At 39.9% G+C, this 288358-nt stretch overlaps 1 protein-coding gene across 1 annotated transcript; it reads left to right on the forward strand.

The window, feature by feature from the left end:
- Window positions 1-83173: 83173 nt before the first annotated feature.
- slitrk6 (SLIT and NTRK-like family, member 6) lies at window positions 83174-85708 on the forward strand (the record flags this gene model as incomplete). Its single annotated transcript, XM_083894831.1, has 1 exon — window positions 83174-85708. Exon 1 carries the CDS (start codon window positions 83183-83185, stop codon window positions 85706-85708), a length of 2526 nt encoding a protein of 841 aa, XP_083750957.1. The 5' UTR covers window positions 83174-83182.
- Between the last annotated feature and the right edge of the window lie 202650 nt (window positions 85709-288358).

The raw sequence follows: 288358 nt of genomic DNA on the forward strand, positions 1-288358 counted from the left end.
GAAGAAGCCTTGTCTCTGTCGAGTCTTCTGTCTCAGACAGTGTGGTGTATTGTTCCAGACTGTTCTCCTCTGTGCTCGTAATTACCTTTCCTCCATGATCCTTTTAAGACCTATAAATGGGCAAAGACACCTCTGGGGCATCTGCAAGTGTGTGTGTGTTTGTGTGTGTGTGTGCACGTGTCTGCCCATTCCCACGTGATTTCAGCAGTGTGTAAATGTGTGTGTGCGAGAGTCCTCCGGGGCTTTTTACACGTTAGATAAATAACGATGAATTACAGATTGATTACCCAAGGGTGAAAGCTGTGGTGTTAAACTTATAATGAAAAGCTGCAACCTATGCGTGTGTGAGTTCTCAAGGGACTGGCCCTAGCTCCTGTTTTCCTCATAATCAAGGGAGTAATATTTCTGGGTCATAAACATAAGGATTGGCAGCATCAGATTTTTAAACTATATTGACTGAATATAGTTTGTGTGCTCAAGGCAACGCAGCAGTTTTATAGCGCATCAATATTTTACCTGTATACTTCACATCGACACATTGAGTGGCCAGTTGTACTGATGTACATTTTTATAGCCAATGCAGAGTAATAACGTGTCGCCCTATGTTTTGCCAAATGAGAAATGTTGTGTTTTTATGTTCAGACACATTGGTGAATTGGACATTTGAGCTCTTGAGAGCCCTTTTAAAGCAACATAAAAACATGCAGCTATAGCTGTCATAGTTCTATGTCTTTAGCTGATTGCTACCTAAAAAGACCGTTCATTCTTGGTGCTTTGTTTTACTACTTTCTATGGCGAATGGTGTCGTATAAGACAGATTGAATAAGGTGATGCAAAATATAACCGCTCATTTAAGGTCGTTTTCAACAACTGATAGTCCGCCAGACTTGCTACGATTCAGGACTCGGTTCAATTGAGGGTTGCAACATTCAGCCAGTCCGAGTTTGCATTCACACTGAACTTTAGTAAACTGAACCAAACCTTTTGAATAACCCCTCCTCGCCTCAGGTGGCATTGCATCAAGAATTTCTGAAAAATAAGATGAACAATGACCAAGAAAACTTCTGTTTCCTCAAATCAAATCGGTCTTGGGTTTTTTATATCGTCTTATGTGAACATACTACACACAATATGGTGCAAATTGGGCTGAAGGGCTGGTGTGAATGCACCCGGAATGAGCCTGGAAATACGACACAAACCCAGCGTTCTCAGCAGAGGCTAAACTGGTTGTTTTGAAACTTTAGGGCTTCATAAATGAGGTAATGGTGTAGATGCACACCAAAACAGCATTGATTGGAACTTCCGGTTTATGGGCGCTTTAAACATCAAAATATCCAATATTGCTTTAGCAGCCATTTATGAATGGATACAAAAGAGTGAGCCCAGAGCAAAACAGAATAATAATACATTAATAATAATCGCAATGGGCAGTACATGAATTTGTCCCATGCTAAAACCGAAATGCTGATTGTTTTTGTTGCTGAGAAAAATCTGAGATTAATTGGTGCTTTTTAACATTTATGACTTTTTTTTTAATGGTGCCAGCAAGTCTCACTTGACATTGTCAATATATTAATGCACTCAGCATATGAAATGGAAATGTAGTTTCAGGGTAAAGACTTAATAACACCCATGATCCTCCATGTTCGGCCACCTGCCTTTGGTGATTTAATTTGTTTCCTCAACTAGAAGATGCCCTGAGTGTTTCCAAGCAAATGCTGGAGGGATTACATTTCCCTTTCTGGTTTGGGAAAGCCCTAGGTTTCCCCAGGAGGTGCTGCAGAACGTGACATAGGTGGATTTCTTTTCTCTGCCTGCTGTCACTGCTGATACAACTGGATGAGTGGATAAAATCACGCTTTTTGAGCTGCTGCCTTCAGAACTCTCTCTGGAGGTTTTTTTTTTTTTTTTTTCACATCTGATGGTCTGCTCTGGACTTTTTATTTGACATTTCTCAGTAATAGCTGTAATTTGCACTATTAAGCAGTCTATTTCTACTGTATGTCTCAATTACCTTCCTTGAATAATGGCCGTGCAATTTTAGTTTTGAGGTTTTACAAGTTGTGTTGGGGAAAATAAGCAATTCAAAATTACCAAGGTATTTGAGGGACAATGATATATGACAAAGTATATTGGATTAAACAAATAAGACTAATGCGCCAATTGGTCAACAGTAGGCACAATTAAAATTGTGTATTAAATAATTTATTTTACTTCATTATTGGTCATATATCTCATTCCCATCATGAAATTGAATATATATATATTAGGGCATCAAACAAAAACAAGAAATTGTGGCATAATCATGAACATGATTAGCAAACCATGGAGGATATGAAACTCGGATATTATGACACCAAGATCAGTGATGATGCCATAGGCAGTGCAGATTGGGGAGATTGTTCATCAGTCAGATTCATGGAAGTTGGGTATTAATCTCTGAAGGTAACGTGTGGATGGAGAAGGTAAGGATCACTAGCTGGGGACCTTGGGGATCTCAAGTGCAGGACCCAGTATTTTGTGTCTTTGTTGGTTTCTGGTGACTGATTTTGAGCACCCCTCCATTTTTGGAAATCCTGTTTTGAAGGATTCAGCTTTTGGGTTTATTTCTCCAAGCCCATGCTCTAATACTGAAGGTCACTATTGATCAAATGGTAGGATCCACAGGAATTTTTGCTTTTCCAATTGTCCCAGGAAGAACCCTAGGGAGTACTTACTTAACCACTAGCTTAACAGGTGAGATGTGATCAATGGTATTGGCACAGCATTTACATTTCTCTAAGAAGCTCTGGCCCACTTACTTTTAGAGCCTGGCAAGTGCACTGGTCACTCTGGAAAACCTCTATCACCAATATTGTTGTGGGATTCAGTAATGGGTGGTTTCAACAGTAAGAACACTAAATATATCAAGCCTTACTTCACACTTTTCACTCTTATTAATGTGCAGTATTGGTTGAACAAAACAGCAAATATATTTTGTGTCTTTGCAGTGGGGTGAAGGATTGTATTTTGCCCTTTTATTTGTTTTGTCTTTGAATTCTGACAGGTCTATTCTACATACATTTTATTTTTCTTCACTATGTCTTGTGTCATTACCATCTCCAATGGACACCATTATGGGGGGGGGGGGGGAGTTGGCAATTAAATCTTCTCGTTAGCAGAATTGTGCACCTTATCCAACTTTATCTGGTTACTCATATGCCAGCTTTATACACTTGTGATTAAAAGACAGAGCCAGAGAAGTTCTGCAGCGTGGGCTAATAGCAATTATAACTTCAATATTTAATATATTTTTTGTTTTTGTCTCCATGTGCACTTTCAATCACTTCAAAAGTTTGATCTTTTTTTTTATTTTTTAGTAATGGTAAATGGTCTGCATTTATATAGCCATATCAGTTTTCTAGTCTTGATGACGACTCAAAGCTGATTTACAATAGTTTTTGCCATTCACACCCATTCACTCACACTTTCATACAGTACCTATCGCTCATCTTTCATACCCACTTGTACGCTGCCGGCACAGCCGTCAAGAGAAATATTGGGTAAAATGTCTTGCTCAAGGACACATCAGCACGTACACTAGTAGAGCCGGGAATAGAACCCACAACTTGTCAGTTGAAAGATGAGGAGCCGGGTATCGAACCCACAACTTGTCACTTGAAACACGACTTGCTCTACTACTCTGCTTAGCTTAGTGTTGCTTGGTATATGTTGCCAATGCTTCTACCTTTGTAAACTGAATTCTATTTACATCATGTTGTTGTAAGAAGTTACAAGACAGATATTGTTGTCAGACCACGGAATCAAACCCTCACTGCCACTGAGTTCATTCATGAATGACCATCTTGTGCAATTCACCTAAAATCCACCGTTTGCGTGCGTTTTTTGTGTTAGTGGTGTGCGCATAAACATTTGTCTCCACTGCTCAATAAGGCAATTTGACTTCAATAAATGTTGTTCCTCACCAAAGCAAACTCTTTCATTCTTTATAGGACAGTGGGCAGCCTGCTCTCCCTCAAGCATCCTCGCTTCATTGAAATGGTACAAATGATACTTGGGGGGGGTAAACGGGGATGGAAACACATTACAGAGGCAAGAGGCAATATCTTCCATGGGCAGAATACACAACACTTATTGTAAATACCCCACAGTCCAAGCTGATGACAGACAAAAGTTATGGTGGACAAATAAAAGAAAAACCTACAAACTCCCCAAAACTGAATGTTTTAACTTGGTGCAGTGACTGCACCAACTGGTCACTGTATTGAAAATGCTAATTTAGTTTCATAACTTGTAGGATGTTGTCATTTATACCACATAATGATTATGCTGAGTATTCGTATTACAGCCATACAGCTCAATCCTGACTCTGCAAAAAGTACTGGCTCTGCACCACACTATGTCACATGGCATTACTCAGTGAATCCTCAGCTTCAGACTCTTCAGAGACGTTCCCCTACTGTTGTGAAGTCAAAAATGTATACATTATTAATAATAATAACCTGTTTTACATATACCATAGATGCGAAAGTTCAGATCACGCTGATTCTAACAGTTGTGAACAGGAACAAGCATTTGTGAGCCTCTAGCTAGGGCATCATCAATACTTTTAGCTTAGATAGGCTACAGTAAATTAACTAATTTCATTGAATTAATTTCATTTCAATGAACTTAACTGATATGAAACCAAGAAAATAATCCAAACATTCACAGCTGTGGTTCCTCTCTCTTCGTCCCTGTCGTCACTGCCTGCTTGGTCTGCTCACGGTTCTGCTGCGTCAACAAAACTTGGGTGGAACATGAGTGGGTTGGTTTCATGCTGTTTTACTCCAGTGGAATTTAATCTGTAAGTTTGCTCTTACTCTATTGGCTGCGAGTAATAATTGTCAAAACTGATTAAATAGGACTAATTCAGAGGAAAACACTCCGTATTTTGGAAAAAAAATACTCTCCTGTTTTGCCTGTGTTACTTAGTCAAAAGCAAAGCAAAATATTCATGTTATGTTACTTTCTTGGCAGATAATCAGCTATGGGTTGTCTTATTCAAAGAAATAATGATTTATTTCCTTTCCTGAAGTTCTTTTCTAATCTTATCTCAAGTTCAAATACCCAAATGAGAGATGTAAAAGGAGCTCATGTATTGTCTTTACATCATTTGAATTGCAGAATTTCCATCAATTTGTTTTAGCTTTGCCTGTAGCTACTTGTATACTTTAACATATTCATTGTACATGAGAATTGGTTCTCAACAGACTTACCTGGTGAAATAAAGGTAAAATAAACAAATACAACTTTAAATGGTGTTGTTGGGCAAAAACAAGTCTTTTGGCTGCTTCCATAATAACACACCTGAATACATAGCATGTGACTATTGAGGTATACTGAGAATGAGTGTGTTGGTGTGAACAGGAAGTGGAAAAAAAGTAAGCAAGGCTTTCTTTTGTGTTTTAATGGAGCTTTTAAAGGGGAAACAAGTAGTTTATAGTGCCATCTAGAGGAGAGGCTGAAATTTACAACAAAGACCTGCTGCTCTGCTCACCCCCTCCCTTCCCTGAGCGCTACGGTATCCTCAGCTGGTCAAATGACGTCCTTGTCGTCTTTCTCCGTGTCAGCAGATGAGGTTTGTGAGGGGAGGGAGAGGGCGAGCTACCGCGGCCGTAGCAGACGAATCGGAGAGAGAGGAGGCGGGACTTCCGCTACAAGTAAAGAGACTCTTGTTTTGTTCTCTCGCGTTTGTCCTTACAGGCTCCGGTAGAAACATGGCGTCTCGCTGCTAACAGTGGCTATGCAACCGCGGTCCGCGGTCATGTTATTTTACATGGCTTTTTGAAACACTACGAAAATGTACAAAAACTATTATACATCGACTAGACAATGCAGGAGCACATAATATGTATAAAAAAGTGGATTTTGGGTTATATAAACCCATAAATACTACATATTGTACCTTTAACTCGCAGCTGATATATGGAAGTGAATGCAGAGAACTGCATCATCATTGACCAAAGACGTTTTTGGGCTCTGTAAAGTTAAGGAAATGCGAATGACACTATTTCAGGAGAATAGTTCATGTTTTAAAATGTTAATAGCAGTATGGATATATCTACTCATTGTGTAAAAATAACTACTGTGTTTTTATTAAAAACCTACCTCATGCATGAAGTATGCATATATTACCTGAACTTAGTTCCATGCATCAAAACCGGAGATGCACACAGCACAGTTGTGGTATGAGATTTCACCAGTTTGATGGAGTGCAAAAGAATTGCGTGGACATTCAGGTTGGCCTCCTGCTGTTCTGTCATACTAGAGTAGAGGGGAATTATGGGATGTTCATGCCTGACACTGTGCCGGCCTGCTCCCTTTGGCAGCTTTCAAGAGCCACATTGAGCATGTGTGGTGACCACTTGCAACTGCAATGATGGTGGAGCTTGCAGTTATTTTTAGCCCTGCCACACTTGCTGTGTGTCGTCTCATTAAGAGCTGTCAGGAATGTGCAGGCATAGAGGAAAGCAGGAAAAAAGCTTGCACAAAAGCAAAGTAATGATATGGAATTAGGATGTTATATGCTACATTAGACTGACAGCACTGTTAACACCTCATAACATCACAATTCACATGCTTTTGTGAACATGCTGTTATTTATTTTGATTGGACTTCAGTCGGTTACATCTCTTTTTTTATTTTTATTTTTCCTATCTGTCCTTTCCAGCACCTTAGGCATACAGTGTTGACTGCATGCCTTGTGGTGTCAAACAGATCTGGTGCACAGTCTGTTATACTCACCCTGTTGTTTATTTGTGTGATCATTATTTGTATTATTTACATATTGTTATATTTCAATTTGTGACTCTGTGATGTGGGGTAACCGTCCCGAACAGGGTGGTGGGTGGTAGAACGACAAGGGAAAGGGGTGGCAGGAGTTGTCATTAGATGTGGTTGGGAATCAGGTTGGGGGATTGCATCAGTGTCTGGTCAGCTCTTACCAGCAGGCTGATAAGGATCCAGATGTGCAGAGATTCCAGCATTCGCACAGGGCAGGAGAGTGTTGGAGAACAATTGGCAATAATTTGATTGTCTACAATAATTAAATAATTATAATTTACATTGTGTCTCTTCTGCAAAAAATAGTGTTCAGTGTTACCTGTATTGTGCAACGATAGCCACATCTGCTTCATCTGACAGTCCACCATCATTTCGATAAGGAATCAATATGCACCTTGGTCCCTTGGGGAACCGATAGAAACACTGGTTGTTTTGGCAGGTTTACCTTAGTGGTTGTGTCATATCAGTAGTGCACCATCGGGACCTCGTGGCTGGCATGCTCACCAGCCCCTAAGGGACCGTGAACGTGGGACCTTAATCTGTAGCCAGGGTTGGCTGCACCCACCCTGTCCCCCCGGTACTATGGTTTTACTACCAACTGTGACATGCATTTATAGACTGGTTGTGTAACATTAGATAATAGAGAGAAAGAGAGGGGGGAGACAATGAGGTTTTAATTGAGGGTAAAATTATTTTGATTTTTCAAGGGGAAGCAGACCTGTATATGCGTGTTTAGTAGAGCCAGGGGGTTACCCCTTTGTCCCGGTATAGCTCGCCATGAACATACAGTTTATCCACAGTGATTTCTGCATGGGATCTGCAGTCAAAATTTTTCCTCAGCGGGAAAAGCCTCCTGCCTTGCTCCAGGATCTCTCCGGGAAACTAGTCATAAGTTCATTCCTCACGGGTCACAAACTCCTGTTCAAATTTGGCCACAATTGGACATGGACGGCGGCCATGTTACCACTTCCCTCCCAAGTGATGCACCCAGTGGAAGGAAATGTTTTTGACGGTGTCTGCCTGGAGTTTCAGCTGCTTATGGGTCAAATCTCTTTTTGAGAACCATCATTTCTCAATCCTCTTTGGAATCCCAGAAAAAACCAGGTTATCCCTCATGCAGCATGCCTGAAGATCGATGAGTGTTTCTGTTATGTTCTGATGAGAAATCTCTTTTCCTCGGTGAGGGATTTTACTGATCCTTTGAGAGACGCATTTTCAGCCGCAAGCAAGGACACCCGTTTCTGCGCCTGTAACTCTTTGTGCAGGACTTCCACCAAGGAAAGTTGAGCATCAAAGCTGGGTGATTCCCCATTGATGGAAGTAAAGATACCTACAAATTTGCTGTCGGGGGGACTTTTTGGAGGAGGGAGTAACTGGGGTTTTGGATGTTTTCTCCAAGACCAGCCAGTGAAAACACAAACTCTTCTTCCACTGAAGAAAGGAAAAATGATGGATGAATGCTTCTTTTTAACTTAACTTTGAATTACTTTGAAATGTAGAGAAAATGTTTTGTTTGGTTTGAGTTGCTCATATATCACGTAGGCTTGCATTACTACAGCTACAGCATAGCTCTCCTTTCGCAAAGATTGCTTCTCTGCTGCCATGACAACCGACACCCTATTACACTCAAACAGTGAAGGTTGGATTGGTGAATATTGATAAAGAAAGTTTTTCTATAAAATTCAAAACAAACATTCCAATGACACTTTGCTTTATTCTGAATTAGAACTTAAAAGCTTGTTGTACAAGTGTTAGCTACTGCATCAACCAGAAGGTAACGGCAAATCGTGTCCATTCATGTTGACGATGTAAACAGCGGAGGCAGCAGCAGCTGCTCGATGTCTGAAAGTACGGGTGATACAATGGAATAAATATATATATATATATATATATATATAATGCATAAAACAGACAGTCTCCCTTTCTGTCTTTTTCCACTAATGTTCATTTACTTATTTCTAATTATTAATTTGATATAATACTATGCTGCTAAATTAGTACCACCTGAGCTTTTTGTGATAGGCAACACAGTATCTGGTTAGGATTCTTGCGGCATTTGTCACAAACTGGGCAAATACAAAGGAATGTATGATTATGTTTTTTTAATGTATTTCAGACGGAAAGTTATTTCCTTCCATCTTAATCAGAACAGGAACTCTTCATTGAAACACTGTGTTCAGAGATCCTCTCCAGGTTGTACGTATTGTTTAAACCTCTCACTGCTGCATCACACTGACCATTTTAATTTCCATTGTTAAATTGAATTTCAGACGTGCATGTTGCTTTCCGATTAGCTGAGACAGTAATGCTAATTATTCCCTTGTCTGACAGTGGCTTGTTAATACCTAAATTATCAGTCTTAAAAAAAAGACAGTCTAATTGAATTAATTTGGAGGAAAAATGGGATCACAGTGCACTACACAGCCAGTGTTGTAATACCGGGAGTTGTGACTGACACAGCCTGAGAGACGAGCTGGAAACTGTCATCTAACCAGGAAGCTGAAAAGTCACATTTGACCTTTGTAACAGGTTCAGTGCAAATACTTGTACATCTTCCCTCATACACACACACACTGTCACGTGACTCTATCCTCCTGCAGGGAGACATCAACTGCCTAGGAGTGTGCGGCAACACCAAACGCAATCATCCAAGGTTCTGAGAACAGAATGGCTGCACTCTGCTGGATATCACCGCCCCTGATTGTGTGTGTGCGTTTCCCCCAGCTTTTCTATTGGCCTTCTTATTAACATCACTTGCAACATCACAGATACCTTGAACCAGCTGCACTGCTTCACCCAGGGGCAGACGAGCGCCCAGATAGATTTGCACCACAGCAGATATGGAGACGCACATTCACACATCATGTGGAGTTGCAGTGCGGCTTGCTGACAAGATCCCCCAATGATCAGATCAAAACAGAAGAATTGTATTAATGTACAGAATAAAAGATAGAGAGGAGAGGAAAGAGAAACAGACAGAATGAGAGGGAGTGGAAGAAGAGATATTAAATGAAAAAGGGAGAAACAGCACTCTGAATAAGCAAGATGAGCCAGATATGAAACAGCAATGGCTGCATAAACCGACTGGCTTTTCAGATTGATCTAACAATGAGAGCTGACAGCTGAAGATGAGTGAAAACAAACTTTCCTGGTTTTGCTCCCAACACTCGTCACAGTCTTGCAGGCATATTCCTCATAAGCTGTCATGTGATGTAAGTTGTAAGAGTGATTATTTATATTTTTTGGGGACCTGGTGGAATTAAACAAATAAATAAGTGCTCAATAGCTAAAGCACCTGTTGTAATTCTCTGGAAATAGCACTTTAATTCACAGGTTGTAGGAGATCAGTTTGATGACTTGACTTTAACTTGAGTTAAAAGAGGAATTCAATAAGTTATTATTTTTTGTTTATGTATACAAAAGTAGTATTTTATGTTTAAACTAGACACAGCTATGGAATGTGAAAGTGAATGCACATCCAAAACATGCTGGTTTCTCAAAATCTCCGATTGGTTGCTGTTATACAAAAGAAAAAGTGCAAAAGTAATATAAATATTGTGCCTAATACTTTATTTCCTGTATCAATTAAAAGAAATGTATCCCAACTCTTAATTCATTAATTACTGACTTTAAAACCTGTCTGCAATCAATGACACACATGGCTGCAGCCAAGTGGCACATGCATTCAGCGAAATAAGTATTTACTTTCCTTTTACAGAACGAAACAACAAACATGAACTTCTGTTCATAAACGTTTTACATTTCACTCCCTTGAGCCAAGTCATATTACTCAAGTGTGGATGCATTTGCCAAACAAATTCACTCACACCTCCAGCCTACACACTCTGAGTCTCTCTCTCTTACTCCACCACGTGGTGCTCCCACTATCTCACTCACTCCTCGGGAGACTGATGCAGTGGCTGATTGTGTGAGAAGTTCCTCTGTCATCATTAGCAGGGTTGGAGGCACTTGTCAAGGGCCACATTAGGAGTTTCCCATGGACTTTCCATTTCCTCGCCAGTCACGAAGAAACTCAGTCACAGGCCAGCGCTACACCCGTCTTATTGAAGTAATACGTCAATCAAGCTCGCACACAGCAAGCGGGTGCATGTCCCCCAGCTGATTACGAATACACCAACTGTGTGCAGTTTGAGGAGAGGAGGGTGCTCAGGTAGTCTGCTAGGTTTAGTAAGGCTCGACCTCAGCTACCCGATCACATGTGTGACAGTTAGGCATTGTGCTTCTCTCATGGCCACATGACATCATGTCTGTGAGAACAAAATGATTCTTGTTTGTGTGTGCATCATCATAAGAGAGAATCAGGGGGAGCAAATAACATTTCTTGTTTTTTTGAAAACTGTCACTTGAGATGGACTGAACTTTGTGCTTAAAACACAATACCTGGATACATTTAATGAGTTACTTTTCGTGTGCCCATAAAACATAATGGTCAGTATGGCAGCCATTTTGGAAACATATAAACTCTGTTTCATTGAACAAGGATGTCCTAATAGGACAAAAAAAAGGATAGCTGGGTCTCAGGGGGCTATCGATGTTAATATTGAGGCACAAATAAATCATTGTAGAAGTACTGAGCAGTGTTAAAAAATAAAAGTGGGAAACTGAGGATATTAGCCGAGTTGGCAATCTATACTCCATACTGAAGAAAGATTACGTTCATGCATCAGTAACCTCAGAATGCGGTCACATCCATTTCAGAACAGATCGGAAGTACTCAGAGCTGAACATGGACATGACACAGATGTTGATATCAGGTCTTCTGTATTTAATTTTAATGTTTCACCTAATAATGCAGTGAAGAGGAGCTGAAAATATTTGATTTGCCATTTTCAGAAACAATTTACAAACCTGAGACTTTTAATAGGAAAATGTTGGATCTGTAAAATCATGTTTTTTTTTAAAATGCTGCAGTTGTCGCTTCTTGATTTATTCCCCAAAAAATCTGCATCTGCATTAGTGTTTTTCTTAGCTTTGCTCTAAGAGGGCTGGTGCCTCAACCATTAATCCATCGAGCAATTTTTCTGTTCTGTACCTGAATGAATGAGTAACTTCAACCCTCGAGCAACGCCCAGTTTGTCAAGAAGCTTGGTGCACTGTGCAGCTGTGAGGCATGAATGCAAATGGTGTGCTGCTGAACCAGCAACAAAAATGACCAGACTATGCAAAGTAGTGCTGAAACCTCTGTGGAGAAAATAAATAAAAACATGCTGAAGATTTATTTCTTTTCTTTTTTTTAGCAAAATGTGATCAAGAACCCAGTGTGAATGTCAGATCCTCTGATCACATTTTGTCTCAAAAACTGAATGGAAACACATCTGCACAAATCTCTGTGATCTTTATAGCTTCCTGAGCAGTCATTATAATGTGGGATGGAACCAGAGACGCCCGGAAGTGTGCGTGAAATAATTCCGCTGTCCTTCAAAACATTACTTGCAGACATTGAGCTACACATCACACGGCAACAGAAAATTAAAAAGCAATAGAGAGGGGGAGAGTCAGCAATAACCATATACCTTGATGCAGATGGCTTTGTGTCATCTTAAAATTATTCAAGCGGTGAATGCAATAGGCCCATTTGTAAGAATTGTGACATAAGCGTAAGCTTTTCCGAACACATCAACATGGGCCTGTGTATATACACACACGCACACATGCGTGCTTGCATGCGTTTCTCTGAATTTCAAATACAAGTGTTCCTGAATGTCATAATCCTCGAGTGTTTGTTGATGGATGTCACATATTAAAAGTAATTGCTGCCTGTGAATGCATGACCCACTCTAATGTCCATGATCTATGTCCCATGATGAAATCTCATCATATTGACTAAACATGAACATAATTCTACTATCCTGCAGAGTAACAATTGAGCAATGCATTGAAAACAGCTTTCAGATGTTATCTGTATTTGTGAGCTCCTCTCAGTTGTAGGTTGCCAGAAACAATATTCATTCCATCGATTTGGAACCTGTCGCCAATTACAGGGCCACACAAAGTGACAAACAAGTATTTGCATTCAATGTGTGGGTAATTTGGGTTTTCTAGTAAACCTGGGTGGAAGAACAACTGTACAAGCATGGGGGGGGGGGGACATAACCGCCACACAGCAAGATATATCCAGTAATAAAGTCAAAGCAAACACGCAAATAGATGGGAATAATTTATGTTTTTTTGAGGGGGATATGTTGTCCTGTTGTAACATAACAATACCACTGTGTTACTGTACAAATGTCATTGAAATTGTTGTACACTGTACTGCACTGCACTGTAATCCCTTCATACATTGTTTGTGCTGTACATTTTTTTAACATGGCAAAAACCTTTGCAACAGTGAATTTCTGCAGCTTGTGTATGTGTTAATCTTTTGAAGAGTATGGCTTTAGATACATAGAGGGCTTTTGAAGGGGGGGAGTGAGTGTTTTAAAGCCAAAGCTCGGCACGTCAAGGAGATTAATGTGCCGCTATTGTCTCCGGTTCTCATCAGAACACTTTTATCTGCAGAAAATGACAGAGCTTGCACTTTTCATTATGTACGTTAGCTAGCGAGCCTGGGCTCCCCGCCCCTCTCAGCCCCCCACTTTCCCTTTCAAAAGAGGATTGCTTTGTGAGGTGTGAGTGTGTCAGAAACTGAGTGTGAGTACAGTTTATGCCTGACCCAGTGTGCACATTGTGAGTCTGTGTGTGTGTGTCCTGGCCTCATCTGTACACCCTACATGTCACACTCGACTCAAATTTAATTTTACTCGGTAATTGATGTGTTATGTCTTGCAAACATGGAGGTGGAGAATATGTTTTACTTCATAGAAGGACGTGATTGTTTAAAGTATCTTTGAAAAATGGGATGACAACCGTTAAACCGGAGTGTGTATGTGTGTGTCTTTGTTCTCTCCTCTAAAGTCCCTTGAGCAGAGTGGCCATAGTGTGTGTTTGTGTGTCAAATTAGTGGAATATAATACTCCAGGCTCTGTTGACCCAATAAAAGGATGAAAGTGCTGCAATACCTCGCATACATCAAGCAGAGTGGGAATAGTTGTACTATTTGGAAGTATAATTAGGCTTAGAGTAGGGCATTATTCAGACTTTGAAATGTCTACTCCTTTTGGTTTGTGTTCAGAAACATGTAAATGATATTGCCTAAGACTAACACCCTTTGAACCATCTGGACATTTTTCCACATGCTTATACTCCTACAGCTTAAAAATAAATTTACATGCAGTATGTAAAACAAATCCATTCTGTGTTACAAGTAGTGTTGAGTGAACTAATTGAATTGAGTTTGTCATAATTTCAGCTTGTGGCCATCATTCATGAACTGAAACAATTAAAGATTTAGACACAAAATTAATAATAAAGAGAACATAAAAATAGCCTTACCTGGTTTCATGGTAGATTAATATATAAACCCCAAAAATATGACCCATAGGAGTATTTCCTAATAGAGAGATATGAAACTGGCATTTTTCAACTCAACTTTCAGTTATAGGGTTAAAAAAGTTACAGACAATGACAATAACACGTTCATAACTGGATTTACCGTGACAACGGCATTCAATCAAATGAGTGTGCCTTGTGATATCAATGCATCTTTGCAGCTATTTGATGACACACACAAAGTACCAGTTTTCTGTTGTTTATGCGACTGCTATGGGCGCCTATTTTAGAAATATTATGGGTCATAATTTCCTGCCGAGTTGGAGGACATAATCGCCTCTTCTTGGATTTGAGGAGAGTACAAGCAGCGGCAGTAAATCAACCTGTAGTAGCTACTACTAATACCACCAGTTCTATGCCATCTCTTATAACATTTAAAATAATGATCACAATTACAAGTGCAATACATGAAATATGGGATTTGTGATTTGACACTGGCTGAGTCTGCTGCTACAGCAGGTAATGTACATATACAGTAAATTCATGAACATTAAATAATTCAGAATGCTCAGTTACAGAGAACAAAGAACAAGAATAAAACACAAATAAAGACAATGACAAAACAGACATAATTCAAGGAATAGGAAAAAACTGTTTCAGCTATCATAACATATATCAGAACGCAAAGCTTTACAATCACCACCAAGGATGTAACACTGCAGTTTGAGAACATCTCATTCCATTTAAATGAAGCATTGTACCACAAACTGTTTCTGCCAACACCAGTATATACAGCACATGCATCTTAGGTTAAGTAATTACTCGATCTTGTAGCTTAGAAATTGGATTTGAATGAGATTAGTGTTTTGAGATAGTTTCACAGTTATGGTCTTATAACTGAATAGCACGGGATGCAGAGTCATTGTCGATTGTAAAGAGGTAAATATAGTGTTTATGAATCACTGTAACTTTGTTATTTTACACAATGTTATGAATGAAACCTCCAACAAACAAATCTTCTGAAGAGTTAAAAGCATTCAATGTTGCACACTTGTAAGTAGTTTTTAAAGCTGCAGTCCTCTGACTGATACCAAGGCAATGAAGGCATCTGTGCATCAGTGTTGGTGGAAAATGAGATCAAAAAGCCACATGGGGACGTGAACAAAGTGTGCACTCAGCAGTCATCAGCCACAACATCCAGTTGATCAAAGGTTTTCGATTTAATAGCAGAAAACGTTGACGCCGCTACAACAGCCTGTCAATGTCTTTGACAGTGATTGCCACACTTCGTTTTAAACCGTGACACCTTCCAATGTGAACAATTTGTCTTATTTAAATAAGAACATTAAAAAAAATAAAATCTTAGGGAAGCCTCAACATTGTTGGATCAGTGGCTCTTTTTTGGGTATCCCTCAGGCATTTTAGCTGCAATGGAAAGCATCACTTTTCTCTCACTGACATCGAAGGTAATGCTATGCCACGGCCAGGCATGTTGATCCATTTTGCTATTATGTAGGGATGAGGAGAGAGGCAGAGAGGGAAGTGAACAAACAGGAGTGGATTTAAGATGCAAATCTGTTATTTAGATGTTGCCAAATTCTTCAGCCAAGCAATAAACGGTATGAGTGAGATTTCTTTATTTAAAAAAAAAAACAGAAGTTTGGTTGTTTGGTTCAACTTTCCCCACTCTGCATTGAAAAACAAACAGCAATATGTCACAGCCAGCAGATAAATCTCAACTGTGCACATCACATACATTAGTAGTCTCAAGACTGACATGAAACCAGCGCCATTATGGTCATTTTGAATACCAGCAACCATAGCAGGAGTTGATTAGATTTGCGAAATGACAGTGCATATGTCTTCCACCACTGGCCCCGCAGTGACTCGGAGAGAAATTGAATTGGGTGGAGCAGTACACTTCACTTCTTATTGACACTGGCTGGTTCTGGATATGAGAGAGTGGTCGACGCTGTTTTAAACAGTGTATCCACAAACACGCACATTTCTTTTTACAAGGTTCGTCCCATTGATTTCACGCAGGGAGTGTGTTCATGAGGAATGCTGCAAATCCTGCATACTCTTTTGTAGCTCAGTATGAGATTTCAATGGCACTTAGTGGTAAAGCAAATGCTTTACTATGGTAAAGATAAACACATTTTGCCTTTGTTGTGTCAGTATCCTTAGTCCTACTTGGTCTCAAATTGGTTTTCAAGTGTTGTCTGCTGCTTGGTGGACATTTCTCTCTTGCTCATAGTTCAAGGTTCAGTGTTCCTTTATTGTCATCAACAGCGAGGTACACATTGTTTCCCCACGGCCACAGTAAAACATACATATATGGGAGACCAGGCTGTGAAGAGAGCAGTGTACCATAGTGGGGGGGGGTGGGGGAGATACATATTAAGCTTATTGCACAACTAAACTGGGACATGAAATGTCAGGCCATGGTGAATTGGACCTAAATAACTGGCTGTCACAGATTATATAATGTAATTAATCCAAACACACTGGTGAACCAACATACACAACCCAAACCAAATGTGTATATGTTTCATGTATATTTGACATTCGACAGCCTTGATTGGAGCTAACACCTCTGTAATCAGAACAAACAACGGATGTTGTGGTTGATCTGTCTAATGGAACACAGCAAGGCTCTTAATGCAGTGTGGATTTTGCTAATTTAGGAGCACAGAGAGGAGTCCCAGTGGGCAATTTGGAGCAGTCTGGACGGAACATATTTCTAAAGTGACCAGGTTGACACAATGTGCCAGATCACTGCTGGTGGTCCATATGGTGGATTGTCATTATCTCTGGGTGTCCGGCTCGCACACACGGCCATAGACACAAACTGTACACTGTTAATACCATTCAAACTGACTGTATCAGACTGTTATTGGTCAGAACAGTGGTTAAACTCAGGCTTGCTCCATACTATTCGAGTAGAAAAGGTAGGTAACTCCCAGCTGCTGGCTTAAAGGTCACATAGAGTGGTCCTGTTGCACATAAATGTTAGTTATGGAGGTCTACTTACATATATTAACTTGGTTTTATGGTCAAAAACCTCCTAGTTTCTGTAAATGAGCCGATAGAAATCCTCTTTTCTGACTGTGTTTTTCTGCTGCGAGATTTCAGAGTGAACTTTCACCCCCAGAAGACAGAGTCTTGTGATTGGCCAGTACTATCCAGCACATCCATTCTCAGAAGCGCAGCGCCCCCCTCTGGAACGGTGGATGCACTGCTCCTCATTATCAAAACATTGTTTTAACATTGTTTAAAAATAGCTTTGTCACGACTCCCCGCCGCAGTCCCTTTTATGACTTTAAACCGGAGTCAGACCCAGAGTCAGAAGACACTGTCGCTCGTGAAACACCTCCACAACCGACGTTATTCTTCTTCTGCGGTTCAATGTACGCAACCGGATGTGCCCGGACTACCGCCCGGAGCAGGACGATCGGTTGTTCAGGAGAACCGCTGCTTACGTAACTATTACGGGATTTTCAGTGATCTCGTTGAGCCCCAAGATTACAATAAAACACAACGTTCTCAGCAGTGGCTGAACTGTTTGTTTCGAACCGTCAGGGCTTCATAAACAAGGCAATGACGCAGATACACACCAAAAAAACAGCGTTAATAGGAACTTCTGGTCTAGTTCCGCTTTAAACTATAGTAATTAATTAGTATGTGCAAGCTGCTCCAGTCCTAAAATATTGATATTAAATCAATGTGTTGTATTTAAAGCTGGAATTATACTTTAGTTGTTTACATTGCTTGTCATTGATGATGTGGTTGAATTATTGTTGCTACACTTCTCTCATTTCCTCTCTCAGATGGACATGATTGCAAAGACCTGCTCCATGCCTCCTGTGCATTTTAAAGTAAAATATGATGAATCACAATTATGGCCCTGACTATGAGACTGGCTGTTTATCCATTATTATTTTTAAGTGAACATACTTTTTTTTTTAAAGCCTTTTTTAAAAAAACAAATAAATAGAGTAATTTTTTTTTAGTTCAGTTAGAGTTGTTATTTTGCTTTGATGTTGCAAAAGTTGAATATACTGTATATCTAACCAATTATTCTTGTGTTTTTTGTACATTTCCTGATGCTTTAGCAACTGAACAATTGACATATTGAATGTCAGTGAAACACATCATCTACCTTTGTGTAAAACTCATCAGCTTTTCTGCAGCAACCTTAATTGTCCTCAGCTTTGATCGACTCAAAACTGGCTTAATACATTGTATGCAAAAAAGGAAATACTGGAGCATGCAGATCAGTAATGTCACTCAGTGAAAACAGGGAAATTGATTCAATAGACAAGCTTTACAGGGGCATATATCTCACAGCTGCCCAGATGAGCAGTTTCGATAAAGCCATTGAACCCTGAAATGGGATTTTTCCACAGAACATTTCAGATACTCATTCGACAGTGTTCGCATGCCGCAGTTGAATTTTGCTACTAAATGCAGAAATGCATGCAAATACAATGCAAATTACTCTGAGGCAACCACTTCAAGAAACATGCAGAGACACAGGAGAAAATGTTCATTTCTGAAGAAGAAGAAACAAATGGTAAACTGTATGCATTACAGCTTTATGATATATTTGCATTGCAAAGTATAATGGAATAATAGAATATTTCTTTTTTAAATGTACTGCACCACAGGCACAGGTGCAGCAACTGGTTCCATTTAAGCCAGTTTGCATGGGATAAATCCGTCCAATCCCCAAAGCCAACTGGATTCATCGGAAGATACAGGGCCAAAATGTCAATAATTGTTATCTGAAAAAAGCACATTGAACACCTGCCACCACCCTGGATATCCCAATGGTAAGAGAGAAAGAGGGGGAACTGGATAAATTAAGATACAGGATGTTTGCAATTGTCCCACATTGATGGACGGAGTTCAGTTTGTGTCTGTGGGGAGTTAAGTGGATCAACTCCTCACCAGTCTGTTCCAAGGTGTCACTGGATTTACAACAACCACTGGGACCTCCATTTAAGGAAAACCATCCAGGGCAGCACTTGTGAGATTGAGAGAGGACGACGCTGAGGGAAAAGACAGGAACACGATAGGACAAATTGTGACACCGAGGATGTATAGCGTGAGGCGGAAAGAGGGTCAGGGTAAAGAAATTAGAAGTTTGAAACTTTGAAATGAACCTTTTTTTTTTTACACGTTTGTCCTTTTGACAAACGTGTAAAAAAATGTGAGTGTATTTTTTATGTTGAGCTCCATACTTGAGCAAAACAGTTCATCTCGGTAGTTTGGCACATCCTCATTAAGCATGTCTTTATTTTTTAAGTTTTCATGTCAAAGTGAATCATGAATTCATTCATTCATTCAGACTGCATGCAGCTTATGTAAAATGCAGATATATCTATTCCTCCCGCTGCATTTGAAGCTGTATGCATCCCTCTTAGAACATGTGACGATGGGAAGGTAAAGGGCGTTTGGCAGCTCCTTTGTGATGCATAATACAGTGCAGAATCCAATCTGTCTCCTTTTTCTTAGTGCTATTTTTATCATCTTTTGATCAGAGATGCTCAGTTGTTTTAAAGAAGAGCACAAAAAGAAGAATTTAGGCAAGAATGACACGTCAATATGGACAGCTACAGATGAAAGGAATTCTTGAATATTCAAGCAAACATGTAAATGAAAGAATGTTCAAGCACGTTCCTTAATAATGAATACCTTTTGATATTTTTGACAAGAATGGGCACTGTATTCTGGCCTCTGCGGCAGGTGATGGTTTACTGTGTTTGGATGAAGGACATAATAAAATGTGAAAAGTGACAGACTGCGTGTGTGTGTGATTTTTCTCATCATTAGGGTGAAAGCAACCTTTTTGTTTCCTCTGCAAAAACTTCAGTGCCACTACTACTATGATATTGCTCAAAATTAATCCATCCAAATACCTGGCACAGATAATCTTTCCTGGCAACATTATGTGCCAGTCTTATGTGGATTCTTATCATGTTAATTTATGCCAATGTGAAACAGAAACATTAAAAGTGTGTGTCTTTGTGCGAGCATCATGTTTGTGGCGGCTGCCCTACACACACACACCTGTGGCTCATTTGTGTCTGGGACCTGGATCAAAACCTCTAGTTAATCAGACAGAAGTAATTAGGAATTGTTTGCGCAGGCGGAGAGCAATTGTTTGCCCAGATGGAGAGCTCATACCTCCCCAAAGTTTTACCTGCACAGCATGCTTTGAAATTCCATCACAAATTAAATCTTTAGTTTGCGCTATCCCATTCCTCTGACTCATCTTATCTCCTGGTCCCACTTAAGAAGTTGCCTTGCAGTGTTGATAAGAAACAGAGGGGGAGGAATACAGTGATCCTGCTCCTAAAATATTAATTCATGGGGTGGAAATTTTTTTTAATTTTCCTATCATGGTGCTATGGCATGTGTTCATGTCTGTGATGGTGGGGGAGGAGGAAGATTGAGATGTGCCACAGGCAAGTGGCACGCACATGAACAGTACATGCTGGATGTGCTACTTCTGACAAAAAAAAGAAAAAATTATACAGTATGATGATTTAAAGGTGCCATATGTAAGAATGTGGCCAGAAACGGTTACTCCATTCAAATTCAAAATACCAAGGGCTTTTAGGTTTCCTTTTCTGACGTAACTGGCAACCCGTGATTGCTTGGCAGTTGAAACTCTACCCACTGCAATGATTGGTAGATGGCGGTAGGTGGCGCCACATGCCAAAACATTTCAAAACATAAACATGATTTGCAGTCTGCAAAATATATATTTTTTAATGCAAATATTGTGGCTGTATTGTTGTTGTTGGTGAGTTCAGTTTGTTATATGAACATTATTCCTGAGTCTCTGTGACATATTAGGAGGATTTTATGGCCAGTTGCTTTAGAATTATTACATAATGCACCTTTAAATAAAACTGTCTGTTCATAACAAAATGACCTTATTCTGCATGGGTGAAAATAGGGACCTTTTATATTCTCATAAGTTAGACGTTTGACTGTAAAGCGATACGTCTTTGGAAGGTGCCCATTAAACTAATATAGTCGGCTATTAATTTGGTTGTGAATATTTAATAAATTAATTGATTCATTGTTGCAGCTGTCATGGCCAGGGCTACAAATTTACCCAAGTAAAGTCCAGACTTTTACAAAACAGGGAGGATCTGCCAAATGAACACCATCATGTTGCGTCAATGGAAATATTTATTGTGGAATTTGGAATTGTGGATTACATCTTTCGAATTCCTGACACTGGCTGTCTTTAGTTTGCCAAGCTTTAACTTTGGCATATCTCAGTTGTTTTTTTCTTGTCACTTGTATGTTTTTGTCATAATTGCCAAGTGTCCTCTAGGAAAGCCCAGCTCTGCATTGTACAGAATACAGAATTAAATGTTTGAACAGATTGTATGTAGCTCAAAATCACAGATTTGCCTAAGGAGGCTTTGAAATCTGCACAGTGAAGATACAGTCTATCATACAATAAGTTATTGTGTGAGTTAATTCAGTGTAATGCATGGCGACATGTTGACAGATTTTTGTTACTTACAGTATGTGGGAGATGTCAACAAACGACTTTAGTTTTTTATGAAAAGCAGGAAGTATTTCAAAAAAACAAGGTCGCTGTATCTTTCTCTGGCCTCTATCAAGATATTATTGAGCTTTCAGTAATTCCTGTTGCTATGGCAACAAGAGTCAAGAATCCTGTGGTCGATGGGGGGATGGAGTGAGGAAACAGTGGGTATAAATGTGTGCAGGCAGTCTGAGGAGTTCACTTTTATTCCTTTTTTTGCAAAAACACCTTTGAGACACCTTTGACTTAAATCTCCCTCTTTTGTTCATTAATGTCATCTCAACACTAACAACCTCACATTCAAGTTTGATGAATAAAAGTGTCTAGATGCCAAAAATAAAAACATCCATCTGGCAAAATGAAAGCTTGGTTTTCAGAACATTGCTTTGTGTCATTTAGCAGAAACTGAATAAAACCTGGCTCCCAACTACATGAAGTGATTAAGACTCTAAATGCAGGGGCAAGAGAAAGAAAGAACTCCCCAGAGAGAGAAGGCACAATTTCAACAAATAGCACAAATTACTGTGTTGCAGTTTAGATACAGATACAATGACTATATGTATATGCTACCAATATTTGATGCTGGAGCAAAACCATGTCTTAGCCATGCATTTGTCTCCTTTTTGTCCTATCCTTGAATAAAATAACACACTTACACATGTATCACTTGTCCCAGAGGTTGTAGCATCTCACACTGCTATATGTTCTGTTTTTCTAAAGAGAATACATCATTATGAAGTGTAGCGTTGGGGAAATGGATGTGCATGCTACTCATAAATACAGGAATAAATACAGGTGCATGCAAAATGTTACGATTCCACCTGCACCTTCTCCTCAATTTTATTATTAGTGTTGTTTTTTGTGGCTGCTGCTCTTTCCCCTCTCCTCTGACTCTGCAGGGGGCGTGGCTGATCCAGTTCCCAGACACCGGTGATCACTTGCACCTGCGCGGCTCCTCCTCACCTGCATCAGATGTTTAATCAGCAGGGCTTAAAGGCGGAGCCATTTCTCCTCACCGGTGTCAGATCGTTTTCGAACTTACATGGGTAAAGACATGCTGCTAGCTCTCTCGCTGTACTTACCTCACAAAGTTACTTACCCGTTCGTCTCCGCTCCAGGTCGTCACGTCTCCTGCTGGTCTTCAACTCCTTGGCTGTTCCGGTCTCCCTATTCTCCTGGGATCTCCTGTGCCACGTTCGTGAGTTGTTTCCACGCTGGATTTCCGCCGACCTGCCGAGTCACCCCCGCAGTAGCTGCAAGGACAATTTTCCTCCTATTCCTCCATCTATCCCCTATCGCTTCCCACGTTTGGGAAGTCGCTTTTTGTTATACATTTTCGTAAATAAATTTATATTGTTTTGAAATAGCCACCTCCGTCTCCGTCTGCTTTCGGGTCCACGCCACTAATCATTACATAACGATCTGACCAACATGGACCCGGCGGACTTTGACGCGTTTAAGCAGGCTATTTCCGCCCAGGGCGTACTCATCGGGCGCCATAGTCAGATGCTTTCGAAGGTCTCCCTTTCACTCCGCGAACTCATGGCTAATGCTGCTAGGTCGGCTAACCCTCCCGTAGCCTCCGCCACTTCCGTGTCCGCTAGCGCGGAGCGGGTAGTTGCGGCTAGTAGCGCTAGCTTAGCCACTTCCACTAGTTCGCCGCGGGAACCTTTTGTTCCCATCCCCGAACGATTCTGCGGGGAGATTGGTAAATGCACAAGCTTCCTTTTTCAATGTTCGCTAGTTTTTAGCTTACAACCACGCACCTACCCCGATGACAACGCCAGAATTGCCTTCGTGGTAAACTTATTGTCGGGGCGAGCCGCTCAGTGGGCAACGGCCACGCTATCCAACGCAGCCCCCGCTTCAGTTAGTTACTCGTCGTTCACCAGCCAGTTGTGCAACGTTTTCGATCACTCTCCTCAGGAGTCCGATATTTCCTCCAAACTAATCAACACCGAACAGGGTAATTCATCGGTGGCTGATTTTTCTATTCAGTTCCGCATTCACGCTGCGGAGAGTTCGTGGAACGACGCGGCGCTGCGCGCTATGTTCGTTAGAAATCTGAATAGAGAAATACGCGATGAACTAGCAACACGGAACGACGCCCACGATTTAGATTCACTCATTGCCTTGTGTATCATGCTCGATAATCGCATCCAGGAGAGGGATCGAGAGAGAACGGCGAGTAGCCGGCGCGTCACTAGCCACTCACGTCCCCACAATCCGGTTCCCATTCCTCTGTCTCCTTTTTCTACCTTTCCTGGTTCACCTGAACCGATGCAGCTGGGGCGTACTCGACTCACCTCCGCGGAGCGGACGGTGAGGGTGAGAAGCGGGGCCTGCCTCTACTGCGGCGAACTGGGCCATCAACGGGCAAACTGTCCAGTACGCCCAAAAGGACTAAGCCCTCCGACACACGCAGGAGTGTTGGCAGGCGGTGCCGTTTCCCGTGCCACAAAGAGACGTGTGATCCTCCCAGGCCAACTCCGGTGGGACCAGAAGTCGATCACGCTCCCCTGTCTGGTCGATTCTGGCGCAGACGACTGTTTCCTGGACTTGGACACTGCCCTCCAGGCCGGGATCCCCACGATCCCGCTCGAGACTCCGAAGGAGATCCACGACCTCGACGGCAAGATCCTGGCCACAGTCACTCTTCGCACCAGACCCATCGCCCTGGTCCTGTCCGGCAACCACCACGAGCTGCTTCAATTGTTCCTGATTCCGTCGTCTTCCTCCCCGATCGTGCTGGGCCTGCCCTGGTTGGCGCTCCACAATCCCCGGTTCGACTGGTCGTCTGGGCAACTCTCCAGCTGGAGCGTTCCATGTCACTCCCGCTGCCTCCGCTCAGCACTGCCCGCTCCTTCGACCTCTCCGGTTCCGGTTCCCAAGCCACCAGATCTTTCCACGATTCCGGCGGCGTACCACGACCTCGGGGAGGTGTTCTCCAAGGACTTGGCTCTCTCACTTCCTCCCCATCGACCATACGACTGCGGCATTGACCTGCTTCCGGGGTCCACATTACCTTCCCGACGGCTGTATAACCTCTCCCAGACCGAACGCTCATGCATGGAGGAATACGTCAACCAGTCTCTGGCCGCTGGTCTCATTCGTCCCTCTTCATCCCCTGTCGGAGCCGGCTTCTTCTTTGTTCAGAAGAAAGATGGTACCCTGCGCCCGTGTATCGACTATCGTGGTCTCAATGAGATCACGGTCCACAACAAATACGCGCTGCCACTTATGGACGCTGCCTTCAGTCCTCTGTGCAAGGCTAAAGTATTCTCCAAACTCGACCTTCGCAACACGTACCATCTGGTTCGCATCAGAGAGGGCGATGAATGGAAGACCGCCTTCAACACGCCAATGGGACATTTTGAATACCTCGTCATGCCTTTTGGACTAACGAACGCTCCAGCAGTCTTTCAGCACCTAGTCAACGACATTCTGCGTGACATGCTGGACAAATTCCTGTTCGTGTATTTGGATGACATCCTCATCTTCTCGGAGTCCGAGCAGGAACACGTCCAGCATGTCCGCATGGTGCTGCAAAGACTGCTGGAGAACAAACTGTATGCCAAGGCAGAGAAGTGCGTCTTCCACGCTTCATCAGTTCCTTTCCTTGGCTTCATTATCGACCAGGGTAAGCTGTCTCCAGATCCGGCCAAGATCAGCGCGGTGAGGGACTGGCCGACCCCCTCCAACCGGAAGCAGCTGCAGCGATTCCTGGGTTTCGCGAACTTCTACCGGCGATTCATCCGGGACTACAGCAAGGTGGCTGGACCCCTCACTCGACTCACCTCTCCGCTGCAACCATTCTGCTGGTCCGATGACGCCGAGAACTCCTTCCAGAGACTCAAGGTACTGTTCACATCTGCACCTATCCTCTCCCACCCTGACTCTTCCCTACAGTTTGTTGTCGAGGTCGACGCCTCCGACACTGGAGTTGGAGCCGTTCTCTCACAACGCTCGCCTGCCGACCAAAAGCTGCACCCATGCGCTTTCTTCAGCCGACGCCTTTCTCCGGCCGAGGCGAACTATGACGTGGGGAACAGGGAGCTGTTGGCGGTCGTGCTGGCACTCCAAGAGTGGCGGCACTGGTTGGAAGGTTCGTCTTTTCCTTTTATCGTTTGGACAGACCATAAAAACTTATCTTATTTACGAGACGCTAAACGTCTCAACTCCAGGCAGGCACGTTGGGCCCTGTTCCTGGGGAGATTTGTTTTTACCCTTACCTTCCGACCTGGGTCAAGGAACGTTAAACCGGACGCACTATCTCGACTATTCTCACCTGATCCACCTTCTCTGTCTCCCGAGCCGATCATTCCCCCAGCTTGCATCGTGGGAGCCGCTTCCTGGCCGGTTGAGGAGAGGGTTCGTCTGGCCCAAGGAGAGGAACCAGACCCAGGGGACGGTCCTCCCAATCGGCTCTTCGTCCCGGGCGCGGCACGATCGGAGGTGTTACAGTGGGCACATGGCTCTAAGCTCACATGTCATCCCGGCCTCAATCGCACTCTCCGGTTCCTCCGCCAGCGATTTTGGTGGTCCTCCATGCCTCAGGACACTGCCGAGTTCGTCCGAGCCTGTCCCGTCTGTGCCCGAGGGAAGACCTCGAACCGCCCTCCAGCTGGTCTCCTGCAGCCGCTCTCCATCCCACGTCGTCCCTGGTCCCACATTGCGGTGGACTTCGTTACCGGTCTACCACCGTCTCGCCTAAACACCACGGTCCTGACGGTGGTGGACCGGTTTTCGAAGTCCGTCCACTATATACCGCTCACCAAGCTCCCAACTGCCATCGAGACGGGGGACCTCCTAGTCGAACACGTCTTCAGACTCCACGGGTTCCCGCAGGACATCGTCTCGGACAGAGGGCCTCAGTTCACCTCCCAGGTCTGGAAGGCGTTCTGCTCGGCGTTGGGGGCGTCCACCAGCCTCACGTCGGGCTATCACCCCCAGTCTAACGGCCAAACAGAACGGGCCAACCAGAGCATGGAGAGTGCCCTCCGTTGTGTCGCCGCCCGCCACCCCGCCTCCTGGAGTTCCATGCTTCCATGGGTGGAATACGCGCACAATTCCCTGGTCTCCGCATCTACCGGCATCTCCCCATTCATGGCGACCCTGGGCTACCAACCACCCCTCTTCGACTTCCAGGAGGAGGAGGTCGCCGTCCCTTCTGTCCAGAGCTACCTTCGCCGGTGCCACGCGGTGTGGAGACAGGTCCGGTCATCCCTTCAACGATCTTCCATCCAGAGCCAGAGGCAGGCCAATCGCCACCGCATCCCGGCTCCAGACTATCGACCGGGACAGAAGGTATGGCTGTCGTCTAAAGACCTTCCCCTGCAGGTCGAGTCCCGGAAGTTGGCGCCTCGTTTCATTGGGCCGTTCGTCATCGAGCGGATGGTCAACAGGTCCGCCGCCCGCCTGAAGCTTCCTAGAGCTTTACGAGTCCACCCGACCTTCCACGTCTCACTCCTAAAACCAGTGGAGGAGTCGGACCTGGTCCCACCCTCCAACCCTCCTCCTCCACCCAGGTTTATCGACGGGGGGGAGGCCTACACAGCCAGGCGTATCCTGGACAGCCGACGCAGGGGCCGGGGTCACCAGTACCTCGTCGACTGGAAGGGGTACGGCCCGGAGGAGAGATCTTGGGTTCCACGCCATTTCATCCTGGACAAGGACTTGCTGAGGGACTTCCATCGGACCCACCCGGATAAGCCTGGCCTAGCGCCAGGAGGCGCTCTTTGAGGGGGAGGTACTGTTACGATTCCACCTGCACCTTCTCCTCAATTTTATTATTAGTGTTGTTTTTTGTGGCTGCTGCTCTTTCCCCTCTCCTCTGACTCTGCAGGGGGCGTGGCTGATCCAGTTCCCAGACACCGGTGATCACTTGCACCTGCGCGGCTCCTCCTCACCTGCATCAGATGTTTAATCAGCAGGGCTTAAAGGCGGAGCCATTTCTCCTCACCGGTGTCAGATCGTTTTCGAACTTACATGGGTAAAGACATGCTGCTAGCTCTCTCGCTGTACTTACCTCACAAAGTTACTTACCCGTTCGTCTCCGCTCCAGGTCGTCACGTCTCCTGCTGGTCTTCAACTCCTTGGCTGTTCCGGTCTCCCTATTCTCCTGGGATCTCCTGTGCCACGTTCGTGAGTTGTTTCCACGCTGGATTTCCGCCGACCTGCCGAGTCACCCCCGCAGTAGCTGCAAGGACAATTTTCCTCCTATTCCTCCATCTATCCCCTATCGCTTCCCACGTTTGGGAAGTCGCTTTTTGTTATACATTTTCGTAAATAAATTTATATTGTTTTGAAATAGCCACCTCCGTCTCCGTCTGCTTTCGGGTCCACGCCACTAATCATTACACAAAAGCTGCTATTACAATAATTAGTACAAGTTCAGTCATTTTCCAGAATAACAATACACGTTCTAAATCTGAAAAGCTATGACTCAGCCAGTGTCATTACATCCACATCATGCTGTTACAGGTATTGTTTTTCCTCAACACGTCTCGTCACTTGTCCGATCAGTCAGTCACTTTGTCCTTGTGTTATAATCTTCAACTGATTGTCAGAGTGGATTAAGAGCAAGAGGCAGAGTTTAATGACATCCTTGAAAAGGTCCTCCTCTGACCACACTGAGTGCCTTTGACTGAGTCAAAGGAGCAATACAGCAACACTAATGCTCAGTGATAACCCATCACAGCTTAATGGCTGCAGAAGTGGCTGAGAAGAAACCTGCTGGTGAAAGCCGTCGTAACATTACTTCTGTATTTCCCATTTTGTGTCCACAGTAGAAAATGGTGCACATCTCTATACCTTTGTATATGAAAATTCTGCATCACATATAAGGAGTACATGCAAATATATTTGGTGTTTTTGCATAAATGCATAACAGTCCAGCAGAAGCTGGTAGATATAGAATATAGTTAGAATGTGCTGGTCTGCATAATCTCAGCTGCATAGTAAATTAGAGTTTGTAAGGTCTGCTTCTGCATGGCAAATTACTGAAGCTTAAACGATACAGTCTACTTGCTCTGCATACATTTTCCACTATACACGAGTCATAAAAAAGGGCCCCAATTTAAACCTGTTGTTAAGTCGTATCTGTGATATATAACTGGATAATTACATCCCTATTGGAAACACATGATATTTAAAAGGTGGTATCAAGGGGACTACTCTGGGATAAAGTTGCACTGTTGCACTTGTGAAAGAATTTTCTCTGGAGTCATTGGTGTTGACTAAATCCAGTCTTTACTGCATGCATGGAGGAGAGATCCTGTCACCAAGATGGTATAAATGTTCTCTCTCTCTTCAGATAGCTCAACCATATATACAGTCACATCAAAGCATCTTACAAACACAATAAAACATCCAAGTTACAACAAGACAATACACTTTGTTTATGACCGACATATGTTATCCTGTGCACCTCATGTTGACCCCTGCTTTAAAATCCCTCATTTGTTCACAGCTTGACTGTTGGTTAATTGTTTTCCTTAAACAAAATACAAAAACCCTTACACTAAAACCCCCTACGGGAACAAGAAAACTATTTATTTCCCACACACTGCACACATTTGTAAACTTTTTTTGCATCTCTATGATATGATGATACATTGAAGGGGAACATTAGGGGACACTGACTTTTAAAACCCCTCTAAAGTATTGTGAAAGTCATTTTAAGATTATTTAGACTCTACAAAGACTTTAATGGACAAAAATGGCATCACCCTTTTGTTGCATGTTGACTTTGAGTGCAAATTTGCCTCTTACCCTCATTGTCATTGCACATGCACAATAATTCACAAGGATAGTTTGTCCTCTCTTCGTTCATAAATATTTCCAAAGGAAGGATGCAGGGCGAAAAAAAAGTCCAAGCAACAAGTTTAATGAGAAACCAAGTGTTCCATGGCCTATATTTGTTGTTGCCATGGCAACAGAGATACATCTGGACGCTATTTCAGGAGATGATCCTATAACGGTCATCTCAGCATAATTGTTTGGAGGACTTGTTGTTTTATATACTCTACACATTTAGGTCATGTGTGATTAGTGGCTGCCCAATTCTCTACCACAACATCGATCAAGATTCGTGCCATGGTATCATGCCATGGAGTTGTTTCCCTCCCAGATCCTAAACTGTGGACAACATAGGAAAAACATGACAGAAATAAATAATTATTCTTCATTAATTATATCATTCGACCACCATTTTATCTCCTCCAGAGAGCTAGTATTTGCTAAATACATGACATGAGTTTGAGCATTTTTATGTAGTTCATCTATTTTGGCTCTTGACAAATATGGTGCATCGTTCATGTCATTTGAATATTAAATAAGGTGATGCTGGTGTTTTTTGAAAGAGACGAAAAAACAACAGGGGTAAGTCAGGCTTAAAATCTTACAATGTTAATCCGATTTCTAGCCAATTGTAGCAGCAGCTAAATCCCTAAGTAGTTTAAAATCTTCCATCTGGCAATAACCATTGCTTCACACCCAGAAAAGCTGAGTCACCATAAATAAGACTCCTATTATTTAACTGTAGAGATTAATCACTCTGTTTCCTAACAAGCATAACTTACAGCAGAGGGGTTATTATTGATATGCCACCATAATGCCTTTACTCTCAATCCCTCATCATATATCATATATCATATATTTATTTCTTGAATACTCTTTCCAATCTTCATTTTATTCCATCACTATCATTAATGTTCTTCGCTTAAAGGGACAATGTGTAGTATTTATGGGTTTATATGACCCAAAATCCACTTTTTTATACATATTATGTGCTCCTGCATTGTCTAGTCGCTGTATAATAGTTTTTGTTTCATTTTCGTAGTGTTTCAAAAAGTCATGTAAAATAACATGGTCGCGGGCCACGGTTGCATTGCCACTGTTAGCAGTGAGACGCCATGTTTCTACCGGAGCCTGTAAGGACAAACGCGAGAGAACAAATCAAGCGTCGCTTTACTTGTAGCAGAAGTCCCGCCTCCACTCTCTCCGCTTCGTCTGCTACGGCCGAGGTAGCTCGCCCTCTCCCTCGCCTCACGAACCTCATCTGCTGACACGGAGAAAGACGACGAGGATTTTGACCGGCTGAGGATACCGTAGCGCTCAGGGAAGGGAGGGGACGAGCAGAGGAGCAGTTCTTTGTTGTAAATTTCAGCCTCTCCTCTAGATGGCACTATAAACTACTTACTTCACCTTTAAGGTTCTGCTTTTGGATTGTTTATCACTTTAAATAAACACGACTGACCTCTTGCAGCCAATCAAACTCAATGCAGTGCTATTACACATTTGTTAAAGACTAATTTCTACTGAGATATTCAACGCTGACAATCTTCTGCCCGTTAATGACCTGCACTGTAATAAAATATAGTCTGTCACTGGATGTAAAGTCAGGCAACCACCAGAATGTTCTAGTGGCAGTTGCTGCAAAATAGTTATTGCTGAAAAGCTCCTATGGTTTTTATACCAGTTTACACTTACCTGTGCAAAACACCTATACCCTTATTTTTTTGCATCACAAAAAAACACACATTTTTGAAGCATGAGCCAAATACAGGGCGCACTTTTTGAATTTGGACCCTTGCGACTACAAGGTTTGTTTAGCATTATTGTTTTTGTTTTTTTTAATCTCTGTGCTACTTGAACATGTAGCTTAACACATCTGTCGACTCGGAATTTATATTTACTCTCTCAGCTTTGGTAACACAACAGATTCTTGTTCAGTTCCTGGTTCCGAACTGGAGTTGAGAACCTCTGGTTCCACCAAGAACCCTTTTAAAACCCTTTATTCAGGAAAGGGGTTTTAAAAGGTTCTTACTGGAACCATTAGTGTTACCAAGAACTCTTGAAGAACCTTTTGGAACCATTATCTCTAAGAGTGTACCACGTAGCCGGTAATTGGCCATCAATTAATCCTCTTATACAGCAGAGCAAGCATCTACCACACAGCCCCTCTGATTTTCCCGCTGTTATTAAGGAGTTTCATACTTGACTGTGGCTGCTAATCGTACACATCACATGTACATTTTGTTGGTTGGGCTCGGCCCACAACATTTGCGTATTTGGATGGATTATCTGTGTGACTACAATACGAAGTCTACCAATTTTATTGAAAAGATTGCAATACTTGAGAACAAACTGGTGTAGATCAGGGGCCTCAAACTCAAATGACCTTGGGGGCCACATGAGCTTCGAAAAACAAGCTGATTATATTGTGATGAAATATTGTCAGAAATATTGTTAATGATATATTCTATAAATTAAGATAAATAATGATGTAAATATCCAACACACATTTAAGTGACAGGCCACATGAAATCAATTGGTGGGCTGCATGTGGCCCACGGGCCATGAGTTTGAGGCCCTACTGTAGATTATCATAGCAGAAAAATAAGTGGTCTCTCGTCAGATGCGGTGCATGAATGGGGAAAAATGATTTGACCTGAAAAAAGCCTTTCAGTCAAAACATGTTTTTGTTTATGTTTTGCTTTAATCCCTGTTGATTCATTATTTGAAGTGTATTAATACTCCAAAGTTGCTGTGCATCAATTTTCTGTTAAGATCAACATATCGGTTTAACTATTTCCCTCCTTGTACACACTCAGCTCACCTGTGCTGGAAGAAGCTGCAGTATGCTGTGATCAAAGAGATGCAGTCAATGTGCGGTGAAAAGCTCCGTGGAGCTGCCGACTAGCTTTTATTCTCTGAGGGTTTTTGCTACCATGACTGTCCCTTTTGCATTACATCATGTTGTTCAAAAGAATCCTCTGTACTGCGAGACTCGAGTGCAAGTTTATCCTTCTCACCAAACCTTCACCGACACTCCCTCCTTACCCTGACTTTTCGTCGCATGTGCAATACGCAGAGGCTCTGTACCATCTTCACTCGGAACATCCAGTGTTTGTTGAGCCGCTGTTGTATTCAAAATAGTTGTTGTTGTTCTCCCTGGCATCCCATTGTCGTGGCTTTGAATCATATCTCGGCTCCTCCAAAAACAGAAGGCGCAGTTGCATCTTAAAGCACCAGGCAGCAGTGTCCTACATTAAAAATGATAAAGGAGGAAAGTGACATGAAACCGTGAATGGCCTCGCAGCTATGAACAGAACAAAAAAAAGACAGAAAATACAAACAGACCTAACAGACACACACTGATGTAGAAATGGATGTGCAGACATGAACACACACAACAGCAATCCCCCCAGAAGAGAGTTCTCCTTTTTTATATATATATATATATATATGTGTGTGTGTGTGTACAGGCACACATTTGACATATGTAGAGAACAGCGAGACAAATATAAACATCCACCATCACATAAAACAGACAATTCTGCTAATTACAATTTTACTGACAGAACTGCCTCCTTCACAAAAGTATCACGGTACATTGTGTCTACAATTCTGCAGCTCATACATGTCAGGTCCTAGAATTTAACTATTTAAGTGAGCATGCCTTGTATTTGTTATTATTTCATAAGGGGTAAGTGAATTGATGGTACATGGTATTAAAAATTAATGTAATTCAAGACGATACAAAATGATAAGCCCCTGGAATAGCTTTGGCTCCTGATATGAATCCCGTATTTTGCAGTATATAATATACCACAACCCCTTTAAAATACAGTAGTATTTAAGAATTGTATAATATAGTCTTTTATGCAGCTGTTTGAGTCTGATATATTTATGAAATAACAATGGCAGCCACTTTTCCTAAGTGTGGTAGTTAATGACTGTGTATTCTATGTTTTTACTTGACATTAAAATGAAATGAAAATCCAATATTGCCCGCCACGTAAACAATATTTACAAATATGCATACGCAATTACATCAAACAACGTCAACTATACAATCTTATTTTTTTTTTTAATTTCCTGACAAGATGAAGATGTTGTAAGAATAAACTCTCCTGCTCATAGTGGAGTATTACTTGAACTTTGATAATATAATTGTACATTTACTTCAGTTCATCCTGGAGCATTAAGTTAAATCAATACATCTCTACTTTCACCCAGCTGAACTCCACTTTCTTCCTTTTATTCCAGCTCCTCAGTGCATTTTGTCTTAACAAACGTGTTTTTTTTTGTTTTTTTTACATTTCAAAGATCAAACACCCACGCACACACACATCGCAGCAATCACCCCCAACAACAACATGACATATCGTGCACACACAGTAATGCTTTCTCTCACGTATAGTGGAGGTTTCCAATAAAATCAACAACCAAGGAATGAGCAAGAGTTTTGGTCTCTCATTGATTCCGTCTAGTAATTAAACATAGTTTTTATAGTGAAATACACTATTGATTGGGTTGATAAGGCATACTACAAGCTTGCATTGATAAACGTCTCTGGGATAGTTTTGACCCCACTGACTGAGGTAAGAAGCAAACAGTCAGCATCTCTGTGTCTCATGGTCAGTTAGTTTCTCTCAGTGGTACAGAAGTAATTGGGATCCATACAAAGCCTCTGCCATGGAAGGACATTTTGGTTTCCCTGCAAAGGACAGCCTTCATAATACAGCGGTGTTAACATTTTCTTCTCCCAGATACATGGAGCATCATTAAACTGTTCCTGCTGGAGACAGCTCGGTCTCGGGAACCGTAATTCCTCCGGCGGCAGGAAGGACAAGTTTCAGTTTTAAGTGCTTGAGGAATGTTAACTTTGGCAGCCACAATTTTAAAACTCGCGAAACCAATTAGCACATGCAGCCCTGTCTGAAGCAAATGACATGACTGGACGACAAAGCCACAGACATAGAAGAGGTAATGACCATCAGTGTTCAAATGGTCCATGCCTCGTGGGGTCACTGCTCTCTGTGTATACACCAAACACTAAAACGGGCAATTATCCATTTCCTAGCAAACGCTGTGCTGGAATCAATCAAGTGTTGGTGTGCTGGCATTGGTGGGAGAAACTACTTGGATCTGATGCGCTCTGATCTCAGGTGATTGATTGCACAGTCTGTACTTGGAAGCAGGAATTTCATTGCGTTGTGTTCACAGATGTTTGAACTTTAATTGACTCTTCTAGCTCCGCTACGGTTTTAAATAGTGCAGACTAATTGCTTTTACATCACTTCTACTTCATGATGTCTGTTGATCCTGTATCAGTGCTGCGCATTTTTCTTTTAATTGTTTGAATGTTTCATAGCGCACGGAGCAGTTCAGCTTCTTCCTCTATCTCATCTTAGTTGAAAAGAGAGAATAGCAGATGGGAACTGTAGAAGGGACACGTCGCACATATGATATTCCTCAAACAGAAGTCACAGTGTGAACTACATTCTTATTCTTCCTGCTTACAATTTCTGTGTGTTAAAGTTGGATTCATTAAGCCCGCAATAACAGCTGGCTAACAATAACAAGATAACAGAGTTGAGGGTGAAATAAAAACTAAAGTTGTGGCAAAGCCGACTGCATACTGATTTGAAACTCACGCCAGAGTCATAAAAAGAGTACAGCCAGAAATGCATTGGGATCAAAATTCCCCTCTGATCCCTCATGGCTTCCATTTAAAAAATGCCAGGACCAGACAGAGCAGCAGGAGAACTCAGTGTTAGATTTACAAATTCTACCACCGAATATCAGCAACTGGAATGGAAACTTTATAGATTTGAGTAGCATGTGATAAAAGTTTAGCTGCAATGGTGACTATTCGCATTATAACCCTTAAAACTGACAATTTCATGTTCTGCTGATTGGTACTTAGTTACTATTAATTTGTTTAGCATTAGTGATATGTATATGTGCCTTCCCCTATAAACATCACATCTGTGCAGTGTAGTTTCTAGGTACATGAATGTGAATAAAAGCTTGCATGAAGCTGGGTGATCATGTCACATTGGTAGACACTTTTTTTTTCTCAAATGTTCCAAGAAATGACAAGGACATGCCTAATATGATTCCAATCAAAGCTTCGGGACCGTGCTAAACCTTTTAATCTGTAGGTTGTCTTGGGTAACCAGTGTCCCCAGCATATTGCGAGTGTAAACTCATACAACATGCAGTCACTTAAAAAGTTGCTCATCAAAAGTTTGAGGAGAAAAAGCCCCCCAGCACTGGGGACAGCATCTCTCGTAAATGAGTTTCTTAAATTAGTACTGACTCATTATATTTCATGGTTTAGAATAAGTTTGTAAAAATATTTTTCTTCCTCTTCTTTCTTGTTCAGGGACATAGAACTGGGACAATTGGGACCATAGGTTTTTTTTTTTTTTTCTGTCTCAGTAAGCACAAAACTGAGCACATAATAGATGAGAGTCAAATGCAGTTTTGAGTGAATAAACATCACCGATTAATCATTTCCAGATGTTTGCTCTTTGTGTCCTTTTTTTGACAGAATGGTCCCCCCGAAGATTCCAGTAAAGCTTTAGTCTAAGTCTTGTCCAATATCAAATCAGTGCCACGAGCTGCTATTTAACACTCAATTCCATTTCAAAGAGAATCTTCATTTGCCACACATGTGGTCATCATTGAGGCTAAGGACCATTTATTACATTTACGAAGATGTGGAAATCTACAGGAGAATGATTTTCGGGTTCTCAACTAATGACTCCTACGATGGCCAAAAAGGCATGACAAATTTGCACAAGATAATAGATTTTATCCAATTTAATACTCATTTTGGTAGACAAAAAAATGGGAAGGTTGCAGTCGAGCAAATCAGTCACATGGTGAGTTGGTTAAAAAACCTTTTTACGGTAAAACAAAGCTTTTACCTTTGAGCTGCTGAACAACTCGGCTCTTATTTTGAATTGTGGTGGAATAAAGACACTCATATGAGACTAAATGATTGCCTGGCAACACTTAAACTTGGAAACAACCATTTTGTGTCACAATTTGCATATTTAATTCTAACATTTAGCAAAACAAACAGGATGCAGCAACCATTAGTGCTAATGAAGTCACGACAGATGACAACTGTGATGGTTATCACTTTGTGCCCCTGTCTGTGCCGAATGTTCCTCATCTTTCAGCCTGCTTCTGTTTGTACCTTCTCCCTCCCTCCCTCCTGTCTCTTTTATCACTCTTTCAAGTGTCCAATTGATTAATAAGTACATTATATCCATAAACCAGTTTTGAGCACCACCACCAACATAATCCACAAAAGAATATTCCAAGCCTCCGAAGATAAAATAAAACTCCCCTTTTGGAACAATCCACTTTCTTGCTCACTATGTTCTCATTAATTTTCCCAAAGAGGCCTGTCAGTTGGGATAGTACATTATCCATTCATCAAGGCGTCGTACTCAGGCAGTGCCACATATTGGCTAAAAGAAAAGGTCAAACAACAAAATTTTGTGTGCGTGCAACCTAAAGTGTGCCTTTCAGCATTTTAATTAACAAGCCCAGCCCATGAAAAATGAATCAGGTGGGAGTAGTAAAAGACCCTTTGTACAGCCTTGAGGAGAATAGTGCAGAGACATAATGATAATGTACCAAGTCCCAGAGTACAATGAAATCGCTAGCTGGGGATACCCAGCCTGAATCAATGAATGGCACAGCAAACGCTTGGTGAAAAGCTCTGTGAATGTTACACCGTATTACTGCCTGTCACATAAGATGAATGATTCCCTGTTTCAGTTCAACATTATGACATTTACACCCAAAACATTTAAAAACTCAGTTAAGACGACAGTTGTTTTTTTTGAGTAACACTGGTTAAAAACAGCTAATGACAATTATATTGCATGTATTACATCTTAAGCCACCATTAGATTTGTTGTTTTACTAATACTTAATTGCCATATTTTGTTATTTCCCCATCTTTTAAGGTTTTTTGGTAAAGTTTGCATTCTAAAGGCTACTGTCATCTTACACTCGGACATGCATAAATGCATCTACACTTTACATTAACATTAAACTGAATTTGAATGCAATCATAATAATGTTACTCTTAACACCTGAACTTCCTACCAACTTCAATCACAGCTTTCTGTTCAAAATGCCTACCATCACAGAATCTGAATCTAAACTTGATGATGAGGGCCATGCCAAAAGCAAAATCAGCAAAGAAACTGGAAAAGTCAAGATGTGGCATTCAGGCCTGGGTATGATTGGGAGATTTTTATTTTTCAGCATGGCAAAGGTCCCAAACACACTGCTAATGCAGTGAAATCAGCTGATACAACACAGACAGTCATGGACTGACCTCCAGAGTCCAGATCATGTGCACAGCAATGGCTGCTCATTAAAATGTTGCTAAAACAACAAAGCTAGCGGTGGCCAAAGACTGTGTGTGTGTGTGTGTGTGTGTGTGTGTGTGTGTGTGTGTGTGTGTGTGTAGTGATGTTGCATAATATATGATGAAACGGACTGAAAATTTTCAGCACCTTGGACAGTGCAACATGATGTAACACAAGGCCACAGAGCCCATAGTGGGTAAAAAAAAATGTTTTTGTCAGATTTTGAAATTAAATGTACCTTAAAATAAGTTTCATAATTTCACTGTCATAAAGCTCCTGCCTCCATTTTTTACATTTTCTCAGAATTTCCAAGTCATACAACACGTGAGATAATTGATAAGTGAGAAGGTGATGGGGTCCACAGTTGTCAATGCGTACACTTTGAGCGATTGTGCTGAAAATTTAACGTTTTTAACATTTGTGGTACTTCTGATTTGGGCAAATGCAAGTTGTAAGTCAGCATTGTTTGACGGAAAAAGGACATTGGCCTTCAGGCACAGCCTGGTGAGGAAGTGACCTGCTGAATTCAACCATTTCTCAGGTGGATTCCATGCACATGAACTATACATTCATACAGGACTGGACATTCAACTTCATTGCATTTCAAACAGACACGTTTTTTTTTTTTTAAATAACTGCTCAAAAACAGGTATTTCACTCTAAAATATACATGCAATAAGTAATACATCCAGAAATGGTCTGTGTCTTTACTTTCACCCAAATGAAGCTTGAGTGTGCCTTTTTGTACCTCATATTACCATAACCTAACAAAGCTTTGCTATGCACACAGATGCTTGAATGGTTTTACATTTTCCCCCTGTGTACTGTGTGAAGAAAAAACACATTGTTTACGCTCAAGAAAGTGTTATGGAGAATATTAGAGTTTGATCTCGAGATGGAAGCAAAACACAAAGAAAATGCACCTTGAAATAAATTATTCAACAGACTGCATGAACGGTCAATGCGTGTAATCACAATTCATGCATTACTATAAACAGCTGGTGGCATTAATTTACCTTTGGCCAGTGGTGGCCTGTCCATAGAGGGCGCTAGGGCGCCGCCCCACCATTCTCACATGAAGAAGAAGAAGATGAGAATCATTGAAATAATTTATAAAAACATCGAAAATGTTAATTGTACAAGCTATACACATTATACAGTCTGTGACTACCATGTGCAATCCGTTCTCTCGGCCGTTTACAGAGTGTGCCGGTCAAGTGACATATTTCTGGTTCCTTTATGGTGCATAAGTCTTTACTATAGTCCCCCGCTATAGTGACACATGCACACAGACACACCCTTGCAATGCAATAGATAGGAAAGCTCTTTGGTGCAAAAGTTAGTGCCCAAAGACTGAGAATTGTCGTGAGAACTAACAGTACCTGAAAGCATTGATGGTCATGTGCATTCCGATATCAAAGAGAGAGATTTGTGGCAGGAAATGCTGCTTCTGATTTGAAAAATCAAGCTTCCCTTATTAGCATAAGCTTTTCTATACTGTATGTAGACACCTTCACTCCTCACTGAGAGCAGCGTATTGTGGAGTAGGTGAGCACAACAGCAGGAATATGAATTAATTCTACTCTCTTGCATGTGTGTTTTCTTTGTGGGTCAGGCCTGGAGCCCATCCCAGAATGCATTTCTGCTGGCAATCAACAGGGAAACACCACGAGGAGGAGAGCCGTCCATCACTGGGTTTGCACAGATGTGCAGACAGTTATTCCCATGCCTCTAACACACCTGACAAGTCTTTACAATGTCGGAGAAAAGCCTTACGCTCACAGAGACACTGGACAAGACTGGCTATTCTTAATGCGAGGAGTTATACAGTATATACTTCTACTGTGCCAGTATATTTATTAAAGTGCATTAAAATATAAAATACATCGTTTTGGGTTTTATTAGGATAATTTAACTAATTCAAACTCCTAAAAGGTCATTTCCATTTTCTCGTTGGGTATTTTATCACAGAGCTTCCCAATCCAAATATATTCTCTAACATCTTGTGTGGGAGGGAAAGCTCACTGAAAGATCCTTGAACAAACTTTGAAAGACCTCCTTTGATTCTGAACAAAGCTATCTTGAGTCAATAATTTATATTCCTGAGTCTGGAGAGAAACTTCGGTAATGGAGAAACAAGTCGGTGACTGATTATGATACCATATGCTGTCACAACAGCGATGGTGAGACGAAAAGTCACTTAAGGCTGACAAATGATCTGATGAGTGTTTCACTTTAAATAGGAAGTGACATGAATCGAGATCACACTCTGGTTGCAACAGCAGCTTGAGATTTACTGTCCGCTCAAAGTGAATCTGAAGAAAGATGGCTGAATGGAAAACACTTTGTTTACTGGTTCATGTTTGTAAGACTTATTTGCATGCAAAGTGCTTGTTGATCAACTGCATTTATTTAATTAATACGGTCATTCACAGTTACCTATTTGTACCCTGTGATTGAGATATCATGAGACTCCCATCATCTTGGTGAAAGAGCCCCAAAGCACGAGGGTTTGGGGCTCGAATCCCAATTTGCAGACAGAAATTTGGTTAATTTGAAACTCTAAACTCACTGTTGGTGTGAATATGAGTGTGGATAGTTAACCGAAAACATCATGTATATTTAAATTCCCCTGATCTCTTCTATTTTATTACTGGATAGCCATGTTTTAGCAACTTGAATCAGATGAGTGGGAAAAAAAAGACTTAAATGGTGCAAAAAGTATGACATCCAGCAATGTACGAGAGAAAGTGCAGGGACTCAGTTACTTAGTGACTTTCCATCACACTTCTTGGTGTATTATTTTCTCTGACCCTGCACGCTGAGCCTGTAATTTGTGACCTCTGCAATTGTTCTGCTTCACCTTTGTGAAGCGAGTGTGTACCCTTACTGTATTCCCCCGGAAAAAAACACACAAAGACAGAGCAATAAAGGCTTGACAGCATCATGGGTAAACGGTTGATGACAGCAGTTTGCTGCCCTTAATAAATAATAATAATTTATTAAAAAAAGCATACCATGCATGGGAAGAAATGCAAATTGAATGAGACATTTCTAAGTTTTAGCCAAAGACAGCAGTTTTCCAAATGTAGGGCATGAAAAAAAACTTCCATTTACCAAGTGTTTCTGCTAATTGAGGTGAGGAGGCTCTGTTTTATACAGATCATTGCTTGGGGATCAGTGCCATAAAATTTGAGCAGAGGGTTAACTGGATATATTGTGGCCTTGTCAGGTATGGCAAGCTCTGTGGGACTATATTAAAAAAATGACAAAGCCATAGAGTCCAGACTTTCTGAACTTGCTTCCCTGCGACCCACATTCGCCTGATCTTCTTATTAACCTTTACTCAGTGATATAAGTTGGATAAGTGATGTGTCTTCTAATTGCTAGCTTTAATTTAAGAAGAGCACTCCTTAAGCGAAACCATTAAAAAATGCTCTGAGGTGGCTCTGGGCAGTCATAAAGGCACAGCAAGCAGGGTGGGAGCAACCTTTTTTTTCTTTCTTTTTTTTTTTTTATCAACAGAGCTGGTTAGCAGCCATGTTTGGGTGTAAAGTTTGTTAATTAAAATCAAAGGAATACATTATGAGGTATAATTTGTCACAATTTGATCAGTAACTTCACCTGCAACAATAAAAGCTTAATATGTGAAACCCCTCAGTGCAACAAGTGACAGTTACCTGAGCATACCAAATATGCTCAATAATCATTCAAATTATTATGAATCCATGCAGGAATAGACATTTGAAATGGGTTTTGAGTGAGAACAATTCATCTTGACTGCAGGTAAATATGTCACAAAAGTATTGCGTAAAACAATAAATACAAAAGTAATATGTGCAAGAAAGTAAATGTATGTACCAATTATTATTACTATTTTATAACATGCACATTGGTAAAGGTTAGATCACAGGCTACTTTTTCATTAAAAAAAATATGGTGCTTTTGTTGCTGATCTTGAATAAATAATCTCATTTCGGCTTCTGCATGTAGATTTCAAGTCATGGGAATTTAAGCTGAAGAATCAAAAAAGGAGAAAAACTGAAAATCATTCATACATTAATGTTTCTTTGTTTTTTAATCCTCACCCTGCACATACATGGTGTACATAGTAACGTCTGGGGCTGTTATTGTGTTGTTTGCACTCTTATTTTACATTGTTTTGCTGATATGTGAGATTTTTCATTTGCAGATCTCGTAAGCAGCATTCACGCTATTGTCCATGGAGTTTTTATCACCATTGCAGATGGGCAGATTTAGCTGCAGGTGTGCACAAATCTCCAACTGGTGTGCAATGCAGATTTCTCTCATATGCAACACTTATTTACAGCCTCAAAAGATGAAGGAAAAACCTGGTTTCACTGCATCAGTCAAACTCCTTTGGACTAAGTGGACTAATTAAATTCAAAACCCATAGTGTGTGTGCCCCTGACAATTGGAATGCTCATATACAACCAATCAAGAGCCTGCACACAAAACAAACACTCTTTCAAAAATATTTAAATCGAGTCTGTAAATAAAATCAAGTTCTACAGCACACTTTGAAAGATCACACGTGATAAATTAATAACTGTCTGGTGAGAGGTTTAGTATGTTGTAATATATTTGGCAGGACCAGTAATTATAAAACTAGGCCATATTGCAATGGGAGATAATTAACGGTAGCCTGTCCCTGGGAGATTTTTCCTGAGTGGGGGAGGCTTTGACACAGCCTATTCAATTATGTCCTTCCCTGTGGGTCTGGAAACCCAGAATATAGAATATCTAAATTAGGCACATGACAAATCTCTCATTGAGTCAGATGAAGCAGGTCACGAACAGCAAGGTGGCCAGCAAAGTTGTGGAACCAAAGTGAGTTAATAGCCAACTGCAGGTAGTGCTGTAAGTTTAAAGAAGGTTGTGGACTTTGTGTCAAGCTTTGCACTTGAACATAGGAGTGAATCTCTTCTTTTCCAGTTAATAAACCCCTATTTTCACGCAGCTATCTCTAACGAGTCACTAGGCTGGACGTAATTTATAATGTGTCTCTCATATTATCTGGTTTGTCAGGAAATATATAAAAATAGACGAAAAGGGCACCAGCATAAACTAGATCAATTAATGAGATGCTGGGAACCCCTCAAAATTGCTTATTGATTTTTTCACCGCATGCGTGCAGCTAATTGCATTGGAATTTTCTACAATGTCAAGATTATGTGTTTGCTTGATTAAATTTGGAATGGCTTCCAAAATGATGCCTGTGAGTTGATGTGGTTTAATAAGGCTGCAATTATAGACGAGATGTTAGCCGTGGCACTTACACCTGAGTTGTTGGTGCAATGAAGATTATGGCTAAAATTGGTTTCCAAATGGATGGAACGCATAATTGAATCTGCAGGGGGAAAAAAAAAAGTTAATAATTAAATGGAAGGGAACATCAGAAACGGATTTTGCTCAATAGCTATTATCTATTTGAAGTATTTCATAAACATGTCAGATTTCTTTACACATATGAAATAATAATAAAAAAAAACATTACCGATATGACATTTTAGGCCATAGTTTAATCGAAAACACTACTCTCCGTCTCTAACTTACTGCATGGGGTTGGCAATAAAACACATCTTCCCTCTCAGTACAGTATCTAGCACATCACAGAAAAAGAAATGGGTCACTTGTATGCACAAGGGAATTGAAGACATCACATATGACCCTCCACGCAAAGCCCTTTCAACACCTGCACATTGGATATCAAGCTAAAAATACATCGATACCACCAGAGAAGGAGCTGACTGCCAAGAGTGGCTTCGTGTCACGTTCACAGGCCAGGACACTGACGTGAATTGGAAAATGGGTAATAATTTAAAAGGTTCCAAAGGCATACTTATATATTAATTTAATGATAAAATGGGTACATTGCAAATGTTAAAAATGAATTAGTCCATTAGCGCTGCAATTACTCGCTCCTCCTAAGTGTTGCTGCCAACTGAGGCATCAAGGCCAGGTGAACAAGAGCAAAATCAGCACACGGAGCATTTTAACAATGGTGTGAATCCTACTCATGGTACAAAACTGAACTAACCACAGAATTCCACACGTTGTTTTAATTTTAAACGATGCTCAGAGGGCTAACGGGGAGATATGGTGCCATACTGATGGACCACGGGTGATCAGTTCCTGCTCAAATGGGTTTCTAGTTCATGTCCCACATGCTGCTTGGTTGAACTTTGCTCACTCAAGCTGCTTCATCATCACCAGCTCTGTCACTGGAATCCTCATGGACTCCTCATAGCTATATTCCACCACAGGAAATGTGTCTAAATAATGTTTAGTTTTGTGTTTTGCCTGTTTCTTATTGCTGGCAGCTGAGTATGATACAGTGAGTAAAAGGAGGCTGTGGGAAGCTGAAGGTGATGATGAATCGAGGGGGAGGGGGTGTGTTTGGTGGGAATTAAATGCATCTTAATTAAATGTTCCGTCATTCAACATGGTGTCCATTGGCTGCCTAACAAGTTTGGACCTGGTTCAAAAGAGGACCAGCTCTCAGCCTAGTGTGCATTTGAACTCATTTGAACTTGACACACAATCAAAACAGGAGTGATTAAAGGTCTCTTTGTTCAGACAAAACCTGGCATTTAATGGTTTTAAACTGGAAAAAAAAGTCCTTGAAAACTTGTTTATTCACTTCTAAAATATCATCTATAAAATATTCATCATCACCTTTGATGAGTCACTCATTTAGTCTGATCCACTCATTTAGTCTGATCGACTTCAGCTCCTTTTGAATAGTCTGCTCTCCTCCAGTGTTGATAAAAAACATCATCTGTTTTGTTTTTTTTCTTCCAGCAAGTAATGCTTATGATTCAATACAGAGGTGGTACTAACTTGCTCATTACTGTTGCGTTGGATTAGTTCTGTGCAAACTAGTCGTAGTGGAGTTAGACAGCTTGTAACAATGCATTTTACGAGCTCTCCCATTTATCTTTGAAGATCCAGCTAAATAAATGAAGAGCATGACTTGGACTCATTAGGAAAAAAGTCAAGTGCCTTTTCATGAGTTAGTTTTGGCAGAGATCAATGCAGTGCCTGTACATCATGCAGGTTTCTTATTATGCTCAGAATAAAATGTCCTGAAAACGAATGCAGAGTTCCCTCAACGTATCGGTTTGTCTCTGCTTATCCAACTAGAGGAACTGTCACTTCCAGAAGAAAAATAATACATCCTGCTCCCCAAAAATACCACAGTGTCCTGGCTGATGTTGCAGCCACCCCCGCTATTGTTTCTGAGTAATTGGGAGCTCATCTCTGAACTGACAATGCAAATTATAAGTTCAACTCATGTCTGCAACGGCTAACGATGTGGCACTGGTTAAGTGGATGTTCATTTACAGCAAGCTGTTCAAAGACACAGAAAATGACACATCCCCGAGATAAAGCTGAATCAAATTCTCTATAATCTCATAATCGTGCCTCACTAAATTAAAGTTTCAAACAAGCACACCTTAAAATGTATGAAGAACTCAACCATTAAACATGTGCCCGCATCCCGCACTTCATTCAAGGGAAGTTACATAAAACAATAAATGCACTTGAGTTACTGTTGTTCCAAAACTGTTGTATTTATTTATTTTTTTGTTAGGCATGCTGATATACTTTCATTATATATTCCATTCCTATCCTAAAACGTAAAATGTAGCCTTTACCAATGGAAAGCAGCAATCAACCACATCATTACAGAGTAGGTACACAAATGTTGCTTTTGTAGTTTGCTACTTCCTGATGAAGAGTGAATGTGAATTACTTGTTAATCCAGAGCCACAGACATTTGTGGTCTGCAGCCCATGAATTGTACCACAGATTCCATATTTAAAGCTCCAGCAAAGTATAGAATGCATTAAAGGTGCCTTATGTAAGAATGTGGCCAAAAACGGTTACTACATTCAAATTCAAAATACAGAGGTCTTTTAGGTTTTGTTTTCTGACATAACTGGCAACCCGCGGTTGCTCGGCAGCTGAGACTCTACTGACTGCAATGATTGGTAGAGGGCGGTAGGTGGCGCCACATGCCAAAACATGATTTCAAAACATAAACACGAGTTGCAGTCTGCAAAATATTGTTTTTAATGTAAATATTTTGTCTGTACTGTTGTTGTTGGTGAGTTCAGTTTGTTATATGAACATTATTCCTGAGTTTCTGTGACATATTAGGAGGATTTTATGGCCAGTTGCTTTAGATTTATAACATAATGCACCTTTAACTTCTGCGTGAAGGCTAATCAGGATTGTGTGAGCTAATTTGTTGAAGGCTTGAGTGCAACATATGTTGATGTTGTACTCTTGATGATTGAAAAACTTCAGTTACCTGAAGTTCAATTTTGAGTCGAGCAATGTTATCCTCCAGTGACAGTAACGGACAGATGTCCACTTATGTCACTGTGAAAGCATCCATGGTGATTTTTCGCAGATAAAAATGCACATGTACATTCTGGACTCTGCTATAGCATTTCATGTTTGTCCTTCCAGGGTCAGGGGACCTCTTTGGAAAATGCCATCAAAAATGTAGCCTCTTCTTTGGATTTCAACTCACAAATCTTTTAATTGACAGTGCTAGCAACAGCTTACCAAGCCTTCATGCCGCTTCAAAAGAGACTCTCTTTTTGAAGTTGGCATGCAGTGGCATTTTGCCGCAGAGGGGTTGGTTCATGTGACTCGTAAATCTTCACATCAACAGCACAAGGCTGTTTCATTACGTTAATGCTATTGATTATGACAACGAGACGAGTGATTTAAAGGAGAAAAAAGGGAAAAATCAAGTGAGTGCTGCACATGAGAGTCCTCCTCTCTCAGGGTGTTGCCTTTGATTCTTGCTGGGCCATGGCCTCGCTTAGCTCCCAAAAAAAAAGACAGACTTTGTGAGCTAATCAATTAACAAGAACGTGTGAAGATATAACTGGAAGGATGAATCAAAATAGTGACAATATAACAGGTGATTAAAGCAAAGTAGCTCAGAGTAGCATGCTCAATGTGTCAACTGTAGTTTTTTTTATTCTCAATGTCCTGGTTGCGTGTTGCATGTTTACCCACCAGAATAGGAAGTGACAATTTGTTAATTAATCTCATTGGCCAACACGGCTTTACCGTGACAGATAGTGGCATAGCTTTTGAGCACGTGGATGAAAGAACTTAACATAACCAAAACATAGCCATGTACATGTAGCCTTGGCTTGAGTGTATATATGTTTGTTTTGCAAGAGGAAAGTAGGGTGAGTGCTTGGAACTGCCTCTCCTCCTGTGCCAGCTATCTGCTCTTTCTCCTCTGAGCCATATTCTGCTTTGCTTCGTGCATGGCATCACACACATGCACGCTCACTCACATCCTCGGCTGCTCTTTTTTTTTTTTTTTTCGCTTACAGATACACACATAGTATCATGGAGTGACAGGTGACCGAGACAGCTCAGGCACCCAGCAAGAGTCACAGAGGTGGTTTGCCAAGTCACAGTCTCAACTCTGTTCCACCCCAGCAGTGCACTTCCAGAGTGCCTGGGCGACGCAGTTCTTAGTATAGGTAATATATGAACTAAGTGATACAAAACAGTTGAGTATGTTATGTTTTTGTCAGGACCTCACATTTATGCACTCAAACAACATAATCATGATCAAATGAAATAAACACAAATGTATGCTCATATGCATCTTCAAGAATGACAACTGCACATAAATATGCACAATTGCGTACAATGTATACACACCTGACTAAATTTACATAACATTTCCATAAATTTGAATTTATGATTAAAAGAAACAAGTCAGACATCATGAGTGTAAGCCTTTTTTTTTGCTATTAAAGACGCCCCACACGCAGACCAATGTCACATTTCAGAGAAAATGGGAAAACAGCAAAACAACAACACCGATTTAAGATAAACCAGTAGGGGGACATTCCCAGACAGTGTTCGCCATCTTCGCTAACAGTTACGCTAACAGGCTCTTGCTCTGCAAAGTACACAGAGAACCACAATGGCAGAACGTAGTTTTTGAACTGATATGGCTGCGAGGGAAGCAGCATCTTTGTCTTTTGTTTGTTTGTTATTTTGCTTTTTTAATGTAAAGCAACTTTGAGTCCATGAAAAACACTACATACGTTAAATGTATTATTATGTGTTATTAAAACATTACAGATTGAGGAAAAAGTTTTGAGCCACTTTCTGTGAGTACCTTTTATTATGATTGCACACACAATGTAATATATGCAGGACTAAGGTGTCTAACATTATGCAGCATCTATATTTTATACTTGTCAAATTCAAGACATTCCACATCCTTGAACAAAACCTTGGCAAGTTTTCTGTGACAAAATATGTAACACTTGCAATGGTTTTCACGACCAATGAGGCTGAGGTTAAACGCCAGTTATGGATAGAAAAATGTGTGTTAAATCATCTAATTCTGACAATAGGTTTAGGCTCCAAGTACTAACAAAGAAATAAATACAGTCAAACAACTCAATGTTAAGTCAGCAAAAGGCTAATAGGTAGGCTGACCCTGCTGGATTAAAATGACCTGTACACCAATTGTATCTGAGCAATATTTAATACTCTATTTCCCCTTGTTAATGTGGAGGAGCTCCACCCCACTGCTGAAGGTTTATGTGAAGCAGTGATGCTACAGCGTGAACAACAGCAGCTCAGTCCGATCTGAACATACAGAGATGATGATGGATGTTGAATATGAATAAAAAAAAAAAAAAGCATCAGTGCTATTACATGCTAATCTTAATGTTTGTAATCTTGCAGTCGGTTTAATCAGTCTTGTGTTTACTACCTTTACATCTACCTCCATCACTCTGTGTCTAACACATTCTTTCTTTATGATTTTTATTGTAATGAGGTTTCAGTCAGAAAAGATGGATGTTTGATTCAGTATATAGTTGTTTTCAGAGTACAGAATATAAAAGAAAAATGTCAACATCTGCTACTTTTCAGTTTAATTATCATTTTAGCATCATAATTGAATAGTATAGAGAAACTGTTTCCATGTATTGCAAACTACTAAAGTATATAGTTTTAATTAGTTTTTATCAAATAGCACATCAGCAAACATTGTGTTGCCACGCAGCTGCTGTTAAATGTGATTTTACCTCCAGATGTGCTATCACAGGAGGGAATTAATGTTAAACGGATGTGGCAATGATTTTCTTTGGAAATCATGTCAAGCCGTGTCAAGCTTAGAGAGTACAAGAAAGTTGACATTTAAATGGTGTCATTTTAATTTGTTTCATGTTAGAGAATGAAAAAAATATTTAATTTGACTATAAAATATAAATATTTTGTCAGTGCCCAATTAGCTCACTGTTGGTATCACTGTAAACAAATCGACAACCATTGCTGAATAATAAAGCACAAACATGGACTGTAATTGTCAATATAATCAAATGAATGGCACATAGAACTTCATGTAGAACCACTATTTTATCAGTCATGGTTAAACGAAAAAAAACATATTAACAGGAGCTACATATTGGTCGTTGCCTGAATAAGCTTTATCAAAGAATGCACTGTTTTTTTATAGAAACCAAATTGGGAAGATATGTTGTACATCAGCAATGGATCTACAGTTAAACTGTGTCAGCATTTTTAGTTTCTTGCTTCATCCTTTCCTGATAGCACTGCCAGCATCTGGGACCATTGTCTGGGGGGATGATTTGCTGTTTTCATTAGGTTGGTTCGTGTGGATCTGGCTGCACTGGGCCATTCATCAGGTTGGCCACTTTATCAGAATTTGTATTCCAGCTCATCAGCTTGTTTTTCAGTCTGCTCTTTTGTGTGTTTTCATCTGATATTGGCTAATGCAGCAGCAGCAGAGCTCTTTTTCCAGGGCAGTGAGTGGAGAGAAAGGCACGAGCATTCATCACATCTGGTTCCATCCTCACGAGATGTTGACCTGTGTTAGGCCTACCTGTTTAAGTTCAAAGTGGAAATTCATTATACAGTAATACCAAATCAACAAGACCTATACTAACAATATATTAGTATTATATTATGTCCTTGATAAGAAATATTGACAGTTTTTTGGTCTATCCTCAAATAAAGAGAGACACTGGCTCAAAAATATATATTAGTCAGCAGTGGCACAACGTAAGTAATTGACCAAGTGAGGTTTTAACGTAATCTAGTACCTCCAGTGAAAACAACATGAGATCTGTCTGATTGGGATCAGCAGGTAAAGGGTCGATCAAATTGAATGACTATTAATCAAAGCAGCAGGTCGCAATGTGGGTGAAAGCAGCACTGGTTGTGAAAGTGCAATAAAACTGTCTAATCAGTCACAGTCAGGTTCTACTGGATAGTGACAGTGCAACTGAGAAGCAGTCCATCTATTTGGGTCTGGGGGCCATGGGAATGGCTGATCATGTTGGTCTACATAAAAAAAATAGGAGATAATGACAGCATGAAACCCCCTAACAAGAACCAATGCCATTAGCTTTTTGCCAAAAGTTAATTCCTTCTATTAATCATTTATTAAAATGAGAAATGTGAAAGTTAAGTTGAATGTATTATGATAGTAATATAGTGACGGATTTAATTTCTTGGAGCTGCAGTCAAAATGGGTTGGTTATCAATTCAGTCTTAGACTTCTTCCCAAACTATTAATGCATGAACAGCAGCTATATTAGGCTGACACTTTCAATTTGTGCTTTGATGTTATGTGTTTTGGTGGTGCTCTGGTTCCTTTTGTCTTTGTCCCCTGAAGTCAGTTTGAACCATAGACTTGAGTGAACATAGACTCAGAATGAATAAGTAGATTAAAAGCAGCAGTTAGCCACCAGGAGGCAACTCTAGTTGTGTTTCCATTATAGTTTTTCGCAAAATAAAAGCGATATTTCTAAAAAAAAATACAATTGCTACTTGCGGGTTTCAATTGAAGGGTGTTTTGTGTAAAATCTTGTCCCATGAGACTCTGCTTTGAGGAAGATGGCCAAGAACATTGTGCGTCATGTTTTTGGAACAGTGATCACAATTGTCTTTACTGCTGTTGCTATGATTGCTTTCAACAGAAAATGACGTCAGCAGGTGAACTTGGGGCCAATTCCAATTCCTATCTTAACCCTCAAGCTCAACCATTAATCTTAACTGGCCCTCAAAACCAAGTGTTGAGGGTTATTTTGTCACTTAGAAATGGGACACCCCTTAAATGCAGATACGTCTTCAGACTGTAGGGGGCAGAATAACGCGGAAGCTGCGTCCAGTCTGTCAACTCCAAAAAAGAAGAAGAAGAACACATTTACGTCACGATTATTTATTACGATCCGTTTGTCAGTCAAGTTATTAGGTTGTCAGTTAGTTATAAGATGATACTCATACAAATACCACAACCACGGACATATTCAGCTGACAGTTACCACACACCGCGGCTTATTGAAAAGTAAACGATAGCAAACGATCGCGTGTGCGCACCGGCCGGCTATTGACAAAAGATTGTAAAATAAAAATAAATGTTACGCAACAATGACGTCAGTAATCCATAATATGGGCCTAAACTAAGATAATACAGCTGCTTTTGACGCCATCTTTGTTTTGTGAAAACATGCAATGCATTCTGGGTAGCCCTTGCTCCCAAGGGTGGTCCCGGAAAATCTCAATATTGAGGGCGATACAGCCCTTAAACTTGCCCCTCAACTTAATTTTTCTGAGAATCGGGACAAAACTTGCACTAGAGGGAGCGCGCATTTTTGAGATTGAGGGTTAAGATTGAGGGTTAAGCAAGGAATTGGAATTCATCCTTAGTCTGAAGTGAACTAGTCATGTGACCCAGTTTTTTTAATTGCGCATTTCTAAGGGTAATGGAAACCCATCTTCTATCAGTTGCAAAATGAACCCTGTTTGAATGCAAGTTTATTGGAAAATTAGCCTAATATTAGTCAATTTTATAAATCATTTTCCCATTTAGAGGACAATATGGCAACAGAATAATAATATTGTCTAAGAGGCTCCCAGTTGCAGGTGATGACTGTTAACTTCCAATTTCAAAAACTAACATATATTCGACCGACTGCAACTGAGATATGCATTTTTGTATACAGTGCTTGAAACACTGTAGGCGGTTTAACACACTCCTCAAATTCTGACGCTAATCTCATGTGTGTGCATCTGTACATGCTCTGGGTCTCAATGACAGATGTGCATTACAGGCTGGATTGCACAAGAAAACACATGGTTTGTATGACGTGTGTTGGAAATCAAGTGGTTCAAATTATCAACAGCCCCACAGAGGGAGCCAGACATGTTATATAATGACACACGTCTTCCGACAGTCTCTCCAGGATGACGTCCATTGTGTAATGCTACTTGTTATACCATGAAAAGTGACACAGAAGGAGTTGAATGAAAAATGAATGAGGGGGAAATCCTCACTTATTTTCATATTTCCACAAAAGCTAGTGTGGGATGACAGTCAGTCAAGGATTACATCACAATCTTTTTTGAGTTTTATTTTATGATAAAGTATGAAAGGGTTTGTTGATAAAATCGCCAAACATGACATATGATGGACAATTCAAGGTACTGACAGAACATCTCAGAATTCATGATTCATGTATGTCCTCGCCCTGTATATTATAAAAGTATTAATCATGTCCATGGTGTACTGCTAATAAATCCAGGACTGTCTGTCCTTCTAGTTTGCTGATTTGTGATACACACCAGACTTGTCCACTGGTTGAGAAATATTTAATGTCCTCCTCAGGACACCAAGGCATGGGTAGAAAGTTGAAGCCCATATGAAGACATGGCGATATAAATAACCTTGTTCTTCAAAGAGAGTGATTACAATTTCACTCTTTAAACCCTCACCCCGAGGGGTCTTAATCAAGAGGATGAAATACCTTTGCACCTTTAGTGATTTATAGTTCCTCTCCTCCTCACAATCGATTGAGATTCTGCAGTTTTGTGCTTCTGATTGAACAACAACTTGTCTTTCTCAACTTTACCTTCCACTATTGATACTTCATCTATTTGCCCCCATGGCTTGACTTTTTTTTTTTCTAAGTTTCAATTTTATTTTCCAAAAAGTTTGTTCTCATCGTTTTTACGGTAATCTGCAACCCAGTTGTATTAAAATCTTAATATAATGATGCACATTTATAACTACAAAAATATTATAAAGACAAACAGCCATCTCAAACCATTAACTTGAACATTTTGAAGGCTGTGTGTATGAGTACAGTCAAGCCGGGAGGAGGTGATTCCTGCCATGAGCACCCACTTGCTATTTGGAGGGTTTTTTAAAGGCGTTGTTTGCGACATACAACAGGCTGGTCTCAATGACAATGGCGAAAATACGGTGGTGCGGTCTGTAGGAGGAGGACTGCAAGAGTGGTTTGTAGGCAGAAAATGGGACACTCGCATAAACCCTAGAGAGATCAGGCCATTGTTTCTCCCTCTAAACATACAGAAATTCAGCTTCCTGTGGATGAGCAGACACACACGCAAGAGAGAGAAAGGGAGAGAAAGAGAGCAGGAGAATAACATTAACCAGCCTTAAGAAAAGACATATTTTCTTGCAAGCTTGTAATGCCCTCTTGCTGTCAGTCCATACACTGCTTTTCAGTCTTTTGACTGTGCTTGTGAGCATAAGGCATTGTATCATGTACATATTTGAAAGCATGAAGATGTCTTAATGGCGCTGGATGCTTTCTTTCTCCCCATCATCTCAGAAATTCAGGTTCATTTTGTGCTGCTTCTTTGTGAAATCATGATGCATTTTCAGATGTATTAAATCTATTTTAACACAAATTTCCCAGGAAGTATTTTTTGACATAGGCCTATATCAAAGGATGCTATAACCCAATATGAACTAGTACCCTGAATTCAACAATTGAGCTTTGTTACCAGTGATGGTGGATTTCCATCAGTATCAGAGTTTCCATTATCCAAAATGAATGGAATGGAAGTGTTTATGTACTATGACAGAGTTGGAAAATTTGAAATTGGTAATGTAAGGTAAATGCAAAAGATTACAATGGAGAGATTTTTGCAAATTATTTAAGCTATTTAGAGATTCGCACACATTAAATTGTATTATTTGTAAGAAGCCAGGTTTTTGTATTGTCATTCTTGGCTGGTAATCATTTTGGCCAAGATTGTGCTTTTGCAGCAACACTATCAAAGATGTCTGTAAGTGTCAGTTAAACAGGCAGGTTTCTGTGTAAGAACAGACCCACAAATGGAGAGATAATGAGCTGTAGAGGCTCTTGCAGTGCTTTCAGGAATATATGACACATGAAAGGGAGGATTCCTTGATGATACCACTGTACTGTATATGACCAATGATTTAAAAATAACTTTTGCTGCCCAAACACATGTTTCTTCAGGCTGAGGGTTTTAATGAGCCACCCAAGACGAGGCGCAACTGATAAAAGTTTTTCTTTTTTTCTTTCACCAAAGCATAGGATCATTGACTCCATATTGCAGGGAGGAGTGAAGATGATTTTTTTCAATTTTCATGTTCCTCCTGGGTGTTTTCTGAAACATATTGAGACTTCTGCCCCAAGTAATGGCTTTTTGTGACTGTAGAGGCAGCTTCTGGGCACAATTTACACCCTCTGCTATAGCTTCAGAAGGCACTGTAGAATACACTCAATAGCTATGTCAAAATGACCACAGGGATGGTCAGAGATGTATAATGTTGTTCAGCTTTGATTCAGTGTTTTAAAAGCTGACGAATTCAACATCAAGCGAAACATTCTGGTGTTTTTTTCTCCTTTCACTATTGTTTTAAAAGAGAGGATCTTCACACAATGCCCCCTTACCAAAACGGTGTTCTCTGATCCTGCACAGCTGTTGGCTTCAATAATATTTTACTGTATAATTTCCTATATAAATGACCTGCAGCGCTCTAGGTGTCATTAGAAACATACTTTCGTGGTATGTGTTTTACTGCCACTGTTAATTTTATTGGGGCCGTTAAGTTAAGTGGAGGTGTATGCTGCCAGCAATCATGCTGCTTGAATCAGCGCTTTATTAACCCCCCCCCACACACACACACACACACACACACACTTCCAAAAAAGAAGGGAAAGAAGATGGAGTTTGGGTTGCTGCACTCCCCGAGGCCTAAGAACGCCGCCTGTGCCAATTGAGGCTTTAAAATGATAAATCTAGCAGTGGAATTGAAATGCGGCATTTGTTGCGTGTATCGATGTTTCACACTAAACTCCCTTCACTGACTCCATTTTAAACGGGCAATGAGTGAGATTTATACTGCCACATAAAACAAAATGACCACACCATATCATCTGTGGAGTTATTGATCAATCCTGTGACCCAAAAATACTTTTGGGCAGGTGTTTCAAAATGTTCTGCCTTTTAAAATTCTCCTGTCCAACAAACTGCTGGCAATTTAAACAGCTCCACATTGGGGGTACAGTGACAGGACTGTGGTTAATCTGATCACTAGTCGAGCAAAAAAGTTAAAGTAAAGAAGGTAACACTGTGTAAAGGGTAGTGTAGCAATCCCCTTATAAAAGGGACCCTCTCTTGTTGGCGCTCTTGTTCCGGATCATAAAACGAGAGCTCAGTCAGACTGAGACACAGATTGTGTGAGATGTACAGTATATGTTTACAGCCAATAATGCTCCTGCTGCTGGATGTAAGTATTAAATGTACAGGAGAAGACTCAGTCTTGATGAGCAGGCAACCAACGTTGGACCAAGTACCTTGGTCCAGTTTTATTTTATTTATTTAAAACAACTCTGTATTTAGGGCTGGACAATGTATAACACAATGTGATTCCATCAATGTCAATATCATGAAAATCACGTGTGAAATGATTCACAATTTAACAACAATGCTGTTTTCTGTGTGAGACCAAAACTAGGTCACAGTTTACTCTTTTCATCAGGAGCCATTGGAGGCACCTGTGAGGGGTTCTCTCAGCTGTGAGCTGATTGTAATCAGCTGGGCTATAAGAGGAGGTTTGTGTTGGTCAGCTCAGTGGGTTGGGTTGCTACAGCAAGGACAACGCCATTTGCGGCCCTTTTTTTTATTTATTTATGTGGGAACAAGGAAAATAAACAATTTCTGTCTTTCTTAGACTGTTCTACCACACCCTCTTTTTTTGTGATTTTCACTTCTTCTTATTTCTTGTCTTTATTTTCCTTTGTCTTCCTTTCTGGTAGATTTAGTGGGTGGCAATAATGATGAATAATCCACTGCCAAATTTTTGAAAAATTAAGACCTGTTTTTTTTGACTATTTTTGTTGAAATGTGTAGGTTTTTCTTCGTTATTATTATTTCCCAATTTGAAACTCAATATCAAGAAATTTGCTGTTGTTCTTCTAACTTTAATACACTGAAATATTTGTTTATTTTGTCCTCTAAAGCTTGAAAAGACCTTTTCTATTCCTCTGACACTGATTGTTTGTTTCAAAAATGTATTGCTGAATTGCCGTGTCTAAATAGATAACACAAAATCAATCAATGAGAGCAGCATGGAGGCACTCAACACTTATCCAGTCATATAACAGCAGAACTAATGTGACTAATGCAATGTTGTTGTGTTTCCTAATCATATATTCCAATTAATTGTTATATACATGTTTTCTACTCAGTGTGGTTTGAATTTTAGCTGCCTCTCAACACTGATGCACCCACAGTCCCACTATGAACCCTTAGTCTTCAAGAGTCCCTTTTTAGATGAAGGTGACATGCAACATTTAACCCTTCCCTGTTGATTTAAGGATTAAACACATAGATCCCTCGCCAGTGGCACTTTTTCATGGAGCAACTCTGGCCCTGAGCACTTGAAATTGCCAAGCATTAACCCATGCCCCTGGCACATGATCAATAAAGCTTTGGAGACACGCACACGCCCTGCGGCCACACATGCACGCACAACCAGGGAACCATTCCTTTCATCACTGAAACTATTAACACCATGCCAATATCGATCAGTCACCCTCGTATCTCCGCCTCCACCCCCTCGTCCATCAGCGGTATGTGTGCATGTGAGGAAGTGCAGGATGCATTTATGCATGTGTGTGTGTGTGTGTGTTTGAGCAAAATGCACACTCACTAAATGTCTGCCCCCTGCCGAAGCTCCATGCATTCCGTTTTTGTATACTTTTCTGCCTCACTTGACAGCTAACATCATTTCCTTTGACTAGAAAACCTTTACAGCCAAACAGTTGATAAAATGCATGATAAAAAAAAAAAGTGCTGCAGCTGAAAGAAAAATGTCCCCGCATCTGAATAGTTGACCTTTTGCAGGGAGGAGGGGGCTCCTGCATTGCTCTGATGGCAAGAACCCAACTGCAGGTTCACAGCGTAGCGCTCGGTGACTATCTCCTCCCCAGCAGTGCCATTAATAATGGGAGACAATCTGCCTCACTGCGACGCGGGAAATGTAGTCATCTGTAGCACAGTGGTGTGACCAGATAAATGCTGCTAATTGATATGGACAGCAGGAGTGACTTGGTGTGTGGGATTAGAAGGTGGAAGGGTGGACAGAGTCTGATGTTCTTCCAGGTGATGAGACCGATAAATGTGGAGTCAATTCATTTACTTCTTTTCTTTTACTCTTACACTTCCATTTCCCCCTTTCTGAAGAGACTGTGTTCAGATTTGCAGGAGACATTTTTTTTTACCACCCCTGTCCAATGATTGATGTATCCATTCAGCATGTACAGTCTTGCTCTCCACAGGGATGAATAAACCACAGACGAGCAGCAATCTGCAGGGAGTACACACACACACACACAGCTCAAGAGTTTAGAGTGGAAGTGAATCTGGGTGAAGTACACACATGCACTGTGAGAAATGTGTATATACAATACCATGAGTTATGCATTTACCAGAATTCAGATAAAAAAACTCTGCACCTTTTAATTCTTTAATGACTAGTCACTCTGTTGTCAGAGATGGCACTCTTGTGTGAGCGTGTGATATTTTGAAGAGCCCACTCAGCTCTCCTCTCCCTGCGACTCAGTACAAGACAGCCCCATGTTCATTCATCCGTTGTGCTTTGTGAAAACACACAAGAGATAGACAACCATGACCGCTGAGATGTAAGTCCCAACGCCGGAGTTGTCAGTATTGAACAAAATAGGGGCAGTTTATTCATGATAGAGTGTGAGTTATGGAGTTGGGGTGACCTCTTTGTTGTAGTGTAAAGAAGAAAAAAAATGGGAAAAACATAAACATGGTGGCAAATACTGTGTGAATGCAGCCTGTCCATCTCTTTCAGTCTCAATGACAGAGCTAATTGTGAGCCCTTTTACTCACAGACAGGCCATTTGTGGGATATTCACCTTGGCAAGGCTATTTATATATGAACAAGCGCCAGAGAATTGGCTACTTCACAGGGCAATGCAGCATGATTGACTTGCATGGATGCTTTGCAGTTGAGTGTTGTTGAAAACCACCAGTGCCCTCTTGTGTCTGAAAGCAATCCCACATGCGTCTCGGGGAAAAGAAAAAAGAACATATTTATTTGTGGCGACACTCAAAAGAGAAGAGTAAATTAGACGATCACTTAGGTGAGCCTTTGAAGCAAATCTTTAAAATCTTCAGCAATATTGGATAGATGCATTGAAATCCCCAGATGCACTGAAGTGGTCTGTCGACCCGAGGGAATCATTCTGCAAATCTGCAGTGAGGACTCTTCAGACCGTGTGTGGCATTATTGCAGAGTGGGCTTTCACAGGAGGTGGAGATAGTTCAAGCTGTGTTAAAAGGCACATTATGGACCAAATGCTCACAGTGATTCAGTGAGGCAAAGTCCACTGCGTGCTCAAAAATTCATGGGCGCAAACCAAATTCTCTTTTCATAAGTCATCCAGTCATATAAAATAACTTCATCATTTATTCTGTCACCATTTTATGCTTTGACATATTTGTTAACTCACAGCTTTTATTTTTAATGCAGAGTGATAATAGTAACAGTGTCGCACCGTTTCACGGTTTCCTGTTCACGATGTGAAAACGCATTTTAATGTTAAGGCACGTCTGTGGAGTAAACATAGATAGATTCCACTGAATCTCAGCTAAAATCTAAAAGTCATAAGAGCAAAAGCTTTATTCTGGATTGGCTCAAACAAATTAGTTCCAGGCTTATATAATGTTTGCTTTATAACCGAAGCTGTTCATAATAAAGTAATGTTAATGGTATGACAGATGGTGATTTTAACAAAACAGGTTTAAAAACATTGCAGTGTACAATCACAACAATATGTTAATTAGAACTCAATGGCTGCAGACGGAAGTTACAGGATGTAGCTAAGAGTTTTTAATTGGTCCTTGGACCTGGGTTCGAGCCCCGGTTGGAACAAGGGCCTTTCTGCATGGAGTTTGCATGTTCTCCCAGTGTGTGTGTGCGTGGGTTTTCTCCGGGTTCTCCGGGCTTTCTCCCACAGTCCAGAAACATGCAGATTTGGGGATTAGATAAATTGGTCACTTTAAATTGACCATAGGTGTGAATGTGTAAGTGAATGGTTGTTTGTCTCTATATGTTGCCCTGCGATGGACTGGCGAACTGTCCAAGGTGCCCTACATTAGATGAGGTAGACCCCCGCGCGACCCTGTGGTGGAGGATAAAGAGGTAGATAATGGATGGAAAATAATAATAATAATACGGATAAAACATGTTTTTAAACATAAAACACATTCACTGCCTTTATTGTCACATTGCTATGCAGTTGCCTCATTAGCTCAAGGAAAATGTCTGAAACCAATGGCAGGGCTGTATATTGCATCACTTATTTCTTAATGTGTGCGCACTCTCAAGCACGGCACAAAGAAAACAGGGACATACTCATAAATAAAGTGTACTGCAGTGCTACGTCCTCACTCACACACAAACACACACACACACACTTCACTGATTATATGTATAACCTCGACTTCATTGCTAACTTGCATTCATAATGTCTTTGAAAGTCTTTCAAAGTAAAAATGTTTTCAAAGTTATTTGTGTGGTAAAATTAGTGGATATATCGAGATTGATTTAATAAAAATAACCATCACTTTACGGATACACTGAGTGTGGCAACAACTCCTCCATATAAGCTGTAAGATTTGAAAAGTGCAAAACAAGAAATCCATCACTTCCCTGCCAATTAACTCACCTCGTCCTGTTCTGTACCGGTGCCATCCAGAGTCGAACTGCATCTGGTATTAATGTTGACAGTCGCAGACTTCATGGCAGCATAATTAGCTTTGAGGTGGTGGCTGAGAGTAAACAGATAAACTAATACAAAGATACAGAGCAGCCATAAAGAGCTCCTCCTGCACTGATCCTGACAGTGGAGGAGAAAAAGCTGGCGACTCTAACGCGCTCCACAAACACAGGTTGTACATTATGCTTTGCTTGCTGGGTAATTAGATTGCTGTGTGTGTGTGTTGAGACGTAACTGGATTGGGCACCCTGTTTCACATGTGTGTTTGTGCAGGCAATAAGGTCTTTGGTCTGTGTGTACCTGTGTGTGTGTGTGTATTGTTCTTTTTTTGGACAAATCACCTTTGTTATGAATGTGTCTCATTACAGTAATGAGACGATTTCATTATCACTTAAACGACCTTGTCCCTGATGCTAAACAAGGCTGGCTGTTACCAAACCCAGCAAGGTACTCGAGTTGAAACACAGCGGGGACGTGGCAAGCGGGCGGGTCGACACCTGTAATTTGAAAGGAGACATCTAAGTGAAGTGCATGACAGGATGTACATGTAATTATGTGCACGTCTGATTGGGGGGGTTTACGTCATTAATATTAATTGGACTGGAGTTATGTTGTAATGATTTTTAAAACCATAGAAAGATGCACATAGCATGCACACTGCAAAGACTTTTGGCCAAATGGCACGGAAGCAATTACAAATGTACAAATAAAAACATTAAAATCCTGAATATTATTGTTAGGAGCACTAAAATTAAGTTAAAGAGGCGAGAGCTATAGAAAAGTGATGGATTGAGGCTTGGATGTCTGAATTTAGGTTCTGTGAACTGGCATGCCAGTTCTAAGAGCTGTCCTTAGACTCGATGAACATAGTGCAGGTAAGTAATTGTAAAGTATAATAAATGGAAAGACACAAATAAAATGAGTTGGTTGAAGTTAGGGTGAGAGAGGGGGGTCAGAATGGGGGGATTTGGGGTAAGGAAGAAGCTAAGAGGCCCATTCGAAACAAAAATCATAATAATAGAACACATAATACATCTGATAATAAGAGGACCAAGGGAAGGAAACACATGAGAGTCAGAGGATATTTGTTTTAGATAGTCTTTCTTAATAATAATCTTTAGTTCAATTATGCCCTTGAATAATAATTATGTCAAAAGAAAAAGACTGTAACGTGTGATGCAAGGGGGGGGGTAGATTTTGTACATTCATATTATAAAAATATGTCTATATGAGAAAACAGTACTATACAGATTGCCCTGATGGTCATAAAAGAGCACCAATATGAATCTGTGCATTTCTTTGTGATATAACAAAACTCTCTCTCAGGCTTACTTCATCAGCGAACTGCACTTTGTTTTTTTTCTCAACGTGTCACAGACAAAATGTACTTTTTGAATTTCAAATCCTGGAAAAGCACTTACATGAGTATCATGAAACAGTGAAATTTTTAACTATTAATACAACAAAAAGTTTATACATCCATGAGATGAACACTTTCTCTCTCCTGAGCTGGCTGCTGCTGAGATCTCCTCTCATCCTTGCTAAGTACTCAATCTGTTTGTTGAGCAGCCTTTAGTAGAGCTTATCTCTTGCTTGTGAAGCACCCTGCACCCCACAAACTAATCCCTGCAGCCAAACACATCTGCCCTTATCCACACTCTACCAAAACCTAATTCACTGTTGGCTTTCAGTCTGATAGTTTCCAGGGCATTTATTTTGTGCTAATGGGTATATGCATACATTATTAACATATCCTTGTATAGCTGGGTCTCAGTGTAAGAGAAACGGGTGTTTGGTCAACACAGAAACACCAACAATCACTGATCTGTATTGTTTATTCAAGTATGGTGTCTGTTGTTTTCCTTCTCTCTTTATTTTACAATTCTACACACTAAAGACAGGATGTGCAACATCTTTTCAGACTGACTTCAGTTACTTTTCATTCACGGGACAAGACAATACAATGAATGCCAGCGCAAGAGAGAGGTGGGAATATGACGTTATAATTTTTCCTAAAGTGTTTGCTCTCTACACAGAGATGCAAGGTTGGAGTTTTGAGATTTTCAATTTTCAAAAAAACACAATTTTCAGATCCCCTAAAATGCTGTTTCTGTGTGGATGGAACACCTCTCCAACAAAAAAAGTATGCATATTCACCTTTACTGTGTAAAGGCCCTGTTACGTGTTGGGTGCACGTGGATAGCGCATGGGCAAGCTGAATTTCCACCCCACCGGTAGGTGGAGTATTAAGCCCCACTCACCAAAAAAAATGACAGCAGAAGATGTAGTTCCCAAACATAGTTATCCGAGCCCCGACCTGTCAACCCGGGAATCGACTGACCCCCCCGACTCCCCTGCCTGATGGGCCTTTCAGCAGTGAGCCGCTTCAACCATGTGTCAGAGGAAGCTCTAGCACTTTGGCGTGCACGGCATGTGCACGGAAGTTTTACCACGGCCTTAAGTTTGAACACTTCAGATCCTCAGATCTAGTGAGAGGGCGCATGTGACTCCAATCCTGAGAATGCAATCTAAACCTCAAGATGCATTAGCGATAGCGCATCCTCAGCTGACATCATCTGATCTATAGCACCCATGAGTGGATTTATTTATAGCATCCAACACAATTGATCAACTTATGATTTTGTTTTATAATGATTTACAATATTTCATGTTGTAGCAGCGTGAGTTGTTGTAGGAGTGTCATTTTCGCGCGATCCTCTCTTTCACACACACGCACACAATATCTTATAATATTTGAATTATGGCATGTGATCAAAGGAGATGCATCCAGAATGAGTTCTACTGCCTGGTGTGGGAAAATAATACTTAGTGCCATCCTGCCATGATTGGTATTCTATGAAGAGATCTCTGAGTTTTTCCGGCATGGTCAGGCAGGGACCAATGACCGTGCAACTCTCAGGGTGCATTTTAGAGGATTTCCACACCAGTGTCAGAATCAAAGCTTAGCGGGCCATAGCCCGGAATTAGCATCGAGCAGGTTAGCGATGTGAGTGTGCATGCCGACCCCAAGGGTTCCTGGTCACAGTCTGTAGATGACAGTAATTGCCAGTGGAGGGCAACCTGCAGCTGAGGCCCAGTGAGTGTCGGTCTGTCTGTGTGTGTGTTTGTGCATGAAGTTCAAGGCCACTGCTTTTGTCCAATGAGCCAATCCTCAATCCTAATTTTCTGCTTAGACAAATGCACAAATATTTAAATGAGTCTCATAAAAGGTAACCCTGCATATGTTCCACATGTGTACAGTTTCACATGAGTGTACAGCCAGCAATCAGTGTTGGTATGTGCATTAATTTATTTCTGGCCCTGTGCAACATACAATGACTACAAAAGCCATCTTACTGTTTTCACTGGATTGCAATAATGAGGCCAGCTCATGCCATTCATTTCAACATATAAACTCTTAGTATAGCCTCTGCCACTGTACGCTCAAATCAATCTCAATGCACAAACTTAACAACAAAGGCAAAATTAATTTAAGTAAAACCAGAGGTCCTTCAGGTGTAAATAGTATGTGAGCTGTAGGTCATTGATCCCAAAATAACTTCAGTTGAACATAATAGGTCCCTGTGTTTCAATTTCCATCACTGTTACTTTGCACATTTGGCACAACCAGGATCCTGTAACCATCTACCATGTTTGCACTGACCGAAATGAGCTGTCATTTCTAGGGCTGTACATATTTTGTGCCACTGCTGAAAAGCTAAGGTTAAATTAGTTCTTCAGCAACAATGGCTACACACTGTTAACAGTGTCAACGTATTATGTTATATATGATATTATATATTATATCATATATATCATACATGTAATTGTACAATTTTTTTACTTTGTTTCTAAAATGACAATTTAGTATTTGTATTTGAATATTTAGTTATTAAAACTATATATATTACATGTATAATACTAGGCTACATATACTTTGGCAGAAAATAGATTTTTGGTACTCTTTGGTCCATTGCATCCTCATGTATCATTGATACATGTCTGAAAATCATATAGGCCCTAGTATTTTAATGGTGTTGGTCTGACTGCATTCCTCTATTTGTATGTGCAGTGTTGTTATGCTGTGTTTGCTGTTACAGTGCATTTGCAGTGGTGGTTTCAGTGACACATCAGGTGCTTAAGGATGATTTAAAATGTAGTTGTGTCAAATCACCAGCAGAGGGCCACAAAAACTAACAGTTAACAATATGCAGCACATGACTGCAGTGGTTTGATTATCTGTAGTTTGAGAGTTTAAATCTCTTTTATTTTGCCATCAGATCTAGTTCCCTTTTCGTCATCGCAGACTCATTTGTATAAAATGAAAGTAGGCAGATTAAGTATAGACCATGTTTTATATTTTTGAATACATTGGAAATTCATCTGCATGAAAACTTTATGTAAATTCACGGATGAGACTGTAAATATGGCCACCAAGTGGAATGTTTTAGTTTGAATGTCTGTAAAATCAAGGCAGGCATAGAATAACAGAACAAATGGACAGTGTGAATGGCATACAGCACAAATCAGAGAGCAATAGACAGAGGAACCATGTCGTTTCTGATTCCTCTGAAAGCAACTTTGTCAGTGAAACGAGCTGCCTCGTGTCATGAGAATTTACGTCAGCTGTGCACACAGGTCAGGATCTTTACATCATTTACTGTATTGCCCGGAAGTGGCTCTTACCCACAGTTAATCAAAGTAAAACGTACCAAACACAAAAGCCGAGGTGGCTCCCAGCCTGACGACAGCAGCCCCTATTTGCTTTGTTTGAAAACACAAAAGCAGTGTTAGGATTTAATTAAATGTCGTCCCAGGTGAACAGTAAACAGAGCATAGTCATTTGTGGGGAGGGTGCGGTGTCAAATATGGTGGTCTCACCTGAGGATGACTGGCTCGGTGTCAAATTAACATCTCTTAGGAGCAGACAGGTGTTCAGATGACGGGGGAGAATGCAGGAGTGTTTCAGGATTTGTAATATTCCACTTACTGTGTGACTCATGGCTGCACAGGTAAAAGACACATGCTGCTGAGGGGAAGGGCACTTTATGACAAATGGCATTAGATTGCTAATAAGATTTTGGCTCAATAATAGATCAATAGGTTTCAAGCAGCATGAGTAATGCATGTGCAAGAAGGGTTGGCTGAGCTTCAATTTAAAGACAAGGAGATAATACTCAAGGAGTCCTTTCATGCACAGTGTGTTTTCTGCTCATGGTTAGTTTATGTATTGAAAGAAGGATGCTCGGAAGTAATAAGTTCCCCCCCAAAAAAAAAACATTTTGAGTCATTTCCTTTGCTGTGTCTCTTTGAGGGGAAGTAATTTGTACCCTGCCACTTTAATTCAAAAGCTCCACTAATTCTTTCTGCAAATAGATTTTGATTTGTTGCCATGGCAGCAGATCCTGTAAAACTGGAGCTCCGGGACTGCACACTTTCATTTAGGGAAGCCATGTTAAATGTCAAAATATATTTTAATATGATGTTAATTTTTATACAGTCTTTCTTTTTCTTTTTCTTTTTTTAAACTGTTACAATAATTCTACTGTCAAATGACTCGTTATACAACTCACTCTGTGTTTCTCAGCCCACTGCTACACTGCCACTGTATACAAAACCAATAGTGTCAAGTCTGAGACTATTGCTTTGTCTTCAGATGGTCTACAAAAACACTAATGTTCATAAACAACCATTCAAGCATATATTCACCACTAGGGTCAATTTACATGGTGCCATGAGGCAAACTTTTACTTAAGTTCGCATATGTCGGAGTGAGAACGCAGTGCTGTGTTTGAGTGTTTGCATGGGTCAAAGTGTGCAGTTTTATTTAGGTTTCTTGTTTAAGGAAACCAGTATAAAACGACCATATGCTGCACTACATGCTGCCAATATAGGAGGTATTGCAGCTCATATGCTTTTCTGTCCCTTTCTGTCCCATTTTTGTTCTCGCCTGTGTCACAACTGACACCTGTTTGCTTACACTGTGTCATTGCACCGGGATCAAATCAGACACCTGCCATGTTCTCTGCTGTGCCTTTGCATCTGGCCGCTGTGCATTTCCGCCTTTTGCCCTCTTGTCACAATAGCAGTGTTAAAGTGGAATTGAATATAAAGCACTGGCCAAATTCTGAAAATACCAAAGCCCTGCAAGGATAAATGTCAACTGCGCTGTGCGTATAACCCAGCATTGATATTAAAGAGTGTTCAGTGCAGCAGGAGTGTAAATAAAAGTGTGAATGAAAAGGTGTAAAATTAAAGCAAGACATTCCCCTGAAATCAGATGAGGTTCAGTGACCTGCTACATGACATGTTATCTTGATTGTATTTATTTTGGCATTTACTCAACTAACCACAGCAAAATATCAATACATCATTACAAACCTATAAATTATGTCTAACGACTGGGAAAGCAATAATAATAAATAAAAAAAAGAAGAAGCAAGACATTAAATTCCCTTTTCTAAAGTAAATTAGCCATGTTGTAAATTAAGCCTTTTGAATATGAGCACTTTAACTATCAAGATGAAGGACACATATCTTTGGATATAAACATACACCTTCCTAAGTGCATAACACTGTAAGGAAGGGTTAAACAGCCAGAGCCTAACGATCAAATATCCGACAAGCCTGGACCTGAGTCAGCGAGGAAAATTAGCATGCTCCTCTCACATGTTTTCAAAAAGGCAGGGTTTGGAAATCTACTCGAGCAAAGCCCTGTTTTTGTGCCATGACACTGCAAAGTTCAAGTCAAAAGTTGTTCACCCTGTGCTGCAACACACTTGATGAAGTGGCTGTCAGCGGGTGATTTAAGAGTTTGCTTAAGTAAGTAAATATCAACCAAGCAACATGTTTGCTTTAACTTTTTTTTTCAGGCATTTATTTATACTGACAGACAATGTCACACCGAATGTAAATGTCAGCCAAGTTGTTTACATGGAGATGATGTGTTTTCAAATGCAATAATCCTGTCTTTTTCAATTTACCCTCCTCACCCCTAAGGTTCTGTCTCACCTCATCCAAGTAGTCCAACCACATAGACCATGAACTGGAGTTCAGAAGCTGCTATCAACAAATGCTTCCCAAACATGGATTTAAATGACTTGTGATACGTGCTTAGCCACCAAAGTGTGTGTGTTTTGCACGGCATTGTCACGCTTCAGGCTCCAGGCTAACAATAGTGCTACCAAGCGGTGTTGTTGAACATTAAAAAGTCCTCGTGTGAAAAATATACTATAATCCAGTAAAATTTTTATAATATATACAACCTTAAAGTTCATTATTAGTAATAATTCCTAAGCTACAATGTTTGTGTACAGTTTCCATGTTTACTGCAGGACTGAAGACTGACTTCCAAACCTGCTCTCTTGAACCTATTGTAATCTCATCGAGTGCACTTTTTCCTGCTCACCTAGCTTCCGGTGCTGTTGACCACAGATCACAGAGCCATTCAGAATCTGCGTTTACTCACCTATGCGCTAACGCTGTTCAATATCTGGGTTTATATTTTGAGAAGAGACGCATTTTAATAAACTTACTCCGACTGATATCAACAATGAAAATAGCCAAATAAAAAATAAACAAACTAATTCTATTTCTGTTGAATTTTGACTTGTTTGTGTATTGTAAATTCATTGTCATCATTCTGCTTCTTTTCTTCCAAGGCAAGTCCCTATAAGTGTCGGAAGTTTTTTCTCCCACATAATGATAATGCAACAAAGCAAGAGGCTAAGGAGCGTGAATAAATATCTTTTGTCATTGCTGTCTTTAAAAAAAAAAAGCACAACTGAGCAGTTATTAGTATTAATTAAAAGATCCATCCATCCATTCATTTTCTAACACTTTATCCTCCACATGAGGGTCGCAGGGAATGTAAATCAAAGGGAAAAACTTAACTTAGAAAAGGACAAGAGCACCAATTTGACACATGTGCCAAAACAACGTCTCAGGTATTCATATTACATGGTGCTCCCATGAAATATGACACTGAAGTGTGTTGCTCTAGTTCTGACCTGTTCAAGTCAATGTCTGTTTAACTGCAAAATATTTACAGAATTAACAATTGTTTGAGGGGTTATGGAATAGTTTAATAATTGCAGTGAAGACAATACTATTCATGGTGTAATATTTTGGAAAAATGTTATCGTATCGCTCTTGTCTCAGTTACAGCGAATGAAAGCACGAGTGAACAAACACACGGCAGTTTCGCATGACTCACAGATTAGAGGTCCCACCTCGACACAAAAACTCAGCATACTGAAACCTGTGCATTGGGTTTTGAAAGTTCACAAGATGCCATTTAATGTATCGGGTGGATAAAAAAAGCATGGAACACACAAATTGGATACATTTATTTTGGATTGAATGGTGTCATTGGGAGGGAAAAAGTCAAAGTAAGAGTTAAGAGTAAACATCCTAGAGAGTTCATGAAAAGTTGGAACATGATGATACAGAATATCATACTGTCAAACTAAAAATATAAAATAACTTTTGGAGGGAAAAAGAGGATTTTTTTTTTTAAAGGCATTAATGGAAAATAATGAAATTTGGGTTTTTTAATATGGATTATTTGATCTCTGACAACATTCAGTGTTTGTTGACCCTAATCCCACACAGTGTCATCTGTGGACTTTCCGTGTGCATTTTTTGATAGCGAGCTTGAGGTGAAAAGCGGAAAGGGACTCAGTAGGATTCTGAAGTTTGAAGCGCTTGTGTGTGATGGGTCTTCTTTTGACAGGAGAAATACATTTACCCAGTTTTGGGGGCCTGGCAAGAGAAGAAATATGTGACGCAGAGCATGTGAGACATCTCAGACTGCAGCACACAAACTGTGCAGCATAAGTCTGTGGGTGGGCCGGCTCCTTAGGCCAAAAAGAAAACACACATGGATGCAAACAGATCGTCCATTATTTGGGAAGAGATTCTCCTTGGCTTCTTGTGTATTGTGCTGCTTCCATAAAGATGAAGACGGTTAGTGGCGTCATATGTACTAAAAGTAGTTGCAGAGAGAATGTGGCTCTGAATAAGCTGCATTATATGTGTGCCTTTGGGTACAAAGGAAGCCAAGAACAAATAAGAAGTGGAATTTTTGTTTTCTACGATGAAAATTTGACCTTGATCGACAGAAACAGCTGTGGAGCGCACTGATGATAATTGCGCATATTGTTCCAAAGCCATTATGCAAAACTATTATGTGAAAATCTGAAGGTTCTCCAGAAAACACTCAACTTTCAGAAAATAGGGTAAGACTTGCCCATAAGAAAAGCTGTGACTTGGAAATTTAATTATGCATAAGGACAGTTTTTACAAGCGAAACAGATATTCAACTAATGACTGAATCTTTATAGAGATGCCGCAGACTCAATATTATCCTACTACAAGATCATTTTAAGTAGAGCCAAATATATTCACTCCACATCTAATGTGAGAATAGCTGTATGAAGTGTCACTATTACAGTTCGCTTTATGTTGCACTTCCTTTAATTTTCTCCAGGCTCAAATACTGTGTCTGCTGCCTCATCAGACATATGGGAGACATATGCCTTACTTGTTTTGACACAATACATATACATACATAATAGTATAAAGAGGTAAAGAAGATGTAGCATCTTACTTATTACAGATGGAGTGTTAGGAGGAAGTGGGGATGTGGGATTGATTGTCTTTGTTTTCAGTAAATGATGAAAATCAGCAAAATGTTAAATCAGAATATTGCAGCCGAGTTGCAGATTGGCTCAGTATTGTAAAGCTTACAAATTACAGAAGGGAAATCTTAGGGTTCCCACGGTGAAAAACAAACAGAAATAATAAAAAAATAAAAAAACAGCTCATAAATAATAATGAATTCAGCACCAGCATCAGTGTTTATAAATGCAGCTACAACTGTACATTGGAATCACAGAGTGCCAGCATTGCACTCGCAGGGTGTTTGCGTAGAACAACTGCAAAGTGCAGCTTCAGTAAACTCCACCAGGTAGAACACCATCTCAGATGAAGTCAAACACTGTAAACTTCACCATGATGTTGTTTGTTTCATTGCACAGGACCTGCTCTGTTCTCTTTTCATGACCTCTACAAATTGCACCGACTGTCTGAGTCGTCATATGAAAAGCATAACGTGAAAACAACACGTGTTTTGAATAATATATTTGAATAAAGTCAGAGCAAATCCACAATTCACGATCTCGTCTTCACCTTTCGCGCAACTTCCGCCGAAGCAGACAAAGAGCCATTCTTTTGGCTGTAGTTTCTGTGGATGAGCCAGTTGAATGTGAGCGAGGGTTAATATTTGTGTTTGATCAGGAACAAAAAAAAACAAAAAACAACTGCCTCATCCTGTCATCAAACAACAGAGCAATAAAAAAGGAAATAAATAATTAAAAGTGCTGTGCCCTCGTTGAGATGACGGCTATATCAGCACCTGCTTTGAAGCTGGTCTCAATCAAAAGCAAACACAGACGAAAAAAAAAAAAAGAGATATGCATTTATCTCTATCTTTTATTGGTATAAGTTAACACCAGTGTGATAAAGAATCTACACTATGGGACAACTGCACATAAATAATGTGTTTAATGGCTGCAAAAATAAATAAATAAATAAAATTGAAAGCACATTCAAAGTACCACTACAAAGAATGTAAAAGAGAATGACATATTAGGTTAGGAACTCATTCAAAGAGGAGATACAAGTTTATTGTCGCTGTGCACAGTAAAAAACAAAAAACAAAAACAATGTGGTTTGGATTATGCAATAAAATTCCAACTTTGCCCATCGCCCTCTACTTATAGCAATAAAAATGAGCATTAATAATACAGTTAAGAAGAAAAATATGACTGCAAAGTCACCTAAAATGCAGTTGTTTTTGCCTTTTTTTCTCTAAAGCTTGAATATATTGATAAAATGTCTTTGTGGAAAAGGATGTCAGTGAGCCTTTTGCAATGAGTCTCCATTATGTGTATCTCCGAGGTTGTAATTTTTCACTTTACCTTCATTTCCTCAATTTTGGGACGATCTCTTCTGATGTGTCAGAAGTGGGTCATTACCACTGTGGCCGAGCGGAGATGTAGACGGCGCTGTGATGTTCCAGACGAGAGATGTTCCAGAGTTAAAATTTACACTAATCCTGTGACAAACTGACTTGGCAGACACAGAAAAACCATAGTGTGAGGGTGACATTCCTGACCCATCTGAAAGTGATTAAGCACAAAGCTGTGGCTGATTACAACCAGGGTTTGGAGACATAGATGAATCGGGTCAGCATTCAGAGGTTACACAGTTTTGTTACATCCATCTGCTTTTAAACTGATCACACAGAAGCGTGAGTTGGAATAATACTATCTCAGTTTCTCTGGGGTTTGGAGGTCAAGCTAAGCAACAACTGGAGACCACCCAGAGCAAAAAAACTGCACTTATATTCTTTCTCATAATAATTGAGTCTATTTCTCTACAAGCTATGTAAATGCCAAAGGGGGAAAAAGGATGTACTGGCCCAGTTACTTTGGGATATACTTTTTTGCGCAGTATCTGTCAATTAAAAAAACAATGTATTCAAATTCAACGTATTTACATTTACCAAGAGGGTTCATATCTTTTAAATTCCCCCAACGTTTTCAATTGTGAAAGTTTAATCTCCTTTTGTAAATTATTTTCTTCCAATGTTATTTTCAGGACAAACAATGTTTGTGGTACCACTTGAGTTTAGTGATTCTACTTATGCACATTCTAAACACAACACATACATGCATAATTATGTTGTGTGCAGGTTGTTTATTTATAATACATAGAACAAGATGTTAAATGTTCTTGCAGGTTACAAGCCATGATAATGTGACATGGATCACCACCAAATGTTAATCCTCACCAGTTAACATTAGGTACACATTTCAAGTCAAACTTTTTTTTCCCCTTTAGATTCAACTAACACCATATTCTGTACCATATATTTTTTTTAAAACTTGTTTAACTTTAGTCACTATTCTTCTTCTCAAAGATAAATTAAATATTTACTGAGTAAATTGCTCATTTAATATTTGATGGTTTTATAATTATTCTAATGTTGGGCGGCTGCGTACTGTATTAATTGGAAGACGAAGACTGTAAATGCAAGTTTTGTTTTTCCTGGTGTTTTGACAACCTCGAAGAGGAGGAGCTCTGTGTAACTGTACAGAGCAGCTGTATGGAAAAAAAGTTACCGAATACACACAGGGGGAGTGGCGGATGTTGAGCGATTCTCTCACCTTCAGTGTGTTCCGTTGTTTCATTTTCATCAAAATGTTGCAGGATAGATTCATCACTTACGATATTTTTTGGATATGCAGAAGGTAAAACAAATCTAGTTGGATGTTGCTGTGGCATATTGAAGCTCTTATGTTGTCATATTTTATTTCTTTGGAAGAAAATGGGGTGGAACTTGACCGCGAATCATTGCTTTTATTCTGAAAGGCATCACCGGAAGTCTGGTCGTGTACTTTGTCTGGCTTGACACTGCTCCTCGTCCCTGCTGTCCACCTCAACAGCATGCAAATTAGACAGCAACTCCAACACATTGCGCACTGGTGAAGTACAGAGCGCACGGCGCAGCGCTTGGGGATAACACGGCGGTGCGCAGTTCTGGTTCTTTTAAATGGACTTTAATAGGTGAAGTTAAAAACAAAAAAAAAACTAATGTTGCTGATTTATTCTGGTGGCTCGAACCCGCAACTCACTCAGAATTAATTGTGGCTGCGGGAGGAGTGCGACGCTCTTCATCCCGGGACCGCAAGCTCCCTGCGCTCTAAGGAATAATTAGTACCCCGCGCGTGCCAGCTGTCCAGGACAGTGGACAACAGAAAAGGACACGCTGGAGACTGACGGACACTGACAAGTTTCTCAGCGTGTGTAATCTCGGTTTTCCAGGACCAGAGAGAAAGTGTTGTTGACGCTGATCTCCCTCTAATGCGTCTTCTGCCCGCATCTATTGATGGACTGACATTTGGAATAACCTTCCTCCTTCTGTTTCTCAGCCGGTTTTAGTCGGTAAGTCAGACGGATTGGTCTTCAAAGAATATGTCATCTCTTAATTACTTTAATTCTGCCTCTATAATGACATGGGATGTTTTATTTTCTCTGTATGTTTGGTTGCAAAGAATTCAGGTGTCCATTATGGGCAGGTTCCAACTAGCTAAAGTATGTAATGGAGCACTTACCTCCTTCATATTTGACAGTTAAAAATATTCCCTTGCTCAAAGGACAGTGTTGAAGAGTGACTTGTCAGAATAGTTGTTTATCAGGAGTGTAATGGTGGAGCCTGTAAAGTCCTGTGAAAGATTCCTGGACTTGACAGAGAGGAGACCAATGAGTTTTCCTGAGGGGGCTCCATTGCCTCTAGCACACCTGGCTGCTTTCCACACGCATGCAGTTACTGTAACTGACGGCTCTCACGACTCCCGACCGATACTGTGCCTTTTATTAGCTATACACACCTAAAAACCATTAAAATATCATATTATTTTGATTAGATTCCTCTGTTAATGCCTTTTAAAAACCCTTCTTTCTACAATTTGAGGCTTGTAATTATGAAAAATGTATACATTTGTTGTCACAGGTGTATTATTTATTTATTTATTTTACCACTTCCCACCAAATTCTTCCAGGATTCTTTAGGTAAGAGTTAGTTAATGTCTAATTAACTGAAATGGTGAAATGCATAATTGAGTTTGAACACCAATTTTGTGCTTGGATAAATGAAAAGGTCTATAATCACGTAGTTGCTCCATAACACGAATGTATGGGCCATTGAAGCCTAATGTGCCTCAACGACTTGGGATTAATTATCGATTGATGCTTTTTGTGAATGAAACAAAACAAACGGAAAAAAAAAAAACAGTGGAGCTATTTAACAAATTGGGCAAAGTTAATCTGGAGTAAGCAGAGTGTTGATGCTGGTTTTCCACCATCATCTTGTTAAAAAAGGTCAACATTACATCAGCTTTAAAGGAAAAGAAAAGCCCAGTTTGGGGTGGTGCAGCGTTGCTTACATCTCTGTTGCAGTGAGCGTCTCTTTGAGTCGATGTTGTCGTGTCAAATGATCCAGGGATATTGGTATGGTCAGTGTGAGCAGTGTGTTGAGGTTGAAACATCTTGAGCTATAGGAACAAGAAAGGGAGCATTGTGAAAGTTTATTAAAGCACAATACTTTGGGACAGAGAAACCCTGCATGTATATTGGAGAGCTGCTGCTTCTATAAGACACAGAAAGTGGGCAGCACATGTCAAAAAAAAAATGCTGGAACAAGGGGCAAGGGAGTTGAACTATCTCTTGGTTCTAGTGTGGGCGGATGTCATAATTATCATTCTACGTTTGCTGTGGAGAGCCACGGGGCTCACAGAATCTCTACAGATATGTGTATATAGTGGTGGTGGTGGTGTCGACCCTGTAGGACAGACCACATCATTTCCAATAGGGGAGTCTTTCCATAATTGGTGCCTGGGAACACTGCAGGGCGTTCCAGGAAGTTGATAGATGGTCAACGTGCACGCGTGAGCTTAAACAAGGCTCAGGACGCGTGCACAAAGGACACAAACGCACATTCACACACATACATGCCAAAGCAATGGACAACAGGGAGCTCTAATCTGCTATCGTGTTTCAGGATGAAATGATACGAACCCCTTGCTGGACTCGACAAGTCTTGCCCTCTTATATTCTCCTTCATCATAGTCTCCTTCTCATTCTCTGTTTCAGGCCCCCGAGCAAAATCGGACTTTAAGTACTAGTGGACACATGCAACTCTAGCTCAGTGACCTCCTGAAATGAATGGGGAGATCATTTTAAAGACTTTACCCTGCTATTGGTTGAGGATTTGCGCTTCTTGTTCTGCAATATGTCTGTGGTGTAATTTGGAGGAAATGACGAGATAAGGAGACTTCACACTCTCTGTTAAATGCCAACACATTGTCAGACAAGACCTTGCATTGCTGTTGTCTAAAAGTGTGTGCGTATGTGTGAGGGCAAATAGCCCTTTCACTGTGTCAGGAGACATACAGTATAGGAGGTGGTAGCTTCAGGCCAGTGGATCTGTTATTGGAGTCTGGCGAGTCGATAGAGCTCTTAAGGGACTCCAGACTCCTCTCTAAAGAAATTAGGATCCTCAATCCAAATGTACAAGACACTTAAAAACATGTTTCTGAACACCATTGCTACAATTGTTTAATAGTAGTGCTACATAACTCTTGAAAAACCTGCTGTTCTGTCTAAAAGGCTCAGTAAACAGATTATTAAGGATAACAAGATAAAAAACTCTCTGCCTTTGTTTGAAATGCAACGCTCCCTTCTGTTGCATCAATGTCACATGAGATTGATATGCACATCTGCCGTACCGTGCATGCTTTGTTGTCTTTAAATGTATTTAATCCTCAGTTTCTGTTATGTGTTTTAAGCACATTAAGGTTCCTGGATGTTATCTTTCCCCCAAAAAAATAAAAAATGTTAATGTTGTTATTATGACTTCACTGTACTGAGCTTGATTCTGTAGAGCAGGGGCTTTAAATTTCTGTCCAGCCTCTGAGACTGCCCACTGTGGCATTCCTATTTAATTGGTCTTGAAAGGTCTTGTTCGGTCGGCCAGCGCAGGTCAGCTCGAGTCTCTGTAGTTGTGAAGTCATCAGGCGCTCAATTTACTCAGCCATAGTCGAGGACTGTAGAAGCAGAAAAACAAACCAGAACTAAAACTAAACCTGTATTTGCACAAATATAAAACATGGCATGTATGAATATTTTATACAAATTCAGAACAGTATTTTACAGCTATTGAAGCAATAGTTGCTCACCTCAAACCAAGAAGGAAAAAATGCTAATAAGAAGAATTTGATTATATGAGATGTATTGATATAAATCTAGTTTTTCCAACTTCAAACCAGTTTTACCTGTGATAGCTCATGGGGTGATTTCACATTTCAGTCCTCTGTCAATGTTTAGGTCCCATCAATCCAGACATTTGTGATATAGTCAGATCTGTCTAAATTCTGGCAGCTTCAATGAGTTCTGTTATTTCTATTGATCACAGGCTGGATTTCTCTCAAGGGCAATTTGCATTAGTCTGCTCAGGGTGTCAAGATGAGTGAAGTTTGGCTTTCAACTTATGGATCCTGCATCATAATGCAACTTATACTGATGCCAGTATGATGCAAGAATGAATTACGATTTGCAGAGAAAACAGGGAGAAGGCGGAGCTCAGTAAGAGTCAGAATATGGAGTGTACATGATCCGACCTGTGATTCTTCCGTGTCGGGGGTAAAACCTGCTGGTGCACATCACCTAAGCAATATGAGATAACATTATGAAAGATAATTGTACTAATCCTCGTTCCTGTGTTTACTTTGTATTCAAAACAATGGCTGAAGGATTTGTTGAACACGTTCTGTTTCCAAGGTTAGCCAAAAGATGAATCCACAGTGCATTGTTAATGCACATATGTGGATGTGCATTGAATCAATGGACAGTGATAGCTATTATAACCACTAGTGAAATCTAAAAACATATAATGACATGCACATTTTTTTCTGAAAATGTACTTAGTCACTGTCACTTCATCAGGTACCAGTCAGCTGTTACAAATGACTACACCCACAAGCAGATGTGATCATAAAAGCAGCTTATGACTTTATATCTCTTTGTCCAATTAGTGAACTCGGCATACGGTGTGGCACAGTTCAATCAAATTATGTTTCTGTCATTTAATGATTCCTCCCAGGGAAAACATGCACGCACTGTGCTTCCAGGTACATGAGCAAACATGTTATGTTTATTTTTCCAAGTTTGTGGCTCACTTTTTTTTATTAAGCATTCATTCTGGTTTATAAGAGCAAGTAGAAGTACTAAGTAAATATTAAAGGAATTATAGCCAAATAACAATGACTTGGACATTGTGTTGAAAACACAGACTACAATCCTAGTTGTACTGACACCTCACAATGTTGAAGGAGGTGTTCTTTATGTTCATGCTCAGTAAGCAAGTCTGTCCTCCCATGTCTGTTTCCTTTTGCACTGATGTTTGCGCTTCAGACCACAAATCTACGCCTATTAATCGAACGAATCATGAGACTTTCATTACCCTGTGCTCCTTTTTTTAACCGTAGGTGGACGTCCTTAGCCGAGAACAGTTAAATACAAAGAAGATAATTAGCATGTCCTAATTCAACTGTAAATCATAATTATTATTATTACCAAAGTGGTATTGCAGCAGTGACATATTTGTTTTTCACAATGTTAGTGATGTGCCACACTTTCTGTAGTGAGTATTGTGTATATCTACATTTTACCAGCTTTTCTGAGTGAGTCTTTAGAGAAAAGAACATCTTCTCTGATTGTATTTATTTTTTGTCTTATTTTTGCAGAAACAATGCTGTACACAGGAAAAAAGGAAATCCTAATTTGTTTGGTGCAGATGTTTTTTTTCCTAACCAAATGCACCTTGATGCCACGATACACCAGTGTAATCTGCCTGCTCATTTCTGGAAAACTAATTACTGCGCATTAGTTAAACAGACCATTTGAAATGCAAGCCAGCTAAAACACACTTGCCAAGGGAGCCGAGCCGAGCTGAGCCACCTCCTCCCTCCACACACTGTCTTTGTGCTTCTATTATTAGTTCTATCATGCATATGTTCTCCATCAGAAAGTAGGGCCCACCAGCAGAGAATGGCGAGGAGGCTATGAAGCACACAAGCCTGGTACAGCAACATTCTTTTGTACTTGTATTCGTGGCCACATATTTAAAACAAAAATGGACACCAGTTCCAAACAAACTACTTTTTGAAAGCATCACACAGTGTCCACTCTGGCTGTTACCATACATACACGTCAGTGTTACGATGGTCTGCACTTCTAGGCTGTACGATTCTAGGTATTTTTTATTGAAGACCTCAAAACTGGCGATTTATACTATAATCTCCTCAGAAAATGTATAAATCAAGTGAAAAATTTTACTATAAAATTCCTTTCAAACCTGATTATCTTGGTGGCTATTTAGTATTGTTACATCCTGGTTAGACTCCGTCCAGGTTTATGTAATTTTTTTTTCTATCAGGCCCTATTGCGTATGATCAGCTGTCACCTGTTTAAATGGCTAAATCACATGAGAAATGACAAAGCGTATACAGCCTTTTTGCAGGCCACTTATGACAGTTCTCAAGATGCTGCCCTTGCAACAGCCAGCAGAGCATGGCACATAATCCTCACTCCCCTGTTTCACCAAGGCTGTCTGCTTACAACAGAGCAAAAATAGTATACATTTGTGCATGGTAGAGTAGTAGGTTAAGGAACCTAGGGTTGCAGATAAACCTCACATTATCCACCGTTAAGTTTGATTAATTTGATGTTTCCTTTATCTGCAAAGTGTTCTCAATATTATTGTGGATATCGCTAAGGGAAGCAGATGAAAAGAAAGAAAAGCCAATTAATGAACTCAGTAAAGTTTGCACTTTCTCTCTGACACCAAAAGCTGTAGACTATGAGCTGAAGGCCAGCCACTGTGTTAAAAGCACATATTCTTAGTACCTACACTTAGCTACGATATGACATGAACTCAGAGACTCACACAAGTTTCCACTAATGAGTCTTTAGAAAAATATCCACTGTGAAAACAGTTTGTAACTTCAAGTTCAGGATGACTGTGTTTGATCTGTGTTTTGGAGTGCAGATAACATCTAGATTTTAGCTTCTAGACTTGAATGATGATAGTGTATAAAACACCATTCATTTGATTCTGACTGGGAGTAAATTAAAATGTACTACTTCAACCTTGCTACTGTCTGGATCCATAAATTGCCATGACTGTAGGTAGCAGAGCAATGGCAGCGACAAAGGTCATAAAATGTTAAGAACCAAGGTGACTGCAGGGGCTTTTTAAAACAGTTATAAAACCAAGAGCATTTTGGAGTATCCACAAGATATCCACATGATATGTTTAAACCACAATTATGGAGCGACTGTTATCAGTCTTGACGGATTTGGTGTAAGGTGCCACAAGGGATAACAAGGCTTTTATTCTTGTACATCATCTTGCCTCACACTACATAAAAAGGAATTAGGCTTTTGCCTTATGGGCTATTTGTGGTTGCAGCATGCTCACTTTACTTTCTCTGACAGTGAAGAGGACAGAAAATGACTCAAGTCGTGTTTGTATTATCTAAAAATGATGTCCTCAATTCTCAACTTCAAAGTGTGCACACTAATCGGTACAGTTCAAATCCAGTTTTGTGGCATGCTGTCACATACTGTATATGTATTGTTTGTGTGTGTCTGTGTGTGTGTGTGATTCACTACAAACTATGACAAATGTACAAAGGATAAAAATAAGTGGTAATGCAGTTCTCTGGGCATTTGGTACATGAAGCGAATAAAATCAACAGGAAGCGAAAGCACATGCGCTCAGTGCTTTTTGGCTAAGTAGATTTAATCAGGAAGGCGACCATTGTCTTATTTGTTGAAGTAAGAATCAGTCCATTCATATTAAAAACTAAATTAGAAAGTTTTCAGCACTGAAAATGATTTATTTGCCAGTAATTACACATTTTTAATGCAACAATGCGTGCTGTGTGTCTATAAAAAACAGGACGACATTTTATGCCAGGAGAAAAAGGTCATACTTAACCCTGTCCAGAGTTTACTCAGATCTCTGAGGACAATTGTTAATTAATGACAGCCATTTTATGAAAATGTATCCTGCTAATAGCACTGAATGAATTGATAATGGAATCTGATCAACATGGAAACACAGCAGTTTCTTAAGCCCAATTTATACTCCTGCGTAAAGTGCTCTGCGTAGGTTACGCAGAGTCCTCTGCGTCGACGGAGAGCCTGTCAGAGAGCCTCTGCGTCATCTCCGACTGCACAAAATATTTTTTAAGTGTCCGCCACTCCGTCAAGGGACAACGGAGACGACAAGAGCTGCGATTGGTCCTCAGGACAGGCCGAGATAAGCTGCTCTGTGCCGGCCACATCGCGCACCGAGCGTCCGCGGAGGCGGAGCTGATCACCGCCGACAACGTCGCTGCCAAACTATAAATACATCTTATCTTAACACACACAGCACATGTTTAGACTCTAAATGGCCAATTTCTCGCCTCAAATTATCTTAAAACTGCGTTCCGTGACACAGAAAAGTGAGAAACGGCCACTGTTTCAACAACAGTCTTTCTCTCTCGGACGCCATTGCTCACTGTAGCTAGAAGCACAACAACCTTGCACAGCGAGCCCTACTTATCCGGCGGGAAGAAATTGCAGTGCGTATCCGTCACCACGACGCAGAAGTATGAAGGCTCGAGTCGTGTCCGTGGTTACGCAGTCGGATAACGCATTGCGCAGTCGGAGAAGTATAATGTGGCCTTTAGTGTGCATGCACCATATGCACGTGTATTCATGACTTATCGGTGTGAAAGAGTTCTACAGAGGAAGCTCGTCACTGACATGACACTACTCTAATCAGGTGGCACTGGACATGTGATAATATTATGAAGCACTTGACTGCACAGGAATAGTGCAGTACATACAGTAGCCTGTCCAAATAAAGTAAACATCCAATTTAGGGGAAAGTGGCTAAAGCCGATTGTATAAGGTCCAGTGCCTGTAGAAAGGGATAAATATTCCATCAACAACATTTCCCTCTCCACTTTGCCTCTGCTGTCTTTTTCAGCATTTCATTTGATGTTGGACAATGAGGTGGTGTCACTCGCACGATGGTCGACCTCATAAGGCTTCAGTAGATCTCTAATGGAATTTTCTGAACACTATACACAGAGATGCACATTTGAATCTGGTAAAGAGAGCGCAGTGGAAGAGTATTTCATCTCCCGTGCCCGTCATGCTGAGTTCCATGCAACATTGATTGCCTGAAAAATGGATCAGTTAGACGAGTCTGTTTGAAATACAGAACAAAGAGTGCATGGAGCTAAAGCCTTTCCATATCTGCCCTCCGTGGTGTGTCATCATGCAGCGTGTGATAACATCTGTTAATGGCCGTTGTTTCATTTCGTGTTGTCTTACGAGCCATCGGGGTCACAGAGGTGAGCGCCTTGGGTGCCATGACCGTGGCCAGACTCCTGCAAAGCGAATGCAGATAAGTGAATAAAAACACCAATGATATTTTGGCACCAGGTTTTAGAGTGGCTTTCGGTTGCTGCTGTTAGTACAATGCATTACAGAACAGGTTTGATAAATTAAACTCATTAACCTTACGTTGATAAACATGTAATTGGACCTCACAGACCTTGTAGCTCCATATTTCCTGCCTATTACTGGTTGACAGAGGACATTTATTCGGTGCTGTGTTGTTTGATAGGCTTTGTGTGACTCTGTGTGATACAGCCACCATGTTGTATCTCTACTGGCGAAGAAAACTCTCGAAGTCTCTTCGTACAATATTCTGTCATGCAAAATTTCACCATTTATGTCACCTCCACTTGACATCACCTGAAGGTCACTATAAGGTAGCACTTGCAGCATGAGTAATTGTAATCAGCTGCCTCTATTTGAAGGAATTTGAACGATGTGCCTCCCTTATTGTTGCTGTCAATGCTGTGCAGGGCGAGTCTGAGCACTGAATGTCCCTGTAGGCAAGAACATGGCAAATAATTATTCTTGCACAATAATTCTCAATAAATATGAGTATAATCATGCAAAGAGTATATGGAACTGTGGACCGCGTATGTTTATTTTCTTTAATTCACATGATGCTGAGCATCTTTATGCTTCCCAGCATTTCTCTGTGTTTCCTACAGTAGATATGTTGTGGCTGGAAATAGTGAAAAAAAGCAAAAGCAAAGTTATACAGGCAAAGAGGAGAAAAGAAGACACTTTATGTTTTTTATCTCTGTAATCAGATGTGGAATATTCCACATGGAGCATAATTAGATGCGTAAACAAGAAGAGCTTGTCACTGTCTTTATATTATTTTCCATATCTATTTTTTTCTTTGAAGACACTTGAATTTCCAGTTATCCTTGATCATGTGAAGTGGCATCGCATGACATTCATTAGTCTCCTGAGATCCATGTAGCCTTTGATCCATAGGAATTTTAGTCAAATTAATGTAATAGATTTTGATAAAGTGGTGAGGGCATGAATCATTAAAATCACATTTATAGGGTTTCTTTTGTTTTTCAACATATATCGCAACATATCACATTTCAATGTGGTCCACTGCTTAGAGAAGAGTTTGAAACAGTGCAGTAACAGTCACAAGTTAATGTACAATAAATCTGATTGATGAAAGGCTTGGTTTGAGATCAATTCACTTTCAGTGTGAGTTAATTGGTTGAACACTAAAGACACAGCAATTATTTTTTAGTCCTTTTGAGTAGAATTCCTGCTTATAACCATGACGAGGACCTGCAATGGCCTGAGCTGACTTCTGCATTTGTATGACTAACGCGATCCGGTTGAGTCGACGTATGAAGGGCATTAAATCAGTCAAATGCGAATGCTGTTTTTTTTAACAATGTATGACTATCCCGCTGTGAGTCACTGGAAGGAATAGCTGTTGTTGTTGTCATCGCTTACCCTGTAAATGTGTTTATCTGTTGATAAAACACAGTGTCTACAAAGATGCTGTCAAATCCTTTTACAAATATCATTAAGAGTCATACGTCCAGACTGGACACAGTGTTGTTAAGTTGTATAAAGGTCACATTCAGACAGAAAACATCACATAATAATAATAATTTAATGATGTATTTAGAACCGTGTTTAGAAGGAATGTAGTGTAGTAGACATGTGATCATGGATAGCTTGGCTTATTTTTGTTTCATCGTTGTGTGAGTATAATTCTGCACAACACAATCACTTCCATCTAAGATGAGTGTGTCACTTCATGCATATTATGTACCCACAAATGTAATTTTACGTTGGTAGCCTTTAACATGTACAACAGCCAAAGGTCATGTACTGTAACAACACATTTATGTATGTACATGTATTTATGTAAACCTTTCAATGACTCCTTCAACAGTGTTGCTTATGTTCTTCTTTCTCGCACCCTCCCCTCCCCCCTTGTTTTGCAGATATCTCAACCCGAAATGGTGCCGTGTATCATTTTCATCGCCTTGTTTGTCACTGTGGTTCAATCCCAAGAAATCCACCCCTTACAGGCATCATCCTCTATTAGTGAGTCTTGTGACTCCTTGTGCTCCTGTGAGGTGAAAGATGGTGTCCTTCATCTTAACTGTGAGGAGAGAAACATCAGCAAAATCTCTCAAATCAAAGTCCCGTCAGGTGTGCCCTTCCACCTGAACCTTTACAAAAATGACTTGGTTGAGCTCCGTGCTGAGGAAATGGAAGGGCTTAACAATGCACTGTCACTGCATATTGGGGGCAATAGCATACAAGAGCTGGAACCAGGGGTCTTCAACACGCTCAGTTCACTGAAAAAACTGCACATAAATAGCAATTTCCTCGTTACGCTGAAAGAGGATACTTTTCAAGGCCTGGTGAATTTGGAGTTTCTACAGGCTGACACAAATTTCATTCGGGTCATTGAGCCGGGGGCCTTCAACAAACTAATCCGCCTCAAGGTTCTGATCCTGAATGACAATACCATTGAGTTTTTACCCAGCAATATATTCCGGTTCGTGCCCCTCACACACCTGGACTTGCGAGGGAATAAGCTCCAAACGCTGCCTTATGTGGGATTTTTGGAGCACATTGGCAGGATAATGGAGCTCCTGCTGGAGGACAATGACTGGGTATGTGACTGTGATATTTTGCATTTAAAAATCTGGATGGAGAACATGAGGGCCCAGTCAGCGATTGGGGATGTGGTCTGCAGCACACCACATCAACTCAAGGGTATCATTCTGGCTAAAGTAAAGCGGGACGTTCTGTGCTCACACACAGATATTAACCTGGAGGAGCCATCTAAGTCGTTGGATATGGTAGTCACTCCCTCATCCAAAGTGTCTCAGAATCCCAAGTTGATCAATGCCAAAGATGACGCCAAGGTGCCGACACCTTCTCATTTTCCTGATAGTCCTTGTGTGGAACACTGCTCCTGCCACAATCACCCTGTGGCTGGGTTTTTGATGCATTGTCAGGACAGAGGGATTCAAAAGGTGTCTGATATCGGAATACTTCAGCAGAGCCCCACTAAACTGGTCATGACAGGAAACATGATTCAGAAACTTTTGAAGTATGATTTTGTCACATATGACAGTTTAGAATTGCTCAACTTGGCAAACAACAGAATCGATTACATTGATAATGAAACTTTCCTCAGTCTGAGCAGCTTGAAAAAGTTATATCTTAATGGCAATAGGATTGAAAAACTGTTCTCTACAATGTTTGTGGGTCTCCACAACCTTGAATACCTGTATCTGGAATATAACCTCATCAAAGAGATATCTCCCGGCACATTTAATCCCCTGCCAAACCTGAAGCTGTTGTCATTAAATAACAACCTACTCAGCTCTCTACCCGCGCAGATATTCCGCAACGTGCCCCTCACCAAATTAAACTTGAGGAAAAATCTACTTATGCACCTGCCAGTGAGCAACGTGCTTGATCAACTTGATGCCCTGGAGCAAATTTATTTAGAGGACAACCCCTGGGACTGCAGTTGTGACTTGCTCAGCCTCAAACAATGGGTGGAGAAACTCAGAAAGGACACAGTGGTGGGCTCAATCCTGTGTCACACCCCAAAGAATGTGATGCAGGCTGAGCTACGAAGTCTACGTCACGAGACACTATGTGCCGGTTTAGGAACGTACTACCCAAGTGAGGAGGAGAGTGTGACGGCTACATTGGGGCCTGACAGTAGTGGCAAGGGTCTGTTTAGTGCACTCACAGACACTATCCCTCTCTCTGTGCTTATCTTGAGCCTTCTTGTTTTTGTCCTCATGATTATATTCTGCTCAGCGGGGTTGGTGGTGTTTGTGGTTCACCGGCGGCGGAGAAGGGCAAAGAGAAAATCAGCGGAGGAGCAGCCCAGAGAAAACACCAACAGTAGCCCCATCCACTTACATTACAGCATGTATGGTCAGAAAACCACACACCACACTCTGACCCAAAGAACAGGGTCTTCCTCTCTGTACGAAGAGAGATCACACAGTCCTATTGTTCAGATCTGTCGCAACCCCACCTACTGCTCCCAGCACAAGGAACACGATGCGGAGTTGGATTATGGCCTCGACGACTCCAACAACAAACACCATGTCTGCAGGAGTATCATGGAGAAGGAGAACACATCGCCTCTCACGGGGAACCCCAACGTTAAGTTCCGGCCTGTGACCGGGGAGTGTCCTGCAGAGTTTGTCACACTTGGGAATCCCAACTCCTTGTACAGGAACATTATGGAGAGGGAGAAGGAGCTGCAGCAGCTCGGAATAACCGAGTACCTTCGGAAAAACATGCCCCAGCTCCAATCTGCTGTAGACATGCAAGTCCCGGGGCAACAGAAGGAGTTAAAGCTAATGGAGACCATTATGTACACAAGACCACGCAAGGTCATGCTTGAGCAAACTAAAAACGAATACTTTGAACTAAAGGCTAACCTGCATACTGAGCCAGACTACTTAGAGGTTCTGGAGCATCAAACTGCATTTAACTGAGCTTAAGCAGAGAGAGAGAGAGAGAGAGAGAGAGAAAAACTGTATATCTTATGTTTGAACCAAGTGCCTTTTCCTGTTTGCCCTGTTGTACGTTCCACAGTGTGAAATATGTATCATGGGCACATCACATTAAGTTAAACTGTAGCACAGAATGTAAGTGGTTTATTATTTTGGTACTATCTTCTGACAGCCATGTTATGTAGCTGGTAAAAAGGTGTCATTTATTTTTTGGGCCAAATGTAACTTAAGGAAAGCTGTCATTGTCTGTTGATCAGGCCTGGGTTGATAAAAAAGCCTTGTTGAAATCCACTCAATAAGCTTTTAAAGATATACTAAATTTCCATGGCATTACAGCAGCCAAATGAAGGGTTCCACAGCTCAAACACACACATATGCCCACATATGAGGATAAAGCAGATGTTTGGAAAGAAGTGAGTGTATTTCAATCACTGCTTGACCCAGAATTGCTATTTAATCAGTCTATCCTGAATGGGTTTGACCTGATTTAACTCACTGTCAACATGAGCCAGATGGAAAGCTGTAACCAGAATGCTCATTGTGCCGTAGAGTCAGCAAAATGCCAACTGTACACTGGAAAACACTGATAGACTGTGGTACCACTGCTGTTCTTTACTCAGTTCTTTTTTCGTCAACCTATTTAACTGCAGTCATGGGATGTTTATTTATTTTTGTACAAGCTTTCGACATTCACAGAAACTATTTTTCTTTGTTTTCTATCAATCATTAAATATAGCACTTAAAGTACAATATATAATTCACCACTGTAATCTTGTAAAAACGACATTGCACTAATCGAATGCCATTGGATAGTGCATGACAATCAAGAGAGTCCTGCTGAAACGTTTTATTTTTTTCTGCCACAAAGAAATGAGCTATGTGTGTGGTATTATTATTATTATTATTATTATTATTATTGTTTTTCAGTGTGTACTTGTGTTAGTGTGTGAGAGAGGTTGTGTTTCATGTCACTATTTCATGTGTGATTATACATGGAACAGCATTCAGGAGCATTGCTCCCGCCTCATGCCCACATCCACTGATCTGGAACAGTTTATTTTGGATTGATTAGAGATGGGGCATATAAATCCATTAGCACATGAATGGTTATTGACAAGCAACATTACTCAGATATCCACAGACAAGCAGTGGACTGCTGGTGACTGACATTTTCCAGTGTGGACATTGTCACTGTTCAGGATTTAAACTGCACACTGTCATGTACACGCATTGAAACAGTTCATGTAAGCACACACCCTGTAGCTTCTTTCTTTTTTTTTTAAATTAGATCTAATTATTTATTCTGTATATTTTGTATATACTTGTGTTCCATTATATCCTTGTTTTTTTGTGTGCCTTCGGTGCTGTACAGAATATACACAGACGTTGTAACTGATAAAGAGGAAATAAAGAATTGCAATATGACATAAAAGTTGGAAATTAATTTGCAATCAAGTTTGGGACAAAGTCCAGAAAGACTCAATGTCTCTCTGCAGTGCACAGTCTGTCTTTTTTAGTCAGTGTGACTGATGTGTCAATTAGGGCACATTTTGTCTCAACACATCAGTACTACACACTGCATATGTATATGTGCATGTGTGTACTTGTGTAAACACCATTTAGTTGTGTTCCTGCTGCGTGAATAATTTAGCCCCCCACGATGCCTCAAACCTGGTCTTTAATCACACAATGGCTGCAGGGTTTCACACCAGCCACATTTTCATTTTCCACCCTAGAGAGATGCTGGACCCTCTCTAATTTCTCTATTTCCTATCATAATTGATGTATGTGAAGCTTCTCTGCAAGAACACAGGCATGTAACCTCACAGCTTGAATTGCCTGGCACACAAGCAGCACTCGCATACAAATGCTGAAACCCACACCGCCAAACCATGAATTAAATAAATGATGATATATTTGTATTCAGACATGCATCATTTTAAGTACACAAACACACTAGGGCAAATAGACCTGCACACACACACACACACACACACACACACACACACACACACACAGCAGGGAAGACAAATTATCCTCTGCAGCTCGAGCCTGTGAGACTCATAAGTAACATTCACCTCTAAAGGTGAGGCATTCGTTAAGAGCAGAACTGTGTTGTGGGAGATTCTTTACTTTAGTGGCTGACTTTGAATAAATGATACACAGCTCTCTTAGGTGGGCACTTTAATAATCAAAATAGATACATTTAATCAGACAAGGAAGCACCACAGCCCCAAAAGTGTGTCCTTGTCCTCTATGGCATGGCACAGGTAAAATCTCAAATCAAATTTAAAGCAGGATTAGGATTTGGGAAGTGGAAAGCTTCGTTCACACATTTGATGTTTGTCATATACTTAGAAGACCTATAAGCACTGGTCTGTTGGTTTCCCTTTATTTGCCTTGAGCACTTATTTATACTATGTATTGGTACTATGTCTTACTGTGTGTAGGAGTTAAGGGAGGATGAATTTAAACGTTACAATATTGTTATTAATTAATTGTGATTGACAAAACTTTTCATATGAAGGTATTATCTTTAGTAAATCTATATTACTTACCTATTACCCGACCATGTTGTTATTTTAATGTTAAGTGTTACCAGTTTTTCCTCCTTGGTTGTTGTGCGATGTTGACATTCAGCATTTTTTTTTTTTTTATTTATCATGAAATTGAGTCATTGTGATTCATACCAGGTGACCCAGCTCATGTGTCACGCAGAGGCAAACAAAAAAAAGTATACGTTTGTCTACTTGTTTTAACATCACAAGAGCAGCAGATGTGTTGAAGTTTTGCTGCACTTTGCTGCATATATTTGCACAGTAATGATGAAAAACGGTGGTACATTAGAGTTAAGTACCTCTTGTTCAGTATATGCTATAGAAACCTTGCTCTAATGACCGTGGATGCTTACGTTTGGAGGCATATGCTGCACTGCAACGCTGCTTTTCACACACCAATGTTCCTACAGTCCTTACATGTGATGTAATTACAGGGAGACATGAACAGTGGTGCTAATTGTGAAAATATGAACAATGAGCTTGGGAAGGGGTGAAATGTGTGCATGAAGTATACTGTTTAAGCACACACAAAGCACACCAACTGGATTCTCAGCGGTAAACAAACTTACAGACCTGAACTCAAACAATACACTGACTGTGACTATTTACAATTCATTTAAAGAACTGCCTATATTTGTTTTGCAGTGCCGCCAGAAAAAAATAATCATGTCTTATATAACGCCTTTGGACGTGAAGACCAAAACACGTAAATAAAACAAAACACGACGTGGAATATTATTTTATATTATTTTGACTGCAGATGATAAATCAGCAAAATGTTAAAATATTTGTGAAATACTTTTAAGCAATGATTACATCTCATCCAGTTGTGATTTTATTGGATGTTTTGTTGGACTACCGCAAGGCATTTATATTCTTATCTGCGAGCACAACAGGACGTCTCTTCTAGGTAACATAATTGACCGTTTGTTTGCATCTTTAGTTTCACCAGGTTCTGTATAGTAAGCAAGTATTCAGGCTGCACCTCCTTCTCGCCTTTAAATCCGCCGGCTATTTATTGAACAGTGAGCGGCAAATGTGTGAACAAGAGCACCTTGCGATACAATTCTTGAGGAACCAAAAGATGGTAATTACATGCAGAGGGTGCAACGATGTAGGTCTAAAGCTAAATGTGTTAAATGTGCAATGGAACACTGATAATCTTTATCTGTCTGGCATTCAGTTGTTCTAAATATTAAAAACTATTTAAAGGATAGTTTATGCTTAACGGTGCTTTCCTTTTCTACAATAGTTCAATGACCTTTTCACAGCAGACATTTTGAGGTTATAGTAGGCAAAAAAAATATATAGCATGAGGTTGTTATTTGTGGCGCATGTATAGAGCACCTAGGTCAGTTTGAATGTTAGATTGAATGTAAACATGCAACAGTAACTCCCGACTGTATAATCTCAGATTATAGACTCGAGAAATTTGTCAAAATATGACAAACACACAATTCAGATTATTTTGTTCTGTTAATACTGACTGTTGTGCAACTTCAAATGCTTACAATGACCCGTACTCTGCACTGAAATCTAAGCCAGTGTTTTGTATTCAGCACCGTAAAGTTGATTTGAGCTGCTTTATAATTCTCTTCATGACATGTTTATCACTGGAGTCCAACTGTGGCCACTTAAATTGTCAGTGAATAATTTAGAATGAGATGCACATTCAGTGATCTAACTATCTATTTCCAACACCTTATTTCCACCATTCAGGGTCACATGATTATGATGGGGGGTGACCGGGTGCATTGGGCGGCAGACTTGCATAAAATGCATATTGATGTAACGTTATATAGAAGATTGAGCATGTAAGAGCAGAGGAAATTTGCATTGAGGCTATTAGAATATCAGTGGACGCTGTCATCACTGTCAAAAAGTGTTCCCAATGAATTCCATAGACACAAATGGCACAGGTAAAATATCAGATTTTATTTGACAGTGCTCATTTGAAATTCATCTGTCCTGCGCTTTCTCTTATTGTCACGAGGCAGCAAATTTGTTAATGTTTTGGTTAATTATTCAGTTTTTGTTCGTTTATGTTTTAAGTCACATTAAAGGTGCCATATGTAAGAATGTGGCCAAAAACGGTTACTACATTCAGATTCAAGGTCTTTTAGGTTTCGTTTTCTGACGTAACTGGCAACCCGTGTTTGCCCCTTTATAAGGTCCCCACTTCCCTCAGTTGGTGTCGGTGCGTCGTTTATGCTACCTGATAAAGTCATTGGGTCAAGTCTGTTCGCTAAGTAATTTTTGAGGCCCAGTGCAAGATTTAGTTTTGTTATGTTGTTCTTCAAGACCCAGGCCTTCATCTACATGTTGTTCCTTTTTCTTCTGTTGTTCGAGGAAAAAATAAAGCCTCATCGTGTTTCATTCATCCTGATTCCTGCCTTCAAGAATTGCAACACATCCCTAACACTTATTCTGTGCTCTGTTGTGTCTGCCTGAACCCCAACAATGAATAAGGAGGCATGTCTGTCACTGCACCCCTACTTCCATTCTGAACTGTAGTCTGTTACACAGCTTTACCCTGGGGGAGATCTTATGATGCTGGCTGCCAAGCGGAGCAGTTTGCCATGAACCCTTTTCCCATTGCTCGCTTGGCACACAGATTAAACACCAACTTGGTGACCCAGTTTTGAATCTGAACATCACAAGTATTTGGGGGTGGGCTGTACTGTATTGAATCTTTTGTCATAAGAGCAGCCTCACTGGTTTAGGGGATACACTCTATTGTATGAAAGGAGAAAAAAAAAATGTAATCTGTTCTCCGACAAAAGAGTGACACATTTCTGAATCGGTTTTGTTTGTTTGGTTGTCGTAGACACTGCTGTATTACAGTGGAGTGCTTTCAGCACGGCAGTGGCGTCACTTTCGTTCTGATGCTGCCTCAACGCACCAACATGCAATGCAGTCCTGAAAAGCATTGAAGATTGTCTAGTTTTTAATTTCTCCCACAAATCTTCTCTGAATGATATTGATGTTACGTCCACATGCATTATGCCTCACCAGGAATTTTAAACATTATCCATGGCATTCTGGGAAACACAGGAAGTCGTAACTTGGAATACAAATCTCCAAGGGATAGTGAGATAAAATAGGTGCCCAACAAAAGTAAATTACAACACTTCATCATTTTAAAGCTCCTGGAATGTGTTGGGGAAAAAGGATGAAAGAATCTATGGAAAAATGTATTCTTTTAATGGAGTGTGCAGTTTTACTGTACAGAACACCAGAGCCAAATGATAATAGATGATGAGAAAACACATCGTTGTGACTGAGACCATGACCCATAGATGGATTAAATGGTGGGTAACATAGGGACACATAGGTATATGGATTGTGTTTTATGAAAAGTATTGATTTTTCTTACACAGTTCCCTTGAAAACATTTGTGCCCCTCTTGAATCCATGGGCAGTCGCTTTCACGAATGAAAAAGCTCGTTTTGATTAACCTTATTGCATGTTTTCTCATCATGAAGAAGGTGGTTTGTGGTGGATAAATGAGGGAGTGATAACTGTGAAAATAAGAGAATTGTTTTTATTTAAACTGACTGTGAAACTCAGTCAACCCATCCTCGTATCCATTATTAAATATCAGTAAATCAATCTTATAATCTCATATGCAGAGTGATATGCAGGTGTATTACAAGGGTTATGTTATGGATAGTTTGTGATGCCTAAAAATAAGATTGCTGTATGAAGTATCAATAACATTTTATCGCTTTGCATTAATATATTCACAAGTTTCCTGTCGTGTTAGTTCAGCTTTTAATGAATTACTATTGGGACGTGACAGGAGATCACACTGCGTGTCATTAAACCGGACCTAGACCGAAAGTTCCAATTAACGCTGTTTTTAGGGTGTATCTGCGTCCTTACCTTGTTTAAAAAGCCCTGAAGGTTCTAAACAAACAGTTCAGCCACGGCTTAGAACGCTGTGTTGTATTGTAATCTCGGGATCAGCGAGATCTCTGAAAAAAACCCGGTCCGGTTACGTAAACAGCGGTTCTCCGGAACAGCAGATCGTCCTGCTCCGGGCACTAGTCCGGGCACATCCGGCTGCGCACATTGAACCACAGAAGAAGAATAACGTCCGTTGTGGAGGTGTTTCACGAGCGACAGTGTGATTTTTAAACATTGTTAAAACAATGTTTTGATAATGAGTAGCAGTGGCATCCACCGTTCCAGAGGGGGGAGCTGCGCTTCTGAGAGCGGATGTGCTGAATATGGCACTTCCGGGTACTGGCCAATTACAACACAGTCTGTCTTCTGGGTGTGACAGTTGAGTCTGAAATATCGCGGCTGGGGAACAGCATCTGAAAAGAGGATTTCTATCGGCTCGTTTACAGCAACTCGGAGGTTTTTGACCATAAAAACAAGTTAATGTATGTAAGTAGACCTCCATAACTAACATGTGCAACAGGACCACTCTATGTGAACTTTAAAAGGTATGAGTTGAGCACAGATGAAACCAAAATGATAAATTGTCACTGCAAGGTCAGTGCAAGATGTGCTACATAATCAAAGTCAATAATGTCTACAATGTTCCACATTGAATACTCCCTGTGACTTTATATGTTCAGGTGAAATGATACATAAGGTTTGCTCACCACTTCAGGACTGTTCTTTCTGCTCTGTTTGCAATTTCCCCTGGAGCAGAGCATTTATAAGAGGCAGCCATTGACACAGATGTAACACACGTGAGAGTCCACATGAATATGCCTTTGTTATCATGGATATAGGAATTTTTTCTATACAGTTCAGAAAGAAAAAAAAAAGAACAAAGCTCATTGAACTTAGACCCAGAAGTGGCTTATTCCCTCTATGGATTCCATGAGTTACATTTTACAGTTGAGAAGAAGGCTATTCATGCGCGCATAACATGTAAGTAACATGTATGCTCGTCCCATGAGAGGATACTCTCCGCTATGTCTTGGAAAAAATGCAGCATGAGCTCCTCAAGCATGAAGTGAGGTCGGGTCTGACACGACCATCTGTGGTAAGGAGAGAGAGAGAGGGAAACTGCAACCTCACCCTCAGAGACAGAAGAGAGTCACAAGTCACACTTGTGCTTCCTTGTATTAGAACAAATGTCCTCATGTGTTGATGCCACAGAAGTATGAAATGGGAGCCTAAAGTGTTTCTAATAATATTACAAGCAAATGACCCATTTCTGGAGAGCGCGCAAACCAGCCCACGGAACACTGGACGGCATCAGTCGAGCCTTCGTGGCTCGAGTAGTGGAGCAGCACGAGCCCGTCCGTTCCTTACTCCACTGAATGATGCTGGAATTAAACATTAGTCATCGTGTGCCATCATCGTTGCTATCCCTGCAGTGGCTTCCAGCTATTTTTTCCTTCTTCCTCAAAGTGCTGTCATACAAAGCACAAAGAGATGTAAGTCTCTTTCTTCTCTCTTTGCCTCATTTTTTACTTTCTCTAACATTCCCCATTCTTTGTAGCTGCACCCCAAGTCATATCTTTTAAAGAGGTAGATTTTTTTTTTTTTTTTTACCTTTCACTGCAAAATGATGTCTATTGTGTATGCTCGACACCATTCTCATAAATCCTTTGCTTTGCTTGTTGTTCTCCTTTGTGTATTCTATAAGGTGTGGACCAAGATAACTGGGGAAAGAAAAAAAAGAGACAATCTCAATAATCATTATATATTCTACGTCATTATACTGTCGATCGTTACTCGAGCAGCAGCAACATTTATTGTTTTTTACTTCTTTATTCCTTTGAATTCTGACAAATAGGCATTCACAGAGACAGTTAATGATGTGGTGAAGACAAATGAATCTTGAAATCTGCAATAGTGTTGGAGAAAAAACACCACAGCTGTGTAACTACAGAAAACCATGCTACAATATGTGTCTTTTTACTTCTGTTTTGTACAGTAAATGATGAAAATGCATCCATCAACTGTCTTTTTGAAAATAAAAATAAACATTGTGTTTATAGTGTATACATACATCAGGAGTGCATTTTTACAATGTTCCCTTTTTACACCTTCAACCACTCTGCAGCTCTGAATCATGTTGACATGAGTGTGATGGATGCTAAATGTTCTTTATGATAAGACGCCTGAAGGGCAGGGAGTGAATTCCCATAATCTGTCACACTCATGTACCATGTCCTTATTAACACATAATGACATGTCAAAACACACTTTGACATTTTAGCAAAGGCATTCATAAAAATGTGTTTGGTTTAACCCGCAGTGGTGAACAATTGAACTGGTGTGAATGTGATGACGCTTTAGAAATGGAGCAAGGGCAATGTAAGTGTGGGATACGTCTGATTCTCTCCCCTCCCCAGCAGGTAGTCACTACAAGCCTAAAGTAAAGTACAGTTCATATGACCCTGTTGAGTCTTTATTTTGAAGTGCAGCCCAACAGATAAACAAACTAAGGCTGCTTTGGGCCACAAAGCCTCTTGAGTATTCCCACATGATCAAATTAAAATGTCTATCACTTCATCTGTTCCCATTTGGTTGAGGTTAGTGATTGCATTAGGCCACAGCAATATGAGACTGAAACTGACAACGAAACCACATAGAGAGACCCAATGCAGGGCAGAGAGCCCCAGCTTGTGTGACCCGAAACTGCTTAGTATACCGATGCAGCATTTACTGTAGGTGATGAGCACCATTATCATTATGAGTGGTTGTTCTGCCCAGTGATGTATGTTTCACTTCATATATGACATCACAAACCTGTCTGGATCGAAACAAGTCAGGGGGAGAAGAAAATGTTTATCCTCCAGATGAGTGTTGTGTGGGGGCGCTGGTGTCAAACTCAGTTCAAATAGGGTGAAATGGTCGGGCACACCCTTGATAGTTTGCCAGTCCATCACGAATCCACATCCACTCACACCAACAGTCAATTTAAAGTGTCCAATTTGCTTAATCCCCAAATCTGCATGTTTCCATGTGGGAGGAAATCGGACATCCCGGGAAAAACCCGCCTACACACAGTGAGAACATGCAAACTCCAGGCAGAAAGACCCTTGTTCCAACAGTGTGGCCAGTAAGTAGCATGCAATACTAAAAATATTACTGTATCACTGTCTAAAATTGGCTTTTTGCCAGCATGTACGCTAACTGTAAACAATGTATGTGACAGATTTTAAACCAGCAAATCTGTCCCAGAAGTCACTACATGCATGAATCCGATGTAAATCATAGGTCACATCCCCAACTGTCTGGAGTTCCCCCACTGACCCTGTCTTATTAACACACTTTGCACTGTGTGTATGTGTGTGTGTGTGTGAGAGAGAGAGAGAGAGAGAGGCTTTGGAATATCCCCTGGTGAAATCACTAAGTCTCTTATGGTGGCTTTTGAAGCCTCTTATTTGGAATTATGGGTTGTCCTTAATCTGGTGGATTTAAGGGGCACAGATAGCATTAGTCGAAAATGAAAATATTGTGCTTAACAGGAAAACAAGAGATTGACTTGACAATTCAATTGTGACTGTTTTACGAACTATAACATTAAAAAAAAAATATATATAGCTCATATTATTTCAGACACAGACGAAGTCCAACACTCACTTGCCATCTTTGAACTGGAACCACTTTCATCCTTTTAACGCATCGCACATGCAGCATTCCTGCATTTGTGGTGACTTTGCAGATATTGCTTGTCCGTGCGTGTGTGCGAATACGCGTGCACCCGCGTGCGTGTTACCCCAAAGTTCAGCAAACTTTAAATTCGCACGAGTATATCTGAGCAATCGCTGGCTTTGGGCTTCACTGCTCTCCTTTTGTTTTCTTGACGTTAGAAGTCAAAACAATTAAATCATTCCTCACCCATGAGCCTGTGTTGTACAGAGGTTGCAAGAGCTGAGAGAGAAAGTTAAACGTACACAGAGAGCGAGAGTATTCCCTCACTTGGGCATTTTTAAGCTTTTTTTCTTTGTCAGTAATCTGGGACATAATTAATTATTTATTCCTACAGTGGTTTAAAAACCCACTTATTAAAAAAATCCCAATTAGCAGGAGTTTTAAGTAGAACTACACATACTGCACAAGCTGCTCCATTTGAACAGTTTATTTAAAACGAACACATACATTCAGATTCCTTTTTTTTTTATTTTGAACACTCTCCAGGGCTCCTGGATGTAATCAAAGAAAGTTTTGTATAGCCTGAGAATTATACCTACACCTGTAATTAATGTCAGCATTTTCAGGAGAACACAGTAAATACTGGTGGCCCAGGATGAGGGAACATGTACATAACAACTCACCCTTGTACTTCAAGTGTGAGATCTTATTACGTCCCTGTCTATGGATTTGAAAACAAAACAGAACAATAAGGAGAGATGGGAGGAAATGGGTGTGAGCAGTTTATATTCTTACTCAAACTAACTTCTAAAACTTTAATGTCCAGTTTGTAAGAATCTAACATCTAATGGGGAGACAAATTGTAACAAACAAAGGACTCATCCGTGCATCAGGAAACAGTGTACCAGAAAAGATGATGTTCCTCTTCCATTTTATATTCACTACCAAAATATAAAAATCTAGAGTCATATTGCACGATCAATGAAGGCTCATCAAACACACACATTAGTGCCAGCACTGAGTTATGTGCCAGCACATTCAAACCAACCTCCATGTTCCATCAGCTGGAAGAGACCCTGTCAAAGTAGGAACCTTAGCTGTCAGCTTTTATAGATTATTTAGGAAAACCCTAATCACCTCACACTGGAGGTTCTAATTGTAAAACTGATCCTCACAAAGATGGAGGTGTAAGTTCACACACACACATGCACAGTCAGGAGCACAAGGTGGGTCATTGGTCAGGTGTATGTTGTTGTTGTCGAGCTGAAACTGAGACTGTGGGTCTCACTGTGGGTTTGCTATATACCACATAATGTGCATAATATGCAACCACACACACACACACAAATGCACACTCCCAGCTTGTTTAGGAGTGATTGCTAGGACGAGATGCTCCACGGTACAGTGCACATGGCTGCATACAGTGGGATGCAGTATGTGTTTGTGTAGGCCCCCCTCTCCACTCTTTGGTTTCCATGCTTATTAAAGTCAGCATGTGCTGCCGAATACCACCCACTGCTATTCTCACAGCCTGAGCTAATTTGTTCACGATGATAACATCACACACTCCTACATGCCCGCATTGATAAACACACACGTATACTTCGCCAGCCATGTTAGCGCTCCAGTGATCCAATCACCATTATGTACTCTTGCATTTGTGCATATTTTCAGTTTAATTTTAGTGAGAGCAGATCAATATCCGGTACAAATTTAAAACTCCTGCCTTCACAAATGATCTGTGAAACACATTGCATGCAGACGCTCACCCTCCCAGACTATCTATCTATCTATCTATCTATCTATCTATCTATCTATCTATCTATCTATCTATCTATCTTTTCTTTTTTACTTTTCTTTTTGGCAGGATTTATGATGTGTTCAAGGGGTGAAGAGGACATTGCTCATGCTTCTGACACTGCATTGTCATCCACCCTGTTGCTAGTGAGCTCCAGGTCCAGTCATATCCACTGTGAGCTAGGTCACAGGCTTCAACAGGAGTCCCCACCCACGGCGCGCACATCTACACACACATCTAAAAAGTGCACAAGCATATGGGGATTTGTGTAACAGGATACACACACACTTCTCCTCAGCATGAGCTTGAGCCTGCTGTCAGTTTGCTGAAAAGAGGTTGCAAGCCCCTGGAGTTTGGCCTCTTCTTTTCCTCCTCTGCCTGATTCTCCTCACCTCTCTGCCAGACTCTAAATCCTGCTCTCTCCATCGCCCATTTCCCATCTTTTTTTCTCTCCACTCCCACACAATCTCTCTCTCGCTCCTTTGCCCCTCTCCATTCCAAAAAAATGCTGTGACATGCCACTATCTGTCCATGTGCTTCTTCAACTCAAAAGCCCTCTCACATGCAGCCTCTTTTGTGCCATCACCCTCTGGGCTATTTTTAGCCCCCTTTTTTTCCGCACCTACAGAAATGAGCCAGAGCCTCCTTCAGCTTAACCGGAAACCTGATTATGCATCACCTCCGAAAGTTAGACAAGACCGGTAAATCTCTAAAAGATTGTATCTGCTTTATACACCGAGTTGCTGTAGCAGAACAGCTCCACAAATCTTGAAGGCAATGATACGAATGTGACTGCAGTGTCTCTTTGTTCTCCGGGTCTCCTCTTTTTGGTTCCAGCTTGTTTTTCTTTTTTGTGTCAAGACACTGAAATCACTCAGGCATTTAAACTATGTCCTCTTAGCTCTTTGCTGTCAGTCAGTGTTGGAGAGTTTGCCTCTAAACCCAGAGGGCACGCACTTTTTTTTTTACTAAAACGTTCCCTTTTTATTACAAATTATACCAAGGTGTTTGGTTGTTTTTAACATGGATCACCAGGGTGCCAACAACTGCTGACATAAATAAGCAGATGACCTTTTGTTGTCATCTCACTTTTCTTTAATGCTGTTCTGGCTCCTTAGAATGATGGATTTTTTTGGTGTGTTTACTCGCCTCGTTTGCCCTTCAAAGAAGAAGAAAGAAGTGCATTTTAAACAGACAAAAGTAGTGACCTCGACTCACAAACACCATCAGAGTGCATGAAAAAATAATGGGTGAAAAAATAAAATATTATATCACAACACTGTTTCCACTCTGGAAGCCAAAAAGGCATTTTGATTTGACATGGTTACTAACAGGGTTCTTTTGCAAAAGGTGCCAGCTGCATGTTGGCTTAATTTTCCACAGGTGTGACTCCAATGACAATAGCAGCTGCCATTTAGGAACAAATCAAAGAGAGTTAGCCTGAGGGGAGACCTCATACAGTACAAAAGCTTTCCCCTCCCCCCCCCCAACTCAGGTGATGCATCCTGAAAAGGCTGCAGTTGGAGATGGTTTTGTCAGAGCGGGCGAGACCAAGCGGTCCATTTTCGAAAAGGCTCTTTCAAACCCAGTCGACAAATGTGTCAGTCCATTCTCAAGCTGTAAAGGATCGAACAGGTGGATCTCGATCCTGCAGGATTCAAAGAATCGGAAGCGGGATTAATGAGGTAAACTCAGCCTGTTGTTTTTCCAAGGACATTGTTGTAGTTGAGTTGAGTATAAAAGTAGTTTGTATTCTTTTGTGGTCTATTTTGCAAAAACATAAGTCGGTTATTTTTCATATAAAAATGCATGGACATATCAAGGGACAAGCAGACCTAAACACTACCACTAATTCTGATAATTATGCACTTTTAAAAATGGAATCGCAGCCATGGTTTAACTCCACCAAAACATCTGTGCTAAATCTCGAGTAAAGAAACAATTAGAGGTTTTGAATGTGCCTCATCAAGAACCTAATGACTTTGAAAACTTAGCTCACAAGCAAAATGCTTTTTACGCAGTTTCATTGTGAGCGAACTCGTGAAACAAAAAAAATCGATGAAGCATTCAAATGAGCAAGATTTATTGAAGGATACACTTACTCCCGTGGCTGTTTCTTACCTGCCCTGTTTCTCTCAAGGACTTCTCAGATCAGTTTAAAGGCACACAGAGGATAACCCAAATTTAAAGTTTATAATACATAACACAGACTACAGTTGGGGAGCGGCCACTGTGACTTCAGGACAGCTTTGCGCTAAATTATGGCTAAAATATGGAATACAGTGATAAGCCTCATTCCCTTTTGTGTCAAGATAATGAGGCACTGCAAGGTTATGCATAGGATCAGAAATCTCTGTATATGGCATTTGGAAAGTGATGCTCTGGTTTGTCATTCAAGGGCGATAAAACCTTTTTGCATGAACATGTCAGCTGTCAATTAGAGGCAAATGGATTAAATATTGGTGTTAGCGAATTTCCGCACTGTGCACTCGGTTACAAAGTGAGATGAGCAGAGAGGAGATGCCAGATGCTCTGTAATTTACAATTAAGAGCTTTGCTGTTCATTGCCAAAATATGAAATGAAATATTTAATGTGATGTCGTGAAGTGTGTGAGGCATGGCATCCTGAGCGGAGACTATAATGTTCAGCCTCTTATTTCATGACTCAGCCGCTCTTTGTAGCCGTCACCTATTCGAACAGAAGTTCTGCTATTTTAATCAACAAATGAATCTAAATTGGCATAAGCTTATATCACAGATGCGGCTGTCTTTTGTATTTTTGGGGGTCCAATATATATATATATATATTTTTTTTGATTCTGACCATGAATTTTATTATCCACATAACTTCAATCCATCCATTCATCCTATCTTTACCCACACCTTTCATCATTTCTTATTACTAAAAGCTGCCTTTTGCATTGAACTGAGAACATATTTTGTGTTTTTTCTTCTGCAGTTTTCAGACAAAGCAACCATCTCTTTCAAATATCATGACGGCACATCGAGTGTTAAATTGTGCGGAACGAAAGTTTGCACATAGATGACCGCAGGACACCCTCGAGGCAGCAGGCTTAAGTTAATAATTTAATATGTAAATAAATAATACAAACAGAATAAAAAAAAAGTAAAAAAAGAAAAAAGTACTCTTCATACTAGTGGTTTCATTTGACTTGAAGTGGGTTTTATGTGTGAGGTTTTAATGCCACGACAGTCCGTAGCTGCTGCTGCTGCAAATGCCAGCACCGTGTTACCTCAACCATCTCCAAATGTCAGCTTCATTTGGGCAGGTTGTCCCAATCTGAATGCGTTTGGTAATGATGGTTCAAATGTAGTTTAACACACTAAGTTAGCATTATATATCATTCGTTTTCAAACTTTATTGAAATTAAATGCTTCAAAGACGAGTTGAAAGAAGAGGAGAATAAGAATGTGACAGGACTTACCACCAGGTGACATGTTCTGTGAGATTATCCCTTTACACAGATACAGGGTCTCAGGTGATTGACAGTAAGTAGAGCGTAACCTTACGCAGGACTGGTTTGAAGACACTCCACTGTGGCTGAAAAAAAGGCAACAATTAAACAAAGTGACACAATCCAAATGAATTTCCCGTGTTTACTGTGATGGATTACCTCACTGGAGCCACAGCAATTTTCAAGTTGTTTCAAGTAAAGAATTGAGTGGCGGCAAATCGCTTCTCCTGAGGGAATGAAAACAAGCTTTCATATCTGAAGCAAAAATCCTTAAGACCTGCAAAGTCAGTCATTGATTTTTTTATTTTTTTTATTTTCGTTAACACCCTGCGTTTTAGTAAGACTCCATCCCTCAGTCACGGGCTATAATGATTTTGATTAAGTCACATTTCTCAAGCATAAAAGAAAAATGAGTCCATGTGTACTGATGGAAGCCATTACGAAGTGCTCAACTAAAGCCCAATTTATACTTCTGCGTAAAGTGCTCTGCGTAGGTGACGCAGAGCCTGTCGAAGAGCCTCTACGTCGTCTCCGACTGCACGAAATATAAGTGTCCGTCACTCCGTCAAGGGACAACGGAGACGGCAAGAGCTGCGATTGGTCCTCAGAACAGGCCGGGCTAAGCTGCTCTGTGCCGGCTCACAGTGAGCACCGAGTGCTACAGACGCGGAGCTGATCCCCGCCGATAACGCCGCTGCCAAACTTTAAATACGTCATATCTTAACACAAACAGCACATGTTTAGACTCTAAATGGCCAATTTCTCGCCTCAAATTATCTTAAAACTGCGTTCCGTCAAATTGCAGCGCGTGTCCGTCACCACGACGCAGAAGTATGAAGGCTCGAGGCGTCTCTGTGGTGACGCAGACGGATAACGCATACGCAGTCGGAGAAGTATAATGTGGCCTTAAGTAAGAGGGGGATAAAAGGGAATACTTCAATTAAGACCTCACGCAGAGGCTGATTAGAAGAAGAGGCTTGTTATCTAAGATGCCCTGCTATATGCCACGTGTCCAGATTATTTTTAAAGGCCGGTGAAGAACTTTCAGGGGATGTAAATTCCCCTTGCACTTATCCACGCCATCCACTGACAGATAGTCTTCCAGGCCGTGTCACTCCCGGAGGGGAGTTCTGAAAAGATCTGCTGATACTGTGGCTCATTCCACAGTATTCCTACTCTGTGATCAAACCTCAGGAATTCGTTCAGGCTTAAAATGGCTCAGTATTTCATTTGAACTTCTTTTAGGGATGATTGTTTCATTAAGTATCATGTGTTTTTTTCCCTCTATATTTACTACTGTAAGTATGAAGAGAAAAAGATTTCTTCAGATACATGCGAAATAATTTGAGAAAAAATAGGAGAAAAATGTTGGTCATCATACAGTATTTCAGGGAAAGTCTTTTTTTAATTATTATTATTGTGATTATGTAAGAAAAACCTTTGATGAAGAAAGAACATTTAGATTTTCTAAAAATAAAAAGTCTGACTATTTTAAGGAGATGGATCAGTATTTAGATTCATTCTTCAATGTCATTGAGGAGCATAACTAAAATATTTATTCACCATGCACACATATTTCTGGTTCTACTCTCACTCTTCAACAAAACAAAGTCTGCTTCGACCGCAGCAAAAAAGCCAATTAGAAACACAATGGGAGCTGAAATCACACGTTGGCTTGTATCAAAATGCACCAGAAGACATGAAAACTCATGACTCCAACATTGTTCTGAAAAAAAAATCACTTTAAGTATTGATCAGCCCGCACACAGATCAGTGTTCAGTGATTTCCCATCTGCCAGAATGGCTAAAGGCCAGTTACCAGCTGCCTTAGCAGGTTGACAGGTTGTGATTCAGAGCTAAGCAAAAAATCAAGATGTGTATCTGGAAGATATTGAGAAAATTTAATAATGATAGAAACAGACACACACACACGAGACATTACTTTTTTCAAGCACTATATATGTGTGTTCCTTTAGATGGTAAACAGCATAAACAAATCCCCAGATTCCACTGAATAGGATGAATGTTAATGTTGAACATGTTTCTTTGTTAAAACGAAACGAGCTCTGTTTGAAACCACACGAAAAAGCCGAGGGTCACTTCTTCATATGGAGCTGATTTAATTACCGTTTTCATAAATGTTGTGATGATGCTTTCAAAAACCTGGGAATATGTGACAAATATGCGGCGCGCGTTTCCTCGCTGCGTGCAACTTTGCACGTCATGCTGGAAGTGTGTGTGATCAGCCACATAGTGATTGTAAAACCACACACACCAGCACTGATGTGTCACTTCCCCAGCAGAGAACATGCTCATCATCAGTGGGTGAAACAAAGTGTAAACTGTGTGGACTCAGGCTGGGGGCCCCATTGACATGTGATTCACACCATCTACTGTACGGAGTGGTGTTGAGTTTAACAGCCTTAGGGGGGAAATGGATAAGGTATGTGGGCGATCATGGCTCCCCCACACAGTGTTCATGGCCATTAAGGCTATAGAACATCTTTACAGAGATCATTTGCTCCATTCTTGAAATATTGAGTCCTGTCTGCAACCGGATGCACTGATTGCACTGATCATGTATTCCCTGTGATCGTCAGCTAAACATCTTTCAGTGAGAAAATCTTCAATATCAGATGGAAATGATGGAAGAAAATGTGTCCTGCCAATCATGTTAATTACCCATGCACTGTAAAGTAGCTCAAGTACGCTGTTTAATTTGACTACTGTCCTTGTGTTGAACTGTGAATCGTGCAGAAATCATAGACTGTACATAAAAGATGGACGGAGTCCCTGGGAAAAAATATATGAAAATGTAAATTCAGTATATAAATAATGTATTTAATTTTAAATGTAGCTTTATAAAGTCAGTAGATATTTCTCTCAAATGTTAGCTTCAGGTCTTCTTGACTAGAAGATCCATCTTCTACCACTTTATCCTTCACATAAGGGTCATGGGGGGAGCTGTGCCAATCTCAGCTGACATAGGGAAATAGGCGGGGTACACCCTGGACAGTTCACCAGTCCATCACAGGGCCACATACATAGATGAACAACCATCCACTTTCAGACTCACACCTATGGTAATTTTTTTCCCACAGTGGGGAAAAATAATTTATTTTTTTGGACTGTGGGAGAACCCTAGAACATGAACCCTAGAACAAGTTTGTTTTTCCAGTTTAGAGGGTGGTAGATAATGACAGCACATTTTATTGGTATCATCAAACAGAAGGCTGGTTGCAGGTGATTCCTGTGAACCTTTGTTTGTAAAAAATGAACATGGAGCTGGCCAAATCACGATTCTGGAGACTTTAAAACGGGAGTTCAGATGTTTGGTTGCCACTTGGGAGAGCGTCTACACAAGTTTGGGTCCAATTGAAGGGTATAGATCAAGGGTGTCAAATGTGCAGCCCAAGGGCCAGAACCAGCACCACCAGGGGGTCCAACACGGCCCACAGGATACATTTGTGAAAATTGCACATTGTGATTAGAATCTAATACTCAATTTTTCAGTTCCAGATATCTAAATGTTGTGTCCCTTTGTAGATCCACTGTTGTAATGCACAATATTTTTTAATTGCACTTATTTTTTCTCAAGAAATATCAGGTTGTTCATAATATGTTACTTCATTGAATGTAAAGCAAAGGGAAAAATGTGGACTTCTTGTTGTTTATAGGTTATTATGCTATTAATGTACTGGTCTGGCCCACTTGAGATCAAATTGTATGTGACCCTTTAAACTAAAATGAGTTTGACGAGCCTGGTATACTTCTTATACAGGCTGATGATCTGGATGTGTTGTGTATGTGAACTTTGAGAGATTCTTTGTGACGTTTCAGTTTAAAACCAAAATCCTGTTTTAGTCAGACTAACATGTGGGCTGTCATCATAGCACTAATCCATCAAGTCTCTATCTGGAGTTGCAGATTTGCATTAGAATAATTGACTACATATTAAACAATGGTAATAAACATGTTCATTTATAATAGTTAATTTTTCCAAATCCACATTTAGAGCAATTTGTAGTTATAAATATATATTTAGATTGATTGGACTAGCTAAGGATAACCACTGCTGCGGGACTTCATTAGTACCAGTAATGACTGCAGCTGGCCATGACTTCTAATTGGGAGAATGGTGAGCATGTGTTTGTGCAGAGGTTACCCACAGATTTGTTGATTTTTCTTAAGTTATAAAATATGTATTTATATTTTCTGTACTGCAGCAACAACAACAAAAACAGAAACACCTTCACACTTCGTAGAGCACTTTGTAGTGGCTTCAATCAATACACATGGACTCCGTTTTTATTTTATGCTTAAGAAATCTTATTGAATCAAAATCATCAGACTATGTAGCTTCACAGCAGAATGGTATAATACAGATTACAATTATGAAATTTTAAGATGGATGAAACCAATACAGTTTGTTTAAGCCCCAGGATTTTCTTTCTTTCTACTCTTACCCTATCTCTGCCAGAGTGTTATGGGATGCAGGTGTGCATGATTACCTGACAGTGTGTGTGTGTGTGTGTGAGCATCAAAAGTGGATCCTGGGAGCTAATCATTCCTGGAAAACAGGTTCTAGTTTAAGAGGCCTATCCTTGAACCACTCATAGCCAGACTGCTAATAGAACGTATCAAGCTTGTATCTTTCATAAACATTTTAACATGGTTTGTTTTATGAGTTGCTGGTGGTTTATTGGGAGTTGGGAAAAGTGAGCCTGTTCTTCTATGTTACAAACAACTGTTTCCCTAGATCTGGTCATAGCAAGTGTGGTTAAGCTTGAAAAAAGTAAATCAAACCTCTAATCAAATCTAGCAAATGTTTTACAATCAATTTCTTTCAAGAAAGGACACAAATAAATTGTCATAGGTTGGCAATTTATCCAAAGTGTGCTCACCCCATGTCAACATGAATTGGCTCCAGCATCTTCCATAACTCTCGGAGGATAAGCGGTATAGATGATAGATGGATGAATAATACTTTCCTGCAAACATTTCCCAAAGCAGAGGAAAATATATATTTTCCTTGAGCAAAATCCAATCCTGAATCCAAACACTTGATGCAGTTTAAAACACAAATTAACACTTCTTAAAAAGAATGTAAATTTTTTGGGACACTGGAAAAGCTACTTTAGAGGTTCATTTATTTTTTTCTTCATTTTTCCTTTGAGTATAAACGCATGGGAAGAAAGCGCCTGCTGTTACCTTCCGTCGTTAATCTAAATCAAAATTATCAGACTGAACAGCGCATAATTATCATGGAGACACCACTGCTAATGATCCAGGCTCTCTGGCTTTGCAAAAGGAGGAAGCTGGAGTGGTGAAATAACAGTGTAAAAGAGCCCATTACTAGTCTGCAGTCCTCACTCTTCCTACTGTACATCCAGCTATCATTAAGACTGCATTTTGGATTTAATGACCTTGTGTTGTTACATGGTTGTCATGGGTTATTTCAGTAATGGTCCTCAAGCCACTGTCTCTCACTGTTGCTCCAAAATGACACAAGTTAAGGACAAAAATGCACACGCGCAACACACACTCATACACGCACGTACACAAAGTTAGTGACAGTATTTTTTTTTTTTTTTTTTTTTAGCCTTTCCAGAAGGACCCGCGAGCCACTGGCCAAGTCGCGCTGCCTCAACACCTTGTCACAACTCTCTGTTTGAGTGGTCAGAATTGTGTGTGTATATGCATGAGTGTGTTTGGCTGAGTGTGTGTGTGTGTGTGTGTGTGCATGTGTGCCATTCCCTGTTACGTGTTCACATAGCACGCCATATCAATGTGACATGGCACAATGCAAAGCCAATTGAGGGTGTGTATTGCTAACAGGATGCATGACGGTGGCGAGCGTGATGCAAATAATCTCATTTACATGAAGATGTGCTGCTTGATGCCAATTGGAACATTTTTAATTGGGTATTAGATAACACCAGTTGCATCACAGTCTCCGCGGGGTATTGATAGTGTAGAAAAATAGTTTTACATTAACAAGTTATCAGAAAATGTGTGAGTAAAATGGAAATGATGGTTTTGTCTTGGTGGTGTCAGGGCAATGAAACTCTTCTGAATGAAGATGAAATTGAAACTGTATGACACAAATTTCTGGGTCGTGATAGAAATCATACACTCATCATTAAGTCTGTTGGAATTTATTGAACAGAAACAATTTAAACCTAGCTATTCTTGATAAAACAGTAAAAGCGTCCACATAGCTTATTTGTCACAAACAAAATATACACCTTGTATTTCAGGAAAAAAGCTATTAAATTGATAAACAAAAAGGGTTAGCGTGTATATAAAAAAAAAATATATATATATACTGTATATATATATTAATTGTTTTTTTTAGATTGTTTGGACTCAAATGTAGAGTTTGTTTCTATATTTAAATGTTTAAAGTTCACATTGCTGACATTTCTTCCTTATATCACATGGATTGTATAGGAGAGGCACCGTTAAGCCTTAGGCATCAGCCTATTCCGTCTTTGTTATCGATTGTATTAGAAAACACAAAATATGTCAATGTATGACAACAACTGATTTCCCAGTTGTAGGGAAATGAATTGTAAAGGGAAAGGGTTACATTTCAGTCTTCATGAGTTAATATTAGCACAAGTTTCACTTTCACAGCAAGTATAGAGTATGAAGAAGCAGCCGACAGAGGAGAGGATTTCACTTTCCCCCTGTATTTTCTTTGATGTGGTCACTTGATCATGCAAGCGAGCAGCAACCAAGCTTAATGTAATAATATATTTTGCGACACAGTGAGACATCCGTTTTTGCCTGCTAAAATGTGCCGCAGATCAAATAAAAGTACATAATTTTGTTTTTCCACTCCAACTTTAGCTGCTCCCAGGTCCACTGTGCATAATCCATTTTAAGACTTATTCACTCTGGATAGCCTTTGGCTGAGCAGTGGTTTACAGAGTTGGGAGGGAGCATTTGTCTTCCTCTGCTGTTTCTTCCAGTTTAGTCACGACTTCATGGGAAGGCTGACTTAAGTTCCTTGTCTTTTACTATAAGTCTGACTTAAGATGTAGTTAATATTTCAGCAGGGTGTCTTCCCATGGTGTCTTCCCATGTATTCTCTCAGGTGGAGGTTGGGGGGGGGGGTGTGGTGATGGTGATGGTGATGATGCACGGATCAGCCCTGCGTCACGAACAACTTCCGTGAATCTGAATTATTGATATATAGACATGACAATAAATAGAAAAGCTTGTATGTGTAGATCAGTAAATGGTGTCAACCACTGCTGCCGTGCAGAGAGTTGATATCTGGATGACTGAATGCACACGCATAGTCAATATTCATCTTTAATTAAACAATTTTAAATTATGCCTGATCCAAATATTTTTACTCAATTATTTTGTCTTCTCCTTGAATTTGCCCTCGACATTTTACTGTATGTAGCCTACAATAAAACTGATATCATCTCATGGGTTTAATATGTAAAGATAAGATGGAAAGTAATTAATTTTTAAAATCCCCTTTCCTTGCTTCTGCGTGTGTTCGTGTAAACTTCTGTGTGACTTTCTCAAGCAGGCCATCACTTTCCTTGGGGACAAGCGGCCCTACTTCACCAGCATCACAACAGCCTCTCCCTGCAGGGATTTCAAAAAGAACGTTGTTGTTCAGTGTGTGAACATGGACCCTCACAGCATATGTCTATACATGTGCATGAGTGCAATGGAAGAGCAGCTGCGTGAAAACTTTGTAACCACAAAGTGCACTGATGCAAATACCTTCAAGTACGAGCAACATGTTACCATAAGAGCATCACCATCACCGGCTGCATTTTTAAAAAAAAATGTGTCCTCTCTGACAGACCTCTTCAGAACTTTTAACATATAAGAGCGTGTAAATAGTGTGTGACATGCATTCACAGAAAGGAACCTGAGGGAGGCACTGAGTACTGAGAAGTGATCCCCCTGTGTTTAGAATTCTGTATTAAAATATATACAGAAAATGTTAAAGGGATAGTTCGGAATTTTGGACATAAGACCTATTTTCCAACTCAGCCAGTGTGATGGAGACGTTTTCAAGAAATTTCATTCAGTTCTTCCAGTTGCCGAGTTCGCTGGTGCTATGGCTAGCGCAAGTCAATGGTACCTGCTAGCATGGCATTAGAAACACTCATACCGACTCCACAGTGCACCCGAGGCAAATCAATTGTAACGGCAGACTATCGATGTACATATCTGTGTTGATAGAATAATATTTGAAACAAAACTAACCTCGCATCGCGTGAATTTTTGAGGGACTACTTTCTCAGCACTATACTTCCGGCAGCGGAATCAGTCCACCGCTGCCGGAAGTATGACGCGCCGCTGCTGCTGCTGAGACATAAACCCTTCAAATTGCAAGATTGTTTTTATTTCAAACATTCTATCAACACAGATATGTACATCGATAGTCTGCCATTACAATCGATTTGCCTCGGGTGCACTGTGGAGTCGGTATGAGTGTTTCTAATGCCATGCTAGCATGTATCATTGACTTGCGCTAGCCATAGCACCAGCGAACTCGGCAACTGGAAGAACTGAATGAAATTTCTTGAAAACTTCTCCAGACGTCTGGATGGAAAATAGGTCTTACGTCCAAAATTCCGAACAATCACTTATCACTAAGATGGGGAAAATCAATTATTTGTGACCTCACACACGTCCAGTCTTTGCGTGCAGATTCAACTGACCACAGACAGAGCACACTCTACTCTTCTAATCTGAAAATGAAACACACATTTTCAGATGCATTTTTACGTACACTCTTAGAAATAAGGGTTCCAAAAGTGGCTGAGGTTCTGCCTGGAACCATTTGCTTCCAAAAAACAAGAAACATTTTTTCAAAATGGTTCTTGGTAAAACTAATGGTTCCAGTAAAAAACATTTTGATCCAGAGAACCCTTTAAAACTCCTTTCCTGAATAAAGGGTTTTAAAAGTGTCCATGGTGGAACCCTCCAAAAGGGTTCCAGGTGGAACCTTTATAAAATGGTTCTACCTAGAGCCAAAAATGGTTCTCCTATGAGGACACTTTTAGTACTTTTATTTCTAAGAGTGTGTAGTAGCCCTGAAATGTAAATCACCAACAAAATAGAAAAACACAACAACCTTAACTGAAAGAACAACGTTAACACAATATTAATTAAAACACACGTAAGTCACTTCTCGGTGTTGGTGCATTGTTGTCCGCTCTGGACAGTTTAGTGTGTGTCCTCCATCTTCACAGTAAAGCACTTTAATGTAGCTATTTTCTGACAGGCCAAGAGGACATTAAACATGAATCAAAGGTAAAGCTGCATTACTTCAGATGGTCTGATATTCGTCCAGGCTGTGTATTTTGCACTTGAATGGGTGTTTTTGATCTTTCTCCTCTTAGTTCAAATGGAATCTGAATTCCGGGTAAAAAGTGATTGCCTTGGAGGGAACAGAAGAATACTGTACATGCAGAAAGTGGTGAAAATGACACAATATACGTGTAGACAAGACAGGAATTACAAAACAAGATGAAGAGAAAATAGACAAAGAAATAGACAGAAAAAGACAGAGGATGAGGATGAAGAGGCAATAAAAGAATAAAGAAGATGAGACAGAGCTGGAGCTCACTGGCTGTGTTGAGAGGTCCCAGATGTCTGGAGGTAATTGTGCAAAGGGATTGCTCTGCAGACATCTGGTTGCTGAAAGCTCACTATTCTTTCACACAAACGCATACTCTCATCTTTCTCCACATAATCCCATTGCCTGCATTGCTGTAAGCTTGGATTGATTTAAATTACTTTAGTAAAAAAAAAGAGGAATAATGCTCGATCAACTCTGCAATGTAAGAAGTATAAATGATACGAAAACAAGCCATGTCCAGCAAACTGAAACTCCAACTGAAACTGTTAAATCAATTAGCTTTAGTCATCAATGGCTTGACATGCCCTCATCCTACAGGCTTCCCTTTTGTGGACCAGGACTCAAATCAAAACTTGGTGGGCTGTTTGATGCCTTCACAGTGTTTTCAGTCTCTGACTCTCTTTTGCACTGATGCCTGCAGACAGTCCACCTTGAGGAGCCAGACTGCAGCTTTTTCTACTCCTCCGTCTTTCAAGTCTATCAGTCCATGTGTGCCTTTGGGAAGTGACGTTGAATCTGTGCTGACAAGAACACCTTTGAAAGCACACCTGAAATGTTTGTATAATGTATTATTCAATTTTAGTTATTGCGGCAGCACAACAACCAATGCATTTGTCAGCAGAAAAAAAAAAAAACAACTGCAGTTGTGCTTGAGGGCTCTGCCTGACACATCCAACTCTGCAGTATATTCATGTCTACACTTCTCCTCACTCTACAATTAGCCAATCAGAAGTGATTGCCTCTGTGATTTCTGAAAAAAGCATCATCTCTTAATCACGGATGTTGCATAATGCAACAGTTTTTGTTTTTTCTTCTTCTGGGTGGGTTGAATTCTATTATCCAACCCGCCTCCAACTGTTGTCATATCAACCTTAGGCCTGCTCATATTTTTTTAAAATAAGTTCTTGGCAACTAATAAACTGGTTACTCATGTTTCTCCCAGAATAGCTGTTCTCAAACATTTGATCTGTGTAGAGATTCCTCCTCAAGAACAATGTCGTGTCAGAAGTTTTCACTACTGAGATGAAAAAAAAACAAAAAAAAACAGGATTTGCCTCTGAGGCTGTATTTATAAACCTACTGCCTCACAAACACCGGGTACAAAGTGATACTAACGACAGGCTGCTAAACATACAAGCAGCAGCTGAATGCCACATTAAAGCACCCACGAAGAGGAGCCAGACTTATTATTTGCCAGCCAATACTAGATGCCAGACAGAAAGTATGGCTGTCAGGCAGTTAGATATGAATTTAGCCTTCCAGGCAATCAGGGACACTATATTGCTTTAAGATTGCCATATGCCTCACAGAAAGCAAAAGTACTGTGGGGACAGGTTATCAAGTTATCTGGTATTAGCTGGCTTCCTTTCTTTGCAGGCCAATGCTATTATCAGTCATCGGCCATGAGCTGTTGTAAAGTGGGACCTGCAGCGATGACATATGTGTACCCGAATATTGTAGAATGTAGAAAGTATTGGTTCTTTTGTGCACTCGGTACACGAGCCCTCACCAAAATGTAAATAAAAAAAAATTGCCTAAGCAAGTGCCCAAGTTCCCAAACCCAGCCTAACAGACAGTTATTGACCCTCTCCCATGTGTTTCCCAAACTTTTTATTTGGAGACCCACTTTTGTGACCCAATTGACAATATAAATCATGAAAAAGGCAAAATGACAGTTTAATAACACGATAATTCCTTGGCTGATTCTGCATTTTGAGAGGCATACCTTTTCTTCAAGGGTTTTTGAGAGCAATTTGGATTTTGTGCCACTCTTTGGTTCCAGGTAGAACCTTTTTATAAAGGTTCTACCTGGAACCATTCGTGTTACCAAGAACCCTCTTAAAACCCTTTATTCAGGAAAGGGGTTTTAAAGGGTTCTCTGGATCAAAATGGTTCTCACTGGAACCATTAGTGTTACCAAGAACCCTTGAAAAACCCTTACTTCGGGGAAAAGAGTTTTTCAGAAGCAAATGGTTCCAGGTAGAACCTCAGCCCTTGAAGAAGGACCTGTTTGGAACCCCTATTTCAAAGAGTGTACTAACAAACTAAATAATGTGATTCATAATCCACAATCCACCTATGGAAGCAGAGTCATAAATACAAGGCCAATCAATCGATTTTGTCCCCCACATGTAAACATGGACTCGGCAAGTCGGACTACAGGGCCTCAGCTCAATTAAACTGTAAATGTGCTGACATACTATGAACTTATCATACATTTGAACAAACATCACACCAACTCTACAGCTTCTCTCTCTTGGTGAAGGTAAAGAGAAAGCAGAGAAAGACTCTGAGAGGTAAAGCTTCTCTTTACCTTCACTTGTCATTGTCAGAACATCACCTGTGGGCGTCAACAACAGCAGAAGTAATTTGCAAATCAAATTGTTTGTGTGTGTAAGACCTGCTGTGCAGCAGCCTAAATCATGTCAATGCAAATGATTGTATTCCAACCCGGAAAAGAACATACTTGAAGAGAAAACTTGAGTTTAACTGTAATAGTTGTAGATGAAAAAGTTATTTTTTGTATGTGTTACTGTACAGTCGAAGAAATTAGCATCTGTTACTCCGCCAAGTCTACAAGCTGCTGCACCCACACATCACATCGTGTAAATGTCAACAGCTTACTTCCTTTCACACGCTTCTCAAACTTGTGGATACGTCTTACTCATGAGATGCAAATGTAGATTTTATATCTTTAGGTTTTTACTCTCTATGACTTTTTATGGGAGGCGTTGTGAACATCGTGAAAGAGTGACACTATTTTGTTGCCTGAACCTAACCCACCTGGAACTGAAAAATATTGAATATAAATATAAATGTTTTTATTATAATTAAATAAAAAAGGACAAAAGTGAAATCTGATTCTTCTGTATATAAATGTTGTGTTTGATCCTTTCATCCACCATGACTTCTTCTCCGCACTATTCTTTCTGCATGGCTTCCTAAATCCTCTTTGCTGGAAAGTGGTGCTCAGGTGTGAAATGGTTCGATGCAAGAACGTCTGTCATCATGTACTCCACGTGTTTTTAGCAATGAAAACATGCTTGGCAGAGGCAGAAAAGACAAGGCACTAAGTTGTTGAAAGCCTTGTGACCATTCTCTCCAGGGTTTTCATGTTTTAACGTCTTTCTTCATGTCAGATGTGGGTTATATTGCATATTGGGCATTCTCACATGAGACATTGAGAGCCAGTTGAATAAATCCCAGATTCAGAAGAGAAGGTAACACACGATTTTGAGGTAAAGCTGTGTGAAATTTTTCTTCAACCATTACAATGGATTTTCAAATTTGAATAGCCAGAGCAACTGCTCATAGAAAACATAAGGATCACAGCAGCACAACATTGTGTATTTGTGTAATCGTAGATATTGTGCTTTGTTTGTAATGCCTGGAATGTCTAAGAGGGAGCTTCATGTCCTGTTTGTACCGAAGCTGAAGCATGGGTAAATAATTTCCCTGCAGCAGCATCTTGTGATGATTACTGTTGCCAGAGGAGTAAACGGGGGGCCCATGAAGGTTTACCATGGCCCAGATACTCCAGGTATACGCTGTCACAGCTTTGTAAATATGACCCTTGAGGAAAAAGTTGGCGTGAGGTAACTGTTTTTGTCCAGAGGAAAAACAGTGCTATAACACAGGAGTGTGGTTTAATGGGAAAGTAGGTGGTTGGCTGCATGGAATTAGAAACAAAATTCTTGCCCTTCAGTACTGAGGAATTAGACTCTTCCGGTTTCAGTTTGCATTTCATTCCACTGTTTATAAATGCAGCAGCCAAAAAACAATTGTGAATGCTTCAATTCAAAGCTCTCAAGGGCAATAATGATACCTTACCTCAAAACCATGATTGGAATACGATTACATTTCTTATTTTAAAGAGAACGCCTCCCTTTGAAAATTCCCCCTTCAGCGTGTTTAGTAGTGAGAACACAGGCTTTGAAATGTTTGTCTCTCCTTCCTGTGTTTATAGCTCACTTTCAGCATAATGTATGGAGGTGCAAAGGCCATCCAAGGACCAGGAGATGACAAACAATGTCATAACAAGAGCATAAATGAAGCATGGCATGAGTCAATGGTGCTTTTCATTTTTCAGTATAACATAAAATACCACTTTCTTCCCCTCTTCAACTGCACCCTGCTGTTCCCTCCCTAGATATTATTGACCCTCTGCCAATCCCTGGTGGCTTTCTGAATATGGGACGGCTTTTTCATTTATTCTCCAGCGCCACCGGGAGTCCTTGAACTACTTGTCCTTGTCATCTGCAGTTTCAGTTGGAATTGTTGACCTTGTGAAACGACTTGAAAGAGACTCTTGCTGCACACACCACCCTGGGCCCTTGTGCCACAAAGCAGCTCCCATGTAGGGAGCATGATCCAGGATCACTGGCAGTAAACTTGAAGAGTTCCAGGTCAGGGATGCGGGATTAAACACCACTTCCTCTTTTTTACTGGCCTGACAAAGTTTTCCAAGCGAGATAGTTTTTTTTAAATAATAAATTTAAGGTTTTATGTTCCACTTGATTTATTTTCTCAACACCCATAGTTTCCATGGCAATAGCAAGTGTGGTTTGCCTGCTGTCTGCATGTTTACAGACTGGTCACATATATTATATAAGTTCAGAAAAAGCTTTTCAAGACCATTGTTTACAGTAATGAAGTGATACATTACTCCATCACAGTGTTTCTGCAACTAATTAAACTTTTGGCTCTCAGCCTTTTGCCACCTGTCAGAATTTAAACAAGCATTCCCTTTGCTGAATTCATATTCCCTCTAATACACTTTGTCAAACTTCAGACGCTATAGCACATGGCCATGATGGTGATCTTCAGCGTGTGGGGGCTAATGGTAGAGTATATTCAAGGGTGACCACAGGGACGGGGCCCAGGTATCTCATTGCTGAAACAGGAGAGTGAAGCTGTCAAGGTGTGATATCTGAGCTAATGACCTTTGGCCTTGGCAATGCATTAGATTGTGAGTGTGGAAAGATAAAGCGTTCATACTTAGTTCCAAATTGGCAAATGCTGCCTTGGGAATATATTACTAAACATTAAATCACAACCAGAACTTTTACATTTGTAAAATTCCTTCAAAAAGTGTCTCTCGCATAACAATATCACTCACATCCTCCTATAAATGTATATATTTTTTTATTTCCTAGACTTTATAATATTTGCCTTTTTTTATTCATATAATCCTGCAGGGCAGTGAAGATTTGAGGCTTTAAGAAGACAATTGTTTGTGATATACTTTCACATAATCCCATGACCCACTTTGGGTCTTTGCAGAGGAACCTCACTGAATTCCTTTATCACAGGCAACTTGCAAGAATAAATTTACATCACTTAATTCAAATAAGAAGTCCTGCAAGCCTCATCGTTTATACGTAAATATATATATATATATATATATATATATTAAAGAGATGATTCCTAAACAGCCACACAGCATGATGATGACTCACCTGATGGGAGAGCAAAGCACGAAGCAGACCTAACCCTGTTTATTTTAACAACTGTAAATTCTGGCGTCCTTTTGATGCCATGGGTTGTTTGTGGAGTCCAATGCCTCTTTATCTTTCATAAATAATAAAGTTATGATAGTGCAGGTGTTGTGCAAGACGTTGGCATTTGGATTGGATTACCAAAAGCTGTTCCCATGTGAATGAGGGGGGAGGAACCATGCCCGGAGACATTTTGGATGTGACGCAAGTGACATCAAGACACACAACACAGGTCCAATTTCAAAAATAATTCACAAATGAAATGCTGTGCAAAAGAGGATCTGAATACACAAGATGGAAAGGAGCTTCAAAAAACCAGCCCCCGATCTCAAGTGATACTTAGTCAGGAAAATGTGGTTGTTTAGCCTGACCCGGTCAGTTTAGACAAAAATAGTTTATTTTCACCTCAAGAGCACACAGACTGTACATCTTAAGTCATCACCATTTAAATGTGCAGTTTGTGAAACTAGCAAAGTAACAGGATGGACATAAATTAAACAGGAACCAAGGAAATGGTGAACCTCTCCCTCATGTAAACCACCAGTCAAAGCAATTTGTTATGTTTTGGAACGGAAACCAAAGCAGTTTAGAAATCAGTCAACTGTTTCAGCGATAGCAATGAAATACTGTGGTCATTGTGGGCCTGAATATAAATAAATGATAAATTCAGTTTCTCCTGTGTTACAGATAGACAAAAAACTAGGTCACAGTTCATCAGGAGCAATTGGAGGCACCTGTGAGGGGTTTGCTCAGCTGTGAGATGATGATAATCAGCTGGGCTTTATAGGGAGGAGGTTTGTGGCGGCCTGGTCAGTGTGTTGGGTAGCACAGAAGGGTCAATACTGTCAGTTGTCTTGTCTAATTTATGTGGGGATGAGGAACAGAAATGTTTTATAAGTCGTTTTACCACACCCTTTTCTTTCTGATCCTCATTTCTTCTTGTTTCAGGTCCTAGTTTGTGTGGGTGGCAGTAAGAATAAATAATCCCCTGTCACCTTTTTGTAAACCAAGACCTGCTTTATTTAGACTCCCTTTTGTTAAACGGTTTTGTTAGTTTCCCTAGTTGTGAGCTAATTTGCAAGAAATTTGTTTTCTGGGGAAACATAACAGCTGTTGCACATTATTTTAAGAGGACACTTAAAAATGTCACACATACTCCACCTAAAAATATAAATGAGGTTGAGGTCAATGCTTTTGAAGCAAACTTCAGCGCCAGAGTTTCGTTTTATCCGTTCACCAGAGCCACAGCAGGTAAATGATCACCATATGGCAGGTTGTAGTGTGCACTTCCTTGATCTCGGAGTGTTGCTCACAGGGACCATCCATCACATTTCAGGTGCAAAGTCAAAGCAGATCATTCTTGTAACAGACTGACTGGAAACAGACTAGTCAGGCTGCTGTGGTGCCATAAAGAACATGGACCTGCACTTTAAACAATTGTAGTTTGTATAACAGTTAGGAGTCGACAGTAACCAGACAGTGGCATGGCCGCCACAGAGCTGCAATGAGTAGATCTCTTAACATGGCATCAATCAGAATTGTGTATCCCTCTTCTATTCATCTCTTCATCTGTGTAAAAACAGAGCAACCCTTGTGTTGTGCCTGATAAGAATATATGAGAATGCGTCCTCGTGTGGTGGCAAATGTATTTTTCTCACAGCACATTTGGGTTTAGGAGGTTAGAGATCAAAAAAACACACTACACAAAGTACAAATGTGCAGCCTCATTCTTTTCTAATGGTTAGGAGTTTGTAGCCTGTAATCCCGAGGACAGCCTCCCAACAAATTACCCACAAGTCTGTGGTGAAATTGGTGTAATAAAGCTGCAAACAACCGGCTAACTGCTCCAGGGGAATGCTTGTTTTGCAAAAACACATTTTTACACTTGCTTTTATCTCCTTTATTTTCTAGACAATCCATTCCAAATGCTGTGATCAAATCTGCAAAACCCTTTTGATGCCAAATACGGCTCGGTGATATCAATGGCAATTACCAGATTTTTGCAGAATCTTCACTGGAATGAATCTACTCGGTTTGGTATTTCCTGTGAAGACTGTGCTTCCATTCATAACACAATCACTTTGATACCAGTCATCCTCTGTAGTCTTGATGACCTCACTTGAGAGTTCCCCCAACTCACTCCACATAAAAGAAATTGATGTTTGATCCAGATAATAGGGCAAATCCTCCAGAACCTCAGATAAGACACAAGCTTTGTATCCAACTTGCCTCATCCTCCTTTATTTTGACTGTTCTGCACATTGCCATCCTAAATGAAAAGAATTTTTGGAAAAGTTTGACAGACATGCTCAAAAAGTCAAAGAGGGGTGAGCACTTGGTGATGTAATGATGTCATTTAGCATCGCCATCCTCTTGTGTGACCCAGATAGAGAGTGACACAAGCAGACTGTGGTGACTGGGATCGCTTCAGTTTGCTCCACACTGCAGCATTGCTGATCCATTTCTGCTGCAAGAGAGGACGTCTCTGTCAAGCACAATATGCAAATTTCGGTATTTGTCACAAAAGCCATGTGACGTTTTGCATCAAATTTGAGAATGCGCTTTGGCGACAGGGGAAAAGTTTGGGGAGTAAAAAAAATAAAGTTGCATAGTTTTCTTGTTAGAGCATATTTTCAGCAGGATTCCCTCCTTGTTTTTTATGAGACGTAACACAGTCAACATTCTACACTGTATATTTAGCCACTCGTATTTCGGTCAATGAGTCCTCCATCAGCAAGAAGACATGTTGAAACCAAATTGGCACATGCACATGTCCATCTTAGGGGACACATTCAAGGGCATCCTCTGGCCCCATGACACTCCTGACTCTGACAAATCTGCCTCTCTCTGCACATTCTGCATAATTCCCTCTACTACAGGTTTAAAACGACCCTTGTGATTTCCATGAATATCAATGCCAAGTGTGTTAGGCTGCGTCAATTCAGTTTGGTCTCATGCAATTTGCCTGCTCGTACATTAAAATACTCCACTGGGCAGGAGAGGGAGGAGAAAGAGGAGGATGAAGAGGATGGACAAGCAGGACATTCCCTGCTGAGACATTTATGTCACATTAAAACAAATATGCATCACTTTAAGGAAAGAGATTGAGAAGCTTTTGTACAAGTTCTCACAAGTTTGTCACTGTAGCATACAAGGGGAAAAAAAATGTGGCCTCTTGAATGATGCTCTAGTACATTTGATGTTCCCAAAATGTTAAAGCATTTATTATTTCAGAAGCATTCAAGGACATCAAACTTTTTTTTATTATTACGTTTATAGCATTATTCAATCTAATGGTGAACTAAATCATAATTGTATAAGATAATTTTATGTTTTGTGTCCATAATTTACAAATTTGTAAAAAAAAAACGACCTTTTAAAATTAATTTGTTGAAGATTTTGTTGATGGCAGATTGTATGGCCGTGGACACTTTCTGTCACCGTGTCAAATTGTCTTAATATTACACAGGCCATAACTGGCACTCGGCCAGGATAAGGGCCCTTCAAAAAACATATCCTACTCGCCAGATTTCAACATGCAGGGACTACAGGTTCATCTGCTGCAGCATCTAATCTCTTAAACTGGCTGCTGTCCACTACACATGATTACAATAATTAGGCTGGACAAGAAAAGCAGAGTGAAGGTTTCGATGGGTCGGCGTCATTCATTGTTGGTGTTGCTGCTGTGAAGAATATTTCATATATAACTCCAGAGCAACTTTTTTCTTAATTGAATTAATTTCTTTAGTGCTCAGTTAACAGGAATTATAGCAGATGCCAAAAAACATCCTTTATCAGGCAGCACGCCAAAAACAACGGTATATTTTTTAGAGGCAAAAAAAATAAAAAAATGCATTCACCACTTCTGCAATGAGTGAATTTAACAATGTGGGGGCAAACTGACACTAACTACGGACATTTGCATGTCCCTGCTGAGGTCTTTGCCTGGTTTTGACTTCCGGCTATTCTGTGTCATTCAAGGACTTTCAGATTTGTCCCTCATTCACTCCTGTGTCGCCTTGACCGTGTGCATACAGTAGGGTCATTGTCCTCTTGCAGAGTGAATCCTTTTTCATTTAGGATACCTCTATAAATAACACTATTCAGCTTTCCCTCATCAGTCTGCCTGTCACTGCTGGTGAAAAACACCCACACAGCATGACACTGCCACCGCCGCGCTTCATGATTGGGACGGTGTTGAGCAGCAGATGAGTGGCGCCTGGTTTCCTCCAGACATGACACTTTTATTGAAACTTGTTTCTCAGGGTCTGGGAGTCCTTTCGGTTGCTTTTATGTTACTTCGAGTGAGGAAGTTCTTGCTTCTGGCTACTATCCCACATACAGCACACATTGATAAAGTCCTGAAGTGATAGTTGTTGTCCTTCACACACACAGGATCTAAGGAGCTCAGCGAGAGTGAACGTGTGATTTTGGTCACCCCTCTGCTTCTTGCTTAATTTGACCAAGCAGTGAGCTGTTGAAAAGTATATTCCATATAAGTCTAAAGGAGGCCAATGTGGCTCTTAGAAACCCAAAATGAAGCAGAATATTTTAGCAGTTCTCTCCAGGTTTTGTGATCAGAACACAGTTTTGTCGCTGAGCTCTGCAGGCAGCTCCTTTGACATTGCCTTCACTCTGATATGCTATGCATACAAGTGAGTGCTTTTCCAAGTCACGTATAGTCATTAAACCCTTCAATCAAGGTGTAGAAAGATCTCAGTTTTTTTTTTGTTCTTGTTAGTTGAATTTGAATTACAATCATCCAATTGCTTGTCACACCATCTTAAGCAAGAATATAGAAAAAAAAGGAAAGATGCAACATAATCTCAGAAAACTCAGCTTTTCCAATATGCTGTTGACAAAGCTATGTAAGAAGTCTCATGACTTCAATAAAGGCCAAACGGATCCTTTGTACCAGCCCAAACATTCATCTGACGATTCATCTTCAGAATGAATGACCATAAATGTCATCAAATTAAAGAGCTGATATTAACTTTTTGTTTGTTCAAAGCAATCCTTGTAAATCCAGGCCACCAGGCAGTTGGGTATGCAGTGCTGCTGTGATGTACAAATAATTGTTGTCCATCACTTTTGGCAAGTGGAGATTCTTTTTCTTAATAATCCATACAGTTTTAAATGGAAACAACCACAGGGAGGCTGAAGTTCCCTCTTGCATAGCTCAGAGCACTTCAACTATTTTGAAGTAGGACAGAAGTGCATACTGTGAGATAATCTGCAACACGTTTGAAGTGATAGGAAAAATATGCTGTGAACTAGTGGGTCTCACTCTGTGCTGTAAGTTTCCAAACTTAAACTTCTCAGGCTCACCTTGATCAAACATTTCCCCATAACATTGAGCTATCAATAATTGATTCAGCGGAACAAAAAATGTGTGTTCTTTCAGAGGTGGCTGGTGTTTGCAGTTATTTATTTTTTTCGTTTTTATTAGGCATCTGGAGACCAAAAAGCAAAATAGAAAAGAAACCACTTTGAAACTCCAACACTGTCTTTTTTCTTTGAAGTAGATACGAAATAATAATTTGAATTGAATTGACAAGTCTAAGCACACCATTTTATAAAAAAAGAAAAATGTATTTCACTCGCAAACCATTGCTGCAAAATCGACAATATAACCTCATATTAAAAAAAGAGAGGTATAGAGAGTTGGAAGTCAAGATTTGTATACACTGAAACAATGACATGGAGGTGAGTTCATATGAAAAGCACATGCAGAGTTCAGTGGGTGGATGGACATCATCCTTTTGAAACAAATGCTCATGGGAAACGTGTTCTATAAAATGTCCTGCGATGCTAAGAGTCGGAATGGATTCCCCTCCGAGAGGAGCACAAATGCATTTTACATGATTCATGTATGTTAAGTGGGCTCAGTAGGAAATGAGACACGGCACTAGTGGATGACACACAAGGAACCACGACAATGATGCAAGGGGGTGGGGGAGGGGGAATAAAATAAACACAAAGTTTAAAAAAAGACCTGCTGTCTGTTCTATTATTAGATGAGATTTTGCATCTGAGGGATAGAGGGCAAGGTCCCTGCTCATCACTGTAAAATTAGATAACTGTTAAAAAAAATAATAACAGTTGATCCTGTTTTATTCACTCAGTCATTCGCCAGGAGATGCCCGTCCTCTCTGTGGACACCCGACGAGCTTGTTATTCTTCGAGTGAAATGAAGCGCACTAGAAAAGACTTGAGATCACTCAGTGTTGCCGGAAGCGGACCCAGCGGGGGGACGATTCTCTATGAAGAGGAGGAGGGAAAAGAGACCGAAACATGTTAAATATATTCATAAGAACAATTAAAATGGTGAGATTACAAAGGTTAATGATGCACCCAGGCGACATATCATGTTTAATGTCATCTTAGGAAGTTCTTAGATAGGAAAAAACACATCAATAAAAATAAATGTTGCTTAAGTTTTGATTGTGATCTTTTATTATGAAGGGGGTCAAATTGATGCATGCATAATACGAGCACAATCCCAGCACCTGCACTAATTAAAGTGGACTGATGAAGTTCATTGTCTTCCCCGTGGCTCAATTATCTCAGCAAATAACCTGAATATAATACAATCATATTCAATACTAAGAGTCAGCATTGGAATGGAAACGTTATGAATTATGGAACAAGAACAAAAAGACACGTTATTGTCCATAATATTGAGAACATGGATCTGCACAGGGGAAAAAAATATTTTAATCATCTGCAAAATTATCACTCTCTTTTCTTTTGCTGTCCTTTAACCTTTGCTGACTGGCACTCAAATGAGAAACTGAATGGCTTTCCTTTGGGGACTTTGTTCATTTAAATATGTTGGGCTTCAACTTCAGGTTTTTTTTTTTTGTTTGTTTGTTTTCAAAGCATCCAGGCTGTGAAAAGGGCATTTTTCAAGCATTGGACAATAATTGTTCCACTGTGCCCCCCCAGGAACACTATGAACCTGCTGCTGAGCAACTATATTTTTACAACCCCAATATGTCTACATTGACATTATAAAAACAACAAAAAGAGAAACGACAGCAAGTTGGCAGTTTTGTGGCACTCTAGAGTGATGGTGTTAGCTCAGCTACCTGTGAAGGAGAAGTTCGGACCTCTTTGAGGACGAGATGGACTTTAATCTGCCCGATGCTCCACGATGTAGAAATTGCAAGGGATGGATATTTTTCACAACATATCCGACTGATATCGTACTGATATTTCTGATCACATGACTATTTTTAATTAAAAGTGTGTTTAAGTTTACCTTTGTGAAGCAAAGCAGCTGAAAAAACAACAACAGAAAAATTTATTTGCATCTGTTGCACTTGCCCCTGTACATTAAACTGTTCAATCAAATTAGAATCCATGATTTAATCGGCTAGAGGATTGATTGCATGCATGTGTTACAGCTTAATATTACAACATCAGTCACTTAGACTTCTGGCAATTTTGTGTTAACAGCAAAAACGTGTACACGAGGAGGCAAAAAAAGAAAGTTTCCCACGGTGAGGCTCATTCGTCACCCTGATGATAATCTATAATGGCCAGGTTGTGTGCTTGTGTGGACTGCATGCTGCTGCAGACCCAAGACTCCACTTTGCCAAATAACATCAGATGGCGAGTAAGCAAAAAAAGAGAAAGAAAAGTGACAGTTTGGATTAGACAGGATTTATACAAATGCAGAATAATTTCTGATGACGCCGCATTTACTAACGCAGTTCCACATCATTATGTTTGCCTGCCTGCAGACTGCCAGCGCAGCTCTGTGCCACAAATATTGACTGTTGATCGTGCCTGTGGTTTGATTACTAAAATTTGTCATCTCATTTGCTTACCAGCATCTGCTGCTTGTCTCCTAAGATGGCCAAGTGATGATATTATGAAGCGTCCCGGGAGATGAGAGGCAAAGAAGACGTGACATGAAAAAATTGACCCAAAAATGGATTAAGCAATTTGTTTTCATAGTCCATGATGTTTAGCATAGTTCCAATACTTTGTTCCTAAGAGCTAAGCCCAGAGAATGACTCAAGGTTTTAAACTGCCATTTCTCATGCTCCAAATGTATTTGACCTTAAATCAACAAAACGACATCTCGCCGGTATCTCAACCTCTTCCACGAGCCCCAGCTCCTTCCCCGCCAGAGAGGGGCCAGTTCCGATTGCCAGTTTCCCTAACTGGGGATGGGACCACCAAGCTTCTGCCTTGGTTTTCTACCTGATCCACATAGCACCGGACCCTTCCCCCCCATTCCCACCTCCCAAGGGTGGTGGGTCCCCATGGATGAGCCATGTAACCAGTTCCTGCCACAAGGTAGTCAAACACGGGCTCAACCCCAGGCTTGGCTTCAGGGCAGGACTCGGGTAACCTTCCAGGTTGGGCACACTGGCCCTTTGTTACCATTTCAATGAGGGTCTTCTGAAACACACTTTGTCTGACCCTTCATTTAGGACCAAGTTGCCAAGGGAGACTCTACCAGGGGCAAAATGCCACTGACAATTTAGCTCCTAGGATTAGGATTAGGGCACTCAAACTCCACACCACCACAATAATGTGGCAGTTCAAGCTGGAGTCTGTTGTTAGTGCAGGGGCAAGAAACATCTGCTCAATTTGGCACACAGTTCCTGTTGCCTCTGTCTTGAAGTTAAAAAAAAAAAATGTGTGCAGCACAGAAATTATTTAGAGCTGATTATGTGAAAAGGCATTGTTTCTGTTAAGGATTTACACACTAATGTTTTAAGATCAGTGGATGTTTGGCTTTATCTTTCTCTTATTTGTCTTGTGATTTTTCTCAAATATTAACCAAACTATATTTGTAGAAGAAACAGTTTTAAAGCGACTGGAACTAATTTGTCTAAAATCCCCTTCATATCCTGAAAGCCATCAATGAATAAAGAGAAAATGCCTGTCTCTGCGGGACTCACAATGCTGTGACGAACACAACCGATAATTAAATTTGGACCACAGGGGTTGATTGGTTAGAAGTCAGTGAGCAAGTCTCAGAAAAAAAAGGCGAGAAAGTACAGCCACAATTTAACCCCAGAAAACGTCTTCTGTGGTTTTAGGGTCAGAGTTAAGAGGATTAAAAAGAAAAAATCAACTTTTGCACCTGACACATTGGATATATTTGCTACGTCATAGAAAAAAATAAATAAAAAAAACATAGTTGCAACTACCACAAATCCCTTGTCCATCAAACAGCGTCCAGTATGTACTGAATGAGTGGGAGTTGCATTGTCTTTCCTTTTGTTCCCTTTTGTCACAGCTCTGTAAACTAATTATCAGCTCAGAAAAAAAAGAACACATTTATGCTAGAGGATGAGGTTAATGCCAAAGGATTGTTGGCAGCTAGAGTTAAAATGTAACATCACATAGGGAAAGCAAAGCAATAACATTTAGCGCTTACTTTAAGTCATCCCCCGATTTTTACAATAGTCCTAAAGGGTGCCGTTTTAAAAGCATTTCCAGCTTTCCATGGATGTCTGCCATTTCTCCCCTGCCTTCCTCCATGCTGCGGGTCGTGTGGCTTTCCGCCCGCGTTCAAGGACGCGAAGGTTTGGCAAAATTTGTGGATGTAAACAACCCAAACGGCTGACAAGAACCCAGCCCTGTGTTAAGACAGTGTTCCGTTCCCCTGTGGCTCAGTTCACTTTCATGTTTGTGTCTTAATAATGTGGCTGAAAAAGACAGAATGAAAGAAATAGAAGAGAATTTACTTGTGACACTGGTTCCCTGAAACTTCAAAGAGCCGTGAGGGAAACTTCCTTTTGCATCTCAATGTTGAATTTGCTTTCTGTGCCACAATCAGGAAGGCTCCATCCATCTTCGCACGGTATGGTTGTGGAATACATGAGCAATCCTTTTGATAATAAGTGGGGTTTTTTCTCAGTGATTTGGTTCAAATTAGAGTCCCCGCTATTGAAAAACTCACACATAAGTCACATAAGGTAAGAGCTGAAATAGCGGTGAGTGAACAAATAAGGATAATGCAAATGCCAATCAGTGCTGAGATTGGAACAGAAACGATGACAAGAAGGTGAAGCAAGTGACTTGATTCACAATGCCCTATAGTCACTCTCTGACACACTCCATGTCTTTTTTGCATTTGGATTTTGTAGAAGAAGAAAAAAAACACGCACACCTTCTTCACCACCTGGTTTCATCTTCACCCCACCCATGCGTGTATTATAATGTCCAGAGTGAAAACTAACAAATACTAACAAATCAACCATTGTCGAATAAATTCACACGATACTGTTTCAGCCTATCAGCTCCACATGATTCTGTGTTCCCTAGTGTTGTCCCATTCAGCAATTTAATTGGATTAATGTGCACTGCTGCTGTATACACACAAACATTCCATCAGTCAGGTCTGATAGTATTACTTGACAGGGCCCATTTTCAGATGAGGAGCAAATGATGTTGTATCATTTCTGTTCACAAAGAACAAACAGTGGAATACTAACATCCAAAAGAAGAAAAAAAATAACTTGGTTCTGTACTGCAGCTTTAATAAGTGATACATGTGAATAGGTGTCATTAAATGCACATTTTAGAGTGTGCAGAGTGAGTGAGCGTGAGTATGCTGGCTCGAGAGGGTGGTGGCCTTGTCACCATCAGTCCAAGGTGATTGGATGGCCCTAATCAAAAGATAAAATTGAACAGAATGATGAAAAGCTGAATCGAGATGTCTGCTCACTCTGATATTTGCATTTTTATTTTTTTTTTCATTTAAGCAGGAGACACTATCACCGTATTCAGGCTTCAGTGCGGTCTCTCTGAAAAAATATAGTTCATTCTAAAAGTGATGTATGATTAGGTCTGCCAGCCACAGTTCTAATTGAAATGAGTTTTTTCTGTGCAGCAGGGGAGCCGAGGCAGAGATGCACAGCTGTGGCTGTTTCAGTCGGTTTGGAATCAGTTGTTCATCCCATTTCACTCTGCAGACTAATGATTTGTTCACAGTGGTTGGAACTGCTGATAAGATAATGTGAGCGAAAGTTTGAACTGTGTAAATTAACACGGCGCATACTTATGTTTGCAACAAAGGAAGCATAGTTCTCCTCGGTTAAGAAGCGAGCAAATCTAAATAGAGGTGGAGCTAATTTGCACCTCAATGCTAATGCTGAGCTGCAGCTCTCTATTTAACCATTCAGTATAATTCATCTCCACTCATTCTATTGTGCTGGGGTGTTTGCTGCTTCAAAGATCTGAAAGCAGCTCAGGAGCTGAAGTGCACATTGTGACAGTGAGGAGTGCCACGAAAGAACAGATGACTATCTACTGTACAGTCACTTCTTCCTCTTTACATTCAGACTGGCAGCACAAGGCATGTCTCCTTCCCTTCCTTCCAGTAACAAGAGATCCTCCTCGTCCCGCTTTTCACCGTGCTTCACACAAGTGAAAGCGTAAGCTTGTTGAGTTACTCCTCGTCTGTTTTTGCAGAGTTCTGCACACTGACTGATGTATCGCCTCAGCAAAACAGCAAATTACTGAATGTTTTGCATGGCGAGGAAAAAGGTGGAAGGGATGGCAATAGAGCTGTTAGTTAATAACAAAAAAGAAATGAAGCCCCAGGTGAACACACTTGTTGAAGAAGCAACGATGAAGACACGGTAGTGACAACCCATTTAAATCTGATTTGCAAATTGTTATCTTCATTGTTTGCTGCCGCCAGCGGGTAATTATTATTCACAGTCGGGACAACAATGTGACATCTTCCATTTGCAGGGGGATTAGGGTGATGTGGCTTGAAATGCACATGTTTATCACAAGAAAAGGAGACGCCAAGGGCCCAAACATCGCTGGCACTTGATTTTGATGGTGTTGGAAAACACAAGCCCGTGGGCATCATCAGCATTAGCTGCAGACGTGTGTGTAATTGAAATGCAGTTCAATACTGTATGATAATTCAGTTCTGTAGCATGGTAATGGTTTATTTGATCTATGTATGTATTTATTTATTTTAAAAGGTAATCAGAGATAGACTCGTTAAAGTTTTTGTGCATTCCTGCTAATTTTACTAAAATAAAGTTATATTTTTCTATGTTCTTTGACAAAACCGTTTTTCTTTTTCGTTTGACTTCTGGTAATTTACAAAACTAGCATGTTCACCCAGGTTTAAAAAGCTCATGAATGCCTGTTAATTTCAGTGTGAAAATAGCTTTAATAATAGCCATTTTTGCAAGAAGTGGAGTGCAAGTACAGATAATAGTCTTGACGCAATTTTTTTTCACAGACCCATGTGAACAGCTGTCTCCAGGCGAGAAACTGGAGACATGGTCCAGCTACAACACAATGTTTCACCATTGCCTGGAGGTAGACAGGTGGCATCCCATTGTTGGCTTTATGTTTGCACAAGGGTCTTGATCCAGAGGGGATGAAGCTGCCCTGTCACACAAATATTTGGACAAAATGTAGAGCACTTGCATGGGTTCACATGTTGCATCAGTCTGGTGATGTGTTAGCAGCTTCAGGGGGTCTCTAAAACTCAACATCTATCTTGGAAAACAATTCATGAATCTTGGCATCTGTGATCTCAGAACATCAAAGGCTCTGCAGAAATACTCACAACCAGATACCTTTATGATTTTAGGGATGCATGATGTTTCTGCTTTGCATGTGCAGTCTTGTTTTGTTAAGCAAAAGTTTAATTAGAGCTGATCTTGAGCACAATGTTTACCCTGTCTGATCAGAGGAGATCATCATAGGGGCGGATGTTCAGTTTTTGCTCAGTGCATATTTCAGAAGTTGGAGTAAAACAGAGACAAAGTTGGCTCCAATCTTCTGTCCTTCCACTCTCCAAGCCAATAGCAATTAGCTTGCAGTTTGTTGACAATATGGGATGAAGCTTTCATGCTTCAGGGATTCAAGTAGTCCAATGTCTGAGCTGCGAAATTACTTTGAGAGCAAAGAGCAGAACAATGGCACCATGATTATTGCTTTGAATATGGGCATATTGCCTTTAAGAATTAGGTTTTAAAATCTACAAACCATGGATTTTAACGTCAAATCCAAATATGTCAAGAGACTAACAGATCAAACTATGTCACAGTGGGTTATGTGTAAGTGTGTGAGGATGGGCAATTCCAGTTGGCATATACATGCATAGTTGGCATCTAATGGTGACAATTATGATGCAAAAGACGTGTGTAATTTTAGAATAATCAAAATCAGCCTTTCAAAGTGAAACAATAATTTGAAAATGACTAAAACAGAGGTAAATAAATTTTGAAAAGTGAGATATGCAAATGAACCTGAGGAACAAATGTACCCAATGTAAAATAATAAAAAAGAAATGGTGCTACACAATCAGTTACATGTTATGTTGTTTGCCTTTAACAAAGCTCATGACATGACACATTCCATGTACATGTGCTCATACGATTTCCATTTTTCAGAGAATATGAATGATAACACAAAGACTCTTCGTTCACTCATGGTTAGTGGTTGGCTGAAGCCCTTTATTGTCTTTTTAAATCATAATCACAACACTACCAAAATTACCCTGATCAAAAGTCCCCTTTAACATCAATGACAGCTTGAAGTCTTTTGTGGTAGTTGTGGATGTGGCTCTTTATCTTCTCAGATGGTAAAGCTGCCCTTTCATCCTGGCAAAAAGCCTCCAGTTGTTGTAAATGATTGGGCTGTCTTGCATAAACTGCACATTTTGAGGTCTCCCCTGAGTGGCTCAATGATAGTGAGGTCAGGAGACTGAGATGGTCACTCCAGAACCTTCACTTTATTTTTGCTGAAGCCAATGACAGGTCAACTTGGCCTTGTGTTTTGGATCATTGTCATGTTGGAATGTCCAAGTACGTCCCATGTGTGCAAATGTTAGAAATAAAAGTAGAACCATATAAGGTTCTTCGGCTTGTCCTCATAGGAGAACCCTTTTTGGCTGCAGGTAGAACCTTTAATTGGAACCCTTTTGGAGGGTTCCACCAAGAACCCTTTACTCAGGAAAGGGCTTTCAAAGGGTTCTCTGGATCAAAAAGTGTTACAGAGAACCCTTGAAAAAAACCTTCCGTTGGGACAGGGTTTTTCAGAAGTAAATGGCTCCAGGTAGAACCTCAGCCCTTGTAGAAGGACCCTTTTGGAACCCTTATTTCTAAGAGTGCAGTATTTTTTGCAGAATCTTGCCATCAATTCTGACCAAATTTACTCTGCCTTTGTGGCTCACACATCCCTAAAACATCAGTGATCCACCACTGTGTTTCACGGTAGGAATGGTTCACCTATTGTCATAGGCCTTGTTGACTCCTCTCAAAATGTAGTATTTATGGTTGTGGCCAAAAAATGTAATTTTTGTCTCATCACTCCAAATGACTGTGCCAGAAGCTTGTCTCAACTTGTGCTGTTCGTATTGTAAGCAGGACACTTCTGGCAACTCGATCATGCAGCCCATGAAACAGCCACACCGCATTTTTTCAGTACAGAGTTCAGAGTACATATAAGGTGTCTCCATCAGCTTTAAACATTTGAATAAATATAATGGGTCTGTATTCATATAGTGCTTTTCTGTCTTGATGACCACTCAAAGATTTTTTTTTTCTATCATACACATTCACAATGTGAATGAAGTGTCTTGCCCAGGGACACAGGAATCAAACCCCCAACCTTCCAGAAAGATGGATCACCCTACCGCTGATCATCCATTTATCCCATGGGAAAGTGTTTTCAAAGGGTAACAAAAAAATCTACAATTTACATTTAAACTGTGTGTAGGATAGTGAAGACAGACTATTTAGTGCATTCTTATTTATATGGTGGTGATACATATTCATAACAACCACCTACAATGTTGCACTTTGTATGAGTTTATGCAAATGACTGTGAGTTTATTTTTCACTCTCGCCCATATCATCTTTTGAAACCACTTCCTAAATCTCCACTCTGCTGCACGGAGAAACCATGTCTGCATGGTCATAACTGGAAAACAGCCTCAATCCAAATCTTTAAAATATTTCCATCAAGTTCAGGCGTGTATTAAACCTGCATGTATGTATTCATGCTTTTGACCCTCTGTGCTGCATACTTTTCTTCCACTAAGATTATTTTTTGTTTTGATTTAGGGGTGATTCAGTCACAACCTTGCTCAACGTATTCAATGAACAATTTCAATTCACAACATCAAGAGGATATGAGGGGGGAAATAACTGTAACCTATGAAGAGACCTCTGGTGTGAAAAGCATTGTCATATTTGTTATTCCTGCCTGTATTTACTGAATTACCACCACAATTACACAAGCCTCTCACCTGGAAACTACATTCCACTAGAACTAAACTGCAGCACAGGACATGTTTTGAAGGAAACGTAATCTCTTGTTTGGATTATGTTCAGAGAAAATGTGTTATTTTGATTAAAGTGTAAAATGGATTAACAGCCGTAGCGGTTAGTGTGGTATGCCTATAAAGAGCACAACTGTCACACCAAAGAGCCAGGTCTGCATTGACAGTCATAACCACTGTGGTCAAATACACCAACATTTCCCTGCAATATAATCCTTTCCTAACATGAATTAACTGCCTCAGGTTTCTAAACACAATCTTGAAAAGAGTTAAAGTCAAATTAATGATTTTAATCAACATTTAAATCCCCTGTGTCGGCCCCATTCTCTGTGTGTGAGTGTGTGTATGTGTGTGTGTGTGTGTGTGTGATGAGCTAAAGGTTCCAGTACAAGACGTCAGGTTAGACCACCCACAGCTGGGCTGTCAGCAGACATGTTGCTTGTTTTTAATACACCTGTGAAATTATGTCATTGCTTGAGCTGCATTGACTGTCTGTTATCTTGGAAGAGCCACCCTCCATTTTGTGAGGTTATGCAATATACTTGCATACATTAACTTTTTTTTATGGTCAAAAACCTCCTAGTTGTTGTAAATGAGCCGATAGAAATATCTCCTTACTGACGCTCTCCTCAGCCGCGGTGTTTCGGACTGAAATCTTACACCCAGAAGACAGACTGTGTTGTGATTGGCCAGCCAGCGTAGAAGCTTCCCAACTGTCTTGTGATTGGCCAATACCCGGAAGTAACATAATGAGCACACTAGCTCTCAGAAGCGCAGCTCCCTCCTCTGGAACGATGGATGCACTGCTACTCATTATCAAAACATTGTTTTACTTTCGTCACGACTCCCCGCCGCAGTCCCTTTTATGACTTTGACCCGGAGTCAGACCCAGAGTCAGAAGACACTGTCGCTCCTGAAACACCTCCACAACGGACGTTATTCTTCTTCTGCGGTTCAATGTATGCAACCAAATGTGCCCAGACTAGTGCCCGGAGCAGGACGATCTGCTGTTCAGGATCAATGCTGTTTACGTAACCACAATGGAGATCTCGCTGAGCCCGAGATTACAATAAAACACAGCGTTCTCAGAAATGGCTGAACTGTTTGTTTCGAAACTTCAGGGCTTTGTAAACGAGGTAATGACGCACATACACACTAAAAAACAGCGTTTTTTAGACCGTTTCCGGTCTAAGTCCGCTTTAAGTCTAACTTTAAATACAGAGAGAACCAACACTGGGAGCTGGTTCACACAGGAAAGGAGCCTGGTAGCTGAACGCTCTGCCTCCTATTTGACTCTTACAGACTCTGGGAACCACAAATCAGCCTGCATTTTGCAACAGAAGTGATCTGTTGGGATGATAAGTTAAAAGGTCCTTAGGGGCCTGATCGTTAAGTGAATTGTACGTGAGGAGGATTTAAAATTCAATTAACCAGAGATCTTTTGTTTTTTCCCTTTCCTTAACCATCTGTCTCTTTTTGGGAGTTGATGTCTTGATTTCAAGTTTTTGTTTGTCTGTGTCATCTCAATTCTTTGGAAAATCCAATAACTCAATATGTACAGTCTTAAAAACTGTGTTATTGTGGCTTCTTAGGAGTTGAAAAGGGATTCTCCTTCTCATGGGTTTTTTTTTTTTGCTTGAACCAAACCAAACAATTAGGGGGTTCATCTTGTGAAATTAACATATTAAATGTGTAAGTTTATTGCCCTTTGTTTTAGTTTTGGTTGTATTTTACTCATATCATTCACATGCACATTTTGAATGGACTTGTTGGAAACGGGATTCTCATCTCTAACGTCAACTCTGAGGCTGTGTTCCACCTCCACATCCACATATACCCCTAATTGCTTGTGCCTGTCCTTTCTACTGAGTCATTAGCATCGTAATGCGCTGTGACGTCTATCTTTGGGCCAGAATGCTGCGCTCAGCTTACTGAGGCCACTTGTGCCAACAAGAGTCTGCAGCATGAGAGGGGGAATAAGTTGAGACAAAGACATGTCTTTTTTTTTCATTCATATTTGGGAAACAGTTACAGAAGCTGCCTTAAAAACCTTTCAACAACTGATTCATAAATCTGTACCATCTTTACACTAATAAATCACTTCAAGATATGTTTTGACACATAATGTCATGTGACGTGAAGGTCGTCAGTACAGGCATGCTGTGAGTCTGCTTCTTGCTTAATGATGGGGAAAAAAGTAGAAATTGCTTCTACTAACACAGATGAAGGGAAGTTGTTTATTTTGTATTGGAAATGAAGAATAACGTGTTCAGTATGCGCACAACCAGTGAAACACAAGTGGTTTACATTAAACACACAAATGTTTTTTTTTCTATTATTGTATGTTATATAGCACAGCGTTTAATGTAGTAATAAAGTGTACAGCATGAGCCATCATTTAGCTTAATAATCCAGTTCATCCAGTACCTGAAGGCTGCAACACGCCACACAGGAATAGTTTGTGGACTCATGCAATATTCTATGGCTATAAAGCTTATTTCATAGCCCATCTGCTGTGCCGCCGTACTGTGCCTGACCCTGGTGGTGAGTGTTTTCACAAATTCTATTGTTTATTATTTTGATACACACTGCATGCACGTCACAAATCCCTTGATATTAATGCTCAGAGACGTGTCGGAGTTTCTGCAGCACTGGCACAAAATATTCCGATATGTACAGATACAGCCTTTGACACCACCCAAGGCCATCAACTCACTACAGAGCGCTGGCTATTATCTAAAGGTGTTTTATGGAAATAATATTTTTCCTTTTCATTGGAAGATAAACTTTTTAGAGATTACCAAGTGTCCAATCTACTGAGTTATACTTTTGAATTAAACATATCCATGCTGCTGCTATACAGCAGTTATGCAGGCTGAGACTTAACATTGTTTATACATGAATTAAGACACAAAGTATTATATAAATATGTTATTGTCCTTTCGATCACATTCAGAGTGCAACTATAATTCGTGTTCCTGCAGGCTTCAGTGCCACCACTAATTCCATCATCATCTGTGTCATCACCTGAAGCCTTTTATCTGCTGTTGATGCTACATGTTCTAGTTTGAGTTGATTATTTTCAGAGATTGCAATACCAAAATAGACATTCACACGAAAAACATAATATTGTACGACATAATTTGGACCTCCGTGTGTTGTCATTACACCCTGAAACAAAACCCATTCACTTGGTTACATTACATTTAAATTATGTCCTCATAATTAACTTGCAGCCAGATATGACACTCTCTTATTTTTAAATAAATGAAGGGATTGCTGCGTGCTTTGGTGAGAATGTAGGACACACACACACACACTCACACAAAGATAGTGTGAGATCAAGAGATAATTTGCAGAAAAATACATTTATTCTTCACTATCATCATGTTGTGCATCAGTGAACTAAGAAATGTTGGGAAAGTAAGCTCAAGGTAGTTGTTTACACCGAGAGCCCATCCACAGAGTACTAGACGTCAGGTCAAATGATGAACAAGAGGCAGGAAGGAAACCTCCCTCTTTGATGATGGCTCTAATTGGCCCTCATTTTGAAATCTGTTATAACAGCAGAACAGCAGCAGTGAAAATAAAGAACAGCACCATATTGGTGTCCTTATGCATGAATAAGAATAAGGAAAATGCCCAGCTATTCATGCACTGACATTTTAATGAAACACCGTGTTCATTTGCAGTGGATCTATAGCAGCCTTAATCATAATTATAGTTATTATATCAATAGGACGTTCTGTACTGTGATGCAAGTAGCAATACGGTGTCTAATGAGTCCCCACATTCCACACTGGAGGATATTTTTAGGGGTGTTATAACTTTTATAGTGTTTTCTTACTCATGAAGAACTGTGTGATTTGTTTGCCTTCATTTGGTGCAGGAAACGCATTGTTAGCCCCACAACTGATACAAATCTTAAAATATTGGACTGTCACTACAAGGGCTGGTACAAACGTGTCTTTTTAGTCCCTGAAAGATGGATTCTGACATTGGCGATCCCTTGAGGTTTCAAGTAGTGCACGCTTTTTCGCTGCAAAGATGGAATTTCACTGTCCACTGAGGATGAGTTTTAATTACTTTGTCGTGGCACTAACTTTTTTCCTCTGTTGTTAAAAGCGAGTTGGAATGAAACATGTTTCAGAGCCCATTTTGTTTTAATTTTCTGTCTCATCCAGCATTCCACAGATTAGCAGAAACTTGTGTGCAGCTGTTCATGTTCTCCTGAGAATTAATTGTAATATTCTTTTGTTGATTTCCTCACACTGAGCTACAGAAACCCAGACTTTTTAAAGCATTTCAAATATTGTCTTTTTTTTTCACCAATAATGTTTCTACTCTACAGCTGAAATATTAGGCCAAAGCAAGTATTTGTTTTCATAACACTCGTTTCATGTTTTAAGAGTCAGAGCAGCGATACCCTTTATGTTAACAGCTTGACTTAAAGGTCACATAGAGTGGTCCTGTTGCACATATCTTAGTTATGGAGGTCTACTTGCATACATTAAGTTGTTTTTATGGTCAAAAACCTCCTAGTTGCTGTAAATGAGCCAATATAAATCCTCTCTTCTGACGGTTTTTACCTAGCCGCGAGACTCAAATCTCTCATCCCGGAAGTGACATATCAGCACACCCGCTCTCAGAAGCGCAGCTCCCCCCTCTGGAACAGTGGATGCACTGCTCCTCATTATCAAAACATTGTTTTAACAATGTTTAAAAATAGCTTCACGACTCCCCGCCGCAGTCCCTTTTATGACTTTGACCCGGAGTCAGACCCAGAGTCAGAAGACACTGTCGCTCGTGAAACACCTCCACAACGGACATTATTCTTCTTCTGCGGTTCAATGTACGCAACCTGATGTGCCCGGACTAGTGCCCGGAGCAGGACGATCGGCTGTTCTGGAGAACCACTGTTTACGTAACTATAACGGGATTTTCAGAGATCTCGCTGAGCCCGAGATTACAATAAAACACAGCGTTCTCAGCAGTGGCTGAACTTTTTGTTTCGAAATTTCAGGGCTTCTTAAACAAGGTAATGACGCATACACACTAAAAAAACAGCGTTAATTGGAACTTCCGGTCTAGTTCCGCTTTTAACCGATGGACTGAAGCCACCACCTCCTCAGTTCTTTCAGCCGCATCACAATGTTGTTTGGATCAAAAAACTTTCATATATTAAGTTGTCAATCATTTTCTTTTTCTCCAGCTATTGCATTTTATCTATGCTTGAAAACCTGCAAAGGTTTCCTGAATATCAAGAAGCTAGCAGACTGGGTGATCACAAAGGTTCCAAAGTACATTTTGTTGCAGATGAGTGCAGACGACCGAGACAGATGGCAGTTCTCAATCCCTGGACAGTGAAAATGAGACTCAAGTAAAAACCTGAGAGGGATGAAATATGAGTGAGCCTGAGAGGGTTGTGTTTCTCTGTGTGTGCTGTGCTCTGTCTGCCATCACAAGGGGATTCCGACAGATTAAAGACCAGTATTTATGGAAGAGGTTTGTGCTTTTTAGATGTTTATTTTACAGTTGAGGTATGTGCTTCATGAGACCTTGCAAGGTCAAACTATCACACTCGAAGATGATGCCACACAAGAACCTGTTTTTCCACTGGGTGCACATTCAAAAGGGCAATATCCAGAGAAACACAACTGCAATCTGCTGTGGGAATCTATTTGCAATATGAATTTTCCTTTTACCGCCGTACAAGATCTGATGTTATTATTCCCGAGGCAATGAAACTAGTATGAGCACCCACATCCTTGAAAGTTTGATGACAGAGATAAAGCATCTAAATCCCTATGGAGAATGTCCGTGTGAATTCCCATCCCAAGTATAATCCAGAGATGGATGCTCAATAAGCTGATGGCACCATCACAAGTTGACAAGAGCGGCAACGGTGAGGTTGACAGCATGCTTAAATTTGCATAATTAGCTTCAGAAGCAGCAATTATTCCGTCAGGAATCTTTCATCAAAGGCAACAATGAGTTTGTGGATGGGGAGGGTACCAAACCAGCACTGAAAACAAATTATAAAAACACTTATATGCAACAAAGCCTTTGTTAAGCTTTAGCGTTTGACTTTACTCGGATCACACCACTTTTAGTACAGTGAAGAAATACTTTAACTATTTTACCTGGTAATGCATCTTTAATTTGCACAGCCAAATTCCCCACACCAGAATAATTCAGCAAGGAGCGATTTTAGCATTATACTATCTTGATTTCCATATTATTGAAAAATAAAGAGAATTGCATTGGCCCCAAAATAGACTCATGTGGAACGAAGTTTCTATAAAAACAGTACATTACAGACGTGTGTTCACGTCGTTGTCCCTGTTCCTCTTCTCTCTCATCTCGCTCTGCCCCAATGTGGGAATCAAGGTGTTTAAAAGCACCTGTTCCAATATCAGAAGGGATTAGCAATTTTCATGTATTTACATGATTATGTGTCTATTTTGTATGTGGATTTGCTTGTTGGGAGTTGATTTAATGATGTGTTTAGTGTTGTGTTCACCTCAAAAGGCCACTCGATAATCAAGGCCACCATCAACAAATGTCCCTGCAGTAGGACAAATAAAGAACAGCCTTATTTTATTGCAGAAATAAGATGTGAATAAGATTATGACTCTCAATTCACTGCCTATTCCTTTTCAGATTTGGACTTGTAAATGCGTACATTTCTTCTCAGAAAATGTCATGAATTGAATATTAATTGGATGTAGAAATATGTTCAGTTATGTCAAAAAAAATTGCAGTTGTACTCTCAGCAGATTAAATAAGTTTATTCTGTTGCATAAACAGGTTGCAATACATTAAAGTAACATCCTTCAGTGTGTGTTAGACTGAATCCGAACAAATTCAATATTTATTGCAAAAAATAAGAAATTCAGATAAAAGAGAAGTTACCTGGTGATGAATATTTTAAAGGCATGTTGGATTCTGAACCACATCATCACAGCTATAGGTGAACAAAAACTTGTCCTTGGGGTTGCCTCCTGTCACTGAGCTGAATTGCATGTTTGCCTGGGGAAACCATGTATACTGTAACTGCTGCAGGAGGGAATGTTGCTTCTGTTCACCCCCCCTTCCATCCTCCCTGTTCTGTTTTTACTCAGCATGTGAAAAAAAATTCACTTTCAATTGGCATCGGAACATTCATCTTATTTCCTCTCCAGTGCTGAGCGGTGTTGAACAATTCCATGACTCTTATTATTTTCTCACTGGAATATGTGGTTGTAGTTTATTTAAATCCTGATTTTCCATTGTGCGCAAGATCAATAAGGTCACTTCTTTTCTCTGTGATTGATTACGTGGGCTCAGTGGCACCAATTGTATTCCTTAAGACAGGCAACATTGTAGCATATGGCAATAGACAAGGCAGTGCTGGACAAGTGCTTTCAAATCACCTCTAAATTGTGCGTTCATGTATATCACTGGTTGATTTTCTGCTCCCTTTGTAATTGGATTTTAAAGATTTTAAAGGACTAAGGTTTCAGTTTAACTCCCTTGTAAAACAACTCCAGCTTTGTGTGAAAGACTTTCGTGGCCAAAAGCATCAAACTGACCAAGAATTATCAAACATGTCATGGTCACCAGCTGCTATACATTACTGCTGTTTTGCGATGATGGAAACTGGCTGTTCAGAAATCAACGTTCTATTACAGCAGGGTGGTGTTTCTTGTCATTGCCAGGGTTTGTTTGATGCAGTTTCATTTGTTTTCTGAGGTATTTTTAGCTGTGGGATTATTGGCACTGCAGAAAATGTGTGTGTGCACAAGCTGGCATTTTCCTGCTGTATTTGTTCAAATTAAAACCGGTGCTGGAAATGTTATCCCTCCATCATCTCTCAGCTGCTGCAAGATCTCTACCCAAGCAAAAGACACACTCGCCCACAAAATTATAAGACGGTTTTTCCCACCTGGCAACTGTTTGAATATTGCATGCAGTGTCCTTTGTTTACCTCAACCAATTTTCTCCATGAATCCTCTCCATTAAATCAAAATGACCTCAGTCTTATGTATTTGTTCAACTGAGTAATACTCACAGGGCCATGACGCAATCAATCCGATCTTTCTGTTTTCTAAATGTACCTTACTTTTCATTTCTAAGCAACTGTGTCTGCTGTGAGTGGATACTCTCTGCAAAACTAATTGAAGGTGACGCTTATCAATTTTTTTTTTTACATCAATCCAATCATCGATTCTTTTATTGTCTGTATTAAAGTAAGTTCAATAACACTACCTACAAGCTTCTTCAAAGCCATGGTGTCACCTAAAACTGAGCTATAAACAACTAATTGCTGTTTTGCTCCTCAATTATGTATTAGTTTTGGTTTTTCCATTGAAATATAATATTAATACATTTTCATTGTTTTATTGAAAAGGCTTTTAGATCACCCCACACCTCACTGAATCTTTAAGAATTCTCTTGTTTTGTTGTCTTTTAAATGTAATCTTAATATCTTATTTTTATGGCTTGCAATATTGCATTTCCATGCCTTGGTAAAGTGCAGTGTGTCTTATTACCGCTGTATAAATAATGTTGCCTTGCCGAATGTTTACTTCTCAGTTTGTTTCTATTATATTGATATTCTCATGCCTGGTATTTTGTTTTGTGTACACCTATAAAATGATGGCCAGCGTAGTCTTAAGATGTGAGAGACAGAGAAAACAAAGATCAAATGTTGTACAATTCTAAAATGAAATAAAAATACTATTCCTGAAGCAAAGATCTGTTTGTTTGTTTGTGTGTTGTAAAACCAACAGAAGTTACTCAACTTTTCAGTGTAAAGTATGTTCTTTGTGTCCCTGTAGAGGACAGTCGAAGCATAAAGTGAACCTTTTTTATTATTATTATTCACATAAGGTTCTGATGGTGTTTCATCACCTGACGTTTGTTCATACATATTTCCTGTGTCCTTTGGACATTGCAGAATGTCAACATCAATGAATATGCTAATAATTGTTTTTTTATAATCACTTTGAAAGAAGCAATCTAAAGTCAAGGAAAGGTCAGCTGGTAATACACAAATCTACCCGATGTAAACTTCGCCATAATGGCTTTACTTAAAAAAAGTCTTTGTGCCACTACTATATTACCTTGAATATGTGGGTAAAAATAATCTCCATGCTAATTTAAGGTCAATGAAAACACATCTTTCTTGTTAAAAAACAAAGCATTCAGGGGTCAGAGTTTCTCTGCTAGTAGAATATTTTTATTACAACTTTATTATTGGCTTTATTGGCATAAATGAGATAAATTATGTTTGTTGGAAAATCATTTTAAAAAGAAAACAGAAATGTTTTCATTAAATCAATCTCTGTTTCCATCATGGTACAGTTTGGTTTGGTGCAGTACTATACAGTGTGGAACACTAAGGTCATTTTCACACCTAATCGTCCTCTAGACTCGGGACGATTGGGAAACACTGCACTTCTGTGAAATGAACCGAACCTTTTAAATAGCGTATTCCTCTCCTCGCCTGTGGTGGCGCTGCATCAAGAATTACTGAAGGGGAAGACCAGACAACAACGACCAAGAAAACTCACTCATCGGTTGGTTAATGCATGACAACTTCTGTTTCCTCCACATAAAAGCAAAACATGGAGCTGCATCGAGTCCTGTCGTTTTATGTGAACATACGACACATGCGCTGCATTGTGGTCCACTTCCTGCATTCCTTCCTGCTTCCTGAGACCTACACAAACACACTGGACTTTCCACGCAAACAAACTGGGATGGTGTTAATATACCCTAAAGCCTTGGGTCTGTTCTCATTTACTTGGTAGGGTGGGTGTGGGCTGTGCTTGATGACCGTGATGCCGTACACAGCGATGACAATGAACAACAACATTGAATGTGACACAACAAGACAACAGAGGACATCCAGCAACTCTTTTTTTTCCCCCTCAAACTTTGATTGAGAAGAGAATGTGCAGGGTTGAAGAAACACCAGTTGCAGCGGTAATTAAGTTGTTATGTTGCCCAATCAGCTGGAGCTAACGTACCGCTTTAATCTGGTACCCCAAAAATGCCACAGTTGGAGACGGTTATTTTGTTACTGTTATTAATGGAGATGCAATTAAAACAATTCAAACTGTACCAAATCAAGCCATTCCACCCAGTGGAAACATGGCTGAAAGTTGTTTTTTTATGTACATTAGGGAAGGAACGTGTGCAGTTGAGCAGCCACAGCATGTAATTGAAGCAAACACTCACTACAAAAACAAAGAAGGGCGATATTTAGTGCCAAGTAGAACGATATAAGGTTATTCTGCTTGTCCTCATAGAAGAACCATTTTTGGCTCCAGGTAGAACCTTTTTATAAAGTTCCACCTGATACCCTTTTGGAGGGTTCCACCAAGAACTCTTTGAAAACCCTTTATTCAGGAAAGGGGTTTTAAAGGATTCTCTGGATCAAAATGGTTCTTACTGGAACCATTAGTGTTACCAAGAACCCTTAAAAAACCCTTTCTTCGGTTCAGAAGCAAATGGTTCCAGGTAGAACCTCAGCCCTTGTTGAAGGACCCTTTTTGAACCCTTATTTCTAAGAGTGTAGTATGCGAACGCCACTGTAATTATCTCATGCGTTTTGGAAAGGGTGGAGTGGAGGAGTCTTTTGTTTGTTACAGTCTTCAGTCTCAACACTCACTGTAATTATTTCACACTGGACCTTCAAAAGTCAGCCTTTCTCAAACAACAGTTTTCACCGTCCAAATCCCCCAGTGCAAGATGTGAAGTCTGTGCATTTATTTGCATTAATATTGGCATCCGAGTGAAGAATGAGCCAACCAGCTGCTGGTTTCGTTCTGCTCAATACAACAGCAGTGCAACATTAAAAAATAACGATCCCATAATTTTTAACACGCGTTCTCATTGTTATTGATTGATTGTGAGGGTGAACATAAAATACAATAATTACACACTGGTCTCCCTCCGTGTAAAGGCCCTATTTCTCCTAAGCCTGGCCAAGAGTAATGTTTTCAACCCATAAACCAGTGTTTCCTTCCTCTGCACATTTCAGAATTCTTGTTATTCAGAGTGTTATATAATATGATAAGTGATGGGAATAGCTGTTATTTCCTGGGGATCACAAGACAATTTAGGAAACAAAAAGGTGTGCTTATGTTTCCAGGAGCCAAGAGCTCAAATCAGAGTCCTTATCTGGAGTATCCTGACTGTGTTTTAGCACACCTAAATGTCCCAGTCCATAAAATGAATGTTATGCTTTTGTGTGTAAATTCATATAGGGAACTGGGCTCCAAGGAAAGACAGCAAAAGAGATTTAAAAAAATTAAATCATAGAATTAATATTTTGATTATTCATAACTCATGTGGGCCTGATGGTTTGTTTTAAAGCGGACCTAGACCGGAAGTTCCAATTAACGCTGTTTTTTAGTGTGTATCTGCTTCTTAAACATCATTACCTTGTTTAAGAAGCCTTGAAGCTCAGTGAGATCTCTGAAAAAACCCGGTCCGGTTACGTAAACAGCGGTTCTCCTGATTAGCAGATTGTCCTGCACCTAGCACTAGTCCGGGCACATCCGGTTGCGTACATTGAACCGCAGAAGAAGAATAACGTCCGTTGTGGAGGTGTTTCATTAGCGACAGTGTCTTCTGACTCTGGGTCTGACTCTGGGTCAAAGTCATAAAAGGGACTGCGGCGGGGAGTCGTGAAGAAGCTATTTTTAAACATTGATAAAACAATGTTTTGATAATGAGTAGCAGTACATCCACCGTTCCAGAGGGGGGAGCTGCGCTTCTGAGGGCGGGTGTGCTGAATATGTCACTTCCGGGTACTGGCCAATGACAAGACAGTTGGGAATCCGGGGTGAGAGTTGAGTCTTCTATCAGCTTGTTTACATTAACTAGGAGGTTTTGGACCATAAAAACAAGTTAATGTATGTAAGTAGACCTCCATAACTAACATATATGTGCAACAGGACCACTCTATGTGAGCTTCAACTCAAAGGGAATACATTAAAAAATGTTTTTAGCTGTAAATGCATCAGCTGTAGCAAATCCGTTACGAAAAAAAAAAAGTTCCCCCTGCCTTCCTGCTATCTTCAGGCAGCAGAAAAGCATTGACTGAAAAAAAAAACTTCCTCTGAATTCAATACTGCAGTTACTCTAAGTTTTCATTTTCAAGATAATAACAGGCGCCTACACTGGTGGGTGCACAGAACACATACACCGTGGTTACACCCACAGATCTGCTCACAAACTAAAGAAGAAAAGTGTTCAGTTGAGCTACCTGGCACATCTGCCAATCTATCAGTAAAACGAAGCACGGGAAAAAAAACTTTAAAAGTGCTATGTAAATAAAGGGATATGGTTCTTTACGTTGTGAAATGATGAAAGCAGTTACGGCGACCTTGAGTGTCTTGAAAGGCGCCTTCAAATAGAATGCATTATTATTATTTTTATTTTTATTATTATTATTAATTATTCAAATATCAATCAATTAATCAAAAAAGAAATTAGAAACATAATTAAAACAATATCCAAAAAAGATGCTAAGGAACCAGCCAGAAAAGACATTTGTCCCGAGCATTACACTGGACACACATTCTGATTTGTTAGTTGCATTTTGAATTGAATCAGACATTAATGAAATGCTCAATCTCAAAAATGTTATTTATTGTGGGGAATTTCATCAAACTCCAACAATTTTGATTATTATATCTTCAACTTCTGTGGAATAAAAATACTTTTACCACAATGTAACACACTGAACATAAAATAATAACTAAATGCATGCACAATCAAATCCAATAAAAACTTTGTCAACCAGTGAGGAGAGATAGGTCTTAAAAATCCTTTGAAGGTCTGGGAAACTAACGTTTAAGGTTTGCAATCAGCAGCTCAGCACTACCTTCCCCGTGTGCTGTTTTAATTCCTTCCTCCTTGGATTCTTGGAAGAGCTGGTTAGTGTTTACCAGCTGTGGACAGCAGGAATAAAGGGGACGAAGAAAGCATGACAACTCCCCTTCACGTCTCATAACAGAGGGGCGCCTGCCAGGCACCTTTTGGCACTTAATGAATTGTGTTTACATGGACTGACACAATTTACAGCCTCTCTCCATGACTGTTTGACAAGCTGCCTGCACACACTAATATAGTGTCCCTTCAGAGGAGAGGTGCACAACAAAGACGTGATGTCCACTGCCCTTCTTCTCATAACACATGAAAGAGCACGCAGACACAAAAAGTAATGTAATGCAGACTTGTTAGGACCTGGTAAGAATGACGGGGCCCTGCGAGGTCTCTGCTGTTGTGAAGCTCGTCTCCAAAAGTAGTTGTCTGTGCATTTGAAATGGAATGCCGACTCACTTGGGGTCTTCTGTGGAGAATCAGCGAGCACACACAAACATCTCAAATGCATGCAAAAGGGACACAATGAACACACTCCTTAGCAAAGATTCTGAAAAATCCCTTTGCTGAGATGGCACGTTGTGGGAAACAACAGAAATAACTGTAATATATGCACAAATGGTGCTTTTTGAGGCTTTAGTACATTGAGAGCTCCAACTACTTCCCACCATGACAGCACTGCCTCTGAGCAACTGATACCTTTGGCTAAGTTTTCCACTTGTTTGCAGCCTTGCATGTTTTTGTTCTGTGTCCACACGCCTTGAGGTGGCTATGTACATGGATATCAAGTGAAAGCACATTCAGCTCCTGTTGCCTCTGAGCTAATGACACCTCCTTGTTTCACAATGGCTTAGCTGTGCTGTCTGATTATAGCGAGTTATTCTTTATCTGATGCCTCCTGGTTGCTCCTGCAGTGCAGAAGAGCGACTGGATGCTCTGTGGTCAGTTGGTTATGTAAAGACTCAGAACATGTCTACTGACCCTCCCGCTAACACTTTCCATAGCAATTTCATTTCTCAGCTTATAAGCACGGACAAACAAAAACAAAATTTAGCCTGTAGTAATAATTCACCCCTACTCTGCACAGCACTATCACCACAGCTTCATCTCATCGGCTGCGTCTTGGTGAAATATATATATATCATAACATTTTAAATAAATAAATACATTTAAAAAAAAAAATACTCTGATCCCGAGTGAAAAATGTAGGGAGGTTTTGTTTATTTTATCCATTTTTAATATCAACTTTTCTCTCTGCAAAAATTCATCTGAGGCCATTTATAAAAATTCACCTCATACATTTTCCCACTCAACTGTAAGAAAAACAGCACAGAGCCTGAGGCAAAAATAAATAGTTCTGAACTTTGTCTCGCCACATAATGCTCGAAGTGAAACTTGAGCTGCACTGTACCTGTTAACAAAGAGCAACACTAAAAAATAAGTTTAAAAAGGGGATAGATAGATAGTCTTCTTCTTCATCTATATTGACATGAATCCAAAGATCACACCTTTGTTTGGGTTCAACTCACTATTTTATTGTTAGGAATATCTGAAACGTTAAACAACACAATAAATTGACTTTCTGATTAAATGTAATGTACTTTTGTCGAGAGGACTTAGTTTAATGTGGAAAAAGCCTGTATTTTTTATTTTCCTTAACTTTTTTTGTGCTCCATAAATGTTGCCAAAATTAAAGAGACTAGATAAAACCTTATATGCTACACAGTTTTAATCCCAGCTACTGGACTGGTTTTATTTCTGCAGTTCAAGCACGGTTGCCTACATCTTCTCAAATTACCAGACCTGAATACAAGCATGTATCAGGTCTGGGCTCAAGCAGTGATTCCACCTCCAGAGCAGAAAATAAGAAACCCTCCTCCCCGACACATAATTTACAAATACAGGTTTAAACACGGTGCAAGTCTATTCACTTTAAAAAGAAAAGACATGTCTATTTCAAACTGGTACAGGAAATGACTGCGGCAGTCAGGGCATGAAATATACACTGAGCAGATTTACCTCTTTGGTTGCACCCTTTAAATGGAACGATTTGGTGTTTCTTTTTTTTTCTTCCTCACTACAGTCTGTGCCCTGGAAGATGTGAAATAGAAGCATTAGGCTGATATAAATGGATCCACCCAGGGATTATAAACATTGCCAACACACAGAACCTCATTTATATATATATCCTCTATTTATTGTATGCCCCTCTTCCATTTCACATCATGACTTTGCAAAAAAAAAAAGTGCTGAACAAATGCTACTGAACTAGTTTTTACTACCTTTTGTGAGCTAATTTAACATTAAACATTCATCAAATAATGTAGTCATTGCTGCATCGTATAAGTAGAGCAAAATGTAAATGTTTTTGTTTATATGTGGTGCTCAGTCTTTCGTATCCTCCAGAGAAATAAAGGTAGGAGGTCGATTGCATCTCGTATGTTTCCACAAGGCCCCAAAACCCACTAAAGGAGCTATTTGTGAGTTTTACTCTTACCAACATTTGCATAAATAGCTGTTCTCATAAAGGTGTGGAAGAAGTGAGTATCAGTTCAGCATCTTATAAATCCAATAATAGGCCCACATATCTGAAAAAACCTGCATTTATAGCTTGACATTGTATTTCAGAATAACGTGTCATGATTCAACAATTCATAATGTTTTCAGCCAGAAATGTGGATGGATCATTTAGCTCACTGCTTATGTGGTTAGATGGCATCAGTAATGTAAAAACTATAAAAGCCTCAGGGGCTTGTCACTTTATTTTGATGTATTTCCACAAAAGCAAATACACACAAGTCGAGGTGATGGTTGGTAACATTAAAAAATAATGACATTGTGGAATTGCTGTCTGGAGTTTTTCCATATTGTCGTTGACAACTCAAATGTACCACGGTGATGGACAATGGATTTTCTAATCCGATTATTACAGTTTCCTCAGAGACATCTATCTATTTTACTTACCTGTGAATTTCCTAATGGGATTATAGTTAATCATCCAATATTACTACTGTGTTTATCCTTGTGGCTGTTTACTGGCCTCTCAATATTCTACAATGAATGAATGAATGCCACATATCCGATTTCAACATATTGCCATACATATTAACATTGGCATTTTATAATTAATTGTGAGAAACCTGCTGCCGAGCCATAAAGCAAAGAGCAGTAGCCGACACTACGACTAGCTTATGTATCGAGTGTATTGCACACACTGGCTGTCTATTCTGGCATCAGGTGGAAGAAAAAAAAACCTTTGCTGCAGCTCTTATTGGCACATTGCCACACTCCCCAGTCAAATTAGTTGATCAATAAAGTGCTCATTATCAAAGGAGTCAATGTCAGTGCTACAACCTGTGGGAGGCAGTGGTCCATGTAAGCAGGTCTTTGCATTTGTTCCAAAATTGGTCAAGAGAAGAGAAAGGAAATAAGGGTATAGTTATTATTTTTGTTTCAATATAATGATTTCACACAGTGGGGTAGTGGCTCGCACTGTTCCTCCCACACGTCCAAACGCATGCAGAGGTTGGACGCTTTAAATTGATGTTGTGAATGTGGTTGTTTGTGCCAATATGTTGGCCTCTGTGATGGACTGGCGACTTGTCCAGAGCGTACCCCACCCTTTCACCCATGTGTCCCCGCAACCCTCATGTGGAGGATAAAGTGGTAGAAGATGAATGGATGGATGGGATTGGGAAAATGTAAACATTTAGGTCTTTAAGCAGTCGACTGAGAGGATTAACCAATTCACAGACCTGGCAGCAGCACTGAGATGCTCTAATAAGACTGCACAGTGTTTTATTAACTGCACTGGTTAGCCAATTAGCTCATAAGGCTACAGAGTGGCTTCAATGTACCTTTTCTCAAAATAATAGATGTTTGGTTGCTTGTGTGAAAGGTTGAGTTGTGCAAAAAATTAGAGAGTCAATTCAGTTTATTATTCTGTTATTTTAGTCAGTGGTTAACACCCTCTCAGTAATTAAATGTGTCTTAAACCACTGCAGAAAATTGTATCACCACATTTATGCCCCAAGTGTATAAATTGTACTATATACAGTATGTGAGGGCAATGTAAAGGTTTATTTGTTCAGTATAAGAAACAATGGACCTGGGGGTTACTGCAACAAGCAGGTCATCAGGTCAGAAAGTTGTTTTTTGTCCCTGTGTTCTTTTTAAAAAGAACATCATCCTTATCATTGGGTCTGGCAGTGGTAGAACTCACATGAATGTTCTAAAAATGAGTTTCTTTGTTGACTCATATGTTGTAGTTATAGTTAGTACACTTCGCCACTTCCTTTTCCTTGAAGTCATCCTTATAAATTAATCATCTTTTTGTATATAATGCATCAGAGTGGGTTGATTATGTAAGTCTCAGCAAGACTCATATTTCCCGTCGAGATCAGACAGATCCTCTTAACTGAGATGTTACAGAAGCACAAGTCAAATAAAGTGTTGCTATATACGTGCAGTTTACATTCAAGCAAGTGCAGGAATGAACTTGATTGTAGCCCTGAGGCTGGCAGATCCAGCAGCTGACAGTATTAAGGCCAGCATGAGGATCATGAGGCACCTTGTACTGCCTCACATGTTTAGGTAACCACGAGTCTTTGAGCTATTGGTTTTCTCTCCAACTCTGATCCGTTACCAAGCTGTGTTGTGCTTATTTTGTAAATGCGGGTGCTCCATTATTAATCATGAGACTACCTATGCTGTCACTAGACTGTGGTCGACAAGATATCTTAAAATAATTAATCTGAAGAATTCCTGCATCAATTTTTTGTTTTTGTTAAACATTAATCATAGAATCTGGCTCCCCTTTCACACCTCGCGTCAATATGTTAATATGCTCACACCTCCAAATCACATTGGCTTTCTGGAATCATGAAGCGCAGACAGATGACAGTCCACAGTTGCCAAACACCCATGTTTGACTGGAATCGGTCCACTTTCATGTGCATGGCTGCAGTAATTCAATAAAAAGACTAAACTGTCCTTTTGAATTACTATCTATCTTCAGTTTCCATAAGCTATGTCTCCATTTTTTGGCTGGCCAAGGTGTTGAAAGGTGAGCAAAGCTCTGAAATTTTAAATGGTTAAAAGACTTATATGGCTCTGGTTTGGGAGTTAGAAAATATGACCTATATATACATATTCCTTTCATTTGTATGAAGAATTTTAACCACTCGAATAATGTGTGAATTTAACAGCTTTTTTTTGTGTGTGTTTTGTGAGTTGTGTGATAGAGATGAATCGGTGAGATTTGCAAGTGTCCCTTTGAGAGGAGAAATAAAATCCATCCATTAAATTCAGACCTAACATCAAAAGATAAGTTCCTCTTAGGGATCGTTATGCAGTCCTTCTCTCTGTGTATGTTTGTGTTTATCAGAATTCTGCTGTTTCATCTAATTCACCAACTCAAGACACTTATTTTATCAGCAGATGGATTCGGATGCATCATATCCACTCTTTTTTCTGCACATACAGATTAAATGCAGCTTGCTTCATTTATAAAAATCTACATTGATGTGCTGATCAATCACAGAAAGAGGATATAATACACCGGACTTAATGATAATTATTATAGCAATATGTATATATATATATATATACACACAGTTATACAGATTGTTACTTCTGGGTTTAACTTATATATATAAGTAATATATATATCCATATATTATACAATAAATGATGGGCTTAGAGTCATCAGAATAGAATGCAAACACACTTTTCCACACTGCTCTCATGGTGTTAAAGTCCTCTCATTGGGCAAATATATATCCTTAGCAACAAAAAAAAGAGATCTGTTCACAGATCTGCTTATGCAACAAACCTTAGGTCCTCAACACGGAAAACCAAAAACTCACCAGTCAGCACAAGAGCAAATTAATCCTTCTTGGCCGAGGGAGATATTTGGTCTTATGGGGTTACAGACAGACACATCTGATGTAGTGGTTAGCACTTTTGCTTTTGCAGACAGAAGACCGGGGTTCCGGTTTTTCCCAGATTTGGTAAATCGGACACCCTAAACTGACTGTAGGTGTGAGAGTAAATGCTCTATGTGGCTGGTATAGCTGGTAGCTTGTGGGTTAGGGTTAGGAAGACGCACTGACAACATATATAATGTAAGATGTGTCATGGGTTCTAGGACAACTCGGAATTTGAATTTGCACAACTGTTCAGTTTGGTTTTAACAAGTCAGTGGAGATTTTTCTGAGTTTTGAACACAGCATAGACTGAAAACAATATAATAAAAAAAACTTGCCTCCCGCGACTGCTCATATGGAGGATGAAGAGGTAGAAGATGGATGGATGGGGTTACACCACTTGGCTAACTCCCTCCTAGTGAAGCTCCAGTTTTCTCTGGGCAATAAAGCCCTAGGGGGTCTACATGTGGGCTCAGAGGTCATCTGTTTTTACACCTGGATGCACTAAGCCCACCCAGTAGCAGGTGTTCCAAGTGACCAATTATGACCTCCAGGTAGGCAGTCATGACCCTGAATGTATTTAAGTGTCCCAGCATGACAAGGAGGTGATTGTAGACTGTAGACAATATATCTAACATCTATCAGCAGGGATCGCCAATGTAAGAGAAGTAGCAGAGGATTTGTGCCGGTTAGCGCTCCCAGGCACAATTTACACAAGGTATCATTCCATAGAAACCTGTGTGAAATGTATTTTTCTGTGCCCGGATCTCTGTGAGGAGCAATGAAGTTTGAGCAGCCAAGTGAAAATCTATATCAACATAGCCACAGGTTACTCGGTGAGTCTCAGGCCTGGCTGCGTCTTCTCACAAAAAAAAAAAAAATAATAATAATAATGTAATTGTATGTCAGCCATGAAAGTGTTTGTTTTTTTGGAATACCTGCAGGAGCTAAGGCACTGAGGCAAGGATGTGGAGGATCTGTCAACATACAGAAGCCACAGGGTGGGTTAGTCGGTGGACTCTCTCAGCCGAGATTGGGTCTGTACCTGAGTGTCCTTCAGAGATGTAATATTTGATCTTTATTGTGTTCTTTCATGCTTACAATCACTCCCTCCTGTAATTGTTGCATCTCTTTAGTTAATCCGCTGTTGCTCTTCTGGAACATGGATGTGTTCCTTACAGACGTGTTGAACTCCTGAGGCAGAACGTGTTTGAGAAAAAATTAAGGTTTACAAATTAAACAGCCTAAAACCCAGTCTAATCTTCTTACTAATTATTTGTTGAATAATAAATTATAAAATCAGAAATGTGTATGACAATTCTGCTGATCAAAACATCTCTTTTTGTAAGCAGCGTTCTCAAATGACAGATGTAGCACTGCAATAAGACTAGGGGTTGAGCATTTGGGCCTACTTCGATACAAGCACTGCTGCACACACTGTCAAGAGCATGACTTACACTACATTGTCACTATTCTGTGACTGAATTGTGTACTTAAATGACCCAAAACATTTCAAACTCTTTAAATCCATGGAAATATATTTAAGTTTTATACAAACATACTCCCTGCTTTGAGTTTTGGGGAAAACAGTGCATTCTGCCGCTGAGGCTCTCACTGTAGTGCAAACCACATAGAACCAAATGAGCCAATGATTCCCATGATCCCACACTACTTCCTGATATCATCAACACATGTGTTTGGTTATTGTTTTGACTGAGAGTCCATAGAGGCACAGATTACAGACTGTGCATTGAAATAAACACACACATTTGGAGTTGCGGTGCAGCTATACAGAGGCATATGAAAGGAGGGACTGGGACACCCCAAACTCATATTTCACATGTGTAAATCTTCTGAGGTTGAGCACATGTTTTTTTCTGATGCAATGGGATTTCTTGATCCCTCATCGTGACAGAGGATCTGTACTTTTTCTCAAAAGTCACAGTGGTCAGTCATACAAACCACACCCTGGATGTCCTGAGTCACCTTGTGAAACATAAAGCCTCATCCTAGAAAATGTTAACCTGTCTGTATTTTCCCATTGAGTGCTGCTATACTGTAATTAATTCAATTATACTATACAGAGTGAGTAATGTTTTCATCTGGTGATGCCTGATTTATGAGAAGGTAAACATCTTAGCACATATTTTTAAAAGCAGAGTTCGCTCCCATGGTCTCGTCCAAGGTTTAAGTCATTGTGACAGCCAACACTCATGTGTTATGAGAAGAAATTGCTGCAGGGGATGCTTGGAGCCTTTGGGCAACACTTTATGTTTGTGTTTTGTTTTGCTCTTCTCTGATTTCAGTTGAACATCTGATGTTTATCTTGATGACTCATGAGAGAGATCCAGGTTAAGCTGAGGCCCTGCAGCTTCTACAGTACAAGTTGCGATCTTTCAAGAACAATTCAAGAGGTTATACTCAGTAAAATTGTTCATCTTCATTCCGGTAGTTGTGGAATCTCAATAATGTGTCAAGCTCTTTAAGTCTGGACCAATGTGGTAAATATTCTTAAAGCGGACTTAGACCGGAAGTTCCAATTAACGCTGTTTTTTTAGTGTGTATCTGCGTCCTTACCTTGTTTAAGAAGCACTGAAGGTTCTAAACAGTAAACAGTTCAGCCACTGGTAGGAACGCTGTGGTTTACTGTAATCTTGGGCTCAGCGAGATCTCTGAAAAAACCCGGTCCGGTTACGTAAACACCGGTTCTCCGGAACAGCAGATCGTCTTGCTCCGGGCACTAGTCCGGGCACATCCGGTTGCGTACAATGAACCGCAGCAGAATAATAACGTCCGTTGTGGAGGTGTTTCACGAGCAACAGTGTCTTCTGATTCTGGGTCTGACTCCGGACTCGTGAAGAAGCTATTTTTAAACACTGTTAAAACAATGTTTTGATAATGAGGATTTCTATCGGCTCGTTTACAGCAACTAGGAGGTTTTTGACCATACAAACAAGTTAATGTATGTAAGTAGACCTCCATAACTAACATTTGTGCAACAGGACCACTCCATGTGAGCTTTAAGTGCATTGACGGCAAAGACAATAGACAACATGTTTACAAGCCAAAAACCACACAGGATGCTGTAAAAGACCAAGTGATTATAGGGCATGAGACAGTAAAATTAGATTGATTCCAAGTCCACTTGGTTTTGGAATCCTTGGTCAAGTGCTTGTCTGTCCTGAGGGAAGAATTACAAAAGCCTAAATACATTTCCTGAACGACTATTGATTTTGCAAACTTGCATCGCCAACACAAACGCGTTTTGAGTTCACGTTCAGTCTCTTGTCATCAGTGCAGTTGGTGCAGCTCAAACTGACTCTGACACTGAATCATTGTAATGTTTTATTTTAACCGAATCTGTCAATGAAAGCTGATTGCGTTTGGCAAAGCAGGAGGTGCTGATTTAAACAAAGGAATGTTTATTTGTTTTTTTCAGACCTGCTGAATTGCTCCCTGAGGTTGGAAAATAATACTTATTTTATAACAAGCAAGTGTATGAAAAAAAAAAGGAAAGGAAAGCCAACGTGAAATACCTGTATTCTCTTGAATAGCTATCGGGGGAAAGTCTGCTGGTTTGTGTGCATGTCTGTGACAAAATGCTGATCCTACTTCTCACATGATTTATAGCATCTTGATATATAACAGGATACATTTTCCTTTACAGTTTGTAGTCTCAATTAGTAGTTTCAAGTCTTCTTTAATATGGCCTGACATCCGGTTTGTAAATAATGGTTCGATTAAGGATCAAGCAGACCCTAAACCTCTGTATGTGTTGGGTTGAGGACACCATTTTAGTGAGAGTTACATAAGAGCAGAGTTCTCTGTCTCTCCCAGCGGAACAAAACGTGTCACTGCCTACAACAAATAACATGAGGCTTCAAAATTACATTCCACAAAGGTCAAGGTGGGCTGACACAAGACTCCTATCACCAAGAAGATTTTCTGACATGAACAGGAAAATGTTAAGGGAAAATTATTCATGTTGATGATTTACAAAGAAGCTGAGCAGTTTCAGCGAATCCAAATATTGTTAGACAGGTTTTTGTGGTTTTTGCTTTAGTTAATTCCAGTAAATGGCACCTATGTTCAAATATTGTTTCTCGCTCAGGAGTTGGCAGGCTCTTGTTCACTCGCAGTAACAACTGCTTCAAAGAGAATTTCTTGTTTTTGTTGGCAACAACATTAACCCAATGATGTTCTGAGCACATGTGCCACAGTGGGGCTTGGCTTTGTATCCTCATGTTTTTTTTTTTTGGGAAGCCATGTGTGCTTGCATGATCCAAGGTTTCAATCTGGACTCATGATGAGGCCATTAAGGTGAAAGTGCGAGGTGTGTTATCCTACACGAGTCTGGTTTGCACGGGCTAATACATTCAGGCTTTGATCACAAGGAACATATGGAAATATTTATCCACAATCATAAATGTGTTATCGCCTAAACCACCGTAGACTGAACATCTGAGGCTTGCTACATTGAAAGGTGCTTTCTGCAAAGTGAATTACATCAAGCTGTGTAATTATCATATTACTAATTTAATATAAATGATTCTACTGAAATGTTAATAATATCAAGTGGAAGAGGTTCAATTAAATTTAGTTTAATTAAATAAAAGTGTATTCCTTACTGAAGCATGATCAGATTCCATACATTTAATTAACCAGAAATGATCTTTCTTTTTTTTTACTCTTGTGCTTTTATATTATAATTGACTTCTCCTGTCATTGTTAGCAATGAATCCAACCGCAGCTCCATTTCCTGCCACTTACATGTAATCATAAATTATTTTTTGGTTTGTATCGCCTGTTAAAGGCAAAGTCCTCCACCCACTAATGACAGACTTCATCAGACAAGAGGACTGAGTAAGACTTTCAACAAGTGGGAGCATGCGGCACCGATGCAACACTCTGAACTGAATGTACACCAAATCGTTTGTAAACTACAATTTTCAATCTTTCCCAGGTAAATTGACTTGAGATGCTCTTGTTGTGCAAATCTGCGACTTCATGACAGGGGTTGAACATGTTAGCAAGCATTTTGGTTCAGGCACGTTAGACATATTATGCTTCGGTTATTATGCTGAGGACATTTCTAGTCAAGCAGTCCCTTTTTTGGTCAATTCTATCCAAGACGGTAATTACATAGGAATGTTATCTGTCTGTCTGAGCCATTGTTAGGACAGGTTTATGTGGGCATATGCCTCGGACACATGGCGATGTTTTTGCTTCATTCTTTATTTACCCTCATTTTGTCCAGCCTGCCTTCTGTGCTAATGAAATATTTAGATCACTGGGCATACTTATGTCACATTAAATGTTGTGCTATAAATAATTTTCTTGCTCGATCGATTTAGGCTCACACTTCTTAATCTCGTGAGGTGTGGGTGGCTTTTAAAAAGTTTTATTTTCATTAAATCAGCCCTGGTACATTTACGATCATATCTTTTTCATAATCACTGTGTGTTAATAGTTCATGAAAGTGTTTTTTGTTTCCTTTTTTTTTTGCAAATGTGCCTCTCTGATTATGACTGCTGGGAAATAATTGTGTTTTGGATGGGAGCCTTCTGTCTGTGCTCTGCTGCCTGTTTCATTTTGGCTGTATTTCTTAAGGCTCTTAAACCTCAAGCATATCCAAGCACTCATATATGAACCACTCAAACCTGCTCCCTTTTACTCTCCCCTCCCAGTGTCCTCCCTCTTTTCCTTTCACTTCTAATCAAGATGCAATTTATTCTTTTCCCTTTAAACAAATATGCCACTTTTCAGCTCTTGAATAAAACAAACAAACTTAACACGATGAGAGAAGAATTGTCACTGTTCCGGACTGTTTTCCCTTTTCTTTGGCAACCAGTGACGTGGCAGTGAAGGGAAAAATAATTAGGCTTTTGTTGACAAGAGACGAAGTCGTGGAATTCTACCGGTCGCGGATCAAAACGATCCATTCATTAATTTAATTGGCTGGTATGAGATGGCGTGGGTGGCTCTATGGCTGCGTTAAACAGTGATACTTGTGGTGTATGGGAAATTAGATATGGCTGCTCTTTGTGACTGCAGAAAGAGCAAGAGGGGATGATAATCAGCCTCGGAGATCTGTGGAGGTTTTCCCTGTTTTTTTCCCTGACATATAGAATGTTCCTGCAGAAATCTGTGGGAGAATGACTCTGAATGAACCCCGGCTATTATAGGGCCTTACTCTGCATTAGTGTGCAGGCTAGCAAACCATGCTAATGTGCGCTCTCTCTCTCTCTCTCTCCTCTCTTTTACTCACTACACACACACACACACACACATATAAATACACACAAAAGCCCCCTGTGTTTGCAGGAGCACAGAGAGGGCTCACATCTCACTTTACCACAGGAGGGGGGAGAATATCAGGAGGTGATTCCAAACTGTGTCTCAGAAGGCAGACAATAGTCCCATCTGATCAAAGCGGAGGAGATGCATGACACTTGAATTGAGGTTCTTGCACTGTCTACAACATCATGTACATAAAGAGAATGAGGGAGAGGTCGTGTTACAGAGGGGAAAATGACAGAATAGAGGGCAATGAGGTGACAAGGGACAAGAAAGGGAAAAGTGATGCTGGTAAAAATGAAAAAGTGCCGATAAAATGTCTATCAGCTCCACACAACTCTGTCTCACACTAAAGCAGCAGTTTGATCTCATGCAAGTCATTCATTTTATGTTAAGACAGAAAGAGGCAACAACAACAACAACAACAACAATGATCTAGTAAAGTGAGACTATATTACAAACATAGAGTTAGAGTATGACTGAATAAACAAAGAAGGAAACAACCTTTGACCTGATGAATGCTTCTTGACCCCACCCGCACTTGTGTTCCCTTAGTCAGGTCTGACATTTTGGCTTGACAGAGCCTGTTTCAGATGAAGAATGCAGCAAACAAATAATGTAAGAGGGCATTAACAACAACAACAATAATAATAAAATTCACCAAAATGTAACCATTTTCATCTCACAGCCTCCCGTTCCCAGCCCTCTTGACAAAACTATACACATGGAAGTTGTTGTCTGCAGTAGAATTTTATTTTTCCAAGTCTGGCTCATTAACGAAACACTTTCTTTGAAAAATAAATTTTAAAAAATGGGCCATATCAGCCTTAAAAATGTAAGTATCAAGAACTGACATTCATGTTGACTAAACATTAAAAATAGATGCCAACTTCACATGCGATGAGTGTGTGTGCCAAGTGTAAATAAAGTTTTTCTGTCAGTTTGACAGTCGTGCACATTTGTGTGGACTCATGGATGGATCGGAGTTTACAGTGTGATATGAATGAAACGAGCAACACGAGCTGTGTAATGTGGAGTGACAGAGTGACAGAAAGAGGGGAGCGCTGTTCATAAAGGCATGCCTGTTGAGTGACACATATGCCATCCAAGTCAAAGAGGACTGCTGTCTATCCAGTTGCATGACAGATATCGTCTCCAGATAGCTGATAAGCGCTCTCTGCAAGTGACCGACCGTGACCTCTTTCAAATTCCTCCCTTACATACTCAGACAGGCTGTTTTCTAATATTTACCATGCTAAAACCTCAGTGGGTCCATTACAAACTCCTGTTACCCCCTCCCGATGTAACATATCCCCTACTTTCTCCATATTGTTGTCTGCTCGCCCCCGCTCCTCTTATGCTACCGTACAAAAGGGGATCAGATATACAACAGGCGCCGCTCTGGGACCTCGAGAAAAATAGAGTTTCAGAGACTTTTAACATGCTGAGTGGCGATGAATAGATGTGAAGAGAGTCTAAGCCTTGTTAAACATACGGCCTCTCGTCTCTTTCTCTCGCTCTCGAACTGCATATGAGTGGAAAATAAATAGCTTAAGAATATTCAGTGAAGTGGTAAGCCCCAAGAATCTTGTCTGTTTCCCTTTTAGCAAATGTGTGTTGATTGCTGTCTAGCTTTCACACCACTTACAGTTCAAACAGAGCGTTCAGTGCTGACAATTTGGATTTGTTCTTTGGGATTTTTCATGACTCCTTTTATTTGTCTCTGCTGCCACAATAGCTATGACTGCTAATGCTAACTGCAGACGTTTTCTCTTTTCTCCCTGAGTTCCCACACAAATAATAGTACAAACATGCCAGTCACCTATAGTGGAAAAAAATGACAGGCTGTTTTTTTTCTGAATTCTCCGAGTTTCAGTTTCCTGTTTTTTTTTTTTTTACCCAGCAAACGGCAGACAAAAATGCTGTAAAACAAGTTTCTTGACTGCATGCACAGGCACAGCAAATCATAGCTGCAGCCTCAATCAGTCAGCTTTTATGGGTAAACAGAAGCAAGCTGTCCCAACCTGGCTCCTAAGTGTGGATTCAGTCAATATTTCTTAACGGAAAAAAAAAATTCTGGCAAATGCCAATGGGTGTAGCACCCGGGTTCACACTGGATGCATGTGATTAGAGTGGCATCTCACATGCATCTCTTACCATACCGAACTGTAACAAACTGAACTGTACCATGATGGAAATACACCAATAGTAATAAACCAGGCAAATGGAGTTTTATGATACATGCGATTAGAGTGGCCACGTGGCATTAGAGTGGCCCACATGCATCTCACACAAGTTAGCCATGCGGCTCTTTTTTAGAAATTTCATTAGAAAGTCATGCATATGTCACAGCAAAATAGACCGTTTTGATGTCAAAATCAGTCTCATTATGTCACAAACACAACACTTCCTGTTCCAGTTTCAGAGTAAAAGCGCTCTAGTGTTTCACCTCCCTCAATCCTTTCATTTTTATTTCACTGAGGCTTCATTTTGAAATAGTTCCTGGACCAACAGATGCACAGAGCTGTGAAAGAACAAAGCTATGCAGCAGATTAGTGCTGCAGCCTTGACGCTCCGTACATGCATCCATGCCAAGGTAAAACATATGGCCTGGTTCCACCAAGTGGAGTGTTTTGGAACCAGGCCATTCGGAATAGTACCAAAGCAAGCGGTACATTTTCAGGTACCCTTTACTTAGGGTACTACACTCTTAGAAATAAAATTGGAGACCAAAGTTCCACCTGGAATCCTTTTGAAGGGTTCCACCAAGAACCCTTTTAAAACCCTGTATTCGGGAAAGGGGTTTTAAAGGGTTCTCTGGATCAACATGGCTCTTACTGGAACCATTAGTGTCACCAAGAACCCTTGAAAAAACTTTTCTTCGGGAAAGGGTTTTTATGAAGCAAATAGTTCCGGGTAGAACCTCAGCCCTTGTAGAAGGACTCTTTTGAAACCCTTATTTCTAAGAGTGTAGAGTAATGGTATGATATGATACAGGTTAAGCTAGACCAATAACATCCAGCTGACTGGGTGACAGAAAAGTGTCCCATGAAAAGTAAGCCTGAACAAGGGCTTTACCGTACCATACTGAACTGTACCATGATGGAAATACACCAATAGTAATAAACCAGGCAAATGGAGTTTTATGCTACAAGTGCTGAAAGAAGAGCAAACGACGGAAACCCTAACATTGGCCAAGAGGCATTTAAAAGTATATAAAATGTGATTCCAACAAAAACAAAGCCAACTACAGTTGTGATGCATCTCCTACGGCTAAAGATGTCCCCTCTGTGAAGACAGAGAACATGATGCAGACAAAGAGGCAGCTGTGTCTCAGGCCAGTGACCAGACAATAGTGTAAATAGAAAGGGAGCACTCAGCCTTGTGATGGTGTTACTCTTTGGACGCGTGCTGTTGATCTTTCACCAACTGCAGTTTGTTCTGTGGGCTGTTTTCAAGATGAACTTTCAGAAACATGCACCATGTACAGATGTCAAAATATGTCACTCTGCACAGATTTTGCCCCTCGGCTTGTCAAGTATGTACATTTGCAGTATCTGCCTGTGAAAAGTTTCACTCCATTATGAGTTGATTTCATTTGAGCCCTCAGGAGGAAATAGTCACCTAAAACTTCATCCTCATATTGCTATTTTAAAACTATCCTGTGCTCTAAAAAAAAAGCACAATGACTCATTCACTGCTGCTGAAGCAACACAGACACACATTGTTATTTATTTATAGAAAAAATACCTTCAATCGACAGCGTGATATATTTTAAGAAAATTAATATTATGTCCTCGCTGTCATCCGAGTGCCATAACAGATAGAGACAAACCTCATCACCTTCCAATTCACGTCAAGCATCAAAAGATAAAAACTATATCAACTCATACATTTTCATTCTGGCAGGACGCATTTAGAAAGAACTCGTGATCAGTGTGTGAAAACACTCCAGGACCCTCACAGTGATGAAGCCATGCTTTCATTTCTGATGATAGAGAATGTCACATCAAACTGCATGAAGAAACCTGGAGTTTCAATGCTTACAGACTCCCTGACATATGCACAAACTGCAGCTCGAAACATTCAACTTTTAAATCCTGTTCACCAGTTCTTGTTTTTTTTTTTTTTGCTGTCTCTCCCAGCAAAATTCAAGTGCGGCTCTGTTTTCAGATGTACTTCACTGGATGGTAGGCTCAAATGAGGAGCTGACCGAAATGTTGCATAAAATGCCTCCTGCCTGTGTTTTGCAGGGTAAATATGTCTGCCAGCTAATGAGGTAACATTAAAACGACAAAAATAAGTGCTCAGTTTGACAGGACCGTCTTTGGAGCAGAGCCATATGGCTGCAAGCAGCCAAGGTTGCTCTTTAGAAAGAGCCTATTTAAATTTTATTTTTGTGATCAATACCCTGACTGTGAAGCCAATTCATGTGATAATGAACCCTATTGTCACCAGTTTGTGCATCTTATCAATTTTATCAGCACGGCATGGCTCAGCTCTACATGGTTTGGGTCCTCTTTTTTTTATTACATAGTGCCTCCTCAACATGGGTGGAGTTGCCATACCATGGCTGCAAAGACTTGTTGATCAAATTTTTCAGTAATTCCTGCTTGATCGGAGCACAGACTCCATCTGGCACAGTTGCTGAATGGTGGGTTGTGCTGTAGCTAAATACACCAGACTCCTCTGTTAAATATAGAGATTTCAGAAATGTCCTTGCTAAATGTTGGAGATCAATGGATGTTTTTAACTGCATTGTTCAGTTTGATTACTGAGTCGATCATCGCGCTCATAACACTTCCAGTGACGACACTCTGCCAATCAGTGGCCGGCAGTCCGTCAACATCACTTTTAGTATTGGTTCATCTCACTTCGAACCGCGCAAGAGCAAGTACTAAACAAGTACCAGGTACTATTACTAACGGAAAAGCAGTGCTTCAACTGTACAGTGGAAAAGCGCCAAATATGAACACACGCGATCAAAGTGTTGAGTGTGTCTTAACAACTTCTCCATTGGAGCTTCTAGTTATTGAAAATAAACACTTCTAAATGACACACACTCGTTAACGGAGGCAATGTCAATGAACCGCACGGTAAAAACTGAAATACAGGAGTCATTTGCACTTTCCCCTTTTGTTACTGTTCTTGTTTGTTTAACCTTTCGCTTTACAAAGTCATGGAGAGTTTGCGAGTAGATGGCTGTCGCAGTGCTCACCTTCAACCTCACTCCTGTCACACGAGGATGCATGCACTGGTTTGAAAGCCAGGGCACAGTTCAGTGTGTCTTACATCGGTGTGATGTGGAATCGGAACCCGGTGTAACACTGAGAATGATTTTCAGTGTAGTAGGATATGTTCAAACTCATATTATTGAACAGTTGTGTCGTAAAACCATTAAAATACACATTAATAGTCAAACTAGAGTGTTGCAACAGAACTTTAACTTGGTGGACCTCAGTCATTAAAGTGTTAATGAAAGAAAATGAAGAGAAAAGTGTTTTGATATAAAGCCCCAGGTGTGCTTTATATCAAGGTTAAAAGCATGTCCTATACCGCCAAATATGAAAAACCCATGCCCAGTTTCACCACTCAAACAAAAAGCATCAACCAAGGGCACATGACACATGCTCATGCTCAAAAACTTCTTCAATTACACTGCGAGTTCCTGAAATGACAGGAGTTCCGAAATGGATAGTGCGCAACGTCCCAAAAAAACGATTTGATGAAAAGAAAGTGCTGCTCCGCATAGCAACAGGGTGGACTGTGTGTCACCACCAACAACTGTTAGTTGTGGGTCATTAATCAGTGATTCATGGTTGAAATTACTGCTCCAATAGCATGTGTCATTTCATTTTTTTTTTTATCTATGAAATAAAATAGGCAAGGACAATATTGCTTGGAGGAGAATCTGAGCGGAAAACATCCTGAAGGTGATGTGTCAGTTCCTGAAACGACTGTATCACCGTGCCATATTTCTGTCAAACATGACTCACCGCTCCCTGAATTCATTGACACCCATTAATAATGCACTTGCCTGTTTATGTGAGTTTGATGTGTGTAATAGTTAAACAAAGCAATTCAAAGTACATTTTCAGAGTTAATTATAATGCTATTGGCAGGTATCTGTCTCTGAATAAATGGCTTTATTATATCTTGCACCAAATAATGCCAGAAATAATAAAATAAATGTCCAACGATAACAGATGAAACCGCAAATGGGCGGATTAGGGAAAAAAATCCGGAGACAAAAAAAATCACACAGAGAGAGAGAGGGACACACTGTGCATTCTTTTCAGCATCTTGGACCAAACATAATTTTATGCGATGTGCTCATGATTTATGAAAGTAACGACTCCATCAGCTGGAGTGCAGTCATGTTTTTTGTCCCTTTCAGACGGTGGCTTTATACACACACACACACACACACACATTGCACTGTGTTTGGTATTGCAGTGGAATTACAAAGGGTGAAAGAATGAAGAAGCACTCGATAAAATCTTGCATGTCTGGGTGGATTAGCAACATACTCAGCTTTTAAGTTAAAGCTCATTAGTGTGAATGGGCTTAACAAATTTGGAACGATGGCAACACACCTGCAAAGCCAATGAACACACAAACCCCAACAACAAAAACATTTATGGTCAAAATGAATAAAATAGAGCAGTCATGGCATGATCTATAGGGTATGTCTCTGCTAATCACCGTTTACCTGTCCAACGGTTGAGTTGACAGGCTTCAAACCTCAAGTGGGACAACTTTGGATTTGCTTTTGATGAGAAATGGCTTTCTTTGCATAAGCATGTCGTTGTGAAGTTTCATGAACTTTTTTGTCATCCATTTTTATTGGTCAATATGTCTGATTTTTACATTTATTGTCAGTGTTTTAAATTATGCATACAATCCCCTTTGTATTGCAACTGAAAATTAAATAGACATCATAATCTGATTGAAATAGAAACGGTCTGTATATAATAGCTTTATTATCGTGTTTCCTTTCATTTTGATTTGGTCTTTCAACTCCTCGTATGCCTCCACGAGGATTTCAGCCTCAGAGGAGGGAAAGAATGCAGCTCCAGTTGTCATGGTGAATCTGAGAATCTGCGATCGACAGCGAGGTCTATTTGAGGAAGCCGTGCGCGTGCACTGATCCAGGATTGGTTTCACCTGGCTTGATGAATCTGTGTCTGCACATCCTGGCTTGGTCTTTGTGCAACTAATTGAGACTGGACGCCCTTTGTTTTGGATTCATTGAACCAAGCTCAGTCATTCTGGATATCTGAAATCTACTTTTGTGCAACGGGCCCCCTGGTGTTGCTGGTTTGTTTCTCGTTTACCTTCACCTGTGTTGCAACCTCTATATATTGCAAGCTCAGCTTACTTTATATATATTCTCCACTGACTTCTCACTCCAGCCATACTCCCCTGTTTTCCCATGTTTTTAGACCATGACATTCTGCCCCTTCTTTTTGCTTGAGTGAATGCCATTTTGTGTTCGGAAAACCTCTCCCATGAGTTGTATCCTGCCCTTATTTTACGTTGAAACAAACCAAACTCAGCCTGAAATGGACTAGACCCTGTTTGATAGGATATATACTGCAATGTATAGACAGGCATTGCGGTAGCAGGCAATGCAGTCGTATGTCAGTTTGATTAAATCTGTAGAAGAAAGGATCTCCAGAAGAATTGTTGGTCTCCTCTCCAACCCTAATACATTTTGGGATGGAGGCTTCTCATATATGGCCATGGCCAGATACATTTGTATTATACACGATAGATAACCTCTGATAATCTCTCCAATTCTGAAACTCTCTGTTTTCTGACTTATTGTTCGAGACCAAGATAGCGACAGTACCATACATTCTGGTGTGGCCAAGGCTTTAATCCAGCTTTTCAGATGGTCTGTGCCTTTAGAATTATTATTATGCCAAACCCACGCCGTGTACCTTACATTTAGTGGACAAGGATTGGACGAAAAACTTGAAACTCGTCCAGAAGGACCCTTAGTTGTAATATATGTGCATTTGTACTGTGTGTATACGCTTCAGTAAAAGTCAGCATGCACCTCCAATATAAAAAGAGCACACAGTGGAGCTACAAAGGAAATCAATAAAATGGGAAGCATCACGTTGGTGGTTCGTCATTTCAGCTCTTCCTTCCCGGCTTTCATCTCCCCTCTCCATCATCCGTAACATGTGATTACCACTCCAAAGAAATCATCTTTTTTTTTTTTTACCCTACTTTCTTTCTCTGTCCACATCACATCACATCACATTCTCACTTTATTAAAAGGAACAATGGCGATGCTCTCTCTATGAGGCTAAAGACGACTGAAAGCTCAAGTCGGGTGGGCTGGTGTTTAAAATGAAGCGATTATATAATTTTTCTTCTTTTTTTGCCCACATATTGTTTGTCCTCTCCGTTTGCTTGTAATTTAAAGACATCCACCAGAGAGATGAGCCGTGCCCACCAATCCCTTTGATTGTTTGTGCGTGCGCGCATGTGTGTCCATGTGGGTGTATGGGTGCGTCCATGTGTGTGCATGCTGCTGTGTGGGCGAGTGTGCAGTGCATCTGTTTGGATTTGTGTCTACACTGTATGTCTGCGTGTGCTTCTCTTGCTCCGTGGGTGGTGTTAGCACACGTTAATGTGTGCGTGTGTGTGTGGGTGTGTGGGATAATCTTGGGAGCAGACTTGGTTTTCTTACAGCGCTGGAAGAATGAATCAACAAATTTTCAAAGGTGCCAAACAAGAGATGTGAAAAAGCTTCTTTTTTTTTTTCTTTTTTTTCTTCAAATTGTCAGCAGGAAGTGTTAAATGAGCACAATTGCTTCACCTTGGAAAAATAGACTGCTTTGAAGAGAAATTCAACCACCACCACACTAATTAGGAGTCTTCTAAAAAAAAAAAAAAAAAGTACCTACAACAACTTGCTGGTTTTACAGTGAGTCCTCCATTGCACTTAAATCAAGTGAAACCAAGGCCAGTGTGCATGAATATGCCCTCCAGCTTTGCAATAACTTATGTAGGAGAATGTGGTTGACATTCCAAACAAACATGCGATGCAATTACAATAACTTAAGTCCCATTTAGACTGATTAGTTTTTTCCTTTTTTGTTATTCTGTGAAGATGGTACATGGTTATTTGTATGCATTACAGATGTCAGTCAAGAAGGAAAGCCATTCATCAAACCCCCCCCATCATTGCTTGAGATGTGAAGAAGGAGCTATCCGCACTTTTACTTCTGCAAGCTGCCAACAAAAATAAAGCAAGCGTTACATTAGAGATGAATTCGGTTTGCCATTAGCTGATGAGTGTGTCGACATAAAGAGTGGAGAAGAATTTGTTATCGACCCCTTTAATACCTCGACACTCCACAGATCCATATTGAATTAAATTGCAAATGTTCCCACTTAAAACCAAAGGTACAGCACCTCCTTTAAAAAGTAATAATGGAGGCCTTGGGGGCTTTAGAGCATGGCTTCTGTGTAAAAGGTCAATAGAATATTAATTGAAGGGGTCATCAGAGGATAAGCGTGATTACTTCAGGGCATCAAGCTCATCCCTTTACCCCTTTTTAGATAAACCCTCTCTTGCTTTGTTAAACGTCTGCAGTGTCTCCAGGATTCCTCAGTGTCTTCCTGTCTTTTTGCATCACCTGACCTCCACATCCTCTCCACAGCGTACACTTCATCCTGTCCCTCAACTGAGGTTCATGAGGCGTTTTCTTTCTTTTGAGGGCCTTTTTTTATTTTGCCTTTGTGTAAACAAACCATTCCACAACATGTTATTTCTGAGTTCATACAACAGTCAATGTTGTGAGCAAGTTGAATTATACATACTCATCTCAGGGCCACACGTTTGGTGTGGTTAGCACTCTTCCCTTTGCAGCAAAAAGACCTGGGTTTGCGACCCGGTCACAACAAGGACCTTTCTGCATGGAGTTTGTATGTTCTCCCCGTGTGTGTATGGGTTTTCTGCGGGTTCTCTGGTTTCCTCCCACAGTCCAAAAACATGCAAGATGGGGATTAGGCAAATTGGACGCTCTAAATTGACTGTAAGTGTGAGAGTGAATGTCTCTATATGTATCTGTCCAATGGATGGATGATATACATATTCATCTCAGTTTCAAGTACCAGCTCCAGTCCCTCTAAACTTCTAGTTAATCTAATACATGTAGACGTGCATATCATAATAAGCATAATAAGGCAAAATTATACTAAAATATTACATCCAATTCATGAATAAATAAAACTAAATGCAGTCCCTAATCCAAAATTATTTTTCTTCAGGAACATTTCAGAGTGATGAGCTGTAAGCTGCACTCGAGCAGAAATAAAGGGGAGGCAGATCTGTTAATGTTCATGTCACGTTTTGGTGTTGGTGTTGGGTTAGGTTCACTTCCCCTTTTATTTTGGTAAACAGTCACTCTTCCTGTCGCGCTGTCACTGCATCCACCTTGACACACCTCCTCCTAATTCCCTCGTGCACTTCACCTGGTGCTGCTCAGTAATCACACACACCTGCCCTTGAATTCCCCTCCCCTTTATAATGTCCTCACTTCCCTCAGTCGGTGTCAGTGTTAAGACCCAGTTCAGATATATAGAAGGGGGGAAAAACTGGGTGTAGAACTATGAAGGGGTTCCATCTTGTTTCACTTGTTATTGATTTAATTGCATATTATTGTCTGAAATTTGTGCCAGATGGAGTCTAATAGAAATGCCCTGCATTTGAGGGCGCTCACACATCCAACATGAACCATGGAATGGAAGGAAGGAATTTATTTTTTGACTAAAAACTGAAAATAGTATTTTTTTTATGTCGGAATATATCATGTATCATTCATATCTAAAGCTTCTTGGATTTCAACATAGGCTCCAAAGAAGGCTGACTATAAGTGAATAACAGCAGCGCTCTTTATTCCATCAAGATCATCCGATGATGTATCTACAAGAGAGACACTTCGCTGTTAAATGCTCCAGTGAAGCTGCTCAGTGACCAGAAGTGGAGGATTGTGGCTGTGCTGTGTACTGAGCAGCTGTGAATGTGTCTCGCTGTAAAAATGAGGAGCAAGGCATTGACAGGGAAAGCGTCCATGCTCAGCGAAATTTTCCCTCAGATGAGTCAAGGCTGTAACAAGGGTTAAGGCAAAAAAAAAAGTGTATCCTTACACAATTTGAAGTGGGAATAAATGTAATGACTCAACAAACCGAACTTTATGGAACAAATTCGTCAACAGCTCACATACAATTTGTCAACCCTCTTGAAAACCTTGAGTTTTTGAACGTCATAAAATGATCGAAAAATACAATGATTCAGTCAAATGAGAAACAATTAAACTATTGTCCCAGCGCATATATTACAAACACAGCATGGCACAGTACAGTTATCCTTCTCTCTGTGGTGCTTCATTAAGAATAATTGGCCAAATGACAAGTCACCATGTTGCACAGCCATTTCATCAGCAGTAGTCACTGTAATTGGGAGGAGGCTCAGCAGCGAGAAGAAGGTTACCCTCCCTAATAAGGAAGGGGGCTGACTTCAAGCTCCACTCATGGAAATAAATATATAATCCAAAATGCCTTAGAATGGACTGAAGTACGGCAGTGCTTGTTTGAGGGAAAACACAAAAGGCTTCAGTGGTGGCATTTAACAGCCAAGATGGAGGCGTGCCACTTGAAGAAATCAATAATGAGCATGGTGCTAAAATTGCATAAACAATGCTTGGATGACACCCAGGACACTTTTCCTCTGCTAATGTAGAGAAATGAAAGTGGAGGAGACAAGGAGGGAGAAAGAAGAAAGAGCGGCTGCAGTGGAAAAAACAATAATGGGGTTAGTTTGCTGATGGTGTGTGAAGCTGAGATGGCGCAACGATGCTCTTTGAACTAAAGATCTCTTTCTTAGTGGAGAAAAATGGTTGTTTTATAGTGTCATTCATATCAGACATGAGCAAACATGGACGCCTATTAAATTGCTGTGTTTCAGTATGCAGTTTAAAACTATATGCCCAATATAATTTCAAATGGTAAACAAATTCACAGAGAAATTGATACGTCAGTGGTAAGAATTTCTGCCCACATCCATCAAGTGTGAGTGCTGTTGTTTTTTAAAGTGGACCTAGACCAGAAGTTCCAATTAACGCTGTTTTTTGGTGTGTATCTGCGTCATTACCTTGTTTATGAAGCCCTGAAGGTTCAAAACAAACAGTTCAGCCACTGCTGAGAACGCTGTGTTTTATTGTAATATCGGGCTCAGCGAGATCTCTGAAAAAACCCGGTCCGGTTACATAAACAGTTCTCCGGAACAGCAGATCATCCTGCTCCGGTTGCGTACATTGAACCGCAGGAGAAGAAGAATGTCCGTTGTGGAGGTGTTTCACGAGCGACAGTGTCTTCTGACTCTGGGTCTGACTCCGGGTCAAAGTCATAAAAGGGACTGCGGCGGGGAGTCGTGACAAAACTATTTTTAAACATTGTTAAAACAATGTTTTGATAATGAGTAGCAGTGCATTCACCGTTCCAGTGGGGGGAGCTGCGCTTCTGAGAGCGGGTGTGCTGAATATGACTGACCAATCGCAAGACAGTTGGGAAGGCTCTTCGCTGGCTGGCCAATGAAAACACAGTCTGTCTTCTGGGTGTGAGAGTTAAGTCTGAAATATCGCGGCTGGGGAACAGCGTCAGAAAAGAGGATTTCTATCGGCTCGTTTACAGCAACTAGGAGGTTTTTTACCATAAAAACAAGTTAATGTATGTAAGTAGACCTCCATAACTAACATATATGTGCAACAGGACCACACTATGTGAGATTTTAAATGAAAAAGCAGAGGAGCAATGGAAACTTAACCATGAAGCACACAATTGCTTAAAATTGCAGTTTTCTTCACAATGTTACAAAAGGCCCAGCAAGAAGAACTAAAACCCAACATGAACATTAGAAAAGGCACAATCATATTAGAGCTATAGTAAAAGTAAATAAAGTTGATAATAAAAACCATATAACATAAAGAAAAACAATGTTAAAAACAATGCTTTTAAAATAAGATTGAAAAGGGTTAGGGTTAGCTTGAGCAATATGAGTTATACCAGCTGTGCAGAGCATATCATGACTGGACTCAGGAGTAAAGGGCTAAACCTGCTGGACTTGATCTGAAACAGACTCAATGGAAAACCTGTCTGAATCTGAAACGCATTCCTCTATTTTCAAAGATTAGTGTCCCAAAATGAAAGGCGTTCAAGGACAGTCCAACTTGATCTGTGTAGATCCGAACATTATTACAACTGGTCTAAAATGCAGACCCCAGCAGAGATTGAAGAATGCAACACCACCAGCTGCAGTGTACTGTGGTTGCCAGTCACATTTTTATACTCAAAAACTAATATTTAGTCCACAAACTGTGAGCATATAAATGGAAACCATGTCCTTTAGGTATTATGTGTGCCTACACTGTCAGGTGTGCTCTTCTGCTTCAAGTTGGTCAAGAGATGGTCTTCTGTCTATAGTTTTAGCAAGTGTTTTTTTGGATTACTGTTGCAGTCTGGCTTCAAAAAGGTGTTTTTTCTCCCAGAGATCTGCTGTTGACTCAATGTTTTCTCTTCTACTGACCACTTTCTCTAAACCCTAGGGATCGTTGTACTTGAACATCTGAGTAGATTATCTGTTTCTGGAGCCTTTTTTTATTCAAATAAAATGTATTTGAATGAGTTAGTTACCAGGCTTTTGCAGAGCTTGTTGATGTGCTGACTATTTGAATCAGTTGTTCTGGTGCAGGGAAACGTCTACAACATGCAGGGCAGTGGGTCCTGAGGCCCAGGATTGAAATAGACTGGTGCTCAGTTTGAAATTCAACAACTTGTTTTGACCATGTCTACATGCATGAATACATTGAGTTACTTCCATGTGATTGGATACTTAGGTATTTCTATTAAACCAGTATTAACCAGTTGAATAGATTGGATTTGAAGACGTCTCTGGTGAGTGTAGATCACCAAAGGATCAAGAAGACAGTTAAAAGAATGACAGCGAAACATGAAATTCATAAATGTATCATATCTGTAATATTTATTCCACTTTATTCTTGCAGAAAAGCTCTATATGTCAATAAAGATTACATATCCAAATAAAAAGCAGCCGTTCTCCACTCAGCTTAAGTTATTTCCCATAGAGCAGGCCAACACAAAGCTACAGAGCCAAATGTGTCATATTTATAAGTTATAAGTTGGGCAATAAATAAATAAAGCATTTTACACCAAAAACAAGTCCCTCCACCTTGGCACAGACTCCATTCCTGGCAGTGGATTCTGGGTCAGCGTTAATTCAAACAGAGAATATTGTGGTTTGGATGCCAGCCTGCTAACCAGGCTAAACAGAATGACGAGAAAACACTCCAATCACGCTTTCCAGGCTTCCGACTATAACACTTAAATGCATGAAACAAAAAAAGGCAGGGCGACAGAGATGACCCAGAGGGAAGTGCATGCAGCACCTAAAAATTACAACAAAAACATTCAAGTTGTACATGCTGAAAAACAGTTCACATTTTCATGCAAATTAGCCCCTTTTTTGTTTGTGAAGTTCCACTTTTTGGCCACGATAACAGCTATGATTGAGCACAAGCACGGTGTTTGTCAGTTCAGCTCTGCTGCATTTATTGGCAACCTGGTATGCGAAGACTTTTCTTGTGGGCTGGAAAACTCAGAGAATTCATAATCAAGGTCATCCTCATGAAAAATGCATTCAGTGAGCTTGAGGTTGGCGTTAAATTATAATAGCTGTAAAAGCTATGATATTATATCGTATATAGAGTATAGGGGGTCTTCGGGGCTTTCCAGGTTTGTGGCTACATTATAAACTGTGCTGATCATTTCCAGGTTTCATTGCAGGCTGTGTGGCACAGTGGCACGACACCCCAAACAGTTTTGTGACACTTTCACAAACACTCTGTTTTTCGGCAGTTTTCACCTTTAAAAGCCAGTTTTTGTCATAACTATCTAAAAATAAGTCAACAAGAAATCCAAATAATAAGATATATCTCTCCTCTGAGGCAATATTGTAAAAAAAGAATTTCAGCTCATGCTGCTATATACACACACACATATATATATATATATATATACATATATATATATACAGCACTGCTCTAAAACATCTTAGCATCATCACTTTTCCCTTAAGAGGAAGTGGACGAGGAGCAGGGGAGGTGGCAGGAGGAGGCTGTTTTATTGGATACGTTTGCACAAGGTAATGTAAGGTGACAATCTGCTGCATCCTGCCTGGGAAATGAGTTTTCCTCACTGCCTCAGGTTATCACGAAGGGAGTGTGCTCGTCTCCATTGGCTGTGCAGCTTGTCAGATTATCGCAGGTGCTTCATTAGGATCCATTAGCTGCGACACAGACGAAGCTATGCACGCATGCAAAGATTTTTGCGGTTACGCAGACAAAAGAACAGATGTGAATCTCGAAGACTCGCTGCCATTGTGGGGAAAAGTGCACGAGAGCTGACAGATCTCATAAACAACAGGATGGTAACTCGCGAGGTGTTTGTGTGTGTGTGTGCATGTGCTACAGGACGATGTTTTGCTGTGGACTCGTCCCCAGTGAAGGTGTTGAGATTTCTTTTTGTTTTCAGGGTAACTGCTGTAATCTTAAAAATCTATGTGTGTATGTGTATTACTGTTATTTCTTTGTTTGAAAGTTCAAGCTGTTCTAATCAGTATTTGAAAATAAAACATGGACTCTGTGTCACATCTACAGATAATTGCCCCAACTCTGCTGTACCCGAAAGCTCCAGTGAGCATTTTGACATCTTTCAGTTTATTGTTTTGGCTTAATGGCCTGCACCTTTATGGTTTGCATCAGTTTTATGGCCCTTATTAACCCCCGAAATCTCCAGTACTGTATTATACCTACTTGGCATCAAAAAGCTGACAGACAAAATTAGCAATTAGCTTGTGGGCAAGGTGGAGCATTGAGCCACTCAAAAGAGCCAGATTTCCCTCTGGAGTCAAAAGAAAACAAGAATAAGAATTCATTCTATTTGTCAAGATGCTACAAACACGATTGTCAATGTTATTTGCCTCCCAGTGTGACCAAATCTTTAATTTCACGTTTTCATCTAAAATCTCACATGCAGTATTTACCAAAAGATCAATTAGCAGGGTATAACTTAGAAATACTCCAGTGAATCCCTTTATGAGCATTTCAAAACCGGCCTTGAAATAAATAGAGGAGGGGAGGAGGGATAACAACACGCAGCATCGATATCAGCCAAACTGGGAAGTTATTAAAGAGCTAATTATTGTTAGGACCCAGAGAAGGGATTACAAGAGTGGAATAAAACTCCACTAATAGGCATCTGATCTGCAAAGCAGTGCAACTATTAGACATGAAAGTGATGGAACACATTTCGAAAGTCACGCCACAACTACATATTGTGATTTTGAGAGCTATTGTTATGACTGAAGCCACAAAATAAAGGCACATGACAATCAATGCACTGGTCTAACTAAATATCTAGAGTCAGGCAAAGAATAGCAACAATTAAGACAAATCAAACTGCTCTTGTGTACTTTTTAATGTGGTTATATCTATGGGGTGTGTAATCCCTGTTGTACATGTCGTTAAACAGAATGCCAACAAGACACACACAAATAAAATACTGCTTTTGTAGTACTTGGCAGGAATCCATTCACATTTGGCTGCCGGTGCAGGTCCAGGGTGCGTGGGCAGATCGTGTGGATTCTCCAGGTCATCTGGGATGATGAGTAATCTCTCCAGCAGGTTCTGCATCTGCAATTGGGAGTCATCACCCAGTCAGATTTGTAATATGCACACAGGCCGGCGCACCTGTTCAGACGCTTGTCAATTCCTCCACTGTTTGCTCTCCACATGATGGAGATGCTGTTTGTGTCTAAATGGACGAGATGGTAAAATATGCTTAAATATCAGGGTTAAAGTGAAAAAGAAGGTGGATGTGCATCATCTTTTTTGAATTATTTCAACCTCACAAGAGTCACCAATGAAGCAATGACGTAGTTGTTGAGATTCAGAACTATTGTGTTGTTTACAAATGAGAGCATGTATGAATAACACTGAGCGTGCATGGAAATACTCAATGAATTCATATAGTAATTGTAAATCACATAATAATAATTTGTTGAAGATTCATTGGACTACTTATCAGTGTAGTATACGTGCGGAAATACAACATCAACAAGGGGTTAAACGTTCAATCCTTGGAATATACTTTTAGCTGCCGATTACCTATGCATGTGGACTTCCATTGTGCATTAACAGAAGCATGTATGCTTCTGTTAATGCACTGTGACAATGCAATGTGAGTGTATATGCAGGTCATCCATGCATTTCTAGCAGTTTTTGGAAACATTGTGGCTCAGTCTTTGGCTCCACAGGCAGCAGTTGTACAATCAATACATTGTTGTTGATTCTCTTTACTGATAGGATCTGTACGCACTACGAAACCTCAGGAATATCAGCACACTCACCCTTCACGTCAACAGTAACACAATGGAAAACATCCTTCCAAAGCATTCCAACCTCAAAATAACCAATGATGGACACCTGACTCTTAAAACAACAACATCCAATGTGATGTGTACACAGCATAATCCACTTACTGCAAGCCTGTAGAATACTTTTATTCAAGGTGATCGGTGTAACTTCAAACCCATGAATGTACATGTAACTGTACTGTGCCATCAGTTAATTAATTTTCCATTTACTCCTCAGGATTCTTTCACAGGCCTCATTTTTAGAAGATTTTAATGTTTTCTGCTTTAAAGGGAATCCAGCTCCTAAATTAGATGAGATGAAACTTTAATTATCCCTGTGGGGAAACTGGGTTATTGCTGCAGCGGGGGAATAGACAGGGATAATAATAGATCAAATGTGGTGTATTCAAACTAATGCCACAGATGTATCCAGCAAATGAACATATTCAGTGTTAGTTGACAAATACAGGGATGTGGAGAAGGGTACAAACTGACTGAAGAAGTGACCCATGCTGATAGTGAAAGACCGACTCCCTGTGAGACTGCACGTGGATGCATGTTGAAAAAGATACACACAATTTAATTTATGAATGTAAACATATTTCACAGCCTCACTGCCCCACTGGGTGACCGTGAAGAGGGCCCAGATAATATTGTGAATAATTAATGAAATAATGTCAGTGCTTCTCCATAATGACTTCAAATGGACATCAGCCAAGCGTTAAATGACAAGGATTAATCTACTTATGAAATAATAGTCCTAATGGAATATTGAATCCTCTGGGACACGGCCCAACTTGAGAACCAAACTGTGACACAGTGCCTCCGCCGTCGGTGTGCGGTGACCCCAAAAACACACGCCATTAAAAGTTAAGAGTCTTCAGAAGTTCAACGCTTCTGTAAAGCAAGGGTTTATTTTCAAAAAATGAGACCTTAGGATTTCTCCTAGAAATGAGGACAGGTAAAGTACAAAATATGGAGGTCAGTGACTGTTTTTAAATAAATATCTGCAGAGAGTAAAGTTCCGAAAATACAGCAGCAGTTAACTTGATGTATTTACTTTTTATGTAATTACTGTAAAGGGACATTGTACAATTATAACACTAATGTTACCAAATGATGCACTTTACCAGATTACAGTTTAGTGCTAATTCCCATCTGCAGTCCCTTTATAGGTCAGAACAACACAAAGAGGGCACATAGTACAGCAATAATACCATCAGCACACATCATGAATACTGTGTCAGTAAGACCAGGTCATAACGACCGTCAAATGTCAAAATCAGTGAGTCCAGAGCCAAGCGGCATTTATCAGACTTTTTGAAAGTTCTCTCTTGCTGAAACAGCTACAGCTCCTCATGTTGCCCATTAGAAGGGTCGCCATGTGTTAGCAGTGACAGAAAAAGATGATTTCCCAAATGCAGTGTGATACGGGTATGCACTAATATATAGTGTAGAGGCAATTCTTGAGGATATGATAGAAAATCTGATTGTGATGAATAGATCATGATAGTGATGCAGAAGGACAAATGTAGTGTCGTAAATGTTTAAATGTTGTGTGCGACATTAGGCTCAAAGTCAGGGGTAACACTTTACAATATGGGTCCCTTAATTAACATTAGTTAGTACATTATTAACCATTAATTAAGCAAAATAAGTGTTTAATGATTATTACAACCATTATTATGTATTAGTTAATGCATTAATGAGCAGTTAGAGGTGCCATATGTAAGAATGTGGCCAAAAACGGTTACTACATTCAAAATTCAAAATACCGATGTCTTTTAGGTTTCGCTTTCTGACGTAACTGACAATTTGTGGTTGCTCGGCAGCTGAGACTCTAATGACTGCAATGATTGGTAGGTGGCGCCACATGCCAAAACATGATTTCAAAAAATAAACATGATTTGCAGTCTGCAAAATATATTTTTTAATGCAAATATTTTGGCTTTATACTGTTGTTGTTGGTGATTCAGTGTGTTATATGAGCATTATTTCTGAGTCTCTGTGACATATAAGGAGGATTTTATGGCCAGTTGCTTTGGATTTATTACATAATGCACCTTTAATAAGCATTAAGTTAACTATGCATATACTACCCATTGAGGTGCAATGGGTAGTACAAAAGCCGTAGTCCACCCAGACGTTCTTCCTCTGTGCCATGGATGTATTATAAGAACTGGATAGAGCACCGCCGAAGACAATTTTGTCATGGTGGCCACTCGCGGTACTGCAACAGAAAATACTACTGTGGCCCAAAAAGCAATTTTCCCATTGACCCCAATATTAACAGAGATGCCAGTAAAAGTGTATTAGTAAAAGTAATACCTTACATAAGTTTAAGTAAGGGCTACCTGATGACAGACACAGCACAGCATTAGTAAATGATTAATAAAGACCTAAATTAATTGTTTATTAATGCTCATCCAGGTAACATGTACACTATATAGTGAATGATTAGTAGATAGTCGACCAAATAAACACCATTAGTAAATGATTACTTGAGACATTATTAACGGCTTACTAATATATTAACAATGTGTTAATTAATGCTGAGTGATACATGCATATTGATAAATAATTACACTTTTATTAATGCTTAATAAGGTATTAACTAACTTTGAGTAGTAAACATATATTAACTGCTCATTAATGCACTAGCTAATATGTTAAATAATGCTAAGTGATACATAATAATGATTGTTAATATATTATTCAACAGTTAATTAATGCTTGATGATGTACTAACTAACATTATTTAAAGGCCCCTTATTGTAAAGTGTTACCAAGAGACATGCCAGAGATATTTTGCAAAGCTGTCATGTACTGTGCGAATGGATGTATAAAAATTGCATGCATGTTTTCATGTGTCCCCAGTTGGACAAAGTGAGACAAGCTGTGCGGACACTGAAGGCAATGTCTGCAGTGGACCTGCATTACGTCTGGTCCCTTTTCAGTCTGCATATGCTACTTTAAATTATCCATGATCTTTGTCTTATGAATATTACAGGAGAAAGACAGTGAAAATAACATAAAAAAATGACTACATGGCCACTCCGAGTTCCCATGGGTTTCCTTTAACTTCACTGATGTAAAAGTGATATTTATCTGCCATGGCGTGATAAAACCATTCAGATATCCATATTTGTTTTACTATCTCACATCTCATCTGCATGCAAATGTAAATGCAAGGGCTTATACTAGAATAACTTATACTCACGAAGTGCACGAGCCTCACGTGTGACTGAAATTATACGGGGAGCCTCGAGTCGAATTTCTTCATTGGCTTCGGCTCATTCATCCAAAATCTTGCTCAGTGATGCAAATACTGCATCATTTAAACTCATTTATCCTTGCTTTAGGGTTTGCAATAGAGACAAATGTGGTGGCGTGCACGCACGCACACCGCCACAAAAATGTGCAACAGGATATAAACCAGCAAAGGAGAGGAATCCAGTGGAACATAATTCATTCATTTCTCGAGACTTGTTGCTTTCAGCCATACAAAACCGGTGACATTTTATTCTCCCCTCCCTTTGCAAACACCTCCTCCTCTCCAAGGTCTCACCAATTCATCCTTTCCACCTCACATTCATACAGAAATATGTCAAATGATGCTAAGTTTAAATTAGTACATTCAGCAGGGCAGCTGCTGAAAAATGAGCCTGTGTCATAAATGATAATCCCTGCATCATCCATCAATTTTCTGCCCCTTTTCATCCATCCATCCTTCCTCTTTGATAGAAGTTGTTAACTGGTACTTGATCTTTGATCATGAAGTGACTGCAGCTTTTTGGGATAATGATTGATCCTTGCGAAATGCTACATTTGTGGAGGCTAATGAGCCTTTGATCTCTCTTTGCTCTGAAGAAGAAAAAAAATACAACAATCAACATCTCAAGCAGCAGGTGACTCCGTCTTGCCTCGGATAAATTAGGAGCTCTAAAATGAAGCAAAGTGCATGAACAATCATGTATTTTATTCTTGTTCAGAATTGCTGGAAATGTTTTTAAAATTGCACAAAATTTGAATCTAATTAGGTTCTGACACTATTTCATAAAAGGGGAAAGAAACACTTTGGCTTTCAGGTACGATTATGATGTTAAATCGGATTGCATGGTGTAAGTGACAGCCATGCTTACAAAGATACATGCTTTTATTCTGCTTTTTTTTTTTGCAAAAAAACAGCAGGCCAACCTGATAAACAGAGGAAAGGTAGACTTGTGTTTTTGTGTGACCACAACAAGGACGACGTTGTTCTGCCATTTTCTGTCAGCAGATATGGAACTGGCAGATGGTGACAAATTGACAAAGAAAAAGTTTCAGAAAGCTGGTGAAGGCGAATGATAGAAGAGGAAATTCATAAGTTAAAGCATCTGCTACTGCTGCAACATCATTGTTCCTTCGATACTCTTGCAGCTTCAGTTTGGGCAAAGTTAATCCGTGTGCTCTTTTTTGAATCAGTCAAATAAATGTGATTACAGGTGATTGAGTTTAGATATTTATAACCTCAGTGATAAATGAGATCTTCTCTAATTAGATTCTATAAAATGTCATGTTTACGTCAATGGTGATGTTTGCTCTCTAACCTTTCGAAGCTGACAACCACACCTTGCGTGGTTATTAACACATTTTGTGCATCTCTCACTAGATTTATAGAGAGTGTCACACAGCGGGGGAAGGTACAGTAACTCCTGCACAAACAATGCAGCAACAAGGCAACGCCCACCTGCAGAGCATGTGCAGCTTCTTGGAGGATGAATCAGCGATGCAGTGCTGCACCTCACCTGACCAAACTGTCACACACACACACGCAAAGTGATGATGGAAAAAAGAAAACGACTCATTCACTCCCGCAGATGCAGATCTTGGACTTGTCAGACATGGCAGTCTTACATTTGAAAAAGAAATGTAATGAGGCGTGTCACCCAAACAAAGTGTGGCTTTCCACGTGATTCTAAATATGACCATTTAGCCGAAAACAAAACGAGATGATCACGAGATATCGCTGTACGTCTTTTCAAAAAAGAAAGAAAAAATGATGCGCTTTGAGAGCATGAAAGAAAGATTGTGTGTGATGTGGCAAGACTAAGATAGCTCGCAGAGATAGTCGGTCTTTTTGTTGCCGTGTTGTTGCAATTTCTTTCCTATTTTGTTTGTATATGCATTTCAGTTTTTGTGTCTTTGTTTTATTTTTTTTAACTTGGGAAAACACTCAAAGGAAATGTTCTTGTCTGTATCAGCAGATCGAGCTGTCTCCTGTGGGGCTTGTCAAACACCCGTCACAAACTGTGACTATGAATGACACCTTGGTGACCCTGGCATAGCTGTAGTGCATACAAACACACACACTCACACAAGCTAATTCTCCCGACGTGCATGGTTCACCAGTGCACACTCGCAAAAACTCAAACCCACACAACTTTTAAGTTGACTGAGCTTCAGATGTGATCCACGTCGGGCTTCGTGATGTGTGATTTGATTACTATGGAGAGCTGCCAGCAGTGTTTGCACCAGAAAGTTCCCGATCTGACACTCCGCCGCGCGTTCGCAAACACACACACACACACACACACACATGCACAGATCCACTAAGAGAAACACACACACAAAAACACCTTCCTGTATACTCTATACTCTTTGACTTTTCTGATCGCTCACATTCCTGTGAGGGGAGTCACTCGGACAGTGTGTCTGATCTCAGTATGCTGGCTTGTGATTACATAGATAAAAGGGCAAAGGCACAGCCTTAGAGGCGATACCGGCGGCAGAGAGAGAGAGAGAGAGAGAGAGAGAGAGAGAGAGAGAGAAACACAAAGCACTGACTTGCAGCTACATCAGCAGCGATGGAGGCCGACAAGGGTGTTCAGTTCCATCACAGCAAGTCATGTTTATGGATGTGAAAGAAAAAGCCTCTGTCCAGTGATAGTTCTGGACTTTAAAGAAAAAAAAAACCCTGTCGAGTTGGTTTGACTTCCCAGGGGGGAAAAGTTTTAGCATGTTATAAAAGCAGAAACCTGCTGTGATGCTTTTCACATGCACAATCAGAATGTATAGTCGATCACCCCTTACTGACTCTATTTAGTGTTAGAGAGGATGGCTACAGCTGCAAAAACCTTTCCAATCAATCTTTTAAATGGTAATTGTTCTTTGTTTTTTATCGGAAAGAGATATCACTGCAGTCGTTTTCTAATCAGATTGTATTATAGCTGACTGGGTAATCATCCAGGTTTGTTTGTTTTAGAGGTAACACTTATTTTCCTGAAAGTGGGTTCAAAACAGAAATCAAAGTTTCCCCCGTGGACCTTTTCTTATTTGAAGTACTTCAGCCACATTCTTGCCCGAAGGCAGGCCAGCCTTCGCCTGGCGTGTGGAGCTGAGCCAACTGTGTGATTACTGTCCTCCTGACTAACAATAAACTGGAGCGATGGGAGGTCATTGAGATTTCATCAAGGGTAAGAACTGCTGACATGTAAAGAGTGCGGCAAGGAGGAGACAAATAGAGACAGGCATACCTGAGTGACTGAGCTCATTTTTTTTTTTAAATGTTGCTGTCACTGGCAACTAATAACATTATGTCTCCTTCAAAAAAAAGTTCTGCATATGTTTTTATTAGATAATCTTAGAAATTCTGATCAAAATTGATTTTTACAGTTTCCAAAAACATAACAGCTTTGTATGATGTTTGTTCTTATTACCACAATAGGGCTGAGGATACTAAGTATCAGTTGTATATATGCAGTAGTTGCTTTATAAATACAATTCATCTAATAAAATATGTCTCATTTTTAAAGGTGCATTATGTTATAAATCTAAAGCGACTGGCCATATAAAATCCTCGGAGTATGTCCCAGAGAGTCAGGAATAATGTTCATATAACAAACAGAGCTCACCAACAACAACAGTACAGACAAAATATTTGCATTAAAAAAAATATTTTACAGATTGCAAATCATGTTTATGTTTTGAAATCATGTTTTGGCATGTGGCACCACCTACCGCCGTCTACCAATCATTGCAATTAGTAGAGTCTCAGCTGCCGAGCAACCACAGGTTGCCAGTTAAGTCAGGAATAATGTTCATATAACAAACTGAGCTCACCAACAACAACAGTACAGACAAAATATTTGCATTAAAAAAAATATTTTACAGACTGCAAATCATGTTTATGTTTTGAAATCATGTTTTGGCATGTGGCACCACCTACCGCCGTCTACCAATCATTGCAATTAGTAGAGTCTCAGCTGCCGAGCAACCACAGGTTGCCAGTTACGTCAGAAAACGAAACCTAAAAGACCTCTGTATTTTGAATTTGAATGTAGTAACAGTTTTTGGCCACACACAGTTACTAACTTGATTATTTTTTTTACTGCTTTTTTTTTACTGCTACTGCTTTTCCAGATGTGGGCCCCAAAATGGACACCCTCATGTTCACAAACATCTAAATGAAGCCTTACTCACTTCGTAACTTGGTCACAGAAAATAAGAAGGGATGGTGACAGTGAGGAGAGACATATACTTTGCCATTTTCCATGTAGGCCCAATTTTTAAAATAAGGGAGGAAAAACAATGGATTTTCAATCATAAGGTTTAGCTTTGTTGCATATACAGTGCATCAGCTTAAAATATATAGGCACAATAGTTGCAAATAGTTTGCAAATTGTTCACCCTGTTTTGTTGTTCGCTTGATTGTAATCTCTTATTATTTCCATCTAAAGGAAATATGCTTTATTTTATGGTTTATTTTACATATTCACCTTTAACACATTCAGTTGTGATGTCTGTTTAATAAGGAAGTCCATCATTTATACATGTTGTGAAGTCATAAAATAAGCATAAATAAATAATTAAAAAAGGCAAAATCTTGTTAAGCAAGGCTTTGACTGACCACCTAGACATGTCATACAAGAAAGCAATTTGCAAAGTGACACTTTGAACACAATGAGCTGAAGTGACACTCGTATTTATTGGTGTTAACAAGAAGCATCGACGCGAAATACTCTGCACTTTGTCCTCTACATAATCGGAATAAATGCCTGAGCAGAGGCCAGTTAGTGATGCTAATTTAAAATCAATGCAGCAGTCGATGAGGGCACACTCCTCCGACTGCAGTACCTGTGGTGCTGTTAGACTACAGAGGAGATAAAGAGGCGAGAGGACATTTCAATTGGAGAGGAAGGGGAGGGGGATGCAAACTTCCTGATGCAGCACTGAGCCCCTGCTGCAAGACAGAGCATGCATATTGCTACTGCTGTTGAGGAGGTGAAGCAGTTGGGGGTGGGGGTTGGGGGGAGAGAGAACTGTCACTCAAGGAATAAAAGATGTTACACAAGCTGGTGAGATTTAAATGAGAAGAGATGTAACGCTGCTGGCCCGGCTTTCACGTAGTGCATGGAAGGCATTAACCTGGCTTTTAGCGTGCCACAATGAGGCCCTTAGCCCCTGTCAACCCACACACAGCTGAGTCCCAGTGACATCTCCTGCTCTGCAAAACACACTCATGCACTACACACACACACACACACACACACACACAAGCACATAATCATGTACACTCAAGCAGACAGGATAATGAATCAGAAACGAGTGATAAAGCATTTCTGAAAGCACTTTATATAACTTTTATGATGTGCATTAGCAATTTAGCCTCAAATGATGCGACACAATTCCAAATAAAAAAAAAAAGAACACAATTCATCTAAATCCCTTCCTACGTGGCAAGGATTATTGTCCTCACTAAATTATAGTGCAAATTATAAAACACTAAAAATATGCATCTGAAAAGAAGTCAGTTGTTAAAACGCTCAGCTTGCCTGTTCATTTATTTCACCATAAAGACACAAGAAGCTTGCCCTTGGGCTTGATTTTGTATATGCTTTTGTTTTTTATCTAACATCAAGCTTGGATGGACACAATCAGCAGCAATATAACAGCTGAACTTCTGAAACGGCACTGACTGTGCCAGCTGCAAAGATAGAAGAATGCATATGTGACAGATACAACCAGGGAGAGAGAGAAAAAAATAGCCTATTCATGTACATTTTGTCAAATTAAATTTCTAGAAATATCATTTTGACATTTGTTTGTCTTTTCAAGGTTTGAAAGTGTGTGCGTGCGTTTTGGATGAAGTGTTTTAAAGTCCTTGAAAGACTGAATGCATTTCATTCGCAACATATTGCTGACTGACTGACAAGCAAAGCATGCAATTTGCAATATTTTATTACTTTATTGATTGTAAACAACAATTTTGTGCTTGCTATGTATGACCCCCCAAAAAAAAGTAAATCTCTCAGCTTTTAAAGGCCAGTAATATTCCGACAAAAGAAGTGTCCATGAAACGCTAACCTAATCAGCTTAATCTTGGACTTGACCAAAAATGATGTATATCCTCTGCAGTCACATTTGACTGCTGGGAGGAACAGCCATTATGCACTCCCTCGCTCTCCCACCTCCTCTCTGTTTATCTGTCTGTCTCTCTCTCCTTCCCCATCTCTCCTCCTCTTCTCAGCACTCACACTCTATCATGACGATAACTTTGTTTTCTCTCACTCCTCCTGTGCTCTTCCTCTCTCTCTGTTCTTATAACGATTACTATTATATAGCTACTAATGCTAATGTTAATATTGTCCTCATCCGTCTATCATCCACGCCCTGTCCTTTCCGGAAGGTCACATCAGGCGCTGGACACCAATCATGAATGGCGATCGCCTAGATGAGATGAAACGGATACGATGATGATGAGAATTGCAATTAATGTTATTGATTTATGAAATGTCTATCTTTTTTCTCTTTCCTTTTTTTTCCTTTAATAGACCTCACCGCCTATTCAGTCACACATATATATAGGCACAAAGAGCCCCAATTATGTCCCTGTGTGCCGCAGCAGGAAAGGGGTAATTTATTTCCAATTTAAAATATTTGATGAATGCATTAATTATGTGCTTCCTCCCAAAAGCAATGACTCATTACCTGTATCACACATGTAACAAAAGATTAAACCCCGCTGTTTAACCTAAATTGCCTTATCGATTACCTCCCTTATTAAAGTCCTCCCTCATGTGACTTAATTGCCATATTCAAGCGTATGAGCTCCAGCGCAAACAGCTCGTCGGAGAAGTGATTATCTTTTGCACTAACAATCCCAATCGAAATGGGATTTGGATGTGCAGCAGGGGAGTCGGTGCCACAGTGACGCAGCTGCACCTGTTTCAATTACAACCTGTTGTTATCCATACTTCACCCTGCAAACTGCTGACTTCCTGTCAGTGTTTGGCGTCACATTTATCAGTGGTGGCGTCACGGAAGAGGAACTTTTTGATTTATAGGTAAGCATGTTCATCGGGGCCTTTCACAGAACTTTTGTCCTAATTGGTAGATTATCCTTTTTACTATTCTGCTTGAAGAGAGATTATACTGTAATGACCAGTAATTTAGGCAACATCCAGATGGATGTAGTTTTTACCAAAACCATTATTGACTCTTTTACTCTTAAAGCTCCCATAGACCCAAAGTTCCAATTAATGCTGTTTTTTGGTGTGTATCTGCAGCATTACCTTGTTTATGAAGGGCTTAAGTTTTGAAACAGACAGTTCAGCCACTGCTGAGAACGCTGGGTTTTATTGTAGTCTCCTGAACAGCAGATCCTCCTGCTCCGGGCACATCCGGTTGTGCACATTGAACCGCAGAAGAAGAAGAAGAACGTCCGTTGTGGAGGTGTTTCACTTGAGACGGTGTCTTCTGACTCTGTTTCCAACTCCAGGTCAAAGTCATAAAAGGGACTATGGCGGGGAGTCGTGATGAAGCCATTTTTAAACATTGTTAAAACAATGTTTTAATAATGAGTAGCAGTGCATCCACTGTTCCCGAGGGGTGGCTGCGTGCAAAGAGAGTCTAGTGCCTATGTTAAACCTTTATATCGTTCAGATAAGTTGAGTTGCTGTCTTCATGCGAAGGTATCTAAGCTGCCATAGTAAAGTAAAGGAAGTTAACTCACTTGGGGTTTCATGTTTTTTTTTGTTTCTGCCAAAACCTGCATCTGCCGCAGAGACACTTTATCTGACAGCGAATATCGCTTGCATCCAGTTCCACTGCAGAGAAAAGCCCCATGTTAGTTTTCAGCAAGGTTTCATTTATAATTATTGTTGTAACTTGTGACCACAATGGGTGAAAACTAAATACAGTTGCTCCCTAGGACCAGGAGTGAGAAACCCTTCTCTAGAAGCTGAAGTATTATGTTAAATAGGGCCAATGAGAATGTTTATATGGAGCACGTGTGGTATTTTTCAGCGCTAGAGCGACATTAAAATATCCCAGTTCTCAATTGGCTCATTACAAGCTCAGGGATTCACGTACTGTTTTTTGTTTTTTAATTAGACAGTTAAGATTCTTTCAAAATACCATTTAATGCATATTTTTTTAAGAATAATTATTATCATGAAACAACTTCACTTTAGCCCTGGCCCGTCTGGGCCTGTCAGCATTCATACAAAATGCTGTCATCTCTCTCAATTTTTTTTTGCTGAACAAGAACACCAGGTGCAGTCAGCTCAATTTGAGCAGTTTCGAGGCTGTGCCTTGATGTGGGAGAGTGTCAGCCAGTTGTCTTTACGCTCACTGTTCTTCAGCTCAATCCGTAGGCTCACAAACATACACAGAATATACACCGTGATGTTCCTTAAACACTGCAATGTGCATTATATGATCAATGTGGGAGTGGGAGGCAGATAATGAGATATGGCAAGAGAAAAAATGCTTACAGGGCGAGTGAGACTTTACATTCGGAAGTGAAGCATCACAGCAACAGTTGATTTTCAACTCCTTATTTAATGTTGATGATTAGTATTTGAAAGAAGTGATTTTTGTTTGTTTCATGAATACACTTTCCACAAACTTGTGCTCACATGAAGACCCAGGGTTTTATGAGGCAGTGAAGAGGCCTAAACTGAACTAACCAGAATAGTTTGGCTAAGGTTTATTCAAGCGGAAATTGAGGTCAAGCACGGGCTGCGAAACGCACTTTGGTAAATGTGATGAACATGGTGATACCAGTGGTTTCTCGTCGCTGCAAATAAAACGCATTTAAATGCATTGTTTAGTTGCTACAGTTGACATGAAGGTCACAGATTCTTATTGTTTTCCAGGATCCATTAAAAACAACCTCCAGAGATGTACCACTGCACTGACAAGCATAATCCATCATTAAAAAAAATGTGATTAATAGCTTGGACATTGAGCCAATTAACCCTTCTGTTGCCGTCCTGTCATCGCTGGCAGGATCTGGAATGCATATTCTCGTTACCGTAGCCCCTAGACCATTTGTGATAGCTAGAAAAGTCAAAAACTATGAACTGGGGATCTGTCCAGGGTGTGACCCCGCCTTTCACCATTATGTCAGCTGAGATTGGCACAGCATCCCCTGCGTGGAGGATAAATCGGGAGAAGATGCATGGGTGGATACCTGGAAAAAAAAGAGAAATATGGCTTTGAGCCCATGAACTTGTCATTACAGTAGCCCTCAGAACGAATGTCCAATCACAGACAAGATTCCCCAGTATGTCACACATTTGTGATGTCAGCTTCTCAGTAGCATAATAATTAAAGGTTGAATAACCGATACGGAAAGTGAAAGTTATCTTGGAAAAACACGCACACTTACTCATTGAACATTGTTTGACAATTATACAGTCCATCCATCCATCCATCCATTATCTACCGCTTTTTCCTCCACCAGAGGGTCACGGGGGGTGCTGTGCCTATCTCAGCAGACATTGGGCGATAGGCGGGGTACGCCCTGGACAGTTCGCCAGTCCATCGCAGGGCCACATAGAGACAAACAACCATTCACTCACACACTCACACCTACGGTCAATTTAGAGTGACCAATTCACCTAATCCCCATATCGCATGTTTTTGGACTGTGGGAGGAAGCCGGAGAACCCGGAGAAAACCCACGCACACACGGGGAGAACATGCAAACTCCTTGCAGAAAGGCCCTTGTTCCGAAGTTGTCCCAAACGGGGCTCGAACCCAGGAACCCGGGTCAAGGCAAGAGTGCTAACCACTACACCAACCGTGGGCCCCAATTATACAGTCATAAAATCAAAATAAATCCAGGCAGCCTGATTATCATGATGGTCATACGAGGGTTATAGTGATTTTCTTAGGTCTGTTTTAAAGTTTCATCCCTATAGCTATAAAAAGACTGTTGGAAACATAAACAAATGTCTGTTACATGTAAACCATAGCCAGATGAATTCCAATTCTGATGAAGTCTATCAGCTCCACATGACTCTCTCTGCGTTTCTCAGTGTTGCTGTGTTTTAGATCCACGACATTTCCTCACTGCACACAGGAATGTATTCATTTTATGTCAAGACAGACAGGGGTTATAGCAAGAGTCACTAAAGTAAGAGAGCTGCAAAGAGTTAACTCCTCTTATCCCCGTCTGGCAGGGCTGGACTGGCACAAAAGAAAATGGCCCTGGCATTTTGAGACGGTAATAGTTACCTATTAATAATGTACTTGCAGCTTGGAAGTTTGACTTTGTCTGCATGCCAATTGATGTGTCTGCATATCGGGATCAGATCATTTGGTGCAATTTTAGTTAACTGACACACACACACACTGGTTTCCATGATTTCAGAGGACATTGCATTGACTTACATTAATGTCCTGGAGACTTCCTATAACCTTAACCATAATTACAACTGGCCTAATCCTAACCCTAATATCCCTGTGAATTTGTCATGGTCTCCCTGTCCCTCTTCTTCGGTTTCCTCCCGGTCATGTTCTTGCGCCTTTCAACGGCCAGCAGCCTCTCCTCCTCCTCCTCCTTCCTCCTGATGCACAGCGCCAGGTGCTGCTGGCACCTGTAGTAAACGTGTCTGTTATTTTAGAGCACTTTTGGACATCCGCCTGTAATTGCTTCTGTTTTTTTTGGCCCTTGCACCTTTTCTCTGCACCTCCAAACTATGAGAAACTCAGAGGGGGAGGAAGGTGGACAACTGGTGAGAGAAATGACAGTATAGGAAATGAATGAATGATCTGCTGTCCATGCCTTAAGGCCCTGGTATGCTTCTGCGCAGAGCACGCACAAACCCAACACGCCACCATTATTCATTGGTGGCCTTTCAGCTGATGAGCCTCTCGAACCAGACGTGTCCGAGGGAGCTGTAGCATTGTTCTCTTCTTCGGTTGAAATGTGTCCTATTGCCTAAAGGCCACATTATACTTCTCCGCCTGCGTAATGCATTATCCGACGTAACCACGGAGACCATTGGAGCCTTCATACTTGTCCGTCATGGTGACGGATACGCACTGCAATTTTTCCGCCCGGTCAGTAGGGGTCGCTACGCAAGGTTGTTGAGCTTTTGGCTACAGTGAGCAATGGCGTCCGAGAGAGAAAGACTGTTGTTGTTGTTGTTCTTGCAGTGAAATAACATTGAAACAGTGGCCATTTCTCACTTTTCTGTCCCGGAAACGCAGTTTTAAGATAATTTGAGGCGAGAAATTAGCCATTTAGCCATGTGGTGTGTGTATTAAGATATGACGTATTTATAGTTTGGCAGCGACGTTGTCGGCGGTGATCAGCTCCGCCTCTGTGGACGCTCAGTGCCCACTGTTAGCCGGCACAGAGCAGCGTTACAGTGCACTTAAAGGGACACTGTGTAGTATTTATGGGTTTATATAATCCAAAATCCACTTTTTTATACATATTATGTGCTCCTGCATTGTCTAGTTGCTGTATAATATTTTTTGTTTCATTTTCGTAGTGTTTCAAAAAGTCATGTAAAATAACATGGTCGCGGGCCGCGGTTGCATAGCCACTGTTAGCAGCGAGACGCCATTTTTCTACCGGAGCCTGTAAGGACAAACGCGAGAGAACAAATCAAGCGTCGCTTTACTCGTAGCGGAAGTCCCGCCTCCACTCTCTCGCTTCGTCTGCTACGGCCGCGGTAGCTCGCCCTCTCCCTCGCCTCACGAACCTCATCTGCTGACACGGAGAAAGACGACGGGGACGACATTTGACCGGCTGAGGATACCGTAGGGGGAAAGCACATCTGTGTTGTCTACTGGCCCCAAGGTGCATCAGCCCTCCGTGAAAATGCCTGGTATGCCAGATTACCAGTCTAGCCCTGCCCTCCAGCCCTGCTCTGCTGCTGTATACACACAAACTCTCCCTCAGACAGGTCCTGGTGGTTGGTGTGGTTTTCTAGAATGATGCAGGGTTAAAACAATAACCATACATTTTGCACTGCAGCTCTAAGTATAAATATTGTAACATTGTGAGATAGTTTTCAGCCCACAGGAGGCTTTTGTTTTCCTTTAGCTGACATTTCACCCACCCAAGTTTCTGTAAATCGAGACTGATGAGCGTGTGACACAGGTAAAATAGGGGAAGTGCCTCTTTTTTTTTTTTTAACACAACAGTGCTGCTGAGAGCAGAAAAATAGCTCATGCAACTCAGAGCCTATATTTCTGTATATGCCGAGCACCTTTTTGACTGCCAGTATGCTGTGTCCCTGTCCTTCATTCACTTTTCATGTCAGAAAAATGTTTCTTTCTTGAAGCACATTGGAGTGTATTTTTAAGACATCTCTGTACATTTCACAAAATTCTTTCCAGCAAGTGAGCATCACGGATATTCTTTGCAGAGCGGGGTGAGCATGTCTTTTGTATCTGCATCTGCAAGTCACAATTCTGCCTCCTCAGCTCCTGTTGCCACCATGCAGGGTCTACCACAAAAGCCTCAGCCATCTCTGCATATTTCTATTAGTTACATATTGAAGGTGGTTTCTCATGTATGCAATTTAAGTATAAATTGAATCCCCCCCTCCCCCCCCCAGAACTGTCGGAGGCTGGAGGCCTGCGGGGGCTCTCGTTAGGAGCTACCTTTAAGGATCCACATCAGCTGGATTCGCTGTCAAAATAAAACACTCCTGCTGACTCTCATCATCCTTCTCCTCCGCACCCTCCACTGAGGCGTCGCTGCATGCAGGCAGTTTGGGGAGGTAAAAGTTTCTGCTTTATGTTCCATTCACAAACTCTGGATAGATTTTGAAGCAATGTGGTGCAGTGATTCTCACGGCTTAAAAAAAAACACAACATTTTTAAATCTAAATATTACCGCCTTATTGCAATGGTGCCATTGTTTTATGATATGTATTTTTTTATATGTAGATTTGGCATTTAACATTTACAGCAGCACCGGGGTCTTGTCTTTGTTTATATATGCAATATTGTTAGTAGAATGTGAAACTTCTTCAAACAGCAGAGCGTTTTTCATAGGCAAACAGTTTCCTACAAACATTAATCTCCCTCATGTGACGTGTTTTTTTATTATAGCTGTTCGTAAAGGCAATCTCAAAAACTTGACATAGAAGCTTACAGCGTGTTCACACAAACAAAACATTCTCTAACAGCAGGTAAAGGCGAAGGCACGGTACAGCAGTTCATACTTTATTAAAATTCTTCAATTAGAGGACATGTTTACGGGGTTTGACCTTAAAGCCTTTGAGAAGGATGCACACTGATTTCAGCAGATGGATATTCCCCCTCTTATGATAAACAAATAGCCTTTTAATTCAGCCACATGCCATTTTCCTGTTATAGATGGTTACATAATAAAGTTTCGATTGGGTATGACCGGCAAAATCAGCTTGTTTAACTTCTTTTAGGATTAATTGGGCTAATTTATTTTGCATTGCACATAATTAATCTGCTTTTCAAACTACAATTCTTGACATAATGCTCCTGAAAAAAAATTATTTGGTCTACACAACATGTTAGTTATATCTAATAACTTTCCTGGTGAGACTTTCCCTATCTCCATCGTTATTTTTTTATTTTTTTAAGCGAGGCAGTCTTTTGCTCCTGCCAGTCCTAGTGGAACTAATTTGGACCAAGGCGGACTCACTTCACAATTGTATGTACACTTCAGGGGTGGCTCAGGTCAATCCCTTTTTTTTTTTTTCAATCTCAGTCTCTCCTACTAGTTGTCTCTGCTACCGGCAAGTTAATTGCAGTTCACCTTGTGTCCCATATGTGCCTCATTAGAAGGCTGGAGCTAAAACTATTAAAGCACTGAAACCTCTGTTACAGATGCAGTGGGAGTGCTATAACCTCTGGCAGCCATATTGGAGGTTCTTGAGTTTTGGGCAAGAACAGCTGTGGATGAAAACCTTATTTGAGGCATTATTAGGTGCTACACGTTTCTGTGCAATAAATCGCCAGCCCTTTTGACTGTTTCTACCCATGGTTGGTTCTATTTGTACACGACTGCACCAGACTTGCACCAGATGTGTTTTCTCACAGACTTTGTTCTGACACGACTGCAAAGCTTCAGTTCCTCTGCAGTGGTTTTCCTCTGATTGATGATGCTCTCTATTATATTCTTCCCTGTGTTGCTCTAATCGGACCTCGGCTCTCTGTGTGTGTGTGTTCATTTTGTGCTGCGCTGTGTTTCGCTTTAATCTTCATTCCACTCGTTGGTCCGCATCGTAGAGTTTTTCTCTGTTCGCGTTACACTTGATTTTCAGAAAGAAGCCCAATATCCCTCGGCACATGAGGTGTATTGTGGTTTAATTCCGGCTTGCAGGCTCCTCCAGCTCTGTAAACAAATTTGAGTAACAGAAGTTAGCAATGCATAATCTAAAGCTGGTTGTTTTTTCTTCCCTCTTCTCTGCCAGTGCTTTGAACCCAGAATGACCCCATTTTAGGATGCACTCAAAGCCATATTCTCCTTGGCCAAAAACCTTTGTAGTTTTTTGGAGAATGGATTTAAGAGGCTTCTTAATCACAGTGTGCAAAGCCATGGTGACACAGAGAGAGATTATAGCACCACCCTGGGACATTTGGAATGTTTTCTATTAAATGTAACTATATGAATCATCCACTTTTATTTCTCGTACCTGTTCAAAAAGCACTTTTCTTTCCATATTCCCTCCCACTTCTTTGAAAGGGTGTTTGGGAAACTGCTGAGCTTATCTCTCACACATACTTTACTGCCAAAATGGACGACACGCTTCAATCACTCACAGATATGATTCATAAAAGCAGGTGAGGCGCATTCTTCGGCGAGGGAAGAACTGCTGAATAAAGTTTGCCGTCCTTTTGTAATATGTTTCTACAGATGTTTTGTCGGACGATAGCAGAGCTGTCATTTGAGGGGCGTGTGTGTGGTTATTCACTAGTTTGACGAACAGGATAACAATGCCAAACAAATGCCACAGCTGTCCAAACTGCCAGTGCTGCATCTATTTAAACACACCGGTGACTTGCCTGTTTATGTCAATAAAACACCCTGACTCTTTTTTTATTATTATTATTATTATTATTATTACAACAGGCACCATCACATGGAAGCTCCTCATTATAACCATAACTTTGTGCAATCACACCGCCTATAATGACCTAGTTCACCTTCTTTAACTGCATTTAAACGAAAAAAAACTACTATTACTGGTTTCAAAAGTGGTTCATACAGTACTGGATATTACACTTGCCATGATGCAACTCGATGTTTTCAACGTTCCCTCTCCACGCTGCCCGCAATATTTATTACATATTTCACCATATTTTGGATTTTATGTATACATCATATTTTTGCACTTGCAGTCAATTAAAATAAATAAAAGTTGCAGCATTCTCTGGAGCAACCAAAGACCGTAGTAAACTTTTTTTTTTTTTTTTTCATTTGTTAGAGACCCATAAACAGACTTTGATGTGTAAAATAGCTGCTTCCATTTTAATGGATTCCAAAAAGAGACGCATGTTACGTGAAACTCAGGCTACAGTTACAGTTTTAGAAACCTCAGCTCTACATGCCAAGAACCAGCAAAGGACCCTAAAAGTCTCAAACACTGAAAAATCATGATCGATTAAGAAAAGAGTTTGATAGGTGAGAAGAGAGACTTTGCCCTTTTCTCAGGCGGACAATGTAGATTAAAGGTGGGGTGAGGTGAGCAGGTGGATTTGTTACTGCACCAGGGAACACTTAATCATCACGTTCATAATAGGAACCTCATTTAGTTGCCCCTGGCAATTTTTGGGCTCCGTTGCCTTAGAACAATATCGCATGAACAAGGAGCCCCCTTTGAAGGTGACATTTGGAGAAAAAGGTTGCGACAATGCCACCACGGACTTTGATAAATTATTTTTCATCAGCGCGGAGCTCGCTCTGCACCTGTGCATGGGTCTAATGAAAGAGGAGAGGGGCAGTGTTGTTAGCCAAAACTGTGCGCGTGAACGTGTCCGCGCGTTTGTGTCCGTGTGTGTTCCACTGGCCGTGTGACTCTGGGGATTCTGTGTTTGTCTTTTCTGCTTCCTACAAATGAGGAGTTGTTATTGAGTCAGCATGTTAGACAAAGGCAATGCATGAAATGTGAGAGGAGAAAATAAATAACAAAGAAGCTTGCCTTTAATCATACAACTCTTCTCCACGCATGAGTTTAATATGGAGGGTGGGGGGGGGGGCTTTTATCTTGGTCTGTTGCTGTACTACAGCTTTAAAGTATATGTCAGAATATGTGCGTAATGATGCTCTGACATCATGGAAATGATGTCCTGAAATGTTAGAGAAAGCCAACAAGCCAACAAAGCAGTCACGGTCTCTTGAGAGCTGTCAAGGCTTAAGGCATCTTCCCATCAATGAAACTCCTGCTGTGTTCTCTGCTGCAGGCATTTATTCTCTCACAGCATTTCCCTATGTTTTTTATTTTTGACTCACACAGTCCAAAACACTGCTTGTGTGAACGTGTGAGCCTCACTGACATATTAAATGACAAGCTGGCAGCATTAAAGCTGTAAAAAAGAAAAAAAGGAAAAAAGTGCACGATTTGATCGTGCACTGGAGGGACAGAACGTTGAGTGCCTCTAAATGTGCTGATGCTCGACTTGCACCATAAAGGTGCTGCAAGACAAAAGTGGAGGGATGAAGGGAGCTGGTATGATCACTGCCTCGGGGTAGGAGCAACCTACTGGGGATCACATGCAAAGCTCCCCCATAAGGTGCATTTACCCTTACCATCTGTGAGAATGCTGAGTGTGGGGTGAAAGCTAGTATCAGAGATAGACAGTGATTTTATTTATGCCTTGTTCACCTATCCAGGCAAAAAAAAGTAAATGCATGAAACATTAAATGTAGTATTGAACCACATTTCTTCTATGTTATTGTTTTTATTGTACATTTAATTGCAACAGAAACATATTGCAGTACCCCAGTGTACAGTGTGATGATCATTGCATTGATAATCAGTATATTTATACATATAAAAAGTATGTGTGCGTGGATAACCTTATGCCTTAAATTGAAGTGTACTTTCATAAACTACCACCAAGTCCACTTGTAGCTTACTTTTGAATCCTGTACTGCTTCATCAAACATTCAGAATGCTTTTAGGACATAGTCCACTTAAAATAAGTCTAGAATACTAGAATATAATTACACAAACAACCATTTAGTATCTTAGTTTAAAGTGTGATTTAAAAAGACTGTACACGAATAATGGATGCACTGTGGAAGAGTCTTATACCCTGTATTTGCTCGAAAAACCATCAGGGGGCAGTTCCACTGTTTTGTGTCGTCATCTATGAGAAAATCAGCCTTGATTTTGACTTGATTGATAACATCAGTAAACATTTTCCTGAGGATTTTATGGTCTCACTAACGTGTATCAGGTCTTCTTTCACACAGCATAACATCCATTCTGTAACTTATGATTCCCATTTCTCATCAAAGAGACCATAAATCATGTAGGGATGCTCAAGGGCAGGGTTTCTTAATCCTGGTCCTCGGGACTCACTCCCCTGCATGGTTTAGATGCTCCAACACGCCTGATTCAGCGAAACATCTCGGAAAAGTGCCTGCTGACAAGCTGAAAATTTGAATCTGTGTGTTGGAGAAGGAGAACCAGGATTGAGATCCTCCTTTTGGGCATAACTGTGGTGTCATTGACAGCAGATGTCACACACAGTGACACCTGTTCCACCTCTCACTTCTTCCCCCATCTCCATACTCTCTTCTAAATGTGTGGCCTCCAGTTACTAATAATAATAATATTAAAGGTCCCATATATATCATATAAAACAGCCCTGGTTCATAACGCTCTGTTCAGTAGTATCTCTTTAAAAAAAAAAAAAGGACAGGAAATGACATCCGCCACAGATGCTACTGGGAGCTAACAGCAGTTAGCAATTGGAAAAGGGATCATTTGCAGGCTCTAGCAGGCACATTGCCATCATAGATAACATGTATCCACTGGACAGATAAATCCTCTGAGGCTGGAATTTTGTGTAGGACTCTGTGCTGCACTGTGGAGCCAAGAATAGGACTTTTTGTGGACTTCCGGATGCCGTTGCCCTCGCCAGGACTCTCTCGTGTTTTACGGACAAAGCGGAGCTCCGAGAGACGACAATTCCGGGAATTTAGCGTCTTGTGACGTCCGAGTGAGCGCGAAAGTCAACATCGCATGTTTTATCTCCTGTACTTAGACTGAGGAGGACCACAAAAACATGAGTGAGTCATCTTTTAGTGACTGGTCCTCCACAGTCCCAAATATAAGTATTAAAATGATTTTAAAAAAAGTTGAGCTCGCATAATATGGGACCTTTAAGGTGTTGCAGATTAAATTTAAATGGTTTGTTGTTGCTTTTTGTTATTATGTGATATTGGTGAGCAGGTAAATAACAGTGGGACTATTGTGCATTTGAAGATGCTTGTAGCAAGGGCAAATGGGAACTGTTAAATTGTATCATTTATTTGAACCACTTAACACATTTATAATTACTTATTTCTTTTTGTTGTCTTTTATTTTCCATTTCAATTTTTTCATCAATGTAGATGTATCCTGTACGACATCCATGACAAGTTACTGCATGCAGCTCATCAGAAATGGCACAGATATAGCAAAGATGCTTGAATGTGGCAAATTGCTCATGGTTCCTCTCGTTTCTGGCGTGGAACGATAGTGGGGGAAAAATATATATATCTGGAAATCCTTTGAACTGCATATTCAATGTGATGGTCAAATTAGTCTTGTGGTCCCCTAGCAACTGAGAGCTGCATGAGGACAACATGTGCAGATGGTGGGAAGACAGTTTCTGGGATGCTGATTTCTTTTGTCCAATCGTCTTACAACCGCTATACATAACATATTCACCAGATGTTTCTTTAAAATATGCATAGGCAGGTGCTTAAAACAACCAAGGGGTTATTAATTATGAATAATGGCCCCCATTGTTCCAGCCCGTATCTTCCAAATGGTAGGCACAGGAAGAGCAAGAGGATTGGGTGAATGTAACCATTGAAGTGTGTGATGGCATTCCATTTTATTTTATAACTATTATGCTTCTTTTTTTTTAATAAAATATGAACGTTTTGTATTTGCTCTCTTATAATGAATGACTTTCGCTCAAGACAGATGTCTTGTCCAATTACCAGTCTGTCTCTGCTGTGAATTGTGATGTTTTCACACAGTTTGTATAACATTGAAAACTATCCATCTATTCATCTTCTACCGCTTTATCCTCCACATAAAAGGGTTGTAGGAAGCACTAGTGCCGATGGAGATAGCGTGTTCTCTCCGTCTATGCGTATATTTGGCGAATAGACAAATTGGAAACTCTAAATTGACCAGGTCTGAGTGTGAGAGTGGATGGTTGTTTGTCTCTGTGTGGCCCAATGATGGACTGGCAACCTGTCAAGGGTGGACCCTGCCTTTTGCCCTTTGACAGCTGTGACACTGAAAATGAATAATAATAAAACCAAACTTAAAAGAAACATACATGAATAATACTAATACATGAATGTGATAAGAACTACCTAAAATGACGGAAACCGTATTTGGAAAAAGGTTGATTTTTGTTTCAATTTGGTTGATCTGCCATCTGCTATCTGCTGAGGCGGGAATTATGGTTTATACTGCAGACAGCCACCAGAGGACAATCCAGTTCATTCGGCTTTTCAAGGTGTTTATGGATATGTGTATGGCGGTCACTGATGAGTCACTGAATGACTCTTTTTTTGCTTGTGTTGCTGTTTTTTAACACAAATAAATGTTTCTGTGAATTTGTTACAAAACAGTAAGTCTCGCTGGGGGAAATGCAGCGTCTTGATGACGCAAACACCCCCTGGAGACTCACTGGAAATGCAAAGGAAATTGATATGGCAGGATTGTAGCTACTGCTTTAGTTGTGTATCATATAAATGTTGGTCAAACAGCACCTACAGTAACAACTTATTCCAAACGTACTTATTGGAAACTATAACCAAGATGGAACAGTTCGCAAACTTTTTTTTAGCCTGTGACTTCAGTGAGACATTTATTTTCACATTCTGGCCCAGATGCTCATTAAAGTTTATTACCACTGTACTATTTAAGGGCCAAATCTCCAGTTTGAGAAACCGTGCCCCAAAGGAAATCCTCTTTCTGAGACTGTGGAGCCAGCCTCGTTCTTCACTGTCACACTGCTCAGCGCTGACTGTGATAAAACCCTGCATGAGCCTGCTGGTGTGTGTTAGAGAAAAGGAGAAGGAGGGGAGCGATGCAGTACAGTTCCCTTACTGTATAGGTGGTGGGAGGAGGGAATAAAAGAAGATGTGGGGGGGGGGGGGGGGGTCTTGTATTTATATATCCTTCTTCTTTACGTCACTGAAGAACACTTAGCGAAGACTAGAAGCCAGAATAGTGTTTATATGAAATCCTGTAAAACACCAGAGCAGGACTGTATTTAGTCATGTTCATATTCCAGATCCCTGATGAATGGCTGGTAACAGCTAAAACAGCTGAATGCTTAATGTCCTACCTTGCGTGAGGAGAGAGGGGCTGTGTGTACACTGCAGCGCTATAAGAGGCACAGGAGAAGGGAAGGAGGAGGAACATTTTGCCAATTTCCTGTGTTGACTGTTTGATGTTTGCCACTAAACAGAAGCATCAAACACAATTGATTTTCCCTTAAAAATAAAAGATGGCCACATGATGTCCAGCTCTAATAGGCTATGGCTCAACACTTCTTGTGCTATAAGTCGCTGTTATTTGGCATAGCCAGGATTTGATACTAAACTCTTTGAGACCAGGCTGTAGCATCCAAATAAAGATTCAGAGAGGCATTTTCAATAATACCCCTTGAAACAACAGTTCCTCTTTGAGGATTTTCCTTTCTTTATTTGTGTTTCATCTTATTCTTGCTACGGTTGACGCAGTAGACAGGCTGTTGTATTCATCAGTTTGTGATTTTGTCACTTGGGAACTGAGCAGCGTGGATAATCAAGGAAATCATGACGACGAGGAGGGACTGTTTTTTACACTCTGTTTCCTTTCACCGTGTGGCTAATTTTTGGACTGCATTCAAGCTGCAGGGACACAATAAAATTGGACACACTGGTGCAGAACATACAAGGCACAAACATTTCTCATCTGTCATCGCTTGTCCATTTTTCCTTGTTTAGAAGTGTCTGTGCCCAATGGAAGTGTGAGAAGAAGAAGAGCAGGTGATGCACTTGGACGTGTCTTGTCACCATGTTCATTTTCAGCGGCGCGGCTAAGGAGGCAGTTACAGTCTTTTAGGTGGCGCCACTCGTCGTGCATAGATGTAATTTACAGACCTAAACAGCCTCAAGGGTCAGTCATGGCATTGCAGAAATCCCCACCTCTGACGACATGAGAGCAAACTTGTTGGTCTCACTTGGGTAATGAGTGTGTAGTGGGACTGTGTTCACTATACTTAAAGTACCTCTGGAATAGTTATTTTAATTTAACCCGAAACTCTTTCTATGTTTCTGAAACAACCCTTCATGACCTCATGGGTATTCAACTTTGGTGAGTGCTTTTTTATTAATATTATTCTGTATAATTTAATTTCAATTTAACACGTTTATCTTCTGTTATTGACCAAAATAAGCAGGTGGTGGCACAAAAGTCCATGTCGCATTACAGAAGGAGAAGAAACTTCAATTGATGAATAAAGAGTGCCAGTAGAGTGTTGTTGCTGCTTCCGTCTTTTAACGCCATGAATCGAGGAAAGTTGTCGTTTCCTCGCCCACGTCCACGCGTTCCTCCTCTTGTCTGCTGTAAACACACAGCAAAATGGAAAAGCTGAGGGGACATTTCATGCTCGTCATGGGATTTTGTAAACACCACACTTTATTCAGTGAATCTTCATTCAGTGAAATTCCATTGCACTCATTTGCATCAACCGTTGATCCACATGACACCTCCCTCAAGCAAAAAATACACAAATTTATGTGCCATATTGTGTCGCTTTGATGACATTGGGAAACTAAAAGGGCTCAAAAAGGGCTGCAATCAATTGTTGATTTATAAACTTAATACCATATTCTTAAAGTCCTCTGAAAACCCTTTTCTTGGAATGTTAACATCAGGCTTGGTCCCTTCTATGGCATTTTTTTTTTCTGTTGCCATCATTGTCATTTGGTTTGTTAACCGCTCATTGTAAACTGTTGGTATTTCGCTTTGACAAAGTCTGCAGAGATGCTGACGTGCAGAAAACAGTCATAAAGTGCACAGCAAGTCTGAACAATGGCCCTCGTACATTTGACAGTTTGGGACTGTAAAAAAGGCCTTCACTAATCCACTGTAAACACGCCACAAGATGTGTAAATCTGTGAGGCTGTATGACAAATGTGGAGGAACAGTGTTTTCTGAGAGTCTGTGATGTACGCTGTCAGTCAAATCCATTTTGCCCTTAAGAAATCCCTTCTTTATGGTCTGTCTGACTCTAAATGGAGCCATAATTTACACAAACGACATCATGCTGTGTTAAAGATGACTAGAAACTAGTAGTTGAGGCCATAAGGTCATCAGGATTTTTTCTTTTACTGATGTTATAAATCAAGTGATTTGCTCAGATATAAATCAATGGAGTCACTCCGTGATGGCCATTAATGAAGATATGGGTTAAAGGTCATATATATATATATATATATATATATATATATATGTATGTATATATATACCCTATTTCTCCAAGTTAAACGCCTTCCCTGGTGTCCTAATGAACATGTCTGTGACATGCTTTGGTCAAAATACCATAAGAATGAAGCACCACAGCAGTTCAATCACTCAGCCAAAACATCCCTTTTCACAATGCTCTGTTCAGTAGTATCTCTTTAAAAAAAAAAAAAAAAAAAATGAAACAGTAGGGACAGGAAATGACATCAGCCACAAAGGCTACTGGGAGCTAACAGCAGTAAGCATTTGGAAAAGGGATAATTTACAGGCTCTAGCAGGCACATTGCCGTCATATATAACATGCATCCACTGGACAGATAAATCCTCTGAGGCTGAAAGTTTGTGTAGGACTTCCTGTTTTCAGATACGGTTGCCCTCGCCAACACTCGTCCGTGTTTTACGGAAAAAAGAGGAACTCAGCGAGACAACAATTCCAGGAATTATGCACATTGTGACGTCCCAAGGAGTGCGGAAGTCAACATTGCGTCTTTTATCTCCTGTACTTAAAGACTGAGGAGCACAAAAACATGAGTGAGTCATCTTTTTTTACACTTTGGTCCCAAATATAAGGAGTTTTAAATGATTAAAAAGTTGATTTTGCATAATGTGGGACCTTTAAAGGCTTTTCTGAAATGGATTTACTCTCCAGACTCGGAGACAATTATTTTTTGAAAAACTAAGGGACGGGAATACTCTTTATATCTATAAGAAGATGTTAGTTATATGTTCTATATGAGTTCAGCCTTGTACTATCCTTTCTTCAATTGTCTGTAATGGAAGTAACAACCGCCTTGCAAGGCTAATGGAAGCTGGTGGGAAACGGGTGGTAGTGAAGAGGTTTCATGATGAAGGTGAGTGAAATATGGGTTTCATGAAAGTCAGGCGAGTGTTTCACAGATAAGCACAAAATGTCTCTGCTTGAATTAAAATTCAACTGAAGAAAATAAGACAGCTGCACTTAGAGAAAAAGATTAATATGAAGACAGACTTTAAGCATAATAATTAAATATCAGCAGCAAAAGTGGGAAAGTCAATTATTTTTCAATGATTACGCCAGAAAAATGCAATAAAAATACAGTGTTTCAGCACAAAAAATAATATCAGCCATTACATGTAAGCAAATAAGCAATTACATGACCAGAGCAACTCTGAATTAAATGTTGAAACTTTGAGCTACATAAACTAAGAGGTATTGTGGACGCAAATACAGTGCAACAGAGTGGAACACCCACGGCTGTTCAAAAGAAATTGTGCAGATAAGTTGCAAGGATTTTGGAAACAACTGCTCCTTTCTCTCTCTTTTTTAAATTTTTTATAAATACCCACCACCCATTTCTTCATTTCACGCAACACTATACAAGGTGTTGGAATCTGGGCTCGAAGGTCTAATTCTATACACACACTGTCATGACTTCATTCAGTTCGTTCTTTGTCATAGAAGATGACATCTGCTCAAAAACAGATGTTGCACAGGTGGCTAATGCTTCAATTATCCTTATTCTGCAGTGGCAGACATCACAGAATGCTTCCTCTCTGTGGGCTGGATGAGTGGTCTTCAGAGCTGCAGCAAGACCTAAAATGTTTAAGTGCTTAATCCCAATTAATCTGGAGTTCACAGAAATCCTTTATTACTCCACTGAATTAGCTTAGTGGTCCCAATCCCCTGACAATGAGTGCAGGCATCAGCATGCACACATGTGCACATGCACAGTTTTTTTTGTGTGTGCTTGTTTTATTAAGACCAGCAGTGGGAAATAAATGAACACAATGTACTTTGTCTGATTAACAAGAAGTCATCCCATCTGTACTGTAAATTAATGATTGCAATAAAGTCATAGAATAAGATTACGCTGTCAAGAATGAAAATAATTACGCCTAATAGCCCATTGTGTTGATGTGATAAGTAAAACACTGACATATGTATTATAAATCATAATAGCAGTTCAGATAATACTTTAACCAAAATAAATAGCTGTTTTTTATGTGATGGTATATTGTTTTTTTGTTTTTTTGGTGGACCTTAAACGCCCAAATCTAAAAAAGTCAAAGAAAGCTAATTAATGGGACACTTAATCAACTATTGTAGAGGACTCTATAGGATCAGCCTATAATGAAGTGATCAATACAATTGTTGGACTGTTCCTTTATTTAATTACACACACACAGAGGAAGAGAGAGAGAGAGAGAACTCTTCAGTATAATTTTCTGCTCTCAAATGATAATTAACAATTTAGTGTCACAGCATATAATTGCAGATGAGGGGGAATTAATCACACGATCTCAGTTTCATAGCGACTCTGAAATGTCCAAACACAGACAAGCGCTCTCACGAAACACGGCAGACAGAATCCCTGTGCGAGTCCCACATGGTTTATGAGTTGAAGAGACGAACCTGTTCTTAATCCCCTTTTTCCAACCCACAGCACTCATTTATTTCCGACCTCATTTATTTTGCCGTGTTTATACTGTAAAGCTCCATTTGAATAAGTGGAACTGTATGTAACATTCTGAGGACAGTTTGACATTACCTGGGGACATTAAGGAAGAATTTATGTCTTTGGGAGGGCATTAATTTCCACCTGCCTGCCTGCTCCACCCACACAGCCTGTCTGGCTGCTGAAACAGGTGATCACTCTTGGATTTGATTAAACTTAGCCAAAGGAAGGGTGGGTTCTAGAAATATATTCAATTAAGGAGTTGTGAAGGCAATGTGTTCAAAATGAACAGAACTTTTGATGAACCTAATGTGATTCGGAAACTTTTTGACCTCACTCACTCATCTTCTACCTTTGTATCATCCAAACGATGGTCACCATCGTTGTTAATCCTCCACACGAAGGTCGCGGGGGGGAGCTGTGCCAATCTCCAACCATGTGGCCCAACTTCTAGACCTCCATCCATCTTCTATCTTTATCCTCCACACGAGGGTCCCATGGGGAGCTGTGCCAATTTCAGCTGACATAGGACGATAGGCGGGGTACACCCTGGGCAGGTTGCCAGTTCATCCCAGGGCCACACATAGAGACAAACAAACATCAACTCTGTCCAATTTACCTAATTCCCATATTGCATGTTTTTGGACTGACCGGGTTGCAACCAGGGGCAAGTGTAAACTACTTCTCCACCCATTTTGACCTATTGAACAAAAATCATAGTGCCTCAGTGTTTTACAAAAACAAAATAAATATACAAAGTAGTGAGAACCTGCCCTGCGATGGCCTTGCAAATTGTCCAGGGTGTACCCCACCTATCGCCCTATGTCAGCTGAGATACGCACAGAACCCGCCGTGACCTTCCGGTGGAGGATAAAGTGGTAGATAATGGATGGACGGATAGTGAGAACCTGATGTTAACTTGTCGCAAGGTCGTGGCATCAACCATAAATATGTGAACTCCCATTTCAATCAAGCCTTCAGTATTGCGATTTGACCAGTACGATGTTGACAGTTGCAAACAGAAGTTGGAGGATACCAGCTGTTAATCACACTGGTGTCCACTCATGTCCTTTGTTTAACTGTTTTTCCCCCCTCTAAATGGGATTACAAAGTGGCACCATGAGCCTATTCAAGGTCCCATAGTATGGGAACTAGTTTAACTTGGAGAAATATTTCTCCAAGTTAAACTAGTTCCCTGGTGTCCTAATGAACATGTCTGTGACTTGCTTTGATCAAAAGACCATAAGGATGAAGCACCACAGCAGTTCAATCACCCTGCCTACATAACTTAAGGAACAGGAAATGACATCAGCCACAGAGGCTGCTGGTAGCTAACAGCAGTTAGCATTTGGAAAAGTGATCATTTGCAGGCTCTAGCAGGCACACAGGCTGGAAGTTTGTGTAGAACTCTGTGCTGCACTGTGGAGCCAAGAATAGAACTTTTCGTGGACTTTGCGGTGTTCCGGTTTTCAGATACCGTTGGCCTCGCCAGCACTCTTGCGCGTTTTATGAACAAAGCGGAACTCCGCGAGACAACAATTCCAGGAATTTTGCGCATTGGGACGTGCCAGTGAGTGCGGACGTCAACATTGTGTGTTTTATCTCCTGTACTTAGACTGAGGAGGACCAAAAAAACATTAGTGAGTCATCTTTTTTCACACTTTAACAACTGATAGGACCTCCAGAGTCCCAATTTAGGATTTCAATGATTAAAAAGTTGATTTAGCATAATATGGGACCTTCAAATCCTGAGGAACATGTTTACAGACATTATACATCCATTGAGAAGTAGAAGCTCAGTGTCCTATAGACTCCCATTGAAACAGATTTCCTTTTTCACCCGTGGTGGTTATTTTAATATATTTTTAGTTTTGCACTGGCTTACTTGGGAAAACAGGAAGACCATATCAACTTTTTGTACATGTGGGGTTTTAAGATAAAGATTAAGAACCCTTTAAGTCCCGCAAGGGGAAATTTAATTCTGCAGTGAGTTAGTGAACACACACAGCGAGGTGGAGAACATGCTAACCCAGCGCAGTGAGCTGCCATGCCAGTGAGCGGCGCTCAGGGAGCAGTGAGGGGGTTAGGTGCCTTGCTCAACAGCACTTCAGCTGCGGACTGGTCAGGGATTGAACCGGCTACCTTCCGGTCTCGAAGCCCTAACCACTAGGCCACAGCTGCACAATACAGTACAGTAGCCAAATAGTTTACAATACCACAAGAGGTGCTTTCTGCTGAAGTTGTTGACATGTATTATTTGTTTTGCTTTGAATTTGTTTTGTTATTTGTGTCTGTTTGTGAGCAAATCAATAGAAACTTGCATAACAAAACAAAAAAATAGAACACAGCCAAATATGAGCAGACCAAAGGCTATCATTATAATTGGCGATTTTGGATTTTGAGCAAATAAATAAAACTTGTTTGTATATTTCGCAGTGCTTTTCTTGGCTGCTTGACTTCTCGCTGACCTTTACAAAGAGCAAAAGAAAACCTCACATAATAAATGAGTCGCACACTATCTGACTTCAAAGGGAGACACAATGCTGCTGTGCACATAGCATCTGCATGTGCTCACATGTCCACATACTGGAGCAACTGCACGGCGACAAACAACATTTTATTTTCAAAGGATTTTTTTTTTTTCTCCTCCAGAGTGGCACATTTAGAGGATGAGGTCATGTGGAGCATTAGCTCAGCACCTCTCAGCAGCAGGAATTCTATGTATTAACACATACATTTTGCTGGGATCCTGGAAATAAAAAAAACTCCAAAGTTGGAGAGTGCTAATCTACAATGTCCAGATGTCCTGGACTGTGTAATCACACACTTTCCTATGATTTGCCTGAAAATGTGCTTTAATGCACTAAGATATTTGAATAAATTTGCCGTCTGACAACACGGATATTGCACCAGCTCCATTTTTAAATTAGAGCTAAAACACGGTTCTGCACTTACACATGCCTCAGTTGTTACAGTGACACATTCTAGCCTATGATTGAGATAGTATGATTTACATAATATGTGTAATGTTAGGATATAGTCTGCTTACTTTCGGCACAGGGAATAAATCTGCATGCGATTTACTCTTTGCTGTATGTGTTTTACCAGACTAATGAAATAAACCAAATCACATCTGAGTCATAAAACATGAGCCTGAAGGCTTCCCGGTGGCTCAGCTGGCAACTGTATGTGACGTTCTGTGTTTTAAATCAGGCCGAACAACAACAACGCTCACATTAGCCTTGAGCCTGTGGTCAAAGAGTGCAAAGTAGAACAAACTACTGCAGAGCTGCACTAGCACTTTATGGAACAACATACAACAAGAATTGAATAAGTTGCTTTCTCCAACATTCTTTTACAGCTTTCCGTCACTGGAACATAGCAGAATAAACAAGATAATGCATTTTTATTGAGAGAAAAATATTATTTGTGACTCACTGAAAGAATGGAAGACACATGGAAACATGGAAACTCATTCATGAAATAAGGTTTAACAAATGCATACTTTGCATGAGCTGAATTGACAGTAGTGTCAAATTTGATTTGCTCCTTCTTCTTTGTTTTAAGTTATCTGTAGCTTTCATGAATTACATTTCACAAGAGATAATTTAATATCTTCAACTTATTTTGTTGATTTATTTAGCATATAAAATAACTCCATTGGTATTATTGTATATATTGTACTTTTAATGTGTCATTTCCCGCTCATATCTAGGCTGATATTAAAGACTTCAAAGACATATTTGAACATATCTTTTTTACAGCAAACAAAATGCTTTTCGACCCATTTTCAGCCCTGTTTTGTGAAAACTGTTTCATACAAACTGAAGCAACACATGTTGTTCATTAGTTATTCCCAAAGGCTTTTCATGTGACGGGTTCCCCTGTTTCTGTAAACTCTGTCAGAAATCACCCGTGCCTGCCGGCAAGAATATGCCCAGCTGGTACCAACCGACAGGTGGATCGTCATCTCTGATGATTTTTTGAATAAATTTAACTTTATATTTGAAGCCAAATAGTTGTTGACAAATGTCTTACCAAACTTGTTTTTTTCAGGGTGATTGGTGGGCTTTGTGCCTGCGAAATCAACGATAAAATGAAAATGGTGTTAAACCATCTGGCATCATGGCAGACACGAGAGGACACAATTAGAACAAAAATAGCCCATACAGTGCCGATGGCAATTACAATACCATTTAGAGCAATTACAGTATTATTTATAGCCGTCGTTACAGCCAGAAGCTTGGAGACGACTATTGGCATATGTCTGCATTTCTAGCCAGCTATATGGGCTCAAGTCCAAAAATGTGCTGCAGAGTACTAAATAAAGTCCCCAGAAGCTGCTTGGCTGTGCGGTGCAGGTGAGGAGGCAGTGGTTCAGAACTGGGAGCATTGACTCATTGACTAGTGTAGAGCTGCTGTGACCCTAATTCAATATGATGTGTGTTCACTGTGACCATCTGTGATGGGAGAGGCACACTCACACCACCTTTAAAAGCCACAATGTCACTGGAAAGAGGACAACATACTATAAAATACTGTGCAAAATGTCTTAGGCCACCGTCAGAGTTGTTGTTTTAGTAATGCTACAATGACCATTAAAGCTGCATTATGTAATAAATCTAAAGCAACTGGCCATAAAATCCTCCTAATATGCCACAGAGACTCAGATATAATATTCATATAACAAACTGAACTCACAAACAACAGTACAGCCAAAATATTTGCATTAAAAAAAAAACATTTTGCAGACTGCAAATCATCTTTATGTTTTGAAATCATGTTTTGGCATGTGGCGCCACCTACCGCCGTTTACCAATCATTGCAGTCAGTAGAGTCTCGGCTGCCAAGCAACGACGGTTTGCCAGTTACGTCAGAAAACGAAACCTAAATGACCTCGGTATTTTGAATTTGAATTGTGTTTTTGGCCACATTCTTACATATGGCACCTTTAAGTGTCTCCTTAAGGAGCCATTTTTATGCAGTTTTTAAAATAACATATTTTTCAGGAAAAACAGGTTTAAGTGCCAAGTATTCAGTGTGACCTGCCGTCACACGAACTATTGTTGAGAAATATCTGCTGAGAAAACGGTTTCAACAATAAACTGCCGACAAAAATGTAAAGCCTGCCCCACACTAGAGGATCATTGGCCAGATATCTGGCCCTTTCGGACAATCGAGAGTGCCTTCCGATTTTAGGCTGATTGTACAGATTATCTGGCCAAATCATCCTGTAGTGTTTGAGGGGAACAGACGCAGTTTTAACGTTTTAATGCATCAGAGTCTATCTGATTTCACATCCTAAAACATGCTTGATATTTTGGAGCGAGTTGACCCCGGCTGCCCACAGTGCGACAAGGATGAATGTGAAGACCGTCTCCCGAGCCCGATGGATGGTAGAAAAGAAGGACAAACTTGTGGATTTATGGCAACAGTATCATTGCTTGTTTAATGTGTCCCACAAGACATTTCACAACAGAGCAGACACAGTCCACCTCGATGTCTGTTTATGTTCTGTAGTCACGTTAAATCACGTTGATTTCTGTGAGATCCCAAATCTCCTCCCTGAAATCGGCAAGTGTGTGGTCCTCAATCAAGTCAGTTGGGACAGGCTTTAGAAGTCTTCGGGTTTGAAAAGTGAAGTTCAGGATACTGTGAGCTGAAGTCTATAAGATAAAATGAGCTTATCCTTCTCACATTTGATTTATTACATCAATAAACATTTCCATAAGCAGTTTATGGTCTCAATTACCAGCTTCAGCTCTTCTTCAATAGAACATTTTGTCAATCTGTTCAGGATGTTTCCATTTAGAGGAAAAGCACAGCACATACAGTATGAGAAGTTAATGTCCAGTTTCAAAAACTGACATCCCAAAGCCTCACTGGAATATTATGTCCATTTGGTAGAAACCTGTGGGAATGTGGCAACTGTTTCTTCTTCAGTTTTGGGAGTGATGTAAATTACTGCATAATTTCTGGCGCAAAGCTAAGGCACTCATTTATCTTCCAGGCGTTAGAATAGCTGTTAGCTATGGATGTTGTAGTGAAGCTACTTTTTTTTTTTTTTTTACACATTTGGGATAGTGCTTAATATTTTACATTTAATTTAATAAGTAAAATATTAACCACCATAAAGTTACCACTGAGCTTTACTCGTTTATCATTCTCTTTCCTCCTTAGACTTGTTTTGTTTCTAGCACATACTTGAAGTCACATTTCATGCAAGAGGAGAAAATAAAAACACCACAGGGCAGAACAACTAAAGGCAATGACATTGTGTTTTTCCTTTTATAGCAGGGTTCATAATTCCTGGGTATACTTGTATATTTAGTGTGAAAGAGGCTAAAGAATAGTCCTGTCATGATGTGGCTGCTTGTGTCTCTTGCTGTCATGAAAAGGAGATGGTTCGATGATAAGTTGGAGATTGAGATGCAATAAGATATGATGGAAATCGACATAATTATTAGGGGTAAACCCATGACAGATTTGCTCTAGAGCAGGCATTAAGCCCAGTTTACTGCTTCAGTAACTGTCATGTTGTTTACAGCTGGGGCTTTCACGACACTCCTCTCTTAATCCTTTCTGCTCGCTCTTGAAAACGCATGTACAGCATAATCTGCCTCTGACGACGAAAGTAGCCCTGTTTTCCCTTTGAAATTGTGTCTTGTAACTCGGGAGACTCGTCGGTGAGCATAGTTGAAACGTACATCTGAGCTATAATAAGTCATCGATGATGTTTATGACTTGTAAAAGCTCTCTCTGGGCTGGATCTAAAAAAAGAAATGTCTGCAGTGTCTGTGTATAAAATTTATTATGAAGCCATTAGAAGGGGAAAGTAGAAGGTGGTTTCTGACAAGGGTTCATTTGCAGGTTGACGGTAAACCTGTATTGTACCGTACCTTTTGCGGAAATAGTCTTGATTCAATTGATTATCGTTTGTCATTTCTTTAAAAAATATATATATACAGTCTCACCTTTAAGCTGCATTGTGTCACGTTTGTTGATTTTATTATTCTGCCTCTGCTACTTCTGTATGGATATAATATGTAACATATTATGCTATGATCATGTGTATTTTGGGTGTGTTTATGAAGATAATCCTCCATACCAGAGGGAGGTGCTGTTCCTGTTGTGTTGTGTCTCTACTTCCTTTCTGCAGGTGGTGAGGGGAGATGCTGATTGGCCATCTTTAAAAGAATGCCTTGTTGTTACTATTTATTTTGTGGAGAAGTACGGAGCCCCCGAAGTGACATGAGGAAAAAAAAAAAAAAGACAAAAAAAAAGGTTCAAAGTAGAGATCTCGAGTTTCCCAAAAAAAATGAATAAAATAAATAAATACATTTGTAAAAAAAAATTGAAACATTTTTTTTTTGGGAAACTCGAGATCTCAACTTTGAAATTTGAGATCTCGACTTTGAAACTCGAGATTTCAATATTTTTTTCTCTGGGAGTTGGGAGAAAGGGGGACCACTTTTGTGTTACGCTCAGGTTACCCCTATAGGTTGGGTCGTAATACATAAATGTAACATAATCGTTTCTTCCTTCATACGACGCAAGCTCTGTAAAGCATTACGATCAGACCTGACTGAGGAAGTGTTTGTATAGAGCAGCACAGCACAAGTGGGTGGGGACATAAGCGTTCCCGTCAATCTGCTCGACTTCCAGGTTTTTTTCCCACCAGTAGAATTGACTTCTGAAATGTTTAGTGCAGGGTTTCTCACTCCTGGTCCTGGGGAGCCACTGCCCTGCATGATTTAGATGTTTTCCCCGCTGAGAAACCCTGTGGATGCTTTTGAGTTTTCATTTAACAGCATTCACAGCAGTTGGCTCACTTTACTAGCGCAGTGTTGCTGTTGCCTCTGTCTGTACATTTCCTGTCACACAGAGTCCTGTGCAACTGATGGGCTTAATCAACAGTGTGTGTAAATCCTTCAACAGTGGTTTGAATGTAACATTTGTTTAAAATGTATGTATATCTCGGTTTTGAGGCTAAACAACAAAAATACACACTGGCTCCATGAAATATTCTGTCAAGATTCTGCAAAGTGTTGCTCCATAACCCACTGGGGGACAGTTTGAGAGAATGTGATCGGGATGACAATGAGCATCTTGCCTACCTCCCATACACAGATAATACACCCAAGACCACAGGGCTTCTCATTTTGAGGGAAGAATAATGATAAAATGCTTGCATAAGCACATAAACTGAGATAGTATGCACACATTCATTCTGGTTTTAATTGTCTTTGGATGCTTTATACACAATTAAATCTGAAATAAGTCCCTGATGGTATTTTCCTGCACAGCAATCTCCCCTCCTTGAGAAGGATTTATTATATAAATTTCTAAAATCTAGATCAGCAAGAAAGAGAGAGAGAGCTAATTATCATGAAGACAATTCCTCATTTTCATTCTCTGCTTTTCTCCTCTTTTCAAGCGAAAAACATGCAGCACTCTTTCTACATCTAGTGGCATTTTTGTGTCATCACACAGCATCACTATATGTCTGCTTCATTTAACATGCACCTGCAACTGACAATAATGAGGAAAATTGGATTTTAAATGGACACATTTCTCATTTTTGATGTATGCCTCCCTTTTTTTTCATAGACGCTGTCCCCAAATCGGTGTGATACCTGTGTATTACAAGACAAACGCATACGTTTGCATGATTTTATTGTGTGGTCATCAGATCAGACCAGCGTCTTTGTTTCAGTAAATAAATGATTAAAACAATACAGGTGTAGTCCTCAAAGGCAGCAAGAGGGCAGAGGGGTAGATCATAAGCCTCCAGCGCCACATGATTTATTAAAAGACCTAAATCTTTGAAGGTTTTTCCAAGTACCTTGAACAACAGTTCAGCTCTATTACTGGGGAAACACCGCCACCTATTGGCTCCTACTGGAAACTGCACAGCCTTCATGTTCGATGTAAAATGATTAAATCATTTTACATCGAACATGAAGGCTGTGCATCAAATTTCGATGAGGCACGATGGCTGAAGAAGCATTGACGGGGAGGAGAGGTGATGAGGGGATTTTGGGGGGGGAAAAAGCAGTGAGAGGGAGGTGTGGAGAGATGGGAAATGTGGGATGCGCAGGGGAGAAGTGGTGGGAAGAGGATGGGTAGATATAAGGAGTGAGAAAAGGAATACATATGAGCAGAAGTGGTGTAAATGGAAGATGAAGATGCAGTGTCCTGACTTGCAAGGCAAACATTATTTAAGATGATGAGATTTGAATTTGATCATTATTTTTTTTCTTTTATCAGAGGACATGTCCAGGTTTGTGGATGTGTGTTGAAGGAAAAATAAAAAAGGGAGAGAAGGGGAGCTGTGACAAAATCAATTAAATAACTTTTTTTATACATATATATAAGCTTTTCCCTTTAATATTTGACTATAATTGGAATAATATGTTTTTCTGTTGGCCTAATATTCAATAAAACATCACTGCACAATCTTTTCCAATGTTCCTTGACTTGATTTGACACTAAATTCCTGAAAATGTAAAGGAAGAAAACTTTTTTTCTTTAATTGTATGAATTACAAATGTCACAACAGACCCTTAATGTCACATGTACCATAATGAAATAAATCAGAGGCATTTGGTACAAGCTATACTGTACATATTTCCCTTGACATGATGAGTACTATTTCTGGAATAAGGTGCATGTTGAAGAAATAAATCCAGTGTCATGAATTAAAATACTTTGTGTTTGTGTACTTGTGTTTTTCATTCACCAACAGCAGGAACTGCAGGCTGCAGGTAAACCGTTTCATGCTTCAGTGTGGCGACTGTATTCACCTGAGGAACTCAAATATGCTTTGCTCTGTGTTTCTCTATACAGTGATCCATCTAAATAATTCATGGAACTGTAATTTCACTGTGATTTTCACTGTGCTGCACACGGCTATGTTGAGGAATGGAGAGCTGAGTTGTCGAGCTGTTTGGAGGCTTCATTAGCATGACAGTGATTTGAATCTAACAGACATTTGTTGATATTTAGAATGTGAAAAAAAGGACCTTAGATTCCATTTATTTTTCCTTTTCAGTCTGTAAATCTCTCCTTAACAGTTAAGTAAAAAAAACATTTTGAAAACATTGGTTGAAACATCAACACAGCACAGATTTGTGCATGAAACGCTGCTATGAAAAAGAGATAAGGATTAGTTCAGCGGTTGAGCTTGTGATGGGCAGAAATCCACACAAGGGCACGTGAGTCAGAGCGATTGGTTGCCGTTGCATCATCTGGCCCGCTGCCAGAGTGCTGTTTCTACGCATTTTGTGTTTGTTTTCGACCTTGCTGCAATCTTGCACTTAGAGACGAGTCGGCAGCCCCATAAAGTAAGCCATTCACATGCGCTGCGTGGTGCGCTCAAGATCAAGCCCACACACATCCTTGAAGAGATGGCAAATTGGATTTGCATTTTCTATTTCTTAAGGAAGTCTTCTTACATTTCTTCTAAGTAAGACGGAATTGTTTTGTTACCATCGGTGGCTGACCCTGTTCCTTTAGAATCAGCTTTGAATGTGAAACGCAAAAACATCTGAGTAGAACATTTTACAGCCTACATGATAGAGTGGTTTAGAGTTGAAGGTCAGATGCAGGTGATGCACAGAGAAGGAGATTTACTTTGCTATGAATAAAAAGGGATATTTATACTTGACATGACATATGATCTCTTGTGGTCATGGGAGATGAAACACATCTATTGAACATTCATTCATTCATTCATTCATTCATTCATTCATTCATTCATTCATTCATTCATTCATTCATTCATCATCTAATCTACCGCTTTATCCTCCACACGAGGGTCACCAGTATGATCCCAGCTGAGGAATCTATTGAACATATTTTGGAAAAATAAATTAAAAAGTTTGGCAGTAACATTTTTGTACGAAATTCCGACTAACCAATTCAAATATGTGATAAATTATTATATTTTGGGGCTTTCTGCATCTACCAGTGACTGAAAGCTTCTTTTCTCCAATCTCGGTATTCCAAAGATGATATAAAATGCAGCTTTTCGAAAGCTGAGACATAACACACAGGGCTCATAAGAGCTGATATGTCAACCATTTAGATATAATGTATACACTGCAAATCCTACACATTCGGATAAAGGTAATACATAATGACATCAATGTGTTAGATTGTGAATTATAACTCCTCCCTTTTCCAAGTGCGTCAAGGAACTGGTGGCCTTCACTTACCAGAAAGGAAGTTGTTCTAATGGCTGCCTTTGTGAAACCTTGAATTAAGTATGAACGCCTTAACATAAACCTACAAAACCCAAACAACCTTAATTTAAAAGCAATTATAGACTTTCTTCCTCCTTATCCTCCAAGATGTGACACTGTCGACCTTTATCTAAGGATGTTATTAAGTGATGCATTAATATCAAGGACAGGCAACAAGGCCAAAAGGGTTATCATGATAAAACAAGCAGTTGATATGTTTCTTATTTTCTATTACCATGATACAATTTATCATGATAATAGAAAATAAGAAAATAAATCTTATTTGCCATAGAACCCAGCTAATTTTGATTTTAAAGTTATCTAAAGTCAAAGAATAACAATCATTTTTAGCGTTTAGCAGACAAAAAATTCACACGTTTGAAGTAAAATATACAGTGCATTGAACTTTTGTTATACTGATCACCATACATAGTTATTGAATTGCCTGGCTCTAACTGAAAGTATTTACACCTGCATCATTAGTTTTCTTGAAAAGTTATGTTCTTGAAAAATAAGGTGAGGTATTTATCTCAAACAAAATAATTAATTTGTTATCACGAGAAATATATGTATATATACATACAGTATATATACACATATATATATACACACACATATATACATATATATATATATATACATATATATATACATATACACATATATACATACATATATACACACACATATATATATATATATATATATATATATATATATATTAAATACACAATTTTAGCAAAATATGTGAATATTAGCAGACAATTGGCAAAAAAAAGAAAAAATTTAACTTTTTTTTTTTCTTTGTGAGTATAACGAAGTACTTCCGGCCAGCATCCGTTTACTTCCTCAAGCTAATTAGAGCTACAGCGCCCAGGTCAGGTCAGGTGCGCAATCACAGTATAGCCTCCGTGCAAATTGAAGTTGAAACATTAGCAGAGATGATCGTGAACCATATTTGGACCCGGAACAACAACGCGCGGACGTGAGTACAAAAGGACCTTTTTTTGGACATGTACACTTCAAGAAGGAGAAAGACGGATTAACTTCGAAACGTATGGACTTCAAAAAGGTCAGTCATGAGAACCTTCTCTCTCTCTCTCTATCTGTCTCTGTGGCTGTTTCGAGTGAGGTTTATTCTGTTTCACGTGCCGTTTTCTCATGGACAATGACGTTTGTTGTGTTACTCGTGTGTTATGTACTGTGTCATACTATCTGATCCCGAATGAATCGTACTCACAAGAGCTCTTACGTTAAAAAAAATAAAATTAAAAAAAGCCTGCGAACTAATGAATAAAGCTGATTTGTAGGAATATAGACTTCCGGTTTTCAAAATAAAACAGAGCGCTGCATGTGCACTTTTACAAGCACATTTGAATGGGAAAAACAATGAAAGTCCTCAGCTATAATATACTTTTAAGAGATCTAATTATTTGGCTTTGAACAACTTTATAAAGTTGACAATTTGTGTTCAGCACATTGATATCTACTACTGTTTTACTGTTCAGTTTTAGAGACATTTCAAGTTAAAAGCCCCACGTTGGCACTTTTTAATCGAAAAAATTCTCAAATTAAAGATGTAATAAAAAATAATAATAATACAAATTAAAAAATAACATAGGTTCTGACCAGGACTGAGTAGGTTCAGGACCTCTATGACTACTACCATACTGCAATCCATAAGTTCTGATCAGGACACATTTCAAGTCCTACATTCACATGTTGTAATTGAAAACATTCTCAAATTCAGAAAACAAGTAAATAAAATAAGGTCCTCGAAATGATTGTCAAGTAGTAGGCTTCCCTTTGTAGCACTTAAAAATAAATCACTAAGTTTGTATATTGACATGTTTAATTGAATTTGCGTTGCTCTCATGACATATTGATGATGGACATTAATCATTATGCATATTCTGTGAATTGGTTTTATTGTACTGCATGGTTAATAATCATGCTGTCCCATGTGCATGTATATTGTTAAAGGAATGGAAACAGATGGGGGAGTGCAACACAAGTAAAGTTCTCTCCGATTTCTGCTCTCTTGCCCACTGCAGCATATGGGAGGAATGGTCGCTAAGGAACAAATTGCTAATAACTTGCAAGGGAATTGCAAGTGCACTCTGGAGGAGTTTGTTATTACGGCTGGACCTTATGGCCCAAAAAATGTACGTCTCAGTCTTTTCAGACAAAATAAAGCTTTATATTTTTTACTGAAATGTTCAGTTGTACTGCGAGTCAAAGCCACTTGTCATGTGAGATGTTGCAAGTCCTTTATTTAAAATGGATTGATCAAAATGCAAAGGCATGCTTTTCTTTCCTGTTGTCCACATCTATACAAAATGTACATTTTATTACTTAATTAGACTTTGCGCCTATTGCTATTACTAGTACGAGTGATCTGTTTAATTTTCAGACTCTAAGCTCTTCTTTCTTCATCTTGTCTTAAAGGGCTTGTTTAATGATGGGTTGCAGCTGCACTGGCTGAAGCAACTGCAAAAATGGGCTCCACCAATCGGCGTTCTCCAGCACACAGCCTCGTCCCTCTGGAGCTCCTGGTTATCTGAGAAGTCACAAGTAGGTACTTCATTCAGGGGGAAGTTTGGGGTCGAGGGAAAGTATTTTCCCCGGGTAATTACGGTGGAAAACGTGCCAAGGTGTTTCAAAATCCTGTGTAATGAGAAAAGTTCCGTGGAATATATATATATATATATATATATATATATATATATATATATATATATATATATATATATATATATATATATTCCACATACCTTGTGCTGCTTTCATAAAACAAAGTCAAGACATGTAAATAACAAATTTTCATTTATTAATTTTTTTCGTATATAGATATACATATGTATGTGTACTGTGTGTATATATAGTTGTATCTGTGTGTCTTGAGATTATTGCACTGCTGCACCATCTTTGTTCCTGAGACCATTTAAATCTCAGATTGGCACTGATATCAAAGTCAGAGCCGCTCACTGAACGAAGCACTGGATAAACTTTGTGTGAAACTTTGCAAATGTGCTGAAATGCAAACGACGGCGTGCATATGGAGCATAGACATTATGCAGAACAGATATGCAGCAAACCGTGTGGTTGATGCTTCTTTTAAATTTATGTGTGCCCTGTGTCGAACTTCTATCTTACTATCTTACTGAATCCCTCACTTTACAGTACAAACTCAGTAGAAAGCCTCAGCTTATTTCTGTACACAGGTACACTCGGCACTAAACTGTGGTACACTGTAGCCAACGGGATTCACAATTTCATCAATTAATTCACTTTTCATACTGAGCACCGCAGTATATTCTCACTGTTAATGTATATTTCCAATAGTTCACTATTCATGGTATTACACCAGTATTTAATTCAATCAAATTTCTGAAAACTCATTTTAGTGCAGTTAGTGGCACCCTGTTTTGATTGTGCATGTTAGAAATAATGTATACTATGTTGTTCATGTTTAATTTTGTCAGCTGAAAGTCGCACTTTCATCAAGCATCATGTGTTTTTCAACTATAAATCAGGGTTTCTTGCTCGATGCTTGGTTAGTACTTTAATAGGTACAAAAGATAAGATGATCCTTTATTAGTCCCACAATGGGGAATAATGACTAATCAAGGATGCCTAATAAAGTAGCAGGAGTGGCACCCGGTTTGGTTTTCTGCTGCTGTTGTCCATCTGCTACAAGGTCTGACATATTCTCCCTTGCCTTTCTACCATTTCAAACCAGTCTGCTCATGTACTTCTGACCTGTTGCATCAACAAGGAGTTTTTGCTTGGGGTATTGCGACTCACCAGATATTTTCTTTTTTTCCACAAACACATCAGACAGGAGGCAAAAAAAATGCTTCAAGTTGTTGTTTTCCATCCATCAGCGGTTTTGTTTGAAATACTCTCTTGATTTTGTAGTTGATAATATAACAGATTATTTTATAACAGAGATATATGATGGCAGATTAAAAAAATAAAGAAAAAATAAAGAAATCAGGTGCCTTTGAATGAATATGCAGGTGCAGGTTAGACAGCTGGCTGGCTCTGGGAGACAGTTTCTGCTGCGGGAGCATGAGGAGGTAAAGAAAGGGTCTTTCATGATGGAGAGGACACAAAGTATGCTGTCGTGACTGGGAGACAGGAGGACTCCCTTTGACTGACCCTGGGCGCAGTGGTACTGCCTTTGTGTGTCAGTGAGGCATTGTGGGAGTGTGAACAGCTCAGGTCTCTACTCACTCTCTCGGGGCTACTGTGGAAGTATGGCGTTGGCTTCCAGACACGGATAGTTCAGCCCCGATGTTGGATTGGCACTGCCATTGTGTGGCAATGAAACCCTCTGGGAACACATGTGGCATTCAGTGGAGAGCCAGTTCTCATGAGTGCCTGTGTGTGTGTGTGTGTGTGTGTGTGTGTGCGCGTGTGCGTGTGCGTGTGCGTGTATATAGATGTCTGACATTAAATGAATAGCAAATTAAGAGGCAGAAACAAGTCCATTTTACTGAGAGTCTGTTATTCCTCCATCACTCTGGAGACACATTCTATAGGCTGTGTATTTTATTTCTAAGCTATAGAAAAAAAGGAGTGTTCTTGTACTAAACCAGTGAGTTATGTTGCATCAGAATTAGATTAGATTTTTGGGAAATTAGATTTTTGTTTCCTTTCTGTCCTGATTTCTTGTATGTTGTTTGATAAAGTAAATGGATTTGCTGAACTGCCACTACCAGTCAACGCATCGCTTGTGGAGAACATTACAGAAAGTACAAAGGGGAACAAAAGCAATATTGGTATCCAGTATGCATTTCCGGCTCTGAAGAGTTTCTGTTTTATTACTATGAGAATGTTGTCCCCCATCCTCAACAGATCCATGTACTTACAGCTCAGAGTCGATAGACGCCGGAGTTAACAATGCGTGACTGAAAAATTCAAATTATGAAAAGCAAATTATTTCAAGTACCAAATGACAAAGAGCACAATGAGCTGCATCCTCAACACATTATAGGACATATTAAAGACTGGAACCAGCTTTTGCTTGTCAAGCCGTTGGATACAGAGCCGTTTCTTGCGGACTATGCAGCTGCATAGGGCCCCACAGCCACCAGGGGGCCCCCAAACTGCAAGTTCAGACTCATATTTTATTATATATTTGAGAATCAAAAGTACCTGTCTTTATTTGCATGTATTGGATACATTCATTATGCATATATTTGCAAAGCATGTAAGTGTTTGTGGGGTAATCAGAAAAAGTTAGAAATCTCTACCTCGAGTTTGAAAAAAATAGGGGCCCCCAAATAGTATCTCGCATAGGGCCCCCAAACAGCTAGAAACGGACCTGGTTGAATACAAGCCGTATTTGTTACTGAATGGGAGAATATGCGAACATGTTTATGTATGTATTTTAGTGTCACACATGCAGCTTGTGAAATGACAGGCAGAGCTATAATATTTTTTCAGCTGTGACTGTGTTTACATGACAAACAAACAAAAAATGTATCTTTTCCCTTCCTACATTCATACTTACATTTTCATACTCTATCAATCAGTTTCATTACTTGAATCAACACAACCTCCTGACAGGTTATGTCCCTTCTGTTTCAGTTCATACCATCATGCATACAGTATTAACCCCATGTTTCATCTTAGATGGAAACTCCACTTGCTTTTACTCTCAGAGATGCACTTTGATGGAAAACCCTGTCTCTAATAAACACATTTAATCAACACAAGTCCACCTCCACCTTTTCTCCTGGGACCGAAAAAAGCCCTTATGGGAAATGTATGCAATCACAAACTGCTATTACAGGTAGATGAGGCAGGTTGAGGGGAAAAGAGGCACAGCGCAAACTGTATTACACCACCTCATCACAAAACACCTCCAGGGGCCCACTGATGATGGATACTTTGTATTACTCGGTGAGAGTGCAGGGCTTGACTTTAAGGGTCAGTGTGTTGAAATGTTTTCTAATACAATTACATGTAATGTTTCTGGTGCAATATTATACTGGCACCCCTGTTATCACAACAGTAAAGTATAAGAGGCTGAGGATAATATTGCAGTGACTTTAGCATCTCTGATGTCCATTTTTTTTTTTTTTTAACTTTTATTATTGCATCTCAATAAAATTGGATCACTTACAAGGGACCAATTTTAAAAGGATGGTCAGAGAAAACATAACTTTTAGTATTAAGTATGAGTCAACCTTTAAAATTCCAATGATGTACCTCTGACCTTATTGTTAATGTTGTTTTTTTTTTTTTTTTAAACCCAAACCAAGTTGTTCTTTATATGTGACATCATTTGTGCATCTGTCCATGTTGGAGGAGTATCCACTGTGTTGCTGTTAAAATTTTAGAGACAGTTTTTCTTTACCCAAACTGACAATCTAAGGACCATTCTTTACAGATGATAAAGCCCAGGAGGCACTCTGTAATATCTGCTATGAAACAGTATTGATTTGATGTATTTTTCTTGGACTATTAACTACTGATTCTCATACAGTTGTTTTACATTTTATAAACTACTTGGCTGTTTTGTAAGTTTTTCCGTTTTAGATATCCAAGACATTTTGACCAATATCGAGAGTATTGTATCGACTCATCCTGACTCCATTTTTGATAAATACTTCTGCTTGATTCTACATCACAGTTGAAAAGTATAGCGCATAACTCTTGGGTGTGCTGCTTCCTGAACTGTTTCACAGCAAGGTGGCAGTGTTGTTGTGGGTCTGGTGATGTCCAGAGTGAGATTTGGGTATTCACATCAGTCCTTCTTGATTACATGTGACCCCAACCTAAGTCAGCCAGCATTCACTGGTGCTGCTTCTATATACATTATTTTTTATATATCATGCAAACTTGGGAATAAAACTTAGTCAGTGCTAAATAATTAGCATTTGCTTTTAAATCACTCATTTGGATTTTATCAGGGTATTCAATAGCTTCAGACATAAAGAGAGTGCAAATAATATGCTTTATAATTTCATTGGTCAATAAGTGTCCTAGACCAATGAAATACAGTAGTAACACCAGAAATAGGTAAAAGTCAGCCAAAAATAAAGTGTAAAAGTAATATGCTGCAACTTTTACTTGTGCACACATTAGTAATTAAAATATTTCAGAGGGATTGAAACATTCACACAGACAGGTAGTCGTGGAACTGGCATAATTTGACCTCTGTAAACATTCTTATTAATCATAATAATGTTATATTTTTTTTTATCACACACTTGCTAGTCATCTCTTTACTTTGCATGTTCAGATGTCAAAGCAAATTATTAGCACAACACAATTATTACTTTCCTCAACTTAATGTTGTTATAATTGAAAAATAAAATTGTGTCATGGTCATTGTTATAACCCAGGCGGCATCTCGCAGAGGGAAGACTTGTTCAGTTAATCAAACTTATTATGGTGGGCACACATATAAATCATTAATATGCAGGCAAAGCTGACATCAATAAAATCTAATGGTCTTAATAAGTGAGGGGGAAAAATGAGATATGAGCAGATGTTCCAAATAAAAGCCTCATCAACTATAGTTATGTAAAAATGTTATGTTGGCATTGAGACACTGGGTGGTGCTGTTGAACTGAATAGGGAACCGAGGGAGTGAGTGTATGTGTGAAATGCAGAGGGAAGGGAAACAGTGAAGGGGTGAAAGCTGAGACATGCAGAGTGAGAGAAAGAAGAACTGAGAAGAAAGTGCAGGATGATGATGATGGTGATGAAGTGGTAGATGTGTAGAAGAATTTCCTCGGTGTGGAAAATTAGCAGCGAGCGAGGGGTTAATTTCTGAAAAAGGGTAGTGGGTGGAGGGTAAATGTGCTATAAACATCATATAATTCTTCCCACTGCGTTAATTGCACCCAATTATTGCTCTGCTAGTTTCTGGGTCGGATGAATTTTTATTCATGACGGCGTCCTTGGAGGAGAGATTACAGAAAATTACAGCAAACACCTAAGACCTCAGTGAAGAACACCAGGCTTTACTTTTGAGTAATTCTGAGAAGCAACATTCTGCTCGGCAAAAACATGTTTACTGATGGAGCTCTCCCCAAGGGCCATGCCACAGCGCGAGACATGCAGCAGGTGTTACATTAGCTTTGGTTTCTTAGCTCTCCACCCTTTGATTATTTGTCTCCTTTACTTTCTTCCTGAGAGTGAAATTAAATCATAATCTGGGCACAACTGTACAATTGTTTAAGCCAATGAAATGGCTCTGATAGTACATTTGTCAACTGCTCTGTATCGGCAGATAATGTCTCTGGTAGTGCCCAGTGCCTCCATCCGTCATGTGGAGACACAGTTCTGTGTGTAGGCGCCACAGTTGCTACTAGCACAAATATAGGGTGAATAAGCAATTCTACAATCCAAGGAAACAATCAAGGTCCAGCTAGTGATTTAATTTTGGAGGAGCAGCTATGAGGTGCATTCATTGACCCTCAGAAAATTCAGCATGTCTGCAAAAGCACATGCAGTTTACAAAGGAAATACCTGCTGATGATGCATTCAAGGAACGTTGTGTGTGACTTAAATTTCTTCTGCAAACTTCCATTAAGGAAATAACACTATTAATGGATTTTTTTTCCTACTGCAGCCAGTTTGACACAAATTACGTAAACACCGATTTCATTATTCACATTAATGGGGCCTCTCTTTAGCCACGGAGCTTTAAATGAATGTCATTAGTAACACCTGTGTTTACCTTTTAATGCCATGTCAAAATGGCTGCTGTGAAAAGGGTCCATTTGATTACAATCCAAGAAGGAAGAGACAGAGCCTGCTCACTGCCGTGTGCACGCACATGCACGTCTGCAAGTCTCCCAGTCTTTAGTGCGTGCGCGTGTCCGCCTCTCCGTGCAAATCCCCCCCAGTGCAGCAAAGTCAATCTGTGTGTGTGCTCCCATTCGATGAACGGATATGTGAACACTAACAGCTTGTCAGCTGCACGTACAGGGTTGCAGTCGAAAAAACAGACCACCGACCAATGTTCTGCTCGGTGACAACAACCTCTGAGAGGATGATGCAACATAGAGCAGTGAAGGCATGACAGACAGGCAGCCACACATGCAGTCACACACACACACACACACACACACACCGATCGGAGTCGCAGCACGAATTGTGTAACAGAGCATCTCGTTGTCAGATTGGTGAGACTTTGCTTCGAGGCTGTTTCTTAAAGCTAGACAGGAATGATGCAGCAAAACCGTAATGACTGCAACTAACCCTCACCAGCATGATTCATTTATTTATGGCTGCATAAATCAAGCAGTGTGGCGAGAAAAAAACGTTAAGGTAATTTTGTGAGGTTCTGTTACACAGTCAACAAATAAAAAAAAAAAAAAAAAAAAAAATATATATATATATATATATATCACAGATAACTTTGGGTGCCTTGAATCTACCAGTAATAGCTGATACCACTCTGGTACTGTATGTTCCCAACTAAGTGGCTCTGCTCTGACACAGGCGTCATCTGAAGGCTGCAAACGAATAATTAATTGTTGTGCAACAGTGCATAAAACATAGGTGTAGGGAAATAATGCCTAACATATGACTTGTGTTTGTGCTATTACTGCTCCTATTCTGTACGTCTGTGCTTAGACTCAAAGCGCAAGCTAAACAGTGCTTTTCAAGAAAAATCTGAAAGAAGTGAAGTACTCAATTTTGAAACATGAACTTGTTACATTAATATTTGAACTGAAAGTGCATAATACCCTCGATCTACATTTTACATTGTGAAACCCAGAAGGTATTGTCTTGCCTTATGATTATCCAGCTTTGCAGATTTCACTCTCAAAGCTGCACTTCCTTGAGACTTGATCTATACGCCTGTCATGCAGAGTCCTGATCGTGTCCTCACTCAGCTCCAATAATGACCATGTGACAGCATGGGAATGCAATTAGAATTGAACTCTACCCTTCTTTATATGCCTAATATCTTCTCATGTCAACTACTCTGGCTCTAAGGTGCATCTCTGTGCGAATCCTCCACAACCCTCAGATCATCAGACTTTGGTCTCTTAACTGTTATACTCCGAAAAGAAAGTTTGACAAAAGGTTTTTGAAGCTTTTGAGAACCTGGGATAAAAAAAGACACATTGTTAGATTCAGTAATTTTGTTCGCAGTATATTATTAAGTCTGGAAACAAAACCCTTCATTACTACTGGCTTGCATTTTAAGATAGTATCTTCCCTCTTAGTTGGTCGGCACCCTATATGCATCAAACATCTTTTGCCCATAAAACTCATTTTATGGGCAATAATTATGGTTTTGGGGACTAAATGATGAATGTAGTCCGTATAAAGTAATGCGTTGCATCACTAAGACTGTATTACAACAAGTGGACAGATTGGGCCAAAGGAGAGCATGTTTCTGGTTGACTGCTTATTTGATAAATAGTATTTAACACCAGGAATCCCACTGAAGGTGCCCTAACGCTAAACAATTAGATGTTTAAAATGGAGAGGAATACTGCAGTGCATACACTGCACCACACAAAGAAACTATTTCCTGCAAAACCAGCTAAAAAACCTTTGAAGGAACATTGACTCTGTGCGTTTGCGATGAAAAGTTGGACTATGATAGATATGAACCTCTTCGTCAGCGATTTAAGTGCTCCCAAAGTGGTCAGTGATGTAGGCCATTATCAAACATGCCTAGCATGAGACACACTTGTGTGACATTTCAGGTTATCTCTCAAAAGAAGTAATCACACGGTGCTTTACATTTTTTTATTGGTGTGGTTCAAAGACATTATGACTAAAAAAGCCCATTTTAAGTCAATCACCTTGATATATAATGATTTAAATCAGTCCTCTTGAGTTATATCAGGCGCTCTCCCATTTCTACTCATTGTGAGAAGCCTGCTGGCACATACACATCGACATCAAACAGTGGACATGTAATAATGTGGCTAATGTTCTGTTAAAATGGCCTTGCTACATTTTTGCTGATAGCAGCAAAATTATGGTTAATGGTGAGCAAAATTGAGGAACGAAAAATGAATCATGTGACTGTATTATTGATGCAAATTAGTTTACATGCACAATAAGTGGGTGGTACAATAGTGCAGCAGAGGATAGATTCTGTATTTGAAGCAGTCTTTCACCAAGGAGTTGGCACGATACTCATGGTGTTTGCGTGGGTTTTTTTCCTTCCTCTCAGAATCCAAACATCCAGGTTAATTAGAGACTCTAATTTGCTCACATATGTGATTGTGAGCGTGAATGGTTGTTTGCCTTTGTATGTTGCCCTTGTGAAAGCCTGATGACCCTCAAAGGAAATGACAACAATGCTGGATGGTTAATAACAACAACTACAATAATTACATAACAATGTGCTCTGGGAGATGACCACATTGCAAAATGGATCAATAATTAGGGGAAATGATTTTTACCAGAAATAAGAACATAGTGCATACATAACTAAACAATTAAAAGAATATGTTACCTGTTTGAATTAGTTTGCTTCCTTCTGGTGTGAAGGGTTAATTTCCCAACGGAGCATCATGAAGTTTGAGGTTATCAATAGGAAACGGCTACCAGTCCAGTGCCAGAGAGCATGAGCTTATTATTTTGGCAGGAGTAAGTAACAGCTTCGTGTCAATTAGGAGGAAATAAATAAGTCTGCAAAAAACTGCTGTTTGGTGCTTCAGCTTTTTGGAACATATTTCGCATTATGTGTGGCCAAGCTGTTTGTTTGGACACATTGGTGGAAAATATCAGGAAAATGTTTGACTAACGCATAATGTCTGATGTATTTGCGCCTCACTTGAAATTATTTCTCACATGTGATGACCTCTGAGGTGTAGCGGCCTCTCTTGGAAGGCTTGAGATTCAGATGTTGTGGTGTAGGTGTCTTCTAGTGCTGTTGATTGGATAGACCTTGAGAGTCTCCACTCATCCAGCCATGACTTATGTTGACGTGGACTGTTGTCCTTTGTTCTCCCAACTCTGCTTCTGTAATTCATGCTTCCTGGTTAGGCTGTCAGCATGTGAGCTGAACCAGTAATCTTCTCTGTGAAGAGATTTATCTTGTAATAAACCCGTCTAAGTGAGAACAACTGAGTTAGTTTTTTTTTTTTTTTTATTCATTCACTGTGAATCATTCCTGCCAAAAATCTGTGCATTTTTTCTTTGTCAGAAAATGCTTAAGAATTCAACAGTCATTTTTAGTTGCAGAAGAATCTAGGGCTGTAACTAATGAGTGTTTTTTTTTATCAAGGTTTCCCCCAGAAAACCTGCTAAGCCCGGTGGTAGGACCTCTCGGGCAGCCCACCAGCAGCCCACGGCGTTATTGTGAGACATTTATTAACAATACTTAAACGCCAAACGTCATTCTGTCAATCTTTTTCTCAATTAATTTTTGGTCAGTAAAATGTCAGAAAATGTTGAAACATTTTAATCGGTGTTAGCGAAACTTGGAAAGTCTCGAGTCTCTTGTTTTATCCACAAACCATTATTCTGTTTGATTTCTTCATTATATGGAGCAAAGAACACAAAAATTGAGAAAATCTGGAGAACTTGTGCGTCGAATAGTCATTGCAACCCAAGACGAATGTGTTGTTGCCAGAGTAGGTCAAGGACATTTGCCTTTAGTCCAAAGCTATTCAGTGACAAGGAGAGAAATATCAAGGGTTAGCTGAGGTACCCACATGTATAAACATGCTCTGGTGAGTAACTAGGCAAATGGCAGTCTTTGATTCAGGCGTACAGAGGTCTCTCACATTTGCCTCCAGCAAAATATTCTTAGCCGAATGCCATCTGTGAGCCTTGCTGTCCTCATTTTTTCCCTCTTCTTCACGTCACTAACAGTCAGCATGTTTACTATTGGGGTTCAGAAGTGGACAGACGGCTTCTTTTGTTAAAATTCATGACCATTTCTGCCTCTGACAGGAGAAAAAAAAAAACCTGTTAAAATGGATTATATCTTAGGCGTTAATGACGGATCCTGGACCAGCAGGATGGAGCAGAGAGTTGAGCTAATGTTAACACATTCATCACATTCACATTCATTTGTTGTTGCCCTCAGCTGGTCATGTGATTATCCACACAGTTTAGTATGTTTCTGATGCAGTGTACTGTATGTTCTGAACCATGCTGGAGGTGGGTATTTGAGCCTTTGGCCTTTTGTCTATTTGTTAAAAGGTTGTTGCTCCACTGTGTACGAAAGGGCACAGAACCTGGAATTAAACAGTTCTTGTGGCTAAATGATTAAATCGTGTCCGTGATCTCCAGCCTTATTGCTGTGAGTTTGCTCATAAATCAGAAATATTCAGAGCATCAGCTGAACCATTGTTCACACAAAGCAGGGGATATTGATTTGTTGAATGTAATGATGCTGCAGTTTGCACCTAAAAACTACTAAAAAGTAAAGGGTATCGATTAAGTAGGTGTTCAATAAGCGAGATATGCTTCATCACATCAAGTTCAGCCACAGTGATAGTGGCGTGTAGCCATATCTGAGGGCAAGTCACATGCTGCATCATTGCTATACATCTCCTGTTCTGTTTATGTTGTCTGAAGATGCTGCAATGGTTGTTTTTCATTTTTATTGTGCAGCATATAGATTGACTTACTTTTGACTTTCCTTTTAACACCATCCTGTGGAAATCAATGCATTTCCATTGGGTTACTGTGCAAGTGTTGCAGTGTGTTCAGTTTGTCTTGTAGGAGTATACATTTTAATTTCATGTTAAATCATTTCCAACACATCTGTGCCACTGTAGCCTTGTGTATTTAAATTAATAACATATTTTTCAGAAAAAAAGACATCTGATGCATGCACCATCATATTGCATAGTGTGTAGTTTTCACTTGAATTTTATAAATTATTAACATACAGGGGAATTTACTGATGCTCCTCATAGACCTCAGTGCAATACAATTAATTCATTATTTGGCGCACACACTGTCATGGCAACCAGAACATTAAAACACTTTTAGAATCCATTATCTTTTTTGTGCTAATAAAGATAGCATAGTCAACAAATTAAATATTTGTGCAAATTTATGTAATCCTTAAGATGACACATTATTGTTTTACGATATTATTTCATAATGAGCATTTTATGTTGGCCAGTATTTTAAACAGATACTGTATATACCCTAAGAACGATGATTGTTTTGATGGCCTCGATGGACATAACATTTGTGTTGAGTTCATGGCAGAGTCTTTAAGAAGGTGAAGGAAAAAGTTAATATTTGGTAGCAATTATATTTTGCTAATTTTCATCATCTTGAAATATGACAGAAATAAAAAAACAACTTTAATATGTTTCAGTGGCTTTTGAGACCGTGATATCCAAACATGCCTGCAAAAAACCCCAAACATTTTTTGAATTACACAGGGGCACACAATTTTACGAGTAATCATAGATTATTGCTTGATTGTGAAAAAATAAACACTTACATGACAAGCTCTTCCTGTGCAAATGCACACCCTTCAAGCACAGAATAAAGCGAAAAAATAGCACAGCCACAATTAATAAAGTTTCAGTATTTTTAATTGTTCTATATTTTATGCAAATTAAAACATGTTGATAACAATTTCCTATCTTATGTTTTTGGTGCAATATAATTTCGAGTGGTTAATGATGATTGTATGCAGTGAATATTGAACTAAAGCTGACACATTTGCAATTGCCATATTTGTCAGAAAAAAATCACAATTCCATTATTTCCCCACACATAGTTCAGCCTCAAGACATGTTTGCTGAGTTTCGATGACACTTTCAGTTCAGCTGCTTCATCAGACACTGTAAAACAATGTTGTGTCACAATATCCCCAAACCCCAAAACACGCACAGTCTGGTGCGTCTCGGTTTGAGTTGTCCTGGCTGTGGTCGTTCTTTCTAACAGGCTCAGCCTTTGTCTCTGTCCTTATGATGATGGATAAAGTACTTCAATGCTCCTACAGAGGGACTCACACACACACTGTCGCACGCACACTGGCACAATTGTTTGTTTCTCACAGTACATTTGCCTTTAGAATACAAATGTGGATTTTGAATTCATTAATGTTTATTTGGATTTGTTTTGAAGTTAATTTTCATCCACTGACCAGGGGATTTCTGATGTTGTCGTGTTACACTTTTGAATAGGTTGAGGTTGCACTTCTGATAAGTAATGGTTGTGCTTTGAAAAGCAATCTCCTTTCATCATCTCTGCAGTTTCAGCACAGGTGTTTGAGAGGAGAGGGAAATAATTACATATTCTCACATCTTCTATTGGTCCAATCCTGCTGTTCTGCACATGCCCACTGGCTTCATCAGTCCGATATACTGTAGCTATACCCTGCATGCTCAAGATCAGGGGTCTCAAACTGGTGGCCCCCCAATCGATTACATGTGGCCCCCCACTCAATATCAAGTTATAATGAAAACATGGCCCACGACCTCACCGTCTTTTAAACGCAGTGGCCAAAACGGCTCCTGGCACACATTTTAATTACAGTTTTCCACACTATTATTGATGTAATTTAAAATAAATGTCTGTTTTTGATATTAATACATTGATCTTGCATCATAAATAGTATTATTAAGTATATGTGTGATTCCTCCCCCCCCACACTTGTTGTTCTCTAAGCCGGCCCCCTCTTGACCACAATAGATGTGCATTGGCCCCCAGGTCATTTGAGTTTGAGACCCCTGCTCTAGATAGTTTTTAGTCAAACTTGAGGCTATTATAGCTTCTTTTTCTTGTCATTTATCGTCATATCCATTTGTTCTGTAATCTGGGCACAGCTGTACAATTGTTTAAGCCAATGAAATGGCTCTGATAGTACATTTGTCAACCGATCTGTATCGGCAGATAATGTCTCTGGTAGTGCCCAGTGCCTCCATCCGTCATGTGGAGACACAGTTCTGTGTGTAGGCTCCACGGTTGCTACTAGCACAAATATAGGGTGAATAAGCAATTCTACAATCCAAGAAAACAATCATAGTCCAGCTAGTGATTTAATTTTGGAGGAGCAGCTATGAGGTGCATTCGTTGACCCTCAGAAAATTCAGCATGCTTTTGCAGACACAACATGTTTCTACAGTTTCTACAATATAGAAACTGCTCATATTAACAATTGACAATAATGCTTTGAACCTTGAAAACGTAATCATATACTTTCTCTGAGCTACGAGTGAGCTCGTCCTTTAGTAATGTCACAATTTTCAAATGATTTCAATTAGGCTTTGTATACGCGGTATCACTTTGTGGGTTTTTGTGAATGAAATCAACTCAATTTCCCCACTTAAAATGAATGACAATGGTGTCATTACACCCAGACCGGGTTGTATCAAGTGAGAGCAGATAGTATAGAGAGTAGTCTGGGCTTTGCCGCCACGTCACCATGACTCCATTAGCAAATGCAATCTCCCAGATCATAACTAATCTTTGGAATTAATTAAAAATCCCCGTTTTTTTTTTTTCCTGTACATTTGTGTAATTGAGCAAGTGCGAGACTTGGGTTTGAATGACCAAACTAATTCCCTCTTTTAAAATGAGATTGAAATTCTGCAAATCAACAAGACAGTCTCCCCTTCTATTCATAATTATTTCATTATGCGCAGCCATGGGTGTTAACTGGAAGAATTGATTGTAGCAGCTGGCGTTGTGGTCAACTTGATGAGGCTCGGGTTGATTTCACTCTGGGGGGGAAATTGCCATCCTCTTGTTACAGACTGTTTTGCAGTGACTCTGCACTGCCCAGGTGATATTATAATTAGCCTCACAATTGCATTTTCAGGCAAATATCCACAGGAAAAAACATGCCTTAAAGAATCATCACTGTCATAATCACCATTACACTGCTGCTGAATTTACCCCACTCTGATATCCCATTGTTGTTCTTAAAGGTGCAGTATGTGATATCCAGGACAAGTTATAATGAATATACTGTCCAATTGTTTGCTTATAATATAATCCTTTTTTTTTTGTTGTGTCTTAATTAGGGTTGGGAATGTAATGGTCCGATACTGGTCAAAATCACTGGATATCCAAATATTCCTATATATCGCGTGCTTCGCTATGCAGAGACTGTTAGAGAATCATGTATTTGAAAAGTCTCGGCACAAATGTGTTAACAGCTTCATAGTTCATAAAGGTTCGAAAGTGACTGTATCGGACTAATATCGGTGCCAGTAGAGTTTCTGTTTCAGTATCTGGAACAAAAGAGTGGTATTGTCCCATACCCAGTCTTAATAAGCAAGCCTTTTGTACTTTCGACAGGCTGCCCTCTGGTGCCACCATGTTTTTACAGCAGCACAAATGAGTGTGCATTGCACATTTGGAAGCTGAAATCCACCATACAAACTTAGAAGAACACACTCTCTGGTATGCGAGGGCCACTGTAGTTCCCTGACACTCTTGAGAAAGTGAGGAGTGAGTGAGTGGAGGAGTCCTCTATTTGCAGTGACACCATTAGATGTCACTAGTTCTTACACACTGGACCTTTAACCCTACAGCTCAGGGAAAATGGCAGCTTTTAGCAGTAACATGACATTTAACTTAAGATCAATAACGGTGCCAATACAATAACTTCAGTGTTTAAAGCGAAATATTGCCACCTAAAGGTCTTATTCCTCCCATTCTTTTAGCACAGTGTCTGTAACCAGTTTGTTTTTGTTAGCCTATGACACTGTCTGATCCTCTTCTCTCAGTATTTCTCTTTTTGCCTAGCTGAGCTGACATGCTGCCACTAACAAGCAGCGCGCCTTCATATCTCCTACGCTGCCGTCTGCAGAGCCATAAATGCACCTGGCTTTGATGCGCGGCTCAGGAACAACAAGTCGTTTAGTCGTTTCGGTTCATTGAGCAGGCCGTTCGTTAGTTAGCCCCTGGGTAAAGCTGTCTGCAGGAGGCAGGGAGGAGGTATATGCTGTTCTGTCATGCTTATAGTAGTTCCAATAGGACAAACAATAAAAATGGACTAAATACTTGAAAATGGTGACCTAACCACAAGTCTCAAGTGATTGCCTTAAATGCCTTCTTCTTGTCTTTTCTATTTCTTTAAAACCAGCAAATTCCCTCTCTACGTTGTCGTGGCTTATTATTGCTCAGTGGTTTTTATTCAACTTTCTTGTTCACTCCCCTTTCACCTCAAGAGATTCCCGAGGTTGTTTTGCCTTGGTGAGCTCATTGTCCACACAACAATCAAAGGGAACTGGATAAATGAAAGCATCACAACAAAACGACCGGACATAATCAACGGTGCAAATGTTATCGTGTTTCTTCTTCTTCTTCCCTGCGATGACATGACACCTTGCGATAAAATATGACAGTGTTACAACACTGAAACAATTCTCAAACCAAAACTACATTAGAGTTGGACAGATATGTCACTTGCGTTGAGTGATGTTCCCTCCATGTCTGCGTTGCCGGATGTCTAACCTTGTTCCACTCACATGAAAGGACGTGGAGTGTAGCGGCGATAGTAATATATTTAAATCTGATTTGCTGCAGACCTCGCTCTTTCAGATGGATGAAATGGCGCTGGAGTTTTGACATCCAGGCCTCTCTGACCTTCTTAGTTTGGCCTGTAGATCTCATTGCGATGCATATGTGTGAGACTATACATTATACTCTTATTTGCAACCACCTGGGATTTTGATAATTAAACAGCACTCCACTAATGTTGCTCAGTTTACTTGCATTAACTCCTGAAAGCAACTATTTGATGTTTTCTGTTGCTCTTTGAGGAGCTCAGTCAAGTTTGATGAAGGTTTATCTCAGCTCTGGCTTTTGGATTAGCAAGCTTTGTTTTAAAGTGTTCATGTGGAGTCAGACGAACTGGATACTGGACTTCAAAGTGAGGATATGCAGTGAGTTACTGAAAGTAGTGTTTCTGTTGTTTTGTGGGGCTGCAATGATAAATAAATGACTGATTACAAAATGAATCAACACCAATTTTGATGATAAACTAATTGGTTTTGTGAGTTCAGCTTCTTTGAATATGTTCTGATGTCTTAGCATCTTTGTGACGTTAAGCGTTAAAGGGACACTGTGTAGTATTTATGGGTTTATATAACCCAAAATCCACTTTTTTATACATAATATGTGCTCCTGCATTGTCTAGTCGCTGTATAATAGTTTTTGTTTCATTTTCGTAGTGTTTCAAAAAGTCATGTAAAATAACATGGTCGCGGGCCGCTACTGCATTACCACGACGCCATGTTTCTACAGGAGCCTGTATAGACAAACGCGAGAGAACAAATCAAGCGTCTCTTTACTTGTAGCGGAAGTCCCGCCTCCACTCTCTCCGCTTCGTCTGCTACGGCCGCGGGAGCTCGCCCTCTGAAGGTGTGGCAGTGCATGCAGTGTTCTCTGATCTGTTATACATAACCTAAATCTACATAATTAAGTTTGAAATACTGCCACAGCTTGATTTGCTGCTGCCATAATGTTGCCTTTGCTGAGAAGAGACATTTCACTTACTTTTCAAGTCGTTTATGTCACATACCTGTGATTAAAAACATGTTTGTAAAATGATTGTTTCTTTCTAACATCATTCCTCCAGTCGGTTGGTTCTGTTTCATCACAACAAAAACAAAATGTGCAATGTTGCAGACTGCACAAAAGGAGCCGCCGTTTATAAATTTCTCATTATATTAACCCTTCCATTAATCACCCTGTGTCATGTCTATGCAATGTGCATATGTTTGTGCACGTGCACATCATCAGTGAACACAGCAGCTCCCGAGATCATTAATCAACTCAAGGCGAGCCAGCCAAGGGGCTTCCAAAATGTCAGGGGGGAGCGAGAGTTCGCTGTGCTGTGCGCTCCTGCACACTCTTACACCAGGGAGCTGAACGCAGCATATCACTCCCATCGGTCCCAGATGGTGGAGTGCGCAGAGTGGATTTACAGTGTGTTGTATGTATGCGTATGGGTGTGAGAGTAAACCCACTAAATGGGTAGGAGCTGGCCAAGTTAACCACGTAAAATAAAGCACATTCTCACAAATTGCGCCAAACTAAAATTAAATTGTAACAGCTTTGGGACTGATATCAGAAAGATAATATGCTGTGATTTCTCACCGAGGCACAGAGGAGGTTTTAGCTCTATTTCGGCTGTACATGGGTTTGAAGCTTCAATTTAACATAACTGATTAGGTGATGGTAGAGAGAGGGGGAATTTAGGATAGGAAAGTACTAGTGGTGCGCAGAAAAAGCTAGTTGATTTAACAGAAGGTAAACAAGTAGTTTAGGAGTCAATGTTTTGAAATTGAGGTTGATAGAGTCATGAAAGGATCTTCAGATAGTGGGCATTCTATTGTCAAATTGTTATATTTGACAGCGGCTCATCGTTTTCCCAAGTAAAGTGAGAAACTGCATACATGCATGAGCTGTGACTCTTCACAAGGGTTCAGTCCAAGGTAAAGAAAAGGCGCAATTTTAAGGTGATTAAACACACCTACAAAGATGATTATGTTGATCCTCATTGGACCTTCAATACATTCAGGAAGATTATGTGGTCAAATGTCAAATACCATGAGTTTAAGGAAGTGATACTTGGGGAAGGAGGAGGATCGGATCATCCACTTCAGGTACAGTGTAGGACACACTGATGTGAAGTGTCACAGTAGCTTTACACACAGAACGTGGGGAGCATGGTCTGCAGAGGAGCATGAGGGTGCAGTACACTCATTTTAGATACAGCATGTCACTGTAATGAGTACCAGCATGGATACATAAGGGAATAATGGCACTGGATGACAGCTACCCTGAGGTGTAGCATAAATAAGGGATGGTTAAAGCCAAGCAATGCTCCACAGTCCTGATGTGAAATTTTATGTGAGATGGTAAGATAAGAAATCTGTTATGTGCAATTACATCGTTTAACCTGCTGTGTAAGATTATACACAATCGTCAGTCATTTCCAAACCATTGTCAAATGAGTTCACAGGATGTTTTGGTAATGTTTAGTTCTCACTTTTCACGTGTGAATGAATGTGCAAATATTCTGACTGAAAGCATAAAGAAGTGGCAACAAAAAAAGTTTCAGAAGTGAACATCTACTGCTCAAAAGAACACAGTTATTCCACAGTTTGATGGGATAAATGATTATTACACCCTTGCGCTGCATACACACAAACGTTTTAAAATAAAATAAGCTGCATACCACTCAAATAATGTTACATTTTTCTTTTTCCCTTACCCTTAGACAAAGAAAAATACATTATTTGGATGGTATGCAGCTTCTTTAATGAATTGTGGGGGCACTCATTACATTATAAGTGTCTCCACAACCATGGTCAGACATGTGTGTGTTAAAATATGCAAGGCAGAAACATAACAGTGCTTCAGTTTGCTCTTGACGTACACAAAGACCCACACAGATCGCCACACAGGAATATTGTCTTCCCATAAAAGGAGACGAGCAAACTCAGCACTGTAATTTTGTTGCACCTCATTTATCACAAACACACACACACACACACACACATGCTCTCATCTTTGTCTCTGTCCACCAGAGATGAACATTATCTCCATGTGCCCTTGTTTGTGTGTGAAACATTTTCATCTGCTATGACTCATTGCTTTGAGAGCACACCAGATGCCCGATGCCCGAGTGTGTGATCATGGCATAAAGCGTATGGAAGCAAATAGTGGCTGAATGGGAAGCCTCAGTGATGGACTAATTAGGCCTTAAACAGAGAAAAGACAACATGCTTGAACTGCAGATGGTGTGCAAGGGGACATTGTCTTAATATAGACTTTTCATTCTTTCAATAATGGATTCATCCGAGTGTTGGGCGAGCTATACAATTCTCAGATTAGAAAATCATGCGACTAAGCGAAAGCCAAGATCATTAACTTTCTAGACTGTATCATCTAACCTGGATACTGCATGCTGATTAGGTTTTTTTTTTTTTTTGCTTTTACAGGCTGCCATGTTTACAGTTCTGCAGTTTGTCCACAGATTTCTGTTAAGCGCCAAAAGAAACATCACAAATCAAATTTTTAGTAATGCATTCACCACTTAAAGCTGACATAGACCGGAAGTTTCAATTAACGCTGTTGTTTTAGTGTGTATCTGCGTCATAACCTTTGTTTAGAACCTTCAGGGCTTCTTAAACAAACAGTTCAGCCACTGCTGAGAACGCTGTGTTTTATTGTAATCTCGGGCTCAGCGAGATCTCTGAAAAAACCCGGTCTGGTTGCGTAAACACCAGTTCTCCGGAACAGCAGATTGTCCTGCTCCGGGCACTAGGCCGGGCACATCCGGTTGCGTACATTGAACCGCAGAAGAAGAATAACGTCCGTTGTGGAGGTATTTCACGAGCGACAGTGTCTTCTGACTCCGGGTACTGGCCAATCACAAAATAGTTGGGAAGGCTCTACGCTGGTTGGCCAATCACAACACACACTGTCTTCTGGGGGTGAGAGTTGAGTCTGAAATATTGCGGTCAGAAAAGACAGATTTCTTTCGGCATGTTTACAGCAACTAGGAGGTTTTTGACCATAAAAACAAGTTAATATATGTAATTAGACCTCCATAACTAACATATATGTGCAACAGGACCACTCTGTGAGCTTTAAGTTATAACAAGCTATTTCAAAAACATAATTCTTCAACAGTGTCAAAAACATTTCCTGAAGCAAGAGTTTGGATCATATCAGTTTTAACTTGTGTCTTTTGTCTTTGATGCCAATCCAGTGATTTTGGCCACTACCAATATTGAGTATTATACCCAAATGTAAATTAATTGGTTGTGTTTATGAGCCACACACTGTCTTGACAATGAATAACTTTGGATCAGTGCGGTTGTTGCTGACGACTGACAGCCATTTCAATGTAATACGTGGCACGAAAGTAGATCGTCCATCAATCTGACCAGAGTCGGCAGTTGGGTGCCCTTAAGTCAGCTATCCTGCTGCTGTGGAGCAATTGGCCAACAGTAGGTTCCTGTGGTTGCCCTGGGCAGCCTCCAGGTGTGAATGTGTGTCACTGAGTGAACCTGAAGCTTGCCATGTGCGCATTAGCTCAACCTTTCCCCTGGCATAATGAAGATCAGAATGATCAGGTTATCCTCTTCTGGGAAGCTATTATCTGATTGGGTTCAAATGCCAGCTCACTCTACACAGTAGAGTAGCATTGTCTGCTGCTGGAAACACACAAACAGCTGTCCACATGTTGCAACCATTCATTTATTTGATACTCTTTTATTGTCATTGTTTTTTTTTTTTCAAAAGAGATCCTGTCTCTGTTGAGATACTGAGAGTGCACATGTGTGGCAGCAACATCTTGTTGAGGTCTTAGATCTGAGCCAACATCATTGTTCTATGTTCAAACACTGTCCAGAAAGAATGTGTCTTCTACTGCCTCTGCTGCTGGAGTACCTAATTAGCCTTGTTTCGCCTTGTCCCTTTTTAAAACATGTTCATTCAGTTTACGTTCCAGTTATTAGCAAAGCAAAAAACAGGTAAAGGTGTTCATAGTTTAAACATGACGGCTCATGGTTTCCTTTCCTTTCCATGAGTCAATTTCAGAGTGCGAAGGATTTTCAGCTCAGTGTCTGAGATGATACCTTGTGACACTGTACAACCCCAGCTTTTCACACAAACCTTTTAATGCTTAACACATCTTAAACGCCTGTCAAATCCCATGAGACAATGCAGCAGGTTTTCAATTCAGCTGGGGCAAAAGGACATAAAATCAGCTTCTATTTGAACTGTGAAATCTGAAAGGTTTGGTGGAGGGAACGAGGGAGGGTTTTAAATGGCGTACTGCAAATTCTCCAAACATTTATGTATATATTTCAAGCTTTCGTGCTTGGATTTTTTATAGACTTTTTATTTTATGGACAGAGCCACACTGTAATGTCACCTGATATATGGTGCTCGCTTTATCCAAGGTCTTACAGTCTATTTTAAAGTGCAAAAATCTATAGTAAATGTTTCTTGGAGCATTTCACACATACATCATGAAGTAGACACTGATCACCAATAAACTTCAGGGCGAGTCAAGTAATCCTAACATTACTCGATGCTTATAATGCTAAAGACGGAGTGTATCTCCTTTTTTTTTTTTTTTTTACCTTCAGCAGAAGTCAGACTGTGTTTTAATCTGTAGCCCATATCACTTTCAGAGCTGAATTAAAATGAGTTTAAATGTTGAAACGATTCATCCACAGACAGTCTGTTGTTTCCATCCTTTTGCCTAATTTTTTTTTTTCGGAGATAAAAACACTCCAGAGCATCCCATTTGTTTTGCGGGTGGGGGGTGTCTCTGACAATGACTTGTAATCTAAAGTGTGTCTTACCCATCCTTCTGTCGAAGGCTCCTCAGAGCTAATGATTTATGGGTGACACGTCCGGGCCTAATTGGATCTTTGAAATACCTATCCCTTTTGTGTGAATGGCTTTAATGGTGGGAAACTGCTGCGTTTCCTTGATGCGTTTCTCCTGTTCGCAACCACCCCCCCCCCCCCGCTCTCTCTCTCTCTGCTGACAATGGGAACCAGCGCCATGTTCACAAATAAACGGAAAAAACGCACCCCACTTACTCTTACAATATCCTACAGAGATGCTCGTGTACACGGCGACATACACACAAATGCAGACGTTTCCCTGGAGAGATGTTGCTAGGCAACAAGAATCAGCAGCCCCCTCCCTTCTCTAACCCATTTCTTTTCAATTTCTTTTATTTTTTATTTTTTTCTTCTTTTCTGAAGCTGCTATCAAATGTGAAAGGAAGAGAAAGACGACAGAGAGATCAAGTAAAAGCAGCATTTGCCTTTGGTTGTGAGTTTTGTTTCCTTGTGCACTGCGCTGTGTTCACATAAGACGATGTGAACGCACACTGCGCCGTATGTTCACATCATCTTATGGAAAAACAGTATGCAAATGATTTATATAATTACAGTTTTGATATTTGTAAGTGGCCATACTGCCAGCTAAGTGCATAATTGTAAAATTAATATGCCGTTCACAAACATGGTGCAAAAGTATATTTGCATTATTTTGGTTTGTTATTGTGCATTAAGTCCCGAGTCATAGTTTCACAACTTCAGCCCAAACTTACATATTTTTTATTGTGGTCTGACACAGCCACAGCATTTCACTCAACTCCTTCAAAAACTCTTCTGACGCATGAATGGATGATCACACCACCACTTCTGATTTTCAGAATGAAAGCATTTGGCAGCTGATTGGCCAAATTTCTTAATTTAAAAAAAAAAAAAAAAAAAATATCTGTGCAGTTTGACACTTTTTCTTTGTTGTTGTTGATTAGTTGACTCATAGAAGATATTGTATTTTGGATTATGAATCCTCAGAAGGTTTAACAAGGGGACAAATACAAGAAGGAACCATGACATTGCATCCATTTATAAAAGCCTTTGTCCTAAATTGTTGCCCCAAATTTTGCAGTTGATTGGTCTGAGTGGGTCATGCGTGATGTGATCTCAATTAATACTGAACCCACTTTATGGCTGACCAGTATCTCTGCTCTTGCACAGAACCGTATGTTTGATTAAGGATATTTAAATTTAAGTATGTGACAGGAATACACTTTTTATTATTGGTTGATTTGGGGTCTAGTATAGATTATTATTTTTATTATTATTATTGTTATTGCAGTATTATAGTACTAATATTAAGCGATACTGTTTGTTGGTTTCCTCTAACTTCTGATATGACCTGATCTTTACTCTGTTGAGGGACACTTTTACAGGTGCCAAGCAACATAACTGGACATTCTACACTGTCCTTTTCTGTCGCACACCTGTAGAATTTTCATATTTTGTCTCGCAGTGTGATGGTTTGGCACTTACTTCATGTAGACGTATGACCCTCACCTGTCTCCCCGTGACCACTTCCATTGCTTGCGCTCCTCCTGTCGTCTCGGTAAAAGTGAAATCAAATTCAAACAAGCAGAAGAAGGACAAACTAATCAGTCAGCTGGAGGATAGTGTGTGGTTGTTACTATGGGAACGACTGAAACCTTCCACTGGAGCATAAACTGAAAATGTCATGCACCATGTTGCGTTTTGTCAACTGACAATTATCAAAAGTGTTCAGAAACAAAGTGTCAGGCTTATTCCGTTTCCTTTTTTTAGTTTTGACTAAAAATGTTATGTTATAATTATTGATGTTATAGACACTAAAAACACTTTGACAAAAATGATACATGTATTGAGTTGTAAAATCATGGTTTTAAAGCTCACATAGAGTGTTGCACAAAATATATGTTAGTTATGGAGTTCTACTTACATACTTGTTTTTATGGTCAAAAACCTCCTAGTTGCTGTAAACGAGCCGATAGAAATCCTCTTTTCTGACACTGTTCCCCAGCCGCGATATTTCAGACTCAACTCTCACACCCAGAAGACAGACTGTGTTGTGATTGGCCAGTACCCGGTAGTGACATATTCAGCACACCCGCTCTCAGAAGCGCAGCTCCCCCCTCTGGAACAGTGGATGCGCTGCTACTCATTATCAAAACATTGTTTTAACAGTGTTTAAAAATAGCTTCTTCACGACTCCCTGCCGCAGTCCCTTTTATGACTTTGACCCGGAGTCAGACCTAGTATCAGAAGACACTGATGCTCGTGAAACACCTCCACCAACGGACGTTATTCTTCTTCTGCGGTTCAATGTACGCAACCTGATTTGCCCGGCCTAGTGGCCGGAGCGGGACGATCTGCTGTTCTGGAGAACCGGTGTTTACGTAACCGGACTGGGTTTTTTCAGAGATCTCTCCCGAGATTACAATACAACGCAGCGTTCTCAGCATTGGTTGAACTGTTTGTTTAGAATCTTCAGGGCTTCTTAAACAAGGTAATGACGCAGATACACACTAAAAAACAGCGTTAATTGGAACTTCCGGTCTAGGTCCGCTTTAACTATAGCCTCAAATCATGCAATGGAGAATGTAAACAGTGACCAACACATCCTCCTCGAAAGTGTCTTTATAAAAAAAATGTGAGTCATTAAAATTGTATGTCTTTTCCCTTTAAACCTTCCCTCTTGTGTATGTCAGGAAGCAGTGTGATTTCAGAAAGAGGCAGCAAAGTGATTTACAGCATATGACCTATGTTTGTTTATCAAGCCATATTAAAAGGTACTTCCGTGTAACTGCTGGCTTCTTAGTCACCTTCAGATTCCCATTCACAAATAAAATGTATAATTAAAAAAAAATACCATCTGGAGATTGTGCCACCCCCTCTGTGTCCTTGAGTCGTTGCCAAGAATAATAACAAACCGTGTTGTCTCACCATTTGTTTTTCTTGTGTCTTGTGCCACATTGAAACACAGTTGGAGAGAGATTACAGTTGCACCGGGTGCCTCCTGTCAATGTACAAATGCCTGTCATTAATTTCACAGGCAGTAGGCAATTTCAGAGAAGTATATAAGTTCTGATAATGATACCAGCCCTGTTGTGCTGTCAGACTGGGGAGAGAAACATTAGGTCAAATACTTTTTGTCTTCTCATTCCAACTTTTATCTTGTTTTGATTAAACAAAAGAGACTATCTTTGACCTGAAGTTTTTGTGGAGTTATCTCGTCCAATTTGTCTGCTGACAGACCAGAAGTACTGTACGTCGAAATAAATCAAGTGACAGGAGATAAGCAGGAGAGAGATGGATGATTGAGATAAGTGTGAGATATGAATTGCCGTAAAATCGCTTTAACGTTGCCCCTGCCCTCTTATGAGCTCGTATAAATCACCTCATACGCCTGGTGTTCATAAGGAGCTGTCATCTGAAATCCAATGTCACTTGTAGATTTCTTTTTCCTTCCATTCAGAGAGCTGCTCGGCTTCATCTCAAGCTGTGTATTCATGCAATGGCCTCTCTTCCTCCTCCTCCCTACTCTAATAACTCTGTGTGTGATTGCATTAGGGCCCTGATAAATGTAAAATGGAAGCTCACCGCTGAGTACATCATCCCAAATTACTCAGCAGATGACGCTAGTTACCGATATCACCAGGAGAAATCTGTCTTTACCGCAGTGCTCTTGTTCTCCCAACAAAAAATAGGACTTTTTACCGACAAACACACAGCTTCTAAAACTCCTCTTACTGTTGCTGGTGGAATTTTTGTCCTCACAGGATCCAGAAATGGAGATTTCCGGAGGTGTTTTTTGGGTGTCTGTAAACATGCTTTTTCTCTGTTTAGCGCCATTAAACAGAGCCACCTAGACATATTTTCAACTGGCTGGAAAAGGTGTTATAAAAGGACCAAAGTGCACGGCAACTTTCTCGAGCCATATACACTTACAAGCTAAAAGATCTCACCATTTCCACTTATATGATACAACACAACATTTATTCTCGAAGTTAATTTGAAGTTACAGTTCTATCGGTGTTTCACAAGTTATGAAACTGCAGAGGTTTGTCTGGATCCATGTCTGCACTGCTACAGGACTTCAAAATATTCAGGCGAAAGGTGTTCTTTTGTTAATGTCAATGTGCTTCGTATGGGCAGTAAGAAAATATCGATTCACTGAAATGTTGAAATATTTATAGATGCTTGATCAATTCTTTGAAGCACTGTACAGTATGTTTCGGTATCATATCCTCCCCTTTCACTCATCGTAATAGTCAGTTTTTACGTATAACAGTGCTATATTTATTGGGAGAGTTAGGGCGCTTATTACACCTATAGTTCGATTGGTTTGGTCTGCACCAGTCAGAAAAATGTTACAATGTCGCAAACAGACGTGGGTACGGTTTGATTTCACATATGCATAGTTCTAAACTAAATAAAAAATAGACCGCGAAGACCCTCTGCACCAACCCCCGATTTCCACGGGACGCGTCAGGTCGCCGGACCTGATCGCTGGCTTGCTGAATACGATTGGCTCGCAAGGCAGTGCCCATGGCAGCGTTTGGTGCACACCAAATGCTGTAGGTGTGAAAGCACCCATAAACCTGGTTTATTCGGTCTAAATATATTGCAACACAATTTGTTCTGAAACACCAAATTCTTGCCAATACACAGCCCTAATGCATGGATACTTTTTAATGCCTGCAGTTAAGTTAAAGAAAAAAAAAAACTATGTACAAATACAAGGACGGTTTTTCTGTCAATTGCATAACTGTCCAATGGTTCACTTGACAGGATTCAAACCTGGAAGGTGACTTACTAAGTGCACCATTGTGTGCAGGTCCAACCTTGATGGTGTTTGGCTAAGATATCTGCAAAAAAAGAAAAACAGAGACACATTGAACATTTTTTGGCAACACGTTGAAAAGCACCTCGGTGTGTCCGTCGTCTGGCCCACTTTGCCGTGCATTTTAATTGGCTGCAAATGTGGCGAACAAGTGCGACCGCAACAGTCAGAGTTGAAGCGCTTCAGCGGCCTGTCTCTGGAGCAGTGAGGCGGCTTTTCCCCAAGTGCCCTGCAAATCTACAGGCCTGACAAATCCTTATTAGGGGCTTCTACTGTACATCACTACAATGTGTGTGTGTGTGTATGTGTATGTGTGTGTGTGTTCATGATTTTGCACTACCAGGCCAGGGAAGGCTATTTCACCAATTAAACTGGGATGCATTTGCTGTGTGTGTGTGTGTGTGTGTGTGCATATGTCTGCTGTGTGGGTGTAAAAATATTAAGAATCCTCTTGACACCCAATTAGAGAGCAACCTGACATGACCTCCAACTTCAACAGACACCAAAAAGCTTACTTGAAACAACAACTTACAACTGTTTGACAAAATGGCCCCACTAATGAGCGCCTGTAAACACATCTTTGTTCCTGCTGATTGTTATTTTAAAGAGACAGAGCAGAATATAGTGTGTATACAGCATCTATTACTTTGAATATCAATTTTTAAATTAGCCATTGAACCAGTGGTCATTTGAAACTGTGTCTATTTACAGGAAGTAAAGCTGTGATATCAAACAGCTGTGATATTAATGTCATTACTACACTATTTCCCAGAAAGCAAAATTAGATTGCATTACGTTTAACTTCACAAGTTATATGTTCTTGTTGAACTCTGTAGAAACCGAGCACAGTGCACGTATAGTTTAAACAGCGATTTACCCAGCAGCTACATTTACAATGGGATGTCCTTCTGCTATTCATACACATTTTAACCTCTCACTCCCTGCACCAAATTCTATAGAAAAGTAAATCAGTAGTTTTACATCACGAGTTGTTCATCCTCTACAGCTTCTAGCAGAGTTTTAAATGTTTAATTTGGATTTACTTCAGTAATTTGCCAAACAAGGCAGCAATAGACATGCAGTTACTGTGTCCCCTAAAGCTAATTTTATCTGCACCGCTAAGTTGCTGATTGCCACAAACATAATTTCATTGTGAACGAATATGAAATGAGAAAGTACCTTTTTTAAAAAAAAAAAAAATGCAGTTTACTTCATTTTCCAGCAGAAAAATGCTGTCTGACAATCAGTAAAAAGCACCAATTAGCATTTTTTTTTCTGCCATGTTTTCAGAAAAAAAACAAAAACCTGCAATATCTCTTTCAAGCCCGGTTCTGATACAGCTATTTCTTTATCATTTGTTTTTGCTTAATCGTGTTCAATTAAGCAACTGCACATGTGCTTCATACTTTGAGAAGTAAAAACATGTTTGCTTACTTTGTTTTCCGCTGGAGTCCATCAAAAGAAGTCAGCATGTGACTTAATTTGATTAATAAAATGTTCTGTTCTTTCGGTTTGTCTTCATATGACTCATGAAGCAATTCAAATGGAGAAGTGGTTGCTTTGAACACATTTCATTTCTGTTTTTACCAGCTTTCAAACTGCTCTATCGTCACCCACCACAAGGCTGAGATCATGTACTTCCAGATACTGAGTCAAAGATTTCTCCTGAAACTACAATATGAACTCAGCCATCCAGACACCGATCACCCCCCCCCCCCCCCCCCCCAGTCCACTCAGGTCCTGTCTAGATGCGTATATATCCTGATGATTCCACTAAAGAGAGCTGAACAAAACTTGTGATCAAAGCAGATGCAGGAGTTTCCATGGTCTCAGTCTTCAGATCACAGAAAAGAGGAGCAGGTCTGCGGGAATAGAGAGGGAGGAGTGTGGTCGGGGGTGGAGGATGAAACGGAATATGAATTCATATGGAGATAAATCTGCTGATCCTGCTTTTTGATCTCCCATCTCCCTAATATATTCGACTCCACACAAGCACCATGGCAGATGTGTATGCGTCTATCAGCTGCTGTACACACTTAATGTACACAAACACACAGGCGTACTTATCGTGTGCGGATCATTTTATATTAACATTAATTCCCTCTCCTGCAGGCACAGCATCAGTCACCTCGTCTTAAATCACAGTTTGAATCCTCGGTTCTTGTGCTTAAAATGCAAATGTGCTGGATGTTTGTCATGAAAAAGGGGAATTTACATGTAAAATATGCAAGTTTTCAACTTGAGGCAGTGTATTGTTTCCATATCTGCATCAATAAAGTCGTCACGCGAGCTGACATGGGCCACATCTGCATTTGAAATGCACTTTTGATACATATGCTGTTCTTTTGGTCAACTCACACAAAACTGTACGTATGTATTTACTGTTCAACTTTAATGATAAAGACAAGATATTTTCAGTACTGATTAATCTGTAGACGTTAGGAAACAGAAACGTTTTAAATTGTGTTTCCAAAAACGGCAAATATCTGCCATTGTCCACAAACCAAAGATATTAAGTTGACTGTTAAAAACAGACAAGCAAAACATACACCCACATGCACACTCTCCATAATCGTTAGTGCTTAAACTTGCTGAGTGACCACTTTTCCAATCAATCGCTTGCATTCTACCTTCCGCCTAATCCATCAAATCTCCCTGAGTGTCACACCATCTCTGAAGCAGTGTTTGTAGCTGAGGCTGCATGTGGATGAAAACAAATATGATTAGAGAGGGATAACACAGGGACTTGCTTTTGATAACCACATTTATGTAGAACAATGATTACAAAGATAGAGCCTCTTGAAGAGCCTCATTGCAGAGTTCCTTTTGAAAGGCGAACATCAAACCAAATAAATAAAAAAAAAATAATAATTACAGCAGAGAAATCTACATTTACATGTAAATTGAGACACACGGTGCATTTAGATCAATATGCTTTTTTTTTCCCCGAGGCAACAAGCCATTTTTTTTTCACTTTCAGAGTTTTATTCCTGTTCACTTTGAAACAAAATGTGCTAAAAGTCTTTGGGCAGTGGCATATCAAAGGCAGCACGGAAAGGGGAAATAATGTTATGTAATATTAAAGAGAGCTTGTGGGAGCAAAGGCTTATGTCTGGCAGATAGGGAACTAATTTTTGACTTCAGAACGTGTTTTAATCAACTCCAAACTCACCATCATGTGATCTCAAAGGCAAAGCCACATTGGTATTCATGTACCAAGCACAAGGAAGGCCCGCAGCACAGTTGGTCGGTGGAAACATTACTAAATCAGGCACGCTGGAACGCAAAACATAAAGGTCGACTTATTGACACCACTTAAAATAATAGTTGTGTTTGCTGTATTTCTGCAACATGTACACGCGGCTAATAAATGTCTGCATTCATCTGGTAATAACTGGCATAAGAGGCTTTGCTCATTAATATGGATTAGGGTGCATGTTGTGTGCGAGGGTATTGGCAGAAAACTTTCCTTCAGATGGAGATGGTGCATTTAATTCATGTGGGGGTGGAAGTTATGTAATCTCCATAAAGTTTAGCATTATCTGTAATACTAAAAACTATACGTGGAGTGTAAAATGTTGAACTTTGGCTTTACAAACTAATCAAATTTGGATGTCAATTCTGACTGGTGAATTTTAGTGATTCTCCAGGTATTTTTGATACGCTATGATCGGTGAAAACTTGAAATGGTCGACCAACACGATACGCCCAATATGTTTCTCTTTGTGGGTTTATTGTGCATTTTTTGTGCATGTTCTGAGTTTACTTTTGACATTAAAAAAAGAAAAGATAGATGATGGGTTGAAATCCTCTTGGGAGCAAATGGTGCTCTAGACCATGTTGGGGTTAAGTATGCTCTCACCAGGTATGGCCACAGAGGTAATTTACCCTGGCCAAAGGTGTTCAGGGGTAAACCTCATTAACCAGCTGGTTATCCCACAGCCTCATAAATAAGGATGTCATTTTTTATTTTTTTATTTAAAATCAGGCACCAAGAGAGTAACCTCAGACTTCCGAAGCTCATCTGTGTCCCTAAATGCACCAGACCTGAGATATTAAACCCTCAGAACCAATGTTCACACTCTCACACTTTGAATTACACACTGTGTGCAGGTGTTAAAGAGATTACATGTGGTTATATAATAACACAGTAAGACATCAAGAGTTTACAATGAGTCAGGTATATATAAATATGACTTTATTAACACAAGGCCAACATGATATTTGTATATTTTAAGCTTAGAAAATAGCAACTTTTAAACAATTAGAAGATCTGTAAGCAAGGCTGTAAACATTTGCCTATTTGGAAACAATTTTAGAATTGACGTCTTGTATTAGAATACAGAGCAGTTAATATTTTGATTGTGTCGTGAATTAATGCAACAGCCTGCCATTAGTGCAACAGCCTGTCACTTAACCTTTACTGAAATGGCCAAGATTGTCACGTTGTACCATGTGAGCCTGAATTGACCCCTCCCACTATTTGACTGCAGTTTCTGTTGCAGACTGGTAAATCGTCTTTGAATCCGTGTGATGTTACACAGTATTTGTTGAACAGAAACATCTGTCTTCATAATTAAAAAACTCTGTTCTGCCTAATGGTCAATGATCTGAACATACTCGCACCAAATCACCGCCCCCCCCCCCCCCGAGCTTGTCGCCTGCCATGTGCGTGACCTGATGCTTACCAACTACTAAAGCATGGCTGCCATTTAACACAAAAAAAGGCACAATTAGACCTTTGTACCACAGTCTGTGACATGAGCACGGTGTGATTATTTGGTAAATGCCTCTGTTTGTGGGCAGGTCATGGAGCAGAGGGAGAGGGGAGCATGCTGGCAGAATGCTGACAGATTGGATGAGCCCTTGCAGCATGCCCTCCCACAGGCAGGCTTGTGTGAGTGTGTGTGTGTGTGTGTGTGTGTGTGTGTGTGTGTGTGTGTTTGTGTGTTAACTAGGCTTCAGACAATGTTAACATCAGTGGTTTGCTCTGCACCGAAGAGTGTCCAATTTAGTGCCCAGACCTCTTTGCAGGAGGTCTGGATGTTGTACTGTAAATAAAACCGACCTGACAAGAGCTATTAATGGAACTGTTTAGTTTAATGTTTGTGCACAGATCTGGCACCTTTTCATCTGTTGTCACCAAAGCTGCTTGCAAAACACTTTGACGTTTGACAGCATATTAAGTTGCTGTTGCAGCTTAAATATAGTTTGCAAATAATTACTGTTTTTTTTTGTTTTGTTTTTTCCTAGTCTGTAGATCATCAGCTCTGTGTGGGAATATCATAACAGTCTATTTTCTTCACAATTATACATATAACTATAGGTTATATAAACCATAACAGTGGCTCGTTATCATCTCATGAAGTTCTTACTTATGATGACAGCTTTAACAAGTAAAGGACAGGCTTGTGTGATTTTAAAAAAAGAGTCGGTAGTTTTTTTTCCAATTAAAAAACATTATATATAGAACAATATAAAACAATATAAGCATCTATGTTGAGCCTTTCTGCATGGAGGTTGCATGTTCTTCCTGTGTGCTCGTGGACGAACACGCAAACTCTATGCGTTTTATCTTCCACGACCCTCGTGCAGGATAAAGTGGTAAAAAAATCAATGAATGACTACATCTATTATTTTAACTTCCTGATTTCAGTATCTCTGAATGGAATTTAGGAAATTACTGTGGGATTTTGGGCTACATTAGCACTGACAACATACACATCAAATACTTTAGATGCAATTATTGTAAAAGAGCTGGAAGCATAAAGCATAAATGGCTTTTCGAGGGTTGTCTCCTGTGCAATTTTCCTCATTTCCATCATTGAATCATTTAAAAATCTGCCTTTTTAAAAACCTATTCTGGCTCTTCAAACAACACTGTCGAATTTGTGCGTTTCCTCTCGGACGACACGGCTCTGCATTACCCCGGATTTCCACTGGACGCGTTACAGCCGCGGAACGTCAGCGGCGCGGTTCTGCTTCGTCCTCTGCCCAGCGTCAATCCTTATCAGTCGCGTTACGGTAGCGACGTGGTGCCTTGGGAACCAGCGGTATTCACGGAAGATCGCGCGATAATCTTGAACGGACGCGAGTTCGCGAGATCCAGCGATAGACTGTGTGTATAAAGGAAACGACAGCAACACAGCTTCTTTTCATTCTCCGACGTGGAAGAACTGTTTATCTGGTGTCATAAATGATTTTATGTTTCTCCACTTCAACAATCAGACCCTCGTCGTACATTATGACTCTCCGAGACCCTCTGATTAATTGACTGTTGACCTGGCAGCACCGGTCACGACGTAATGTTGATGAGAAGTTGTGGCAGGCTATATGACCTGCGTATTGTGTTTTATTTTGAAAGGGGGGGCGGAAATGTTTTACTTTGATTCTGTGTCGCTTTTCCTGTCTGGTGCAAACTGCTCTGTTGGAATTTATGCGGTTCAGCAGAACTGCTACCTATCGATAGCGCGGTGAGACGCTTCTGGTGGAAATGCTCTCATTGATTAGAATGGAAGCGATTTGCAACGGCGAGCGCGCCGCTGACGTTCCACGGCTGTAACGCGTCCAGTGGAAATCCAGGGTAAGTAATACAAAGTTCTTAAAAACAACAAAAAAAAGAAAATCAAGCCTTTTCCCTTTCCTTTTTCTTTCATGTTCCGATATATTTCAGAAGGCAGGAGCATTACATTACATCCCCAGCCATATGGAGCAGAAATCTGTCAGTGTGCATATGTTCTTACAGCGGGTCCATCGTGGAAAGATTGTGAACTACTCTCCTGGTGGCGATATCCGGAAGTCGAACATGTTGCCCGTCTTGAGCCAGAAGCAAAGTGAAGCTTAGAGAAGCTTCGAAACCTTAAAAATGCAAATTCTCTTTTTACGTTTTTGTTTTTTTCATTTAACTTCACGGTTTAAGGTTTTGTGAGGCTTTAAATCTGCGTAGGTGTTATATGCGTTATAAAAGAACAAGGCAGAACACATCTTAAGTGCTGCACTTACGTGATGCATTACTGCAATTTCGTCTTCGGTTGCCCATTTTAATTGACAACATCTATTATCCGAAGTCTTACATTTTCGCTGAATGACTGGAGTTTGTTTCTGTATGTCCACTTGATGACTTGCTCATGTTAGCGTAGGTCAGCCTCCACCTTTGTACGTCGAGATTAGCTTTTTGACCGCACTGACCCTGCTGGGACCAGAGCAGAAATCCAATGGCACATGAGGGAGCTTGTTTATGTCTGAGTGTTTATTTGTTCCTGAGCCTGTCTGAGTGCAATATGATCTTTTATTATTTCCAGACAGCATTTCCTGTGTTCGAGTCATTCCTGTATGTATGTGTGTGTGTGTGTGTGTGTGTGTGTGGTGTGTGTGTGTGTGTGTGTGTGTGTGTGTGTGTGTGTGTGTGTGTGTGTGTGTGTGAGGGTGGGGGCTGTGCGGCGCCAGCTCATGGGTGCAGGTGAAAGTGAGAGTGACTTGGTTGCCGTAATGATTAATGGGGGAAACTTTCAGTGCTGATTCCATTCGGATAATAGTAGCCAGGCGAAAAAAGCAATCTTACTTGTTGCTCTTTTCTGCACAATTGATCCAAAGGAGGGAGGGAGGGAGGTGGAAATGTGGAAAAGCTCTCAATTTCTGAACCTGTTTTGATACTATTACACACACTAACACTCACCTTTTCCTGCAGCTCCGACTCCAGAAATAGATCCATATGAGCTCATTGGTGCTAAAGAGAATAAACCAACCTTTCACTGCCACTAACCTGCAGCAGCTACTTTTATATTCCGGCCTGATTTATCTGGTCATTCAGCATCTGGCATTTCCACATTTTTCCCTTTCTAATTAGCTGCCAATGCTGACATAATTAGTTAGCACAGATGGACCTGGGATGTCTGACCGTCACTATCTCACTGACACAGCCTCGCAGCACATTTACAACTTTGCACTGTGACACTGGTTGAAGGTGTTTAAATCTGCGCGGCCTTGATGTGTCACGACCTTATCGTGATAAACAGCTACATGAGTTAAACTCACACTTATTGCACCTAGTCCACCTTAATGCATGTGTGCTGGCTCTGATCCTGCATAAATTCCAGTGCCAATGCCTGCATTAATACTTCTTTTTATGCCTCTGTATAAAGGTTGAAGACATAATGTTTTTATTGTTGACATAACTGATTGCCTTAAGGGAATCCTTTCAAGTCGGACAAACAGATTAGACTCAAATTTCTCAAGTGGTGGTCGGGAGATACCAGGGAGTCTGTGAAAAGTTTCCAGATCCTTCTTTTAAATTGTCTTGATTTGAAATAAATACAGTCACTGATACCATGTCAATTTATTTTATCTGCTAAAGGCAGTGCTGTTATTTAAGATTTACCATCTGTACAAATTAGAATAGTTTGCCAAGGTTTTATTATTCTTTGAATTACATAGCATTTACTGTGTAAAAGTGTGTTCCCGGCTATGTTTTGCACAGAAATGTTTGTATCTGCCTGCAATTGTGTGCCATTTTAGTTTAGTCTATCTTAAAAAAAGGTTTCCTCCCAATAAAAACCTGCTCTAATCCAAACGCACAAAACTATTTCACTAAGCACTTGATTAAAATATAAAAGGAAAGAACAGTTATTTGAAATCAAACAAAAGAGGCAAGCCGACAAAATCTGAGTCAAATTTCTGCAGAACCTGGAATTAGAGACAGGTCCTGTACTCTGTCCATTTTCAACTTGCTGAATGTATATTGAAATTGCAATTCCAACTGCTTAACAATAGCAGAATATTTTGCTTTTTCTGGACCACACATTTTGCAAAAACCTTTTTTTTTTGCTGCCAAGTCCAGTTTTTGAAATAATCGAATTGGGAGTGAAAGTGTCTAATGATATTTCATTGTCACAGCTCACTGTGTCCCTCCTCTTTTTTTTTTTAGCAGATCTATTCTCACCTCAGTGTTTCAGCATCAGTGCACATGAAGCTGGGACTGAGCCTGAAGATTACAATTAAATAAAATAAATCAATGCTCATGTCAGTGGCGTTACTGCACAGTCCTTTTTGTTTGTTTCGAGCAGTGAGCAAATTCTCAGCTGCTGAACTCACAGAAATGTTTTTAACGAGGCCTCAGTTGGCTCAATGGTAGCCAGACAATTAGAGCCATGGCAGCTTAGAGCCGAGGCTCTAATTGGCTGCCATCAGATCTGTTGCGTTTTCTTGTGGCATTGCACATCACACAAACCCCCCCTGAAAATTTTGATCAAAACACCAGTTCTTTCATGCATGTGGCCACAGAGCTTTTGCTATGCTGCTGCTGCTGTAGCAGTGACGTCGGTGGTGAGTGGATTTTGCCGTCGAGTGCAAAAAAGCAAACACAATTGGTGGCAAAAAAAAGAAAAAAAAAGAGTAATACAGTTCATGCCAAGGCTTAACATAATGTGCTGCAGGGTTTTTGTGAATTCTCTGTTATCTACTGTTTTTCCCCGCTTAAAAAAACAACAAATAAAGACACAGTAATTAAGCATTAATGTAGAGGTCAGCACTGGAGGCTGTGCAAATTATTTCTAAACATGGGAAATATAAAAACATCACGGTAATATTAACTTGTAATTATGAAGTGCGGTGACTTTGAAATGTGACTCCTGATGTCAGATTTAAAAATCATAATGTTTAGAATAATTGTCCGACTGAAGTAAATATGTCACACGTCTTATGAAGTGCATAATATCATTTTACAAGGCAGTCTTTGGTAATTAAACTTACATACACAATGTTTTAAGAAAATAAATAAAAGTTTTAGCTTTTTTTTTCAAATGTATTTTTATTTTATTTTTTGCAACTGCTCACTGAGGTTGAAGTCTGCTGACTGTGGAAGGAAATCCTTGCAAGTCAGCTCTTCCTGAAAACTTCAAATAGGCCCTGCATGGCTTTGATGCATGTTTAGGCTCACGGCATTGGCACTGCAGATAAAGGGTAGAGGTTCTTTTTGGTCAGTGTAGAGATGATACTCGAAAAACTTCACATATTTTACTCATTGTTTCTTTTTTTTTTTAATCCATCACGTAAACCCTCCTGCGGTGGCTTTATTTTTTCCCTTTCACATTTTTCATGTGCTATTTAACATTTTCAAGATGCGTTCCTTGTCACATTTGTTCTCCTCCTTGTCTTATGTTGGCTGCCTCTGGGCTTTGTTTATGTTTGAAGAAAACAAAGAATGGAGCGTAATTTCAGGGATTTATTCTCTCAAAACTTACACTAATAGGAATATTTTGGAGACCATGGGCATCACTGCAAATGTAGCATAGTTAAATGTTGTTTTTCAAAGCTGGATGCCACATTTAGGGACGTACGAGATGGTTAACCCTCTTTCCTGCCTTGTTTCATGTGTTTTGAAGCACCTTTTGGACGAGCACAAGTATTCAAATTACAATAAAGGCTACCATAGTATTCCCTACAATTTATAACTTGACACCTGCCCTGGCAGGAGGTTTAATTTACATCGGTGTTAATGTGTTAGATTCAGTCATATTCTTCTGCAGGAGACAAGTGTGGTGTTGTTTTCTGTGTTTCTATTTTGTGGTTCGGAAATGGCCCACAGGCTCTGGAGCATTTGAGCCTTTCCATAATGTAACCGTTGAATGTTATTAAACTCGACGTGGAAGCTAGTCCCTACATATCGCACGCTACACCCACTTTGTTCAAATCATTCATACTCTGCAAGTTCTTGGGTCTTGTTCATTTCAAACACCCGTGAGCTGTTTCTCCACCCTGCGTGAGCAGAGCCGTGTCAAGTGTTCTCATAGACACAGCTGGGGGAAAAAAAAAAAAAGAGACAAATGCTTCCAGCTACGAAGAGCCCAGAGATGCTGACAGGAGGAAAGTTTCTGACTGTGGCTCACTTCCTCAGAGTTGTTGACTCTGTGAATATTCCAGTCCCAGCAAGGGGAGACTGTTCTGTTCCCAAACAACAGGAAACCTTGTGTTATCAGTGCTCATGCCACCTTGAAACAAGTGACGTGTCAACTTGGTCCATTTTTAAGTTGCCTTGGTTACACAGAGGATTTTTCCTTTTCTCCTCAGTAGGGCACTGCAGTTCACCGTCTACTAAAAGTAGGTTGTTTTAAACAGTTATTTTTCGCATAGCATCGTGTGTGTATAATAATACAAATACCACAGAAACAGTAGTCAATGTAATGTTTTAAACGGCAATGCCAAACCAATAACAAAACTAGCTCTATTCGTGCTCTCAGTAATAAAAAAAAATATGTTCTCCTTCATGTTTTAAACTTAATACTTTTGGGTTAACAACTGCATAAGCTGTCACCTTGGTCTCTATGGAAACACAGTTTCTGACATTTTCTAGACAAAACTATAAATGGGGCAGTAAAAAAATAGTTGTCAGATTACTTGGTAATGTAAAATTAAAAGAATGTAGTCACGATCAAACATGTTTTATATCCACAGTCTTGCTTTTGAAGCAAATGCTTAATTTGAAAACCTAATTCCAGCTCCAAATGAAATATATTCTTTTAAATTAAAAACACAGGCACATTTTGAGGTTATTAAAACTGTCTGATTTCACTGATTAGCTTTCCCTCATAAATACAGCAGCTATTCAAAGTGATCCCCCACTGCGGGGTCATGACGGACTGAAAGCATTGGTTGAAAAACGTTCATTGGTTTTTGCACGAAATTGTTTATTCAGAAAAGGAAAAACAAAAAGACAGAAGTTAAAATAGAAGACTTGACATATTTTAAATACTCGGTCTCAGTTCAGCGATAGCTCTAATCATGAGGTGAAAGCTGATCGATGCAGCCTCAGTGTTTCAACTGATATTTGGGGGCTGTGTTCCCTGTCGAGAATTTAATGTTGAGCAAATGACGTATGCTGCCGTTTCGGATTGGTTTCAAAGCAGCAATGCACCGCAGATGCTCTTTTTTTTATTTTATTTCCCTACTTGTTTAAAATCAGCCCACTAACATTTCTGCTTGGGTCAACATTCTGGGGCTAAATTAGGCATTAACATCAAATCCTCCTCAGTCCCCTCAGGCTGAAGAAAAAAAGTCCAATACTCACAGTAATTTGACTTTTAGGGTCAATGTGGTGTCAGGTTCCTTTAATTATCGGGGATAGCAATGCCTTCGCCATCATCCACTCAAACTGCCTGTTCCAATATAACCACTCATTTACCGTGCTCTTTTCTAATTTCCCTCCACTTCCAGTGATTAACCTTGTTACATGCAATATCTCCTTCCCAGAGTCTGGGCATTAATTAAAATTGTTTGAAACTGTATTGATATTGGTATCTGTACTCCAATAATGATTCCTAAATTAAACTTTATTGATAACAATTTATAACAACTTCGAGCCCCGGTTTGAACAAGGGCCTTTCTGCAAGGAGTTTGCATGTTCTCCCCGTGTGTGCGCGGGTTTTCTCCGGGTTCTCCGGCTTACTCCCACACTCCAAAACATGCAATATGGGGATTAGGTAAATTGGTTAATCTAAATTCACCGTAGGTGTGAGAGTGTGAGTGAATGGTTGTTTGTCTCTATATGTGCCCCTGCGATGTACTGGCGAACTGTCCAGGGTGTACCCCGCCTATCGCCCTATGTCAGCTGACATAGGCACAACACCCCCCCACGACCCTGAAGTGAAGTGGTAGATAGTGGATGGATGGATGATAACAATTTATGAAACCTGTTTTATCACATCTAAAGGCCACAGTATACTTCTCATACTGCATAATGCGTTATCCGACTGCGTAACCACAGAGACCCCTCGAGCCTTCATTGTTACTACAGTGAGCAATGGAGAGAGAAGGCTCTCACATAAAATAAATATTTTCTGTGTCACGGAGAGCAGTTTTAAGATCATTTGAGGCGAGATATTGTCCATTTAGAGTCTAATTATTTGGTTTGTGTATTAAGATATGACATATTTATAGTTTGGCAGCGACGTTGTTGGCGGTGATCAGCGCTGCCTCTGTGGACCCTCGGTGCGCACAGTGGCCGGCACAGAGCAGCGTTACCTCAGCCTGTCCTGAGGACCAATCGCAGCCCTTGTCGTCTCAGTTGTCCCTTGACGGAGTGACAGGCACTTAAAAAATATTTTGCGCAGCCGGAGACGACGCAGAGACTCTCCGACAGCCTCTGCGGCGACGTAGAGGCGTCTCCGTAACCCACGTAGAGCACTTTACGCGGTATACATTGGGCTCTACGCTTGTTGTTTTCACTAGATGTTCCCAACTCGCCTCCCCTCTAGACGATTTTGGTTGTTTTTGCATTACAATAGTACCTCCTCAACATGGGCAGAGTAATTACAGCTCGGCTGCGTGAAACTGCTGTGACTTTGTTTTACGCAAAGGCAAAATAACCTTACCATACCGTGGTAAAGTGGTTTTGTACTGTAGTTCTATAACTGCAGACCCTTTTTTTTTTCTACTAAAACATTAAAATGCTGTAAACCTTTAACAATGACCTAAGCGTTTTTCTGTCAGTATAAATGGCTTGTCATTTGATGTCCTCCTCTTCACATCAGGGTTGGCAGAGGCTAAGGTGAAGAGAAAAAAAAAGAAGAGATAACGCTGTTCTGCCAGCCAACTCTATCCGTACCCTTCTTTTTTTTTTTCATTTCAGGACTTGTCCTTCCTCACCTGTCCATTCGCTGATACTGTAGAGTTTCAATCTTTAAACGACACTCTCTCGTTGGAGCTGTGCTTTTAGTTAGACCTCATTACCTTTTCAGCCTTGTAAGTGCAGAATTTTCACTTTTTTTTCTTTTCACATTGAACTTTTAGCATTCCAACTTCCAGTATTTAACATTTAACCGTAAATATTTACTGGTCTGTTTTAGCATTTATGTTAATTACTATTGAGTGGACTTAACGTCTAGGTTTAAAATGTTTGATCAGGCATTGACCTTGTCCCTGGATGCTGATTTTAACTGACTCAGTGTTCAGGCCCCTCAGCTCTTTCAGATACGCTCAGTCATTAGCTCTAGCTCGCCTTCTGGGGACTCATTAAACCCTAGTTTAATGGTTGAACTCGGGATCGGTACACATATGTTTTTACTTCACTCGCTTGGATGATTCGTCTTAAAGCCTGAGTGACACAAATTGCTCTTTTTATATTTATTATGCATGCATTTCTTGAGATTAAATACCAATTAAATTAATCTGGCTCTGTCATCAACAATGGCCTTTCTGCATTGAGTTTACATGTCCTCCCTTTGTGTATGCGTGGGTTTTCTCTGGGTTCGCCGACTTGTCACACTGTCCAAAATATGCAGATTTGGGGATTAGGCAAATTGGACATATACTGTAGGTGTGATTGTGAGAATGAATGGTTGTTTGATTCTATGTGGCCCTGTGATGGAATGGCGACCTGTACCCTGCTGGGAATGGTACCAGGTGTAATTGATAAATGAATTATGAATTGTTGTGGATTGCAAATCTCGATCAGTAAGACTCATGTGCTTGAGAATTTGTATGTTATTTATATTATATTTTTCATATTTATTATATTTATATTTTTTTATCCACAAAAAACTAAAATCCTACCAGAAGCAGATTTTTTTTTTTTTTTTTAAAACACAGAACATTTATTAAATTGACCAAATAAATCGTAATTTCTAAAAAAAAACATTGAAACTGTGAGAGTTTAATTTAAAATTGAAAGTTATGAAACAATTAAAAGTTGGTGCTGGTCCCCAGCCTTTGATAGAACACTATCTTCTGCCTTTTTCCTCAATCACTCCGTCTCCCTTATGCCTTCCCGGGCTGCGTTGCTATTCATAGCTTGTGTGTCTTGGAAACTAAGTCCTCTGATCACTTATGTGTCTCTCAAGATAACTACATTAATTAGAATGCTGTTTGCATAAATCTCAGTGCACTCAGGACATCTGAATGAGCATGAGGACAGATGGAAAGCTGAGCTTTTTTTTTTTGTCTGAATAATTATTTATTCTTCAGATCTGTTAAGATTTGTAAAGTATTTAAAATCTCATCAGATGCTTATTCAAAGTACTTTTTGACTTAACCGAAAAAACCTTTTTATGTCATTAGCAATGATTGAGTCACAGTCCGTCTCACCACTGTGGGGGAATGCTGAAGGTTTAAGTCGTAAGGAGAGATATTCATGAAAGTGGAAATTCCGTGTACAAATTCAGCTTTGGGAAATTCGCCCCCGCCAAAACCGCTGACTCATGCACCAATTGTGTCTCCCTGCAGGCACACATGCATGCACGTTGCGCACACCCATTTTGAGTCGGTGCTAGCCTGCAGTCGGCATCAAAAAGCCCCTCGAGTGATAAGCTTTGGCGAGAAGAACAAGGATTCCAATGCTAATCTCATCAACTTGATTTCCATACTTCTCTGTACAACATGCATCCGGATTAGAGGCGTTCTATTAAAGAGAAGGGGCTTAACTTATAGAATAGGCAAGTAAAACCAGCTCTACTTGGTTGGGGTTAAGCTGTCTGAGCTATAGTTCTACAGACACTTTCCAAAATTGTCTTCTGTGGGATGAGAGAAAATTGAATATTTGAGATCACTATTTACCAGGAGGTCGATGGAATTAGAGTTGTGTCAATAATTAAATTTATGAAACACTTTGTTTTGAGCAAACCAAATATCAACCACAAAATCAAAATATATAAATATCAATTTAATCATTCAAACATGTTGTATTTTATTTGAATATACACTTTTATGTTTGCAATGGTCTTTTGTTTACGATTCTGACCATCGGCAGGGATTAGGAAGCTGCCTGCTGATTGGGTACTGAGTTTTGGTGAGACAGCTCAGTGGAGGCTTGGAGTCACTGTCGTTCTGGAACGACATCCGACAAAATAATTGTAAGTATATCATGTTTATAATCTGGCAAACATTAGATACTTACAATTCAAATCAAATTTAATCAAACAAATCAAACAAATCTAGAATCGCAAACAAAAAACCACTGCGCACAAAGAACAAGTGAGGGAGTGCAAACCCAAAAGAGTTGGAGCAAACGCAATTCCCATCATTGCAAACAAAAACTGTGTTTTCAAACAAATAAAATACAATATTTTAGAATGATTACATCGATATGTTATTTTCAATTTGTGCGTTTGCTCAATTCATAAAGTGTTAAAAAGTGCAGTTTGAAAATGTTGATGCAAATCTAATTGTATATAGGTGTCAAAACACACAGATTTTTATAAAATACTTTTGTGAGAGGTTGTTTTAATCATTTTAATTCAAATTGTACTTGCATAATTTATACTTAACCAATTTGTTAAATTATAATTGACTGACTGCCAATTTATTGGTAAACCATTAGTCACGTTTAGTGAGGGTCTGTGAAAAATAATATTTGGAGGAACATAGTTGTATACCACTGTTTTGCCTTTTTAAGGTTTTCTAAAATGAACAAATTGTTTGCAGGAAGTAAGGGATCAAGAATGCTTTGTGGTTATTATCTCCCCCTCACAGGTCAGCACAAGTTCATTTGTTTTCCTCCACTGCAACCAGATGTTAAACAGGCTGCAATCAATATCTTCCATTAGAAGATGGGCTTGTGCTGTGGGTTACTTGTATTCTTCATGGGCACGATTTGAATTAAAAGATTCAACAGATGGTGGTTGTGCCTGGGTTTTGCTGTGTGCTGTGTATTTGGCATTTCACTTTGTTTACTCTAAAGATAATATTATAGGGCTTGTTGATATTGAAACCCTGACATTTTAGCAGTTGTTTCAAGATATATTAATTCATGTATCTTAGGCTTATAGGCTTATACATGTCTCAGTTGTCCTGTAATTTAAAAGGATGTCCAACCAATTTAGTTTGTGCTTTAAATAGTATAGTAGATTGAAAGTTTCCCCAGGGGGTCCAGAGAGGAGAAAATTGCATGCTTGTGGTGTTGTTTGTATCTGAATTCGAATAAAGGGACTGATATGCATACTGGAAATGCTGTGGAGAGAATACAAGTGGGAAAATTGAGTTGTCAGTGATGTATATGACCCAGGAAATCCACTGAGGGGAAGAGAAATGGTGCAGAGCGAGATGCAACGTGTTGCAGTTCGAGTAAAGACATAAGAGACCCACACAAGCTTGAATCTCATTTACAACACACCATAATGCAGTGCTGGTGTGGAGTGGAGAAAGGAGCTCCAAGGAGTATCAGATTACACTTACCTTTGTACCTGTGGGCAAGGATATGTGACAGTACGCGATAAATGCACCGATGCTCTTCCAGTTTATAAACTGCTGCTGCTGCCCAGTGTACACGCATTTCTTCCAGGCACAGTTTCATAGGAGGCAGTAATCATCTCTCCACTTTGGAAAGCCACAAAAGCGCAGCTGGTCATCGGATAAGATGGTTAACTGCAAATCTTAACAACAAGAGATGACTGTAAAAACCTGTTTCCACACCTCAGCATTTAAAAAAATGAATTTTTAACAATCTACATAGTATACGGACTGTATGTTGTCTGAATATGTCCTTTTATGCATTTGACCGATATTGTGAAGGGAATAAAAATATTAGTGAAGTAAAAACAGTTTTGTTGACCTGCTGCTGAAGCTGTTTGTGCTCTAAACATTTAGTGACCTCTTTAAAACCATTATTTCGGATGAAAAATGTGTGGAACACTAATGCAACGTAGTTATGTCTCTCATAAAAGGTTGGCCTCAAACTGAAATGTTCTTCCTGCATGAGATAACAAAATAATCCCTGTGCATCTTCCCTCATATCGCACACTACCAACAGTACAATGCGATTCACACGATGCACCACATTGTCAGATAAATATGAACTTAAAATATGAAAATCAAATGTTCAATCAGCCAGAATGAAAACAATGCTTCCACAGCCAAGCTGATGCTCCTGGATAATTAACAATGCCCATAAAAGGTAGATACATGACTATAAATATTACTATAATATGTCGGGTGATATCTTAACGGTCATTTGCATCATCTATAACAAACGAGACACATAATCAGGTTTAGCAGAGCGTAATCTTCGTGTGTTAGCGCGACTGCTATTTACAGTGGAATTCCGTTGTTACGAAATGACAGGATTATTAGGTTCAGTGTGCATCGTGCAATGTCTTTCACTGCTCCCAACAAACCTGAAGAGAAGTTGAGCGTGGGATCGGTGACATCTACGTTCTGCTTCTAAAATAAAACTTTTCCAGATTTGAGGGGGTAAAAAAAAAATAAACGTAAAGTTTGAAGAGTTGAACAACTTCAATAATAGGGACACAAGTAATGTGACAACCTCTTTTGTCTACTGTTTCTGGGGCTGATTGATATGGTTACAGTTTATCTGTAATGAAATAAACATTTTTTTATTAGCCTTTGGTATACTATGTTTTAAAAAAAAAGTTTAATCAGATTATTATTAGATTCTTGCCGAGACTGTATCCCCTTTAAAGATGTGTGACCTGTGTAAAGTGTGTGGGTGCAGTTAAATACTAAATAGCAAGAATACTATAATACATTTTCTTGGAGAGAATGATCAGTGCAAAGGTCAACTTGCTTTTGTTGTTCCTGATCAGTTTTGAATCCACGGAGTACAATATGTCTCCTCCTGCTTAAAGTGCTGGGTCACCCAGCATGGCTGCTTTTAAGCTGCCTTGCTTCTGCTTTACCTTCCTCTTTCTCGACCCATGAAGCTCACAACAGTGCAAAAAAGCAGGCACTCCAAAGCCTTATATCAGGTTTTAATTCGATAACTTATCGTGTAATTATTGAGCCCCGGGACTTTCAGATGACAACACTGACAGGTTAATGGAAGGAGAGAGAGAAAAAAGTTGGAGGCATGTACGGAGTCACCTTTTAAGCAGCCTACAAGTATTTATTGCCCATTAATTAATGTGGATCTCCAAACCCTTTTTAGTGCATTTGATTGGCAGCAGCCCAGACCCATTTCCCTCCCATGACCACTACAAATAGTCCAGGGACTTAAGCTGTAATTGGCATCAGCTCAGTCCACGAAGGAGAGGCAGCAAATAATTTCTATGTCACATTGCTTAAGTTGCGTCTTACCTATATGTGACAGGCAATTAAAGATACAACATTGTGTTTATGTATTATTCTTGTTTTGTTTTTTTTGCTAAACTTACATAATTGGAATCTTATGTTAACCTGTTTTAATTAGGATGTTGCCCTCGTTCAAAGAGCAGAGTAATTATTTTCGCTTCCTCCTTTTTACCGCGGCATTTGGGTTCCACTGAAAGTTGAAATTGCTTCAATTAACCTTATCAGACTTATTTTCCATCCTTGCACCTGCAATGAACTCATTAACTCCGGTTTTTGACAGCAGCTGTTTATTGTCCGAATTCCAGGCGTTTTAATGCGCGCGGCCCTTGTGACCTTGAGTATTCCACCGACATTGTTCATGACATATAACAAATACCTCAGTGTTGTCCTATTCTGTCTGCTTTTAACATCAACTCCCTTTGTGTGCTTGACTTTACAAATGTGCGGCTCACCTTAATTTGCACAGTTTGTAGTCCTGGAGGTTCTAACTGCAATTAAACGCTAAAGCAGCCTATTTAATTTTGTCCTTCACTTTCTCGAGTGAAGATGTTAACATCATTGAACACCACACACGCAGTGGGAAAGAAACCTGCACAAACACAAGCCTCGCGGGTGATAAGAGCTCTTCTGCAATCGCCGTACTTAATTCCTTTTCTCATGTCTTGGTAATCTTTTATATACATTCAGGATGTAAATGCAAAACTGCATTGAATACGTTGGGGCAACCTATACATGAATGCAGAAGACCCTATCATCAAAGCTAACCATGTACATGTAATTGTGGCTTTATCTGCTGATGGGGCTGAATTGGCAATAGTGACTGGAGCATGTACAAATTGCACTTCAAACCTGTAATATATCCAGATGAGGTTCAGAGGTCTTCCCTATTGGCTTATAGAAACATACTGGGCTGCACACTGAGGAGTTGCCAGAAGTTGATGCAACTTTTACTTTTCAGCTTCAGTGGCTGTGTTGCTGTAGCCATTCCCACACCTAAAACATTGTCAACAGTTCAAAGGGTTGAGAGCTTGAGGGCAGGTCCACACTGGATGTCACATGCGTCTTTGTTGTTCACACTGGGAATGTTTCTGCTGCAGGGCCACTGTGACTGCATGTTTGGGTTTCCCTGAGAAAATCATACAAATATACTTCTAAATACTCTACATAATCTTAAATGCCAGGAAATATTTCCCAATAAAGCTTAAAATAATTCAAATTAAAGCTGTGACATTTGAGATAGCTACATATCAAAGCTGTGGTGAAAGATATTGTTTTACTGTCTGTATTTGTGCTGTAAAATGCACATGGCTCTCCCAAACTATGGACAAGACTCAAAGGAGCCGCATAACTTAAACGCATCATAAATAGAATTTACTCGGTGTACCGAGTAGGTGAGATTCAGTGTGCAAGATCTATTGTACCAATAAAACAACACAATATCTGTTTTCTTCTGTACCCGACTGCAAAACTGATGTTTGAGCTTATAAATACTAATGCTAATATAGATTTTGTGTAGCCTAAATGGCTACACATTGTGTAGCACTGAAGCTCAATTCTTGAGCACATTCCAGGAGCATATTCCAATTAGTTAATTTTAGTTATTTGAATGTACATCCTTATCAAGAAATGTTAATAGTTAATTCATTGCAGTGATTTGGATTTAGTACCCCCCTCGATCCCTTCAGGCCTGGACCCGTGACCTGTAGTCCAGCTTGTTCAAATCATCAGGGCATATGAATGTTTTAATATTGGAATAAATTCTGACAGTATGCATGAATTAGCATGAAACAAATCCTCTTATTTAACGCTCAGATATTCATGAATTCCTTAAAATAAGGATTATAAAACTTGGAATGACCTTATTTGTAACACCTTCAAATTACATATCGCACATTCGGATTCAAAATGAACAAAACATTCATAATACTGTAGGCATCAGAAAACAAACCAGTTGTATTCAAATGCTTTCCCCTTCCATCTGTTGAAAGTAATTACTTATGACTACATTGTTAAAAATAATCTTTAGGTTTTCCATTCTGTGAGATAATATGTGCATGTGACTGCAGCCACCATATGTGTTTATTTTTTTCCCCTCATTAAATCCAGAACTTGGAGTAGAAGCTTGCTGTATCGCATGTTTTATTCATGACAAAGATGGGTTGGCGCTGCTCGTCTTCAGCTCAAGGTTTTTGATCTTCTTTCATTAGAGGATGTTCAATATTGATCAGTGCACTTTCCCATTATTCTACCCATGGTTAAGTCCAACTCTTTTACCACTTCAGAGTTGGGCAACTATCACGGCTTCCTTACAGTACACATTTGTTAAGGAAATGGTAAAGTTATCTCTTTCTGCTATAGAAGTGGGGTTTTGGTGTATTTGAAGGCCTTTGACCTGGTGAACCACAATGACACTGACCATTTGAACAATATCAAACAGCTTATCGGGAGAAATTTAATATGTAACCATGAGTGTGTTTGTTTAACTAAACAACTGTTTAAAATTTAAAAAAAATATCTATCTATATTATTTTATTATTAGAATAAACCTTTTAAACCATGCCATGATTTGAAGTCCTTCCAGGTACATAAAAGCCACCTCAGTTTCCTAAACCTTGAGGGAAATCCTCTGGACATTTTGAGGCTTCAGTATTAAAGGTTAAATGGGTCATAGGCGTCAGCAATATTCAAAAACACTGGACCTTTAATTCTACCCCCAAATGTTTACTAACATTATAAGTGATTTCCATTAATTGATGTCCATCTATCCATCAACCTGTCCAGCCGTCCTTAAACTACATCTCATCTAAGTGTTTCAATGTGCCAAAATCTTTTGTCATATTTCCATTTTTATCTTTGATATCTGCATTTTTTCCCTAAACCTATTCTTTTTGAAGCTGAGTTATGTCAATATAAGCAAAGCCATTCTTGTTATTTCACTTGACAGAGTTGACATTTCAGCAAAGTATGGCTTGCTGTCAGTGGTACCAGGTCAGCTTATCTTCTCTAACCTTACTCCAGACAACCTCCCCCAATTCGGTACGGACGGTATCTACAATTCTCTTTGTTTTTGAGATTATGTAAGGTCACCTAATCGGTATGAGCTGTTCCTGTAGTCAGACTGTCATGTTTGCAATCAGGTCTGTCTCTCCAGCTTTGACAGTGGTGCTCTGTCTGTCAGCCCCAGCTGAGGTCAAGCCTTTCAGTGCGTCGCTGTGGGTCAATTGTACAATTGTGACCCCTGGTAATACCAAGGAGACCTATTTTCATACTTTGTTGTTGCTGTGGGGCGTTTGGTTTCAAAATGGGTGTGTTGTATGTATGTGAATGCTGTATAATGTAGAGCTGGTGAAGCCATATGTCTGACAACTATCTGACTTCTGGTACAGCAGTAGACAATGAGCTTTATTTTTTCTCCATGCAACATACTGGTGATATCACCGATAACAATCCAAACTCCCATTTTGAACGCTTTAAAATCACAATTTTGCCAGTGTTCAGACTTCATTCCGTCAGCCACACTGGTGGCCATTCATATGTCCCATATTTTATTGTCTGTTTTCCTCTTCATGGGAATGTAATTTACAACATTGACTTCATGTACTCACACGGTTGGTGTAGTGGTCAGTACTACCCAAGACCTGGGTTCGCGACCTGGTCAGAGCATGGTGTTTGCATGTTCTCCACAGTCCCACAGTCCAGACATGCAGATCTGGGGGTTTGGGGATTAGGCAAATTGAACACTCTAAAATGACTGTGAGTGAGAGAGTGGATGGTTGTTTGTGGCCCTGCGATGGACTGGCGACCTGTCCAGTGTGTACCCCGCATATCGCCCGCATATGTCGGCTGAGATTGGCACAGCCCCCCCCGCAATCCTCATGTGGAGGATAAAGCGGTACAAGATGGATGGATGGACTTCATGTACAATTGAGTAAGAATGAAAACTTTGAATTGAGACTGAGACTATTTTTATTGACTGTACCTCCTCTTATCAACTATATCCACCATTCCTGCTGTTTTTCTGCTTTGAAGGTTCCATATTATATTCTATTTCTCCAAGACAGATAACTCCTCTGAGGCTGGAAGTTTGTGTAGGACTCTGTGCTGAACTGTGGAGCCAAGAATAGAACACTTTGCGGACTTACAGTTTTCAGATATGGACAAAGCTGAGCTCTGTGAGACAACAATTCCAGGAATTCAGCGCCTTGTGTTGTCCCAAGGAACGCGGAAGTCAACATTGCATGTTTTATCTCCTGTACTTAGACTGAGGAGGACCACACAAACTTGAGTGAGTCATCTTTTTTCACACTTTGGCGACTGGTAGGGCCTCCAGAGTCCCAAATATAAGTATTAAAATGATTAAAAAGTTGATTTTGCATAATATGGGACCTTTAAGCTGTAAACGAGCTGAACAATCCATAATCTTATCACTGATTTAGGATTACTGTGATTCGAAACTGCAGCTCCTCAAATTAACTTCTCAAGGGGTTTTCATTGAAGTTGCCTTAATCGGCGAAACTAAACATATTGTAGATACACAAAAGTGTGCAGCAGCATTTGCAGGGAAGTCGACCACAGGCGTTGTCTTAAGCTTAAATCACCACAGTGTTGGAAAGAATCTGAGCTTCCCTGATGCTTTTTGTCAGATTTCAAAAGCGTACAGTAACAACTTGACAGGCGACGGTAATGTGGGTGGCTGAAATGTGCGCCGTAATGTATTCTCATTTTATAATTGTGTTTTTTAGGCCAAGCTTTTCTACATTTTGCACAATATCTCGTGTTGCCTGAAGCGTTTGTTTGTGAGGAATGTTTTTGGCAATGAATTCATTCACACATAAACTTTAATTTCTGCGGTATCCAGTCATCAACAGGCGAATTGAATTGACAAATTAGTTGCCAGAAGAATTGTAGCAGTACAAAACAAGGCACAACAGAAACTAATGGTTTCAAACCCTTGCTGTACAGTCTTCAGATGACTCAAAACACATGGATATTCTTCCACTAACTCCTTGGCTAAACAGATCTGTCGATTACCCACAGAGACACAACTGTGCACTACGCAGAATAAATGTATTTCTTTCACATGACATGTTAACTCCTTCATTCAAGAGAGTCTTCACATCTGCTCTGCGTTTGTGCCTGTCTATTCTTCCTGAGGAAAAATGGATGCCAGATATGAGTGGAAGTGGAAAATGTAGAGTCTGGATGAATAACAAGGAAACGTACAGACCAGCAGTAACAGTTTTAAGAAAAATTGTGATTAAAACGCATATGCACATTTGGAACGCCAGTTCCTAATATATTCAGCTTCTGCCCTGTAAATATTTAATGACCAATATCCATATTTCACAGTTAAAGAAAACATTTATATAGCACATTAGCATCCCTGATGATGCATTGATTTACAGGGTCACATCTTTGGTTGAACTGAATACTTTGGAGGAAACATTTTGTTTGTCAAATTGTATTTATATAAACTGCATTTTTTTTCTCCCTTTATTAGTTAGTAAGGCAGTAAATTTCATTTTGTGATCTGCCTGAACTTTTATGGCTTTTGGGATTGAACTCCTGTTTCAGTGGAACAGCTTGTTATTAATTAGATGCTGTTATGGGACGCACGCTATCGATTCAACTATAGGATTTAATTAGCGAAATCAAAAAAGACTAGGCCCCTCCTCACCTGCATCTGCCAATGAACACACACTACGCTGTATTGCTTTCAAGGTTGCTTCCTGTCCATTCAGCAAGGCAAAGAGGGGTCAATTGGAATGTAATGAAGCAGCCATTTCATGTGACAAATTCACTCTTTACAGCAGGAATTTAATTTATCCGCGCGGAGGCTACGATAGCTGAATGTCGACAGATGATTAGTCCCATGAGAACCAGCTGATGTGATTGGATTTGAAGAAATCCAGATATGGATGCTGTTGGAGACGGCGCATGCGACTTGAGATGGTTATTAGTCTTTTATTCATCACTTTCCAAATTAATAATATGCATTTCTTTCATTTCCGTTTGTGTGTGTGTGCGAGAGCTTAATGAGTAAGCTGGTCGTAGAACTGCACATTAATCCCTGTGATCAAATCAAGAGCTGCTAAGATGGTTATAAGATGTTGAAAGCCCTTACGACCCTATTTAATTTGTACATAGTTATGTCAAGTAACACCAAAGCATCTTAAATTCTCTTTCGTCATTGCTCATTTCACCAGTAGTGATTACTAAATTGCTAAACCTTATGCAGGCTAAACAGTCACACCTACTGCAGTATGAATGCGCACGGTGTATAATTTGATGCCACCTTTCTGCTGTGTTTATTTTTGCATCACACCAGAGCTATCTTAGTCACCACCAGTCAAAACTCGGGACTAATTTGTCAAAATCCTCTTCATTTAGTGGTAGCCATCAATACAGTTGGGGGGGGGAGAACAGGAGTCATCCCATTACTTTAATAAACATTGCTTCATCATTCTTACCAGGACTGAATGATTAATCATTCTCGGATCACAATTGCAGTTTGAAATAATGCAATTGTCTCATTACACTGGTTATAATTAAGGATATGTGTTTAATATTGTATTTTTGGTGGTTTAATTTGTGTTCTTCCATATCTATAAGTCCTTATTCCCATTAGAATAAAGAGTTGTTGATATTTCGATGGCGTCTCATGCTTTACAATGATATTTGTTTGAAAAATCACAATTGGATATTTCCCCCACGAATTGTTCAGTCCCAGATCACCTCACATGGATTCGCCGAGTGGCTCAGCCGTTTTTGTGTAGGCTATTCCCAGAAGTCCTTTCACACCAATCTATTTATTTATTTTAGCATTTTATTAAGTAATTTTAGGTGATTCTTCATATTATTGAATTATTATAATTTTGTGGATTAAAGAGAAGCGTTAAGAAGCTTAACCGAAGCTTAAGCCAAACTTATCAGCTGTGAATAATCGGTAATTATAGAGTTGAATTGTTGTTATACTATTGTAGTAGAAATAATGTTTTATTGCTGAACAAATTATGCCTGTTCAAATCATAAACTGTAATTCATAGTCCAGGTTAGTAACATTTAATGAAAATTGTTTGTCTTGTTCTTGTCTTGTTTTTCTCTGTACGAGACACATCACATTTACTCCATGAAATATTTACAAAAGTATTTTAACTTGCTGTAATCACAAAACTAATAAGCTGGTGCAACACTAGAGAGTCTTCACATCTGCTCTGCGTTTGTGTCCGTCTCTGCTTCCTGAGGGAAAAAAATGAATGCCGGATATTATGAGCAAGAGGAAAATGTGGAGTCTGGGTAAATAACAAGAAAACAATTTTGAGGAAAATGCGATTCAAAACACGTGTGCACATTTGTAACGCCAATTCAACAATATATTCAGCTTCTGCCCTGCCACACACACCTTGGCCTGAGTACTTGAGTCTTCAAAACAAGCCAAATTAGTTCCATAATATAATTACCACAAGATAGTGCGCGAGTCACGGAAGAATTGGCAGAGAATGTGCAGCTAAAATTCCTAGTGCCACTACAGGAAATGGATTCCAGTGGTTTTGGGGGCGGAGCTTTGACGAGAGGGTGGGCTCAATCATCGCGTTTTCCCAGAATCTACTCTCCTATTGTTGTTTTTTCCTCAGTAACATACCTTAGCTTTAACTACTTGAAGTTTTTCATCACTGTTAAGCACAACTTCCCTTGTAGGCCCATGTGGTGATACCGAATGGTTGTACAACGATAGACTGTGTGCACAATGGAACTTCCGCCTAGCAACCGTGGCTGCTGGTACACTGGGCTGCTTCCAGTAGATCGTGTTATCGTTGTGATTTCTCTGCGATGCTAGTGAAGTGCTAAGTAGTGGAGTCAATTTTATTAGTTAAAATTAACGGATTTCGGATACAAAAGAGAGACGGTTATCGTATCAAAAAGTCAGGACGTCAGCCCTACATTGTTGTGTACCACTTTGTACAAATTTGCCTCGGTACAATAGTACGATAAACTGTCGTATGTTTCCGGTGTATGTGTCTGTGCGAGCCGAATGGATGGTGAGGGTACGGCGGGACGAGGATATCCGAGTTTATACACAACAATATAGGGCTGACGTTCTGATATTTTGATACGATAACCATCTCTCTTGTATCCGAAATCCTGGGAATCAACACGACCTACCAGAAGCAGCCCAGTGTACCAGCAGCCATGGTTGCTAGGCAGAAGTTCCATTGTGCATGTAGCCTATTAGGGAATACAACATTTAACTGACGTACAGTATATTCAAAGGTGACGAATCCGAAGCTCCGACGTGCCTTGCTTCGGAACGCTTTCAGTTCAAATTCTTGCTGAAACAGATGTTTGAATTCTGCTCCAGTAGACCTTTAGAGGAAACAGTCCTAGACACTCACATTTGTCGCTGTAGTTTCTCATCATTTAAGCTTGTTCATGTGAGGTGGAGGCAAAGCACTGAACCAGCACCTGCTGTTTAAGAGAAAAAAAAACATGTAAATCATTCTGTCTTCAATACCTGAAGACTCCCTTTGTATTTCCCTGACACGCAAAGACAAATGGCTACTTGGGTACATTAAGAAAAGGACGTTTCCTGCATGCAAGCCAGATAGGAAGACTCTGACTGTGACTGTGTATACCGATTAATGTTATTTAGGGCTGCAACTAATGATTATTTTCAGCATCGACTAATCTGTTGATTATTTCCTTGAATAATTGATTAGTCTTCTGGTCCATACAATGTCAAAAAATGTTGATTGGTGTTCATCAAACCTTGAAATGACAATGTTCTCAAATGTCTTGTTTTGTCCACAAACCAAATTAGTTAATAAGGTCGTTTGTTTTAATGATTTCTTTGTTATACAATAAGACAGAACATATTAAAATCTAAGAAGGTGAAAAATGAGGGAGCTTCTTATAATAATATATATATATATATATATATATATATAAAAACTTGGACTGAATAATCAATTGTTAAAATGGTCAGTGGATTTAGTTTATCATTTAATTAATCAATCAACTGTTTCACCTCTAATGTTATCTTTATCAATGAAAATGTATCACCCAGCCCCATAGACTTTATAAAAAGATGAATATAATCTCCTGGTTTAAAAAAGTGAAGCAGTAGTGATTACTAGCCACTAGGTGGTGACTCCACTGGTTGCAAAGGGAACTCCACTGGAATGGAAATCAATGAAAAAAAAAAAAAGGGGGGCTTCTCACTTGATTCATAACATCTGCAAACATTTCCCTGAGTAGGAAATTGTTACAGCTCTTCCTCATTAGAACATCATACACAGCACATGTGATTGGACGCCAGTGTCAACATTGACATGGTGTCAGTTAAAATGCAAAGTGCAACAGGAATCCCTTTTTTGCGACCAGGAAACAATGTCCATTTTATATACACTCTATGTCTAGGTCTAATGTGCAAGGCCCGACATCCACCTCCGCAATTAGGTTAGCTTGAAGCAGCTCTCCCTTGTATTGATTCAGACTGCAAGCAGAGGAGTGAATGAATGGCCCGAGACTCACTCTGTCTGTCTGATCTCTGTAAACATGTTTGGCCTGGTGCTTTTCTGCAATTAACTTTTAAAATGTCAATACACAACATCCATCCTACACCTTATACCTCTTTTAAACTATAAGCACTGAACATGCCTTTTCCAAATGACACTGTCATACCGCAGCCCTTTTTCTGCAGTCCTAACACCTAATCGATGCATTTCAAACCTCGCCGCCTTCTGCACTTGGAATCCTGCGAAATATAGACCACTTTTTGCATCTTTCCCCCCAAGGCAGTTTTTATTCCAGTCGGTTTAATTGCAAATTTTATTCAGCAATTCTCTTCGTTCTACCACAACACAGTGCAAGCACAGCACATTATGTGTTGACTGGTGGGGTTTTTACTTCAACCTTCCACCCCAGTACCTATATAAAGCACTAATGTTCTTGTTGTAATGTGGCCAAGCACAAAGTGCAGTGATTCAGAGTCATTTTGGACTTTTTAGGGCTGGAATAGCTCAAAGTAAAAAAAAAAAATAAAATAATATATAACAAAGAGATAATTCCATACATTCGAATGACGGATGCTTCCCTGGAGACAATCTCCGTACATTAGTGTATGATTTCACTGAAATCAGACTCGACATCGAAGGGCTCATATGAATCAGTTGCTTTATTCTGCTTCAAGTCCAACATGGGTTAACCACATTTATACATGAATGAAACATGAGTTTTGATTTTGATTCAATGACATATTTAAACTTGGGAAAGTGATTGAATGATGATACAAGGCCCACTGGACTGTCATCACCTATGATGAGTATGCCTCTTCACATGGCCTGAGGGTAGAATTGCTTCACTTTAAGTAAAAGTTTAGGGTATGAGGCAGTGATAACAATGATACTTTACTGTCAGTGTCTATTTTGAGTTGAGATATTCTTGCTATAAATATCTCTGATGACAGAAATCATGGATATTCTCATTTTTTTTTTTTTTTTTTTTTCGTCTCACCTATTTGGTACCTATTTAGAATCCTGAGCTACATACATATTTATTTTTAAAGGTGATTTAATAGTCCACTTAAGAAGAGAACAGGGGCCAGAAGTAAAGAGTATTTTAACATTTAAAGGGACATTTTATGCAAAATAAATGTTTAATCATTTAAATCCTTATATTTGGGACTCTATCAGTCGGCAAAGTGTGAAAATAGATGACTCACTCATGTGTCTGTGGTCCTCCTCAGTCTAAGTACAGGAGATAAAACATGCAATGTTGACTTCCGCACTCATTAGGACGTCACAATGCACTAAATTCCTGGAATTGTAACAGTATCCATAAAGTCTGCAAAAAGTTGCAGCACAGAGTCCTACACAAACTTCCAGCCTCAGTGGATTTCTCTGTCCAGTAGTGATCACTTTTCCAAATGCTAAGTGCTGTTAGCACCCAGTAGCCTCTGTGGCTGATGTAATTTCCTGTCCCTTAAGTTTCGTTTTCCTGAGCCGAGAGTTTCCTCTTCAGGTCGGTTATTGAAGCTGTCATAAGCTTTCCTTTTAACAGAATTAGACAAAGGAGTGGACCAACGTCTTTGCCGTCAATAGTGCACTTTATCGATGTAGTCAGTTACAGTTTGAAGTCATTTAAAGAGAAGGAAAATCATGTTAATAAAACGGCTAAGTTATTAGACTGTTGTGAGATTACTTTTGTCCTAGTTGTGCATGGGAGAGGCTTTTTTCCCAAATCCATTATTCATTCAAAAACACCTTTAAAAAAGTCTAAAAATAATAAATGTTTTTTTCAAGTAATATCTGCATATTTCCAGTATCTCCTTTTTAACCCTGAAATCTACAGCAGGAAAAGGATCACATCTACTTTTTTGTTTTGTTTTGGATTATTCAATTGCACTATTTGCAACGGCAGTGTTGTATTTATTTGCATAATGTGCTGTATAGCCTTCCCAAAAAATGTCTCCCCTTCGAGGAAACTGGACTTCCTGCTACATTTTGAATTTCACATTTACACGTTGACAAGTCCCAACCACTCCAGAGAGGGAAAAAAAAGAAAAGAATAAATGTTCAGCAAATTACACCGACTCTGTTTGATATAAAAACAGCAGGCTGGCAATTTACAAATGGATTGCGGATGGATGAGGATGAAATTTGATGTTCTTAGGTAGTTATTGCTACCTAAGAGCATCACATTTATGTCATATAACCAGTGGCATCAAAAATAATAGAATAGAGTGTAATAACTGCATTTCATCAGGAGCGTCACCCAATCCTGACTTGCAAAACCCGGGCAACAGGTCGTGTCGTCACTCATGAGAATATGAACTCCCTTTTGTAAATTCTCTGGTGTCCATTATGTTCCATTTCCTCTAAATAGGAAAATAATTTGACATCATGCTCTAATGCAAAAGACTTCAAACCAGCGTTGCCAACTCCTCAGTAAGGAGAGCCGCTATTGGCTGTGCTAGAAGTCGGTAAATGATAGCATCGCACAGTAACTGCTTTCACGGGAGAGTGACCCCGAAAGTCTCCAATAACACCAGAAAAGTCGCTAGATTTGTCGCTCGTCACTTTTTACAAAAAAGTCTCTAGATTTTAGCAACAAAGTTGCCAAGTTGGCAACACTGCCTGAAACTAGAGATCGAGACTATTAACATTAACAAAAACATTTTTTTTAATGTTAGTTGGAAAAACGCCTGAATATTATTCAGGCGTTTTTCCAACTCTCTCCTCTCTGGTGACAAAGACGCTGAGCTGCGGCTTCATGCAGTGGCACGAGTGAAATTACTGTTATAACAATTTAACTGGAAACTTCTCAGCTTTCAGAAACTGTTGGCATTTGTCCAATAGGACAAACCGTTGCGTAGTTATGGCAATGCAACTTGCACTTGTGCAAACTTGTCGTCTTCGATACACGTTGAAGGGTTTTAAACCTACCTTATTTCCTAATATGTGTCACTGGGCATAAACAGAATAGATTGTGCCAACTTTGACTGTCTCCATTGAAACAATGGATTTGTGGAAGCTGCATAACCCAAATACCTTTATCTCTCATCTACAGATTGTAGGCATTTACATGCAGCACCTGTTTATGGAGATAGCTATTGCTGCTGCTTTCTTGATGAGATGATTATGATTGTTTGATGATATCTCTGAGTTTTCCTTTTAACCACTGACACATTGATTTTCCATTGGAGCTATGTGTTGACAGTTAATACAACGCAGGCTTGTGTGTTTGTTTTTGTGCTTCAAGTTAAAACACTTCAGGGCTACGTTACCAGCTCTAGAGAGGAGCCAAGTTTCCTTGGCAAAGCCAGGACCTTAAGTGTAAAGAGGAAATCCAGCTCGGGTAAGAGAGGACTGAAATAGAGTAAAGAGACAGGTGAGAGTGGATTTGCAGGTTAAGTGTACAATGACTATAATTATGCTTTGAGATTAAATAACCATCTTTAATTGAAGTAAAGTTATCTTCTCCCTTAACAGCAGCTGTACCGCTCAGCTTTGTAAAATAATCTGCTAGATTAGAAGTCAAAGCATTGTTTCAAAAGCTCATCTTCCCTTCACTTTCTATATTAGACTTCACACACCAAGATTTTAATTATAACCTCATACTTGATTCTGCCTCTGTGCACAGTTTACACACTCTGCGTGCAGTCAATAATTCAGTTAGCGCATGATTTGACTCGCCGTGATGTGAGGTTGACACGACAGAGAATTACTGACTTTATAAATTGATTGTGCTTGACACAAACAATAAAGGTGCCATGTAACAGCGGAGAAATGTTGTACGGTAAAGCTCATTGCATCACATATGTCACAGCACTATCAAGCCAAGAGTCACATTGCAAAGTCAGATTTTATTAATGACCGCTGGATTTTAAAATTAGGTTAAATAGTCGGATGAAACAACTGTAAAAACCTAATTAAATTTTATATAGTACATCAGAAAAAACACAGTAGGCAAAAAAGTGTTGTTATTCAGCAGTGGAAAGTATTTAGATAAGTTTGATTTTATTAATTCTGTGGTATGTACTTTAACATAATAATAATTGTCTTTGTGACACTTATTTCACTCAAAAATGCAGTTTTAAGTGCCTAACATTGTCAGATAAAAAAAAAATACATAAAAGACAGACTTAAAAAAAAAATATATCTCTATAGCATAAAATATTAAGAGGTGCCCATTTATTTTTTTTACGACAGCAGAAAACAACCAATGTGCTCCATAATCGGTGTCAAAACAGCACTATTACCCAAATATCCTTAAATATAAGTAGTGATCAGAGATTGTGCTCAGCTATTTTTTAAATATTAAGTATTTGTAATATAGGATATGTTTAATAGTGCTATTTTACAGTGTATACTTGATTATTTAAATGATATTTTATTCACAAAGGATGGAATGCTGTCCCTTTTACTCCAGTAGCTGCTCGAACTTACTACTTACTTTATATATGACATTTTTATTGTTACAAGTGGGCTCTACCTCCAAAAGCTTCAATTAAAACTACTTAAAAATATACTCACGAGTGTATTTTGCTGACGATATTTATATTCAGGTTTATCTTGTCTAGCCATCAAAAACCCAATGCCGTTTTATTCCCCTGACATTCTCTGCCAAGCTCTTAAAACATATACAGTAAATTGTGTGCACTAATGGCATCTGATCACATTTAAACATTTGGAGTCCCTGTATTTTTCTTTCATCTGGTAATATAGACTATGCGGCAATGAATATTAAGGAAAATGCTTACATTAACAGGCTGAGTCTTTAATGCATATGTCTGGATTTATGTGGGCACTGGGCAGATATTTTACATTAGAGGCAATCTGGAGGAGGTAGTTTCTCACCAAAAGGAAAGTGATTGTATACTGCAATTTAAATTGTGCTTATGGCCATGGAGTATAGAACAGCATGTGGGTTGCAGTGTGCAGCCAGTCAGACAGCTTCTGTTAACGTTGTGCACGATGGACATTTGTGCAGTACTTACTGTGCAAAAATGTGCAGCCTATTCTCATTCACTTTGCCCATCATTTACATGTTAATTAAAGTTTGGATTACAAAAGGGAATACGAGTCATTTAGATGTTGATGGACTCAAGTCCATCAGTCTTTGATTCACCATGAAAACCACAGAGGAAAGACGTTGACAGACAAATCACATGGTCAACAAAAGTGGCAGATGTTGCCAAATCGAACTTTCTTAGTTGTCCAGTAGCTGTCACGACAGCTAACCTCGTCAAATATGTATCGTGACTTGAAGGTTGGTAAGAAGTGACTCGGCTGCAGCTCACCTGCGGTCCTCCGAGGATTAAACCAGCAATTATAAAAAAAAACAGAAATACTTGTGTACCACGTTTGCCAACCAGTGAATTCAACATGCATTTTTCATCACTGAAAGCAGAGCACGGTTCTGCCTGATGCTGTTTATTTGAAACTTCTTTTTTTTTTTTTTTTTTTCAAACTTGCCTTGGGCCAACAGAATACTTAACAAATTGCAAGTCTGCTTTTGCTGATGCTGTGTATTTTAACTCATACCGCAGGTTGAAAAAGACATTAAACTTAAAGCAATGTGAACATTTCTTTATATAGGTCTATATAGGGTAGGGTATATTAATAATTAACATATCCCATCATATAATGTTTATTGAAACTAGGACACAAGTACATTTTAATTTGAGCGTTCAATCTCAAAAACCTCTTTTTGTTATGATTATTGTCGATCAGTTTTGGTCTGCTCTGTCATTTCAGTGAGACACCTGTGCCAATCCAGAATAATCCTTTAAAACAATGAAGTGTCATCTTAAAATTAGCTTCTGCTGCAGTGTAAAGCAGTGTCATTAAGCACGGAATTACCCTGCCCAATCAAACGCATGCTGACACACATTCTTGGTGTATTACTTTATTACAAATGGAGCATTTAATCTTTTCACTGTACAACTGCAAAAGGCGGTGGATAAAATGATGATGTCATGATACATTTGCATAATTGTAAAATCATTTCCCATTTAACTGCTGCAGAGTAAAAAGATGTAAAACTACAAACTCTCAATGTTTGACTTTTCCAGCCACATTTTATGTGGAATTTCCTTATTTCCATTTACATAAGCATAGAGGTGGCTTTGTCCAAGTGTAACACTTCATATGCTGGATTGTATACACCTTATATTGAACAACAACAACAACTTGCATAGAATAAAGCAGATAACCATGGATACAGTTGCATGTTTGAACGAGATTTACACGAGATTTATTCTTATTTTAGTAATAGTTTCCTTTTATGTAATTTTCTCTGAAAATGACACATTGTTAAATGGAACTAACACGTATGTTTTGTTGATACGATAACACACAAAATGACTAAAGAAGGCTGGACCGTAACAAATGGACATTTCAAACTGTACCCAAGCACCTATAACTATATGGAGCTATAGGTGCTGTGCCTTTTCTTCTGTTTTCTCCTTCATGGGAACATTATTTACACAATTGACATTGACTATTGAATAAGACTTGAAAGAAGTGCCCTGCAAACCAGAACACACTATCTATTTGGCTGGCCTGGCCTGACTCCTCTGAATTCAACACACTAAAGCAAGGCTAGTTAACTTAAGGCCCGCGGGCCAGAACCGGCCCTTTGAGCAAAATGTCGGCTATTGCCCCCAACATACAGACCCTTCACTGCCTCATACATCAGTCAACTTCTCGCTAACATGTCAGCTGACCACACCTGACCTTCTTTTAGTCAGGCCAACTCACTGCAAAGGGTCTGTGATCTAAGAGATGAGCTTATCGCCTTGTTTGCACAAAGAGGCAACTGTGGCAATTGTAACTGAATATTATTGGTACTGTTACTTATATTTCTGCAAAAATAGCCTACTTTGGCCATTGCACCTTAATGTTGTTTATATTGTTACCTCTAATTTTGAAAGAGCCAATTGTGACTGTTATACCCAAATGTTGGTGGAAATCTAACTGTAACCTTTTTGCACTATACGCAATGTGAATTGTACCTGAATGTTGGCGGTTTTGTAACTTACCTTTTTAGAACAAAACTATCAGCCATTTCAATAAATAAGGGCTATATAATTTATAGAATTTTGTGTCTATTTTTATCCGTTTACTGTACATACAACACAAAATAGTAGTACAGGGGTTGACTGGCCCACTGGCTAGACAGCCTTCTGAAAAGCTGGCCCTCTGGAAATGTTAGTTGAATAGCCCTGCACTAGAGCGTAAAATGTAGGTGGGTGTCTGGCAGAAAGTGAATACACTACGCATATCTATGTTTGTATAAGTGAAACGACTTTAAATACATGTGGCTTTCATAGTCTTAGAAAAGGCATTTTATATGGATTTTAAGCAAGGGCCTTGTTTTGTGGAATGGCAAAGTAGCACCATAAAATAACTTTTTTCACAGGCTTGTTGATTGATTCTGATTTGAGAGCATACATGATATAAGATTAACATACAAAATTAATAGGAAACATTTATTTTTGTCCATCCAGAGAAAAGTCAAGCACTGGTACCTTTGACACACCGAGTGATGTGTTATGGTTTCAATCATATGCCTGCAGGTGACACAGTGAGCAGGGAAATAATGATAACAAATTAGCATCTGTCAGAGATCGTCAAACACACTGCCACAACTGTGGGTCAACAGCTGCCGGGGGTTGTGATTAAAGTGACTGCCAAGTTAATGCAGAAAGCCTCAGAAAATAGACAGCGACTTAATTAGAAATGCATTACCAGCAGAGCAATTCTATCCTTAGTGACAAAACACTTTGTCATCCATTGGCAGAATTATTCTTTTTGAGCCATGGTATTTATTACAAAATGTGCTTAATCTCAACAACAAAAGCCATGCACTTCTTGCTTTGAGAGTGAACACGATTGCCATTTGACTTACTGTGGAAAACATAAACAATATTTCATCTTTTGTTGAAATTCAGAGGCACAAGCTTAACCCTGTTTTTTGGGATGAAACTTTGTTATGATCCTGTAAGAGCTGCTTACAAATGACTGGGGATTTTATGTCTTAGCCTCCTTGTCCGCAAGAATCCACCCTTTCTATCAAATCTGTTCATTTGTATTCAGATGGAGAGCAGGCGACGGGTCACCTTCTGAGTCTGAAACTTAAGGGTGACTGTCAGAGATCCACGCCTCGCTGTTCCTGCCGTGAGATACTTTTGTTTTCTCACCAACATGTCTTTGTTAAGTGCGCTCCCTTCTTTCATGTCGTTAGTTTCTCTCACTATGTAATTTCACACTGAAAATCTGCTGTTGCAGACGGACAAGAAGACACTGTCCTGCCTCTCCAGCCGTTACCCTTAAAAATTTGACACACAAGCATGTGATTGAAATTAACATATATAATGCTGTCTGGGGGTCCACGGTTTAAATTCATATGCATTCATGCTGGGTTGTTTTTCCAGATCGCCTTGGATGCAAAGACGAGTTTCTACCTTTAATCAATGTATGGTCCATGACACAAGAAGCTGCATTTTAAGATACTCCATCTCTAAGTCCATAAATATTGGGACATTGACACAATTCTCTTCTTTTTGGCTCTATACACCACTACAATGGATTTGAAATGAAACGAACAAGATGTTCTTTCATGCTCACTTTCAGCTTTAATGTGAGGGTATTGACATCCGAATCAAGTGAACGGTGTAGGAATTTCAACACTTTCTATATGTGCCTGTCCCACTTTTATCTTGTGAATGGAGCCAAAAAGAAGATAATTGTGTTGATGTCCCAGTATTCATGGACCTGACTGTATGTAGCTATTGATAAGTTTGTAGTGCAGACATATATCGAGCAGCTTGTCCACAGTTAGACTCCATGGTGGAATATTATTTTCTCTTCAAATGAACTTTGAAGTGACGCCTCTGAAAGAATCCCCACCACAGTAGATCAGAAAGTCAAAGGTGAGCTGATTGGGGGATTAATTTTCTTGTCAAGTTCAATATTCATTTATGTTTCTTTCCTTTGCTTTTCAGTATTTCAAACCCCAGTTGGACTTTTTCGTGTTTTGTGAATATTTGTCCTATAATTATTGTTTGCTGGTGATTTTTTTTATTTATTTTTTTTTTCCCAGGGAAATTGGTGTTGGGATCCTTCACTTGACAGCGTGCCACATGAGTGTTGCCTTTCTTTTCCCTGGCATATTTTTTGTTGTGGTCAGTGTTGGAGGAGTTGATGTGTTGATGCCACTTTAGTATGACCTTTTAGAATTGATAACACAACCTTTACACCCCCAAAAAGCTGCTGAGATAAAGTTACCAAGGCGTTGTGGCATCTTAAGAAAGAGGGAATCTTGTAATTTGTCACATATTTAGATTTCTAACATATAACAATAAATAAATGATCTATTACATAATTTCCTTTCCTGAACATTAATTAAAGTTTTAATGTCAGTGCAGTGATTAAATTTGGTTCTAACGTTAGTGGGGAATAATTTATTGCTTTTCTGTTTTGCAATAACCCCATTTTTCAGTATTTAAACCATAGAGGGGCAGACGGAACCTTCACCTAATGTTACAATTGCATTAGTAATAATAATACTGCCACTAATAATAATACATTTGCATATAAAACAAAGTAAGGACAGTTTCATGTTGCCATGCTGTGATGACTCCACCCACGCTGAGTAGATAATATAGTAATGGGAAACCATACCACATCATGTAGAGTCAAGCCGTGCTGGGACTGTGGAGACGAGCAATCATCCACTCTCAGACTCAATTTAGAGTGTCCAATTTGGAGAAAGTAGGACCTGGGTCTTCTTGCTGCAAAGGCAAAAGTGCTTACCACTATGCCAATCATGTTGCTCTGTCTAAGACCAATCATACCAATATAGGTTCTGTTAAGGACTCCATGTTCACCAAAATAGAGCATAACAAGTGTTGGGCAGGGCCACGCTGATGTTGTACCCGCTTTCGTCCTATGTCGGCTGGGATTGGCACCAACCAACACTATATATGTGCGACTCCTTGTGTGGTGGATAAAGACGGTAGACGATGCACTGGGCTATACTAGAATGAAATCACCAGTTTAATCCAGTTATAGACAACAGGATGAACATAAACTGTGGAATGATACAGCAGTCTCTCTGCCTCTCTTTCTTTCTTACACACACACACACACACACACACACACACACACACACACACACTGATTTGTGTATTTCTTTGTAGGACAATGTACTGGCATCCATTCATTTGAGCAGCCTAGGCAGCGTCATCCCTAACCTTAAACATAACCACCAACCTAATCTAACAACAATTCAAATATCAGCCCTAAACCCCTTCATGAGGTTTTGCCTCATTAGGACCATATTTTTCTCTCCATGAGGACTAGTGGTTCCGGCAAGGTCGGTGTTCGTGCCCCGAAAAGGTCCCAACAAATACAAGTACACAGACACGCATACACACACCTTCAAGCGATTATTCTATGAACTTCTTTCTAGCAAGAAACATGTCATATCATGTCTGCATTCTGCAGAGTCCCTGCTTCCATGTGATGTGATGTGAAGTATTTGCACGCGTGCACCTACACACACACACACACAGAGTTTGTGCAGCCTGATTGATTCAGCGCTCACATTAGTTCACTGTCATTTATTAGCAGACCCAGACTGCAGCTTCAACCTGCTGCAGGCAAAGAAAGCTATTTAAAGAAACCAGAGCTCGCACCAAGTCTCTAAATGAAGACGTGGGCAAATGAGGACGATCTGAGGCACAGATGGGAAGAAAATGACAAGGGAGGATGGGGGGGGGGGGGGGGGGGGGGTAGAGGTGCTGAGAGGGGAAGAGAGTGTGCGCTGAAGATTGTGAACAAAAGGCAGGTGCAGGGATCATAGAGGGAGACTGATGGAAATTCGGGAAGATGGGAGGCAGAGCGTGAGCGAGCATGACGTGAAGGAAAGGAGGACGTAAACAAGCCTGTCTTTGGAGTGATGGAATGAGGAAGGAGGTATGAAGGGGAAGAGGAAAGGAAGTTGAATGCAGTGAAGGCAGTCTTGATGAAGGATGCAGCTTCTGAGGTGGTAAAAAGTGAACCGTTTTAGTCTGACATGTATGATAAGAGCAATACATAAGACTGTGCATTTCAGTGTTTTGGAATTCACCACATACGTTGTGCTCTCCATAATTTTTAGTGTTATTGTATTTAAAAAAATATTGCCTCTGTTTGTTAATACTAAAAATTTATGCTAACGTCCTTCACAGGCCTTTTTTAATGCTGCCAAGTGGCCATGAAGAACTCAACAGGATGTAATGCACAGGGTGATGGATGTAGATATGATTATTTTTTTTTAATTAAAAAAAGACCCGTCTATTGAACTGGTGCCGTCTGGTCCTTGTCTGAAGGGACAGAAGGCTGGAGAGCAGAAATCCATACATAAGCTGAGAAAATATGGGTATCCATCACCTGCAAACATTAATAAATATACAGTATTCAACCTACATCGGTGTGACAATAAGTAATAATTTAATAATAATTAATAATAATAATTTAGTGTTTTTCACCTTTTGTAAAAAACACATTAAGCTATAAGAAATAAACAAAAAGAAGAAACAATGACTTATTTCTGCACATTGTGTGATTCTTATAATTTGAACATCTCCAGGAGCCTGTTCCAAAATGCAGTTAACAACAACACAACTTAAAGGTGAAGTAAGTAGTTTATAGTGCCATCTAGAGGAGAGGCTGAAATTTACAACAAAGAACTGCTCCTCTGCTCACCCCCTCCCTTTCCTGAGCGCTACGGTATCCTCAGCTGGTCAAATGTCTTTCTCCGTGTCAGCAGATGAGGTTCGTGAGGCGAGGGAGAGGGCGAGCTACTGCGGCCGTAGCAGACGAAGTGGAGAGAGTGGAGGCGGGACTTCCGCTACAAGTAAAGCGACGCTTGATTTGTTCTTTCGCGTTTGTCCTTACAGCCCCGGTAGAAACATGGCGTCTCGCTGCTAACAGTGGCAATGCAACCGCGGCCCGCGACCATGTTATTTTACATGACTACGAAAATGAAACAAAAACTATTATACAGCGACTAGACAATGCAGGAGCACATAATATGTTAAAAAAGTGGATTTTGGGTTATATAAACCCATAAATACTACACAGTGTCCCTTTAAGTTACCATTTGTTTGCCTCCATAAATACTAGAGCTGGGATTTATGGGTCTTTGAAGGGAGCGCGATCTTGAGGAGCCGTTCTTTTCCTTTCAAAAGTTCCCGTAAAACGCGGCATCGTTTCAGGAAATATCTCTGTAGCCTAACCCTACTATATGACGTGACGGGAAGTTGTGCTGTAACGCCACCAAAAACAGAGAAGATGTTGCAGACATTATAGATATAATAACAGAGCCAGGAGAAAGAGAACCTTTCTCTATAGAACCTTTCTGAGAAGGAAATGTACAATTCTGCCGCATGAGTGAGATCCATCATACTGCATTTACTGCGGGCGGAGAGTCACACACACACACACACACACACAAATATGTTTCGTTTTTGCCTCTCTTTATGTTTCGATTCAACAACATTTTTTTTTTTATTTATTGAACCAGCAATCTAGTTCGTCCACAGACGAGCCCCATTATTTTAGGGTATGACATGTTTCGTCATTGAGCTTGGTGACTCAACCTAATTATTATTATTATTATTATTATTATTGTTATTATTATTAATAATAATTATAATTATATTTGAGAAGCCAAACAGTGGTAACTCTCAGAAGAAGAAAGAATAATAATCACTGGTTGTAATTATAAGGTAAGATTTTGATCAGAATGAACCAAACCACAAAACACATCCCAATAATATTTACTTGGTGGAAGCTATTTTGAAATACTGATTATATTTTCATTTGTCTTGCGTTTTTAAGATAAACGTTCCATAAGGTGGTGCCGTATCCCCACACTTTGACAGTGAGTTCACTATTTTGGCTTTTCCCTCACCTTAAAACCTTGAAGGAGATGTTTTTTTTTTGGCATAATGTTGCATTTTGTTTTGCCTTGCCTCTGTTATTGTAGCGTGGCACTCACCATGTTATCTCCTCCTCCCTTTCTGTCTGCCAGCGGCAGCGAAGTGTGGGGGTCACACAGTCGGCTCCTCTCCCAACTTGATAGGAAAGGGGATGTTGCGATCCGTTTGAGTTGCTAACGAACGGTTCACAACTCGATTCTCATCGTTCATTCAAAAGAGCCGCTCAAAAGATTTCTGTGAAAGTCAACACAATTATCAGCCCCGAGAGAGAATATTTTTTTACTCATTTTGTTTTTTTTATGTCTGGAGTTTAAACCACGGTGAAGTCAACATCTGCTTATTTTCACTGGGACATTAAATGAAGGTGTTCCTGCGATAAAAATACAGTTTAACTGCTTCGTTTGAGTTCATTGAGATACTAGTATTATTCCACAGACTATTTTCAAAGAGTAAAATACAGATTTAAATAATTTGTACTTTTAGTGCCTGTCTTTTGCAGAGGTTTGTGCTCTTAGTTTTGATCTTTGAAGCTCCACAAGATTAGATTCTGCCACAAGGCAGAAAGTGTTGCCAGCACTGTTTTCTTTAGAGCGCTGATGACTACATTTTTTGGGATTCACACCACTTTGAAAGCTGCACTGTGTGGCAGAGCAGTAAACCCTGATCTGTCCTCGTGTCAGACACTCAAACATGTTGTTTGTCTTACAAAGACAGACGCCAGGCTGCTTCTGAGAGATGTGCTTTTGAAACCGTGCGCCTCAGTCTGTTGGAGCGTTGTTTCGCACAATCTACAACTACAGCACAGACTCATTAAGCAGTCATTAAGATAACAAGCCAATGCAGTGAGATTAATGAGAAAACTGTTTTAAACACGCTGCTGCTGAGCGAAGGAAACGCTGATACACAAATTATGCGAAGCTACTCTTTTGTTTACATACTTGCATTTAAACACATTTGACCTGTGGTAGTGTGTATTATTTTATGGTCTGACAGGTGGAAATCTGAATATCTGATCCATAAGTCACACATGAGTTTCAGCCATGATATAATTTCTCTATTCTCTTTATTTTTAGTTTCAATTACTCAAAATATAGCAGCAGTTAAAGTAATAGTATATGTATATGTGTGTGTATATGTGTATATATGTATGTGTGTGTGTGTGTGTGTATATTTATAATAATCATCATATATTCACTATATCATGATACATTGTGTTGGGACATATGTATGTGTATACATACATATATACAGTGTCATGAGTGTCATGAAAGGCGCCTTCAAATATAATGCATTATTATTATACTTATAATATATGTCTTTATATATATATATATATATATATATGGGTTTATGTATGTATCTATGTGTGTATGTATATATGTATGTATATGTGTGTATGTATATATGTATGTATATGTGTGTATGTATATATGTATATATATATATGTATATGTATATATATATATATGTATATGTATATATATGTATATGTGTATATGTATATGTATATATATATATGTATATGTATATATATGTATATGTATATTTATATGTGTATATATATATATGTATATGTATATATATATGTGTATATGTATATGTATATATATATATGTGTATATATATATGTGTATATATATATATGTATATGTATATATATATATGTGTATGTATATATATATATGTATATGTGTATATGTGTATATATATATATATATATGTATGTGTGTGTGTATATGTGTATATATATATATATATATATGTGTGTGTGTGTGTGTGTATATATTTATAATAATCAACATATATTCACTATATCATGATACATTGTGTGCCATATATCCCATAATTGAACTGTATTGTGAGCCACCCCGTGAGTCCCACTCCTAATAAATGCAACAATAAGGAACTGTAACATGTACTGATACTACTTATGAGTTCTATTAGATATCACACAATGCAATACAATTATGCCACATTCAATAATAGCCCAGGGTGAGATAGGGGAACAGAGGAGAGCATCTGAAACAGTCATGAGTCTAAGTCAGGAAAAAAATCAATATTCTCAAGGAGGGTCAAGAGATTAGTGGTGGGCCACTGGCACAGTCCTCGGAAGAAAGCTTTAAATGAACGAGGAAACGAGTGAAGTTGCAAAAGTCAAAGCACGCTCACAGACAGACAAAAAACGTCGCTATCTTTTATCATGATCATCAGCTATAGGAAACACAAGACATTGTTTTGAACGTGCATCCAAGAGTTGGGATGTTTCTGAATCCACTGCAGTTTATTTCGAAATGCTGATCTCATCTTGACCACATTGCACAAGGCTCAAATTCTATTCTCAGTCACTCCATCACGTTTGAAGGGACATGAATCCTTGTTTTAACATAATGAATGCATGTCTGAGGCATCATTAGGAGTTTAATGTAATCCATCTGTTTGCTGGTAATCGGACTTGTGTTATTTAAATACACTAATCTTAGATTGTGTGGTCCCACTATGTTCCATATGCTTTTAGCATTATCTTAAAATCGTATTAAACACTTTTCCAGGACGTTAAATCTGTGCTTTCTCCTCAAAAGGATGTTAAGCACTTAGGGGTTTGACACAAAGGACATAAACAACCTTGGCGAAACCAACATTCCTTACAAATAAGCCACAGTAATAGGACAGGATGGGAGGATTAGAGCGACAATCTTGAAAGGCTTTTTAAAATGGCACCCATGGGGCTCGCCAAGTGAGAGTTACAAAAAGGATTAAGGGTGTGGGGGTCCACTGGATTTGTCCAGATTGGATGAGTCACGTGGAGGGTTACATTGGTGCTGTTTACTTAAGCTTGTTAGTTTTGTTCTTTGAGATGCTTTAAAAAAAAAAAAATTATTCCGTAATACCACAGAGTTTTGAACTTTGTTTACACTGTATGCTCCCACAGAATTTAAATTACAGCCGGCAGTCATTGGCTCATATGCTGCTTCATCACAGCTGTTGCTTCTCTTGCACCTGGCCCAACCAGGTGTTTTGATTCCACATTGTAACCAGGTCTGTGTTTCGGTGGATGCTATATCCACCTGGCCTTTTGAACATCTCCTCATGCATACTTCTGCTGACATCCGATTTACCCTCCCCGCGCCACTTCGTCATTATCCTTGCAATGGTGACACCTTTCGCAGATGATGGCATAGCTTTGGATGAAGGCTTTTCATCACACCTTCAAATTTGTATTTCTCTGTCAGACATGGGGTATATGCAACTTTCCACCTTTGTTGGATTTCTTATGCCACATTTCTTTTGCACCCTGACTGTATACATGGGACAACAGAGAGTGGATTCAGGCAGATCATTGGCGAAAAAAAACCAACAATGTCTCATATTAGCATGCACAATCTATTAAAGTTGGTATCAAGGAGGTGGACGTGACTTATAGCAGGTTCTTTTCATGGCCTGTTTGTTCATTATTCTGCTTTCACATATTCAGCCGAGGTGCATGTGTTGATTACACATAGTTATTTTTGCCACTATTAAATTTTAAACTTAACAAGCACCAAGGGGCTCATTGTGTTGTTTACTCATTCTCAGGGCCTATCCCCTACTTCTCCATTAAGCACTTCGTAGTGATTGCTTGATCTGTGTCATCGTAAATAAATTGCCGGTATAACAGTATTGTCTCAGTGAAACACAAAATTGGGAAATCCCATGAGGGAAATTAGCAAAAGAGTACATGTTGAAAGATTAGGGCGTGTGTGCCAAGGACGGTGTTTAGCTGTGTATATATGTATGTTGCATCAAGTTAATTCACTTGACATTGGCAAATACACCGTTCTCTTGGTTTTAAAATAATACTGTTTATCTGCCTGTTTAGTCTTGTTTATATTATCACAACGTCTGCTCATATAATGTCCTCATTCTACTGTTTTAATGACACTGCAGCCACA

The sequence above is a fragment of the Microchirus variegatus genome (genome assembly GCF_963457635.1).
Source record: "Microchirus variegatus genome assembly, chromosome: 1".
In the NCBI taxonomy this organism is placed as follows: Eukaryota; Metazoa; Chordata; class Actinopteri; order Pleuronectiformes; family Soleidae; genus Microchirus; species Microchirus variegatus.